The sequence below is a fragment of the Notamacropus eugenii genome, chromosome 1 (genome assembly GCF_028372415.1).
Source record: "Notamacropus eugenii isolate mMacEug1 chromosome 1, mMacEug1.pri_v2, whole genome shotgun sequence".
NCBI classification, from domain to species: domain Eukaryota; kingdom Metazoa; phylum Chordata; class Mammalia; order Diprotodontia; family Macropodidae; genus Notamacropus; species Notamacropus eugenii.
Window position 1 is genome coordinate 667,802,461 of NC_092872.1, and position 243,793 is coordinate 668,046,253.

Here is a 243,793-nt window from a genome sequence, read left to right on the forward strand (position 1 = left end):
TTCTGCAGTTAAACTGAGCTTCTTCATATGAAGAAAACTTGCTTTAGGTTATTTGGGTTGTTGGCTCTTGAATCATTTGGGGCTCAGTGCAGGGCAGTGTTTTCCTATGTGTGGAGGTGGTGGAAGTTTTCAGAACCAGCCTCTTGACCAGAGCTCTAACAAGGGCATCCAACTGGATACCTTGTGGCACTGAATTTAGAAGGCAATGAAAGCACCTGTAGACTTCTAAGCAGTGGAAACAGCCCATTTCTCAGGTGATCTCTAGCTCTGGACTTTTCTTCTTCACCTCCAACTGTCACATGCTTGTGTGCTGTCAGCAGCACGGTATGTGGAGATGGTCGAGGGCATGGGTTCTTGGGGTATGGTGTCATTGTGGGTCACGATGCTGATCTGAGGGATTGAGGACTGCAGGTTCAGAAAGGAAGAGCTGACACCCTCACACACACACCCCAACCGTCAAACTCTCCCCTCCTTCTCTCCACCGGGTACTAACATTTGCATGCCCCTGGGCACCTGTATCTCTCTTTGATAAGCTCAGGGCTCTCTGCCAAAACAGAAAGGTACTGGTAGCAGCTGTTTGTAGTAGTATTGCCAACTCAGATGAGAAGATGCCCTTCCTCACTGACACGGACTATGCATGATTGTGCATTCACATAAACCTGTTAAGAAGGAACCCCCCGAGGTGTCAGGTCTCATCGCAACTGGGAATACATGTTGAGAGTGGTGGAAAGGGAAGGCTTTCACTCACCTTAGGCTGTCATTACTGCCAGAAACACAATCACGTTCTCCCACGGCCACCCTGAAAAGTTTATTTAAGGCCATGTTTAGCATTGCTATTCCCAGAGTATAATTTGTGCTGCCCCAGGGGCAATGGTTTCTAGCTATGGCTTCAGTACTGATATTCTGATTTGGACTTTGAGTTACTGGGATGTATCCCTGACATTGTGCAGATTTCGTGTGGTTTAAATTTAAGCAAGTCATATGTTCTCTTTCTCTCTCTTGAAGTGAGATAAACCTTCACACTTATTCATTTCTCAGACTGTGGGGTCCAAAATTATCCAATCTACAAGAAAAACCACTGAGGTAGAGCTTCAAACCATTAACCATTTATTAAAGGGACCAGGTCCCTTCAATGAATGGGATCTTAGATCTTCCTCAAGATCTTTGATGCCCCCTTTTTCGCAGGGCCTTACTTTTATAGAGCTTGATCCCAGACACTCAGAAGAGGCAAAGCAAAATAGAAAGTTTCGTTGGATGATACACCTTGATTTAGACCCTGTAGAAGGTGCAGAAATGATGCATCAGCATGGCTGGTTGCAGAATGAGCAATGGTCATTTTTGCTAAGTGGTCATAATATGGTCCCCTCCTTGTGCTGGGTAAGAGATGATGGTCAGGAGGTATAAAAATAAGTCGAGGGACTTTGAATATCATGTCAAGACATCTCATCCACTCTGGGTCTGGCCAGCAGCATTCTTGTAGTCAGGCAAGTGAACTTTATAACTGGTAGTTTAAAGTTTGGGACTAATCTAGCTAACCTTCTCTAGTTATTCCTACATCTAAGATATGTAAAATATGTATTAATATATGTAATTCCTATGCTCGTATTAGTTGAACAGATTGACTAAATGTATATTATTAGATGAGTATATCACTAATAATTGCTAACAGTCGTTACTCCTATGGCATCATACTGAACTAATTAATGCCAATTAGAGCAAAACAGGGGTCTAATTAAAATCATCTGTGGCAGACTATAACCCTTTCCCCTCGCTGTGCTGCCTGTCTCCACACTCATTTCTTTCTGGAACTTGAACAGTTACAGTCAGTCGTCATTTCTATGCTGCTGATCTCATTCCATGCAACACTTCTCTTCACATTTCAGCTTGTGTGTGCCATATTTAGATAATTGATCCTGCATGCTGATTACTACTTCTGCCACGCTGCCCTATTCCTATCAGCCCTGCCGTGGCTCCTCATTCCTTCACACTATGGCTCTCTGGAAAATACAGGAGGGAGGTGCTGGAGGTTCTCCCAGGAGAGAAAAAAAGGGCACCAAGTGTGGAGGTGGAGGAGCAACCAAAGGTAAATTTCCCCATTTAATTAGCCTGGCCAGGGAGTGACAAGGTAAAATCATCTACCATAGGTTGCTGATTCTGGTTATATACTTTTTCCTTAATTTTCCTTTTTAAAATTTAATTTTTCAACTTTTTTTCACTCCCTTCCATCTCCCCCTTTTGGGGGAAAAATTAACTCCGAAATAAATATGCATAGTCAAGAAAAACAAATTCCCACATCAACCATGGAAAATACAAACATGCCACATTCTGTAGTCTGAGTTCCTTATCCAGCAGGAGCTTGGTAGCTTGCTTTATCATCAGTCCTTTGGAATCATGGTTGGACATTTCTGCACCTTTCTCAACTGTGATATACTTGTGACTTTTAAGGACACAGCAGAACATCCTGAGAGGGGAACAGACAGAGTTGAGACATCTGGCCTTTCTCATTCACTCACTCGTCATCAGCTCTGTGAACTAATTAATACACGTAACAAGAGGTTCAGATCCAACAAACACTTACTTTTAAGTGCCTATCATGTGAAATAACAAAGACAAAGAAACAAGACAATCCTTGCCCTGAAGAAGCACCTTCTCTCTTTGGTCACCGGATATTAACCCTTCATGTTCCCAATCCCAAATCTACAAAGGGGAAGAAGTGAGTGCTGCTTGTCCTTTGGTTTCAAACCTGAAATCGACCCCCTCCTATGCATACTCAGGGTTCTTCAGCAGTCTCAGTTGGGAGGAGTGATAAGAGCCCTGAAGTGGGACACCAAGGCAACCCTGCCCCATCCTGCCATGACCTCTCTGATTGTACCCTTCCCCTCTGTGTTGCTACTACCAGGGTGACCCCTGAGGTCAAGTTTTCCATTGCATAATGTTAATGTTCTTCCATCCTCCTTGATCTGTTCCCACTTTTCATTCAATTTTCCTATTTCTCAGAGTGATCTGGGACTCTATGAAACCTTCTAGGATCAAATGGAAATGAGGACAGTTCTCCTCCCTCTCCTTACGGAATACCAGGAAAGAATTTCCATAATCTGTACCACCATTAACAAGAGCTCTTGTAAATTTGCTGGTATATCTTCTTCCACAATGTCAGTACAACTTTGTTTATGAATATTTGTCTTTGTTCTTTACTTCATTATTCTTCATGAGTGGGGGTTCTGGGTTGGCTTCTCTAAATTTATTAAATTATATCTATATAGCTAAATTATAAAATTTCACAGTCATGTACAAAGAAGTTTATAGATAGTTCATTGTAGTGAAGAGAATTCTAGATTGGGAGTCAGAGATCTGGGTTTTAATTTTGGCCTCACCAAATACCAACTGAGTGACCTTGGGTTACTAACAAACCTCTCTGAGACTCAGTTTCCTTTGTAAAGTAAACATACTTACATTCCCTACTTCAAAAAGTTGTGAAGAAAGCACAGTAAAGCACTAATCATTTTGAACTTCTATGTGAATACATTCCTTTTTATTGAGTAAACTCTAAATCAGGATGCTATAAACCTGTAGAATGCTGAGACCTAAAGAGCACTTCATGGAAGAATTAGAGCAGACTTTAATTCAGAGCAACAGACTTTTATTACAGGCATGTTTTAACATTATGCAATGGAAAACGACTTCAGGGGTCACCCTGGTAGTAGCAACACAGAGGGGAAGGGTACAATCAGAGAGGTCATGGCAGGATGGGGCAGGGTTGCCTTGGTGTCCCACTTTAGAGCTCTTATCACTCCTCCCAACTGATGTATGAGATGGGTGGGGTCTCATTCCCATCCTCTACTAGGATAGTAAGGAAGTCAGCCTCTCACATGCTCCCCCTCTTATGCTGGGACCACCTCAAGCAGCTCACTTCCTAGAACAATAGTGGAGCCAGTGAGGCCTGAGTTTTTCATAAGCAGTGGTGAGGTCAATCTGGCATGCTTGATTGATTTCTCATCTCTGATGTCACAATTGTTTCAGTCTAACTTCTCACACAATCCTGGGTTCTCCTTCGAATTACTTTGGAACATTGTTATGATTTCAGATACTCTTGGGAACCCACAGGGTTTTGTGTTTCCCCACTCCTACTCACATACTGCTGGCCATTCTTGAGGAGAATAATGAAACCATCCTTGCTAGGTTTATTGAAAGTTCATGGTACTTTACCTCACTTGGGTCCTCAACACTGCATGACAATCCAGTTGAGTTTCCTGAGTCTTTGTCACATGGTCCACAGAAGCTATTCCAAAACTTTTTTCAAGTCTTTTTTACAACCTTCTCTGACTCTCACTGTCTCTCATTAAGAAGAGGGGTGAACTTTCTCCTCATCAAAGCTAACCCTTCTCCACACAGCCACCAAAGTGATATTCCAAAAGCACAAAGCTGATCGCATCACTCTCAGAAAACTCCAGTGGCTCACTGCTGCCTCAATGATCAAATGAAAACTTCCTGTTTGACATTGACAGTCCTTTAAAATCTGGCTCTAGCCTCAACTTTCAGGCTTATTACACATTCATCCCTTTCACACACTGTGTTCCAGTCAAACTTAATCTCCATCTCCTGCCTCTGACTTTCCACAGTCTGGAATATCACCTCTCATCTCTGCTTTTTACAATTTCTAGTTTCCTTCAAAGTTTAGCTCAAGTACCTACACAAAGCCTTTCCCAATCCCTTCAATTGTTGGTGCCATCCCCCATCGAAATTATCATGTATTTTATTTTTATTATGTTGTATCAGGGCCTCAGGAATTGCCCACTGGCCCGTATCATAGAAATGACCCCCAATATATGTTCTTAAACAAAAGACTGAAAATTAGTCTCTTTACTCCACTTAGAGTATGCTTTACAAACAGTTAACTGCACAGTAGAATTGAGTTAAATTGTAAACACAAGGTATGAATAAAATGAAGATTTATTATATGTTTTGTCATGATGTCCCTTCATGAACTGATGACCACCTGTACAGAGAATAAAACCTTGGGTTGTGGTGAAGTTTTGCACAGTTAAGCCAAGGCAATGAGAACAAGCTGTGATCTCTGAAAATAAACACAATAAATCTGCGGTCAGACATCAGGGGAGTCAACTTTCTTGTCCCTTTTTTCTTTCAATCAAATCACAAATATCACAGAGTATAGACCGAGTCAGGAGATAATAATTAATCTTTGCTTCCCTGTCACTACCCTAGAACTCTTAGGAAGTGGGGATGGCTGGTAATACACACTAGTGACATGCCAGAAACAGGGCATTCTTATTTAAAAAAGAGTGGTGAGAAGTTCTCTTTGGTGCTGCTGCCCCTAAAATGACCTGATACAAACTTAAGAAGTCATAGCATATCTCGTCTTCAGGACTCCTGAAGTCAATTATAAAGATTATTCTTCAATAATTATAAAGATTATTCTTCATTTGGACATTTACCATAGACAAATCACTTATTTAGAGAGTTATTTGCTGCTAATATCAGAAATAACATGGAAAAGAGTGGTAGATTACCTATTCTTTCCAAATTATCCCTATAAACCTAAATAGCACTAAATAATATGTATATATGTTGGGTTCCCATTGAATACAATATTCTTGAGTGAACGAATAGTTTCTGGAATATGACTGGGCTATAACAAATGATGAGATGGTTGATTTTAAGAAAAACAATAAAAGACTTACATGAAATAATGAAAAGTGAAATGATTAGAATAGAGAGAACATTGTCTAAGTAACAGTAACATTGTTCTAAGAATAACTGTGAATGATGAAGTAATGTCTAATATCATACTCAAATCAATTACAAAATGCCTGTGAAGAAAGGATGATATCGCCCTCCAGAGAAAGAACTGATAAGAGAAGTATATATAGCATGACTTTACATACACATACACACAGACATCCATGTCTAAAGGTGGGCTTCTCTAGTGCAGGGTGGAGAAAAAAGTATACAGTAGAGAAAAAAAGAAAACTCAGGGAAGCACTGAAAAGCAGGATAGTTTGGAAAATGATGTGTAATATTTGTTACATAGTTTCAAGAAAGTAAACAGCGTGAAATAGAGATGCATGGTTTCACACTGAATTCGTTTTGTGCTATTCTGTATATATGGACTTTTTTTTTCTTGGTGTATTTAAGTTCAAAATGAATAAAATTTTTTTTAAAAAGGATGGTTTCATTTTCATATTTGTATTTCTACTGCCTGCCAAAGTATAAGACATGAAGGCATTTCACAAATACTGAGTTGAACTGAACTCCTCTGAGTCTATTTCTCCCCTTCCAGTTTTTCATGAATAGGGCAATGGATTTGGAGTCAGAAAGACCTATTTTCAAATTCTACTTCAAATGCTGTCTGCCTGATGCACAGCAAGTCACTTGACTTTCCTGGGCCTGTTTCTTCATGTGCAAACTGAGTTGGTCTTAATGGCCTCTAAGTTCCCTTCCAGTTAGAAATCTATGATCCCAGGAATTAAAGCTGTCCAAAAGGAGAATGGCTCTCAGAGGAAGTGTGTCATCATTGAAGGTTCATTCAGGAAGGCTGGATAACTACTTCTAAGGAAACTTGTTGAGTCTGTTCCAATTCAAATATGGATCAAACTAAGTAGCCTTTGAGGTCCCACTTAACTCCAAGAATTGCAGTCTGTAAAATGGACACTCCTGCACTACCTATAACATGTCAGAGGATAAGAAGTGTTTTGTAAACCTTAAAGCATTACATACACATGTACTATCATGAATAAAAACTAGTCTGAGACATGTTTTCTCACTTCACCTAGCATATTTTGCTGATATTCTTAATTGCTGAATGATTTCTTTCAGTGAGTCTGCACATTCCGCATTTTACATACTGAATATAAAACACTTTGCAGCTTGTTCTAATTTTAATAACTTTTCTTGAATGTTAAGTGTTTTAAGTGAGTTTAAATAATTTCACAAGCCTTTTATAATCTCTGGTGTTGAAATGTGATGTACTAAAATTGAGTTAAATCCATAAACTTTACAGATATTATTTTGTTTTACAAATTATGGAAGGACTGGCAAAACCGAAGCTGGCTCACAAACTGTGTTGACATTCAACAAAGAAAAGGTCAGAGTAATGAGCTGATGTCAGTATGTTCATACTGTACTACAATAAAGCTGTCTCAATAACTGCAAAGCAAGCTGCTATTTCCTATCAGTGAGAAGAGCTACTCAACACCTAAAGTGTGTTAGGAAAACATTGATTCAATAATGGTTTAATTACTCTCAAGTATCACTACAACCTACATTTCATGTTTCAAGATAAAGATTGGAATCTCATAAAATAGAGCCTTTCTCTCTGTCAACTGAAATCATTTGTTTTATAAGCATTCTTTTTTTATTAATTAATTTATTTAACTTTTAACATTCATTTTCACAAAATTTTGGGTTCCAAATTTTCTCCCCATTTATCCCCTCCCCCCACCCCAAAACACTGAGCATTCTAATTGCCCCTATCACCAATCTGCCCTCTCTTCTAACATTCCTCCTTTCCCTTGTCCCTATCTTCTCTTTTGTCCTGTAGGGCCAGTTAACTTTCTATACCCCATTACCTGTATTTCTTATTTCCTAGAAGTAAGAACAATACTCAACAGTTGTTCCTAAAACTTTGAGTTCCAACTTCTCTTCATCCCTCCCTCCCCACCCATTCCCTTTGGGAAGGCAAGCAATTCAATATAGGCCATATCTGTGTAGTTTTGCAAATGATTTCCATAATAGTCGTGTTGTGTAAGACTAACTATATTTCCCTCCATACTATCCTGCCCCACATTGCTTCTGTTCTCTCTTTGGATCCTGTCCTTCCCCAAGAGTGGTGACTTCAAATTGCTCCCTCCTCCCACTGCCCTCCCTTCCATCATCCCCCCTACCCTGCTTATCCCCTTCTCCCCCACTTTCCTGTATTGTAAGATAGGTTTTCATACCAAAATGAGTGTGCATTTTATTCCTTCCTTTAGTGGAATGTGATGAGAGTAAACTTCATGTTTTTCTCTCACCTCCCGTTTTTTCCTGCACTAAAAAGTCTTTTGCTTGCCTCTTTTATGAGAGATAATTTGCCCCATTCCATTTCTCCCTTTCTCCTCCCAATATATTTCTCTCTCACCACTTAGTTTCATTTTTTTAAGATATGATCCCATCCTATTTAATTCACTCTGTGCTGTGTGTGTATGTGTGTGTGTGTGTGTAATCCCACCCACTACCCAGATACTGAAAAGTTTCAAGAGTTACAAATATTGTCTTTCCATGTAGGGATGTAAACAGTTCAACTTTAGTAAGTCCCTTATGACTTCTCTTTGCTGTTTACCTTTTCATGCTTCTCTTCATTCTTGTGTTTGAAAGTCAAATTTTCTTTTCAGCTCTGGTCTTTTCATCAAGAATGCTTGAAAGTCCTCTATTTCATTGAAAGACCATTTTTTCCCCTGAAGTATTATACTCAGTTTTGCTGGGTAGGTGATTCTTGGTTTTAGTCCTAGTTCCTTTGACTTCTGGAATATCATATTCCATGCCCTTCTATCCCTTAATGTAGAAGCTGCTAGATCTTGTGCTATCCTGATTATATTTCCACAATACTTGAATTGTTTCTTTCTAGCTGCTTGTAATATTTTCTCCTTGACCAGGGAACTCTGGAATTTGGCCACAATGTTCCTAGGAGTTTGTCTTTTTGGATCTCTTTCAGGAGGTGATCAGTGGATTCCCTGAATACTTATTTTGCCCTCTGGTTCTAGAATCGCAGGGCAGTTTTTCTTGATAATTTCATGAAAGATGATGTCTAGGCTCTTTTTTTGATCATGGCTTTCAGGTAGTCCCATAATTTTTAAATTGTCTCTCCTGGATCTATTTTCCAAGTCAGTTGTTTTTCCAATGAGATATTTCACATTATCTTCCATTTTTTCATTCTTTTGGTTTTGTTTTGTGATTTCTTGGTTTCTCATAAAGTCATTAGTCTCCATCTGTTCCATTCTAATTTTGAAAGAACTATTTTCTTCAGTGAAAGAATTAGCCATTTGGCTAATTCTGCTTTTGAAAGCATTCTTCTCCTCATTGGCTTTTTGAACCTCTTTTGCCAATTGAGTTAGCCTATTTTCCAAGGTGTTATTTTCTTCAGCATTTTTTTGGTCTCCTTTAGCAAGGTGTTGACCCACTTTTCATGCTTTTCTTGCATCTCTCTTATTTCTCTTCCCAGTTTTCCTCCACCTCTCTAACTTGATTTTCAAAATCCTTTTTGAGCTCTTCCATGGCCTCATCCCATTGAATATTTATTTTGGATGTTTGGGATACAGAAGCCTTGACTTCTATGTCTTTCCCTGATGGTAAGCATTGTTCTTCCTCATGTGAAAGGATGGGAGGAGATATCTGTTCACCAAGAAAGTAACCTTCTATGGTCTTATTTTTTTTCCCTTTTTTGGGCATTTTCCCAACCAGTTACTTGACTTTTGGGCCCTTTGTCAAGAGTAGGGTATACTCTGGGAATCTGTGAGATCTCAGTTCCTCCAAGGTGGTACAATCAAGCATGTATTGGTCTGGACGCAGAGAGGGATTTTTGTGCTCAGTGTCTTAGCAGATACCTCTCCACAGTCACTTGGCCTCCAGTTCCGCAAAGTCCTATAAGCATTCTTACTCTGCTGTATGTATAAACATGTGTAAAAGTCACATATGAAAATGCCTAATCTAACTGCAGATATCACCATTTTGTAGCTTGTATCACATATGGTCCAGTTTTTAGCTTCTATTTTGCAGTATTTTGAGGGCCAAGTTTCTTGGCTTTTTCTTAATGCTTTTGTTAGGAATAGTAATACTGCAGTACACCTAATTCTTTTGCACCATGACCCACCTTTAGGGTAGATACCACTCCTACTGTATATACACACACATTCTGGCCCTGTCCCCTCTGTAACTCGTGTGTTAGGTTTATTTTTTTCATATTATCTTGGAATCTTTAGTGTAGGGACCTTAGGGCAGAAGTGACAATGATCTTTCCATTCCTAAGAAGAGCAAACTCTTAATCTGGATGGTGAAAATGGAGCTTAGAGATACCTGGGGTGACTTATAGGATGCTTTCAATGGTTGATACGTCCACCACTCATATTTCTTGCCCATAATTGAAGACAATAAACCCAGTCAGTACAGAAAAGCTCCCTAAGTACAGCAATGAGTACTGGCCATGGTGTAGACGGTGGCTTATTCACCTGGGCCATAACAGGGTCTTGGTCCTTGAAAGCCTGGCTGTACTTACTTTTTTATCTGTATCCCCAGCTCTTTGTATATAATAAAAGCTTCATAAATGTTTCATTCCTTTTTTCCTTTAAATTCTATAATGTATTACAGAGAAGGGCAATTTTCAAAAGTCAACAAATCAGTTGTAAAAAAATTGACCATTTTGAAATTCTGACAAAAACTATCTTTTAAAATTGCTACTTCCCAAGTTCCATACAATTTAAACCTGGCTTAAAATTTAAAATACAAAGTCATTGTTATCCAAAGTGGCCTGAGCAAAACTGGTGGCACATGGCCTTCACACAGGAGTCTGCAAGCCTAATTTGGGGTTGGAATTGCCCAGAACTGAGTGGCATCTAAAGTGTCCTGAATCTCTGGGTAACTGTCAAGTCTCTGCTTTAGAGTGAGTTGTCTAGCTTCAAACTGCAACCTGGAAAATAATACAATTGATTGACACAGTAAGAAAAACTTTGTCTTTAGGGCTAAGAATGATACACAGATAAGAGTTAGTATTAGGCAAGGCACACTATATTTGAGAAATCAAACAAAACCTTCACATGATCAGCTAGTCATTCCATGTGAGATCCCAACCCACTCTCTGAGGCTGACAATTTTTCCCCAGATGTTGTAACATTTGCAAAATTCTTATTTTATGTCTTTTAGGATCTAAAAGTCAGATATAAATAACTCTGAGAAGACACCTGAGGGTGGTACGCAAACTCCATGTTACTAAGAAGGTGAATGACCCAATAATGCTGTTCTATTTCTGTTCAGGAATGCTGAGGGTACTCAACATTTGCCTGTCTGACAATACTTTACAGAGAAAGAGGTTTGGGCTAAATTATTGAGACCCTTTCCAATTTAAGATTTATCAAAGTACCACCATCTTACATTTATTCAAGTTTTCCTTCTCATTTCCCTTGCTTCTCTTCTAGATTGTCCTTCACTTCAGTGTACTTGCAGTCCCAATCTACTGGTCTCTCTTTTGTTTACTTAGAGACTTGCCACTGGAATTTACATTTTTTTATTTTGCCAATTATTTCTTATATGCAGGTCATAAATGATGCCAGTTGTTTCAGTCTAACTTCTCATACAATCCTGTGTTCTCCTTTGAATTACTTTGGAACATTCTGCTGTGATTTCAGATACTCTTGGGAACCCACAGAGTTTTGTGTTTCATCAGGTCAGTCAGTCACACTACAAGTACTAATGAGGACCTGCTATGTGCCAGGCATCATGCTAAACTCTGGAGATACAAAGAAGGGGAAAAGATTATCTCTACTCTCAAGCAGCTCACATTCTAATTGAGAAAACAAGAGTACAAATAGGAAATATACAGAATAAATTGGAGATAATCAACAGAGGGAAGGTATCAGGATTTTTCTTAGAATATTTTAAATAAACTTTTCTTTTTAAATTTTCAGTTTTAGATTCATTTCTTGTCCTTGTCTCTGAAGGTGGAGAGAACTTTTTTTTAACATCACCTCCTCTGGAGCTGTCTTAGATCTTTGCCCTGACCAGAGCAGCCAAGTCCTTCACAGCTGATCATCATTACAGCATTGCTCTTCCTGTGCACAATGATCTGCTTCTTCTCACTTCACTTTATATCAGTTCACATAGGTTTTGCCATGTTTTTTAGTGAAACTACTTCCCTCATCATTTCTTACAGCACAACAGTAGCCTATCACAATCATGACACAATTTGCTCAGTAATTCCCCAGTTGATGAGCATCTTGTAAGGTATTAGATTTAAGGGGAATCAGGAAAGGCTTCTTGTAGAAAGTGGGATTTTAACTAGGAGCTGAAAGAAGTCAGGGAAGATAGTGGGGGAAATGAGAAGGGAGAGCATTCCAGGAATGGGAAATAGTTGGTCAAAATGCCCAGTTGAGGAACACTGAGGTCGGTCATAGGAGCACAGTTATGTGAGTAAGGTATAAGAATACTGGAAAGGGAGGAGGAGGGCAGATTATCAAGAACTTTGAACACCAACCAGAGGATTTGATGTTTGATTCTGGAGGTGACAGGGACCCACCCAAGTTTATTGAATTGTGATTATGATAAGCCAATTAGATTTGGTATTTAAGAGACTGTGCTAACTTTGGAGAAAGCAGTTTCAGATGAACAATGAAATGAGAAGTCAGAGAACTTCCTTTCCAATGAAAAGAAATGGAGGCAACTGGTCTTTTCAAAAAGTTTAGCCACAAGAGAGAAAATATCAATATTTAATACTCTTTTTCTTGTAATATTTACTTTTGCAAACCTTTTGCAAAGGAGTTGGTATTTATCTTCCTTTCTAATTTTAGCACGTTCCCTGTTGATTTATCTGTCTGGGCTCTAGGCTTTTGACTGAATTTTATTGCTCCCAATATCTTTGGTGGTTTTAGGTTTTTTCCTTCATATTCCCATGCCACTCACTTTCAGACTTCCCTTGATAGTGGCTTTACCCTTGGGGCTAGATCTCAAAGTTGTCTTAGTCTCCCCCTCCTCTAGAATCACTGGCTTCAGACAATAGAGTGGAGCCAGCTAGAGTCTAATTCTCTCTCCTTCAGGCCCTGGTAAGCCTCCACACTGGATCCCTGCTCCAGTTCCTTCTCTCCCACCAACCCTATCCCATTCTTTAGTTCTCTAGCTGGGATGAGTCATGTCTGCCATACCGTGCAGGTTTGGTCAAAGGTGGAGTATATTCTGGGCAGGTTCCCTAAACTGTGGCCTACTCCTAGGCAGAAGTCAGGAAAAAAAATCATTCTATAGTTCTTTCCTTGCCATATAACTAGGAAAGAGTTGAGGTCTGTAGTTTGTTGCAACAAGATGCTGGGGGAAAGGCACGGGTAGTACGTGATGGCAGAGACTGTAAGAAATTCTGAAGTAGGTCCCAAAGTACAAGCTGATGGGAGAGGGGTGACAAGTTAAGAATTTTGAATTAGTAGTCTCTATCATTAATTCATAAAGCATTTACCTTGTTGGGCTTCTTGATTTCTTGTCTTGCGCTCTACCTCTGAGGTTTATATTCCTTTTGGTAACTTTTTGAGTTTAGTAGGACAGGAGAACATGTCCAATCCTCTAACTCAGAATAAAAATAATGATAACTGAAATTTGCAAAGACAACATTCTCTGGAAATGTAAAGTCACCATAATGATGGTAAATTTGTAATTCTAATCTGGACAGTTATCCAAAGGAAATGGGAACCTCGAAATTTATTGTATAAACTCCAAGAGTTAGGGATCGTGTCGTTGGGGGAGATTTTTATTTTCTCCGGCATCCACATCTTGCTCTTCACATTGTCATTTCGTCATTTTAGTTATGTCTGACTCTTCACGACCCCTTTTTGGGATTTTCTTGGCAGAGGGACCAGAGTGGTTTGCCATTTCCTTCTCTAGCTCACTTTAGAGATGAGGAACTGTGGCAAACAGGGTTAAGTGACTTATCCAGGGTCACATAGTTGGTGTCTGAGGCCAAATTTGAACTCAGGTCTTTCTTACTTCAGGCCCAGCACTTTACCCACTGAACCACCTAGCAAGCAAGCACTTAGTGAAAGCTTGCTGAATGAATAAAACTTTAACTTTTTATAGGCTGAACAACATCATTAAAAGAACTGGAAGGTCAGAGGGTATGCTTCTCATTCCTGGTTTCCCTAAGATCTGGACCACTTCTCTCAGCAAGGGAAAGACTAACCCCAAAGAATCTTTTTATTTGAGGCCCTATTTCCCATTGTATGCAATAGCGTAAGTAAGGTGAATTTTAGTATGCATAAAGTGGATTTTTGTTCTTCTTTCTTATAGTTCAGTTTCCCAGGATCCATAGCCATAACAATCTCTTGTTCCTAGGTATTAGATGAGTTCTCAAGATTATGGTTCAAAACATCCCCACCATGCTTGGGTAGCATTACATTATGATAAACAATATGAACATTTGTGCTTAAATTATAAACATCCACAGTGAGATATAAGGATGAAGTGATGATGCAAAACTGTGAAGACATTGTTGGCAATATGCCTTCTTTGTCTGTTGCTCTATAAAGCAGGTGGGCACTGGTCAGGGGGTAGGGAAGGCTTAGGGTTGAATGCACAAGTTGGAATGCTGTGTATGCCTTGACTGGCCCCCATCAAGGCTTGGGGGGAATCTGTTTGCCTCAACTGCCCCCACTGAGGCTTGAGGGGATTTAGGGAGTGCACAAAGTGTGCCTGTCTCCATTGACCCCATCGAGAAGTAGGGGTTGCCCCCTTTTCTCCCCAGCTCCTGGGATTAAGGTGACTAGGCAGTGGTGTAGAAGTTGTGCTCCCATTATCAGTAACCCTTGTGAGAAGACTAGACTAGAATAAAACAAGATTATTAACCTTTCAAAGCTTAGTCTTTCCTCTCTGACCAGAGCAAGAGTGAACCTGTGCAAAGCCACATGTGCCCCCTCTAGGTCCTCAAGTGTTTGAATCCAAACTGCACCTTCATAAAAGGATCAGTCCAGAGGCCAGACCCAAGGACCTAGATGGCTTTGAGGCCACAGATTCCCTAAACCTGAATCAGGGTAACAGTCCATTCAAAAAGAGCATTTGGATGACTATTATTTGCAAGGCATTATTGTTTAAGAACAGACCCCAAGCTGGAGAACTTTAGAAAGTTTATGGAGGTGGTCTGGCAGAGGAGAAGGGCGAAACAACTGCCCAAAGCCTTACGGGTTAAATGTTATTTCGGGTCTGGGCTGGGGCAAGAGAAGAATTAAACCGATGGGCTCCTGTCACAGAGAAGCCGCGTCTTCACAAGGAATATTCCGGCCCCCGACCGTCTCCGGGGCCAAGCTGTAAGCCAGCCTGGGCTCAAAGCCTAGGTTCAAGCATGGCAACGGCGTCTTCCCCACCGTGGTACTATAGAGACAACGCTCAAGTTTCAAAGTCCTGTCCTCGAGGAGCTAACGCTTAATAAACGCTGACACTAAAGAGGCAGAGGAGCTGAGGACAGATCCGACCCGGCAGAGTCCACAGGCCTCAAGGGGCCCTTCCTGGGAGGGACTTGAGGTGGAAACCCGCTAACGAAGGGGGCACACAGTAAGCGCCCGACACGCGCTTTTCCCATTCGTCCGCTCGATCCCAGCAGGAAGATCCTGGGAGAAGGGAGATGGGCACGAACCTCCGACCTCTCCAAGTGGGCAAGGTTGTGAAGGGGAACGCTGCCAGCTGGCCAAAGGCTTTACGTTGGGCTGAGCGCAACCGCAGGTATCCAGGGAAGGTAGAGAGCATCCGCCGCCGCTACACAGTTCCAGAGCACAGTACGGGAGCCACAGCGTACATGCGCGGTAACTGCCTCGACCTCCCAGGACAGCTCTCGTCTTCACTTCCGGGTCTCTGAGGTTTTCTCTTAGAGCTGTCTTAGGGACTCCTGACTCCCGTTTCCGGCTTGGCCGGGGCCTGCTCGGCTTCGGCCGTTCATTCTAATCAGGCACTCACTGTAGGCAGCCCCGTCGCTCTACGCCGGGTCCTGAAGCGCGGGGTCCTTTGGCGCCCGCCCGCCCCCTCGCGTCTTTCTATGGCGCCGTCGCTGCGGGAATACCGGCTTCGGGAGGTCGGTTTGAGGGGAGACATGTACTACAAGTTTAGCGGCTTCACCCAGAAGCTGACTGGGTCCTGGGCTTCGGCCGCCTACAGCCCGCAGGTACGAGAGCGAACGCGCCAGCCTGAGGAGGGAATAGCGGGCGCTGGCCCAGGCCAGGCTGCCCTTGGCGGAGCTTTAGCCGCCTAGTGTCTTCTGACCGGCGGCGGCCCCTTCCTCTCTGCCGGCTCCCTCCCCCCCAGCCTCCCGGCTCCGAGGGCCCAAAGTGACTGGCCTCTTTCGCTTACTCCTAAGAGCAGAAGGGACCCCTGAGGTCTCTTGGCCTTGTGAACTTGACCTTACCAAGGCTTAGTGCTTAATCCCTTTTCCTTCCGCGTCTCCCTCATTAGGACAGCTCTCCCCCCTCCCCCATTTCCTTCCTTGACACCGCTCCACCATCCTCCACTGCCCGGCGAGTTGACAAGCAGGCGTTTGTTGAATTGACTCGAAGTGAGCAAGCGTTTACTAAGAGGCCTGCTGTATGCCAGACACTGTGATGGACGTTGGGGATACCAAAAAACCGTAGACAGCCCCTGCTCCCAAGGGACTTACAGTCTATTGGAGAAAGGACATGCAAACAACTCAGTACGAACCGGAGAGAGTGAGGGTCGTGCGGGGTGCTGGTGGAGGGAAAGCTTTACGATGATGAAGGGAGATCGGGAAAGCCTTCTTGCAGAATGTGAAATTTTAGTGGGGACTCGAAGCCCGGAGAAGGCATGGTGCTGGGCAAAAGAAAACAGCTCTTGACTTCAAGGAGTTTACATTCTGTTAGGGGAGATGGTGTGTAAACAAACAGATAAGTACCAAGGAATTTCGGGGTGTACAACAGTTGGAGGAATCAGGAAAAAAAAGAGTACCGGATATTCCAAAACAGAACTGTATCTTGAGCCCCATTCTCTTTTCTGACTTATTGTTTCATTTGTTGATCTCACCAGCACCCGTAGATACAAAGTATCTCTGTGTTGGTGATTCTGAAATCTAGTTATCTAGCCCTAATCTCTGCTGAACTGCCATGCTGTCTCAAATCTGTAGTTGCCTATTGGATATTTCCAACTGGATATCACTTGGACATCTAAACTCAACCTGTCCCAAACTATGCTAATTGTTTTTTCTCCCAAACCCTCCCCTTTTTACTGTCAAGGGCACTGCCTTGGTCTGAGTCATCCAGGCTGGCAACTTAGGTGTCATCCTGAACTCATCATTGTCGCTCACCTCCCATAGCTAATCTTTTGCCAAATTTTTAGAACATTTCTTCAATACACTCATTTCTTCTAATACTGTCACCGTCTTGGTATGGACCCCTTGTAAGTTTTCCCTTCTAGACTACTGTGATAACTTGCTAGTTTGTCTTCCTGCGTGCCCCAAGCTTCTCTGTACTCCAGTCCATCTTCCATTTAGCTGTCAAAGTGATTTTCCTGAAGCACTGGTCTGATCAAGTCGCACACACACACCTCTACCCTATTCAGTCAGCTCCAGTGTCTCTCTATCACCTCCCGGATCAATTATCAAATTCTCTGTTGTTCAGAGCCCTTGATAATCTTGGCCCCTCCTTCATGTTTAGTCTCCTTCCTATACTTCCCTAGGCACTTTGTGATCCAGTGACACTGGCCTCATTACTATTCCTTGCCCAGACACTCAAATCTCCAGACTTCAGACATTTTCACTGGCTGTTCCTCCATGTTTGGAATTCTCCCTCTCCTAATCTGTTTCCTGACTTCAGGTTCAAGCCCTAGCTAAAATTCCATCTTCTATAACAATTTTATAAGAATTGCTTCTTAGTTCCCTCTTTTAATTATTTTCCTTCTTATCCTGTATATAAGGCTTGTTTGTTGTCTTCCCCATTAGACTGTGAACTCCTTAAAGTCAAGAACTATCTTTTAGTTTTCTTTATATCCCTGGCACTTAGCACTATCTGGCACATAGGCACTTAATAAATATTATTGACTGACTAATGAAGAGGCTAAGGTGAAGGGGGTGTCAGTTGATAAGCATTTATTAAGAATTTCCTATGTGGGAGGCACAATGCTAAGGGATCAGGGTACAAAGAAAATCAACTCCTCCCAGAAATCACAGAGTGGATTTCAGGCCGAGAAATAAGAGACATGAGAATGGCTAGAAGGCCAGTTTGGTTGCAGCATAAAGTGTGTGAAAGGCAGTAACATAGAAAAAATGCCTAGAAAGATATTTAATTCTTACAGAATCACAGTATTTCAGAATCTGAAGGCTCCAAAGTAGCCATCAACCCAAAAAATAATCCTTCGTATAATCTACTTGCTGTGTGGTCATCTAGTCTTTTTTTGAAAACCCACAGTAAGTGAGGATTTACTACCTTCTGAAGCCTTCTAGTTCAGGACAGCAGTGATTAGGTTTTTTTCTTACATCAAGCTTAAATTTACCTCTTTGTGACTTCCACTCATCGTTCCTAATTCTGTCTGTCGGGATCAAAGAGAACAAGTCTTATCCCTCTTCCACATGACAGCCCTTTGAGAGTCCTATTATCTTATTTCTAGAAGCAATGTCTAGAGAGATAGTCTGGCCTAGGGGACAGAGATACCTGGCTTCAGAGTGGAGAAGTGACCTAGTCAGGGCTTAACCTGTCAAGATCTTTTTTTGGACCCTGGCATCTAGTATGTTTGCTATCTCTCCCAGTTAAATCATCTTCTGATTTATAAGCTTGCCATGTTTGTCTTATGCAAGTCATTAATAAAAATGTTCAACATCACAGGGCCGAACAGATTCCCCTGGGGCACTCCTGGAGACTAATGTCCAGAATGCCATTTAAGCCTTTTGGTCTAGTACTTGAGATAGTTTTGAATCCACTTAACTCAGTCATCTTGTCCACATCTTTCCATCCCTTCCATGAGAGTTATCAAAAGCTTTGCTAAAATTTGATCTAGCAGTTTAGTAACTGTTTAAAAAGAAGAAGAAGAAATGAGGTTTAGTTTGTATTTCCTGTTCTTGGTGAAGGCCCTGGCTCTGTGATTCCCCCTTCTCAAGGTGTTCCTTAACATAGCCTTGATAATCCATCCTAGAATTTCTTCACAAGTTGAAATAATTTGTAGGTTCCCTTTAAGTTTTTTTTGAAAATTGGGATAATATTTGCCCTTATTTAGTTTTACATTGTCTTTCCCATCCTCCATGGTGTCATGGATCATCCTAAAAAGCACCACTCACACCTGCTTGTTCTCTCATTTATCTACACTAGGTAACTAGAACTCTTTAAAGGTAGCTAGCCAGATACTGTCTTATTGTCTTCTCTTTTGTATCCCCTTTTAGTCATGTTTGTTTTCTCCGTTCCAGTCCAAGGTGACAAAAGAAACAGTGGGAATTGAATAGCTCTGCATTCCATCATCAGTTATTGTGGTCTTCTTTCCATACACTCCCTGGGAAAGAGAGAATATCTCGGATTGTGCTTTTTTCCCCCACATAGCTTTTAAAAAAGAGAAATTTCTTTTGATTTTAACTTTCCGTCTCCAATCTCAGCTCATTTTGAGCTTTAACGCTGCTGGTACTATTCTAAAGGACCATAGCATATTTTTTTATACATGCTTGGTGATCTTCCCTTACTTCCATGTTCTGTACATTTCTTGTAAAAAATCTGAATAGCTTGTTGAGTACAGTGTAATCCATATTGGCCTTTTCCTGTAGCTCCGGTTTTCCTCATTAAAATTGTTTGCTGTGATATCTGGGTTAGGGGATATATATAGATGCACACACACACACACACACACACACACACACACACACACGCACGCACGCCGCCACGCAGCAAGAGGAACAAACAGACAGACAGATTTTTGTCACTTGTAAAAGGGAGATAATAATAATGCTACTTATGAGGGTTATTGAGAAGCTCAAGTGACACAATGTATGCCCTGTACTTAGCAAGTCTTAAAGCACTACAGGAATGTCAACTTGATCATTGTTGTTGTTGTTTCACTTTAAAGGTTTTTTTTTTTAATTAGATTTGCAGGGCAGTAGACAGATACATTCTAACCAGTTATTAGACTCCCTTCATCCCTGGGCTGTCATTCTCATATTTTAAATCTTCTTCCAGAAATAGAAATCCAATTCTCAGACACCATCTTCTTAATCAGCTGTTCACTTCCCAAATGTGCCTTTCTTTTCTACATCTTTTTCCTTCAGTCATCAGTGGTGAAAACACCACCTGTGCCCACTAGGTTCCTTCTGGCAGTATTCTTTGTGCCCACATGAATTATCAGAAATGGGGAGTAGTTATCTGTTTAGACAGGTCTTAGATAATATTCACCAGGATGACAAAAGTCCTTTCTGTTGCTCAGGAGATGCCTCAGTAGCCTTCATTAGGTAGACACCAACCACCACTATCCTTTTCTTCCTTTGGCTTTTAATGTGCGATTTCTCATGTGATCTATGAGCACCTGCTCCCTCTTCAGATCATTCAGTTCCCTACTCTTTTGAAAGAGCCTAAATTATATTTTTTTGTTCCAAGTCCTTAATTCCCTTCCTCTTGTGACATTCTTCCAGGTCATTTGGAAGCAGATTGTAGAAGACTTTAAATGCCAGTTGGAAAAGTACTTTGTGATAAAGGCAAGCAGTAGCCACAACAGATTTTTGAGCAGAGAGTTGACATGGTCAGACAAGTATTTTAGGGGTATTTGGCAGCTGTGTGGAGGATGGCTTGGAAAGAATAGACTGGAAACAAGGAGACCAGTCTGGAGGCTGTTAGAATACAGGTAAAGGGTGAAGGTAGTGACTGTGTGAATGGAGAGATGTGGAGGCACACTTGGCAACTGTTTGGAGGAAGAGGGACAAGTCAAGCCTCATTTTGAGGATGGCAACCAGGATGATTGAAAGAATGGTGAGAACTTTGTCAGAAATGGGGAAATTTATTTTTTTCCAAGTGAAAATTTTAAAATATTTTTTCCAGTTGCATGTAACAATTTTTAACATTCATTTTAAAACACTTTGAATTCTAAATTCTCTCCTTCCCATTCCCTCCCCACCTTGAGAAAGCAAACAATTTGATATGGATTATACGTACGCATTCATGCAAAACATAAGAAATGAGAACAGTTAGAGGAGAGATGAGTTTTCTGGGAGAATATGAAGTTCCATTTTGAACAAGTTGAGTTTAAGATCCCAGATAGATATATCCAGCAGGCAGTTGTCTGTAAGGGACTGCAGTTCAGGAACAAGAGAAGGGCTGACTGTAATAGATTTGGAATGATAATTGGCTCCATGAGAGCTAATTATAAAAAGATTATAGAGAGAAAAGAAGGCCTACAGCAAGGTTTTTGTGGAATTTTCCCTGGGGAGAGAGACATGGATGATGATCCAGCAAAGGAGCCTGAGAAGCAGTGAGACCCGTAAAACCATCAAGGGAGGGGAGTTTACAGTGCCTCTTGCTTCAGAGAGGTCAAAGAAAATGGGGCCTGAGAAAAGGCTGCAAATGGAACAGTTAAGATCATTGGTAATCGTGAAGGGCAGTTTCCATTGAGTAGAATGGGCAAAGTCAGGTTGTGAGGGATTGAGTAATTAGGAAAAGAAGCTTTTTATTGCAGTCAGGCTTTTCTAGAAAAAAAAAAGTTTTGAGTTGTGTAAGATGCTTTCTATGCTTATAGGATAAGTAAACTGTTAGGAGTTATTCAGGGAGATAGTGTTGGGAAAATATATTTTGAAGAAAGCATTTTCAATTCATTCAGTAAACATGAGCATCTAAAACATGATTGCCTTAGGTGACATAGTTTACCTAAGGTCTTCTTAGCCTGCTTTTTAAAAGTATATACTCTATCTGTTGAGTTTCACTATGTAAGCAATAAAACTAGTTACATTCTAAAAACAGTAGAATTAATTACTAACATTCCATTTTTCAGTTTCCTGGATTGGTTGCCAATTTACTGGTTTTAGCATTTACCCAGGTGCCTAAACTTGAAACTTTGTTGTTCTCTTTGATTCTTTCCTCTCCCTACTCCCCCCCATCTTATCATATCCTGTCCATTTTACTGCCCAAGGTCTCCTTTTCCCACTGCTGACTGGGAAGTCCAGGAGGTCATTGCCTCTTCTCTCTACTATTACAGTAGTTTCATTTTTGGTTTTTCCTCTCCTTCAACTTCTCCTTCCTCTAATCCAGGGGTTTTAAAACTGGGTTCTGTGGACTTGTTTTTAAAATATTTTAATAACTATTTCAATATTCTTGGCTTCTTTTGTAATCCTTTGTGTTTTGTTTCATGCATTTGAAAACATGATTCTGAGAAAGGGTCCAGAGGCTTAATCACACTGTCACTGAAGAATTCACAAAACTCCAAAGATTGAGAACTGCTAAAACAACAAGACCCAACTGCTCTAATGTATCTTTTGGATAGCTGCAAACATCTGATCATGTGACTTCTCCTTATTTCTTACCACATAAAATCCCCATCCAGCTTGGCATTCATGGCTCGTTATTATTTTTGGAGACAAGGGCACCTCCAGAATCAAACTTTTTATGCCACTCAGCCTGTAAATTGTACTCATTACAAATTCATGCTATCTGAACCTGTTGTTATCATCTCTTTGACTCTGTCGTGCTATCTGCAGTAGGTGTTCAAAACCTCTTTCCCCAGGTCCTTGATTTTACCATTACTTTCAAACGATGGCTCCTGTTTTCAGGAAATGGAAGCCATCTGTCCTGGTTGGTTGTCCATACTTCAAAACCTCTGTCTTCATGTATCTGCTTTCACTAATGTCAGAAAAAAGGTGTGTGTTCTTACCAACCATGATCCCTCTACTTGTGTCCAAGATCCCATCTCTCTCTCTCTCTCTCTCTCTCTCTCTTTCTTTCTCTTTCTTTCTTTTTTTCTTCTAGGATCTTTATTTATAACGTGCTCTCGCATTTTCAGTCTCTGCTGACTCTTTTCTCTGCCTATATGCATATTTACTTTTCTTTTAGTCTTAAATAAAAAACAAAAACATTCCCTTGACCCTACCATCCTTTCAAGCTATATCTTTCTTCCCTTTCATTGTTAAATTTCTAGAAATATCTATACTTAGTAACCCTACTTAATCCTTTACAAGTTCTGTTTTGTTCCCACCACTCTAATAAACTGCCATTTCTGAGGCCAGCCTCTTAATTTGCCTAATCCAGTGACCTTTTCTTAGTTCTTATTTTACTTGTCTTTATGTAGCATTCAGAACTCTCCTTGACTTCCTAATATTTTCTCATCTCTTGACTTCTTTGATGGTCCAAGTTTTCTTCTTACCTGTTTGCCTGTTCTGTTTAAGCAATCAGTCAATCAACAAGCATTTTATTCTGTTATATGCCAGATACTGTGGATAGAGATAAAATAATGTGTATGCAAGGGGCTTGTGCAAGTATAAAGTGAATAAGTAGGAATAAATACGTAGTTAAGTATAAAGTAGTTTGAGAAGGGGAGAACAGTAAGGCTTCATACAGAAGTTTGTGCTTCAGTTTCATCTTAAAGGAAGACAGGATCTCTGAGGTGGAGGTGAGGAGGGAGTTCATTCCAGGCATGGGAGATGGGGGCAAAAGCATGGAGGCAGGAGATATGTGTCATGTTTGTGGACCAGAACAGAGGCCACTTTGGTTAGATTTCAGAGAGGGTTGTGTTTGTGTGTGTGCATGCATATGTGTGTGTGATATATCCAATGAGTCTAGAAAGAGATTAGGACCAGATTGTATAGGGCTTTCAAAGCTAAATAGAGGATTTTATATTTTATTCTACAGGTAATAGGAAGCCACCACACTTGACTAAATAGAGAAGTTAAATGATCAGATCTACACTTAAGGAAAAATTACTTCAGAAGCATCACATGGGCTAGACTGGAGTGGTGAGAGAATTGACGCAGAGGGACCAATTAGGTGGCGGTAGGAATAATCTAGGTGAAAGATGGTGATGGCCTCAATTTACTTTGTAGCTCTGCTCATAGAGAAGACAAATCAGATGAGAGAGGTGTTGTAAATGTAGAAACAGCAGTAGTTTGTGGCTGATTGCATATATGGGGTGAGGGAGAATGAGGTTGAGGATGATGTTGAGGTCACAAACATGGAGACTGGCAGGATGATAGTACTTTTAACAGACATAAGGAAGTTTGGAAGAGGAGAGAATTTAAGGGGAAGATTTGGTCCAGTTTGGGACATGTTGAATTTAAGGTGTGTCTGGGACATCCATTTTGGAATGTCTAATAGGCAGTTGCTGATGTGAGACTAAGATTCAGGGAGAGACTGGTTGGATAGCTATGGATGATAGTTAAACTCATGGGATCTTGATAGGTTACAAAGAAGGAGAATGTAGAGGCAGAAGAAAAGAGGACTTCGAATTAAGAAAAATGAGGGCTGAGAAAAGACCTTTAGATTTAGTGATTAAGAATTACCTGATAGCTTGAGAGAGCAATTTCAGGGAGATTTGAAAGGTCTGAGAAATGATTGAGAGAAGAGGAAATAGAGGCAACGAGTGTAGACTTGATCCTTCCTTGGTTCATCTTTTTCCTATGCTTGAGTACCAGTGTTCTCTAAGACGCTAACCTTCTCTACATTTTCTGTCTTTGAGGTCTCGTTTGAGTTTGTACAGATGACTCCAATCCGTAACTCTGTTTTTACCCTCTGAAGTGCAGCCCTAGATTTCCATAAGCCTGTTTGATATTAGTATCTTAATGTTTTTCATTGTCCCCTCAAATTTAATGTCCTTCCACCCCCCCTTCAAATGAAACCGTCACCCCTCTTTCTGCCCGAACTGTTGATACTACTACCATCCCTGCAAGCACTGAGGTTTAAAAGCCCAGAACTTTAAAAAAAAAAAAACAACACTCCTCTTACTTCCAAATCCTATTTAGTTTATAATATCTTTTGCATCTTTTCATTTCTTCCCTTTTCCACTCATACTGGTGTAGTTTTGGCCCTCCTTATCTCTTACCCGCTATAGAAGTCTCTTAACTGGGCTCCCTATCTCCTGTTTTCAATTCATTCTTCCCACAATTGCCAGACGAACTTTCATAAGGCCATGGCACTCCACTGCCCCCAGACCTTCAGTGGCTCCCTATTGTTTAGAGAACAGAGGATCCTTACTTGTCTGGTTCCAACATACCTTTCCAGTCTTTGTTGTTTTTCAGTCATATCTGACTGTGATCCTATTTGGGGTTTTCTTGGCAGAGATACTAGAGAGATTTGCCATTTCTTTCTCCAGCTCATTTTACAGATGAGGAAAATGAGGCAAACAGGCTTCAGTGACACACAGGGTCACGTAGTAGTGAGTGTCTGAGGCCAGATTTGATCTTGGGAAGATAAATCTTCCTGACTCTAAGCCCAGCATTCCATCCACTGGGCCACCTCATTGCTCAGTCTTACTAGTCTAATCTTACTCATTTTATTTAGCATCTACACTGTCGTTCTTCCCTTCAGCATGGATTGCTAGTTGTTCTCTTAGGTTCTTTGGTTTCCCACCACCATGCATTTGTATAGCCCATTTGCCATTCCTGGAATATACACCTTTCACCTTTCTGCCTGTTGAAGTACTTCAAAATACTTCAAAAAATACTTTCCTTCAAAGCTTAGCTCAGGTGATACTTTATCCAGTGCACTTTCAATAACTTCCCCTTAACTTCTCCCCTGAAGGTAAAAAAGGTCCTTCCTCATATATTTTTATACCTCTTAGACTGTACTTCTCCTTGGCTGTGATAAGAGCCTTGGATTTTCCTTATTTGTGTACATGTCTTAAACTTGCAAGTTTATTGTAAGGTTCCTGAAGTCAGGGTCTGTATTTTTAATTCCAGAGCTTTCTAGCACAGGGTCTTGCCAGCAGTAAACACTTAGTGAATGTATAGATTAGATTGATGTGAATTACCTCTGAAAGAAACTTGACTAAGAATTTTTCATGGGGACTGGAGCAGAGCATTCCATGCCTAAGGAGTTGACAGTGAGTCAGTGAGACACAGGATAGAATTTGAATGAATTTCATTTGATTGGAGAGGTTAGGATAAGAGACTTGAAAAGGAATGGGAGATAAATACAAGATGAGATTGTGGAGGACCTTACATGGTAGGCCAGGGATTTTAAGCTGAGGAATTACATGAGAAAGATTAATCTGGATTTGTTTAGGATGGGTTGGAGGGGAGGGCAGCAGGCAGGTCAGCAGAGAGATGTAATGAGGACCTTTGGATATGATCATTCAGTCACTTCTGAAGGCAAAACTTAAGCAACTCACATGTCTTAAGGATCTAATGAAATACTATTGAATGCTCTGCTAAAAATTCAGATATGTGCTGCCTATGATGATTACTTCACTAACTCAAATAACTTTGTCAAAAAAAATATAATGAGGTCTGTCGGACATGACTTGTCCTTAATGAATCATACTGTATCACAGTGATCACTTCTTTTTTCTAAATACTAAAAATCCATCTGTTTCATATTCTGTTATAGAAATTTGTCTGGACTCAACATTAAATTCATCAGCACATAGTTGGCATAATTTACTTTCTTGAAAATCAAGACATTTGCCTATCTGCCTTAAAACTCCTATAGCATATTAACTTCTGATCCAAGGATTATAGATTAGGATCTGAAAGTGTCTTCAGAAGCCATCTAGTTCAACCACTCATTTTACAGATGAGGGTACCAAGGCCCAGAGAGCCTAAGTGACTTGCCCAAGGTCACACAAGTAGTAGGATTCAGGACGGATCTCAGCCAGGTCATCTGACTGCAGAGCCAACAGTGCTCTCCGTTCTATGAGGCAGCCTCTCTGGGAACAGGCTGACAGGTACAGCTCGAAGTGTTTTCACTGCTTGAGGTTCCCAAACTCATTTAAGGCAACCAGGGTCTGTTTATAAAACCACTGTTATTCACCATTATATAGTGTTTGAACATTATATGAAGGGTTTTAGATACATGATCTCACCTCATGTTATCATACTCCACTAAACAGATGCCATATTATCCCCACTTCATGAGTGGGGGAAACCTAAGGTCACAGAGATGAAGGCACTTGCCCAAGGTCACATAGCTAGTAAATTGCAGAGCTGGTATTCAAGCTGGCCTCTTCTGATGCCCAGGCAAGGGTTAATTCTTAATCTCTAATCAGCCATCATTCAAAAAAGTGCCTAATTCTTGCCTCAGTTCCTTAGGCATGGAATGCCATGCTCCAGTCCCCATGAAAGTCCTAATTTTTTATTTTTTTCCGGTGGATCTAGATTTTTTTTCTTAAGGAAAAGTGGTAAGAAATGGCAGTGGTATAATGAGAAACCCTCTAGCCAGATGCTACTGTTTATGATCGATGTGACTTTGGACCAGACATTCCTTTGGGCTTTGGTTTCTTCATGTGTAAAGCAAGGGGATTGAATGCAATGATCTCTAAATGAGATAGTAGTTGGAAGACTGTCCTTGTAGTCAGGAAGACCTAGGTTCAAGTTTGGCCTTCAGAACCTACTAACTAAATGACCTAACTGTTTAGTACTTCAAATAATCATATGGGAATAAGTTAAGGGGGTTTCCACTCTGGGAATTCTTTACAGAAATGAAATCTTGGGATTATTCCTCCTCCTTTGGAGGGGCAGATGGTGTGGAGGCCAGGGTTTGTCCTGAGAGAATGTGCAGAACTGCTTTGTATAGTTTTGGAAGACCAGACAACAGACTCTTGGTGGTAGAATGAGAGAAAAGGTTTGACGGAGTTTACGTGCCACTATCATTCCTGAGAGCAGAGCTTCTTAGAAGATTCATTTAAATGTATATGCATACTTTAAACCAGGCATTTATTTTTTCGTTTCTTATAGGGTTTAAAGCCTGTGGCGTCCTCAGAAGCACCACCTATTATATTTGCCACACCAACAAAATTTGCCTCAGAAGCAGCTCCATATGATTATGCTGGGAAAAACAAAGTTCCAGAGCTGCAGAAATTTTTTCAGGTGAGAATAGGAAAAGAAGCCTGTGAAATACTTGTTTTTTGGTGACCTTTTAAGTAGAGGTTTTCTTCCCACAGTCTGAATCTGTCTGCTTCAGTACTCGTGCCACCTCCATCCCCATACATGAGTTTCTAACAATATAAATTGCTTCACATTCCTTGAAACCATTTTTTTTTAACCTACAGGCTTTATTTTCACTTTCTGGTAAAAATGAAAGGATTCATGTTATAGGTGGTTTTCATGGGATCAGAGGTTATTAGTTGGATACACAATAAGTTCTTGACCTGCCTACATTAGGGGAGGGAAATAATCCAAAAGATGTTTCTGTTTGACTTTTTAAAAAATTGCCAGTGGTTCTATGTCATCTTTTTTTTTTAATTGAATATTAAAATTCAGTCCTCTTCCATCCTCTGCCTATGAGGGGATGAAGTTCATTGTGGTGTAATGAAAAGCCCTCTAGCCAGATGCTGCTATCTATGATCAGTGTGACTTTGGGCTTTGGTTTCTTCATATGGAAAGTAAGGGAACTGAATGAGATAATCCCTAAAGTGCATTTAAGATCTATGTCTTCTGAAATTTGCTGAAAGACAGAAGGAAGTCAGATTGGAAATCAGATATTCCAGATATGTCCTCTCCAAGGAGAGGATCATCTTTATGCATAATTAAAGCTTACTGCTAAGAAAGAAAGGAACACTTTGCAGTGTCCCTTATTGATTGAAGAAATAAACTCTTACTCTGTAAAACTCTTACTGTGAAGAGTACCACCATCTTACTGCTGCCTCTCATATATGCTCACATATGCAATCATTTGCCACATCTAGTCAGTGTTTCTCCACATTGCTTGTGTGTTTCCTCTCTGTCCACACAGCTACCACCCCATTCCCTACCCTTATAACATGTCCTTTTCACTGTCACAAGAGTATGTTAATTGTTCTGTGTACCTCAAGTCTCTTCCTCCTCCAGTCCCTCCTCCAGTTGGCTACCAAAGTGCACATCTGCCCATGTTACTTCCTCACTTTCTCCCCACACTCAGTAAAGTTGAGTGTATCCCTATTACCCCTCAGGGGCTCCTTGTTACCTTTGGCATCAGATTTGTACTCCTCTAGGATTTAAAGCTCTCAGTAATTTGATCTCTTCCTGTCTTTCTAGTTGCCATTTCTTCCTCCCATGAACCCTGGTCCAGCATTACTGGTACTGGCTTACTTCTGCTTGATGCTCTCTCTTCCATGCCAATGCCTTTGTACTGGCTGTCTTTAATACCTGACATGCTCTCTCTCAATCTGGAGTGACCTTTCCTGGTTCCCTAGTCTTGTGCCTGCCCCTCTCAAGTTACCTTCCCTCTATTCTAGGTGTCTTTTGTATGTACCTGTTTATGTACACATTTCCTCAAAATGAGGGCTCCACAGTGTCTAGTTCAATACCTGGCTTATGGGAACTGCCTGTTGATTGCTTGATCCCTATGCTTGACACATGGATGCCCTGATCTCTAGCTGAAGGAGACTAGAAATCACCTTGCCCAGCTCTCATTTCATGGATAAGGAAACTGAGACCCAGAAACATGAAGGAAATTGCCCAAGGTTGTACATTCAGCCTTGAAGCCTTCCAGACTCCAACTCTAGTGGTGTTCCTAAGACTCGTAGAATGATTTTATATGAAATGAAACACCACCTATCTCATCCTTTTTTAACTAGTGAACAAGGCCTGAGAGGGTATTTTGATGAATTGAAGGCAGAAGGGAAGCATCTTGGAGAGGATGGAACATAATGGACTAAAGCTGCTTTTGTAGATTTTCTCTTAATGTACAGGGGTTTAAAAGCTTTACAGAAAAAGGGCAATTGAGCACAAAATGGACCTGAACTCATTCACACTACTGTATTCAGACTTTGGTCCTCCTTGGATCAGGATTGTATATTAAGCAATTTTGTTTTGCCTGGATTCTGATTTATATAGATCTTTTGTTCTTCAGTGTCCTTTTCCTCATTAAACTTAGTCTATGAAAGGTGCTTCAGAAATAAGGAACCTGTGACCTAAAAGATATGCATATGCCCGAATTTAGAGTGATTGCAGATTTAGAAACTAGCCACATTTACATGAAAATGTCTAATATGTTATGTTCAGAGAAATTAATTTTGTTTTTGCTCCATTAATCGTGCTGGGGGATTAGTTTTAGAATCTCTTGACATGTATGTGCCTTCTTGTTGTTTGGTACTTGCATATATTAACACATGCTATTTTTTTTTTCCTCCAAGAAATCTGATGGTTTACCTGTCCACTTGAAACACGGTCTACCTGACCAAATGCTCTATCGGACCACCATGGCTTTGACACTGGGAGGGACCATCTACTGCCTGATTGCTCTCTACATGGCTTCACAACCCAGAAATAAATAAGATGGGGTTCATAAGACTGATTGATTCATTAACAAGAGTTTTGGCATAAAACCTTTTGAATTGTCTATTTTCCTAAATTGCCCGTGAATTTTCTGACCTGTGTAAGTTTATGTTGTTCTTCAGATAGAATTAGAAGACTTATCAATAAGGAAATGTTTTGGTTGGTTTGTTTCTGAAAATAAGTAGATTATCAGAACACATTGAAAAGTTAGCTATTATTTAAACAAAGGTGATGATGCCCTTCTAATTTGGGCTTCCTCCTTTCTCCAGAGGTTGGCAGGCCAGCTCATCACTGTGATGAGGCCACCAGGGATTTCTGGTTGGGCCTGTCAGAGGCAGAGAGAAAGAGAGAGAGAGACTGCAAGTGTAACCAGATGTGCTGGCTAAGGGAGGAGGGGATCCATTGAAGTTGCACCAGTGGCAAGAAGTCCTTGAACTTCCTGGTGCCAAAAATCTGTTCTTTCTGACACCACAGATTTCACTGGGAATTAATTAGCTGTTAATTTGGGGAATTTTTCCATCTTGCAGCATGGTATTAATAGAAATTATTTTCTTTTAACTATCCATATACCCATAACTTTGTCATATAGTTTCAAAAGGGTTATATGTCTGATCTCTGACCTCTTTAAATATTCCAGAGATGAAAATTCTGTATTTATTCCACCATGGGAACAGAACAGCTCTTAATAAAAGTTTTGCACTTTGGACTGGACTGCTGTACAGTACATTCCTGTCGGTGCTTCTCCTTCGCTCTTGTTAAATGCTATAGCTTTAAGGTATAATTTATTTTTGCTTGTGGAATAAATATGTGAATGAGAAGCTTCAAGTTGAGTTTTTATTTTGAATTAAATGACCTTTTCAGTACATAATTTCAAAGCAGACATGTGTTGATTGCTGCATTGCTTTTTATTTGAACATTTAACTAGGACAGCTTCCTCAGAGCTGAGGATAGTTCTAACATAATAGTAATGACTTAATTACTCTATGGTCTTTTTGTAAGGCAGCGGCCTTTGCTCCTTAATGAAATGCTGCTGTAGTCACAGTTGATTGGATAGTAATTTTTTCCTTCTCTGTAACATTTGAGGAGAATTCTATTGATGATCACATTTATTTAGAGGAGTGGACATCTTGTTCCCTCTAAATCTGTGAGTCTTTGGTTGGGGCCTATATATCCTTACAGTCAAAGTAAAAAAAACTGAAGCCCTCTCTTTTAAGCATGAAATATAGTAAATTTGTAGTAAATTTTTTTTATAACATGATAATGGGTTTCTTTCATATAGAATAGTTTTCACCTATCCATCAATAATCTTTCTGTAGTTTTCAAATAGTGTTTTTATTTATTTGCAACTTGACTTTTATTCCTAAGTTGACCATTACCATATTTGAAATAGTTTCCTTTTGTTATAAACACTGAAATCTCTGAAGTTGCCTCTTTATGTTGAGAAAGAATGGTAAACCAATCCGTGATCAATCTTTCTAAGCTGAGAGATCCCAGTTTTTAGTTTGTTCTCACAAAGCAGCAGAGTGTGCACCCATCAACCCTCCTCCCCCTCCTGTCCTTTTGGTTGTTTTAGTTGCCCACCTCAAGATCTGTACCATGGCAGCCTTCCTATTGGAGAGCAGAATGGCACAGAAAGTTTCAGGTACAGCTGTACCCCCAGCCTTTTATAAGGGTAGAATAGTGTCTCTTTTTCTGTAATACCCTTCTGGATGTTAGCAAAGCCAAACGTTCCTGAAAGGCATTGGACCAAAATGAGGAGGGCTGACCAAATTAAAAGATCCTTTCTGGCTCTAAGAGTATGTGTCCTTTGGTTTTTTGGTTTTTTCTTCACTAGGTATAGTTCTACTATAATTATTCCACTCAGAAACCTGGAACTTTCCATGGAAAGTTTCTTCCTGGAATTTGACTTTCCCTTAAATCACTTTACCGTTTATCTGCTTTTCACAGAGCCACAAAGCTGATCTCTCAGTACATAAAGACATGGTGTTTGCATGTGGCTGAGAGACTGTAACTTTTGAACCAGAAACCTCTTACAACATATGCACCTTTGGGAGCCCTAAAGGCACAAGAAGAGAAGACTCGAGAGCAGTACAAGGGCACTAGCACCACCTAACCTTTGTTTTTCACAGCATGAATCAGAGAAGTCAAGAGTGTGGAGAAGGCCTCTTCAGACGTGAACAATCATCTGCTTTCTTCCTCGCACTCAGCGGCATGCATAGCATAGCCCCGAATCCTGAGAATATTGAATTTCATGTTGGCTCCAAGATGAGCAGGTCGTTATAGAGCACAGCTGGACGTGTTGGGGATGAACCCAGTGAGACCACAGATGGTGCTCGCTTGGTGTACTTGGTGAAGCTAATCTTGTCTCCAAGGGAGCTTCAATAGGAATATATTAGCTTTTAAAATGAATATAGAAAAAGGGGATTTAAGGGTGCCAGTCTGGCCAGCACTTGTATGTTCTGCAGCTTCTGACTGTTCTCATCTGTGTGGACGATGCCTGGGGAAATGGGCTTTCTCAATAAAGGACTTGTGGAAATTCTCTTGTTAGGTGCAAGGTCTAAAGTAGGCAAGTTCCATAGGTCCTGGGACACCAAACCCAACTTGGACTCTAGCCCAGTTCTCCCATTCCCCTGGCACCATTTTTATTTGTTTAACCTTGTTTTTGATACTGAGGTTTGTTGTATCACTGAGCCCTGTAGGTACAGTCCAGGTTCCTGAGTCTGTCCAATGGAATTCCTGCCTCCTGGCCCCAAAATTGACTTTACAGACTCATGTTTTGATAGGAGTTTCCATTGTTGATGTACCCCCACAGCAAGTGTGGCTCTGAGGCTGGAGGATTCCCACAGGGATGTTGCTGTGGGGAGGTGAGGGCATGAGAGTTGTGTGTCCAAGGAGGTTAGGAACAAGGGGAGAGAAATGCCAAGGCAGAAGTTTGTTGTCTTGGTAACCAGGAAGATAGAATTATGTAATTAAAATCTGATCTTGGCTATAAACAAAACTCTAGGAAAATTAGAATTGAGCTTGGACATTTTGAAATTTGGGTCCAAGGTGGCAGAGGAGGGGAGTGTTAGTTTCCAGTGGGTAGGCACTCAAAGGGTGTTTTTTAGAAATGGTACATGCGATGATTAAAGAAGTGATCTGGAACTAAAGAATATACAGTACCATATAACTAACTAACCTTAACTACTCCGACTGGCTGAAGCCACCTGGGAGCTCCTGAAGGGATACAACAGAGAGGACATCCCTTTCCCTGACTAAGCCAGGCTAAGAAAAGTGAGGTGAAAAGGTAATTGTGGTTAAGTGGAAACATCACCAAGTTGAGTGTTAAGGACTGTGCACCTCTGTGCCTTGATCCTGTCAGTCACTAAGGGAGCAAACCTCTGAGCTGAGCACTTTGAGAAGGGGAGCCAAGAGGTCTTCCCCCTTTGGATCAAGGGATCAACAGCCTTCCATCTTTGCCCTTTGAGAGGCTCTGGGTTTGACCTCAGGAAGCTTGGTGAAAACCCAGCTAGCCCAGCGGATGGGGTCCAGAGTAGGTCAATATCAGCAAGCAACAAGCTCGTTTAGACCCTTGCCTTTTGATATCCCTGGTCTCCCTGAAATGTGGCCAAGATATGGAAACTTCACATTATGCAGTGGATTAATTTGAAAATGAAATTGCAACTCAATGAGCTGATGTCAGCATCAGAGTTCACTGATGTTTAATTAGAGTCACTCAGAGGCTTATTTAATCTGCTCCTAGGAAATCATTCTGGCCAAATAATTAAAGAGAATAAAGGTTAGATTTGTATTTCTGGCAAAGTTTGTATTGCATTCAGTGTCTCCAAAACATGAATTTCATTAACCTTTCATAGGAAGTCAAATTGCTTTCAATGGGTTGTCGTGCTAATTAAAACTGAGTCATTATGAAGAATCCTGTTTTGATACTCCTTTGTGTATGTGCACTCATTCCCCCTGCCCCATCATTATATGCTCTTTAAGAATCAGTCATGTGGAGAAGTTATATTTTATAGTCTGGGCATGAATCTGTTTTATACCTCCCCCCTCCCATCTCCAAGCCTTTGCACATCCATTGAGGGTTTTAAAGAACAAAAACAGACTGGAATTGCAAGAGGGATTTTAGTAAGACATGTTGCAGCCAATGGTGCAGTCGGGTTTGTTTGTTTTTATCTGTCTGCTTAATGTGCATGTAGGGCAGGGGTGGGGAACCTGTGACCCGGAGGCTGCAGGTTCCCTACCCCTCTGCTGTAGGGTATGAACTGAAGAAATGAAGGGGGGTGGGTTGGAAACACTGGCAAGTTATGGGGTGGCCTTGTGGGGAAGGATATCAGAACTGGAGTGAAATCCAGGTTCCCTCTAAGTTTGGAGGCACCGTGTGTAGTGAAAAGACATATGGGCTTCATTCCTGGCTACGACCCCAACTGTCTGGGCAAGTCATTTACCCTCTCTAGGCCTGGGTTTCTTAATTTACAAAACAGGGATGATTAGAACTGCAATGCCTTCTTTATGGGATTATTGTGTTCAAGTGCTTTGTAACCATTAGTGCGTCCCGAGCATGGGTCGTTATTACAGTCAGTAACAGTGATGCTCTGTCAACATCAGAGCAGCATAGAGCTCTTCTAGGAGAGAGGGCTGTGTGTTCTGAGCTCCGGATGTGGGATGGTCTTTGGTAAGGCAGAGGAGCCCTTGATCCAGTGCCTCAGCAGAGGGTGACATGCACTGGTCCAAGAGCTAGCCCTGGCCAGATCACATGGGAATTCGGAAACTGTAGAGACTTCTGAAAGCAGGGATTCCACAGAGCATCCCACAGATTAGAAGGAGCAGTGACCAAGAGAGGGTGGTGCCACCAACTGGTCCCTTTTGTGTCAGGGGCTGCCTACAGTTTGAGTTTGTGCTTAAGAACACAGGTCAGCACGCTCCCACTTGTAAGCATTTGGGGTACTCTATTTCATTGAATCTGTGGTCACACATCCAAGTGGATAATACCTCCAACAGCACAGCCTGAGACCTATTTTTCACACCTTCTTGTCCATTCAACTCTGTTATCCCTTCTGTCCCAGAGCCCCATCTTGGCTTAACTTTGAGGATCAAGATGACCCAGACCTCCTCTTAGCCTTAGAGTCTTTCCTTAAAGAGGAGGCAACCTTCTTGCTCTCAGGGTGGGAAGAGCTAGGGGAGTGGAGGATATATTGGGGTATTTCCAATTTTTCTAACAGACCCTGTCATCTCCCTTTCTTACAATGGACACTTCGGTAAGTCTCTGTGGTTCATGCTAATGCCTCTGCTTAGAATGTCTGTTCTTTCTCCTTCACTCCTTCTACCTTCTCAGAAAGTCCAGCTGCCAGAACTAGACCAACCTCATTTGGTTGAGGTGTGAGATATCTAAGGCATGACCACTCCAGTGCATGGCTGAAGTAGAATGGAGAACAGAGCCCTGGATATGAAGAACGGGGAGGTTAGGATGCTCATCTGCTGAGAGGAAGGGATGGGGGGAGGTTTGGGGGAGTGTTCTAGACTGAGTAGAGAAGAGGTTTGGGACTGAGATAGAGAGCTGGTCAGGGAAGAATTAAAAAGATTTCTGGGAAGCCCTGAGACATTGGTTGAGGTTGTTCTTTTTCATTCATGTCAGGTCTGACTCTTGGTGACCCCATTTGGAATTTTTTTGGTAAAGATACTGGACTATTTTGCCATTTCCTTCTCCATGGTTGACGTTAGAGGACATTAAATTTGTAGGGAACGAATCAGTGGAGATACATGACTTCTAATAACTTCAGCAGCTGCAAAAAAGGGCCAGAGAAAACCTCTGGTGAAGGTATCCAGGGTTAAGAAGGCAAAATTCTTTCAGAATGCTTTTGTTTCTTAATAGTATTTTGGTCATTCCAATTTCATGTAAAGACAATTTTTTTCAACATCTATTTTTTGAAAGATTTTGAATACCAAATTTTTATCCCTCCCTCTATTCTCTCCCCATCTCCTAGATGGCAGGCAATCTGATACAGGTTATACATGTGCAGTCATGTAAAACATTTCCACATTAGTCATGTGAAAGAAGTGGTTTTTTTTTAATGAACAAAAATCTTTTTTTCCCCCACCTACCACCTCCTCCTTCCCCACTGAAGAAAATAAAAAGAAAAACAGAACCCTTATAATTAATATGCATATTGAAGGAAAACAGATTCCTACACTGCGATTGTTCAAAAATTTATGTCTCAGTCTGCACTCTGAGTCTGTCATCTCTCCAACAAGAGGTAGGGAGCGCGCTTCACGGGTCCTCTAGAATGGTGGTTGATCGTTGCGTTGATCCGATTTTCTTCAGTTCATTTACTCAGAATCCTTAAGGAAGCTAGAAGACGGAGTGCTGGACCTGTATACAGGAAGACCTGAGTTCAGATTTGGCCTCAGCCACTTACTAGCTGTGTGACCCGCTCCAAGTCCTTTAACCCCTGTTTGTCTCAGTTTCCTCATCTGTAAAATGAGGCTAACCATAGCACCTACCTCCCAGGGTTTTTGTGAGAATCAAATGAGATAATTGTAAAGCATTTAGCAAGTGCCTGCCGCACAGTAAAGACTACCTAAATGATAGCTGTTATTAAATCACTTAGCCCAGTGCCTGACACACAGTAGGTACTTAATAAATGCTTGATTTCTTCCTTCAGTTTTCAAAGTTGTTTGTCTTTATGATGTTATTATTTTATAAATTGTTCTAGTTAAGTTCACTTGACTCTGTAGCAATTCATACAATTCTTCCCAGGTTTCTTTGAAACTATCTCTTTATGCTTTGCTATACAAATAGCACTCCATTATATCCCCATAGTACTTTTTATCCAGCCTTTCCTCAAGTGCTGGTCATCTCCTCGGTTTCTAAATCTTTGCCACCACAAGAAGAGTTGCTATAAATACTTTTGTGCCTATGAGCCTTCTTTCTCCTATCTCTTTGGGGTATAGGCCTAGTAGTGTCATATCTGGGATCCCGTAGGGTTTTTGAGGAAGATTCAGCTCAGGCTTCCTCCCTGGACCTTTTGGGATCCTCCCCAGCTGAACATGTTCTTTCTTTCAGATTTTTTTTTCTAGAGCACTTTATCCCTCTCCTTTGTCCCCCTCAAAACCTACCTGGTATTATCCTTATTTTGCATATTTCATATTCTCCCTCCCCTCCACCTCAGAGTAGAAGTTTCTTGAGGGTAGGGATTTGTGTTTCTGTCACTGTATTACAAGTACTTAGCTTAGTGCCTTGAACAAAAGAGACATTCCGTAAATAGCGTGTTGATTCAATGAACTCCCTGTCACTTGTGCTCAAAGGCAACAGTCTTAGACTGTTGTCTCTCTGACTGATCCCCATTGTCCAAAGAGTAGGAAAAAGAGCAGCTGTTGTACAAATCCCTATGTTTAAGTTTAATAATGTTTAATAAGAAATGTAATTAACTATTATAATTTAATTATACAACAAGCATCTCCCGTCTAACACAAGGGGTTTCTATGGAAACCACTCCTGCTTTATCAGCTGCTAATCATAGCTTTATTAAGGGAGCCATCTGTAGCCTTTCCTACCTTTACAAACAATCTTCTTCATCCCCCTTGTTGAACTTTCCAGGACAAACACCCCTGATTACTGTAAGAGAGGCAGCGATCATGGCCTTATGTTCCTTTAACTCACAGCAAAGGAGAAGTAGGGCCTTCAAGCACCTCTTAGAACCACTCCTGTGCTGAGCCATGGATGTGGTGCTCAAGGGCTCAGGCCATCACCTCTCCACTCTCCTCTTACCTAAAAGGCAGTTCTCTCCTTTATACCCCAGACTGAACCATTACCACTGGACCCTCCACATATTGCAGTTCTCTGTTGACTCCCAGGACATTCTACTTCCTTTCTCAGGGAGTTCAGTGACTGGCATATACTGTCTTTTTCTGTAACTTGGCTCTTGCCCTCTTACTTCCCAGCTTCATCATGTATAATATTTATGTTTTTTCAAATGCTTTAACTTTCTGGTTCCTTAGTCTACTCAGTTCTCATGACCTCTTCCTTGACTCCATCTCTGTTACCCACAGGGTTATTCCCTTAATCTTACTGTCACCACAAGTGTTCCGTGTCCACACTTATGAGCTCCCCAAAGTCCTTTATCTGATCAGAATCTCTCACCATTCCATCACTGCCCACATCTCATCTTTAACTCTGTTTTTCCTCCTCATTATGACCTCCATTGTCTCCACATCTCAGCTCTTTCTTAGGCCATCTCCTCTGCAGTGGCTGCACCATTCTCCTTTCCCTTTTTTAACCTTTCAGTGAAATAATTCAACTCCATATTATCTTCTCTTTTCAAATCCTTTGCCCCCTTTTCTTATCATCTATTGTGCCTTACCAAAATTCAACAATGGGATGTCCTCACCATGCTCTTCATTCTTATTCATGTGCTGCTGAACAGAGTTGTTTGGGTTCAATATTTATTTATATTATCTAATCTGCCCCAAAGCAACTCTTCTTCTTCTTCTTTATCTGTTCATTATTTCATTCTCCACAGAGGCTCTCCTAAACCTTATTTTCTCTTCTAAAAACTCCCATGACCCTCCCTTCCTTGACCCTCTCAGCTGAGGACCTTATCCTATGTTACATCACTTCTCTCTTCGTCCTCATTTCATTTCCTCCTTCACTCCATGGATGCAGAGGTGACTCTTCTTGTCAAGGCCAACCCATCTACATGCGCTATTGATTCCATCTTCTCCTTTTCTCTAACAAATTTAGCCCCACTGTCATCCTCACCCTCTCTTTTATCTTCAGTCTCTCCCTATGTACAGGCAGATAACCCTGGTACCTACAAACCTACCCAAGGCTTCCCCATGCTTAAATAATTTCCACTTGATCTTGTCATCCCTGCTTGCTATCTTTTCATAGCAATCCCTTCTTAGGAAAAACTCTCCAGAAAACAGTCTATATAGTGCCTCATCTTCCTTTCCTCTCACTTGCTTCTAAACCTTCTGTAGTTTGGCTTCTAACCTCGACATTCAATAAAAATTGCCCTCTCCAAAGTTATCAATGAGGCACCTGATAGCTCAGTGGATAGAGCACTGGACCTGGAGTCAGGAACACCTGAGTTCAAATCCAGCCTCAGATACTTTCTAGCTGTGTGACCCTGAGCAAGTCACTTAAGCTCTGATTGCCTAACAAAAGGATTTGCTGAAGAAGGAAATGGCAAACCACTCCAGTATCTTTGCCAAGAAAACCTCATGGATAGTTGGTCTACAGGGTTGCAAAGAGTCAGGCACAGCTGATCTATTGAACAACAACAAACAGTTAGCAGTGATCTCTTAATTGCCAAGTTTGATGGTACCTGTGTCCTGCTCTTTCTTGACCTTCCTGCAATGTTTGATATTGTTGATCAGTGTAAAAACTACTTCTGGATACTCTTACTTTTAGGTTTTCATGAGAATGCTCTCTCCTGGTTCTGTCTGATGCTTCTCAGTTTCCTCTGCTGTTTTATTTTTCTTTTATCCATACAGCAACTAATAACCATGGATGTCTCCCAAGGTTCTGTCATGAGTCCCTTTCTCTTTTTGCTCTATACTGTTTCACTTGGTGACTTCATCAGCTCCCTTGGGTTCAATTATCATGGTTATGCTGATGATTTCCTTAATATATGTGACCTACCTTACTCTCTTCTATGAGCTCCAGTCCCATATCACTAATGATTTAAACTCAACATGTCCAAACAGAACTTAATATCTTTTTCCAAAACACTCCCCTCTTCCTAATTTGCCCATCATTGTTAAGGTATGACCATCCTCATAGCCACCTGTCTGTCATTCTTATTTGCCTACACATCCAGTCTTGCCAAATTTCATCATTTCTATCTTTATGACATCTCTCACAACTGTTTCCTCTCCACTCACACAGTTACCTCCCTTGTTCAAGCCCTCATCACTTCTTGTCTGAATGACTGTTGTAGCCTTCTGGTTGGTGTTCTTGACTCAAGTCTCTCTTCCTACTCCAATCCATCCTCCTTTGTACCTGCCAAAGTGATACACAGGTCTGATCTATGCTACTCTTCTCAGTAAATTTCAATGGCTCCCTATGACCTGCAGGATCAAACATCTTCTCTGGTTGGCTTTTAAAGCCCATCACAAACTGGCCCCTTCCTACCTTTCCAGGCTTCTTACATTTTATTCCCTTTCACACACTATACAGTCCAGCTACACTGACTTCCTACCTTTTCTTTGAATATAACACTCTAGATCTCATCTTCATGCCTTTGTACTGATTGTCCCCTGTGCCTGAAACTTTTTCTTTCCTTAATTCTCTTAGTTTATCTGACTTCTTTCTAGACTACTCCTTCCCTGGCTCCTCCATAGTGAATACCATCTCTGAGACTACCTGTATATATGTTCTGCTTCTCTGCTTGTTCACATGTTTTTCCCCTATTGGACCATAAGCTGCTTGAAGGTGGGAATTGTTTTTCCTTTCTTTGTATCCCCAGCACTTAGCACATATAGTAAATACTTTTTGACTGACAGACTCCAGGACAGTTTTTGTAGAATGTAACCTGACTTTTAAAAGTCAGCCCAGTTTGCCTAATGTAGATCCTGCTGGGTCCCCTACCAGTGGGAATGGGCAATCTGCATCTTTAAAAGTAGTGCCTCCAAGATGCTTGCTGTCTCTTTGCAACTCCAATGTAGTGTGCTCAATTGGACTGAAATGGTGAGAGGAACAGGGATAATGCTCCCCCTGCTTACTTCTCTTTTGCCCCCAGCTCCTAGAAATGACCCTGGCAGTTTTTGTGTCTGTTCTGTGTGATCTGTCCTCATTTTCAGGTGCTGATGGTGATCCTTGTGGGATCTTGGAGTCAGGATTGCAGGTGGGCTGGTGTAGCCAGTCAGATGACCCTGTCATGAAAACTCTGAGAAGCCAGGGTGCCTGGAGCTCGAAGGGGTTTGAGATGTGGAACTAGGACTATGCTCCAAGGGAAGTGAGCTAAACTGTAAATCTAATCTTCCCCTTCCAGAAACTGAGGTGGTGCAAAGGGGCAGGGGAATTATGCCTCCCTGGGGAAGGAAATTTGCATGTTTGTGATTATGCCTTCTGAAGTAAATATTCCTTTGTAAAAGGTACGCTGTCTTCTAAGTCTGAGGCTCAGAGTTCAGATCCTAGTTGTGCCATTTATTGGATGGGTGACAGAGGGCAAATCACAGCCTCCCTGCTGGACTTCACTTTGTAAAATGAGGGTGGCTCCATATCCTGCATGTCAAACTGCAGGAGAATGTGGCATTGTGTCTTAGTTACTTGGAGCTGAACAACTTGGCAGTTTTTCTCCGAATGAGCTGCAAGCTGTTGAGGAGTTCTCCTTCTTAGCTGCTCCCCTTCAGGCAGCTGTTGGCATCTTCCACATCTTCTGGACACTTTGGGGGTCACTGGTAAGTTCAGACTAGGAACACAGTGGTCAGCAGCGGCCCTGGCACTGAGGGAAATCTTGGCCTAGATCAAAATGTGAGTACATCTTCTAAATGGAAATTGGGAAGCCTATCGAATTTGATTGAAAATCATTTTGTTGATGAAATGTTCAATTATCCATTAGCAGCAAACAGCTGGCAACACAAATTGATTTTGCCTCTTAATCAGGGGCCCCTATGCTATGGAGGGAAGGGGAAGAATTTGCTTCTGTAACCTCTTCTCTATAGACCCCTCCCAAAAGCACCAGATAATGAACTAGTGAGTTATGAAGCAACTGCCTATACTGTCTTCATCTTAACTCAGGAACAGGGAACACTGGAGCTGCAGCAGAGGCTAGGAGGCTTTAGACCAGAGGTTCCTAATCTTTTTGTGTGTCAACCCCTTTGGCAATGGTTTGGTGAAGTCTCTGGATCCCTTCTGAGAATAATGTTTTCAAATGCATAAAACAAAATCCATAGAATTGCAAAGGAAACCAATTTTATTGAAATATTATTATAAATTAAAAAAAAAAGTTCATAGACCCCATGTTAAGAACCCCAAGATGTGTAAGTCATTCACCAATAGATAAATGGCTAATAGATAAAAGCCTATGAATAGGCAATTTTCAAAGGAAGAAATCCAAGTTGTCAACAGTTGAATGAATAAATGCCATATGCATAAAATCACTAATACATAAAAAATGCAAATTCAAACAGCTTTGAGGTTACACCTCGCACCTGTTAAACTGGTAAGGATGATAAAAGGGATAATGACAAATATTGGAAGGGCTATAGGAAAGAGCAGGGAATTGGTCAAGCTAGTCTGGAAAGCAATTTGCATTTATGCCCAGAAAGTAACTAAACTGTGCATACCACGTGACCTAACTTTACCAGTACTGGGTCCATATTCCCAAAGAGATCAAAGAAAGAGGAAAAGGATTGATATATACAAAAATATTTGTAGCAGCTCTTTTCATGGTAGCCCAAAATTGGAAACTAAGGGAAGAGGTGTCTTCCTATTGGAGAATGGTTAAACAAATTATAGTATATGAACATAATGGAATATTACCGTGTCAAAAGAAATGATGAAAAGGACAATGCCAGAGGAAACTGGGAAGATTCTTATGAAGTGATGGTGAGAGAAATGAGCAGAACCACATGAACAATTTATACCATGTGTATAACAGCACTATTAAAAAATCTTTGAAAGACATTAGACCTCTGATCAGTGAAATGATAAACCATGAATTCAAAAGATTGAAGGGGAAATACATTACTTACCTCCTGTTAACGAACTTAAAATGCAAAAAGAGACATAGACATTTTGGATATGGCAAATGCAGGAACTTATTTTGCTAGATTATGGAGCTGTGTAATGAGGATTTTGTTTTTCAGTTTTTTAAAAAACATTTGATCACTGGGAGTGGCAAGTAGTGGTGGAAGGAATAGATTAATTAAAAAAATAAAAATTTAAAAAGAAAACAAAAGAACCCTTGCTTTAGACAGTGGCTTGGGGCAGTCTCTTGTTGGAAGCTGAATGTGGGCTATTCCCTCAGTCTGGAATACTCCTTATCGAAGTTTCTTGAATTCAAGGATGCTGACCATGTGAAGATTTTCCTGCCTCCCGAGATGGCAATGATCTTCTCTACCTTGGATCTCCTAGAACTTTATTTGCATCTTTCTAAAACTCTTAAATTGTATTGGTGCAGGATGTAGGTGTGCCTGGAGTTAACACCTCAGGCCAGGTCTTTTCCCCCACAAAGTACTGGAAAAGTAAAGTTCATTCTGTCATGTGCACTCCAATTACCCCCATCAAACAGCTGAGGCACAATCCCACAGAGCCACAAGCCACTACTGTAGTAGAGTGGAAGGACCACTGGTCCTGAGTGCTTAACCTTTTCATCACCTCTTTTGGTCTTATTTTCCATGAATTCCTTAACGCTTCTCACTCTTATTCAGATAATGTCATGTGCATTCAAGTCACTGTGTATGGGCAGATATGACACACACGATTATTCATTGGAAGATAAAAGCAATAGAAGTAATGAATGTCATCTTCATTAGCGTGTACAAGTATGGGGCAAGTATGGAACACTGGTGAAACAACACAGTAACGTCCAGTCACATTGGATTCTTCAGGCTCCCATTTGGGCTTTTCTTGGCAAAAAATACTGGAATGGTTTGCCATTTCCTTCAGGGATAAGTGACTTGTCCAGGGTCACACAGCTAGTAAATGTCTGATGCCAAATTTGAACTCAGGAAGAAAAGTCTTCCTGACCTGGAGTCTGGAAGACCAGGAAGATCTAGAGCCCAGCACTCTAGGCACTACAGCGCCACCTAGCTGCCCTAGTATGTATGATAGCTGATGGGTTGGTGGTTGTCCGTCTTTCAAGGGGACCAAAATGACATCACCACTGTAAAGTGAAATTTCAGCGTGTCCGACTGTGGCTGACCAGACCCATACGAGCTATGCAGGATAGCTTCACCTTCTCAACAAAGAACAGATTTTCAGTTCCATTGTTTGAGTAGGAGAATGCCTATTACTCAAAAGAAAGGAAGAACCTTGAGGGCAGGTACCAGGCCAATGTTCACTCGTTGTAGCTCCACACACCTCGCACACATATTGCAGTCGCTTAGTGTCTTGAACCGAATTGTATTGAAGGCAGTGGTGTGAATTTGGGTACTTCATAAAATTGAGGCCCACAGAAGTCGCAAAAGCACGAACCCACAGTTACTAGAAAGAGAACCCTGGGTTCCAGGTTTCCAGTTTGCCAACTATTAGCAGTCAGAATTGAAGGGAGAGAAATAACCAAGCAAATATTTATTAAGCACCTCCCTACCCCAACACGTCACCAGGTAGTCTTCTAAACACTGTGGACACAAACACAAACTGTCCCCTTCCCTTAAAAAGCTTTCTTTTTACTAGGGTAGTGGTCCAAGGACCCCAAGAATCCCTTTTCAGGGGCTCTGTGAGGTCAAAACACTTTTCGTAATACCAAGACATTTTTATTTCTAATACGGCAAATATTGATTGAAATGTCACGCAAACCCTGCGTGTGTGTGTGTGTGTGTGTCTGTGTCTGTGTGTGGCAGTTCTCAATGATTTTTAGAGTATAAAGGAGCCCAGAGACCAAAAAATTTGAGAACTGCTAGACTTGGAGAATATAATAGGTTTACTGCTAGGTGAGTACTGGACATAAACAAATAACGATACAATAACGGGAATGTGGACATTATCAACGAGGGCTATCAGGAAGGGACTTTTTAAGGCAGTGGGCAGGTGAATGGAACTAGGGGGTCTGCAAGGTGAAGGCTCCGCAAACCAGGATGAGGGGCAGTTTGTACAGGACACAGAAACAGTAGATCAAATGTTATGGTTGTGGGAGTTAGAAGGTAGCTGGCTCAGTTACAGAATTTAGTCAAGACCAGTTTGGGAAGAGACCTGGTCTATGGCATTTCTATAGCTTTCTATTAAAAAAGTTAAATTCTTTCACTGCAGTCATTATCTTACGGCACTGAGTTTTTTTTTCCATCAGTGAAATTGGTGGTGAAATTAAACTGTCAAAAACCAAAACCTGGCTTTTGAGCAGATTTCTCTTAATTCCACGGAGCTGTCTATTCATTAGCACCTACGATTATCCATGTTCATTTCCATCAGTGGAAAATCTATTATCTGATCCAAGTGATTATGCTCTGGAAAGGGAAGAACAAAGCTCTGCAGCTGATGGCAGGGCTTCCCAGCAACTAGGCTCAGATTTTTTACGGATTGGTGGGGGAAGAGGCTTCATGAGGGAGTGAACATGGGCTGGGCACTTGACCTATAATAAGTCGGGAAGGGAAAACTGCCTAGTGCTTCCGCAATAAGGGAGTCTGATGTACACCTTGCAGTCTCATAGGATCAGATTTAGTTTTGCTCAACAGCGCATACAAAACCTAAACCACACATTACACTGTGTAACATGAAGTAACTCTCAACAATTCAATAAAATTGTATATAAGTATTTTGGTTTGGATTCATGACACCTGACCCCTTTAGTAGTTGACCATTTGTTTAAAAGAAAGAGAGGAGGGGCTTTAATTCATTAGTAACAACATTGTCCATGGATTTTAACTTGGCTTCATCATTTAAAATTGAATTAAAGTCGGCATTTCCTTTCCCTATTGCCTTTTCTCTTCTGTGGTCTCTACTCTGCATTATTTCATAGGATTCCCTCAATATTTTACAACTATCATTCTTTATAGGCAAGTCCCTTAACTTGTCCATGCTCCAAGTTGGTGGTGACAAACTCAAAAGAGAAAAAGGTGGTACAAATCCATGGTTGCATATTCCAGAGTTTAAAAATATAATATTATCCATGTTTTTACTTGTCTATCTTATTTTGAGAAATATTCCATAATTACATCTTAATCTAGTTTGAGTTACACTTGGAAAGTATTCATGGACGGGCTGCTAAGGTCTTTCCCTGGTCTCAGTTTGTCTGAGGCAACACCCATTCAGTGATTAAGGCTAGGTAAGAAAAAAGGCAAAGACTGGCTTCTCTTACCTAATTCCAACACCACCACCACCAAAAAATCAATTCGGGAGGGGAAGATCTCAGGGGTTTCTGGACAAAGCAGAAACAATTGCTATTAACTCTTGCTTGGAGGCATGAGGGTTAGGTACTGGAGATATCTAATCTTACTCTGCCTAGAATGATTTGGTTAGTGTATGAGCTCCAAGTAGTCATTATCTAAAAACAAGGCCCTCCTTCCCTCCCCCTCCCCAGCTCCAGCATTCTTCTTTCCTCCTCAGTGTGTTTAGTCCTGGGCTCAGTTTTCCACCCACCATACAGGGGGGCTTTCAGCATACTTAATGATGCTCCCTTGAATAACTTCAATCTACTCATTTCTCATGACCTATTCCACTCCACCTCAAGTATACAGAGATGTACTTACCATCGGTGTTGCTAACTCCTGCAAGTATTCCACTTCCGTACTTGTGAACTATGAAATCTCTTTCTCGGCTCATATTCTTTTAACCTTCTACTTTTCCCTGCCTTCCTTCCCCTAACTTAGTTTCTTATCCTCACTGTAACCTCCAATCTCTGGACCCCTAAATTCCCTCCTGGGTCATCAATCCTACACTTACTAGCATATTTCCTTCCCTAGTGACTCCTTGGTGAACAGGTTCAACTGTAAATTGGATCCTCTTCTATAGCTGATCATGCCTTGTCTAAACTCCAACCTTGGATTGCTCTTACCATCCACTTTCTTTACTCCTTATTCATTGCTAACAAACTGAGGAGAAAATTATGAAACTAGGTTGAGCAGGTTCACTACAAAGTTGTTACATAACCTTAACTGGGCCTTCAGACTTCAGGGAGGGAACTCTTTTAATGGATTTCTCATCCCATTCACCACTCTCTTCTCTCAACACCCTTGCCCCTCTGCAAGACCTTCCCCTTATCCTGTGTCAAGCTTCACTGAAAAAAAAAACCCACTGAGGCCATTTGTGGAAAGCTCCCCTTTCTTCCTTCATCTTCCATCTCCTGCTATCTTCTTTACCTTCTCACAAGGAGAGGTGGTCCTTTTCCTTACCAAGGTAAACTCAACATTCATCCTTAATCCTAGCCCTTCCAGCAGCGTTTCCTCTATCATCTCCCCTCTCACTAATCTCCAATCTCTCCCTTGCTACTGACTCCTTTTTTGCTTCCCCTTTTCTCCCCCCAGACTTAAATATACTCTCTCTTCACCTGACCATCCCGGGGTTGTTACTGACCTACATCATTCCTCTTCTGTGGGCTAAACTCCTTGTGTAGAGTGCCAGGACTACGCAGGAAGACTGCAGTTCTAATTCGGTCTCAGACACTTACTGTGTGACCCTGAGCAGATCACTTAACTGTTTGCCAAGAAAACACCAAATGGGGTCACAAAGACAGAATTACTGCCACCACCTCCTTTCCTCTCTTGCCTCTAGACCCTTTAAAATCTCCTTATTCAACTGAAATTGCTCTCTAAAGTTGCCTTGTCTCAAGCCTCATCCCTCTTGACCTATCTGCAGCATTTGACATTGTCCATCACCCTCTATGAGATATTCTGTCCTAGGGTTCTTGCGACACTGCTCTTTCCTGTTTCTCCTGTGAAGTCTCTCCTTTGTTGGATATTCAGGTTACATCCACTAACAAGTGTCCATTAAAGGTCTGTTCTGGGCTCTCTTCTCACTTTATAATATCTCACTTGGTGATCCCAACAGTTCTCATAGGCTGAAGAAACATTTCTCTCCTAATAATTCCCATATCTATCTATCTAAGCCCCAGTCTCTCTCCTGCGCTTCAAGCTTGAATCACCAATAGCTTTTCAGGTATCTTAAAATGGATGTCCCGCAGGCATCTCAAAATTAACATGCCTAAAACATAAAGTTATCTTTGTGCTAAAAATCTATAGCCTCTTCCAAACTTTATTATGACTGCTGAAGGCACCCCCATTCTCAGTCACCCAGGATTGTAACCTTTGTGTCATCTTTGATTCCTCACTCTCTCACCCAACCTATTGCCAAGTCTTACCATTTCAATCTTCATAGCATTTCTTACGTAAGTCTCTTCTCTATTAACTCACTGATACAACCTAAAGCCTCGATATTGCAACAATCTTCTCATTGGTTTTTCTGTCTCAAGTCTCCTGCTGATCTACTTGTTCCTTTGGCTGCCAATGCAACTTTCCTAAGTGAAGGTCTGATCATGTTACTCCTCTATTCAATAAACTTCTGGGGCTTCCTATATTTCCTAGAAAATAGAAACTTGTTTGGTTTTGAAGGCCCTGCTCTCCTTTCTTGTGTTTTTATATTTTACTTTCCTCCATGGACCCTGATTCAACCACAATGCCTTGCGTGCTATTTCCTGGACATGACTCTCCATCTTCTAGTTCATGGCCTTTCCATTCATGCCCGTAACGCTCTTCTTCCTCACCCTTACCTCCTGCCTTCCCTAGACTGAATCAAGGCTAAGGTCAAATCTCATGTTCTGCCAGACGCCTTTCCTGATTCCTCCCACTGTTAGTGACATTCTTTTGAAATCATCTTTCATTTATACTGTATATACACACATGTATATGTGTACCTTGTATACACAATTACTTATGAGTTATCTCCCCCACTGATTAGAATGTGACCCTACTTGATTTTACATGTGCATTTTAACAAAATTTTTTTGGGGGGCTTTTCTTTGTATCCTCAAGTGTTGGTACAGTGTCTAACTCCTACTTAGTACTTAATAAATACTTGTTGACTTTTTTTCCTCTGCATTTTTAAAATGCCACTGTTCTTAGCAGCAGCAGCAGCAGCAGCAGTTAGTTGCTTAAAATTACTACGGCACAACAATTTCTAACTAAAATTAGTTGAGGAAAAGTTAACGTCCTTAGATAGTCAAAGGCAACACATTATTTTGATTATTTTATTTATCTTCAAAAATTTCTGCCATGAGACAGGAATGCATGATAGAAATGGCTCAAACATCTTCACATGAAACACTCTGATTCAGATTTCATTCACAAGTTTTCTAAAAAAAACATCTACAGTTTCATAATCCCACCCATTTTCATCCATTATCACAGATTTCATTATCCATTAAACAGTAGTTGCCAGCAATTGAAAGTTGTAAGGCTTTCTGCATATTAGTAGTGTTTTCTGAACTACCACACAAGAATATCACAATGATAATTTTCATCATACATGGCAACCCCACAAGGTGACAGATGCTTCCAAATTAATCTCCCTGTTTACCATGAGAGCTCTGCACCCCACACGCTTTATGATATGCTTTTCCTTTTCTCAGTACTACTCACTCATCTTACAGTATGTTCCTTGTAGGGAATTATATCACAGGCTGATCTGATAGCTTTTAATCGTCATTACTAATTGGCAAATGTCTGAGTCCAATACTGGTGCTCTCTGACAACTATGTACAGAACATATTAGAAAACATATGGGTTGCTTGGACTCTCTCCCTCTTCTTTTGAAGAGCACTACTTTGAGGTTTTCTTGAACAGATGTAAACAAAAGGAGATACACATATACACACAAACATGTATATCTGTTGATACAGAGTATTTCAATGTGTTTACCTACACACACACATATATATATATATAGATCTATGCAGATACACAGAGTAAGTGCCTGTGTTCACACTCATACACACTGTCACATACAGCACATGTGTATGCGTTCATGTATGCATGCATGTTGTCAATGTCCTTTTGGAGGCCACTGGAGTTTTTATATTACCAAATGATGACTAAATACCTGATCTGCAGCATTACTCCTGAGAAGATACTAGAAGGGAATGACAGTTTTGATGCACTTTGGAATGGCACAATCACGTAAACGCTTAAACATTTAAGACTTCTTAACTCATCCAAAGTTTTTAAACATGATCCTACTGAAAACTATCTGAACAATGCAGCAAGTAAAAAACAACAACAAAAATTTTATATAATCAAAATATAAACAAATACATAGGAAACGCATACTTGTCAGTAAATTTTTTTAAAAGTAGGAAACATATGTAGGGACGACATAGGTGTATGACAAAACTTCAAAAAAAAAACACAAAAGTTTTCAAATGCATAACAATGCCATGATATCCCATAAATGGCCAAGAAGCTTATGACATCTCTGAAGAGAGGAAATCACCATCTATGGCAAATCTCAAAGTCTGTCCTACACCAAAATCATGACTGTTAATAAGGCCAGTAAGAAGAGTTTGCAATTTGCTGATGCTTAGTTTCACTCTAAGAAGTTATAATTTTAAAAAAGAAAAAAAAGAATCCCAAGCACCAATTCCATTACTTTAAAATTTACTGCATATTTTTTCCTAGTCAAATTTAGCTAGGAACTTTCAAAGTTTAGTTTTACAGGTAGGTACAAAGTCCTTCCTATTCATATGAACGCTAACCTGGATAGTCTGGAAAACTGCTTAGGTCAACAGAAGAGTCCATCATTTTTGATAACCACTAAATTTGATCATTATCTAGATTAGCCCAATTTGTTAGTTTTATAGGCAATACTTTATTAACATTTAAGTAGACAGGTGCAGGGAATGACATGTCTATTCCTTGCTATAACTTTCCTTGGAAAAAAACAATGCAAATATATCTGAAATCTATTGGTAGTGTAAGAAAAATTGCATATTTGCTCATCAAGAAGGCAGTGTGACTTGCACATGGCATTACTGTTATTGTCCCCAAGTTCTAGTCCCCTTTTCTTCCACATGATGGGATGGGGCTGGAGGGGAGGACGGCTCAATGAAGAGCTCACTTTCTGTTTTTTTCTTGCTACACCTGAAACAACAGCACATCATATATTTATGGGCACATTTAACAGTGCTTTTGTTTTTTTCTGGAAGTTCCTGCAGAAAACACTTTCAGATAATAAAGTAATTTATTTCAGATCATAATAATTGCCATTTTCCCCCAGTATTTACATTGTGCCACTTCCACACACAGCAATCTCTGAAACAATGAATGTTTCAGTCTTTTCCTACTGCTAACTCTGGCCAGTTCTCAACAAACACCCAACTGAAGGTCAGCTCCATTTTGGGAGATAAAAGGTAAGACTACTGAAGAAAGCAGACCACATGGAAACCAGCATTTGGAGTGATGTAATTCTCCATTACTCCCCTTCCTGTTAGCTCAACTTTCTCCTTGTTGCGAAACATATCTCAGATGGGAAAGAGAACTCATCTGAAGCTGAAGTGTTAAGAGACTGGTGAATTCTGGGGGTCCTCCGCAGGAGGGGACTCGCCCTGCTCTTCCCTGGTCTCGCTGGAAGGCTCCTCATAACCAGGCTCCCCCAGGTATTCACTGCTGCCTTCACTCTGCCCCTCGCTCTGTTCTTCGGCCTGCTCCAGGTCATTCTCCAGGGGTGTTGAGCAATCACTCATTCTTTCATTTTCAGCAGCATCACTGAAGGGCTGGGAGGAGGGAGGCGGGGGAGGTGTGTCTGGATGTAGGACATTCTCATTGGTAGAAATGGGTGCTTTGGTTATAGCAATATCTACTGGAGTCTCATTCTGAGGCAAAGATAACTTCTCCACAACTCTCCACTGAATGATACTCATGTCTTTTCCACCAGTTGAAATTAAGTGGCTGTCATTATGAGTAAAGCTGACGTTAGTAACATGGCTGCTGTGGCCATTGTATTTGTGACTTGGTGCCTATTTGAAATAAATAAGACAGAGGGAAAAATTAAACCAGTTTTTATATGTCTGCTTATAGTAACAATGATTGACTAAGGGAAGGAATCTAGCTTACGTAAAATAATAATTCCCATCACAATCACCACTAATCAGATCTGAGAGAAACAAAGCTAGTGAGACATCAAATTTCTTTTCTAATAACTGGGCAGGATGGGAGAAAAGTTGGAGGGAATGATGGTAATGTCCATTATTTCAGTCCCAAAAGAAAAAAAATATCCAACAGACTGTCTTATCTGAATAACAGATTATAAATTCCTGAGGGCAGTAATAATACTTTTGATTATTTATGACAAAGCATGATAGGCTCCTCATCTTCAAGAATTTTCTAATGACTATATTTTTAAGAAATCTGAGAGGTTTAAAATCACCAAAATAAATCAAGCCAAACTGAAAAACCTACTAAACCCCCCTGATTGCTAAGAGGTTTCTGTTAACAACTAAAAAGAGGAAGTCCCAGCTGCTTCTTTTGCTGCCTATTTTCTAACGATGCCCTTATTTTTCAGGCAGCAAGAAGGGGAGGAAGGAAAAAGGAACAAGGGGCATCCTTTTGTGGCTGTCCAAAGGAAGAGCCAGGTAAAGCTGGTGCCTCTTTCAGGTGCCTCTCTCTTTTTAAGACAATCAGGAACTAGTTCCCCAAGTGGCCTTCTCATCACTAGAAATGTTTCTCTTTAAAAAAAAGAAAAAAAACCCGTAAATAATAATTTATTTTTTCCAATTACATGTAAAGACAATTTTCACCATTGACTTTTTATAAGATCCTGAGTTCCAAATTTTTTCCCTTCCTCTCTCCTCTCCTCCCTCCCCAAGATGATACAGGTTATACATGTGCAATCACATAAAAACACAGAAATGTACTTGAACAATTAGCCCAGTTGCCTCCTCTAAGACCTGCTTACACAGAAGTTGAACTTACCTTTGGCTTGGAACAGGGATACTGAAAAAGATGGACCTTGCAAAAGTCATCAGCAACTGCTATCACTTTTCGGTTATGGGATCTCACTAAAGCATTGATATCTGTTCCATCCGATCCTTCTGGCCAGACTCCTGACAACACAGAAACATACACATGGAAACATTAGTGTGAATATAATGTAAATATTTTGTGGTACACTCTAATGCTTCAAGATTTTGTGACTGTCGTATCATTCATTGATGCAGGCTATGTAGCTCTCTACAACCTGGTAAAGTCTTTGGGAAGTGTGGCTAAAATTTATTATGTGGTAGCCAAGAGTGAATTCTAAATGTATCTAAGCTGGTCCTCAGAATGGTCTGTACTCTAAATCTTTCCAGCTCTGTAGGATCTGCTGGAACTTAGGCTCACTGGCACAGAATTAGAGAACTCAAAGTGACCTTCCTGCCACCATAAGACACTGGGGTTTTAGTGGAGGATCATATAAATATAAAACATTTTTTTAATTTTGGCTTTGAATATAAAATGACAATTAAACAAATGACTAAGTCTAAATACCTAGCTGATAAAATTTCTGAATATAGGCAGGCAGTCAAATATTAAGTTATATAAAAGAGAATGATCAAATAATATTATTGGGGGGGGGGGCACACAAGGGGAGAGTCAGTCATTCTGCCTGGCTGAATTTGGAGCTAGAAGGTAAAGGTTCAAATCACAGTTCTGCCACTTGTTAATCATGTGACTTTGGACAAGTTCCTTAATTCAAGACAGTACACATTTACTAATCATCTCCCATAGTACTGTAGGTATTATGCTTGGTGATGGTGACATAAAGAGAGAAATGAAAACAATCCCTGCTCTCAAGAAATTTACATTCTCCCTAGGTAAAACAACATATACACAGGTAAGAAAAAAGGTAATCTACACAAAATAAATACAAAGTAATTTCAGGGGTGGAGAAAAATTAATTGGGAGAATCAGGAAAGGTCTTTTCTTCTTTAGAAGGTGGAACCTGAGTGAGACTTGAAGGGACCTAATGTTTCTAAAAGGTGAAGGAGAGAAGTGAGAGCATTACTAGGCATAAGGATTGGCTTGTGTAAAAGAATAGATATGACAGAATGTTGTGAAATAGGAACATCAAATAGGCCAGTATGGCTAAGACATAGAATGTCAGAGAGGAGTAATACATAATCAGCCTAGAATGATAAGCTGGAACCAGAATGTCAAGGGCCACATAGAGGAGAATTGTACTTTGTCCTTGAACCAATATAGGGAATCATCAAAGCTTTTTGAACAGGGGAACACTATTTCAGCATTATTCATCTGACAGCAACGAGAAAGAATAAATCAGAGAGGTTGGATGTAAGAAGCTGATTTAGGAAATTGTTCCAATAATGACAATAAAAGTCTGAAATCAGGATGGTGCTCATGTAAGTGGATAAAAGTGTTGTGGAGGTAGAACTGGCAAAATTCAGCAGAAAATTAGATGTGGGCTGGTAGTGACAATGAGGAGTTAGGAATAACTGACTTGAAGAATGCTAGTACCTTTGGAAAAAAAGCAAGGAAATTAGGTAGATGGGCAAAGATGCTAAGTTTGGGATTTCTATGGGTTACTCAGGTGTTGGGTCTATTTTTTTTTGTCTGGTATATGCATACAGTTCTGGGAGTCATCTGCATAGAGATGAACAGAACAGCTGAAGCCCTGGGAGCTGACGAGCTATGGAGTGGTAGTGAGAGAAGAGAGGGCTAAAGGATAATGTCTAGGTTATAAATCTGGGTAACTTGGAAAATGGTGGTACTCTTGAAGAAATAGGGAAGTTTAGAAAGAAGGGTGGGGAAAAAACAGAGAAGGATCCAGGAGATTGAACAATAGGGACGGAGAGGGAATGACTAAATGATTAGATAAGTTCCCAAAGGAGACAGGACAGGACAGTAGAAGTATTGGTTTTTGAAGGTAGTAGAAAGGACAGTTTTTTTTTATCAGATTGGAACATATGAAAGAATGGGTAAGGATATTGAAGAGATAATGGGAATAATCCAGCATTGGTTTAAATTTTAAAAAAGTATGAACATTTTAATCAATGTTTTAATATTTTAAAATAATTTTAAAAATAAATGAACTGAGATAAGGTAAGAGTAAAAGGGATTCAAAGAGAAGGGACAGTGTAAAGGTAAACCAGTCAGCTACAGGGTCAAGAAGGAGGAAAAGGAGTAGGAGTAACGAGAGCCTGGAGAAGCAGGAAGGTATGGAATAGATAGCTGAAGGACAGAAAATATGGTTAAAAAATATGAGGAACAGGAAAGATGGAAGGAAAAGATGTTCTATACAGTCAGACAGGAATTTGGTAGATCACACATACTTTTTGTGTGTGTGCACATGTGTGCTGGGTGATGAGATCAAGGATCAGAAAATCCTGGGTGTGGCAGAGGAGGAATGAAGAGGACGTAGAGAGGGAGAATGAGGGGCCAGAAATCTGTAAACTGGAGAGCCAAAACAGAAAGGCAGGGTGGACGGTAAAGGAGACTGAGCCAATGGGTAATGAATTCTCAAGAAAGAGGAATGACCTACCAGGATCTGGATAGGGTGATAAGTGGGTAGACTATAAACTTGAGGGCATGGACTCTTCTACTTTTTTTTTTTGATCCTCATTATTTAGCACAATGCTTGGATTTTCTTTTGGGGGGGAGAGGAAGAGAATCTAAACCTGTGATTTCACTGGTATAGGGAATTCTAGAGAGAAAAAATGCTTTCTACCAATGAAGATCAATAAACGTTCTGCAATTCATAGTTTTAGAGAACTTCCACTGCTCAACACTTTGAGAGGTTGTGACTTGTCTAGTACAATCACTGTGTACCAAAGAGGAGACTTCAACCTAGACCTTTCTGATCTTAATCCATGCTGCTAAGTTGTCTATTCAAATTTTTTGTGAAAAATCTGAACTTAAAAAAGACCAAATAAAGTGGACATAGACACACACACAGAGGATTAAAAAATAAGTTTTTATTGATGTCTTCTGTTTTTTCACATTACCATAATTTTCCTCAGTATTCTTCCCTCCCAGAGAGCCATCCCATAAAAACAAATAACATTTTTTTAAATAGAAAAAGGGAAAAAATTAGCAGAACTGGTCAATATACATATAAAAAGTCTGAAAATATGTACTACGTATACCTGTGGACCTCCTTTCTCCATAGAGAGGTAAATGTCTCCATCTCTTAAGAGCTGTGCTTATTTTTTACTCTTTGCAACACTCACTTTTGCTTTTTTGTGGTTGTTCTGTTTACAATGTATGTAGTTTTTCTTCACTCTGCCTTAGTTCATGTAGATTTTCCCATGAGTCTTTGTTTGTTCTTACAGAACAGTAATATTCCATTATATTCATGTCTAGCCATTCCATAACTGAGGGGCATCTACTCTGCTTCTAATTCTTTGATATCACAAAAAGAGCAGTGATAACTATCATGGTATACATGGGGATCTTTAGGACTCTCTGGGTCAAAGTGTATGGGAGTATTTTAGTCACTGTTGGCATTCCAAACTGTTTTCCAAAATTCATAGCTCCACCAATGAAGGTCTAGCGTGTCTCTCCAGCCCCTGCCCCCATTCTCATCTTTTGCATCTTTGCAAGTGAAAAAGATGATTTTTTTTCTAAATGAAAACGCAGGTCTCTATTATGTAGTATTTGCTTTTCTTTTAACATATGTAATAAATTGAAAGTGTAACTTTCAAATCTGGTCTGTGACTTTTTTGCCCTTCTGTTCTCTGCACTAAAAAACTGGTTTACTGACCCTCTTTTCTTTCTTGTTCTTTTTTTCCCCTTGACTTCCCTATCCCCTAATTCATTTTTCCTTTTCCTTCCTCTCCCCCACTGGAAAAAGAAAAGAAAAGAAAAATAAAGCCCTTGTAACAAAAATGCATAATCAAGCAAAACCGAATTATACACTGGGCATATCACTCTGTATCCTGAATCCATCACTTCTATCAGGAGGCTGGAAGCATGCTTGATCATGGGTCTTCTGAGATCGTCACCACATTGGTCACAGTTCTTAAAAGCCTTTTAGAATTGTTTGCCTTTACAGTGTTGGTGTCACTGTCTAAATTATTCTCCTTATTCTAATCACTTTACTCTCTGCATCAGTTCATATAAGTCTTCCCAGGTTTCTCTGCAACCTTCCTTTCTTATAGCCCAATAACATCCCATTACATTCATACTACATAATTTCTTCAGTCATTCCCGAGTTGCCAGGCACTTCTCAGTTCTTAATTCTTAGGTATAACAAAGAGGTTATATTTTGTAGCTATGGGTCCACTTCTTTTTCTGATCTTTTTGAAGTATGGGATTAGTCATGCTATTTCTGGGGCAAAGGGTATGCAGAGTCTAGTGACTTTTAGGGCATAGTTCTAAATTTGTTTCCAGGTTGGCTGGGTCAATTCTTGCCTCCAGTAGTGCAATAATATGCCTGTTTTCTCATGCCAGGATAAATCTTTATTGTAAGTAAATAGCAGTATGAGAGGAAGGAATCTAATATGAAAGATAGTTTTTTCACAATTGAACAGGAGTACATAAGATATAATGGAAGGGGAAGGCAATGAAACCATTAAAGGATCTCTAAAGTTTCTTCTTGTTCTACATCCCACAATCCTAAATTTGAACATCAAAGCTGAAAAAAACCACATGTAAAATCATAAATAGTAACCAGTAGGTGGTGCTAACAATTTGTTTTTAAATCTTTAGTTTCTCTGAAGTCCTGGTTAAAGGTTAAAGAGAACACCTGAAATTTCTTAAATAAAGTATCAGCTCTATCAGCTCCTTCCACTCAAAATTTTCTCAAGTTCAGTTGTCGAGTTCCATGACTTTGGAACAAGCCTTTCTAATGCCTCTGGGAAGCTGACAGTTGCAAGTGAGTAACAGACCAGGGAGGCCATGAAGAAGGTAGGATTTGGATGCAAAAATATTTCTCAACATCTTTCAATTTTTAATTCCTTTGAAGAGACTTCTTGGTGCAAGATTTTCAGGCTTTATGAAAAGAAATACCCACTCCATTTTGAGGTTTCTCTGAGTACGAAGAAGGAGGTGACGCCCCACCAGCTTTACTATTGAGCTGAATGGAATGAATGAAAACTAGAGAAGTGTGGAGGGCTACCCAGAGCAGATCACATCTAATTCTGCACTGGCTGTGCCAGGTACCACAGCTGTAGCCAATGCCAATATTTGAGCCCTCCCTTCTTTTTCCTCAGAGTGGTTGCTGAGGGAATCTCAATTGAATTACAAAACTTAACACTCTCCTTTCGTTTTTCTTTTCTCTTCTCTGGGCTGGGAGGAGATATGAAAAAAGGGGATTCAGTTCTCCTGCAGAAAACTGTGAAGTTTGTTATTTGAAAGCTCTTTATGGTTTGTGATTAATAGTTACTCTACTTCAATAAATCACCTGGCCATTAAGAAAAAAAGCAAATGAATGAAGTAATCTCTGAATGCAGAGAAATTCCAAATGCAGGAAATTGGGGCTCTGAGTAGAAAGGAGAAGATTTCCTTTTTTGGGCTCCTGCACTTTGTCTTTTATCTTCAACTCGGTTGGCTTGGTATTGTCTTGGGGAGAGTTCACCATATGCAGCCTGATCCAGATCTACCTTGCTGCTTCCTGGCCATCTTCATGTCAAGTTACTGAACAGCTACTTCTCCTTGACCTTTCCACTCCCAGCACTTTGATTTCCTTTGTGGCTGCCCTCCTTTGGATTTCTCCAGCATGCCCCGGAAACCTTTTCATCCTGCAAAGGGACATTAGCCCTGGTATCTCATCTCGCTCCTTCTGGAGCCTCCATCTCAGGAGGGTATTGTAGGCCAGACAGCTGCAGACTTCGTAACTTCTCCGACTTGGCCCTGTGTTGTGTACCTTCCTCCCCAACACTTTTCCCCTGCTTCCTTTCATGTACTGCTTTCCCCTGTTACACTGTAAGCTCCCTAAGGGCAGGGAATGTTTTCCCTTTCTGTACTTGTATCTCTGGGGTTAACGCTGTGCCTGGTACATAGCTGGTGTTAACAAATGTTTACTGAATAACTAGCTCTGGGAATATTAATCAAATCAACATTACTATTTCTGGAAAGATTGCCCTATCATTCCACATATCACCTTTGTGACCTGTCTGACCAAAACAGCCCTCGCTGGTCCTTATTCTGCTATAGGTGTTCTTCTTTCATAAGTTCCACTTATATTCCAAATGCTGAGAACAGCGCCTGGCACATAATCAGTGCTTAATAAATGCCCATTCATTCATTCTTCCAAGGATGAGTGAATGTTACTGAAGTGTAGTGGAGTGCCATCTGGTGAGCAGGGAAGGACACTGCAGCCTTGGGGAAAAGCTCTGCATTCTGATGTAGCTCACATGGGGATGCTGGTAAAAGACAGTGTCATCTAGTGGCCAAAATATACTACACTACCTAGCTTATATGGCACCACACTGTTTGGAAGAATGAAGATGAATAATGTATACTACTGCTGAAAAAAGTAGTTTAGAGGAAAACAGTAGTTCTCAAGGGCCTTAAATAGCAAAACAGGGAATTTATATTTGAGACTGGAGGAAATAGGGAGTCACAGGAGTCCAATGTCATTAGGATATTGGAAGAGACAAGAAAGGAGTATATTAGGAAGTGCACTCTGTTGCTTAATAAAATCAGAATCGCAAAATGTCCCATTGGGAGGGCTATCAGATGCCAGCTTTATACCTTTATATCTATACATACCTGAACATAGTCATGAAAACATAATGAACAAGCAATCCTGTATTAGAGGAGGTATCTACTACAGTTTCTGGGACCTCTTCCAGAAGTCCATTCCACTTCCAGAGAGTACTTGAAAGTGTTCTTTTTGGAAATTTTCCTCATTTTAACCCCAAATCTGTCTCTCTGCAACTTCTACTCACCACTCCTTGTTCTGCCTTCTAGAACCAAACAGAACAAGTGTAATCTCTTATGAACATAAATGCTCTTCTATAACCTCAAGATTAGTATTTACAACCTTCCCAAATTGTCCTTTTCCAGGCAAAACAACCCTAGCTCCTGGTATATAGTAAGGGCCTAATAAATGTATGTTCACTTACTGAATGATATGAAGTACCTATGATGCTATTTGCCATTCTGGTCATTCTGAACACTTTCTGGTTTATTAATGTCTTTCCTAAAATGTGATGCTCAAAATTGAACATAATACTCAAGATATAATCAGGCCAGGGCAAAGTACAGAAGGACCACTGCTTCTCTAGTAATGTAGCCTAAAACTGCATTCAGTTTTTATGGCTGCCAAATCACATGTATGACTCAATAATGAATTTGCAATCCATTAAGATTCCCAAGATTTTTTTTCAGATAATTCAGGAGGCATTTATAGTATTAGGTGCAAGAACTGGACTAGGCTTTGAAGATAACCAAGAAAATCTGGTTCTGTTCTCAGAGAAATTACATTCTATTGACGTATGTATGCTCATGTCTAACAATCTCTAAAACAGAAACGTACATACATGATTGAGGAGGAAGAGAAAATAACTAGGGAGATCAAAAAGGCTGAACAATGAAGGAAGTCAAGGATTCCAAGAAGCAGAAATGAGAGAGGGCATTTTAAATATGGGGGATAGTCTGTGCAAAGACTTGGCTGGAGGTAGAAGACAGAATGTTGAGTTTGGGGAAAAAGTATGTCAGTTTGGCCAGAATGTAGAGGAGGTGAAGGGGTGTAATGTAAGTTAAGGCTGGAAGGAAAGACTGGAGCCTTATTGAGAAAGGCTTTATGTGTTTCATTCTAGAAGCAATAGGGTCCGTGTGCTGTAGGAAGAGAATTCTGGCAGTTGCATGGAGGATGGATTGGAGAGACTTAAAATTTGGAGGCTGCTGCAATAGTTCATTTGAGAAGTAATGACAGTCTGAACTAGGATTGTGGCTGAATAGAGAGAAAAAAGATGGATATGAAAAATGTTAACAGTGGAAAAATCAACAAGACTTGGTAACCAATTAGATACGAGAGGTGAAGGAAAGAGAAAAGTTGAGGATGATGTTGAATTTACAAATGCGGGTGACTGAAGAATGAAGGTTCGCAAGAAACAGGAAAGTTTGGAAAAGAGATTGAATTGAGGGAGAAGATGCTAAGTTCTATTTTGGACATGTTAACTCTAAGCTGACTATGTGGCATACAGTTGGAGATATCCAATGGGTAGCTGGAGATGTGAGACTAAATAAAGCTCACAGAAAATAATAGAGTTTGAATGTATAGAAACTAGGAAATCATTTACATTGAGACAATGAATGAATCTATCTGCCTGACAAGATCACCAAGAAAAAAGAGACTCTACTCTTGGGCACACTTGCTTAGGAATGGCACATGAATAATGATCCAGAAAAAGAGATTAAGAAAGATTAGTCAGATGGGCAGGAATGATGAAAGCCAGGAGAAGGTCATGAAAATCCTGGGAGAAGAAATCTGGAGGACACCAAGGGGACAAATCCATCTATACCTCCCCCCATTTTATATTTGTGAAGTCTGCTTTTTGAACTCAAGTCTGAGACATATAACCCTTTAAAATTTCATTAAACTAGATCTTCTAGCTTATCAAAATCAAAATAATTTTGGATCTTGATTCTGGCACCCAATGTGTTAAAAAAAAAATTTTTTAAACAAAAAAAATGTTTAACAGTCTAGAGCCAGAGAGAGAATTGAAGGGGTCAAAGGGTTGGAGATCATGGTGAGTACAAAGCTGAGGTTTCTGAGTGAGGGAGGTAGAGGGAGAACCTGGAAGTGGAGATGGGGAACAAGGAATATTCTAACACTCTTGCTTCAACAGTGAGCTGATGGGAATGAGTAAAGGTGCAGCCAGTACTTGAAAGGGTGGCCAGGGAGAATGTGTTATTGTGGAAGTGGGTGGAAATGAGAGGAAACCAATTTTCAGTGATGGCTATAAGATGGAAGGAGTGGGAGAGGAAATGATTTAAAATGAAAGAAAGTTTGATGCCTATGGAACAGACATTCCAGAGGGCACAGTGCTGGGTGGCGTCTAGTTGAAAAGTTGGGGTGGGAGAGTTGAAAGGAATGGGAATAAGTAAGTGGATGGTAGGGGAAAAGGAATAGGGTTTGGATAACCTACAAGGTTCAGAACAACTGGGATATGTAAGGGTATGACCAGGTATGAGAATATTCAACATTTCTTTTTTGAAAGATGAAATTATCATCATAGTAAGGTCAAAAATTAATTACCATGCTTTTAAGGGAAAGTGCCTCAATAAGTATTTGGATAATTTAAATCTTACATTATACCTGCCATATCATGCGTTTGTACTAGGTTCTCAAATTCCTTATCTATTTTTTCTTCTTGTCCAAGTATACTTTGTGGACAGTATCATTTCTTTTTCAGTCTTTTAACTTATCTTTTTCCTTTCACATTTACTGGGGAAAACAGTGCACTGCTACAATCCACAAGGAACAGATACACCATTCTTTTACATCCTATTTCATCTAGTTTCCATGAATTTCAACTACTAACTTCTAGCATTAATGTTGACAACATCAATGTACTCATGCATATTTTTCATTCTACAAGACTTAGTGATATTAAGTGATATTTTTTTCTTTGGAAAGGCCTCATTACATAAATGTTTCTTACCAAAGACTTGGAAGCCTAATACACAAGTATAAGTTGTCCAGTCAATGTCTTTACAGTCAGAACGATTCCGGATTAGTTTGCAGCCACTTGGAATGTCCCCTTTAAATTGAAAAATAAGAAATCGTAATGGAAAATTTGCTACTTATACTTGTATTTATAATTTAAACACCCAACATTAAAATATATTTCAAAAGAAAAGCAAAGAAAGGGCAGGAAATATTTACTTTTAACTGGTTTTTACAGAATTGTATATTATTTTCTATTGAGGATATTTTTTTTCTCTTCATTCCCACCACCCAAATTACAGACTTCTATCAATTATATTCTTGTCTAGCCCCAGAAGGAAATGTTAAATCTATAAACGCTCAGAACAGTATTGCTAGTTCAAAGATAGACAGGATGTATTAGTTTTTGGTGGTCAGCAAACATTCACTTCACAATTCTAATTGCATTTAATCTGCTAATTACCATCCTTAGAAGATAAATCTTACCCCATATTGTGTTTATATGTGTGCGTGTATAGATATAGATATATACACAAATATATATGCATACACTATGTATGCACATGCACACACACATATGAAATATAAATCTCATTCATACTTACAGTATAGTATCTCATAGTCTCCTGAGTTGGACATTATATATTTGTTGTCTGGGGACCAGTCAAGGTGTGTAATATAGCTGGAATGTCCCTAAGGAATAACAGAACAGTCAAGAGAAAGCATTATTAACTCAGGATAATATTTTAAGCATTAACTCTTGGTTATTCCTCTATAGTATTCTAGATGTTAGAATCTTTGCTAAAATACAAAATTACCAAAATGAAATAGGCCTAATATATTTTTCAAATTTATCTAGCAATACCCTTCAAAAGATTCACAGCTCCAAAATAGTTGGGATGACCTGGGAGAAGTGGCTCTGGTATGTAAAGAAGCAGTCTATAAGCTAATTAACTGGTCACAAAAGTGATTACGAAACCCTACAAATCCCTCACCAACTCCCAACCAGCGGGCAGGCAGGAGAGCCTGAGGAAGAGAGACAGGTGGCAGGATATTCTAGGCAAGTCCTCCCTCCTCAGACCCTGCCAGAGACAGCTCAGGAGTTCTGACAATAACACAATTCCCCAAACAATCAGACCCTGCTCCCAGCCCAGCACCGACAGCCGTCACCGAGGGCAGAAGAAGCCATTTTCCTCAACTTCACCAACAAGTAAGTGCTGACAAATTGTTACAACAGGCAAATAAGAACAGGAGCTTATGGGAGTGGCAGCACCTGCTCCACTCTCCTCTATGGTTAGTCTGCAAATTCCTAGAGCTTACTGACCAATTTATAATTGGATCTGATGTAGATCTTTCTCCTTCTATCTGTTCTTTCATGAGTAAATCTTTCTTGGCCCTCTACAGTCTAAGGCTAATCCCCACAGTCTAAGTTCTGCTGATGTAACTAAGCCAGTGGAAGGGAACCTGTGGCCTCAAGGCTGCATGTGGTCCTCTAGGTCCTCAAGTGCAGCCCTTTGACTGAATCCAAACTTCACAGGACAAATGAGCCTTGAGGCTGCAGGTTCCCCATCTCTGAACTAAGCCCTGTATGAGGTTGCTGAAACTGAGGCTCAGGCCCCCTGTTTTTTTTAATATACTGTTGGTCTACGGTCTGCATATAATAAAGTGGTTATTAAAATGTTACTATGTGTTGATAAATATAATTGGCAGCAGTACCCATCAGCAAATTCTTAGACAATTTTAACATCAGAAACATGGGAAGATTTAAACAAACTAAAGCCATGTGAAGAGTAAGCAGAAATGGGGCAGGTAGGTGATGTAGTGGATAGAGCACTGACCCTGGAATAAGGAGGATCTGAGTTCAAATCCTGCCTCAGATACTTGACACTTACTTGGGCAAGTCATCCTGATTGCCTCGCTCCCCCCAAAAAGAGTAAGCAGAACTAGGAAAATAAGTACACAAAATGTCTACAGTAATGTAAATGTAAATTACACAAAACAATGAAACTGCTACATAATGAATGATAATCAAGCCTGACCCTGGAGAAAAGAGAAAAAAACCCTACATGGTTCACTGCCTTCTTTGTCCTCATCTAGCACCCTCAAAGAGGTAAAAATGATATAAAAACAAAAATCATAAATAGAAATTTAAAAAAGAGAAAAGATATTTTCAAATTTTCCTGGGTAGGTAACTTTGGGAAGAAGTCTGATTATTCTTTAATTTCAGCATGTCATATTTCAGTTCTATTAATTTTTGTTGTAAGTTTTATTGATGAGAAATCCTATAAAATTTTGATGCCTGATCAAAGGAGAGCTCTGCCAGTTTTAAAGATCTATAATACGAATTATTCCTATTGTTTCTGTATGTGACACTGCTTCTTATGCACTCACCAACCTAGCTCTTTGTTGCTGAAAGTCTGGAGCTACATCACAACGTTTGGGTTAATCTTATCTAAGATTCATCTTTGTTGGCAACATGTGGATTCTGTTCCTTGATTTCATATTTCCAGAAGACTTTATTGTATGATTTCTAGAAATATGGCAATGACTTTTTCTTCACTTTTTTAAAATGACCAGTGATTCTGTTTATTTCCCCAAGTTTTTATGTTAATTATTATGCCAGATTCTTCGACGTATGTACCAATAGAGACAACTCTGATTAATGTCAGATGAGGAAGATGTTTCCCAAAGGTTTTCAACACTGCCATGTAGTGTATCTGTCTGTCTCTGTATATGATGCACAGGGTCCAAATGCAAGGGAGATTTCCTATAAATAGTAAAGCAATCCAGATGTTTTCATCTGAGGATGATACTGTGTGGTTCCTATCAATAAGTCCCAGAATATATTACTCAAAGAAATACAAGAATTTAATCCAGGAAAAAAACCAAATGGATGAAAATAACTATTTTTTGTTTAAACACTGTCATGCAGATACAAGACCAGTTCATCCATTTATTTAGTCCATCAGTAGACATATCCTGGAAAGACATTGCAGATGGACAAGGAATGAACAGGAGTGGGGGAGTTGGATGGAATATATCAAACTGTATAGTTTTTACTAATCCAATACTGTTCCCCAAAACAAAAACTCATTTTTTTAAAACACTAACATTTTCCTGGGAAGAACTACGTTTTTGAATCTTGGAACACAATCTGAAAAGAATTAAAGCATGATGACTCATGGCCAGTCTAATGACAGACACGTGGTGGGAGTAAGTGAAGTGCAGCAAACTTGCGAAAATGATTTACAAGAAGTGGCGTAAAGTTATCTGTAATATAGTAAATATATGTTCAGAAATTGAGGTAAACTGGACAGGTTATAAGAGTAAAGGATAACTTCCAAGTTGATAGCCCAAAGGCTCTAGACAGGTACCTACGTACAAAAAGACTTAGAGAAAAACCTTTAGAAGTGGGTAGACCCTCTTTGGAAAACGTATGGGCAAACATAATCAAAAATAATTTCTAAAAATCATACAAGAAAATTTTCTGTAATTACTGAAATCAAGGGAGAAGAATCTATATAGTTCCAACAAAGATAAATCTTTCTTCCCAAAGCCCCTCCAACAATGGCTACTTTCCATTTTTGTCATCATCTCTGTCAATCTGAATGGTATATTAGGTAGAATCTTGGCTGTTTTTAATCTTAATTTCTTTTATTATTAGTGATCTGGAGTACTTTCCCCCATAACTGATAATGATTTACAATTCTTTTTTTGAGAGTTGCCTGTTTATATCCTTTGACCACTTAGCTGTTGGGAAGCATGATCTATTCTTGATGAACCATGCTAACTCTTTGCGATCACTACTTCCTTTTTAGTAAGGTCACTAATGTGTCTTAATAATACCTTACATTTTCCTTCATTTAAATTGAAATTTCCAAGAAACTGAGCTCACTGGTCTATAGTTTGAAGCCTCTGTTCTCTTCCTCCCATTTTTTTTTTTGGGGGGGTGGGGATGGGGATGGAGAAAGTCAGGACATTTGACCTTCTTCAGTTCTGTAATACTGATGAGTATTTTTAAAAATTCCTGAATACCCCCCTCCCAAAAAAGAGCATTTTCACATATGAAATAGAACATAAAAAGAAGATCAAAATGTTAACAAAACAGGGCACAAAAAAAGGACAGCGGTGAATATATTTGATATGGTTTACAAATTACTTCAAAAAAAGTATATATATGTATATTTTTATACACACAAACCCCCATACATATACAGAAACATATTTCACTGCTTTCAAAGTTGTGCAAGGGCAGCAAGGTGGCACAGTGGATAAAGCAACAGACCTAGAATCAAGAATATCTGAGTTCAAATGAGGCCTCTGATACTCATTAGCTCTATGACTCTTGACAAGTCACTTAACCTCAGTTTTCCCATTTGTAAAACAAGAATAATAGTGCCTAATTCTCCAGAATGTTGTAAGACTCAAATGATATAGTAATTGCAAAGCAATTAGCATACAGTAAACAGTAAAAAACCCATCTAAAAATAAGCATAATCAAGCAAAAGAAATCTGCAAGGCAGCTACATCCTAAAACGTAGGTCCCTCTCCTGCTTGACGGTGTCGCCTCTCTGCCAGGACGTGGGTAACATGCTTTATCACAGGACCTCTGAAGTCATCAGTTATTGCTATGATGAGAGTTCTCCAATCTTTCAGTTATTTTTCTTTACCATGTTGTTGTTACTACGTAAATTATTCTCCTGCTTCTGCTCTTTTCACTCTGAATTATTTCAGTTAGTCAATAAACATTTATTAAATGCCTTCTCTGTGCCAGGCACTGTGCTAAATACTGGGGTACAAAAATGGGCAAAAAATAAACAGTTCCTATTCTCAAGGAGCCCACTGTCTAATGATAAATAAAACATATAAACAATTATGTGCAAATTATTATATACAAGATGAATTGGGAATGTCTTAAGAGAAAGGGCACTAAGATTAGGGAGGACTACAAAAAGCTTCTTATAGATGGAATTTTAGCTGAGACCAGAAGGAAGCCAGGGAAGCCAAAAGGAAGAAGCAGGAAGGGAGCGAACTCCAGGTATGGGAACACCCAGTTAAAATGTATGGAGATGAGAGATGGAGTAAAATCAAGGAAGCCAGTCATCAGACTGTAGAGTGCTTAGAGGCAACTAAGCTATAAGAAGGCTGTAAAGCTAGGAAAGGTCCAGGTTATGAAAAACTTTGAAAGACAGAGAGTTTATATTTGATTTTGGAGGTAATAGCAAGCCACTGGAGTTTAGGAAAATCAATTTGATAGCTGAGTAGAGTATGCGTTGGTGTGCAAAGATATTTGTGGCAGAGAGAAAAGCCAGCAGGCTACTGCAGTAATCTAAGTGTGAGTTGACAAGGGTGATGACAGTGTTAGAGAGGAGGGCTCAAATATGATAAATCTTACAAAGGTATAATTGGCATGACTTTATGTTTACATACTAAAATTTATCAAGCAGATGACCAACTGATCGGGCTCCTCTAGTTTAAAAAAATTATTTATCCCCCTTTTAAAGTCTCTGTGAAAGGGAAGCTTGTTTTGCTTTCAACTATTCTCATCTTTGTATTATCATTTCTCTTAAAATCCCTACCCTACTTGGTCTCTTTCTCTGTTGAATTTGATGTATTTCAATACCTAACTCTGTGTGGGTGTGTACGCATGCGTGCACTTGCATGCACACATGCATGTTGGCTTGGCCATCTATGTTCAACCTTCCTTTGTTTAATTCAGTTTACAATGAGCTTCACCTCAGGCTTGATCCCCCTCAACCTTCCTTTATGTTTTTATACTCTTATTTTAGTGAACCACAGTTGTGATAAACAGTAAGTCCTCCCTCTTTTTTTCTCCTACTGCACACCTGCTAATTGCCCAACTTCCTTCTCGTACACCATCAGAACAGAACCAATTCATTCTAGGTCTTTGGTTTCTCTTATTTTAACTCCCTTGATTCCTTTTGAAGACATTAAGGTTCTGAAGGGACACTTGTTTCTTCTTCTTCCATTAGAATGTTAGCACTTCATTATCATCTAGCTCCTTCTAACTGATCCAATTTACCTTTCGAGGTTTTTCTTAACTCTTCTGTTTGCACATTTCAAAATTTCTACTCTCTGGTCTCTTTCTCTCTCTTTTAAATTAGGAATGTTTCTAAGTTCTCTATTCAATTAAGATCCATTTCCCCTGTAGGATTATATTCAGGTTTTGCAGGGTGAATTATTCTTGGTTGTAAGCTTTTTATCTTTTGCCTTCTGAAATATTGTATTACAGATCTTCTCTCAGGAAAAGTAGAAGTTGCTAGGTTTTATGCGATCCTGACTGAAGTTCCTTGGTATCTGAATTCTTTCTTTTTGGTTGATTATCGTAGTTGATCTTTGACTTGGAAGTGCTGGGTTGATTATGACATGTCTGGGACTTTTCTGGGTTTCTTTCAGGAGCTGATCAGTAGATTCTATTTTCACTTTGCTTTTCGATTCAATAGTTTTGTCTAGTTTTCATTAATGAGTCCTTAAAACATAGTGTCCTGCAGATTTTTTAAAATCACAGTTCTCAGGGAGTGTGATAATTCTCAAATTATTTCTCCTTGACCTGTTTTCAAGTTTGCTTTTGATGGTAGACATACTACATGTTTTTTTCTTTCTCTCTAATCTTTTAACATGGTTGTTGTCTCACTGAATCATTAATTTTTATTTAGCGTTTCCTAATTTTCAGGAGTCTCTTACATGGATATGGTTCACTACTTTCTGTTGTAAGCTGCTTATTCTTTTTCCAGTCCTTTCTTCTAATCCTTTATCTAGATCCTTTACTTTATTTAAAAATTTTCTTGCTTCACTTCTTTCAATTATCCACCCAGTCTTTGGAGAAAAATTCATTTTCACCCCTTTGAGTCCCTGCTTGCAACTGCTGTAGAACTCCTTCTTTCTAGGCAGGTGTAATGTTAACCTAAGGTTAATGGTGGATGGGAGGAAGAGTTAAAGATCTTCCTGGCCCATTAACAGGCCTCAGATACCTTTTGTTAATTTCTCGTGAGACCCTGGGTCATGAGGATCACGCCCTCCAGTTTTGAAAAGAGTATATATACTCTGAGGTGAGGTTTTACTTTGGGGCTTATTTTTTGGAAGAAGGTTGATATGCCAGGTGAGACACTGGGTAGCTGCTAAGGAGCTCTCTGGCTTTAAAAACTCAGATGTTGGTGCTTCTCTCTCTGACAACAATGTATGTATTGTCTATGGTCAAACAGCTGGAAGCCCTGTCTGTTGGGTCTTTCTGTTTGTAAATTCTGCTTGTCATTTTTATTTGTATTTTCTCTGAAGTTCGGGGTACTGACTTTTCCCCCTGAACTAACTGAATGATATATGTGTTTGTTTAAAGTAGATTGTTGACCCCTCAAAAGTTGCTTTCCTTTTAGAAAAGCAGATCTAGGAACCTGTGCAGCAGGTCCTCCTGTGTATGCTGGGGTGCTTACTGCTACAGTAGGATTTTTAAAAAATTTCTGGATCTATAATAACTCTAGTGGTTGTTATCTTCTATTACTCATCTCTCTAGTCTTAGATCCTGAATTGGAGCTTTATGCCAAGACTAGGCTCTTGAGAGGGTGTTCAGCTCTGCCTGGTTCCAAACCTGACCTTCACATTACAGGGTGTCTAAACTAAGAGCACTGGTAAGTCTTAGGCTGCTCTGGATCTTTGAGGTTCAACGTGCTGGATCCTCTATACCATCTTAGGACAGAGTGCTAGAGACCTCAGAAGTCCCATGCATGGGTTGCATGCTTCTATCTCAAAAGATGAAGGCTGAGAGGAAATAGTTATTGAAATATTGATCATGACAAGTTTGGGTAAGCTAAGCTGGGACATGTTCACCAAACACTGGCATACTAGAAATAGAGAAGCATAAGAGAAGCAAATTTTGAGTACAATTTGTACACTAACTACAACACAGTAACAACAAAGTACTATAATAACTATGCATAATTAAGATCCCAAATCATCCAGAAAAGTTTAATATAAATTTATATTTGCCAGACTGTTTACTTACTTACATAGGAAGCATATAATACAAAAAATATTTCTAGTAAAATGATCCCTGGAGGTGGGCATGAAATGAAAGATCTGAAATAGCGGGTACATGGTATATCTCTAAGTTTAGAGAATATACTGTTATTATAGTAGTGGAATAGCAAACACATGAGGACAAAGTAAGACTTCTGAGTGTTATGCAAATAAAAAGAAAAGTAGCAGATGACTCCCAAGTTTTGAGTCTGGGTAGCTATAATGTATGAAAAGAAATAGTGAAGAAATAGTGAAGATGAGTGTAGAAATGGTAGGAGATAACAAATTCCATTCTGGACATTGTGAATTTGCAGTACTGGAAAAACATCTAGGTAGAAAAATGTGGTAGACGTTGAAAATTTTGAATGGGAGCTCAGAGAGAAAATAACTGAAATCAGGGGAGTACATAAGACAGCCCAGAAAAGTGAAAGGAGCTTAGGACAGAAAGAAAATAACTGAAATTAGGGGAGTACATAAGACAGCTCAGAAAAGCAAAAGGTGCTTAGGGGGATTGGACAAACAAAGGTTTAGGAGATACTGATAATTAAGGAGTAAGAAGAAGAAGACAATTTAGTGAAGGATATAAAAAAAGACAGCCAGAGAGGCAAGAAGAAAATCATGAGAGAGGAGTTTCATGGAAACCAATTGAAGAGAGAGAGCATACAGAGGTACCAGTTATAAGGCAAATAAATGGTGTGGAAAGATCCAGAAGAATGTAGCCTGTAAAAAAGCATAGTTGACCTTGGTTTCTCAAAGGCCTTTTTAGAAGAATAATGGCAGTTTCATAGCTATGACCTTAATGTAATTAATTTCACTATTTCTGAATCCAAAGTCTAAAGATTTTCTAAATTGCTACTGAACTAATAAAAAAAAAACAAACAAAATACATTTGCTACTTAAATCCTCAATTACATTTCCATTGGCAGATTTTGTCCAAAAGTTTGGAGATGGTATGGTTTCTGAAAATGGACATTAATATAAGAACATACAGCAGGTCTTTTAGACTTATGTCAAGTTTACAAATAGAATTCTGCATAAGTCATAATACATAAGGACAAATATCACACAAAGTTCCACCCAAGTTAATTTTGTCCCTATTCCTTAAAAGACAGCAATTTTAATATTTTCTTTAAAAACTGTCAAATTATTTGTGATAGCAATTGATATTACAGGATGAGTAATTCAACCCCTTAAACTATAGACCACGAAATAATTTTTACCTGCACCTCAATGCCAAAATATTTTCTTTTATATGCTGATAACAATATCTTAGATGAGAACCTGATAGTGTTTGACTTTATCTGAGGTGCCGTGGGAGGTACCAGGGATTCAAAGGCAAAGACAAGCTACTTCCTGTCCTTATGGCGTTTACATTCTCTTAGGGGAATACAACACGTACAGACATAAATACAAGGAAACAGTATTGTTTCTTAATAGGATAATTCTAACACAAGTTATATGGACGTTAGGAAAGGGAAATGAGGCTGGCATTTTTTCTTCCCTTTTATCCATTTTATTACTCTAAACATTAAAAACACAATCTAAGTTTTATAATTTCCACAAACATTGTGGAATAGATGATGATTATAAGTGAAATTGTGAATCTCTATGAAATTGATACTATAGCAAGAAAACAATAGCCATTCCCTACCCTATTGTCTCATGTCAAAGACAGCAACAGGAATATTCACAGCTAAGAACGTGTGTTAAAATCTCATATGTATATGCATATACATATATTTCCTCCTTAAGGTAATGTTGGATACAGATACATAACTCTAAGTAATTACAGAATTTATCAATACGGATTGATATCTAAAGCTGTACTAAGTATTCAACAATAATTATCTTTAAAAGCTGTATTAACAAAAACATCTACATTTTTTAGTAAAATTTAAACACTTGTACCAATATATATGGACTACCTTCACATTTAAAAAAAATTTATATACTATGCAACTTACAATGCATTTTCCGTATCTGCTATATTTTCTTCCACTTTCTGAGACTACATAGAGGTAAATAAAGTTGTCATGGGATCCTACAGCAAGGAAGGTGCCATCTACAACGAAAGGTGAAAAGTTTTCACAACATAAATATACTACCAATTTCATTTACTCCTTATTTCAACGATCTTATGTACAATGATATGTTTTCAATTCAATTTAACAAACATTTAAATGCTTCCTCAGAGGTAAGCCCTGAGATTCTCTCCCCACCGCACTTCAGTTGCCTCTGCATGAGCCTTTTCTGGTCTCTCCCAGTATCTGCTTTCTATTTGTTTGGATAGGGATATATTTGCATCCATACACCTCTACTAGAATATAACTTCCTTCAGAGTAAGCACTGTTTCACTTCTCTCTTTGTATGTCCAGGGCCAGGCACCTAGCAGGGGCCCTTAAAGAACTTACAATCTATCAATAAGGATGAGACGCTCTCAAATAACAATAATACAAGCTAGAAAATAATTAAATATTAATCATTAGAACAGATTAAATTGAATGGCCTAAGAGATTCTAAGAATAGACCATTTCTTACTGGAGTACCATAAAGTGGGTACTGCTAGAGCCTGGTTCTGAAAGAAGAAAACTAGTTAAATATGTGAAGATACATATGACTTTTTTCCAGGCATGGAAGATGGCGAGGGCAAAGGCACTGAAGAAGCAGCAAAAAGGGAAATCAGGAAGCAATGAGCAATCCAGCGTGGCTAGGTTACTGAATACAAGAGAAGTACCATAAAACAGCGCTCTGAATGCCAGGGTAAAGAGTTTAAATTTTATTCAAAAGGCAATGAGGCAATTCTAAAAAATTCAAAGGCAATTCAAAAACTCAATGTTTGTAAACAGAAGAGCAGCACAGTTAGACCTATATGTATGAAGAATACTATTCCCACAGTGGGGTAGGACTGGGTACAGGAAATTATTATCACCCAGGGGACAAGGGACAAGGTTCTACTCTAGGATTACAGCAGTGTGAATGAAAAGGAGAAAAAAGGAAGTAAGAGAGATTTAAGAGGTAAAAACAGGATCTGGCAACTGTAGGGGGCAAGCAGGGGGACAAGTGAGTATAAAGAAGGATTTAAGAATGACTTGGAGTTTTATGTCTGGGTGACTGAGAGTAATAGGAAAATCAGTGGGAGGAGCTGGTTTTCTTGAGATGATTTCTGTTTTGAATTCAAGTGGAGATGTCCAGAAGGCATGAAATGTAGCTAGGGGACAGGTAGAGTCTAGAGAAAAGGAATTAGGAGTCATTCAAAAAGAGGTAATAAAAGTGATGCAAGCCACAGGAATGAGACAGAGTATATAAAGAGAGAACTGAGACTAGCCTTGGAAGAGTTTGGTGTTGCTGGTCAGTCCTTTTTCAGCTGTGTCTGACTCTTCGTGACCCCATTTGAGATTTTCTTGGCAAAGATGCTGGAGGGTTTTGCCATTTCCTTTTCTAGTTATTTTACAGATGAGGACTGAGGCAAACTGGGTTAAATGATTTTCCCAGGGTCACACAGCTAGTAAGCGCCTGAAATCATATTTGAATTCAGAAGACGAGTCTTCCCAACTTCAGGCCTGGCACTCTATCACTATGCCACCTAACTGCCCTTTGGAAGACTTACAGGACTGAAAAAGGAAAGGGGAAACCAGCAGAATAGAGAGGAGAACCAGAAAAGATAAAAACCAAAGCATGGAAGTGAAGAACACATTAATAAAAAGGTTAGGTCAGTGATGACAAACATTACTGAAATGATAAAGAATACAAGGATTGAGAGGTAACTTCAGACAGAATAATTTCAGTAGAAGAATAGGAAAGGAAATAATATTCCAAGAGGAGATGATTAACACACACACACAGAAGAGCAGAGACCAGTTTCTTTCAGTGTTTAAGAGTGAAGCAGAAGACAGTTTTGAGGAGCTGGCAGGTTCACATGAAATTTTTTGGGGGATAGCATGTTTGTAGGCCACGGAAAGGTATCGGTATGAAGGAAGACACTGAAGGTGAAGGAGAGAATGGGGGTAGAGGTAATGACTGATGCAGTAAGGGAAAATTGGGATGATCAAGGATATGGAAGAGAGGGTTGGCTTAGAAAAATGGAAGGTCACCTTAAGCTTTGTGAATAGAAAAATAGGTGAGAACGAAAGGGCATGATATGAGTGATAGGAAGCTCTTATTAAATCTTATCAATTTTGAATGTTACTTAACAGTGTTCACTAAATTATTTTTCATTTACTACCCAAGTAGGCTCTTAAATAAACAAAAAAGCAGTCATTTAGCCTAATGCATAATTGCCCAGAGTTGTAATACCACTGATTGGTGTAAGAGTGGCATGGAAAAACATATTTCTAGAGGTAAACACCAAAAATAAACATAATGAATATGTTACCTGTGCCAGGATAATAATACATTTCTTTTGTTCATACTACCTTGTCTTCTTGGTTTGTTTTCTTTTGTATCCCACTGTGTCCACCTACCACAATGGGCACTTAGTATGTACTAGGTTCTCAACAAAGCCTATTGAATGTTTTGGTTTAAACAAACTATAATTGTATTACTTCTTTAACTATACTTAAAAAGACAACATCAAATAAAAACAAAAAATGCAACTTTGTTGGTTTATTGTAATGGGAATTCTTTGCAATCCCAACACTTAAGGCAAACTTTTACTCTTACACTGTGCAACAATGAGAGCCAGTTAGGGGGATAACTAAGAAAATCCCTGGACTACTGGCTAGTTAGATAACTAGGGGAGAAAATGAGCCCTCGAAAATGACTCTCATTTTAGAGGTGAACTGGGGACAAAGTACAATTACTACTTCGAAGTACGTAGTACTTTAAACTAGTCTAATTAAATTTAGGATATGCTTATAATGACTAGCTAAGAATTTTATATAAAGAATTCTTATTAAATGTAATGATCAATCACAGTTCTAGATGAGTAATGATGAAACATGATCTGCTACTGACTCTATATAGAGAGGTGAAAGACTTAAGAGGGCAGAATAAGACACATTTTTTTTGGACATGGCTGATGTGAAATTTGTTTTGAATAACTATATATATTTGCAATGGGTTTTGTTTTTCTTTAGTTCTCAATGAGGAAGAATGGGTGTGGGCAGGCACAGAGAACGCAGATTTTTACTGACTGAAAAAAAATATGATCAAACAAGGGATTACATATATTTAGCAAGACAACAATTTCTACTATAGAACTTTCTAAGCTGTTTAATGGGACCTAAAAATCTGTTAAAAATTTTAAATATTCCTTTTATACCCTCATTTTTACATTACACTCTCATTTATACTTGATGAGATGTAAGATATATCTCATTTATATCTACAAAGTGAGATTCTGTTAAACAGATGCTAATCTATAGCCTTGTACCCATATTCAAATAAGTAGTAGCAAATCAGATTTTAACTTTATCTTGCTTACATGTGCAAATGCAGTTGTACCTGTTGATTCTAAATATATATCTGATTTTAAACCTAGAATGTTACTTAGCTTTAAGTGAAGTCTTTGAAATTACTTGGAACAGAACTCAATCTGATTTGAGGGGGAAACAATGCAATGTTTAATATATCCAGGGAGTACAGTAGTCAACTTTATTTTAAAATTAAGACTATTCAATCATAAACATGAGTTTAATGCCATAATGCATGTTAAATGTGCCTTACCCTTTGAGTAACGCATCACTGAGAGCTGCTCATTACCATCTGTATGGATTGAAACTAGATCTCTAGTTTCTGCATCCAGGACAAACCACCTGTTAAGAGGTAAGAGTCCAATAAATATTTAAGTTATACAAATTCAAAACAAGAAAAATTGCTCTTGATAAATTTACAGTTGAGTTCAGAAGACAGAATACACAAGCAACAATTAGGAAACAATTATGTGCTATACTGAAAGACACAGAAAATAAATGTTATATAAACATTTAAGAGAATAGAAAGATGTGAGCCCTGAACTATTCAGGGAAGGCTTCTGGAGGAGCAGGGGAGGACGGAGACTTGGGCTGGACTTTGATGGTACTTTGAAAAGTAGAAGGGGATGGGGAGGTAGGAAATTCTCACGTAGGAAAACAATATGAATGAAGGGCAAAGATGAAGATATGAACATGGCATGCTTGTAGGTAGGGGTGGTCTTAATGTATAAGCAGTGGAGGTGGCCACCTATGTAGTATGATTTCAGAAAGATCCCTAACTACCTTCTGACCACTGCTTGTTCAACCTGCTCACTGATGCTTAAAAATTTCCTTAAAATAATAAAGTTATTTCATTTCACCACAAGAAATATGCCTTAAAATGCAGATAAACCTTTGGGAGAAATGATATAACATCATGGAGTGGGAAGAGCAAAAGATTGAAAAGGACATGAATTCTAATTCTAAGCTCTGCCACTACTAGTGGTGTGTGATTTTAGGCAAATCATAAGCTCTTCTGATTCTGTGACTGAACTTCATACTTCAGTATAAAGTACAAGTATCAGAACTTTTTCCAAAAGCATATTGTTATTGAAGAAACATCAAGAAAAGGGAGAAACGGTGCAGGAAGGGGAAGCTTGGGGTGAGGAAGACAATCTTAGCCTAATTCATAATTTTTACCAATGCCATTCCTTTGTGGGGGATGGCCAAGAAACCAATTTTACTATAGTAAAGTAGTGGAAGATTAAGGCTAAAAGGGCCTTGAAAGTCTGGCAGAACATAGATATAGATTTGATTCAGCAGACACTATGCAACATGATGAAATTGTCCTTTGAAGAAAATTTTGAACTGTGTATAAAACATTGGAAGGGGAAAGATGGAGGCAGGGAGTCTGGTATGGAAAAATCACTTTTTATTTCATGTGGACAGACGGGGCAATCAGGAAGGAGAATGTTATTTTTAACCATTCAGATGAACAACATAATAATACAGTCACATAACCTTTCCCCTTTCATATCTAAAATTCTACGTGATTCTATCTGCAAAAAACAAAAATACATTGTTCTCTTTAATTTCTAAGCCTTAAAACAATGAAAGCTAAGAAAACAAGCTCAGTTTTGTAATACTGAATAGTCATGAAGACCCCCTCCTCTAACCATGTAATAATTAAAGCTGAATTTCAGTGATTTGTAAGCTATATATTCAAATTCACAGAATCACAGCATGTTGAAGGTGAAGGGACCTAGAGCACATTAATTCAAATGATATCAGTTTCCCTCTTATAATACACATCTCAAATAGTCATCTAACGTGCACTTAAAGACTTCTGGGCCTGAGACAGTTTTAATTGTTAGGGAACCACATTTACTGAAGTTGCCTTTTCCAGCTTCTCTTGTTCCCAATTCTGCCTTCTGATCAAATCTAATCCTTCTTTTATGATACAATCTTTTAGATACTCTGAGCCGACCATCCCGTGTCCCAGTTAGGTTTCTCTTCTCCAGGCTAATTATTTCTCATTTCTTTAACTGATCCTCACATGGAAGGAATACGAGGCCCTTTACCGACCTGATGACCCTTCACTGGACATGTATACTTTCTTGGTTATAAATATCTTTAATAAGATGTGCTGTTTGGAATTGAACAAGAGATTCAGATGTGGTCTAAAATCCCATTAAGGACTAGAAGGGGAGCTTCCAAGCTATCATCCTATACATTTCTTCCATTTCTTAGGCAAACTCCTAAAAAAATAAAAAAAATAAAAGCTGTCTACAATTGTTGCCTCTTCTTTCAATCATTTCTTTATATGTCTTCTGACTTCATCATTCAACCAAAATTGCTTTGCCCAAAGTGACCAATGATCTCTTAACAAACCTGACAATCATTCTTCAATCTCCATTTTTTTGATCTGAACCTTTCTCCTTACACCTTCTCTCTTTTCTGGGTTTTTATAAAATACTTTCCTTTCAACAACCACTTATTATGAATATAAGAAAGGCAAAAATGTGGCCCCAGGGTTGAAGTTCTAATAGGGGAGACAGGAGAGGTGAATTAACTGGGTATATAGATAAATACAGTGTAAATGGAAGTTAAACTCAGAGGGAAAGCCCTAGCAAGAATTGTTAATCAATTTGACCAGAGTCACACCATCAGCATTTGTCAGTGGTTTTCAATTATCTAGTTAGATTAGAATTTACTCTGAAATAAACAATAATTGGAAGTGCAGTTTTTTGTTTTTGCTCTTAGTCATTTATTCATTCATTCAATAAGCATTTATTGAGTGCCAATTGGTCAGGCATTGTACACAGTACTGGGGATACACAGAAAGGCAAAAGATAGTCCCTGTTCTCAAAGAGCTTTACGCAGAAAAGCAGAATTCAGCTTGATCTATGGGGAAACTTCTTAATAGTTAGTGCTATCCAAAAGTGGGATGAGTTTTCTAAGATGAAGGAGATTTCTTTCAAAGGGTCTTTAAGTAAAAATTCTGTGTGATTCACACTGTTGAGTATGCTGTGGAAGAGAATTCTTGTTTAGGTATGGGTAGCATGAGATGGCCTCAGAATTCCCCCTAAACTTTGAATTCCTGTGATTTTGTGAAACTGCAAATGAATTTTGTCAAAAAGCAAAAATTTGTTATTGATACAAAAAAACCTAAAAAAGAGAAAAAACATACAAACTAACTTTGGCTACATGAAAGTACTGAAGTCTTAATGTCAACTGCTTTATGAGTTGTGGGGTTGGCAGGCAGGAGATGTGTTCAGGACAAATGATTTCTAAGGTTCTCGCCAGCTATAAAATCCTCATTTTATTTTGAAGCAAAATAACAATTAGGAAAATCATTACGTATCTAATTTTCTGTATACTCAATTTGAATAAAATGCTAAATGTATACTTTGTATACACGGTATACTTTAACGTATATTTTGGTTTTTCAGTGTATGTTTATATAGTCTAATCTTATGTTCTTAGAATGTGGTCACCTGATCATAATTTCAAAAACAAAAGGCACTGCTTTAAAGGTTATATTGGGCAGGCTGTTGTAACTATGTTTTACTTTCTTTTCTTCTTTGCCCTCCCCATACCTCCATCTTGGTTACCACCTTGAATAGAGAGTAAGTACTGGAGGATTAACCCTTTGAGCTCCAGAACTCCCATACTAGGCCTCCTGAAGTCCTGACTAGTTAATACCTCCCTTTTGGCTCACTGTATTAAGTCAGCTGCTCTAGCCACACTTTACTCCCCTACCATTTTCTTGTTGCCACACATATCCTCCCCTGTTTTCCAGTTCTAGAAATAATACAATCAAATCAATACCCTTACTGCTACTAGAATGTTGTGCCAATCTGCTCTCCTGTGGCTCCACCCATCTATCCCTTATGTTGTTCCCCACTATTAGGTGGCAGGCAGGTCTTATCAGACCTAGTCAAAAAGACAGCTCAGTCAATAAAACAAACAACTCTTCTAAATAGAAAACAGACTTCCCAATTCCTACTAAAAGGTCTAATGTGAATATAAGGACAGAAGTGTTACTTTGAGCTAAAGCCTTACCAAAACCTACCACTGATATAAGCTGCTGTGGTGGAAAGAAGAGGATAAATTCTTTCATGTTATTGCTCCAAGAAGTTTAATTCTATGAAATCCTTTGTTTTAGAACTACTCACAAAAAGCTAGGTGGCACAGTGGATAGTACTGGGCCTGGAGTCAGGAAGACCTGGGTTCAGACATTTAATATAGCTGTACGACCCTGGGCAAATCACTTTACCCTGTTTGCCTCAGTTTCTTCATCTGTCAAATGAACTGGAGAACAAAATAGCAAATCACTCCAGTATCTTTGACAAAAGAAACCCAAATGGGGTCGCAAAGAATTGGACACAATTGAAATGACTGAACAACAACAAATAACTTATTTAGAAAAGAATCTGAGAATTTAGAGTAGAGGTGGGGAACTCGCAGCCTAAAGGCCATGTGTGGCCTCGAGGTCACGGGTTCCCCATCTCTGATTTAGGTTTATATTCTAAAATCTTAATGGTGTCTGTTAGGGGTGTAAGCTCAGTTCCATGTAGACAGTCTCGGATGGGTAAAGGTGGGAGCTTCTAAATCTTAGAGTTCTCATGAGGCCCCCCAGGAAACAGCAGGGAATTGAGGAGTGAGATCTCGTGTATTTCCGCCTCTTCCCGTGAGAACGTGATGGGAGAGAGCATCCCCGCCCTCGAGACTGGCCCGGATCTGGGCACACCTATTGTTATCTAACAGGCACGGTATTCAGGTGCAAACGATACGGCAGGAGAGCTTAAGTAGGGTCAGGAAAGCCCAAAGGCGCTCTTAGCGCTGAGGGGCCCTTACAGGACAGAAGGCCCCTTTTCCTCTCTTCGCTCTTCCCTCCCCCCTCTCTCCCCACTTCCACTTCTGCTTTCATTCTCTTACTGTAAGATCTTTGCCTCCTTGGGAGATTTCTCTCTCCTGAGGAAGAATTCCCCCCTGCACATGTAACCAAGACCCTGAATAAAGCCTAACCCTTGTTCAACTCCGGAAAGTCTCTTCTCTCATACGTTTATCCGGTTTGGCCAGCCGAAGACCTGCGATAGGTAAGGTAAGACTCGGGTAGCCCTCAGGCCTCTAGGCCTGGCAGGTGTCAACAATTTATAAGCAGTCACTTCAGACAGGAAAGACTCTTGATATTAAGTTATCAATAATTGAAAGTTTTCTTTAAGAGTTTTAGGAATGGTTAAGGAAAATGGTTTGTCTGAATTGCTTAACTACAAGTAGAAGTCAGCATTTATGAGTGAATTTTGATATTATTATATAAGTGTACATACAACTGGTAATCCAAGGGGGGTACTTTTGGAAATATTTTATCTTAGCCTTCTTTAAAACAAAAAAAATCAAACAACCAGAAAACTCCATGAAGATTCTTTACGTTTTGATCTCTCTGCTATGTAGATGGGTTAGATCATAATAAGTGAATACACAAAGGATCAAATTGAGGAAATTCCCAATGTGAGCAGTCAGGAACTCCAGTATCTGAGGCATATCAGGTTGAGTGATTTTCCCAAAGTTATATATCCAGTAATTATCAGAGGAAGGATGAGAAGCCAGACTTTTTTGACTCCCAAACTAGGACCCTATTTTTTTTTATATTACTTTAAAACAATCTATAAAAATTCTTAGAAACAGACAAAATATTTGTAATTGTGCACCAAGTGATCAATATTCATTAACTTAATGGTATAAGTTTATAGAAAAACAGATAATACATAAATGAATGACTTTTCTTATTGATTGTAATCCTGAATTAAATCCATGTAGCATCTGAAAAGAGCATAAAGGCTACAAGAATTAGCAAAAATATATATTTTGATGTATACCTGTAGTGTTCTTTTTGTTTAATCACTAAACTTAACATAATACTTCAACTCTATTACCCAAATAAGAAATGATAAGGTACTGAAACTCTCTGCTACTTTGCAAGTCAAGGGAAGTTTGTATACTTAAGATTTTTGTATTAAAAAACCACGAGGGTTCCTAGAGACACATCAATGTGCCAGTGTCTCAGATAGGGAAACATTTCCTTAAAGATATAAACTTCTCTAGATCAAAATGAAGGCTTTTAGAGAAACATTCTAATTAAGAGTTAAAGCACACCCCCCCTTGCGAGGCTAATACAGTCCACAAAGACCCTACCTGCCTGAATGCGTTCCTATGGCCACAACTGTGCCACTTGGATGGAAGTCTGCACAGTGTCCTGGTTCCTAGAAGAGAGACACACAGCTGTTGTGGATTTCACCAGAAAGTCTCCAAGGACGTAGAGAAGTAGTGGCAATAACATACTTGAATATGAGTTAGTGAGGTCTCACAAAGACATTAAATTCCAATGAACTTTATCACAGCCGTGGTAGACAAAGGATGGAAATGAAATGGAAAAGAATGCTAACACTGGAAACATGTAAGGACAGAAAGGGAAAGATCAAAAAGAGCTTGGGAAAACAGGGCTGGGTGTTGGGGGCAGGTAGAGTGCAGAGGGTACACCAAGAATGCAGTGTAAACTGGATGAAGGCAAAATACAGCCCTCAAACCTCCTATATGAAGTGCAGCATGTAAAATCTTGACCAAAATACAGTGGTGTTAGGGTCTCAAATTAGCTGAACTCTTGATATCTTAAAAAGACATTATAATCACTGCACTGCCATTTTTACTACTGACAATGAGGCCAAATGGAGCTTTTACTCTTTAATTTACTTCTTTAAAGCAGACTATCCTTATATACTTGAATCTTTTCTTATTACCCCCCCCTCCCCCCCCCTTTTCCAAAGTCTTGAATTCTTAAGTTTTTCTCCTTCTATGATGCTTTGGACTCTTACAATCCTAGGAATGAATGCTGATTCACTCACATCCAAAAGTCTGGTCCACTCCAGTCTGTGCTCCACTGAGTTCCACATGCACACTTGTCTGTCCTGAGCACAGGTCAATAATAAATCTTTGAAGGGATGTGTAGCAAGACCCCAAAGTTCATCTGTGTGACCCTGAAAATGAAATACAATGAAGGCTGTGAAAATAAAAGGGTCTGAAATGAAGGGAAAAAGAACAGGAGGAAACAGTACACCCCAGCTACCCCCAAAACTGCTCCAACAGTAAGTGAAGAAGAATGCCAGATCAAGAAGAAACTGGGAAGTGAAGTCAAATGAAAAACCATTTTGAACTGTCTTTTCAGTTTAAGATCACAAATTCTACCTATAGACAAGGGGAAGAACTGTGCAAGGGGGTCGACTGGGATCCTGGACTCACTCTCCAGAGTTAAGCTGGATTAGCAGCAGAGGGAAACCCCTAGGGATGAGGAGCGAGGAGCTGGTGCCCAGAGCCCTGAATATAGTGTTACAAAGAACAGATTTCAGAGATCCCTGACCAGGACAATGGGGCCAGCATCAGAGACCTAGCCCTTTGAATTCTCATGTAGATAGCAACACTGGGTTGCCCAGACTTTATCACTGGAATGATTGGTAAACAACAACAATAACAGATAAAGAGTTACCGAGCTGTTATTATGAGGCCCAGGATAAACAAGATACAAACCCAGAAGAAGAGAATAATTCTAAAACACTGAACAAGCAAAGTCTCATAGAAAAACACAGGTTGTTAAAAAACAGATCAATTAGAATTCTTAGAAGAAATGATACAAATGTTAAAAAGTATATCGGAAATAAAGGCGAAGCTAGGTGGTGTAATGGATAGAGCACTGGCCCTCGCGTCAGGAAGACCCGAGTTCAAATCCAGCCTCAGACACTTGGCAAGTCATTTAACCTTTGTTGGGATTGGAAGCTCAATTCCGTGTGGACAGTCTCGGGCGGGTAAAGGTGGGAGCTTCTAAATCTTAGAGCTCTCACGAGACCCTCCCAGGAAACGACAGGGAATCGAGGTGAACCGAGCTATCTCGAGTAATTCTGCCTCTTCCCGTGAGAAACGTGATGGGGGAGAGATCTCCCCGCCCTCGAGATTGTCCCGGATCTGGGCACACCTAGTTACCTAACAGCACGGTATTCAGATGCAAAATTATGCGGCTGAAGGTTAAGTAGGATTGAGGAAGCCTGAAAGCTCTCTTAGCACGTGAGGAGCCAAGAGGACAGCAGGCTCCGCTTTCTTCTTTCCTCTCTCCCCTCCCCCTCTCTCCCTGCTTGTACTTCTACTTCCAATCCCTTAAGATCTTAGCCTCCTTAGGAAATCTCCCCCTCTTCCTCCTAAGGAAGACCCCCTGCACTTGTAACCTAGACCCAGTAATAAAGCTCAACCCTTGTTCGACTCTGGAACGTCCTTTCTCTCATATGAGCATCCAGTTTTGGCCAACCGAAGACCTCGGAGGTGAGGTAAGAAGACTCGGGTAGCCCACACAGGCCTCTAGGCCTGGCAAACCTTGACTGCTCCCCCCACCCCCAAATATATTGCTGAAATAACAGTAACAGAGGAAAAAATTTAAAAAAAAAAAAAAAGAAAGCTATAGAAGAAAAAGGTTGGCATAAGAGGTGATGCATAAAACCCTTACCCAAGCAATAAGACCCCCGAGAATTGGAACAGAAGGTATTAATTCCATGACAACAAAAAAGATATTAAAAGAGTAAAAACATTGAAAAAAATGCACAGTGTTTAAAATAAGAAACAAATGACTTGGGAAACTGATCAATGACAGAAACCTTAAGACTCATTGGATTACCTGAAAGTCAGGATCTAAAAAAAAAAAAAAAAGAGTCTAGATAAATTTCATCAAATCATGAAAGAAAACTGCTCAGTTCTCTTAGAATCAGAGGGCAAAGAAGAAATAAGAAAATCTACTGGTTACCTCCTAAAAGGAACCTCAAAATAATTCTTAGAATGACACTCCTAAAATCTACAGATTCTAAGTCAAAGTAATCAGCCAAAGAAGAAGAATTCAAGTACCAAGTATCAAGTCAGGATCACACACGATTCAGCAGTCACAATTATAAAGTAATGGAGAACTTGGAATATGATATTCCAGAAGGCAAAGTCTATAGACTTACAATAGAGAATAATTTATGCAGCACAACATACAAGGGAAAAATGGATCTTTTATGAAAACAGGGTTACATAGAAACCAAAATTTAAATATTGGAGAAAAGGACTAAGTATTCGATTCTAGAGTTGGGGGAGGAGGGTACTGATAACAAGCAACTCCTGAGAAGTTGGGTCACCCAGGGATACAAGTAAGATGGAGGACCCAAGAGTGATTTTTGTTGTTTTGATGATCTTAAGAAAGGAATGGAAGTGAAATAAAGTATACAATAGGGAAGAAAAGGGGGAAATGGGGGTGAAACATCTCTCACATAATAGGGAAGTGAAAAGTAAAAGTCTATACAATTGAAAAGAGGATGGGAAGCCAGGACTCATTTGAATGTCACTTTCATCTGAACTATCCAAAGGACACAACCACAAATATGCCACATGTAAAGATGATGACACAGAAATACATTCAACTCAACAGAGAAATAGGATGAAATAGAGAGAACAGTAGGTGGGAGGATAGACCTAGGGAAGACCTAGTCATAAGCAAAACACACCCAAAGCTCACAGGACTTCAGAGGACTGTGGTGGGGAGGTTTGAAAGGAAAGTAAGGTTAAAAACCTGTGATTGAGGCTTGGACAAGGGGAAAAAAAGAGAGGGGCAGGAGCTTGGAAGTTTTCTTCATCAAACAAAAAACCTTGGTGCTAAGCACAGGTTTGATCCACACTATTTTTCTGTTGGGGATGGAAGCTCAATTCCAGGTGGACAGTCTCGGGCGGGTAAAGGTGGGAACTTCTAAACCTTAGAGTTCTCACGAGACCCCCCCAGGAAACGACTGGGAATCGAGGTGAACCGAGCTATCTCGTGTATTTCCGCCTCTTCCCGTGAGAAACGTGATGGGAGAGAGCTCTCCCCGCCCTCGAGATTGTCCCGGATCTGGGCACACTATTGTTATCTAACAGCACGGTATTCAGATGCAAACTATGCTGCTGGAGGGTTTAAGTAGGATCAGGAAAGCCTGAAAGTTCTCTTGGGCGGAGGGGCGCGGAGCGGTGAGGACAACAAGGCTCTGCTTTTCCTCTCTCTTCTCTCCCCTCCCCCTCTCTCCCCACTTATACTTCTACTTCCAATCTCTTATTGTAAGATCTTTGCCTCCTTGGGAGATTCTTCGCTCTCTCCTAAGGAAGAATTCCCCTGCACTTGTGACTAGACCCTGAAATAAAGCTCAACCCTTGTTCGACTCTGGAACGTCTTTTCTCTCATACGAGCATCCGGTTTGGCCAACCGAAGACCTTGGGATAGAGGTAAGAAGACTCGGGTAGCCCTCAGGCCTCTAGGCCTGGCATTTTTCTATGGAAAGAGGGAGAAAAAAGAGGAAAAAAATAAAGGAGATTAGGGTGGAGGCAAATACCTAAAATTAAAAAGCTTTTGCACAAAAAGGTAATGCATCTAAGACAAGAAGGGAAATAGTTAACAGAAAAAAAAATCTTTGCAGTTAATTTATCTGATAAAGGTCTCAATTCCAAGAAACTGATGAAAAATTATAAGAATAAGAGCCATTCCTCAATTGATAAGTGGTCAAAGGATACGAATAGGCAGTTCTCAGGGAAAGAAATCTAAACCATTTCTAGCCATAAGAAAAAATACTCCAAATTACTAATAGAAAAATACAAATTAACTAAGGCCAAACAAATTATTACTAAACTTTACATATGCTTTGACCCAGTAAGACTACCACTAATCCTCTACTCCAAGGAGATAAAAGATGAAAAGGTTTTATGTGTACAAAAATGTTAGAACAACTCTTTGTGATGGCAAAGAACTGAAGAAAAAGGACATGCTTGCCTATCAATCGGGACTGGCTAAATGAAGTACATTATATGACTATAATGGAATACTACTGTGCTATAAGAAATGGAGAGGTAATTATAGAGAAATTGGAAGGATGTGTCAGGATTAATACAGAGTGAACAGAACCAGAAGAATAGTTTTTACTGTAAAAATGAACAGTTTTAAAAGACTTAAAAAACTGACAAACATAATGATAAATCAGTACTGTAGAAGATCAATGAGGAAGAATGCTGCCTATCTTCTTTAAAGAGAGATGAAGGACTCGTATGCAGAATGAGACAAATGTACAATTTTGGACATGTTCATGACCAATAGGAGAATTTGCATTTGCTTATTTATTATAAGGGGTTTTTGGGGAGGGGAGGGGGGTAGGCGGGAGACAGGGAGGAAGATGAGAAGAAGAAAATAATAAGAACTTAAAAACTGGAAAAAATTTTTTGGCTTACCTGTACTTCTATTTGAAAACCATCATTGAATGTTCCCCGAAGAATAAAATTTCTTGATGTGCCAACTAAAAATTGATCTGCCTTTCCTTCTGCAACTGCCCGGATTGTTCCATACTGTTCAGGAACCTAAAAAATAAGTTTCTGTGAAGCCATTTTGTACATTTTAATACCCAGTAATGACTGTCTTTGAAGGTTGCATTTGTAGTACACAATTATAATTTACTTTTTTTTTGTGGAAATGCATCAGCTATTGATCAATAAAAAGATAGCATGGCATGTCAGGAAACTATCTGACCTGGAGGCATGAGAAGCCTGTATTCAAACTCCATTTGGATAATTAATAGCCATGTGGCCTTGGACAAATCTTTTCACTTTTCTGGTGTTCAGTTTCTTCATCTCTAATTGTGAATAGTAATATGGCTAACACCTAACTCACTTACAGGGTCATCAAGATGAAGTGAAAGGGTAAATTACTATTAATAAGGCTCTTTAGGTAAATAACCTCTTCCAGTATACTAAATGTTATAGTTTAAACAGCTGTTTCCCTCCTTTACAATTGGTCCAAACCTGATTCTTCTAATGGTGTAAACACAGATATCACTGGAGAACAGAATGTAAAAACAGAGTTAGGATAAAGAGCAAAAGTGCAAATGGTATTAATTGGGTGTTCTGATGGCTACTAAGGAACTGAATCTTTGCTGGAAAGGTTAATATTAGGGGAAATGGAATTGCCTGATTGGCCCAAAGCTGTGATAATGTAACTATTAACCAATTTTTATCTATCTGGAAACAAAACCCAGGAGATTGCTAAGGCTGTACTTTTCAGACAATCTCCTATTCCAAAAATCACCTACTTGGAGAAAAATGAAATTTAATGAAACATATTTAATAAATGCCTTCACAGGGGAAAATGTATCAAGCATTGAGTATATAGAGACAAAAGAAAAATCTATAGGTTTTTGCCTTCATGGGCCTTCCAATTTATCAAAAAGTATGTGACATGTACATAGAAAGGCAGAAAAACAAACTTAAAGGGAGAAATCAGTTTTAGCTTTGAGGGGGGAAGAAACCAGGAAAACTTCAAGAAGGTGGTAGATATTGAGCTGAAGTTTGAGGAAAGAGAAAGATTTAAAAATATGGAGTAGTTGTACCCCAGGCATAGGAGTGGGAGGAGAACAGGAAATCATACAAATGTAAGGAACCAAAAGAAAGCATTATTTAACTGATATTTTGCTTAAATGAAAAAGAAAACTCAATGTCTTTCCTTTCTTGGTCACTTAAAATACATTAAAAATGCTGAATTCTATTGAAAAGCAATTTTAGATTTTTGACATCACTAAAAGAGTATAGCTTTTTACCCAGTAAAATCTTTTTACTTTGAAAATGCATTACTTAAGTCTCTCTCTCTCTCTCTCTCTCTCTCGATGAGATAATATTGCATTCACAGGCAGCTAGGTGATGCGTGGGATAAAAGTGCTGGACCTCAAGTCAGAAAGATCTGAGTTCAAAACCAGGCTCAGATATTTACTAGCTGGGTGATCTTGGGCCAAGTCACTAAAGCTCTGTTTGCCTCATTTTCCTCATCTGTAAAATGGGGATGATAATAATAGCTCTTACCTCCCAGGATTGCTGAGGATCAAATGAGATAACAAATGTAAAGCACTTACTATGGTGCCTGGCACATAGCAGGCACTAAATAAATGTTTCCTGACTATCTCATTCTCACTGAGGAGATCCTGTGATATTCTGGAGCTTGATACAATCCATACAATGTTAGTTATACACAGGCACATCTAGGGAACCTCACAATCTACAGAGAAATCTCTCTTATATTTAAATTTGGCACAGGACATCATGTGGTAGATATGACAGGCATATATGTACACACACACACGTTTTATGCCTTACTTGATATTAATCATCAGAAGTTTGCTGAAAAAAAGTTATTTTTGTAGCTGCATTTTATTAAGCAATTTTGCATGATCTTAGTTTATGCATGGGTAGTAGCTTGAAGGAAAGCCTTTAAAGCTACATTTAACTTTACGCAGTAAAATGCCTTTTTTTTTGGAGGGGGGAGAAGCAATCAATGAATATTAAATACAAAAGCAGCCTATATTCTCTTGATGTCAGTTCTATGACTGAAGAGATAGTCTACCGTAGAAAACAATTTGGAAAAGCTTGCTTGTTTTTCCCTCATGTTTTCATGGAGGTCAGAATATGGAAAAAAAAGAATCTGGTTTTTTTTGAGCTCTTGTTTACATTTCAGATCAACTAGAGATTTCTGGATGTAAAAGGAAAGATCCCATGGAAAATGAACTAGTCTAGTATCCCCTTTATTCTTGTGTACTCTGCAATCTATATTAAATATAGTTTACAATTACAGGTATTGAAATATCTCCTAGAGAAACTATTAAGTCTACTTAATTTAGTTAAATAATAGAGCACATGTACTTTAAATTGATACAATATTTTCCTCACAACTATTCTATAAATTAGCTAGTATTATGTTATCCATTTTGTAGAAAAGGGCTCTGGAATTCAGAGAGGTTGATGTGTTTTGCCCAAGGCCCTAGTAACTGGCTGAGCTGTAGCACAGATTCACTTCTGAATACAAATCCAGGGTCCTGTCTACTACATTACACTGCTTCAAGACCTGGGAGATTAAGAAAATCAGTTTAAAGTTTTGTACCTAAACTATTAACACCTTAGAAAATAACAGGATAATAATTTTGGCACCTGATAATAAATGCTTACTGACTGATGGATGTATAGGACAAATTTCCTGCCCAACAGCATTCATTTTTAAGAACAAAGGACTTTCCTAATTGCTAACACCTCTGTTTTAAGAAAGGTAATTGTAAATGATAAAATCATTATTTCAACATGTACTTCCTCAGTTTAGAGTGAGTAAGGGTAAGGGAGAAAAAAAAAAGGAAGGGAGAGCAGAGAAGGCAAGCCAAGTATCAAAACAGTATGCAAGTGCTAATCTTTACCTGTTCTGTTGCTCAGTTGTTTTAGCTGTGTCTGAATCTTTGTAACTCTATTTGGGGTTTTCTTGGCAAAGATATTGGAGTGGTTTGCCATTTCCTTCCCAGCTCATTTTACAGATGAGGAAACCGAGGTAAAGTGGGTTAAGTGACTTGCCCAGGGTCACACAGCTAGGAAGTATCTATGGTCAGATTTGAACTTAGGAAGATAAGTCTTGACTCCAGGCTGGATGCTCTGTGAACCACAGTACCACCTAGCTGCCCCATCATTACCTATAACAGGCTACTTCAGAGTTTGAGAAGGGCTAATATTTTTGTATTTAGACTCAATATCTCTCCTCTTACCTCTATTTCTCTTTCAGGATTTAGGTCATGATCCCACAAAATTACTTTTCTGTCTTTCCCTCCTCCAGTTAGTAGCATCCCATTCCTCATCTGACAAAGTGTGAAAACACTGCCATCATGAGCTTTGATTTGTTTGGTTATTTGATATACACCTAAGACGGGGAGGAAAAAAATAACATTGGCTCTTCCATTTTCCATCAGTCTTTAGAATTACAGAGCAAAATAAGGAACAGAAACACGCAGAATAACAAAAATCAGGATATCGAGATGATCTGACAAATCAGAAAACCAAAATTACAGAGAGGTTATTAAGGACATCTTCTAAATTTATTTTAAAAAAAAAAAAGACACCTGAGTATTATGATTAATAAGTACTAAATACCTAGTTAAAAATATATTATCCCCTGCCCTTCTATTTCAACATGTGCCACCTTAACAATCTCATTCTGCCTCTGGGTACTTGGGCTCTCATAGGTAAGTTTCCATTTTTTTTTTTTTTGGGGTGCAGAACAAGGTCTCCAAGGTACTTTCCAAATATCTCAAATCATCTGGGTAAGCTCCCTCCCACTATTTTCTACCCCTCTTTATGTTTTGTTGTCCCCATTAGAATTCAAGCTTCTGGTGGGCAAAGATTATCTTGCTCTCTTTTATTTATATGCTCAGAACTTAAGCATAGTGCTTGGAACACAATAAGCTTCTAGTACTTGATCACTGATTCGTTAATTCATTCACTTAAATTACTAAGACAAATTACTTCCCATGTCAGTTGTATAAGCAAAATGAGATCTGATGCAAAGTTTTCAATCCCAATAAAGATAGCTCCTAGGAAAAGTTATTTTCTGGTCTACTCTTTATAATGAGTGATCCTAAATAACAGTTTCATTAGTCCCTGTCTACTTACTCTTTAAAATAAAAATATTAAATTGTGGGTTGTTTACACTGCAAAAGGTGATGAATTTTTTAAAAAAGCATTTACAGCACTTACTATATGAAAAGCTCTAGGCTGGAGACACACTGAGAGAAGCAAGGACAACCCTGCTCTTCAGGAGTTCATATTCTTATGGGGAAGACAACATATACAGAAGGTTTCCATTGCAAATCAGATGTAAACATCTCTCCCTCCTTAGCGTGCAAGATCAAAGTCAATGGGGGCTGCTTATTCTTTAATGGCATTTCTATTGATAAAATCCCATTAGTTTTTGATGCTGAAGTTTCCAATGTGATGAAAAACCTCTTGAGTTCTTCACAGCTCTACCTCTTGCTTCCAAGAAGCAATTATCCATCATTATGTCCTCAAAATCCCTAACACCACCAAATTAGAAACTATTTAACTTCTGGAACCTGACTAGAGAGCTTAAAGGAAGAAAGGCATGGGAATGAAGTCATGCTGACCCTTAACTAGATTAGGAAAAATTCTTTGGGGGAAGGTAGGTGGCATTGTACATAGAGCACAAGTCCTGGAGTCAGGAGGACCTCAGTTCAAATGCAGCCTCAGACACTAGCTGTGTGACTCTGGGCAAGTCACTTAACCCTGACTATTCCCCCACCACTGCTAAAAAAAAAAAAAAAAAAAGAAAAAAAAAGAAAAAAGTTTCTCCACGCTTAAGTTGCAGAAAAGCTAGATATTAGCTACTTAATTTCCATTTCTTAAAGTCTTAGAAAATAAATTCTAGCACTGTGTGCCAACCAAAGGAAAAAAACAAAGAAAAACTCCATGCATTTGTAATCTTTGGTATTTGTGCCATAGTAAGCCCAATGCTTTCTCCACTCTGCCACATATTCCTTCCTTGAATGTCCCAATCTAGTAGAGTGCTAAGCACATAGCAGATGCTCAAAAAGTTTAACTATCCTTGGGTATAGTGTTTTAAACTTTTCAAAGTGCTTTACTATATAATCACCATAAAGTAACTACAGAGTTGATTTTTTTTTTTTTTGTAGTCAACACACAGTAAACACAGCAGGACTATTAAAGCAGCAAGACGTTCCCAAAACCACATGGAAATCTTATTTTTTATTATAGTTTTTTTAGTTATACTTCCTATAATTTCCTTATAACAAATATTGGTTTTGTTTTTTTTTTTTTTACAAATAGGGAGGGAAGCTATAGTACAGAGAAATTAAGCCCCTTTTGAAAGTACATGTACTTGGTTTTCCAGAGTGAGAGGTAGAACAAGTCTTCTGATTCCAAGACTAATGCTCTTATCATTACAAGGCTCATGTGACACAGGATTTAACCCAGTACAGTGCTAGAGAGCAGATTTTTAATAATAGTGTTTAATCCAAGTAGGATGATTGGCTTTCTACTTCTCTATAAATACTTGAAAATTTGAGAAGTCTTTTGGGGACACAAAAATGTGACTTTTTTTGGAGAAGTTATCTGGGTTAAGTGACGACCAGGGTCACACACATGGGGCCTTGACTAAGGCCCCATTTGAACTCAGGCCTTCCTAACTCCAGGGCCAGTGCTGTATCCATTGTGCCACCTGGCTGCCTTGTGACCTTCTTTTCTAAGCACAGAGACAGGAACAGAAGTACAAGCTTCAGATCTTGATGCATGTGTGTGTGTGTGGTGTGTGTGTGTGTGTGTGTGTGTGTGTGTGTGTGTGTGTGTGAGATCAGTTCAGGCAAAAAAAAAAAAACCCAACATTTTCCTGCCTATTGGTTTGTAGGGCTTTCAAGGTAGGATACTTTTCTGGACAATTCTATTTTCCAGAACTAAGAGAAGAAAATCAGAAGAGGGGGCAGATTGAGAGAGGTACCATGGCATAGCGGAAGCAACATCAGGCAGGGAGTTCAAAGACTAGGGGCTTAGTTGTAGCTCTCACATTAACTAGCCAAATGACCTGATGCTTCTCTGTGGGCCTTGATTTTTCTCATCTGTAAAAGGAGTGAGGTGCACTTCATGTTGGACTAAGGTAATTTCCACTTTTATGAGTTTATAATTACTGAATACATTTTCTATAGAAAAAGTAGGACAGAAGATCCTGCCAATCAGTTAAAACATTTTTGGGGCTGCTTAACATTATTGTAAAAAATTTACCTACAAACACAATAGTTTTTTTTCTAATTTAGACATGTGGTTCAACAAAATAGTGCATCTACAGTTATTTCATTGGTGACTATAACTGGACAGGAAGAAAGGAAGAGATTTGCCCAAATCCAAAGAACAGAGTAGAAATCTAACAAATCAGCTATTCAGAACATTAATCTCAACAGTGGACTTCAGTATAAATCACTTAAAAATACTTTAGACATTATAATATTATTATAAAGTGTTCTCTACTATAGTCAGCTATAAGTTTCAATAAGCATTTAACAGGGCAAAGGGCTTGTTTTGCTATTCTTGGAAAAAAGGAAGTGAGAAAAGAGACAACTTCTAATAAGGAGTTAATATATTACTATAAAAATTCAGGTAATTTATGCTACTTAATCAATCACAAAATGTAAAGGCATAGTTTACTGATCCATCAAAATCTTTCACTCTACTTTACTAAATACAGGCTTACAATACAAAAGTATCATACAAAAGTAAAAGACTTTTTAGACACTTAAGATCTAGTATGGTAGACTTAAGTTGGTCAAACATCAAAACAAGACAAGAGCCACTCCCCAACTGATGAATGCTCAAAGGATATGAATAGGCAGTTTTCATACGATCTACACTAAATAATTATTGAAAAATACAAACTACAACAACTCTGATGTATTATCCCACACTTACCAGACTGGCTAATATGACAGAAAAGAAAAATGGCAAATGTTGGAAGTAATGTGGGAACATTGAGACATTGGTGTACTGTTGGTGGAATTGTGGACTTATTCAACCATTCTGGAGAACAATTTGAAACTATACCCAAAGGGCTATAAAACCATGAATACCCTTTGACTCAGCAATAACATTACTAGGTCTGTATTCCAAAGAGATAAAAAACAAAAAGGAAAAGAACCTATATGTATAAAAATATTTATAATATCTCTTTTGTGGTGGCAAAGAACTGGAAACCGAAGGGATGCCCGCCCACCAACTGGAGAACGGCTGAACAAGTTGTGGTATATGATTGTGAAGGAAAGCTATTGTACTACAAGAAATGATAAGCAGGAGTAATGCAAAGTGAAATAAGCAGAACCAGAACACTGGACATGGTAACAGCAAAGATCAACTATGAATGACTTGGCAATTCTCAGCAATACAACAATCCAAGATAATTCTGAAGGACTTATGATGAAAAATGTTATCAGTCTCCAGACAAAAAACTAATGGAGCCTAAACGCAGATCAGAGCATACTTTTTAAAACTGTATTTTTCTTGTATGTTTTCTTTCACAACATGACTATATGGAAATACATTTTGCATGACTGTCCATGTATAATCTTTATCAAACTGTTTGTCTTCTCAATAAAGGGGAAGGGGAGGACAGAATTTGGAACTCAAAATTTTAGAAAATAAATGTTAAACATTGTTTTTACATGTAATTGGGAAAAAATGAAAATATTTAGCAAATGTAAAATAAGAAAGAGAGATAAATATCTTTTATAACTTTTGGGTTTTGTTTTGTTCAAGACAAATTCCTTCCTTACTTTATCTTCTCTCTCATATCTCCTTCTTCTCTTTCCCATGTTTCCTTGCTGAGTAAAATGTTTTTCTACACTCAGATATGGGTGTACATTCTTCCTTCTTTTGTCCAGTTCAGATGAGAATGAGGTTCAAACGTAATCTACTTCCCCAATCCCGTTCTTTATTTGTTGTATGGACTTCTACTAGTCTGCAAACTATGTGAGAAAATTTTCCTTAACATTCCTTTCCTTTTCCTCCTTGTAATCTTAGTGTATTCCTCTTCTTTTCCCTTCCATTTTTCTTTCAAGGCCATCAAGACATAACACTAACATTCCTAGACGTTCTCTCCAATCAGACTCCCTCTCCGGCCCCTGATGTTCAGAAGGGACTCATCACCTAATATTGGAATGTAAGTGATTTATTCTTGTTTAGTCCTTTGGATAGTTCATTTATGCTTATCTTTTTATGCTGCTCTTAATTCCTGTGTTTACACTTCAGAATCTCTATGCAGTTCTAATCTTTTCATCAGAAATGTTTTGGCCTCCATTTTAATAACGGTCCATCTTCTCCTTGTGGAATTATACTCAAATTTTGTTGGATAAATTATTCATGGTTGTAAGCCTGTGGCTCCTTGGTGTTTGAATTCTTTCTTTCTGACTGCTTGTTGCATTTTTCTTTGATCTAGAAACTCTGGATTCTGGTTACAACATTCTTATGAGTTTTTATTTTGGGGTTTCTTTCAGAAAGTGACTAGTGGATTCTTCATATTTCTATCTTGCCTTCTGGTTCTAAGAGATCTGGATAGTTTTCTTGATTTATGAAATGTTGTATCTAGGGCTCTTTTTTTGGTCATGACTTTGGTCCAAAGATTCTTAAATTCTCTCTCAGCTCTGTTTTCTACTCAGTTGTTTTTACTATAAGATATCTTTTGATTTTGTTTTAAAATTTCTTGTTATCTTGTGTGGTCATTAGTTTCTATCCCTTTCTGATTTCTAAGGACTTTATTGCTCAGGGCAGTTTTGTACTTATTGTGCCAAGCTGTTAATTCCTTTTCTAATTCTTCCTTCCATAGATCTCATTTTTTTCCCATTTTTTCCCCTCCTGTGCTCTCCTTTCATTTAACTCTTAAAATCCAGGGCAAATTCTTGTAACTGCAAGTTCCTGTCCTGGTTCTGGGTCTAAGCACATTGGACTACTACTAGAGTTGGTCATGACTGGCAAGTTGGAAGGCTCTGCTGGTCCTTTTGGTCTGGGATTCCTGACTTGGTTGATCCTCTGCAAACTTCAGACTGGGTAAGAAACTGGAACTAAAACCCTGCTCCTCTCCTGGGGTCCAAGCCACAAAGCTGCTACTTGCTTCTGAACTCACTTCTTGCTCAGTACACAGGGTAGGATCCACATTTACCCTAGACTGCTACTCCTGGGGGCAAAGACCTAGGAGATCTTCTCTATTAGCCCTAAATCTGCGACCTCGGTCTGAATAATGAGTGACACAACTCCCCTTGGACACCTGTTATTTGTGCATTCTGCAAAAGTTTAGGCTTCTGTGTGATGGATCTCAGATCCAGTCTTCCTCAGGTGCATAGCTTCTCCTTGTTCTGGATTCCATAAAGACTATTCTATTTAGTGAAAAGTCTGAATTACAAAGTCAAAAGAAAATCATTTTCTTCCTCCCAATGACCACAATTACTCCTACTTACAGAGTATTCTTATCCCCATCTTAGTTTTAAGCGAAGTTACTGACTTGCCCATGGTCACATGATTAGTGAATGTTTACAGCTCAGATATGAAACCATATTGCTCCCAATCCCAAGGCCTATGTGCTTTTCACTAAACATATGATATCTTTCAAGTATAGGCAGTTCCCAACTTTCAGACTGTGGGCCTCCAGTCAAATTTTTTTTACCTAAGTTGCTTCTATGGGAAAATATATTTTGAATTACAAGCACTGTTTTTCAGAGTGATCAGGTTCCTAGACAACCGAACAAAATTATTCACTATCTGGTTAAACATACTTTTTCAAGGCTCATTTCACATGATTTCCCTTAAAGCACAGGATAAAATAAGCTAATTTTTCATCAAATTCTCTAAGTATCTACTGTCCTATACATGTATAAATGTTTTCTTATAAATTCAGTTTCTCATTTCCCCCTTTCAGAATTTCTTTAAGGATCATCTCAGGTACCAACTTTTTAACTTAGTTTTCCTCTCCCTACAGATACATGTTCTTTCCCTCAAAAATATTGTTTGGATCTCTCCTTTGCCCTTGTATTATACTTATCTGTGTATGTATTCAATTTTCACTAGTAGAACATAAATTTCTTGAGAGCAGACATGATTTCATTTTTGTATTTCCATCCATGACATTTAGCACAGGACCTTATACACAATAGGCACTTCATAACTATTAAATGAATCAAATCATTTAGAATAATATTTCTGTGACAAATGTGTCCAGAACTCTAACACGAAATGTCAGAAACACATACTTTCCGCTCTCAAAGTGCAGTGGGACTAGAGATTTGCTTAGTTCCAAACTAGTCCAGGATAAATCTCCCCTTCTTCTGCAAGTGCTATAGAACCTATCTTCTTATCATTCCTGAAATATTCATTATGTTTCCTTGTACTAGTTAACTTTTCACAAGTGTTTTATTTCCTCAACTGTATTATAAATTCCTTGGGGATTGTCTTAATAATAATAGCTGACATCTATACAGAACTTTAAGGTTTACAAAATGTTTTACACACATTATCTCATTTTACAAAGGAAGGCAATGAGGCTGAGGAATGTCAAGTGGTTTGTCCATGACCACTCACCTAGTGTCAGTGTTGGTACTGGTCGACCTCATGCTTTTTTTTTTTTTTTAAGCAATAATCATTACATTTAAATCAGAGCTATGTGCAAAGCAAGCGATCAAATATTTGTGGCATGGCATGAATTATATTTACAAAAATGTATTTCTTAATAAAGTCAACAGTTGTTCAGGGAAGCCTCAAAGAAAAATAACACTATATCTTGGGTTTCCTCTTATACTGTCCTGATTTGCCTCTCCACCTTCTATAATCTAGACAAGAGCTTAAGAAACAAAGGTGCAATCAGATAATATAAAAGAAATAAGCCATAATTATGAGAGAAGAGTACACTATACCTTTAGGTCCTTTCCCAGGTGTGGGTTCTACAGTAGTTTTGTTCCATATAAGAATGATTCCACCCGAGTCTCCTGTAAGAACATCTCCATTCCCCAAGAAAGCTAAGCACTGAACAAACTTGGGTTTTTCATATTTCTGCAATGAAACAATAAGAGAATTTTGAAAATTTCCTATCTATAGGAATCTCTGTATCTTTACCTAATTCAACATATTACAATTTTTTCTAAATTAAATTAGTAATATTCTGTTCCTTACTCCAAAAATTCCTTGTTTTCTTGTTAGTGAATTCCCACTCCAGGTCCAAAAAAAGATATGAGATTTGCCACATGTTATTATTGTATTTGCATCTGTTGGATGAAACTCTACAGCCAGAACAACTTCATTTGTAGTCTGTGGAAACAAAATGACAAAACTACAGAAGATATATACTCTCTGGTCACTAAGTTAATAATTATATCTATTATTTAGGATCTAAAATTGTGAAAGCTCAAGAAAAAAAACATTTTTTTATCCCAAAGTACAGATTTTTTTGTGAGGAATGAAGAACAAAATGTTTAAGATAAAGAGTTTAAATATTGCTACTTGGTTATTAATTCCTCTAAAGAGAGAAAAGACAATGTAAAAGAATATGTAAAATGATATCAGACTCTTTACCACTCATAAAAATCAGAAAAGTAAAACTCTCAATTGCAAGAATAACATGTTATTGCCTTTTAAGGAACCACTATTTTCACAAGATTCTTTGGTGGGAGGGTCTTGCTGACTTCTGATTTAAGTATATATATTCCTGTCACTTTGCTAGGCTTCAAAGGGCTGGGAGTAGCAGCTATAATGGTAGTATGATTCATTTTTTTTTTAAATCAGAAAAAAAAATGCATGTAGCCCTACTTGTTAAAAACAAAACAAAAAACCTCAAATCAAACCAAACAATTCAGAGCACAGAATAATGAGAAAAAGTTGAACGGTTTTAGAGTTGGAATCTGGAATCTGTGATAAGAGTCAAAATTGGAACAACAAATCCCTCTGCCCATTAGCACCTTGAATTATGTTATCTTTTTTTTTTTTTTGAGTTGATTAACAGTAATGAGTTTCAATGGGAACTGAAGTATTTAGTCTATTTTTCATGAGTTCATAGGAAGAAAATGAACAAGGACAAAAATATAAATGAAATGTTATGCTGCAAAAGAGCCAGAATAGATACTACACGAATTTTGTTGGCAGTTTTGTTTTGTGCTATACATCATTGCTTCACTGAGTAACAGGTTTGATATCGGCATTGTTTTATATTTATAATTAACTTCACTGTACAGGCTATCAATAATTCAACTGGAAAAAATGTCAGATTTTAAAAAATTCTGCTCTAATATTAATTTAAATATTCAAATAGAGCTATGATCTTATAAACTCAGAAGCTGTATACAATAAGACTGTAATCTATCCACTCCTGATCTTGTGTAACTCTTACCATGTCCTCTCATAAGTAGACTATAAAAGGGTCCACCAAACTGCTTAAGGCCTTTTTTCTTTCTTTTGACATCATGAGGGCACTATTATAGCACTGGCTGCCCATCACCCCTCATCAGCCCCTCTTCTCTTCTTTGATGACATCTTTTACTCATGGTATTCCATGGAGTTCTATTCCCATTTGCCTTTCCACTGTCCTCTGTAATATTTATTCTTCTTTCTTTGTCAAACACTGCATTCTATATCTTACTGCCTGGCAAAGAGCAACAATGGTAGAATGTTGTTATCAAAAAGACAGATCTGCACTTCCATGGGAAGCTTAGAGTCATAAAAGAACTTTTACAATTTCTTGAAGCCTAGAATATTAGGTCAGATATAAATGTGATTAGTTTGTGAGGTCACAGATTTAGAGTTGGAAGGGACCTCAGAGATAAAATATTCCTCAAAATAAAAACCCCCTAAAGAACAAAGAAACAAAGTGACCTGAGATCACACAGGGAATAAGTGGCAGAGCCAGAACTGACAACAGGTCCTCTGATTCCAAATGTATCACTTTTCCCACTGGGCCAAATTACTGCTTCAGTTTAGTAAATTTACATGTAAAGTGTTATACAAGGATTAAAAAACCAACTATATGGGCATGGGGTGGGGGTGGCATACATAGTTGAAGTACTTCATGGGAATAAGACTTTGTTTTCAGAGAGGATTACAAGTTCAACACAAGTAAGTGTGATGTGGCAGATAAAAGAACTAATTAAGTTTTACAGGCTTCGAGTCTGATACCTCTTCTGTAGGGGGACCATGGTTGGACTAAATGGCTTCTGAAGTCACTCTCAACTCATATATTTGTGACAGGCAAATCACTTAATGTGAGTATCTAAAATAGAGAGTAATAGTGATACCACCTATCTCATTAGGTTGTTGCAAGGAAACAATTTCATAAACCTTAAAGTGCTACAGAAACATGAACTATTATTCTTATTTCAAATAGGAATACTTTTGTAAACAGCAGAGCCAGGACTTGAACCTGGGTTCTTCTAACACCTAATACAATGCTTTGCACATTGTATTATGTTAGTTTTCTCATTTAAAATGAAACAGAAAAACTGCTGATGGTGACAGTTAAGAATATGCAACCAAGTAAATTAAGTTCCATTTGGGAAAAGTTGCATTCAATAAGATTGGTGATTTTTCCCTTAGCTCTTTTCTGAGAAAATTAGTATTTCTATATCTGATTGACAGTGGATAATTCTATTGTCCATGTCAAATGCATGAACAATTGCTGAATGTCCAGGTGGGGGAAAGTGTGAAGGTACAGCTCCTGCCTTGACTGCAGCTCAAAAAAGTTTTTCTTGCATCTCCATCTTCAGGAAATCACAATTCTAAAGGCAGAACAATTCTAGATCTTTGATTTTGTCATGGACATTTTCCTATTAAATGCTGGTAATTTTGCACCCTGAACTGGATTTAGTGTAAGCCTATTTGATGACTTTTGAATAAACTTAATGACCTAACCATTAAGCTTCTTTTCTCCACACCTCCTCCATTCCAAAACTGAACCTTTCCTGACAACTTGCAGTTCCTTCACCACTCCCATTCCCAGGCAGGGACAAGAAGAAACCTTATTAACACTTAATTACAAAAGTCTTCCTTAATTTCATAAAAATGAGAATGGCTTCCTCTGTTTAATATTTTATATACTTCAAAACTGACAAAAACTATAATGCTAGATTTCCCAAAGTTCAAAATGTACAATCTAAAAATGAGTTACATGAGGTATTACTATTACATAAAATTTATCAAACAAGATAATTTCATTAGGAAAGTTCTAAACAATACATTTCTGTATCGATAGTTACCAATGTGACTTTAGAGCTGTAAGAAGAATGTAAAAAATAAGCATTTTATTTTCCCTCCATTTCTTCAAAATTCCTGGAAACTTTGTATTTTTAATAAAAACAGGGATCCTTTGCAAAGACAGAGAAATCATGAACTCTAAAATCCAGTGTGAACCTATTCCCCTTCAAAATGGAAATTTTAGTTTATAAATCCCTAAGGGAAGGAACAGTTTTTTTCTTTTATGGTATATCCCCTGTGATTATCTGAATGCTATGCACATTGTAAATATTCAGCAAAAGAAAAAGGAAATGTAGTCTCTTAAACTAATTCAATAATTGAAAACCTAACATGCAGAGTTCTGACCTGACAGTACCAAAAATGAGCCCAAAGATTTTTTTTTTCCTCAAAATGATACCTAGATTCAGTCCCTTTATTGTTTGATGCAGTTTAGAGCACAGATCCACCAAATGCCCACTTCATGCTCAACATTTCCTCCCTCTACCATCACCCCCTAAAGGACTAAACTATCTGATTTCTACCAACTTTTCATCTTGATGGTTGGCTACTTGTGGTACAGACTGTTAAGAGTCAATTATCTTTGCTATAGGACCCACCTGGAGTCTCTTCAAATGGCAAATTGACTCAAGGTACATCTACCACTTCTGACTCTCAGTTTCTTATTTATTATTTGATTACGTAGGGATATTCTGCACAAGCTTATTTCTATTACGTCTGAGTTGACTACAAGTGTCTGCTTATCTTTATTGTGAAATGACCTAATGTGTACATGACTCTGAGAAGCACTGAGGAATTGAACATTGCTGGCCTGATTTTCAAGGCTAAGTCATCATTTGTCATCAATGCAGACATGGTTAAAATGAATTCAACCTGTTTTGCATCAGTGTAATACTGAGTGGACATAAAATGATCCAACTCTTCATTCTGACCTAAACTAGAGCAAAATGTCTTCAGTTAAAATCAAACAATGTAGCTCAAAAGAAAGCAAAAGTTACGATGACTCAGCATGCAAAACAAGAGCTACACAATTACAAATAAATATTCATCTAGTATCTCCTCTTCCCTAACCCCCACGTATGTTAGTTAAAATAAACTATTTTGGAGAGGCTCTGTAAAATGAAATAATCTTTAATATAAGGTTTTAAGTTAGCATTTAATTTAGGTTTTAATTTTACAAGTTTGAAAACACACAATGACAAAGCACATTTAAACCTTAAGCCAAGTCATTCATCTGTTTTGACTCAAGACTTGGGTGTGAATGCAATTTCTTCTTTTTTAAAAATTGTCAATAAAGGTAGGCAGTTACACTGACAGAATGAAGAGAAGATTGTTTTGAGTACATGGAATCAAACTTTATGCATCTCAGTAAAGCTTTCCTCACAATCTAATACTCAGTATATCATTTAACCTGAATGACAGCTAGTACAGATAATTAACAGCTAGCTTTGTCTTTAAAGCTTGTTGTTTTCCTTAGGTTTTAATTTAATCTGGTGATTAGGTGTAATCAAAACTTCCATGTTTTCAAAAGACATCCCATTCACAAAAGCAAGAGAAGAAAAACACAAAATAAAAACAAATTGCAAAATTGCAAACTGTCTTTCTGAAACTTACAGGGAAATATATGAAGCAGAGATAGTGTTTGAAGATGACCAATATGAACAATATCCAAAAGCAATGAAAATGTCTTAAGCGTTTTTCAATAACACTATTAATTCTCAATCCCTCTGAAAACTTGAGGGAATAAAAGGCTATTTCTAGCTCAAATGCAGAGTGAATAATGTAAGCTATTAGGACCTTATTGTACTGATCTGAACAAAGGCTATACTTTCTTCTCCTCCAAAGCTGGCTTATTCTGAATGGAAAAAATGTATGGAAATATAGCTGTGATGTCTTATACCTGTAATCCCTGCTGCTGGGGAAGGCTGAGGCTTGTGGATCAGACCTCAAGTTCTGATCTACAGTGGGCTAGGCCAACTAGGCATCCACACTGTTTGGCATTAATATGGTGAGCCTGTGGGAGAAGGAAGCCAACAGGTTGCCTAAGGAGGGAAGAACCAGCTGAGATTGGAAATGGCGCAGGTCAAAACTCCTATACCATTAAAGTAACCCATGTTATTTCTAGCGTAGCTAAGATAAAAAGACCTAGTCTTTAAAAATTAAAAAAAAAGGAAAAAATATGCCTCCCTCCAATATACCTCTATTCTGAATGGAAAAAAAAATGTAAAAAAACCTTCTGCTGTGAATATATTTTAATATAACTACATAATTATTTCCATTTAAAGATATTTTATTTTATGGGTATGGCCTTAATTCAGACTAAGTCCTAAATATATGAATCCATCCTTTTCCCAGCACTGGGATATAACACTTTAACACTGAAATTTTAATCTACTCTTTTTTCTGACCTGATTTTCCTTCCCTAGGCAGCCTGGTGGCCTTCTGCTCCTGGTGGCTCACCATATAGGTATTAGACAAAATGGATACTAGATTAGCTTTAGCTTTTCTGCAGCTCAGAAACCTGAACTCCAGTGATTCATCAGCTGTGGTCTTGTAGTAAGGATTACTGGTGTTTGCTGCCATACTACATCTTGTTGTGAATTTCCAGTTTTGACTTTACTCTTCCTGCCTTTTTTTTTTTTTTTAAACTAACCGAACTCTACACCTCTGAACTCTACAGATACTCACCTGGTATCTGTGTGCTGTCCTGTGTTTCTGATTTTCATGTGAGCTAGAACTCCTTCCTCCTGGAGTTCAACTCAGACTAAAAATGTTGCATACCTAAAATCAAAATCCCTTTCAGATTGAAGATACTTATCCGAACAGGTAGGTTCTATTTCCAGCTCTACCAAGTGCAAATATCAAGGGAATATTATAATGAATTACTATTGTATAATTTAGCACAGAGTCATTTTCTTGGCATTTACAGGGTATGTAAAATGGCTAAAATATGATTCCATCTAAGTAAGAAAGGAGTTTATAACAACAGGCTTAGTTTTTAATAAATTTAGTTTACCTTGATTTCTGCGCCTTTTGATTTTTTCTGCCAGTCCCACACAGTCAGCATGTGGTCATTGGAATCATCGATTACACATAAATGAACACCTGAATCCTATTTTAAAAAAAAGCCAACATATAAAGGACAATAGTGTAAGACAACAATGGGGATGTAGGGCGGGGCCAGAATATGAAGGGCTTTGAGTACCAGCATCAAGAATTTAATTTTAGATCAGAGGAATGACATTATTATAGTAGTGCTTTAGGAAGATTACAAATAATGAATTGGAGAGGAGACAGACAGCAGGTGGTAGCTGTGAGAATAGAGGAAACAGACATATAGAAAAATTGCAGAGGTCAAAATAATAAGGTTTGGCAGCTGACTAGATATGGAAAGGATGGATACGGCAGGTGGTGGTACTATTAACAAAAACAGATGTTAGCAAGAAGTATAAGGGTTTAGTGAGAAAAGATGAGTTCAGTTTTATAAATGTTGAGTTTTCACAATTATGTCTATTGGAAATTAGAAAAAAAATGAATACAGTACCTATTCATGGTGTTAAATTTCTGAAGAAAGTTATCATGGTTTTAATATTGTTTAACCATTTCTATTTTTACGTTTTTGTGAGGCTGTTTTCCTTGAGGAATAGTCTAACTCTAGACTGCTCAGTTTGAAAATAATACAATTTGTAGATTTTCCAGTTCCTCTGAATTCTCCTACTCATTCTTCCTGTGCTTATCCTTTGTATAATTTATCTTCCTTGTTAGCATCTTCAGAAGGTTGATGGAAGACAGGAAAGAAAATCAATATACTAGTCAATTTTGCTATCTGCTAACAATTTGGCTAAAGGCTCTGACAGAGGAAAACGAAATTTGTGAAATTCAATTATTACAGATAAACTAAGACTAGGCTACTCTAATCAAAAAGCAATTAAATTCCATTCTTCTAATTTTACTTGACCATTTCCATTTCCTTAATGCAGATTCCATAGTGTAGGAAGGAGTGCTAATAGGAGATGATCTGATCTGCTATTCCAGGCATTTGAACTTATTAGGCACCTACTAAGTGGCAGGTCCAGTGTTAGGATGGAAGCTATAAATGTAAAGAATAAAAAAAGGCAGAGCACATCCTCCATATTTCTAGGGCATTCTGAAGGTCTCTTGAATGGGGAAATGATAGAATACCTTGCTGATAATATGAAGACAAAGTGTCTCTCCCCCTAACCGGCGTATGAGTGGAGACTAGACAGAGATAAACATAATTGAACCAGAGAATCTGTAACTAGAAGAGCATACATTGGGAATGTTAGAATGAAATGAGGAGAACTGAAGTACTGAGCCTTCCAAACTACTTCTGAAATACTAATTCATGTTTTAGTAACATGGCAGCAGCAATCTGGGAACCAAGGCAAAGATGAAAGCAGACAAAACTTATCTTTGTTCCTGCTCTCTCTTTTCTGAACCTTTCAGAAAAACCCATGTCTTTGTCTTCTTTCTCCCTCTGACAGATATTCAGTGTCCTCATTTCAGTCATTCTAGTCAGTCCCTTCCTATTCAAAATTCTCTTCTCTCTTCTCATTACTAATAAAATATTATTTATGTAATGTAATTATAATGTAATATCCTGAATGGTTGATCTGGTTAAAACCTGAGAGGATGCATGGGACGTGTAATATGTAGAGAGTCCAGGAGTCAGTAAGACCATTATTCAAGTTCCACTTCTGACTCACACTAGTTGTGATGCTGGGCATACCACTCAACCTCCCCATGTCCTAGGAAGCCTTATTAAGTGGTAGAGAAGAAGCTGATCTGCATAGATAGAAAGAGTTTACCTGGATTTCCCTAATCCAATAACATCATAAATTCAGTTAAAGAAAAAAGATATGTATTGGGGAGATACATGCATTTTAAAAGAGATATTCATTACAATGGTTGGAATTTTTAGTAAATGGAACTTGTCTGCCTAATCTAGGTAACTAGCTGTTCTGAGTTCAATTCATTTTCCTAAAGAAATAATATTAGAAATGGCAGCTCAGTTTCCAGGTCAGTCTACAAAAGCAAAACTAGGAAATAATCAGCACTACATCCTCTAGACCTCCAGGTTCCACCAACTGACCTCTCAATGAACAATAAAGACCCTGGTCCTTGCTGTCCACCTTTCCTGTTTACGCTACACCCACTTTGTAAAAGATACTGTGTAAGGAACCGGTAATATAAAGATGAAAAGGAAACAATTTCTTGCCTTCAGAGGGCCTCTACTCTACTTCTAGGGAGAGGCTGTAACAGGTATACAAATAAGTAGTCCATGAATTGAATTGAAAATGTTACATAAACATGAGTGATGAGAAGATGTTCCTGCCTTGCACTTGACCTCACAGGGTTTAAGGACTTCAAAGGGGATTTCACTTATAAAAGACCCTTAAGATAGGTTTTACAATGGGGTTTTGGTATATGTATAATCTGAAAACTTTTACTAGCTTAAGGAATATATAGTGTTTTATGTTCCAACTTCCTTTAGACAAACCAATGTGACTTTGATTTCACATTAATCCTTTACAATTTTTTTAAAATGCCAAAATCATAAAAGTATTACTCACTGCTTTTGAAAAATCCAGACAACCCACGCCACGTTCAAAAGTTCCAAGCCCAATAACCTGCAGCGTGGCCAGACTGACTGAATCCCAAACTCTGACATGGGGCTGTAGAGGCTACAAAAGGAAAATGACAAGCATAAAGAATATGGCTAAAATAGTCAATGAAAACCCAATATTTACTTAGAGTAACATGAAGATCACAACAAAAATCACATAAAATCAGTTTAACTGGGATGATGAATTAAAGGAAAAAAATGGGATATAAATTATTTAACCAATCAATCAACAAGCATTAATTGCCTGTTGGAGAAACATTAGGCACCATATTAGGCAATGGGGATATAAATACAAAGATGTTAGAAATCTCTTCCTTTAAGGAGCTTAATGCTACTGGGGAGGCACAGGTACATAAAAAAGCATATACACAGTGTGTAAGACCAAAACAAACTAGGTCCTGGGGGAGAGCCGGAAAAACTAGGTAGAAGGCAGTGTTTGAACTGAGTCATAAGGAAACAAGAGATTTTAGAAGTGGAACTGAGAAGAGCAGCAGGAGACTAGAGATGGAGGAAAAGAAAGAGGGCCAATTTAGCTGGACAGAAGGATGTGGGGAAGGGAGCAATGTATAATAATGCTGGGAAAACAGGTTGGGGTTAGGGACACCTTTCATTTATATTTTATTCTAGAGTAAAGTTTTCTGAGAAGGGAAGTGTGCAAAAATGGTGTTCCAAAGGTCTAAAAATTAATACTGTCATATATAGAATTTTCTCCTTATATCATGGAATTGAAGCTACTATACCTCTTTCCTAAGAAAGTCTTATTAGGTTTCATTACAGTATTGAACAAATAAACCTACAGGATTCCAAGGCTGGAAGGGAACTCAGAGGCCAGCTGGTCCAATCAATATAAGAATATCTGCTATAGTATACCCAAAAGTAGCTAGCAAAACTTTGGCTGAAAAATTCTAGTAGGAAGCCGTTATCTTCTAAAGCAACCTATTCCTCTTTGGGGGAATTCTAATGATTAGGAAGTTTTGGTTTTTTTCTTATAACAAGATTAAATCTGCATCTTCTGCCCAATATTCCTGGTAATACCCTTTGGGACCCAGGAGACCAAGGCAATTACTTGAAGAGTACTTTCATGAACCTCCAAAGTCTTATCTCCTCCTCTGACCAATTTTCATGACATAAACTAGAGGCTCTTCATTCTGGTTACCCTCCTTAGTATGCTCTTCAGCTTATTAATGTCATAACTAAATGTAGTTCTTAGTAATGAATACAATACTCCAGATGTGGTCTTAACAGGGGAGAATTAAAAAATGGGAATATAACCTCCTTATTTCTAGATGCCATTCCTCTCTTAATGCAATTCACTGCACCAAGTGATACAACTTAAGGGATGTCTAATGTAAGTTCTTATGTATCTTCAATTATGTTTTATAACTGGGGCAGCTAAATGGCACAATGAATAGAGCATTGGCCTTGGAGTCAGGAGGACTTGAGTTCAAATCTGACCTCAGACTCTTTTAGCAGTATGGCCCTAGGCAAGTCACTTAACCCCAAATGCCTCCAAAAAAGAATGCTTTATAACTAAAACGATAATTTCTTGTTCAAGGTAAATTACAAAGACCATCTCTGTGTGTCAGTTTTCCTGGATGACCAAGCATGCTCCCGTTTCAATAAGGGTATAAGCTTTTAGGTCAGAACACTGAAATAAATGTTCAGGTCTTATTATTCTCTTAAATGGATTACAAATTGAACAATCACTTGGAAAAGAATAATTACGAAGTAAAATGAAATTCATCATTCTTCAAAATAGTCATTTTTTTCATTGTCCTGCTTATACAATAAAACTTTTAATCATCATTTAAAGGAAATAAAACAACTACTGAACTATTTCTACAGTTAAAACTATGACTAATTTTGTTGTAACCTAGAATGATCTCTTACCCTTCCATCTTTATCCACTCCAGCTATCTGTCCAGTTGCAATCCTAATTTTGTCAGGATGTACAGCAAGGCTAAAAATACAAAACAAACAAACAAAAACCAACAAAAAAAAAAAAATCACATTAAGAATAGTAGCTAGAGGTAGCATTCCAAAGAACAAAAGTCTACTTTTCTATCAACATCTTCCAAAGAGATGGCATTTTCCAGTTCTGATAATTATCCATTCAGACAATTTTTACTTTTAATATTAGAAATGATTCTCATAATATTAACATCTTGTACATATCAAGTTCAAGTGTTTAGTTGAAATGAAAAAACTCCATTTTGTTATCTGCTTTTTTAGCCTATGAAAAACAAAGAAATGTAAATATGCCATACCAGAATTTTCTTCTGCAGTTCTTAAATTCTGTCAATGCTATGAATCAAATGAACACAGTAAAAAGTTTTTTGAAAAGAAAGTTTTTTTAACTATTTCAAGAAACTAGTTAATGTCTGTAATACTTGAAATATCATATAAAGTCACTGAGAAAAACTTGATAATGTAAAGCTATTATTACAATGTCTTGCGTAATGACAACACCAACTAACATTGTCTCCAACTAACATCTCTCCCAACTCCACCCTGATATCATGAAAGCTTGATGTAATATCTGTTACTTAGCCAGTTAATAAAGACCAACTTCACCTCTCTCTACTAGTCTCCCTGCAAACTGTATACTTGTTCTGATCCCTCTACCTGGCTAGGAACATATCATAGTTCTCATTCATAAACTGCCCCCTGTAAAGCAATTTCACACAAAGCTGTACTTTTATGGAATCAATTAACAACATTAGGTGGGCTTTACCAGGAGATAAATACACAATGACTAGAATGGAAATGGATACAGGAATAGATTAGGTAAATTTTTAATGACTATTCAATAATATGGAGTATTAAAAGTATAGCAAGATTCAGGAAAATAGGTCAACATGTCACTGGCATTTAATTTTATAAACATGATGAATGATAATGGTGACCCAAATATAGGCAACATGCCTAAAATGAGATATCTTTAAAAAGAAATACAATATATGTATGTATGTGTGTGAGCACCCTGGAAAAACAGGCAAAATCATATATAAAAATTCATTTGGTGGGAATTTTTTAAAACATTCTAATAAAGATTCTTCATTTATTTTATCATCTCTCTTCACCTCTGGCACTTTAATTTTCATTCTTAGTATAACTGTTATTAGGCACTAAAATTTAGGTGTCATATAATTTAGATTGAGTAAAATAATCTGGTTTATATTTGGACAAATATGGTAATTTTGCAATACATTTATCAACACAGAAGATCTAAAATGTGTGCATTTTACCACTGCTTGGGCAGCTTGTTACTTGTCATATTCTACATCACCCCTCCTCAAAAAGAAAACACTAAAATTTCAAACTACATGTAGTGACAATTTTAATAAAAACATTTTACTAATAACTACCTCTAGATGACTGTTCAAAAGTCTGCCACTAGTGTCAGCAAAGCTGGTATGAGAGATTACAAAGAAGGGGTGGTCAAGTTTGACCCATTTATATAGGTACAATTTTATTTTTTTGTTGACATTCTCTTTTCTTTGGAATTTTACAGTTCCAGTGACCAAAATTCCAAAAGAATTTTCTACATTTTCCTTATGAGTTTAGAGAGAATAATCTACAATAATCTTCAAACTTCAAAAACAGAACGCAAAAACCCCACTATTTAAGTAGAGACAACAGTCAAGAAATACCAACCATTTTACACAGTCTGTGTGACTCAGGTAATGTCTCTGGGTTCTTTCCTCATAATTAAACAAAACTACTACTGAAGCTATGAAGTATACTATTTCTCCAGTAGGAAGAAGGTAAACATTGGCTCGACAGTCTTTTCCCCGATAGCCATATCTTAAAAAAAAGTCAAGGTTTTTAATAGATGTAATTGTAAAATATTACTGATCTTCCCTAAAAGTATTTCTAAGTTTAGCTTTGATTCATTTTGATTGTGTGGCAATTTTGGCATTAACATGTTCTCTTCATGGAGTGAATAGTTCAGGAAGCAACATAGTATAGAGAAAAGTGACTGACACTGGCCTAAGCAGCAGAAGATCTAGATTCTCCACTCTGTTCCTCACTATGTGACAATGGACTAGCATTTTAACCTCTTTGGTTTGCTTTTTCCCCATCTATAAAATAAGGAGGTTGGACTAAATGATTTCCAAGTTTCCTTTCAGCACAAAAAATTTGTGATCTGTTTGTACATATGAATGTTAACAACTTCACAGTTACTATCTCTCTGGAGAGTAAGAGCACTAGGGGGTCTTTATGTTTTTAAAAATGCAGAATCAAACAGACGAAATTAGGTTTACTTTATCGACAGTTAAGGGATATGTTCTTGTTCTTGCCAGAAGTGCCAAGGTTCTGGGTAAAGAATACAGCTGCTTTCCAAGGAGAACTATGAGTGTTAAATGCCTCCAATGTGAGCTTAGGAATGCTCAGCTTTGAGCAGTTACAGGTACCTTCCAGCATCTGAATAGGAAAGGAAACATAGACTTCTGGGAAGATTTCTGGAATGCCCTGGTGCTCAGAAGCAACACATCTGGAAGGAGAGAGATCAAACACACTGGCATTATGTGGATTGTACAGACAGCACATGCAATCTCAGGCTCTGCCACAATACTTGGGAAGCACAGATTGCATTTAAATTGCTGCTCAAGAGAAACTGGGCTTCCTGGACAAAGGAAGGTAATAACAAGTCAGCTGACATTTCACAGGCAGTAAAGATAGCAGAAAAGTAATCAACCATTTTACAATAAAAATTAAATGATACCAGCAAGTAAAGAATGCTGTTGAGAATAATGTACTCTGGCACAAACTTTTCAGAACTATAGTGTGAAGTGAAAGTAATTTTGATAGATTTACATGATTTCTAACAAAAATGATCAGCAGCAGACACCTAAGTAGTATTTTAAAGTTTACAAAGTGATTTACATGCATTATCTCATTTAAGTCTCGCAAAAACCTAGTAAAGTAGGCACTTTAGGCATTATCTTTATTTTGCAGATGAGGAAACTGAAGTCTAGAGAGGTTAAGTGACTTGCTTAAGGTCACAAAGCTAGTTAAGTGTCACAATGGGAATCTGAATCCAGTTGCTCAGACTCCAAACCCAATGCTCTTTCCATTCAGGAGTTATCAAAGTATCCCCTGGCTTGTAGTAGGTGAGTTAAGAATGCTTTTTTACATTTTAAAATAGTGTTTTACCATATTAATATGATAAAAAAAAAACCAGGCTGGATTAGATTTGGCCCTCAGACTGCAGCTTGTTTCTCTCTGCAATATACCATCCAGCTTCTAAGAAGAATTTGTTAAAAAAAAAGGAAAGTAAACAAATCTGCTGCAGAGTAATACGGTAGGATACACCCACTCCAGTTTAAGCTTCTCAGGAGGCAGTTCAGTTCGGATGTCATCATAGCTGCTGACATCAGAAGGAATAAACATTGTGATTGGCCGACCTCTCATGAACATTTTGATATATTCTCCTTCTGTTGAAAAAAAGAGGCAAAAATGAAATCAAATATACTTGTTAAACAATCAACTCAAATGGAAAACCTCAACTGCCAATGGTGAGAGGTAATACTGAACAAAGATAGCTATTTTAGAGTTTGCTTTTTCTTCATTAATAAGTTAATGACGTAGAACATAATAAAATTAAAAGGTAGAAACCATTATAAATGTAAGAAAAATATTGCTATCATAAAAATGTAAGGAAACTGCTTAAATTACAAGTACAAGGAAAGACTAAAAAGAAATTACAGAAGTAAAAATAATTCATGAATTTTAAAAATTGAAAATCTCAGAATATATGTATATTTTAGGGGAAAAAGTAAAACTTCAGGAACTAAAACAAAGTACAACTCAAGCTAAAAATCAGATCAGGTATTCTCATCAAAGGATTTAACTCTATTGCTTTAAAGAATGCTAACTTTCTGGGGGCAAGCACCACACCTGAAATACCTAATCCAGAGGTTCTTAAAGTATAGTTGAGAACTCTTGGGGGTCTCTGACATCCTTTCATGGGGTATGTGAAGGCAAAACTATTTTCATAATAATATTAAGATGTTATTTGCTATTAAAATGTTCCTCTGTTTTCCAATTACATATCTGTGTGAAGCCAGATTTCCTTCATACACTTCAACCAAAACAACATATTGTAACAGACTGAATATGCAGAAGCAGATAAAAAAATCCAATTGTTTTCTATTAAGCCAGACATTAAAGAGATTTACAAAAATATGTGAAAGAGTATCACTCTTCTCACTAAATTTTTTTACTTTGGAAAAGTTATTTTTCTTTAAAAATGTATTATTTATGTTAACATGCAATGAGTTTGCTACTGTTATTTTAAAATGAATTCATAATTTTAAAATGGCCTTTAATTTCTAATATGGTAAATACTGATAAATATAACCCACATAAACAAAAGCTCTTTTGGGTCCTCAATAATTTTTCTGAGTGTACCAAAGGTACCAAGACCAAAATGTTTAAGAGCTGATGACTTTTTTGTTTGGCACTGGTAACAGAAGGAAAAATGAAACAATTCCTTTCCTCAAGGAGCTTACTCTATTGGGAGAAACAACATGTATACATATAAATATATACAGCATATATACTGTGTGTGTATATGTATATATGAAGATGGGGGAAAAGGGAGAGAGGTTATGGGGTTAGTGTTAGCATCTAGGAGATCAAAAAGTCTCACGTAGGAGGGCGCAATTGAGCTGAGTTTTGAAAGAATCTACGGATTCTAGGACTTAGAGGAATAAGTGCATTCTAGGAATGGGGCCTATACAACAGGAAAACTGAGAGGGAATGCTGTGTGTGAGGTTGAAAATAGTTTCCACCGCCAAACATGTAAGTTTGCATTTTATCACAGAAGCAAAAGGAAGCCCACTGAATCTTACAGAGTAAAGGAGGGACATGGTTAAATTTATGCTTTAATTTATCACTTTCGAAGTAGCATAGAGAATGGATTGGACAAGGAAGAAACTTGAGTCAAGCAGTTCAATTAGGAATCTGTTGCAATAGTCCAGGAGAAAGGTCTAGGTCTGGACTGAACTAAGGTGGTACCTGTGTAAACAGAATAAGACAAACATGAGAGATGTTTTAATTGTAGAACTGACAAGATTTGGTGAATGAATAGACGTGTGATTAAGGAGAGTGAGGAGTGGAGGATGATTCCTTGTTTTCAAGGATAGTAGTATTCTGGACAGAAACAGAAAAGTTTAGAAGATGGATAGGGGACTTGGAGTAAGCAAGAGATAGTGTGGTCTATTTTGGAGATATTAAATTTGAAATGTTTATGGGATAACCAATTGGAAATGTTCAACAGGCAGTTATTTATGTGGGAATAAATCCCAGGGGACAAACTAGCATTAGTGTTGCTACTAAGGGCTTTATAATTCAAGTGTTATGCTACCAAACTGGCAAGGACTGATTAACCCATTCCTAACCAATGTCACATAATAAAGAAAAAGTTTGAAGGAAATGGAGACCATAAGCATAAACTCTGGAAAAACGGGTTGAAATGGGAACATTTGGGAAATCAACAGACAGCATCAGAGTGCAAAAACTGAATGAGGGTGGGGAGGAGTGGCTGAGGAAGGTAAGTGAAGGGAACATGAAGACATTTATTCTACTCCACAATTTTGCTTAGGACCAACTCTAAATCTAAACATTTAACAAAGTATGTTTTACTAAAATTGCTAAGCCACTACCAGTAATCAATAATTTATAAAGTCATACATTGGCAATGGAAGTAAAGAATAAATATGGGGGTGGGGATAAACATTAAGAACACTAAATTATTTTCAACAACTAATCAATAAGTAACAAATGCCTATTATGTCTTAGGATTTGTTCTAGACACTGAGAATACAAAGACAAAAATGCTTCATTCTCTGTTCTCAAGGAGCTTATGCTCTAACAGATATGTATAAATATGTAAAAATAAGTACAAGGTAGTTTTGGGGAAAGGTACTAACAGTTGGGGGGTGGGGTACGCAGAGAATCAGGAAAAACCCTAGTTGTGACCCTAGAGAATAGTTGTGCTTGTTATAACAAGAAAAGTTCAAAGTTATTTCTATGACTGCTTCTTAGAGGGTCTTTGGCTCTAGTATTAGACCTAATAACAGGCTAAGAATCTCCTACACCACTGTTTTAAACCATGTTCTGTCTTTATTACTTCTGAAGCCAGAGTGGGGTTCTATTTCCTGCTGCTTTTTCACACAACTGGACTTTAATGTTAGTTAGATGTTTACCAGCCATATTGTTTATTCTGTTCCCTTTCATATCCTTGCCTCTTCTACCAGAAAAAGTTTTATAACTATATATATATATACAATATAATATAACTATATATATATAATATAATATAATAACTATATATATATAATATATTATATAACTATATTTTTCCTCTTTTGAGGGAATCTAGCAAAAGTCCCTAAAAAGCTACAAATATTAAAATCTTCTCTTGTCTTTTTCTTTGGTGAAAGACTAGATGACAGCATCACATTTTTTAAATATCAAGAAAGATACAAGAAATAGCACCTACCCCTACTAGAAGAGAAACCAGCCAACTACAACTTAGTAAAAAATGGAAACACCACATATTCAAACCTACCTCCTTTAAGAGAGAGGCATTTTTGCTTAAGAATTAAAGGCTAAGAATACAAAATAGACCCATCAAAGGGCAACATTTCTTTCAGAATTCTACTTCTCCATCTTTTTTATTTCATATCTTGCCTCAAAAGCTATTTCTTTGAGGAAGGATCCCTTGGTTATCCCATGACCTCTACTGGTTATCCATGATTTCTTAGCATGTTACATTCATATGACAAACACACACACATATATACCCAACATATATATAGCTGGGGGTTCTTGTTATCTTGCATATAATTAGTATGTGGCTAGGTAATGCTCTTTTATGCTTGTTTCATATAAGTACATATTAGGCCCCTAGCTAAACTTTATCCCCTCTGACTCCAGAAGCTTGTCTCCATATTAGAGTTTCTCCTGAGAATCTCCATATTAGCTGGCTGGATCTCTCTCTCTCTCTCTCTCTCTCTCTCAACTACTACTTTGACAGAGACATAAACTGGTTGTTCTGGAAAGGGAGTAGATTGAGAGCAATAAATGAAAGGGGAAAAACAAAACCTCAGAACTAGGCACTTGGGGAGCTAGGTTCTAGTCCATCAGGTACTTCTTATGTTGATGGCAGGAATTCAGGAAAAAGATTGTTAGTTCAATCCCCTCCCTCTCCAGTGTTTACACTAGTGCTTATTAAAGCTTTTAAGTAATCTACATAGTCCTGGCATTGAGGGTATGACAGGAGTTGGGAGTTGAAAAGAGAAATGAAAATTGACATGCATTTATTTCTAGCCTCATTTCCAGACTCAATGGCCGTGACAGACTGGGTGGAAGAAAGAGGCACAGAGATAATATTCCAAGGGAGAGAAGAGTAAAAGGAATTTATTCTCTTTTCCATCTAGGAAGGAGGAATGAGAATCTTTCAGTGCTGGGGATGAATTGGCATCATCTTGCCAGCTACCTCAATGATCCTTTTCTGTGTCAGATGGGTACAACATAAAAATGCTGACCTAGGAAGTCATCCCTTGACAACTGGGATCACAAGTAATGACTTGAAAGAGGTCTTAATGGTTATGCAGTCCTCTACATTTTAGAGATCAGGAAACTAAATGTGAGAGAGGTGAAGTGCCTTGGTAAAGGCAACAGAAAGAGGCCTAGAAGGAAGGTGTCTATCTACACATGCCCTGATCAAAAAAGAAAGAGATGGAAAGTAATGAATAACAGGAATGAGGGTATGTACAGGTCTCCAGGATGCAGGACAGCCTTTGGGGAAAATAGAAAATGGAAAAAAAGAGAAATACACAGGTATGACAAATTCTGTTATGATAAACTCGGAGAGACAACCTCAGTTTTTTTGTTTTGACAAATACTGTTTTACAGCAGCATCAAAGAGGCAGAAAAGTGTGGTGAAAATAGTTGGCACTTACAGGGCTGAATCTGGGAGTCACTGAACTGGAATTAAAAAACCATTCTGAGGCAATTTAGCCTGCTTAGGACTCAGTTTGCTCATCGGTAAAATGGGAGGGTTGACTCTTCCCAGCTCCAGGTGAATAATCCTACCATCCTCTGTTTGGGTTGGACTAGCTACCATCTTAAGTCCAGTGACTGGGTTTCTGTTATACAAAGGTATTTGGCATGATTAAGTTGAAGCTGTAGCATGAAGTGGAGTGAGATTATGGTCACTCCAGAGTCTTTCACTTTGAAAGTGACCTCAAAAGGCACTATGGTGTAATCTGTTCTAAGAAATCAAGTTGTACTATGTTTTGCCTTGTATAAATACATATAAGAATGAATTTCTTAGGCTATGGGTAACTAAGGTGGTAATGAGATAAATGAGGCTTATATATCTAAAACATTAACTGAAGAGGTGAATAACAATATATTTTAATAAAAAAATTCTGTTGAGTCCCAGTAGGTGAACTTTTTTTTAAAGCAATGTTTGATAAATTCCAGTATGACACATAAATAGCATAGTCCATTTGAGTCTGTTATAAAGGAATATGGCCTATTCTAATTCTTCTGTCAGCTTCATAACCCCTTATTTCTTTGCAGATACTCATAACATCATGAATTTAGAGCCAAAAGAGAGATCAAAAGTCATTACTAGTTCAAACTGCTCATTTTAGTTAAGTGGCTTGCCCATGATGTTCAGTAGGAAATCTCAGCGCAATTTCCAGTATCATTCAATCACTATAGCCCTGGTTAATGATGAGATTTTCTTCAGTTATCTGTAACTTTCCTTTCTATTGAATTACTAAATGCTGTTTGAAAAAGCTTCAATAATATTAAATACTCATTAATCTGAGCATCTATCTTTCTAAGAAGTGCCTTCAATCACTTTCCCCCTACCCTGCTGGGATGTTAAGTGAAAATTATTTCCTGTGTAGTGAAATAGTGAAAGCTATTTTAAGATAAATATATAAGAATTATCTTAGAGAGATTAAATGAATGTTGTCCATAACATTTACAATTCTAAATTCATAATACATATTACTCTCCCTCCTCACAATGTAATTTAATAGAAGGGGGGAAGGTGTTAGGAAGACTCAAAACCATTTAAAATATACTATTTTCTTACTTAAACTGAAAGAAATTCAGAAGACAGAATTGGGAGATAGGATCTTTAACACATTTTTTTTTAAAGCACATTACAGACTAGTTATACAAACAGCACAGAAAAAAAGAGAAACATTATGCACAGAAAGAAGCTAGAGCGTGCATACATACATGCTTCCAAGTTGGACCTACATGCTTCAATTAAATTTGCAAAGTAACTCAGGCAGAAATAGTTACTAAAGTATAAAACTTGCTTCAGCTGCCAAAAAGAATGAACACTGTAACATTTCAGAATTTATAGACAGTCTACTATCTTTTTGGTGTGAACAAGCCAGAAATAACCAATAACCACAGGATATGCAATTTGTTAATACAAAAAAAGAGGAAGAAGTATTTTGCTTTATATCATCAGTTCTTGTTTCTCAAGAGATTGGCAATTATCTACCATAAAGCTGGCAAGACAGGAAAATAAGGTCCTGATAGACAGGAAGTCTATTAATCTTTTAAATGGCTTTTTAGGCATTTTTTAAAAGAAAAAAATACAAGCTGAAATCTTCTGGACCTTGTGGTTCTTACTCCAATGCCTTAAGAAGAAATTTCAAATTCCATATCACTTTCAAAGTGAATTCAAATGATGCCAATCATTAAGAATACTATTTCTCCTACCAAGGAAGAAGAGGTCAGGTAATGTACAAGAAAAGCCAAATAAAAGATTCAGAAAATAATTAATTTAGAAAGCAACCAGCAGAATAGCTCATTCTTACCTTGGCTGTTTTTTTCACGAGTTGACATTTTTGCTGGTTATGAAACACAAACAACACATCTTTAAGCTATTTAAAAAAAAAAACAAAAACCTTCCCTTCCCTGACAAGTACAACCTATAACCAAATATTTAAATAAATAATACTTCACATTTCTTTTTAGAAGGTGTTGGCTGTTATTCAGAATCTGAAGGTTTTTAATAAAGTACTGAAAATGATTTCAACATTTTTCTTCAAATTGTTAAATAAATCCAAACAAATTTATTCCTAAAAACCCTCCATAAATCAATCTATCTACATTTTACAAAAGGTGTTTTTATTTACCTTGATTGATGACAACATCTTTAGGCCTAAAAAAGGAATATAAAAGCACATAATTAACTAAGATATTAAAATTTCACATTTGTTCATAAACATCATGGAGTACAAGTATTACAATAGGTTAAGAAATAGAACACCTAAGCAACTTACAGGATAGACTGCAAATATTATTTAAGTTTGAATACAGGAAGTTTAAATGACAACTGACCTAGAAAACTATATAATTACAGAGTTTTAAGTGAATGAAAGACTTTTAATATTGGGTTAAATACTAAATATTTAATATTGGGTTAAATATACTAAAATGTAATTATGTAAGGTTTCCTACATGCTATAACAAAATGCCTTAGGTAGTTTTTCTCAATGAAATAACATTAGAATTCATAACAGATGAATACTTAGGCAATAATGCAAGAGAAACATTTAACAGCAAGAGCAAGCTTTTAATGTGCCTACAGTTACACAAATAACTCTAAATAAGTTAGAATTCCTACAGGTATAATAATATATGATAAACATACAGAATATGAAAAAACATAACAGAATTACAGGCATTAAATATGTGAATAAAAAAGTAAGATGTTGATAGAAAAAAGGCAATGCCAAATATGGATATATCACTAATTTTCTAGGCAAAATGAGTGAGTTCCAGAAAACAAGTGGACTTCTGTAAAGACTCTAAATTTTACCTTTCCATTTCTGTTGCTACACACATACGTATCACAGAATCACAGAATTTGAGAGTCTCAGAGGAGAGTGGCCATCTAGTCCAACTCATACCCCAAAGAAGATTACAGGATCATATATCTAGAGCTAAGGGACCTTCTTGTCTAACCCCTTAACTTGATGGAGGATCAGAAAGATCGAGCAACTAGTTCAAAGTCATGGATTTAAGAGTCACTGGCAGGAGCTGAAACCAGGTCCTCTGACTGCAAGTCTGGTGCTTCTACCACTGAATCAAGCTGCTATAACATAACAAACGAGTAATGATTCAGACTGCTTAAAGACATTCAAAGTGAGGGGAAGCCATTACTTCCCCAAAGCATCCCAACTCCATTTTGGGACAGCTATTTGTCTGGAAGTTTTTCATGATACAAAGCCTATATTTGCTTTGTTTCATTGTTTCTGGTTCTGCCCCCTATGGGATCAAATGGTACAAGTTCCCCCTAAAATGTCATAACTAGATGTCCACTATATACTTCGTCCTATGACAAGTATATAGTGGAAATAATAACTTTGACTCTATTGATGCAACCTAAATTTGTAATTATATTTATCTCTACTGTGTCCTGCTGCTGATTCATGTCAAGCATATAAACCACTAAAAACATGGTCTTCCTAGCATGTTTCCATCTTGTACTTGGGCTTAAGAAATCAGCAGTTTAAAGACAGGACTTCACATTTATCCCTATTAGGTTTCTTCCTATTGGGTCTGTATCACTGCTCCAGATTTGGCTGTTGTTTATTCATTAATCAACATGCTTAGGTGTCATAATCTAACCGGTTCCAAATCTAACTACTATTACCTAGATTATTTTTCCAACTTGCTAACAAGGAAAACATAAGGAACCTTTTCAAATGTTTTATTTGACTCTAGGTTTGGGAAGAACCGCTAGGTGGTGCAGTGGATAGTCAGGAAGATTCATCTTCCCAAGTTCAAAGCATGCCTCAGACATTTCCTAGCTATGTGACCCTGGGCAAGTCCCTTAACCCTATTTGCCTCAATTCTTCATCTGTCAAATGAGCTGGAGAGAAGGAAATGGCAAGCCACTCTACTGTCTTTGCCAAGAAAATCCAAAATGGTATCATGAAGAGCCAGATACAATTGAAAAACATTAAAAGGTTTGGGGAGAGGAAGAATGGTAGCCACAGGAATATAGTTCACAAATTTAGAGCTGTTTAATTGCATGAAACTAGTCATATTCTGTAATTTTACCACTCAAGCCTACTGCCTCTATCTCTTCCACCTCAGTCTCATAGGATGAAATAGCCTTCTTCTTTACCAAGGCTCTTTTCACTTATTTTCAATCTCTCCCTCTCTACTAGCTCATTTCTTACTGCCTACAAATATGCCTTGGTCTCCCCTATCCTGAAAAACCCTCACTTGATCCTTTCATCCACATTAACTATAGTCCTTTATCCCTTCTGTTCTTTGTAGCTAAACTTCTCGAAAAGGTAGATTACAATAGGTGTCTCCATTTTCTCTCTTTTCATTCTCTTCTTAACTTCTTATAATTCGGTTTCTGACTTTATTATTCCACTGAAACTACTCTCTCCAAATTTACTAACATTCTCTTAGTTGCCAAATCGAATGGCCTTTTCTCAATCCTCATTATTCTTGACTTCCCTGTACCCTTTCACACTGCTGATCACCTTTTCCTCCCAGACACTCTCTTTTCTCTAGGTTTTCAGGACACCATTCCCTTCTGGTTCTCCTCCTATCTACACTCATGTTCTCTAACCCTAAGTGCTCCAAAGGTTTTTCTATTTTGGGCCTTCTTCTCTTCCCTTACATACTACTTTAGTTGGTGATCACATCAGCTCCCATGCATTTAATTACTATCTCTACACTTATGATTCTTAAAACTACCTATCTTGCCCCTATCTCTCTGTGGACTTCCAATCTCACATCTCCAACTGCCTTTAAAACAACTTAAAAACTCAACATGTTTTAAACTGTACTCATACTCTTCCTTCCTCAAATCCTCCAACATTCCTAACTTCTTGATTCTAGTTGATGAAAACTCTCAGGACATAACCCAGGAGTCATTCTTTCTTTCTTATAATCTTTTACTCCCCATGTCCAATCTGTTGCCAAGATCTGTTGATTTCACCCTCACAACATCTCTTGAATATACCCTTTCCTCCTCTGACATTGCCACCACTCAGAACTACTGCAGGGTCTATCTCTCTTAAGCATCTACCCACTTCCATTTGGCTACTTAAGTGATTTTCTGAAAGCACAGGTCTCACCATGTCAAGCCCCCCCCCCCCCCCCCCTTTAATAAACTCCAGAGCCTCCCTATTTGGTCCAGGATCAAATAAAAATGCTACTTGGCATTCAAAGCTCTTTATAACCTAGCCCCCTCCTACCTTTTTAGTCTTCTTACACCTAACTTTCTGAGATGGATTCTTCCACCCAGTGTCACTGACCTCCTGACTTACGCTTGCACAAGATTCTCTATCTTTGGCAGTGTCTATGGCTGTCCCCCATGCCTAGAATGTTCCTACTCTTCAATTCAACCTGCCGACTTCCCTGGTTTCCTTTAAAAAAAAAACTAAAATCCTATCTTCTACAAGAGGTCTTTCCCTATTCCCTTTTAATTCTAGTACCTTTTTCCTACTTATCCTGTGTATAACTTGCTTATACATATTTGTTTACATGTTGTTACCTCCATTAAATTGCGGGTTAATAACAAGGACTGTCCTTTCCCTCTTTTTTATATCCTCAGTGGCATATTCTTACCAGGGCTGAATCCATAAATCTGTTCCATTAACTGAATCAGAACTGATCCAGTATTGATCCATTAATCAACATTCCTTGGGTATGGTTTTTCACCTGCATCTAAGCATCTTAAGTTAACATGTTGTCCACATGTTTATGCGACTCTGAATGTGCAGTTAGCAACTCAGCATATTCCACGAATCCATGATCTCCCTGGTCTGAGACATTCTCTTCTACCCACACATTGCTTCTTATGCTGTGTGATTCTTCTCCATGCTTTTCTGTCAGCTCTTTATAGAGTACTGGGGCAGAGCAACCGGAGGCCTGCCGATTCTTGATTACTAGGGCTACCTTGAATAACTCTTTTATAACTGAGGGCTTTTTTGAATTAGACTTGTGATTTTCTTAATGTAGGGAACTCCTGATAAAAAACTCCCTCCTCCCAATCCAGCTTGGTTTGCCATTTATCACTTTAAAAGATTGGTTGCCTAGGGAAAGTGAGATGCTAAGTGACTTGACCAGGTCTTCCTGACAATGAAACAGCTCTCTCTTTACCCCATCTGCCAGTTCACTCAAAATAAGCTCATCACACTTGAATGTAATGTAAAGCTTTGACCTATACATAAAGGATAGATGCTCAAAGTATTTAAATAGTATACCAACATTGTATCCAACCCCCAGCACCTTGGTTTGTGCCAAGGTACTGGAAAGCAGGAGACCTTGGAAGATTTGTCTCCATATACAAACTGACCTGAAGCAAGTAATATCATGCCTCTGATCATCACCTGCCTCATCTACAAAATGAGGTAAATCAGATGAAAAGATCTCTTCTATCCCTCCAGCTTTATGACATAAAAGCCAACATTTTGAAAAAATGATTAGCTTTCAGAAGATTCATTTAAAAGAAATTTTCATTTAAAACAGTATTTTTTATGGAGGACAATGCAATACTTACTTGTCGTTTTTATTAACTTTTGATATTAATTTTGATGTTGAGGGTGGCCGCAATAGCTTGTTACGACTATCATCCGAGTTCTCCCATGTACTAAGTAATTTTTCAGCTGTAGATGGTCGTTTTATGCTTTAAAAAAACAATTTTTAAGTTAAATTTTTGAGGAACAATGATACAATAGCTTAAATAGCAGAGCACAAAAGCAGGGACAAAATTTCCTTAAAGCTGATCCAGAAAACAGAAATAAAGATTAGTTGGAAAATTGTGACTGGATGAGTATAGTTAAACAAGGCAAGTGCAAAAACTGCTCTGCTTTGATTTTGAAGATTTCCTAAGGACATCATTAATATTTTGTGGAAGAATCATACATTTGACTGGAAATTGGTTTGAGGATTTGAGCTGTGATTTCATTGGCACAGGCAAATCCCAGGTGAGGAAACCACTTCCACCAGTGCAGGCTGGCAACTACTCCACCTCAGAGAATTGCCCTGAGAGTTTAGAATTGCCCTGAGAGTTTAAGTGACTTGTCCAGGATCAAAGAAGTATTATGTGACAGAGAAAAGCCTAGAACCCAGATCTTCACTGCTTCAAGGCTAACCTTCTACCCATTATGCCATGAGTAGCTCCAACACACATGATCTGTTTCTTTAAATTACCTCCCATCCCATGAGAATTTTAATGCAGAAGGTAATAAATTTTACTGAAGTCACTCCAAATATAAATATATATATATAATATACACATACATAAATATGTATGTATATATATTTCATATAATTTGTGGATATTAACACTGCTTTTTCGTAGTCACTGGATTGGTAGGCAGTCCCTACTAAAAGAGCTTTGTTTCAACTCATAAAAAGAGCTGCAAGTGAAGTTCCCAAAATACAAACCACTACACCAAGCAGTACAGCACATGTGTCACCTAGATTATGTTAAAGGAATTTATATTCATTGTTTGAATTTACCAAAAAAGTTATAACAACTTGTTTTATACATAGGATATTATAACTGAAAAACTTTTTTTTTAAAGTGTCTGGAAGTGACAGTAAAAAATCTCAGATACAAATTTGCAACTGCATTGCTAACAGCCTACCACTCATCCAGTCTTAAACACTTCTTGCAGCAGGAGCACATTCAAACAACAATGAGAGAAAAGCAAGTATGTTTCCACGAGACCTTTAGAAGCTGAAAAAGAGTCCAGGGACAAAGAGTGTTAAATCAAATAAGAAAACTGCTGAGGTTCTAAAAAGCAACTTCTTCCCTTGTGTATTACAATGTCTATCCTTTGTGGATAATAGTCCACAAAGCTTTTTCTACGAGATTAGGTAGGACAATGATGTACCGCCAAGACAGCCTAAGAATCTGTGTGACATGAAGACAGAGCATTTGGTAAGGGGTAAAAACATGCATCAGTGAAGTGAAAAGACAGGTGTTGTGTTCTTCCAAGTTTTCTACTGTAACAGTGGTTTTCTGCAAGACACATTTTTGTAATTAAATGAAAAAGGAGACCAGGTACTTTAGTATTTGTAGTGTTACCTTCTTAAAACCCTAGTTGGTTTTAAGAATTACTTTACATATCTCTAAGTTTTTTCAAGCATACTGAAGAAAATTTTAAAACTATTTATCCTTAAAAAAATTTTTAATAATAAAGTTGAACCTCCCTACATGGCTGTTTTCAGCATGAAACTCCAAAGAAGTCAGTCAACATGCACTTGGCATGCAGATTTAATTCCTGATTTTCTCCCTACCTCACATAAGTGTTAATTTTATATATATATGTATATGTATAAAGAAGTCCTCAAGCAAATCTTCAGAAAAGAATGAGAGAGAATAAGTGAAATGGATCAACTTCGGCAAACAAGCAAGAACTTAGAGAGCATCCCCCAAACAGAACACTAAGGTGCAAAGGGGAATTTGTTAAAAAAAAAAAAAAAAGGCACCTGAAATTGTAATGATACCAAATTACGATGAGGGTTATACACAGTAATTTTCTATCTATGACATTAAAACGTCATAAATATTGGCACATTATACAATTTAAATGCAAGAAGATTCTGGTTTGATTTTAGAGAACATTATATTGGCTTTACTTTGTCAAATTAAATACTAAGAAACTTAAAAATTTTTAGAGAGAAACAAAGGCATGCATAAATTTCTATATCCTAATACTGTTGCTGTAATAAAAGTTACAGAAAGGGAAAAGTCAAGTTTTTCTTTGAAATCTGTAGGTTGCCAAACCTTTTCCCATGACACTGAATTTAGGTATCATTACAACCATTCCCTATCTCTGTACTGGGTTCAGTGAAAACCTTTTGGTGGGAGGAGAGCTCTTGTTTTCTTGAGTTTGTCTGTGTGTTTGGAGAGACTGTGAAGAGGGCTGGGGAGAAGGTGATGCTCGAATGTGTGGATTTTGATCGTTAGAATGAGAATCCTCTTTTTTTTCTTTCTGTCCTTGTGGTTTTTCTTTCTTTTTTTCTGTACTGCTGTAAAATAAAGTATAATATGCAACAGGTTTTAAACAAATAACCAAGTAACTTAATCAGCAAGTGAAAGAAAATATATGAATTTTACATAAGACAAAACCCTAAACACAATTCACATTACTTTTACCCAATAATGTCTATCTAAGGGCTGTTAGCCACTTATTCTCACAACAGTCTCAAACACAGTTATTACCATCACCCAAGAAGTCATAATTAACAATCCTTAGAAAGAAAAGGTTATGAAAAATTCCCAATGGACCTTTGAGGCAAAATCCCTTCCACATCCAGAGAAAGAACTATGGAATTGGATTGCAGAATGAAGCAGATGATTTACTTTTGTATTATGTTCTGTTTTATGGTTTTTCCCATTCATTTTAATTCTTCTATTCAACATGACTAAGATGAAAAGGTATTTAATAGGAACATATGTGTAGAACCTATATAAGATGGCATTCTGTCTTAGGGAGAGATTGGGAGGAAGGGGGGAAGGAGGGGAAAAAATCTAAGATATATGCAAGTGATTGTAGAACACTGAAGATAAATAAAATAATTTAAAAAACTAAAAAATACAATTTCACTCTCATTTTGACCTTTGTCACACATGCACAAAGGAAGGACGGGCCAAACTGAGTGCTTATACAAAGTGACTGAAAAGAAAGGCTGTAGTTCTACCTTCTTCTGGGGGTACCTGAGGCTATCTATCCTAACTGTCTCAAAGAGATGCCAGGGAAATTAAGTTATCAACGTGAAAGATACATGACAAATATCAACTATTAATTTCCATTATGGTACTTTTTTAATGCTTACATTGCTTGCATTACATTTAATGCTTACATTCTGACCATTACATTTTTTAGACCTTTGAAATTCATATGCATTTTAATTTTAGATTGGCCTTCTGCTAGTTTATCATGTTTAAATATATGACATGTTGAAAATGTATAACATAACCTATAGTTCTACATTTTAAATTCTAGCTACCTTTCAAAATTCTAAAGTTAAGAGTTAAAAATCTAAGTTTTTATTTTGATTTTTTTTCTGATTATAATTGCCTTGGTTCCATGGTTTCAGAACTTTTCTGACTGCTTACCTCCCTCATCAGTTAAAAAAAAAAAATCTGGGCATGTACTCCCATGTGGATATTTATAAATTATGTAGTGCACCACTATACTATTATATACCTTATAAAACTTACACAAACACAGAAATTTAACAAGTATTAAAGGTAAAATAACTTGATCCTATTGAAGTTTATTGAGTGATAGGAGTCACATGGCCAGATCTATGCTTTAAATCATTCTGATACCTGTGTAGAGGATAGATTGAGAGGGGAAAAAATTATTTAGTCAAGGAAAGCAATTAGTAGACTATTTCAACAGTCTCAGCAAAGGGTGATGAGTACGTGAGTAAAGAGAAGGAAACAGATGCAAGAGATGTTGGCAGAGGCAGAAATTACAAGACTTGGCAAATGACTGTCTATGTGGGGACAGGGTACGTTAGGACTCAAAGATGACACTGAGGTTATGAACCTGATTGACTGGAAGGATGGTAAGGTCTTTTTTGGAAAAGGGATAGTTATGGAGGTAAAAATAACGTAATGAGATTAGTGATATGCCTGCTCATCCTGTGGATTCACTGTGTCTCTCTCAAAACAAAAAAGGGGGAGGCAGGACTCTTATCTGCCATGGAATGAAAATATATATTGGGTTTTCCCAATGGTATCTGCTCTAATGCTACTGCAGGGGCCTGGGGAAGAGCATAGGTTGCAACTGCTCTGAGGTACCAACAGCCAGCTAAATCAATCAACTAGCTACTATGTGTGCTAAGCACTGGGCTTAGAGATAGGCAAAAAACAGTCTGTGAAGGAGCTCACAATCTAATGGGAGAAACAAGGTGCAACTATGTACAAGTAAAATAGATACATGAAAAATTTAGGGTTGCTTCAGAAGTAAAGTGCTAGGATAAAGGAGAATTAGGAAAGGCTCCTTGAATAGATGAACTTTAGCTGAGACTTGAAGGAAGGTAGCGAAGTTTGGAGATGAGAGGGAGAGGATTCCAGGAGTGCAGCAAATGTCTGTGAAAATGCCTGGAGCCCAGAGATGGAATGTCTTATATAAGGAACAAGAAGGCCAGCGTTCCCATTTCTCAGAGTACAAGGAAAAGAAGATGTAAGAAGACTGAAAAGGCTGGAAAAGTTTCACTTTAAAAGTGAAACAGAAGAGTTCATACCTTGGAGGTAACAGAGAGCCAGTGGAATTTATTGATTAAGGGAGTGATATGGTCAGACCTGCACTTCAGGAAAATCAGTCTGACACTGGTCCAGGCTCATCACTTTATACCTGCATTATTGCAACTGTCTGCTGGTGGGTCTGCCTGTCAAGTCCCTCCCCACTCCAGTTCATCCCCCTCCATTCAGACCTCAAAGTGATTTTCTTAAAGTGCTGTTTTGACTGGGTCACTCCTATATTTAAAAAAAAAACAAAACAAAAAACCTCTAGTGGCTTATATGGCTTCTAGGATCAGATACAAAGTTGCACTGGTGATCAGTTCTTAGCACGGGAAATGTATTATTTAGCAAAGTGCCTAAAACTGGGCTATTATAGTTAAATGAATTTTCTAGTTAATGGCCTGCTAATTAAAAAAGGAAATTTTATTTCAAAATTTAATATTAAAAATCTAAGATGTTCACCTTTTTAAGACTTAAAACACCTAAGGCAAGAACATAACTATTTTTCTTGGACAATAATGGGTCTTGTAAAACCTTGGTCTGTTATGAATAACAATGATCACTATAATTTAGATGTAGAAGGAAAAAAATGACTGGTTTCAGTTTGGACTGACTCAACATACCCTAGAAATATTTTTTTAAAAGAATCAGAAAATTTTCTGATATGAAAGTTTGTCTTATTAATTTTTTTAAATTTAGAAGTGGTACTCAATAAATTTGAATTGTTAGAGGTTCTACTTAAGTTGGATCAAATTAATTAAACTATTACTATATTGAAATTCAATAATTCTTGGGAACACTTACAAAAATGGAAGATTCTCCAATAGCAGGTGCTTGGCAGACACACAAAACATTAAGTTCTACTTTGTTATTTATTTAGGCCTATGTTTTTGCTTAATCAGTTTTCCTGCTAATTAAGTAAATAAAGTTTTCAGACACAATAATTTCCTAATGTACTGAATCTACCTTCTCTTTTCTGATCTGTTTGGCAAAGGTACTGGAACTCTACTGAAAATAAGATATGGACATTAAGGTAATCTATTTTGTCTCCAAAGTAATACAGTTCACCAACACCAGACAGCTAAAATGTTTTGTATTTCTTCAGCTTCTTCTTCAATAGTGCTCTGCCAGCAAGCAGATGTAAGGGCACATATTGATTTGATAATGTCATGTTATCACTGGCTAGGAACTACACAGATGGGAAAAATCCTGTAAACAACATTACCAGAACAATAAACGAGAACAATTATCGAAATTAAGTAAGATTAATCATAGTCAGTAGGCTGTTAAAGTTTAAAAACTATAGAAAGTTACAATTTCAGAATATTTTGAAAGCATCATTTTCCTCCAAACATTTATTTTGCAATGCCAGCCAAAGATCTAGTAATTTTAATACATTTTTCCTACCTCATTAAGATGTCCAAGATTTTATTTCCATGGACAATGTAATAATATAATTATAGTTGATATATCAGAAAAAAATAACTGAAATTATACATCAATGACAGATGACTAGTGAAATTTTCACATAAAAAAAGAAAACAAGGAATTAGGTTGCTTTGTTCTTTTAGTTAGGACCAAATATTTCCCTATTCTCCATTAATTCAGCATGGTTACAAAATTCAGAAATCAAGTGTTTAAAAAAAATTATTTCATTTGGAACCCACTATTAATTTCCAGAAGTAGTCTGTGATTTAAATCTGACAACTGTATAGTTTTGTGACACTGGTAGCTCATTTTTGATTGATACCTTTTAGCAGCAGATGAAAAGGTTTCTTTTCTTGATATTGATATCGAGCTGCCATGGTTTGTTTTTCTGCTTCTACCACTGCCATTGCCAATACAGGACAGAGAAATGGCTTCCCGAATGCCTGGCTGACCTAAAAAAGATTTAAGAAAAACATATCAAACTTAAAATATTCACCATTGGAAAAGGGTTATTAAAAATAAAAGTCTACTAACACATTTAGATTTCCTTCTGACATATAGCATGTACTGGATTATTATTAAAATTTTACTAAATGAAAGAACTGGGGATGTTTAATCTGGATAAAAATGGGGGGAAGATGGAAGATATTTGAAAGGCTGTTCTATGAAGGAGGAATTGGATTTCTACTTTTTTTTTCTGGTATCAAGAGATAAATTTAGGCTTGATATAAGGGATGTCAATGGGATGCCTTTGGAGCTAATGGGTTCTTTCTTCACTGGAGATGTTTAAGCAGAAGATAACAATCATTTGTGATGTATGTCGTGGTGGAAATTCTTCAGGGATGGGTTGAACTAAATGGCCACTGAGGTCCCTTCTAATTCTGAAATTCTGTGATTTGGTTCCAATCAAAATGGCTATTTAGAAACTACTTTAAACAAAACAAAAACCAACCAGAATACCACAAGACCTTTGTATTTTAAGAAAATCTTTACCTAGTTTTCTTCTTTCTTTTAGCTTAAACCAATGTCCCAGTAGAAAAAGATTGACAAAAGACTTCAGTAATTTATAAGTCAATTAAGATGCATATTACAGAAAAAAGAATTAAAGTATTAGAGAAAACATTATAAAATTAAATTAGCATTGGGGTTAGTTTTGGTTCTCTTCCTCTTTTTTGTTCACTTCCGACCCTTCAGCAAAACTTTTTGATTTCTTATGCCCCTCAATGTCTTTCAGAGGTACCCTTCTGCTACCTCAGCCCAGAACCTAAGCACTTCATGCTTAGATTCCTGCAAGTCCCCTTGCCTTGTTCTCATCTTTTTACAGCTGTTAAAATAAATCTTCCTTGAACAATATAATGAAGAATTTCAGAGCTAGTAGAGACTCCCATAGGCCATTTAATTCAAATACTTAAGAATGAATTCTTATTACAATACATCTGACAGGTGGCCATCTAATTTGTGCTTAGGTTTCTGATGTAACCCACCACACTATCTGAGCCAGCTCATTTCACTATTACATAGTTATAACACTTCAAAAGTTTTCCCTACATAAAGTAATTTTCACTTGATCTCAATGGATGATCTTTAACTTATCAATGTTCTTGCTTCATGAATCAACATTGTTCTTTTCAGACAACTTCTGTTTTACTTCCTCATCAGAATTATTTTTCTTTGTCTGAAATTTTATGCTTCACAACTTGATATCCTTCCTGGGCTCCCTTCTTGTGATAAGGCTAATATTTACCCAAATTTCCCTAATGCAGCTTCCTTCCCCCCTGCTTACAATATGGGGAGGGCTCAAGCCCACCCATCCCATAATGCTAGGGATGTTTTCCCTAAAAAGACTCAAAGATCTCCATGGAGCAGGTCTCTAGGTTTTGTATATATAGCTTCCTAGTCATCCAAGAGCATAAATGGTCCTGGCATGGGCAGTTGGGGCCCCTCAGTCTTGGTGGATTTCTGAAAATGCTATGAGTAACCATATCTTCGTCTGATGATCAGATGCTTTTCCATATGGAGAAAAAGAGGACTGCAACTAAAGTAAAGCTAAATGTCACTGTACCATCATGACATTTCTGTATTAGGGCAAATTAAACCTCCTTTTGTTAACTGGTCAGTAACTTGTGAGTACCTCCTATTATCCCAACGTCAAACCCAAACCAAGAGTACTGGCATTACAGTTGTTTCAACACTTCCTCTAGAGAATTTTAGTCCATGACACCCTACTTTAACCCTGCTCCTGAGACCTACCTTCCCCAAATCTACAATATGTCAAGTTATCCCCAGATTTCCCATCTCTATCACAAAATAGATGATGGAATTTTCATCTCTCTCCAATCTTTGTCATTTCTACTCTATCAACCAGTTCCTGTTGGTGAATCTGACTGAAAACTGTTCCTCTCATTGATTACTTTCTTTTGAAGGATGACACCATCACTAAAGCAAGCCAAGAAATGAACATCTGCTATATTGATGACAGAAGCAACTTCTGTTTCTTCCCTCCTTTACTCTTTGTCTAAAGTTTCTGCACCATGCTTTCCTCCCAACTAATTCCTGGATATTCTCATGTGGCTAATCTTTATATCCTAACCTCTGTTACTTATGAATAAAAGATAGTAAATTCTACTCTTATTCCTTTCGTTCTCTAGTCCATATAAGTTTACAGTTCAATCACTGGTCTTACCCCAAATCTTGTGCATATTTAGGAGATCAAATCTGCTGTTGGACATCTAGTTAATATTCTTGGTTGCCTACACAAAATGCATTTGTATACAGTCATACGGAGTTAGGAGCTTTACCACGGTCTCCTTTTTTGGATCTTGAACCTTATGAATATCAAGGTGATTCAAATGCCAGTCTTCTTACACTGAAGCAGTTTTCTATTCTATCTAGCTTTGTGGATATACTTAGGTAATTTTTCCCCTATCTCTTCCCCCATGTCCCACTTCTGTTCTAGTTTAAATACTCTTTCATCAGACACTCAAGAAAGCAGGCAAATGCATTTTCACCAGGCTTTGTTAGGTATATTATATCCCTGGAGAGGAATTGTTTATTCCTATATTTTACACTGAGGCCTGTTAAGTCCAAACACCATTTTTAGATCAACTCAATCCTTTCGCACCTCTTTACTTCCCAAATTGGCTTTTCTCTTCTGAAATGATGAGCAGTGAGGAATCATCAACTATGTCCTTATGAGCCTCAATTTTCCACCTGTCTTCTAATCTTTGGCAATGCTTTCTAGGCTCCCTCTGGCAATATAATTTTTATCTAGGTGAATCGTCATAAGTTGGCAGTAGTCATCAGGGTTGCCAAATACTGGGAGGTTCTTGAACCCTTATATGCATACATATACATATTACCCTTCCCCTCCCCCTTGGAAGACATATTTATCTCCCTATTTCTCTATGGATGAAAATCACTCAAGAAATTCATTTATACTTCATATTATCAGGAAAAATGTATGTGCACGCGTGCGCACGCACACACACACACACACATACACACAGAAGACAACAAATCTCTGCATTGTCAGGCTAACGACCAGCTGCCTCAGTACCTCTCAAGAAGGAGTCACCAAACACTCTTCCCTTCTTCTGCTGATTATTCATATGTGATGTTTCACTAGAGAACATTTGTGGATCTACTTTATCATTCCTTGGAGGAAAAGTAGCTGCTTCCTCCTCTGAGAATACAACTTCCTCCTCCAGATAGTTTCAGATTTTTGTTTTTAAGCTCTGAAATATACAGTGGTCCTTCTTCCTTTCTTCCTTTTTCCTAAAGGGGACAAGGTCTCCCAGTACATCCTGGGCCATCTCTGGTCATCCTGATGAATGTCTGGTCACTGGATTCAGATGGCTCTGGAGGAGAAGTGAGGTTGGTGACCTGCACAGCCCTCCCTCACTCAAAACAAAGTCAAGTACAAGGCCTGTCATCATCTCTCTGATGGCATGGTCTTCTTTGGCAACGGACAAACACAACAAAAACAATCTGTCCTATTATTCTATTCTTTTCATTCTCTGCAATGAAACCTTTTTCTTATTTCTTCTCTTTTTTATGGGAATAGGAATTTTGTAACACATTACTGTCCCTGATAATCTGGAGTAGAGAAGCATTCCTTGAATGATTTTTCATCCTATTAGATACTTTATTCAAGCATATTTCTAGGCTCTATATTTTCTATTGTATCACATCTAAACCTGTCATGGCATTAGAGGTTCTGTACTGTCCTAGCTCATCACACTCACCTTCTACTTCAGACCTGCTAACCTTATACCAACAAATTCTTATCTTTGTATTTATACCGTATCTTTTGCCTGGAATGATTTCGTCACTGTATTTAATTCATTTCTTTCAGCTTTTAAAAACTAGAATCAATAGTTACATGTTACAGAAATATGTGCTCCACTCACTCTAAGCTTCTGTTTTTCTTCATGTCAAAACCTTCTGACATAATTTCCTACTCTTTCTTCCTTTCCCATAGTCGCTGATAATGAAGTAGTCTTTCTTCCTGTTAAGGCTAGTTCCTCTGTGTTCCCTAGATCCCATACCCTCTAATCTTCTCCAACAGACTGTTTCCTCAATCAACACCCTCCCATCCCTAATCTTTACCCAACCAAATGGCTCCTTCTTTAGGCCTTCAAACATGTCCAAATCTCCCCCACCCTTAAAAAAAAAAACTTTCATTAAATGATTGTTGCAGTAAGAGCCAAGTGATATGATACTAACAATATCTCCATATGCTGAGTAATCTTATATTTATTTAATCACTGAGAAACATGTCAAATCTCAATTTTTACCTCTGGTTAACCATGGCATGTGCTGTCATTTCTCGTGTCCTCTTTGTAATGCTTTCTATCTTTGGCTTGCTATTTCCTGGTTCAAGTGCTTGACTTTCATCTTCAGGAGAACAGTTTGATTCATCTAAGTTTATAAAATTGTGTACTAGTAGTTTGTCTTCACACACACACAGTGCCTTTGGACAAGATTCTCAAATTACATTCATTTGGTCACCCCAAGGGGTCCTAATGGGTTTTCCAGGCACCAGCTGTGATACAATCTGTCTTCCTGGCAGTCAACAACAGCCAAAAGTGCTTTAGCCCTTTCCCCTTTCTCCACAACACAGGTAATTTTATTTGGCATGACAAAAATTTCAGCTACTAGCTTGAGCATATGGTACTAATGTTTCACTGATGTCAAAAAGGAAGCATTTCTTACTGGAGAAGATAATTTTTTAAAATTACATGGCTAACAATTTAAAAATTACTAGTGAAACCAACTACCCAGTCAAGTGGCCCAACATGCTGTACTCAGGAAAAACTTATAACCCAACTAATAAAAATAACAATAGTTAACATTTATATAACACTTACTAGGTGCCAGGCCCCATGCTAAGCCCTTTACAATTATTACCTCATTTGATCATCACCACAAACCTAGGAAGTAGGTGCTATTATTATCATCTGTACTTTATAGATGAGGAAACCAAGGCAAATAGAGGTCAAGTGACTTGCCTACAGTCAGATAGCTAGGAAATGTCTGAAGCTGGGTTTGAACTCAGGTTTTTCTGACTCCAGGCCCAGCACTCTATCCATTATGCCAGCTAGGTTTTAAGTTGCCAGCACACTGAAAGACACAGCATATAACACAGAAAGGAGAAATAATTGTTTAAGGTTGCTTCTTATTTTTTTGTCAATAGAGTGATGCTACTATAAGGTGACAGAACCTTATAATCCCAATATTACATAGATGATCACATGCATTTAGAGAGATCTAACTAAGGTCAAATCATGTTGCACACAATAACTAGTAAATTGCACACAATGCCTAGTAAAAGCCTGACATAATAGTTGGTTTGTGCCTCAATACCCAAATCATAAAAGTTCCGCCACTGAAATTTGTAAACAACTACAGAGAAAAGAAGATCATAGAAAACTCCTTCAGTATATTTTTATTCTAAATCAATTTACATCAAAAATGTCAAATTTCTCCCCCTTCCCAAGTTTGCCAGAATTAGATTAAAATATAATTAACAAAAGTTTAACCAAATATACATTAAAACATAGATAATGCAAATTTATCATTTTCTAAGTGAATATAAAGTCTGCAGACGTTTGTTTCTATGAGTTTGACACCACTGCTTTTGCATAATTATTGAAACGTAAATAACCCACAAGAGAGGAAATAGAACAATATAAATTACAATTTACCTGCATTCAAAAGTTCACATTAGATTAAAATATAGCAAAAGAAGTTTTTACTTCTTATTTTTAGTTGGACAAAAAAATTCTACAAATAATTCCTTAATTTTAAAGTGTTTTGTGAAATGCTATAATTAAAACTTGATATACGTTAGACAGCATTATGCTTACAATACTTATTCCAAATATTCATAACACAAATATATTGTCTAATGCCATTCCTGATACTTAGTCTATTTTTAAACTTACAAACAAATGCCAAGAGCTGACAGTCATTAAAACATTTTTTCTTGTCACTTTCTATACTGGTCTATATATAGACAAATTCCATGATAATGGAGTCTAGGGTTGCCAGTGATAACATTAACGGAATTCTGTACATGATTACAAGAATTACTTTTGAAATTCCAATATTAATTCATGAAAGATATCTCAGAGGGGTGCATTTTTTCCACCAAAGGAAAATGTTACTACTACTGATGGATCTTGTGATTTCATTTGGAATACTCCCTATGATGATATAGGTAGCTATTTAGTTGTGCCTTTTCATATTGTAACTTCTGTCTATAATCTCTCCTCAACCTGCCACAAAGAGTTCATCTAACGTGCTGGGGACCTTTTTATAGTTCCCTTGACACCATGTAGATATCAAGAAAAGGTGGATTTTTACCAGTCCATCTTCTTTTCCAAACAATGAATTACCTAGCTCAATTTACAACAGTTTTAAATTCATTTCTATAATCTTTTAACTAATCCTTTTTAAAGATAAAATGGTCAAGGCATTGATTTCAAGTAAATAGAGGGACTTAAAAATATCAGTAAAAGAAAACTCACAAACAACATTAGGCCACTATGCTCATGTAATATCATGTTCCACGAGCTGAAGTAAAAGAAAGCTTTCAAAACATAGGATTAATTTTTAGAATGTTAGTTTTTCTACAAATGATAACTGTAAATATGATATTCAACATTTCAAAAATATTAAATGTCTACTATGTACAAGGCACTAACGTAGGAATTAAAGATGAAAAGACAAAAATAAGATAGTACTTGTACATGTTGGTGAAGAGATCTACCAGACAAATACAAAGTTAACTGCAAGGAAAAACAGAGAACTATATCTAAGGGGAACAGGAAAAGTTTCGTGTAGGACACAGTCCTTGACCTGAGCCTCAACTGATGGGTGTCAATTATCACCAAAGTATTCTCGTGTCTGCTCTTCTCTCCATTTATACAGCCATCACTCTAGTTCAAAGCAGGTATTGCTTATTTCCCATACCAGCAGTTTTCAAACTTTTTAGTCTTAAGACCCTTTCATATTCTTAATAATTACTGAAGATCCCAAAGAGCTTTTGTTTATGTGGATTACATCCAGTGAGGTACGCTGGTAAATGTTTAACAACTGGCTCTCGGGGGGGGGGGGGGGGGGGGGGGGGGGAGCACATACACTTTTATGTTTAATCTACATTATTAATATTTTCTCTATCACTTTTAAAAGTCTAGAACAATCAACAGAACAATAAATCAAACCCTGATCTATGGCATTTCTGAGGTGGTGGTTTCTACACCAATTTCTAAAGTGTGAATGCTCACACTGAAAAATGATGATTGGCTTTGCAAGTCAGCTCAAACTGGAGCTAGCATACCTTTGGTTATGTCCGTCAACATTTACAATATTAGAAATGAAAACATTAATACTATCACAAAAACAGTTTTGACCTCAAGGATTCTCTGAAAAGGGATTCCTGGACAATTGGAGAGCTGCTGTCCCAGACTACTGTTAGAGTCTCCTAATTGGTCTGCCTTCTTTAAGTCTCTCTTCTCTCTCATCTACCATACAGCTGCCAAACTGATATTACAAAAACACAGGCCTGATCAAATCATTCTCCAGCTCCAAAGGCTCCCGGGGCTTCTTCTGTCCTCAAAGACAAAACACAAACTCCAGGTTTAGCTTTTCAAGTCCTCTGCATACTGATTCCGGCCTATCTTTGCAGATTTACTGAAGATAGTTTCCCAAGTACCTTCCTACATTCCAGACACATTGTTCTATTTGCTATCCCCATATGTGACATTCCATTTCCCACCTCTCATTTGCTCAGGCTATCTACCATCCAATGCACACTCTCTCTTCACCTTTGGAAATTATCTACTTTATAATGGTTTTGTATTTTAATTGTGAGTGTTTTGTTTTCTTCCAGTAGGATAAGATCCTTGATGGCAGAGACTGTCTCACTATTTCCTTTGTTAAATATCATAGAAGATATTTAGTAAATGCAAGGGAAATGAATGAATGGAAATTAAGGGGAAGGAAGGGAGGAAGGGAGACAGGAAGGAAATGAGCATGTATTAAGTCACTATTGTGCGCCATGCACCATGATAAGCACTTTACAAATATTATTTCACCTATCCTCAAAACAACTCTGGGAGGTGGATGTTATTATTTTCCCTATTTTATAGTTAAGGAAACTGAGGCAGGGAGACATCAAGTGATTTGCCCAGCATCACAGATTGTAAATGTTGGAGGCTAGATCTGAACTCAGGACTTCCTGACTCTAGGCCCAGAGTTTTAGCCACTGCATCAACTAGATCTCAGACAAAAATGAGGGGATAGTACATTGCAAGTTTGAGGGATACCTTTTGCAAATACATGAAAGCAAGAAAGGGAACACTGATTTCAGTGAACAGGTAGCAATTTAGTTTTGCTGGAACAGAATTCATTCATAAAGAACAGTGGGAAATAAATCTGGAAAGGTAGGTGGCAGCCAGATGGTGGAGGTCCTTAAATGTTTGTCTGAGGAGCTAATATTTTACTCTAGAAGCAACAGGCAGCCAGTGTAAGTTTAGGAGTGACATGGTCAAACCTATACCTTAATGGATGATTATTTTACAACTGTGCCAGGAATGGATTGAAGGAAAGAAGAAACCAGGGAGATCAGTTAGAAGGCAATTACAACAGTGCAGGAAAGAGGTGATAAATGGAGACCAAGGGACAAAGGTGAGAGACGTTGGGCAAGTAGAATTCAGAAGGTTTTGTGACTAGAGGCCAGCAAAGAAATCAGGGGTAGACAGATAGATCTGAGAGTCATCTGGATAGAGATGGATTTTGCTTTTATTCGAGTTAGTTTTGCTTTGGAATAATTATCAGTCCATTCTCTCTAGTTCTCCTTGCTCCTCATTTCCTCTAAAGCACCTTTCCAAAACATCAAGTGATTTAAAAATACAATAACTGAAAGACTTTTCACGTAGTACTAGCAACTAGTTCATTTTTTAATAAAGAAGTGTGAATTATTTTGAGTTCTTATTCTGGGTCTGGTCTGAGTATTTTTCAAAGTCTACTCTGAAGCATATTAACTCTCCAGAAACTTTTCAGTCTAAATGATTTTCAAATGTCCATCTCTTACCTCATACAGCATACTGAGTTTTTCTAGATAGATAATTCTGGGTTTGTGGCCCACCTATAGGCCTCTATTTTATATGCAATGCTATTATCTCCCTGATCATCCCTTGTCTTCTGTGAGAAATTTGCTATGATCTCAATTATTGTTACTTGGTAAGTGATTTTTAAAAATTTTTTGCTTGTTGTTGATAACACTGGAATTTATGCTGCATCTAAGATTACTGAATCAGATTTTTCCTTATTAGAGTTCTGTGATTTCTATTTGTCTAATACCACTCATTTTGGTTAAAGTTTTCTTCAGTTCTGAAATATAGTGTTCATATTCTTTTATTGTTTTATATTTTCTAAAATGTTGGCAATTCTGAGATTTCCTTGACCTACCTTCAATGCCTACTACTTACATATTCATTTCCTTGACCTACTCTCAATGCCTATTACTTACATATTCATGTCTGTCAAATTCCTTGGTTAATCCAGTGATTTTTTTTTTATATTTCCAGCTGTAGTATGTTGTATACAATTTTTTCTACTGTAGCAATTCACTCACTGTTTGATTTTATTGACTATCACTTATTCTACTATATTTCTATATTTGTTATTTTGTTTCCTCCTGATTCTTTTTCTGAAAGCATTTAAAATCACTAATTTGAGCTCTACTTGCTTTAAAAATCTACGTGTAGATTTATTTTGACTTTGACTTTCTGAAAAGCATAAATAGTCAATACATGAATAAAAACATAAGAGAATAAAAATGAAATAGAAATCAAAGCAAAGTAAATGACAATAAATGACTATACTTGTGTTTGTAATTTACATTATCACTGACTGTTAACCTCATGCTAAGGATGGCTATGATGACTTTAATATACTAGTCCCCGTGCTGTTCTTATTTTCCTCAACCTTTTTAACCTTAATTGTAGATACAACACAAATTTGGTGTTATTTTTGTATTTGGTAAGCTAGGTAGAGGCAGTGAGGTGGCACAGTGGATATAGCACTGGGCCTGGAGTCAAGGCCAGAGCTCAAATTTGACATCAGACACTCACGAGCTGTGTGACACTAGACAAGTCACTTAACTATGTTTGTCTCAATTTCTTATGTGTAAAATGAACTGGAGAATGAAATGGTAAACCACTCCAGTATCTTTGCCAAGAAAACCCTCATGCACAGTTGATCGACATGAATGAATGACTGAATACCAGCAATAACAAAGCAGGTGGAATAGTGGATAGAGTATGGAACCTGGAGTTAGAAAGATCTGAGTCCAAAATTGGTCTCAAATACTTACTAGCTGTGTGACCTTGGGTACATGTCTTAACCTCTGTTTCAGTTTCCTTATCTATAAAATGAAAATAACAGCACCTACCTCCTTGGGCTGTTGTGAGAATAAGATGAGATAATATTTGTCAAGTGTTTTGTCAACTTTAAAGCGTCATGTTAAGTGCTAGTTATGGTAACTGATATAATATTCTTTTGACTCTGTTTTCTCTGATTTTGTACTTCTTCTAAGTTCTTACTTGCTTTTGAGATTTTCTTAAATGTTGAATCTTGTTTAACTTACTCAAATATAGCAGGGAATGGTGGTGCATGTCTATAATGCCTATTACTGGCAGGGCCTAAGGCTAGTGGGTAATGAGTTCAGGAATTTTAAGTTGTAGCAGGACTAAAGCCATTTGGGTGCCCACATTAAGTCCAGCATAAATATGCCCCAATGAGCAGAGAGCTGCCTAAGAAAAAGTAAACTGGTCCATACTGGAAAAAACTCCTTCCATGGAAAAAATGGCCACTTTTCTTTTGTGTGTAGGAAAAAAATTTTTTTTCTTCTTGATTTTGACATAAGCTGGCTCCCTTAAAATGTCTCATTGTGTTATCTTAATTAAAAAGTCCTTTATCAAAAGAATAGTAGAAAATAAGGAAGAAAGGTAGCCTGTCATGGTGGGAAGAGATCTGAAGTTTGAGCCTAGGACTTGGACTCTAATCCCAGCTCTCCTACTTATTATTTTTGTGATGCTGGGCACATGTAATAGTAAGCACAACATACACTGTTCACAGATTCTTGGATGTGCATTCATAAAAGGAAAGTAACATTCAAGGGGTTAACAATCACTTTAATCAAGCACATGTACGATTCCTTTAACCAAGTACATATATCATTCAGTTAGTTCAGGGAGTCAGCACCCTGAATTTCAAAAAAAATACAGAGAAATCAAAAGACCAACAGACATGGCTTCCTCTACTTTAACTGAACAGACAACTGGACACCAAATGTCTGACCACCGTTACCAGAGAGGGAAGCATAACATCTGGGTTCTCATAGGCTTCCCCATCCTCCTACAAAAAAACCCCCCTAATCAAGCTTCCCACAATGGGCAGGCTCTTTAATCACATTATTCAATCAGAGGCACTTTCAATAAAACAAAAAAAGCAAAAGATCCTAATTTGATTGCCATCACAGCACATCACTGAATCTCTCTAGACCTTAGTTTTCTCATCTTATAAAATGAGTAAGCTGGAATAGATGACTTGAAGTTCTTTCCATCTATAACTTTACAATAGCTATTTGCCCATTTCACTGTTGATAAAGTCAAAATAACCTCTCTTCCTAGTCAGACATGGTTGTAATGATGTCTTATGTTGCTGTATGAGGATATTATACAAAAGGCTTTGAAAGGGTTTGGAACATCTGCTTCTTGCACCACTAATCTTGTCAGACTAAACTGTTTAAAAAATCTTTGTCATAAACTGAATTACCACTTAGTATCACAAATTTTGAATTGGTAATAAGGTTCAGTGTGTTTATCTAACTCAATGTATAAAATCTACAATAAGTTTAACATTAAAAAGACTCAAAAAAACCCCTCAGAATTAACTTTTATTGATAACTGACCTAAGAAGGAATGTATTTTACATATACAATTCTAATAATAGAAACAGTATCGAAACATAATAACCCATTTCAAAAGAAACAAGAATACAATGAAAAAATGAAATATTCCTACTACTTAATTACCTTTACTTGAGGCTGTTTTTTTCACAGATACCACATTATCTTCAGAGATTGTAAGACGCCTTAACACATCAGCCAAAGCTGCCTTCAGCACTGTGATTTCATCTTCTTGTTGCTGAACTCGCAGCTCAAGGGCAGAGAGACGATCCTGAACATCAGAAGTACTTGTAGCAGAGATACTATCATCTATTAAAACATTAAGAGAAAAAAATCTTCAAAATAATTTCCAAAACACTAAATCTAAGTAGAAATGATGAGAAAAACACAGCAGATAAATTACTTTTTGAAAATACAAAGACTAGTAAAATCTTAACTCTTTCATGGATTGACTCTATTCAATTTGTTCCAGTTTGGATTTATGTCACAACTTGATAAATAATATATTTTAATGTAATAACAAATTTCCCTGACCAAACTTTCCCTAGGATGGTTACTGAATAATATGAAGTATAGATATTCATATATTTGTTTCATCCCCAGAACATATAATGGAAATTGTTTTCAGAAAATGTGGTATCTTGAAGATAGTAAACTTTCCAAAGCATTTGGCCCCAGGAAATTATTTTTTTCAGCTATACCATCCTTATATATGAAAACATATTGTGAGATGATTTGTGGGTTGCTTTGTCTCCTTCTGCTCTGAATGAACCATGGCCCTATTTATATAGCTTTTATTTTATTTTATTTTATTTTATACAGCTCTTAGGTACTCAAGGCCAATGGCCAGGAAGCCCAGTACTACACAAACTCTGCTTGCATGATCACTTTCTTCCCTCAGCATAAACATGCCTCCCCTGCCCCTTTTTTTTAGAAGTCTGCACACATATGTGTGTGGATATAATTGTTAATGCTACATCCAAATAGTTTTGAATCACAGAAAATTGAAGTTGGAAGGGGCCTTAGGGGATATTTAGTCCAATCCCCTGATTTAACGAAAAGGAAACTGAGGCTTAGAAAAGTTTTATGACTTTTCCAAGGTTATAGACTACTAAGTGGTGCTATCATTGGCAGAACTTTCTGAGTATTACTATAGTACTTTTCTAACTATGCCAGTTGGAAAACAGAAAAAAAAAAACATTGTTCCTAAAATCTTCTAAGTCAAGCTAAGTAAAGATATTATGACTGCCTATTCTTTATTTAGATAATCTGTATTTAAAGGGAGTAATTAATAATAGTCACATATATGATTGCCTTGAAACTTATAAAATATCCTTTTTTGTACTACCGCCTCCCTTGGGAGGATTTAATAATTTCTAAAAATACTTAACATTGTATTATGTCAGCAATAAAAAGAAAATGAATGCATTCCTTTATGATTCCACAAAGCTTAAATATAAGATAAAAATTATTAACTGTTCAGTTTCTTAAAAGTGGAATTTAATTATTACCATAATGCTTCCACTAACATCCTACTGTTTTGTGAAGTGTAAAGAAACTGTTTGCAAACTCATTTGAGCCTCACTATAACCCAGTGAGATAAACACTATTAGTTACTGTCATCACTTTACAGATGAAGAAACTGAGGCTAGGAGAGGTTAAGTGACTGGCTTATAGTCACATATCTAGTAAATGTCAGAGGTAGAATTTGAGACTAGAGGTTTTCCTGACACTTGAACTCTTTCCACTACTCCACTCTGTCCAGCTAGAAGCAGTTGTTGGCATCAGTATGAAGAATGGACTGGCATCATGAAGATGACTATGAGGGCATCACAATAATCACAAAGCAAAGTGAGAAGGCCCTGAACTAGCAGAGTGGAAGTGGAAACAGAAAAAAGACTGATATTTACAGAGAAGTCATAAATCAACAAACCTATATGCTAGATGCTAGGAATAAAAATTTTTAAATTCCTGCCTGATAATACTATAAAAACCAATTATTTTGAAAGACTAAAAATCTCTGATCAACCATGATACCAAAAGATGGATGATGAATGCTACCTCCTAACAAAGAAACAATAAGCTAAATAAGTAGAATAAGAGAGATATTTCTGGACATGGAAAATATCGGATATTTTTTTTTCCTGAGTATGTATTTGTTTCAAGGGAACAGTTTTCATTTTTTCTGGGAAGGAGAAAAAAAATAGAATTTTTAAAAGTTAATTTTAAAAAGTCCCTGCCCTCAAAGGGCTTACATTCTATAGGGGAAGACAACATGGAAACACAAAGTATATATTTAAACATACAGTTATCCCATCCACACTGTGACTTTCCCCATCATGGTTCTGATATATAGCGGGTCAGCACAAGAAATTAAATGAGAATTTGGGGGGGGAGTTTTGCAGAAATCACAGATTATAGACAAAGGTCAATAGACACAGAAAAAGTTTAGAAACTTAGAAATGAGTAAATATGTGTATAGTATTTTATAATATCAACCTATTTTATCTTTTAGTACTATAAAAATACACAATTTCTTTTTTAAAGTTAAAATATGACCAAGCACTTAACCCAAAATTTATAATAAAAGAAAAAGAAAAAATTCAGACTTCTTTGGTAAGAAGGAAGGGCCAAAGAATTTTATAGATTGCAGTGGCTCTGTGCCCCTAACCCCTGCAACGTGGAAAAGATAACTGTATTTAAATACATATATAATGTATATAATATATTTGTGATTTCACTGGCATAAGAAACTCCCAATAGGAAACTCTACCTGTTAATGTAGATCAGAACCTTTCCTGCAATTTACAGTCTAAGGAAGTTGGGTGGGCACTATAAGGTTAAATGATTTACTAAGAGTCACAAATTTAGTCTATGCCTGAGGCTACAGATGTTCAGGGAGGACTAGCACCTCTGGTGTGGTGTGGGCTTGCTGCTCATCTACCTTTGGTGTTCACCTTCACCCAATTCTTACCTGTGGCTCTTGCTCACTGTCACCACTTTACATTTGGGAGACACACTGTGAACTGTGAAGATTTAGCACTACCAAAACGTGAACCAGATCATTAGGGCCCGGACATCAGTCCTTCTGAAGGGAAAAGGAGACAAGACTGAGGATTTCTGATCTTCATTTTCTATGTTCAGTCTGCCTTACATTGTTGTAATTTGTTTTTGTTTTTCTTTTACTTGGACTATGATCCTTTCCCAGTGCTGCCTACAACAGGCTTCTTTCTTGTGATCTCATCATCTTTCAATCTAGAGATTGATGTTGTCTAGTAATGGCCCTAAAGCCATTAAAGTTACATAAAATCCTCTAGAATAGAGATGTCAAACACCAGGCCACTGGTTCTTGCTACTCCTGCATGTCTACCCCAGATTAAAATGTAATTGAGAAATACTTAACAAAATAAATAAAAGTACGATAAAACATAGATAATACTAATTTGTGGTCTTTGAAGTCAATATGTGACCTGCAGAGATGTATGGTTTAGTGGCCCATTTCTATTTGAGTTTGATACTCCTGCTCTAGATAATCTTTACTACTTTGCTATTGAGGTATGGGACATAGTGGAAGCATTATCTGCTATGTAGGATACATTAGTTTTCCCTTAAAAGGTACTGAAAGGTTGTGATGAATTACTATTTGATCTCATAAATTCAGGAGTTCTGAGCTGCTGCAGGGAAAACCTAATAGCTACTGTAGTACAAATGTGAACCATCAGGAAAGGAAAGCTACTGGGCTGCCTAAGGAGGCACAAACTGACCCTCTAGTAGGTTTACAAAACAGCGTAGGTTAAAGCTTCTGTGCCAATAAACACTGAGATCAGATCTGCAAGAGGTCAATGTAATCCTAGTCTGCGAAAGGGAGAACTAACCTCAAAAATAAATACAAATCAAAAGATATTGCAACCATAAATCTTGGGCCAGTCTCTTATTGGTAGCTTATAGGCAAAAGTACACAAGGAGGAAGGGCTTGACAGGAATGACAGTATGGCCAACACAAAGGCAAAACCTAAGTTCAAGTGAATTAATGCTGTATCCCTGTAGAATATCCTTTCAAAGTCATGGTTAAGTAAACTTCCTTTTTTTAAACTGTAAGATGGTCTACAAGTGTCTCATTTCATTCTAATTCTAAACCTGAAGCAATGAACCAGTCTTAATCAGGTTATAACATGAGGAAAGAGAAAACCTATACATGTGATATACAGGTTGCTTAGGACACTGCTAAAAGAACAGGAAGGTGTAAGCTTACTTTTGGTGGAAAAGCACTATAACTACATAAAAACAAAGAAAAGAAAAAGGAAAGGAGAAGTTGACAAATGGGGTTTGCAATTTTTCTATTTATAATGAAGATAGAAACATAGTGACTCATTTCTACCCTTTGTAATATACCTCACTTAGGTCTCCCTTCTCTCTGGACACTGCAGGACCTCACATCTGGGCTATTGCAACAGCCTGCTGATTGGTCTACCTGCCTCAAACCCTTCCCCACTCTAATCCTCCTCCACTCAGCTGTCAAACTGATCTCCCTAAAGCACAGGTTTAACCATGTCTTCCTCTATTCAATAAATTCCAATACCTACCTGTTACCTCAAATACAAAAATATACAATCCTGTTCTCCTCTTCCCTTTATAATCTGGCCCCTTCCTACATTTTCTGTCTTCTTACACCTTCCTTCTTCTTACTCTGTGGCCTAGTGACACTGGCCTCCTTGTTGTTCCTTGAACAAGATTCCACACCTCCTGACCCCTAACCATTCTCACCAGCTGTCTCTCAAGCTTATAGAATGGTCTCCCTTTTCATCTCAACCTCCTACCTTCTCTGGATCAAGTCTTCTGCAAGATGTCTTTTCTGGTCATTTTTTTCTCCTCACTCACTCTCATCTCCCATCCCCAAACATTGGTCAAATCCTGTCATTTAAACCTTCATACCATCTTCTGTATGTATCACCCTTCTCTCTTCTGTTTCCTAGTCCTTAATCTTACTGCCGTCCCTCTGAGATTTTCTCCAATTTATCATATGTATCTTGTTGCTTGCATCTTGTCTTCCTCTTCAGATTATAGGCTCCTTTAGAGCAGAAACTGGTTTTAACCGTTTTTTGTATCCCTGAAACTTGGCACAATGCCTAACTGTAGGGACTTCATCACTACCGTTCTTTGTACATTTACATTGAGTTAAACAACCTAGTTCTAAAAAAATAAAAATCCATTTCAACCAGGCCAATAGCCAACACTTTCCAAGTAAATCAAGTTTTAATTAATTTATATGCATAATAAACATGATTTTTAACAAATAACACATATTTCAATTCAAAGGACTTTGAGAACAGGAGTATTATTTGTGAATGGTTCTTTAAAACCCAATTGTGTCTTTAAAAGCAAAAGCATATGAATTAACAATTTTCAAAAGAATCCCAGACTATTAAGAATCATAAAAAAAGTTCCAAATCACTTAATAAGAGAAACAAAAATCACAAGTCTGAGATTTCATATTACACAAAGCAAAATAACAAGGATAACAGGAAATTATCCAACAAATTGGAAAATGTCTATGTTATAAAGGCTGAAGAAAAATCAAAATCATAACACTGCTGGTGGAGTTGGGAATTGAAACAATCATTCTTTAAAAAAGCAGGTATTCATTCTTAACTTGGAACCTCTGAACTTTTTTTTATTCAATACTGTGGTGATTATATTACAATATAATTGATTTCCTTGGTAATACTATATGTTTTGTGAATTTAAAAATCTTATTCTGAGAAGGAGCCTGCAGGTTACCAGACTGGTCAAAAGGTTCATGATACAAAAAAGATTTAAGAATCCCTTTTAAAGCAATCTGGAATTATGACTAAATTGTTACAAAGTAACTAAAATGTACATGCCTTTTGATTTATCGATATCACTGCAAGGCATATATCACAAGGATTTGAAAGACAATGAACACCAAAATATTTAAAATACAAATTAAAGCAATTTCTAAGTTCTACCTCATATCCATCAGATTGGAAAAGATAACGAGAGAAAAATGACAAATACTGAGAAAATAGGCACACTGATGCACTTTTGGTGGAGTTGTGAATTGTTCCATTTTGGAAAGCAATTTGGAACTATAGCTCCAAAGTCCATACCCTTTTTAACCCATGATATATAAGTATAATGGAATATTATTTCTCCATGAGAGAAATAGTAAAATGGGCATCTTCAATGGAAACTGGGAATACCTGTATGGATAGATTTATAATGAACAAAATCAGGAGAATAATTTATAGCCACAATATAGTGACAAATGAATTTGAAAGACTTAAAAGAACTCTCATAATGCAATGACGAACTATGATTAGAATAGAAGACTAAAAACGAAGCATGATAGAGGATTCAGCATCAAGAATGGGACATGCAGTTTTGGACATGGTCAATGAGGGAATCTGTTGCCTCTCTATATTATATATCCCCTACATAGTTTTATTAAGATAAGTTCCTTGAGGGTAGGGACTGTCCCTTACTTTTAGTTAGCCCAGAGTCTAACACATATTAAGTGCTTGGTAAATACTTTTAACTTAGGAGGGTTTTCCTTTTGGTTGTTGTTCAATTTGGGGGGGGGGGGGAAGAAGTAAAAATAGAAGTTCATTAAAAAAAAACAACCTAGGGCTGAAGCAAACAACTAGAGCAAATAACAATGACTTTATATCAGCATTTTTTCATGGCAAAAAACTGGAAACAGAGACACGAGAAGTATCCCTTAAAAGTGGGATTAGATGAATGTTGCTAGGGCCTCCAGAGATCAGAACAAAGGCCAAATGTGGGTAGAAGTTATAAGAACTTATACATAAAGAGAATACTACAGACATTAGTGAAAGAAACATGGTCTTGCACTAAAATTTCTGGATGTCAGATTTTTCTGCTTAAAACTTAAAAAAAATTTTTTTTTTAAAGTGAACCCTTTATTATTGAACATACCACTAAGGTGCATGCACAACCTCCCCAAATCAGCTAGTATATAGTTAGTCAAAGGAAAAAAAAAAAGAAGCCATTCACATCTAAGGGTTCTATGAGATTGCCAGATACTGCTTAGGGAGACTAGTCTACCTGAAAAGGGAGTTTCAAGTAAAAGTCAGGTGATTGTAGAGGTTTAAAAAGTTGGGAGACCTTGGTTCAGGTGTGAAAGAATTCACTTAGACCTTCTCTTTTAGCCAATGGGAGCTTTTTATTTTACATGAAAAAAACATCACAGGCCTCCTGAGCAAGAAAGGTAAGTGAGACTGATATTTGGGGGGAGTTATGCTTATATGGAGATTTCAGAATGATGATATAGTTTAAGAGGTGTCTGTGGGGGTTAAGATCGAAGACAGGACAGGATGAGGGAGGCAAAGGGAATTCTTTATAGTTTAAGGATAGGGCAGAAGGATACACTTTAAAAATTAAAGGACCCAGGGAACACAGGATAAGAAAAACAAAAGCAATTCTTTCCATACAGGCTCAAGATAAGGGGGAGAAACGACTTTAGGACACCTTCAGGTTACAGAATAAAGCAGGGGCTTCACACTGGAAAAGCAACTCAACCCTTAGGGCACCACCTGTATCTATACCAATTGTGTTCTTTGATCATTTTTCTGACTGGTCACATCATGGTCTTATCTAATATCTCATGTCCTGCTTGCTCCATCTGCCTCAAGCACTCTTTTCTACCTCATCAGTGAAAACTTATCAAATATGTTGTAGAAGAGAAAAAAAATTCAGCTAGATAGCCTTATTAAGCTAGATAGCTTTTAAGGCCTCTTCCAACCCTGAGATTTTATGATTCTGAATCTAGGCAACTAAAGTCAGGCAAAATAATGCAGTGAAAATAGATCTACAGTCAGAATACTAGGTTAATTTCCAACCTGGCCACTGAAACTGGATGTAAGATTACAGACAATTCATTTTCAAGTCAGGTTAACAAGCATTTATTAAGTGCTGGCAGGTATCATGCTTAGGCACTGAAGATACAAAGTGGGGAGGGGGGGGTGAAGAAAAAGAAAAAAGTTCTTATCAAGGAGTTCACAGTCTATAAGCAAACAACTACTTATAAATTACACACACACACACACACACACACACACACGTAGAAAGAGAAATTAGAGATAATCCACAGAAGGAAGGCACTAACATTTGCTGCTGTTCAGTTGCTTCAGTCACATATGACTTTCTGTGTCTCTATTTGAGGTTTTCTTGGCAAGATACTAGAATGATCTGCCAGCTCATTTTACAGATGGGGAAACTGAGTCAAACAGGGGTTAAGTGACTTGTCCAGCATTACACAACTAATAAGTGTCTCTGAGGCCAGATTTGAACTCCAGGTCCTGTGTGCTACCCACTGCATCACCTAGCTGCCCTCCCTAACATTAAGAAGGATCAGAAAAGGTTTCTGTAGAAGGAGGAATTTTAACTGGGATTTGATGTAACAGAAGAGAACGCCAGGCATGAAGGATAGTCAGTGAAAATTAACAGTGCAAAGTTAGTGTTTTGTGCCAGGAATAGCGAAGAGGTCAATGTCACTGGGTCACAGAGTATGAGGAGGTAAATATGATATGATGAGACTGGAAAGGTAGAAGGGGGGAAGGTTAAGAAGGTTTGGAAGCTAAACAGGATTTAACATTTGATCCTGGGAACAAATTTGACAGGAAACCACAAAAGTTTATTGATTAAGGATGGTGACATGGCTAGACCCATGCTTTAAAGATCATTTGACAATTGAGTGAAGGATGGAATTGGGTGAGAAAGAACTTGAGGCAGGCAGACTCACCAGCAGGCTATTAAAACAGTCCAGGTATGAGGTGATAAGTGTCTATATACCAAAGTGGTGGCAGTGTCAGAGGAGAGGAGAAATACAAGAGATGTTATGAAATTAGAACCTATAGGACTCAGGAACACATTGTCTATGGGGCCTGGGGGTGGAGATGTGAGTCTGGAGGTTAGGGCTGGATGAGTGAACTAAGAATTGTCAGCATATGTATGATTACTAAATCCATGTGTACTAACAAAATCACCAAGAAAAATAGTATGGAAGGAGGGACACAGACTATTGACTTGGAAGGAACCTATGGTTAGCAGGTACAACTTGGATAAAAATGCAACAAAGCCGTCAGTTAAGGAGAAGAACCTGGGAAGAGTACCGTGAGGAAAATTTAGAAAGAAGAGAGTGTGTTTGTCCTTGGTTGCCGAAGAAGAAAGAAGAGAGTATCAAGGAAACGAGATCAGCAATGCCAAAAGCTATTGCAGAAATAGGTCAGCAAGGATAAGAACTGAGAAAAAAGTGTTCTGGCAGTTAAGGGTTCATTAGGAACTTTGAAGAGCGTAGTTTCATTGAATGTTGAGGTCAGAAGACAGACTACAAAATTAAGAGGGAGAGGAAAAGAAGTGGAGGTACCTCATATACTATGTATATTTTTATCTGTTTACTTCCTTACTTCCCCAGTCTTACCAAGTAACTTCCTTCACTAGGAAGTACAATAAAGTATTGGACCTGGAGTCCAGAAGACTTGAGCTTGAATCCTGCTTTAAATACACAGTAATTGCAATTCTAAGCAAGTTACTTAAATTTTCTTATCAGTTTCCTCTTCAGTAAAGAGGGTAATAATAGCACCTACTATACAGAGTTACTGTGAGGTTCAAATAAGATAACATATGTAAAGCAGTTTACAAACCTTAATGTTCTAATAAATTATTGTTACTACTACTAACAATTCATTAAACATTTATTAAATTCCTACAATGTGCTAATCATTAGGAATGCAAAGATAGAATAGTCTCTCAAAGAGCTTTTAATCTCTTGGAGACAGGGTAGTTGAGGGTGGGCAAGTTACAATAAAGAAGGTGATAGAAAATATATACAAAATAAACACAAATTAACTATGGGTTAGGAGAATACTAACAACTGGGGGGACCAGGAAGATTGGCTTTTGAGGTAAGCTCTGAAGTGAACTATGGATTCCAAGAAGTACAGGTGGAGAGGGAAAATATTCCAAGCATGGAGGCCAACTTTAGCTGCCACCTGATACCACTCCCCAACCCTTTTCCCATTGTAGAGTTCTTCCCAAAATATCTATTTTGGGGCAGGGCCCCAGACCAGTCAATTTTCATTCTCCAAATTTAGCTATAATGTCTCTGCATTATAGCTGCCTGCCCTCCTCACCCCCTTTCTGATTCTCTTTCATGTTTTAATTTCTTCCACAATAAGGTAAGCTCTTTAACGGCAGTTGTTCAGTTGTTTTCAGTTACGTCGACTCTTTGGGACCCCATCTGGGAATTTCTTGACAAAGACACTGGAGTGGTTTGCCGTTTCCTTCTCCAGCTCATTTTATATATGATGAACAAAGACAAACAGGGTTAAGTGATTTGTCCAAGGTCACATAGCTAGGCAGTGACTAAGGCTAGATTTGAATTCATGAAGATGAGTCTTCCTGGGCCACCTGGATGCCCTTCCTTGAGGGCAGGAATAACTTTATTTTTTAAAATATATTTGTATCATCAGTTCTTAGGGCAGTGCCTGACACATAGTAAGTGCTTAATAAATGCCTCTAGCAAACAGTATATGTTTAATGGATGCCTGTTAAGTGACCACACTGTACAAAGGCATAGTGAAGAGGACAGTCAAATGGCGGAGTGAGAAGAAGCAACTGAATCTAGCTCACCACTATTGCTTATCCATAACGACCTAGAAAATACACTTGTCAAAACTGTGATTAAAAAAGCCGAGGAAAAAAGTCACAGTGAGTCATATTTTCCAGGGAGATAGAGAAGTCTGTGGACATTGGGGACAGGGCCTGGCCAGGAGCATGAACAACAGCAGGGAACATTCTAACACAAAGGGACAGAAAGAAGGCAGAGACAGAACACAAGGGTAAGAAGGAAGCATTGGGACAGAACTATGATGTGGCAGCTCTAGGTCACAGATCAAGGGCAGAGAGGAGGGGTCACAATTGTGGGCCCTAGCTGTACAATGAATAAGAAACAAGTTTGAGAAATGTAACTACATGTCTCTGATCCCAGGAGGAGAATGGTGACTCAGTTCTAGACTTCAATTCAATTTCTAGGCCTGCAATGGAATAACTAGGGCAGGGGTCCCACACTAAAGGAGAGTCAACAATTCAGCTATTCTGAACCTAACAGTGACTGACTTGAACAGCAGTCTAGTGAAATTCTCAACCAAGTACAAACCAAGAGACCCAAACCTAGTTTAGGAACTCATAGAGCTCAGATAAGAAGGCAGTGAAGAGACCTCTCTCTAAATCACACAAATCTGGGGGCATTGAAAGCTTGCAGGCCCTGTTGTGAAAGCAGCAGAAGGATATAAAGACAGAATCTCAGGTCAGACAATCTCTTCAGTATTGTGCAGATCCCAGAACTAATATAAAATCCAAAGTCAAGAAGTAGGCTAGAAGAATGAGCAAATGAGGGGAAAAAAAAAGAATCCCACCATAAAGAGCTACTGTGGTAATAGGGAAACTCAAGACACAAACATGGAAGAGAATGATTTAAAAACATCCATAAACAAAGCTTCAAAGGAAAATGCAACTTGGAATCAAATCTAATAAGACTTCCAAGCAGAGTTTTAAAAAATTATTTTAAAAGTCAAATGAGAGCTTAGGAAGAGGTAGAAAAAAAAATCTACAGCTTGGAAAAAGAGGAACAAAACCTAAGTGGAGAAAATAACTTTTTCAGAATTGGTCAAGTAGAAACTAATGACTCCACAAGAGATCAAGAATTAACAAAACTAAATCAAAACTCTGAAAAAATAAGAAAATGTGAATTATGACATAGGAATAATAACTGACTTGGAAAACAGTTCAAGAAACTATAACTTGAGAATCACTGGACTACCAAAAGCTATGAACAAAAGAGCCTTGACATCATTTTTTAAGAAATCAAAAACTGCCTAAATATCTTAGAATCAGAAGACAAAGAAACTGCTTGTTACCTCCTGAAAGAAACCCCAAAATGAAAATGCCCAGGAATATTGTAGTCCAAATTCAGAGCTACCAGGTCGAAGAAAAATTATTGCAAGTGTCCAGAAAAAAGAAAACAATTCAAGTATTGAGGAGCCACAGTCAGGATCATACAAGATTTGGCAGCCATTACTTCAAAGAAACAGAGAGCTTGGAATATGATGTTTCAGGTGGCAAAAGAACTAGACTTACATACAAGAACAACCTACCCAACAAAACTAAGTGTAATTTTAGAGGGGAAAAAATTGATCCTTGATGAAACATAAAATTCCAAGCATTCCTGATGAGATCAGTACTCACTTGAAAATCTGACATACGAATATAGGAATCAAGAAAAACATAAAAATGTAAATGTGAATGAGAAATTCTAAGGCAGTAAACAAGGTAAAATTGTTTATATTCCTATATGGAAAAATGACACATGTAACACCTCAGAACTTTTAACATTATCAATGGTCATAGAGCAATTCTAACAAGACTGAGGGCCTGGGTGTGATTTTATTAGGTATGTTTGGATGATATCCAAAAATAAATGGAATAGAGTATACTAAGAGGGGAAGAAGGGAGAAGAATGGAGAAAATTATTCCAAATAAATAGGATACTCAAGGAGCTTATACAATAGAGAGAACAGAGAGGGAGGGAATGAGTGACACTTTACTCTCACTCTCATCTAAACTAGTTAAAGGAGGGAAGGACACACAGATTATGGGAAGTAAAACAGAATCTTAAAGATGGAACAGGGAAAACAGATGAGGAAAAAAATAGGATAAAAGAATAGAATGGAGGTAAATATATAGTTATCAATTGTAACTGATTATGTAAATGTGATGAATTCACTTATAAAATGGAAGAGGATAGCAGAATGGATTAGAAACTGGAATCCTGACAGTATGTTTTTTTTAAGAAACACACCTGCAACAGAAAGTTACACATAGAGTTAAGATGAAGGGCTGGAACAAAATCTGATGAAGTACAAAAGGCAAAAATAGCAATCATGATCAGGCAAAACAAAAACAAAAGACAAAAGAGATAAACAAGATAACTACATTTTGCTGAAAGCTATCAAAGACAGTGAATATAAATTCAAACAAAACATAAATGTACCCAATGGTATATATAGCCTGTAAATTCTTAAAGGAAAAGTTAAGTAAGTCACAGGAAGAAATACAGTAAACCTCTAATAGTGTCTGTGTGGGGAGGGGGTAGGGATTCAATTGATTCCTCTTATATCTAGGTAGAGCTAAAAAAAAAATTAACAAAAAGTTAAGGAGATGCATTTTAAAATTTTTTTAGAAAAATAAAATCTGATGGACTTTTGGAAAATACTGAGTGGGAATAGGAAGGGAATGAGAATAAGGAATGGGAATAGAAAGGAAAATGCCAATTTAACTATTCATAGCACTTTCACAAAAACTGACCTTTGACCCCGATGGGTCAATGAACACATCACAGAAACAATCAATAATTCCATTAAAAATGATAGTAATGAGAAAACATTCCAAAACTGTTGGGCTGTAATCAAAGCAGCCCTTAGGGAAAAATTTGTATAAAGTCTTTCATCAGTAAAGAGCAAGAACAAATTAGGCACACACTAAAAACTAGAAAACCAACAAATTAATACCTCACCCCAATAACCACCAAAACAGAAATCCTGAAAATCAAAGATCAGATAAACAAATCTGAAAGCTAACCCCCCCCCAAAACAAGCAAACCATCCACCAAATAAATATAATTAGGAACTTTATATTTTAGAGGAAAAAACAAACAATAAAATAGACAAGCTATTAGCTAATTTTCATTTTAAAAAAACAGTATTAAAAACGAAAAAGTTGAAATTTTTAATCAATGAAGAATCAAAAGAAATCATTAGTGCTATTTCACTCAAATATATGTCAATAAAACCAAGAATCTAAATGAAATGGATGAATATTTACAAAAATATAAATTGCTACGATTAACAAAAGAGGAAATAGAATACTTAAATAACCTAAATAATTTTAACTAAAGAAACTGAACAAGGCATAAATGAATTCCCAAAGAAAACCCCAGGCAGGACCTGATGGATTTCCAAGGGAATTTTACCAAACAGTTAAAAAAAATTTTTTATTCCATGACAGAAAAGGAAAATAATAAATGCTGGAGGAGATCTGGAGCACTGAGACACTACTACACTGTTGGTGGAGTTGTGAACTAATCTAACTATTCTACAGAAAAATTTGGAATTATGCCCAAAGGGCTATCAAACTGTGCATACCCTTTGACTCAGTAATGCCACTATTAGATCTGTATCCCAAAGAAATAAAAGGGGGGGGGGGGGGCGAGGACAGGAAGGATCTATCTGTACAAAAATATTTATAGCATCTCTTTTTGTGGTATCCAAGAACTGGAAAATTGAGGGGACACTCATCAACTGAGGAATGACTGAACAAGTTGTGGTATCTCTCTCTCTCTCTGTCCATCTGTCTGTCTGTCTGTCTATCTAATATTATTGTGCCATAAGAAATGATGAGTAGGATGCTCCCAGAAAAACATGGAAAGATTTATATGAACTGATGCAAAGTGAAGTGAGCAGAACCAGGAGAACACTTTTCACAGTAATAGCAATATTGTATAATGATCAACTGTGAATGGCTTAGCTATTCTCAGCAATACAATGCTGTAAGATAATTCTAAAGGCCTTATGATGAAAAATGCTATCCACCTCCAGAAAAAGAATCAGATTCTGACTAAAAAACAAAGCATACTATTATTCACTTTTTTCATGTTTTTTCTCTCTTTAAGTTTGTTTTCTTTCACAACATGACACTATCTCAGGAAGGGTGGAGGTAAGAGAGGGAGAGAGAAAATTTGGAACTCAAATTTTTAAAAAATGGATGTAAAAATTGTCTTTACACGTAACTGGGGAAAAATAATTTTTTTTAAAAGAGCAAAATTCATTCCAAGACTGAATAAACTGTTTGAAAAAATAGGTAAAGCAGGGCTTAACAAATTCCTCCTATGACACAAATACGATCTTCATACTTAACCAGAAGTTCAAAACAGAGAAAGAAAACTGTAAACCAACTTCTCTAACAAATATTGATGCAAAAATTTAAAATAAAGTACTAGTCAAGGACATCAGAACAACATATTGCAAAGGTCACTTACTACAATCAGGCTGGATATATATACCAGGATGCAGGATTGATTTAATACTGAGAAAACTATAAACACAACTGACTATATTAATTTTTAAAAATCATAATCATTTCAAAAGATGTAAGTACACTACCATCTCCTGTTAAAAACATGGGAAAGTATAGGAATAAATTGAGTTTTCTTTAAAAGATAAGAAGAATATATCTAAAATGAAGTTAATTTTTTTTTTTCCAGTGGGGACAAATTAGAAGGCTTTCCATTAAGATCAGGAATGAAACAAGGATGTTCATTATCATCATAATTATTGAGTATTGTACTATAATAGTACAATAATGTATTATAGTATAATGTACTATAATAGTTAGCTATAAGAATAAGACAAGAGAAAGAGAGATTAAAGGAATAAACATCAGCAAAGAGGAAAACAAAGCTATCATTTTTAGAAGACAATATAATAGTTTACTCAAAACAATTATGCTATGACTGTTGAGTCATGCCCGACTCTTTGTGACCCCATTTGGGGTATTCCGGGCAAAGATACTGGTGTGATTTGCCATTTCCTTCTTCAGCTCCTTTTACAAATTAGGGACTGATACAAATAGGGTTAAGTCACTTGCAGTGTCTGGGGCCACATTTGAACTCAGGAAGATGAGCCTTCTTTACTTCAGGCCCAACACCCTATTCACTGTACCACCCAGTTGCCCATTTAAAGTCTTTAATCCTTAAATAGGGAGAGCAAATTAGACAGTTGCAGGACTTAAATAAACCCACACAAATCATTATCATTTCTGCACATTACCAACAAAATCCAGCAGGAAGAAAAGGAAAAATTTCATTTAAAATAACTACAGGTGATATAAAATACTTAAGAGACTATCTGCCAAAACACACCAGGAATTATAGGAGTACAATTTATAAACATTCTTTACACAAATAAAAGCAGATTTACATAATTAGAGAACTATCAATTGTTCATGGGTAGATAGCCAATAAAACAAAAATGATAATACTACCTAAATTAATTTACTTATTCAGTGCCTATCATAACAATCAAACCACCAAAAGATTACTGTATAACATGATGAAAAATAATAACAAAATTCATTTGGAGGAAGAGTCAAGAATATCAAAGAAAACAGTGACAAACAATGGTTAGGAAGCAGATTAGGTACACAATATACAGAAGCAAATGGGCACTGTAAGATAAGAGTTTGATAAATCCCCAAATCTCAGTTAGAGGGGCCAGAACTCGCAACTTGACAAAAAAAAGCTGTTGGTAAAACTGGAAAACATACTGGCAGAAACTAGAGATAGACTAACATCACAAATGGTTTAACCAAGATAAACTCCAAATTTAAACATAAGGAATGACACCAAAAGCATATTAGAAGGCATAAAAGAAATTGCCTGTTAGATCTATACGTAGGGAAAGAGTTCATGTTCAAGCAAGAGATAGAGAGTTTCGTGGGAGACTGGGCAATTTTTATTACAAAATATTAAAAGGTTTTTGTGCATATAAAACCAATGAAGGTAAAATTAGAAGAGGACAAGGATACTGGGGAAAATATCTGAGGCAAGTTTCTCCAATAAAGGCATCATTTCGAGGATATATAGGGAGCAGAGCCAAATTTATAAGAATAAGAGCCGAGAGAGGTGGAGTCAATATGGCAGAGTAAAAGTAGGGACCTGCTTACACTCTCCTCCAAAACCCCCCAAATATCTGTAAAAAATGACTCTAAACAAATTCTAGAGCTGCTATGTAGAGCAAATCTCCAGCCCAGGACAGCCTGGAAGGTTGATGGGAAGATCTATCTCGCTAAGCTAAGAGTAGAGCACCGACCCCGCACAGATGGAGCAGGACCTTGGGGGACTGAATCATGGGCAGCGATGGTGATGGTTTCCAGACTTCTTGACCCCAAAAGCTGATGAAACCTTGAAATGTCAGTGGAAAAATCTGGTCAGACCTGTGTGAGAGAGTAGTATGGTCTGATCCCAGCCCCAGAGCAGTGAAGGGGGCAGAGGAGTTCATGACAGCAGTGGCTGCCCCAGGATCTGCTGTTTCTGGAGCACTAGGTCCACAGATTTTGGGGGGAATTCAGCGGCCGACATTATTACACCCCCCCACTCCCAAGCAAAGAACTACTTTGACAAAGAACTCAAAAGTCAAGTAGAGCTCAAAAGTCAAGTAAATGGCTGGGGAAATGAGTAAACCAGGGAAAAAGAAGCAGACTACACAATCTTACTTTGGTGACAAGGAAGATCAAAATATACAAACAGAAGACAACAAAGTCAAAGTTTCTACATCCAAAGCCTCTAAGAAAAATATGAAATTGGTCTCAGGCCATGGAAGAGCTCAAAAACAATTTTGAAAATCAAGTAAGATAAGCAGAGCCAAAATTAGGAAGAGAAATGAGAGTGATGCAAAAGAATCATGAAAATTGAGTCAACTGACTGCTAAAGGGGACCCCCAAAAATGCTAAAGAAAATAACACCTTAAAAAATAGACTAACTCAAATGGCAAAAGAAATCCAAAAAGTCAATGAGGAGAAGAATGCCTTAAAAAGCAGAATAGGTCAGATGGAAAAGGAGGTCCAAAACTCACTGAAGAAAATGACTCCTTAAAGATTTGAATGGAGCAGATGAAAGCTAATGACTTTATGAAAAATCAAGAAATTATAAAACAAAACCATAAGAATGAAAACATGGAAGACAATGTGAAATACCTTACTAAAAAAAGAACTGACTTGGAAAATAGATCCAGGAGAGACAATCTAAAAGTTATTGGACTACCTGAAAGTCATGATCAAAAAAAGAGCCTAGACATCACCTTTCAAGAAATTATTAAGAAAAACTAGCCTTCCCGAGTGTGCAAAGTTGGAGCTTGGAGATTGCGGTGAGGTGGGCAGCCTGGGGGGAACCTCCTTAAACCCCCCCACTCACCCTGCGCCCCAGTAACAGCACTGAGGCTGTGCTTTAAGTACCCTCCTCTATATTCCCGCTGGACCTCTGATCTGTTCAGACCAGTCACTAGAGAATACCTGAGACAGGAGAAGTAACGGGATTTTTCGCATAAAAGGATATATGCCAGTATGGAACATTTTTAAGGGACATCCATAGATTGTACGACACAGGTGAACGAGGATCCAGAAATGGATTTGTCCGAGTGGTGATCTTGTGACGTCAGCTGGAACAACAATGACTGATGACAGAAGAAGCACCTGCAGACACATGTGAAAAGTCACCTGAGGATGGGTGTGGCTATGTTTCCATCACAGAAGAATCCACCACGGAATTTCTTTAATTGCCAGGGAACATTATTCAATTTAAAGAGAAATCATGATATTCCATCAATAAGCATGTTTTAAGCACTTAATATGTACTTAGCCTTGTGCTAAGTGCTAATGCCACAAAGAAAAGCCTTAAGGAGTTTAGAGTCTAATGGGGAAGATCACATGCCACCACCTGTGTATGAATACAAAACACACAGGATAAAGTGCAGATGATCAGCTGAGGGAAGGCAGCTAGCATTGAGCTCTATATTTTGAGTCAGGGGACCTAGTTTCCAATCCTGCCTTTGTGACTTCCTACCACCTGTATAACCCTGGGCACATCATTTATTCTCTCTGGCCTCTGTTTTCTTATCTATAAAATGAGGTTATTGAACTCACTGGCCTCTCAGTTTCTTTTCCACTCTAATGCTGGGATTCTGGTGTTTATTTACTAATTAACAACGTTAGAGCAATAACTATAATAATAAAAGCTTAAAAAAAATAAACAGCAGTAGCTATTGCCCATTAAAGATGAATTAAAACAGACCCTTTCAAAAATATAAGTCAATGGGAGAATTTACTCCCCCAAATTAATTGACATTCTACTTTATAAAAATCCATTTTTGGCATAAAGTGAGGTTTATGCCTACATAGAAAACATCTGGAGATCCACTACTTGATTGGTTGTTATCCTGCATTCTCAAAGATGACCAAAAGGACATCACTCTGTTGGAGTCAAGGCCTAGTTGGCCCCACAGTGACTGATCAGATCAGTGCAAGCTCAGAAGGGTCTACCACAGGTCTGGCACAAATAGTTCATATAATTCATTGATTAACAAGTACATAATGAAACACATAAATACATGTGATGGCAACTTTCCCATTGGAAAAAAATGAAGGTTCAAACTAAATAACCTCTTCTAGATCCCTTCCAGATCTGGGGTTCTCTAACTAATAGCTCTATTTTGTGGATGCCATCCACACCTGCCTGTCTTGTACAACTCTTGCCTGTCCCACTTCCTGGGACTTCACCACAGGGGACTGACTTAAAGCATTAAGGATTTTCCCTAAATTCTCTTATCATCTCAAGGATAATCATGGATGACCTAGACTGTTCACCAGTTATCCCGTCCTCTGGCCACATGACTAGCCAATCTTCTTTTTTGATCATACATTTCTTTGATAACATCCTTTTGGCAACTTCTTCTGCATAAGTGTTCATAATGTGTTAAGACCTGCTCTCACCTAGCATGCATCTCTCCATTGCCTTTTGAGTGACTTTCAGTGTCAGTTCTTTAGGATTGTGTTGCTCTATGTCTCCCAGTCAAATTATGTCTCTCTATCATAAGGATATTATGGAGGGGATGACCATTCAGAGGATGAAAAGTGGTGTTTAAAATATCACCAGAAGAACATTAGTATCGAAATGATGGACTTTTGTTCCAGAGAGATGCTTGGACAACCCATTTGTATTGACAATGTATTAAAAACATGCATTGCAGTCCCAAGTGTTTGTGGCACCATGGTGGCCACAATGCTGTATTAAAAAACTATTGACCTTTAGTGTGCTGAACTGAAGAATATGGGAGAATAAATCTGAATAAAGGCTTCCGTTCACTAAAAAAAAAAAAAGAAAAAAAAGAAAAGAAAAACTACCTGACATTCTAGAATCAGAGGGTAAAAAAAAAAAAAAGTGAAAGAATCCACCTATCACCTTCTGAAAGAGATCCCAAAAGGAAAATTCCTAGGAATGTTGCAGCCAAATTCCTGATTTCCCAGGTTAAGGAGAAAATACTGCAAGTAGCCAGAAAGAAACAACTTGAGTATTATGAAACCACAATCAGTATAACACAAGATCTAGCAGCTTCTACATTAAGGGATCAAAGGGCTTAGAACATGGTATTCCAGAGGGCAAAGGAACTAGGATTAAAACCAAGAATCACCTACCCAGCAAAATTGAGCATTATACTTCAGGGGAAAAAAATAGTCATTTAACAAAATAGAGGACTTTAAAGCATTCTTGATGAAAAGATCAGAGCTGAAGAGAAAATTTGTCTTTCAAATATAAAAATCAAGAGAAGCATGAAAAGGTAAACAGGAAAAGAGAAATCAAAAGAGACTTACTAAAGTTGAACTATTTACATTCCTACATGGAAAGATTATTTTTAACCCTTGAGAATTTTCTCAGTATTAGGGTAGTTGGAGGGATTATATATGTATTATATATGTATGTATGTATGTGTATACATACACACACAGAGGGCACAAGGTGAGTTGAATATGAAGGAATGATATCTAAAAAAATAAAATTAAGGGCTGTAAGAGAGGAATATATTGGGAGGAGAAAGGGAGAGATAGAATGGGGTAAATTATCTCTCACATAAAAGAGGCAAGAAAAAGCTTTTACAATTGAGGGGAAGGAGGGGGAGGCAAGAGGGAATGAGTGAACTTTATTCTCATTGGATCTGACTTACAGAGGTTATAACATGCACACTCAATTGAGTATGAAAATCTTTCTTACCTTACAGGAAAGTAAGAGAGAAGCGGATGTGTGTGTGTGGAAGCTGATAGAAGGGAGGGCAAATGGGAGGAGGGGGTGATTAGAAGTAAACACTTTTGAGAAGGGACAGGGTCAAAAGAGAGAACAGAATAAATGGGGAGGATAGGATGGAGGGAAATATAGTTATTCTTTCACAACATGACCATTATAGAAGTGTTTTGCATGACTACACATGTACAACCTATATCAAATTGTTTACCCACTCAATGGGGGGGGGGGGGCGGTAGGGAGGGATAGAAATTAGAACTCAAAAGTTTTAAAAATGAATGTTAAAAATTGTTTTTACATGCAACTGGGATATAAAGACATACAGGCAATGGGATATAGAAATCTATCTTGCCGTATAAGAAAATTAAGGGTAGGGGATAGGAGTGGGGGGTAGATGATAGAAGGAAGAGCAGATTGGGTAATCAGAATGCATGCTGTTTTGGGGTCCATGGGGAGGGAAAAGATGAGGAGAAAATGTGGAACTTGAAATCTTGTGGAAGTGAATGTTGAAAACTTAAAATAAATGAATGAATAAATAATGATGTCTAGAAAAAAAGAGTAAGTGCCATTCTCCAATTGATAAGTGGTCAAAGAACATGAACAGAGTTTTTCAAAGGAAGAAATTCAAGTTACAAACATAAGCTATAGAAAAATGCTCTAAATAAGTAACAATTAGAGAAATACAAATTAAAACTCTGAAATACCACCTCACACCCATTAAATTGGTAAATAATAGTTAAGAATAAAGGACAATAAAGGAAAATGACAAATGTTGAATGGGCTGTTGGAAAACAGATATTTCAATACACTGTTGATAGAGTTGTGAACTGGTCCAAACATTCTAGAAAGTAATTTGAGAAAAAGCTATTGAACCATGCATACTCTTCAACCCAATGACACTGATTCTAGATCTACATCCCAAAGATATCACAGACAGAGGAAAAAGATCCATAATTACAAAAATATTTATAGTGCCCTTTTTGTCAATGTCAAATTATGGTATATCAATCAATTAATATACAACAACCTAAAGTTGCTGTTTAGGTCAATTGGTCTCATTCTACTCTGCGACCCCATTTGGGGTTTTCTTGGCAAAGATAATGGAGTGATTTGCCATTTCCTTCTCTACTCTTTTAGGTATCCCTGCCTGACATTAACTCCAAATATACCTCTTTGCAACTTCCATCAATTATTCCCAGGTTCTTTTTTTCCAGAGCCAAGCAGAATAAGTCTGTTCTAATCTGTTCCCTGGTGCAGCCTTTCAGTTATTTGAAGACTTCAGTCACGATCCCTAACAAGTCTTCTCTTCACCAGCTAGATGAGGAAACTAAGGCAAACAGGGCTAAGTGACTTTTCCGGGGTCACCCAGGTAAGTGTCTGAGGTCACATTTGAATTCAGGGCCTTCTGACCCCGGGATCCAAACTCTATCCACTATGCCACCTAGATGCCCCACAATCTAATGGGGGAGACAAAAAATACACACACACACACACACACACACACACACATGCACACACACACACAATGTACAAGATAAATAGAAATAAGAGAAACAGAAAAGTCAAAGAACTAAGAGAGGCTTTGTGTAGAAGATAGGATGTTAGTTGGGAATTAAAGAAAGCCAGGGAAATCAACAGGTGAAGCTAAGGAGGGAGAGCATTCCAGTAATGGAAGAAAAGCCAGAGCAAATGCCCAGGGCCAAGGGATGGAATCTATTATTCCAGGAATAGCAGGAAGACCAATGTCAATAGATCAAAGAGTTTGTGTGGTCAGGAGTAAGGTATGAGAAACCTGGAAAGGTTAAGAGGAGGCTAAGTCATGAAGGTCAAACAAAGCACTGTAAATTTTACACTGGAGGTGATAAGGAGCTACTAGAGCTAACTGAAGTTTACTGAGTAGAGGAGTAGTCTGAGTGGTCAGACTTTCAATTCAGAAAAATAATTTTAGTGGCTAAATGAAAGATGGACTGGGGTGGGGGGAGACTTGACATAGGCAGACCCACCAGCAGGTTACTGCAGTAATTCAGGCACAAGGTGATGAGGGTCTGCAAAGAGATGGCAATGTCAGAGGAGAGAAAAAAACATATTTAAGAGAGAGTGCAAAGGTGAAATTGACAGACTGGCAACAGATTGGATATGGGGGATGAGACAATGAGAAATACAGGATGACTGTTAGGTTGTAAGTCTGAGGACTGTTGAGGGTGGCCCTCAACAGAAATAGGGTAGGTGATAGGTGAGGGGAAGGTTTATAAGTAAATATGAGTTCCATTTGGGACATGATGAGTTTTCAGGACACCACTCTCCTGGTAAATGGGAAGAGTAATAAATACAAAACAATTGAAAATGAATGTTGAAAAATTACGAAGAACAAGCATTGCCCCAAAAGAAGAGATATGAGAAGACAACTGCTATTTTAGAGAGGTAGGAGCACAGCATGCGGAGCAGAGTGGCGTGGCTCTGGGAGGAGGACACGAACAGGCCTCAGGGAGGAATCCCCAGTCCCAGTAGCAGCTGTTTGCAGATCCCTCAACCACAAGCAACAAAGGTCAGTGACAGGGTTTTTTCAGCTGGCTGAGAAGGGAGAAGGGCCTTCCCATAGCTTCGGCCTCAGGTACGGCCCACATTGGGTAGGTGGCAGCAGCTTGTGTCCATTGTTGGATCGTAAAACCCCTGGGGGCACTGAGCAGCTGACTCTTACCTCAGCCCTGTGTAGAGACCCTGACTCCACCTAATACTCCTGAGGGATTTGAGCAGCTGATCTTTATCTCATGCTGAATGGTGGTCCTGCCCCTGCAACTTATCTGAATCTCAGCCCCCAATGCTGTCTTGGTGGAACTGGAGGTGAGGTGGTGGTGAAGACTCTGGGCACAAAAATTTCTACTTGCTCCCAGACCAGTGTACATGCTTGATTGTACCACCTTGGAAGAAATGAGATCTTACAGACCGCCAGAGTATACCTTACTCTTGACAAAGGACCCAAAAGTCAAGTAACTGGTTGGGAAAATGCCCAAAAAAGGGGGAAAAAAATAAGACTATAAAAGGTTACTTTCTTGGTGAACAGATATCTTCTCCCATCCTTTCACATGAGAAAGAACAATGCTTACCATCAGGGAAAGACGTAAAAGTCAAGGCTTCTGTATCCCAAACATCCAAAATAAATATTCAATGATCTCAGGCCATGGAAGAGCTCAAAAAGAAAACCAAGTAAGAGAGATGCAGGAAAAATTGGGAAGAGAAATGAGAGAGATGCAAGAAAATCATGAAACATGAGTCAACAACTTGCTAAAGTAGACCCAAAAATACGCTGAAGAAAATAACACCTTGGAAAATAGGCTAACTCAATTGGCAAAAGAGGTTCAAAAAGCCAATGAGGAGAAGAATGCTTTCAAAAGTACAATTAGCCAAATGGAAAAGAAGGTTCAAAAGTTCACTGAAGAAAATAGTTCTTTAAAAATTAGAATGGAGCAGTTGGAGGCTAATGACTTATGAGAAACCAAGAAATCACAAAACAAAAGCAAAAGAATGGAAAAATGGAAGATAATGTGAAATATCTCATTGGAAAAACAACTGACCTGGAAAATAGATCCAGGAGAGACAATCTAAAAATTATGGGACTACTTGAAAGCCATGATCAAAAAAAGAGCCTAGACATCATCTTTCATGAAATTATCAAGGAAAACTGCCCTGATATTCTAGAACCAGGGGATACAATAAATATTGAAAGAATCCACCAATCACTTCCTGAAAGAGATCCAAAAAGAGAAACTCCTAGGAACACTGTAGCCAAATTCCAGAGTTCCCAAGTCAAGGAGAAAATATTGCAAGCAGCTAGCAAGAAACAATTTGAGTATGGTGGAAATACAATCAGGATGACACAAGATCTAGCAGCTTCTACATTAAGGGATCAAAGGGTGTGGGATATGATATTCCAGAAGTCAAAGGAGCTAGGACTAAAACCAAGAATCACCTACCCAGAAAAACTGAGTATAATACTTCAGGGGAAAAAATGGTCATTCAATGAAATAGAGGACTTTCAAGCATTCTTGAAAAGACCAGAGCTGAAAAGAAAACTTGACTTTCAAACACAAGAATCAAGAGAAACATGATAATGGTAAACAGGAAAGAGAAATCATAAGGGACCTACTAAAGTTAAACTGTTTACATTCCTACATGGAAAGACAATATTTGTAACTTTGGAAACTTTTTTTTCAGTATCTGGGTAGTTGGTGGGATCACACACACACACACACACACACACACACACACCCCACAGGGTAAGTTGGACAGGATGGGATCATATCTAAAAAAATGAAATTAAGGGGTAAGAGAGGAATATATTGGGAAGAGAAAGGGAGAAATGGCAAATCATCTCTCCTAAAAGAGGCAAGTAAAAGACTTTTCAGTGGAGGGAAAAAGTGGGGAAGTAAGAGAAAACATGAAGCTTACTCTCATCACATCTGACTCAAGGAAGAAACAAAATGCACACTCATTTTGGTATGAAAATCTATCTTACAATACAGGAAAGTGGGGGAGAAGGGGATAAGTAGGGTGGGGGGGGATGATGGAAGGGAGTGCAGTGGGAGGAGGGAGCAATTAGAAGTCAACACTCTTGGGGACGGACAAGGTCAAAAGAGAGAATAGAAGAAATGGGGGCAGAATAGGATGGAGGGAAATATAGTTAGTCTTACACAACACGACTATTATGGAAGTCATTTGCAAAACTATACAGATATGGCTTATACTGAATTGCTTGCCTCCCCAATGGGGATAGGGAGGGAGGAAGAGAAGTTGGAGCTCAAAAGTTTTAGGAACAACTGTTGAGTATTGTTCTTGCATACAACTAGGAAATAAGAAATACAGGTAATGGAGTATAGAAATTTATCTTGCCCTACAGAACAAAAGAGAAGATGGGGATAAGGGAAGGGAAGGATGTTAGAACGGAGGGTAGACTGGTGATAAGGGTAATTAGAATGCTCGGCGATTTGGGGTGGAGATGGGAGAAATGGGGAGAAAATTTGGAACTCAAAATTTTGTGGAAATGAATGTTGAAAACTTAAATTAATAAAAAAAAAGATAAGGGATCAGATTACATTGGTAATACTAAGTAAATTTCTTGATATGACATTTTTAGGAAAGACATTGATAAAGCTAGACAATGTCTAGGGAACAATTAAGTCCTCAATATCATGTCAAATGAAACATAGCAGAAATATTGGAAATGTTCACCTGGAGAAGAGAAAACTTATTAGATCATGACTGATATCTTCAAATACCTGAAAGGCTGCACCAGGGAACAGACTAGAACAGAATTATTCTGCTTGGCTCCAGAAAAAAAGAATCTGGGAGTAATGGATGGAAATTGCAAAGGTGTAAATTTGGAGTTTGTTAAGTTGGAGTTAATGTAAGTCTACCCAAAAGAGTGCACAAAAGATGAATGAGTTCTTCTGGATGGTATACTGAGTTTCCCCTTACTGGAGATGTTCAAGATTTCTGACTGCTGTAGACAGAAATCTGGCTCAAGCTTGAATTACACTAATGGGCCCCATAGAGAGATTTAAGGATATCTAAGAATTTTCTTTTTTTCCCTTTTTAAAATTATTTTATTTGTTTTCAGTGTTCTACAATCACTTCTATATAACTTAGATTTTTCTCCTCCCTCCCGCCTTCCTCCCTGAGACAGCATATAATTGTATATAGGTTCTACACATACTTCCTATTAAACACATTTTCACCTTAGTCATGTTGCACAGAAGATTTAAAATGAATGGGAAAAATCATAAAGCAAACCAAAACATGATGCAAAAGAAAATGATCTGCTTCATTCTGTGATCGAATTCCATTGTTCTTTCTCTGGATGTGGAAGGAATTTTGCCTTAAGAGACCATTGGAAATTTTTTAAATCCTTGCATTGCAATGATGTACTAAGTCTACCTGAAAAAATTCTTACACACTGTGGTACAAAGTTCTCCTAGTTCTGCTCCTTTTGCTCAGCATCAGTTCATATAAGTCTTTCCAGGCCTCTCTGAAGTCTTCCTGTTTGTCATTTCTTAATAGCACAATAGTATTCCATTACATTCAAATACCACAATTTATTCAGCCATTCTCCAGTTGATGGGCATCCCCTTGATTTCCAGTTCTTGGCCACCACAAAGAGAGCTGCTATAAATATTTTTGTACATGTGGGATCCTTTCCCATTTTTATGATCTCTTGGGGATATAGTCCTAGAAGCGGTATTGATGGATCAAAGGGAATACATTCTAAGAATTTTCAAAAACAAATTTGACAACTTCATTTCAAGATTTTCTTATTGTCTATGTGTTTTATCATACGCATTTAAGAACATTCTCAGAAGAGGCACACAGGCTTTACAAGACTGACAGAGGATTCCATGACACACAAAAAGGGTAAAACAACCCCTGGTCTAGAATCAGTAAATATGGTGCTAAGCCACTGAAGACACAAAGACAAAAGTGAACAGTCTCTGCTCCCAAATGGCTTACATTTTATTGAGGGAGGAGACAAGTACATAGTAAAAATAAAATGTGAAATTGTGTTCAATATGTATTAGAGTATGCAATTAAGAAAAAATTGTTCAAGTTTGTTTTCTGGAATTTAGAGTACATTTTCTCTCTGCACAAAAACTAGATTGACCATATCTTAAATTAATTTTGACAAAAGTATAAAATGGTACTAATTCCTTGAGGGCACAGACTGTCTTTCATTTTGCTTGAATTTGTTCCTCTAATATTTAACAGTCTCTGGCACGTAGTAGGCACCGATAAATGCTTACTGAATAAATGAAATTGCTTAACCTTTCTGAGCCTTGATAAAGTACATATAAAATAATTATAAGGTAATTTTTTGGAGAAAGATATAAGTCAGAGTGGGGCCACAGATTCCCTTCTGGTGTAAGTAGCTGAAGAGAAGTAGAAATCAGAAAACTACTACTATAAAGGGTGGAACTTGAACTGAACTTTGAAGCAAATTATGTCAAGAGGCAGAGGGGAGGAGAAAATATAAAATAGACACAAAAGATAGCCTGTGCAAAAGTATACTGAAAGTACGTAGAATCTTTTACGTGAGGAAGAGAAAGGTCAGTTTGGCCGATCAGAGTGCATGAAGAGGAGAAGCACATAAAAAGGTTGGGAATGTAGCTTAGAACAAAGTTGTAAAGTGTTTTAAATGTCAAGAAGAGTTTTGAAATGAAACCACTGCAGTTCACCGTGTATGAGAGTGACATGGTCAAATCACTCTGGTTGCTGTGTGGACGATAGATTAGAGAGAGGCAAGAGAACCAACTGGAAGGCCAAGCCCAGAGGCAATGAAGGGTGACTATGTTAGGTAGATGGAAGGAATATGAGAGATGTGGAAGTAAAATTGAGAAGTGCTGACAATAGATTGGATATATGCTGTGAGGGAGAGTGAGGTAGAAAGGATGATTCCTGGACTGTAAACCTAGAAGGATGAGGCAGTGCCCTCAACAGAAATATGGAAGACTGGAGAAAGACAATAAGCTGTTTTGAACATGTTGAATTTGGGATGCCTTGAGGACATCTAGGTTGAATGGACTCCAAGGTCTCTTCCAACTCTGAGATTTTGTCATCTAATTCAATTTCCTTACTGTACTCACAAGGTTACTGTATTCATGGGACCAGGCAACATCTTACAGGTAATCACTTTGTCTCTTACAATATACTAGTATTTCTTTATATGTACATTTTATAGACACTTAGAATCTTAGAGGTAAATAAGACTTTCATCATATTCACACCACCTAAACCACCCACTAGAAAAGAAAAAGTTAACTAATGAAACATAAGCGTAGCTAGTAACTGTATTTCTCCTTGTACACTGTTAACATGATGTCCACCAACACATCAGTCTGACTCAGTTTTTACTGATTTAATTGTTTTGTCATCAGAGGCCATAACCATACTACATAATATGAGACACTACGTGAATCAGGAATTTCTATTCATATTCTATTAATGTTTATTTTTTAAACAAAAAATTTAACGTCTATCTAGGAATTATTTTTAAATAATTTAAAACTCTGTTCTTTGGCACCTGATGTTCTCAAGTATTTCATGTAATCTCAGGAGGAATGGAGCTTTCCTACACCAAAATTACTTCAGTTTATTTTACGGATTATGGGGGGAGAGCTAAAGGAGATCTGTCCTTCTGCTCTGCCATCTTGGTACTGTCTCTATTTTAGTTTATTTTTAAACAGCAGCAACAAATATGTTACATAAAAGTTGTTTCATGTTTTGAGGGCTAGAGTGAGAGAACATTAAGGTATCACAAATATCAACCTCAAAGTAGTAGGCTATATTATTATTCAAGTTAATTCTAAAATTAGTGTTCTAATGGCATATTTGTACTTGCAAGCAGTCTTGAAAATAAAATCAACAATAACAGTAATAACTAGAATTGATATGTAGTGCTGTAAGATTTGCAGGTTTGTACATATGGTGCCTCATTTTTCTTTTCAAAATTTTAAGGTAAATAAGTTAATTCCAAACACAATTTAGAGCCTATGAAAAAAGTTTCATAAATTATTCTTCATTCCTAAAGATAAAGACAGCTAGAAATACTGTGATATAGTGAATACTGAAGGGGAAGACAGGAAGAAAGCAAAGCTAATGGTGGTTTATACTCTACTGTACACTCACCACCATGCCATTTGTATTTTTTTAGAAGTACACACAGTGGAAAGTTAGAAGTGCCTTTAATCTGCTTGTCTTTACCATGTTTCTGACCATTGTTTAGAGTGACAAAGACAAGAAAGCAATTCACAGTGACAAAATAGAGAATGAACAAAAAATTACTCTGAGGTACTTTTTCTAAATATAAACCTTCATCCAGGCAATAAAAACACTTCTAAGCCACTAAATTATTTAGGTTCAGATGGGAGGGAGGAGATGAAATTTTATAGTAGGCATGAGTTAGAATACCTTTTTTTTGTCTGAATCTCATGAATGCTTAAAGAAACAAATTTATCTAGTACTCATCTACATGACAGGCTAGCAAAAGTTACCAAACTTTCTCAGTTCATGGCACCTTCAGCATCTCAGTAATTTTTTTACAGCACCCTCTAGGTGAAAAGTAATACCTAACAGTTCTATTTAAGTAATTAGGTTTAAACAGCTTAATAAGTATTTATGTCTTAACAACTTAGTAGCCCCTTCTGAGAAAATAACACATATAAAACTGAAAGAAAAACACAAAACACAAAAACTGAAAGAAAATATAATATGTTTATTTCATTCTTAAATAACCACAATTACTTGATAATAAGATCTGTGCACCTATTGGGCACTGCACAATTTTTCAAATCTGTTAATTACATTGGACACCACCACCCTCATTTCCTGTTCCACATTGATTTTTGTGTGGTACCTGCTTTTTATCACAGCCACAATGCTGAAAATAAGCTATGAAAAGATAAAAGCATCATAAACCAGCAAGAAAAAAAGTTACTGGCATAGTCAAAAGAATGAGTAAACAAAACCACATTTCAACCATTTGAGAACTAAAAGGGAATACAGCACAATCTAATGTTAAAACTATGAATTACCTCAAACTAGTAATCTGAGTGGCTGTGTTTCCCTTGAAAATTTAAAGTATTCTAGGACACCCTTGTGAGTTCTCTGTGGTACCCCATGGCACCACAGGTGGGAACCCTGGGGTCATTGTGCATTGCAAAACATAATTATGTAATGGAAATGGGGCTCATAAGTATATTTAAGTCAAAGAATGCACAAGCAGCCATAGTCTCTAATTAAATGGGGTTTCAAATTTGATATAGTAAGTAGAAAATGCAGAATTCAGGTGAACCAACTGTTTTAATAAGACTAGTTTGGGTTCCAAGAAAGCTTTTTCACTAGATTTCTTGCAGGATAAAATTATATAATGACTACCTTTAAAAACTTAATATTAATTGTATAGCAAATGTTTTCATTAATCATATTCTGAAAAAAGTGGTTTTTTTTGTAAACTTACCTACCCACTACATAAACAATGGGACCACAATTACAATAAATTTCATAAAAATACACATTTTCAGCACTGAGACACCATAAATGTCCAAAGAATTAAATGACAAATGATCTGTTTCAACTGGTATTGCTGTAAAAAACATGAAAACTTTTGATCAAAGAGATTCTGACTTGTCATTATGGATCAGCAAACTTACAATGGAAGGTACTGAGTTCACATACATTATTTTATAGTGTTCTCTTTCTAAAGGTTACCTAAATCTGTTTGTTAAAGATAAGACAGAAATGACTTATAACTTGTTATACCTTAGAAGAATGAAATTTCATAACTGAAAGCACTGGAATTCTGAAATAGCTAATTTATCACAGAAAATCAAATATAGATATGAATCTTATATTCAAAGGATTTCACATATATATGTTTAAATCAGTGATATTAACACAAAGTTGTCTATTCATATAAATTATTTCTATTTTTCTAATTTGATACCTACATATAGGTTTTCTTAAAGAAGTTCTTTCTAGTCAGTTTATTTTAATAGTTATATCTAAGAAAATGTTTTTTTAAACATATATAGCAATTTGATAGTTATTATTCTAAACTAAAAGTGCTCTTTGATTGCAAATAGATTCTTGTAAATAATAATCATTAAAGTCAGGAAATCAACTATTCCTTTAGAATTTTTTGTAAAAAGTCTTATAAAAAATCTACATGCAAATATAATTTAAAAGGAAACTGAGGAAACCAATTTTGCAGTCATACTGAATGCTTTCTACAATTACTATACCCTGCAGATTTTTTTTTTTTTTACCTCATCTAACCACCAGTACCCCTTTAATTAAGGTGGTGGCTTCCAAAGTCTCAATGTCAAGATTAAAACATTGAGCCAATACAATTTTAGATAAAAGTTTCTTAGACTTCTTAAAAAACAAACGCTCCATGCTGTCAAGTCTTTCTGATTATTTAAATGACTTAGATCTCAATTAAAAAACTACTATGACAATTTTTCCTTCTATAATATGATATAAGTTACTTTCATACTGTTCTATGATTTTATGCAGTTGTAGTTAAGTTTTTAGAAAGACTTCTTTTTTTAGCTCTTTAAATTGATCTCAAACTAGAATGACTTCTTGGCAAATGCCTATCTTTGTTTAAAAAGAGGGTTCAGAGTTAAGTGAAATTAGAGGACGTCTTTAAAAAAAAAAGTAGGCAAACATTTATACTACTTATTGATATAAACATGTTTGAAAAAGAACTGATCAAGGGAAAATCCATTCTTTTAGTCTTCTAACATAAGTCTCTTTTTGTCACGAATACTAATAAAGTTGTGAGGCCCCATTTGAATTCCCAGGAAAAAAGAAACATACATTACCAGTGCAGAAGTTCATAAATGTAGAAGTATCACATAATGAATCGAGACTAGGCAAGCTGTCTTCCATTCTTGCCACCTACATCACATGCACTATAAACCAGCTCTTGTCCACGTTTCCTGCTGCCTTCCCAGAGTTTCAGAACAAATCCCAGCTCTCTAAATCTGACGGCATACTTGGAATTCTGAGGAAATCCTCCCAATCCAGATGGCCCACCACAAAGCACTTCTGTATTGGCACAAAAAAAACTTCTCAAGATATCTCTTCTCCGACCTCTTTGCTTGTTCAGTTGGAGGAAACTTGTTTTTGTTTGTTTCTTTGTTTCTCATTTATAAAAGGAGACAGAGAAGGAGGCAAAATGAGATCTAGGGAGCGCAAAGAACAGGAAAGCAAAAGAGGGGTGGGATGTAGACAAAAATTTAGGCTGCTCTGGGGAGTGGCTAAACTTCAGGCAGCAAAAATACTTGAATTAATGTACCACGTGCATATTCACTACAGTATGTGCTAGTCCCAAAGTACAATTAAAAAAAAAATTTATTAGTTTAGTTAAAAATTTGCTCTAACCCAGAGAACTGTTTAAAAACATAAACCACATAAAAATTATCAGTTTATATGGTGAAGTTTGAAACCCAGACCCAGAATTTCTTTCTAATAGTTGAAAGAACAGTCTTTAAAACATAAAAAGCACATTTCCTGTTTGGCTTTTAAAAATGTACAAAATGTGATTTGCTTCCCTTTAAAGAAAATAAGAGTATAATTAGATTTTTCTTAAATCAATGGAAAGTATCTATATTTCAAGATTTCAATACTGAAAATTATTTTGGCAAATTTATTACAATCACTATAGAAATAAAAATGGATGTAATCAAGAGTAAAAAGATCAGTCATTTTTCTTAAATTACTGATTCTCAAACTATTTGTAGAAATTTAAAAGTGGTTGTCAATAATACATTTATATAATTTGTAATCTGAAAAAGTATTCATTTCCAACATTATAATTCTAAATTCAAACTATAACATGGTCATATTTTGTTTTTTTTACAAAATCTCAAAGCCCAGGTGAATGATAAACATTCACTCTTTTTGGTAGCTACTACTGAAAGCCAACTGGCAGAATGAATATATGATGCTAAAACTCAAAACAAAACTATTCAAAATAAGATATTATTTACATTATCTCCAGAGGACATATGGTTTAGATACTTTCACAAATTTTATGTAGATAACTGAGAAGGCCAAATTAAATAAACATAGAAACAAAATGATTATGTTGTACAACACAACAAAAGAAAAGCCCTACTTAAAGAACTGTTTTTTTCTGTCATGAATCAAGACTTAATCAAAGTCACAGATAATGTATCTGGCCAGATGCCAAGCTGGAAAAAAGCTAGCCAACAGGAAAGCCAATCAAAAGCCTCAGAGATGTAAAAAGATCACAAGTATAATTTTAAAGATGAATAAACAAAATCTATAGATTTTTGGCTAAGAATTAAATACGGACCTTTTGCAATTATGACAACTAATCAATTTTCAGAGTAACTACAGAAGGTTTTATAGCTGGACATATACTTAAGTGTAAGAAATCCTGGAACAGGGGCTCTGAACCATTTTTTGTCAGTCTATTGAAATCTACGGATTCCTTCTCAACTTTTTTAAATACATAAAATAAAATACCTAGGATTACAAGGGAAACCAATTCTACTGAAATAGATGTCAAAATATATTTTTTAAAAACCCAAACAACTTCAATAATCCCCTAAAATGGGGGGTCACATGGACCCTTGGCGGAGTTTATGAAGGACCCCTCCCCTAGAAAATTACATAGTCCCAAAAAATACATAATTTATTCTCTACTAAATATTCACTTGTAAATTTGAATACAAATACTATCACTTCCCAACCCAACAAGCCAGAGGGCTTTAGGTTCCTAATACTGACCTTAAGAAAATACTATCATTCTTAGATCATACAATTACAGTTAACAGAAACTTACTGGATAGAAATCCATGAAAACACAGAGCACTATAAAGAAAATCAAGAAAAAGTGGGAGCAAAACAGAATTTTTTAAATTTTATATACAAAATATGTATAATATAATATATATATTATATATAATTTTATATACAAAATATGTGGTTGGATTTGTTAAGAAAATATCTATCACTGTTTTCAAAATACATTAAGTACTTTGAAGGTTAAATAAAAGATTCAATTCAAATATCCTTTCCTCAAACTTTAACATATAAACAAAGATTTCCAAGTGATAGTTCATTTTAAGTAATATCTAACTTTAAAAACTGCAGCATCACAAATGGATGTGAGTTTATCATAATAAGATCTAACCTGTACAATGAATAATTCCTTTTCAGATTTAGATCATGGGATCAATAAGGGGTAGAGAGAATCATCTACAACAATCCCTCATTTTCTACATGAGGCAAATGAGAGCCAGCAGATTAAGTGACTTGCTTAATGCCACAAAGGCAAGATGAAATTTAAACTCATGTCCTCTTATTTCAGGGCCAATTCTCTTCCACTTGGACCTCTTTAGATCTAAGCACCACCACTAAAATTAAAGGAATTGCATAGGTTTTAAAATATTCTGTAATCTTTTTTTCTTTTTCTTCTCATAACCATTTTTTTTGTTTGTTTTTTTCTTCTGGTATTTAGTATCTCCACTAAACAGTGAATGAAAGTGAGTCTAGAAATTTTTAAAAATTCAAGCACTAGGGCTTGGTGACAGATTACAGGCCTCAAATGATAACTGGACACAATACAAACTGGTACAGAAACCTATCTCCACACAAAACAAAAACGACAAAGGGCATGTCTTACAGATAATCATATACATACATCACATTATGGAAAGGCAGCACATTTATTTACCTTTTCTTGCTTCCTGGTTGTCTACCCTCCTAGTTTACCCAGAAGGACTGAGTCCATCTGATGTGAAGGACTGAGTCCATCTGATGTGAATTTCCTTAGCTTCTTTTCCTTTCTAGTTCAAAAATCTCTGTAACTTCACCCTATGCTCTCCTAAGAGATGCCCTCTTCCAATTATAAGGCTAGCAACTCTCTTTACTATGCCCTTTAGCATATCCTCTTTAAGACTTTTTTCCATCACATATCCTTCCCATAAGCTTGGATCTGGTCACCAGCATTCTCTTTCCATCACATCACTGCCAAATTCGGCGAAAGAATAGTCAATGCTCCACTCCACTCTATCTGATTTACGTACTCCTCAGCCCCTCCTAATTTGGTTCTCCACTATGACCACCCTCTGGAAAACAAACTATTCTCTTAAGGGTCATCAGTGACTTCTTATTCAGAAAATCCAATGGACTTTTCTCACTCTTCTTGGTCTCTTTGCAGCATCTGAGATTGTTCACCTTCTCAGTGAAACTCCCTTCCACAGTCACACTGACAGAACACCTAGTTTTATATCCTGTAAAATCATCTTCCTTAGTCTTCTTTCCTCATCTTCATTCCCACTGCTTAAACTATTATCACTATGCTGATGATGCCCAAAGTCTTCAGTTCATAATTTTCTCTGCAGTCTCAATCCTGCATTTTAACTGCCAAGACTTCCAGCACCTCAAAGTCAACACATCTAAAATAAAATTCATCACTGCCTAAACAATATTGTCTAGTGGGCAGGGAGCCGAATCTTAGAATCAGGAAGAAGTGAGCATGAATCTAACATCCTGTACTGGTTATATGACAATAGGCATGTCATGTAACCTCTTGGTCTCAATTTCCTCATATGTAAAGTTGAGGAAATATCTGTTGTACCTACCTCACAGGATACCTGTGGGGCTCCAGTGAGAAAATGCATGTAAAGCATTCTATAAAAGGTCTATTATTATGCTACATCCCTACTCAAAAGCAACTGGTTACTAACTTGGAATAAAATATTAAATGTTAAACGTATATCTTTGCATATATGTTTATTTATCTATAGATAGACAGATCTATAGTGGGAAGGGACTTTAGAGGGCATCACAGGTCCAATCAAGAAACAACCAAGGAACTCTAAGTTCTTTGAGGTCAACGACTGAACTATTTTTGTCTTTATATCCTTAGCACTGAATATCATATCTGGCATATAGTTGTGCTTAACAAAAATGCTTGTTAAAATGATTTTATTTCTTGAATAAGCTTTTGTTTCATATTCTAAATTTACATTACCATGATTTCTGATTATATCCCTTTCCTTTCCCTAGTCCAACCTTATTTTACAAATGAGGAAACTGAGGCTCACAGAAGTCAAGTAATTGGATTAAAGTCACAGGCTCTAACTATTAGGTAGGCATCTTCAGCACAGTATCCTACTTATCCTTAGACAAAAAGGGAAAAGTAGGGCCAGGAATGAGAAAGCAGAACCTCTCCAGATTTCCTAAGGACCCTTTATCCTAAGTCTCCAGCTCATAAAGATGAGGGTGTAACTGAGACAAGGAATGAGGTGAATTTCCAGACAGTACAATGGAATGTAGAGAGGCTGCAATGCCCAGTGGAGAGAACTGACCTCAAAGTCAGGAAGGTGTATAGGTGTATATATGGCTACTTTGGTCTGGACAAATGACATAACCTCTCAGTACTTCATAAAAATCTAAGATTGTAACATGGCTAACGTATAACAGCATTGGTAGATGGGGTTTCCTCACCAGGCCTTCTCTACATTAATAAAATCACAGTCCAGTTAGAAAAACAAATGCCAATTCCTTGAGGACAGGGACTGTACCATTTTTGTCTTTGTAACTTAGCACTTATTATAGTGTTTGGCATAAAGTAATGCTCAATAAATGATGCCTGTTGAATGAATGATTGTATTTCTTGAGTAATTATTCTAATAATTACAACTATTCTAAATTTTAACAGAAAGTAAGTTGGAATGTTTACTTGGAAAAAAATGCTAGCTCACTGAAAAGAAAAATTAAAAGTTGCTTTTTACTTTCATCTATTCTCTATAGAATTTTTTTCAACTGATCAAATAATCCAAGAGTATAAGTTTATCACATTTCTGATATTATTCCTGAAACTGGAGTCTCATTTATAATCCAAAAACAAAATCTGCCATCTTGTTTTTACATAACAATTACTACCATTTATACAGCACTTACTGAGTGCCAGAAAGACAGCTAGGTGGCGCAGTGGACACAGTTTTGGGCCTGAAGCCAGGAAGTTTCCCACCCCATCCCCCCCAGGTCAAATCTGGCCAAAAACACTTAAAAGCTGTGTGATCCTGGGCAAGTCACTTAACTCTGTTGGCCTCAGTTCTGCATCTGTAAAATGAGCTGGAGAAAAAAAATGGCAAACTACTTCAGTATTTCTGCCAAGAAAACTCCAAATAGAGTCACAGAGAGTTGGACGTGACTGAAAAACAACTTAACAACATATGCCTGGTACTGTGCTAAGAACTTTAAAATTATTATCTCATTTGATCCTCACAACAACTCTGATAGGTAGGTGCTATTATTATTGCCAATTACAGATGAAAAAACTAGGGGTTAAATGATTTTCCCAGGACCACACAGTTAGTCAGTGTTGGGAAGATGGATGTGAACTCAGGTCTTCCTAATTCCAGGCCCAGCACCCCACCCACTACACCACTTCGATGCCTGTATCACCTTCATTTCTGAACATTATTTCGTTTTCCTATCCAGGAAACCATCCCTTGTAACAAACGATTCAAAATAGAAAAAAAAAAAAAAAAAAAAGGAATCAGTTCAGCAAAAACAACAAAAATCCAAACAGACAACCAAATCTGACTGTATCTGTAATGTTCTATACCCAGAGTTGCACACATTTCTGCAATGAAATGAAAGAAGTGCATTTTAACAAATTTTCTCTAGAGCCCAGGTGCACTAATCTATAATTTAAAAGCATACAGTTTCTCTTTTTATTCTATTTGTATTACTGTAGTTCTGTGTCAACCAAGCACAGATTATTGATAAGTAAACAGTTACTGAGCTAGGAAGGGAAAAGCCTGCCAGACTTGCATGAAAAGTTATCTATTTTGTGCTTGAGTGATCTGCAAATTCATCAATTAAGACTTTCCCTCTAACAGTGCAGATGACAATCCATTCATGGTCCTAAATAACTAATGTCCGTGTTCTCCTATAACTGTCCTATGGGAATTCCATCAAACATGATGGGCAATTTTTTTTTCTTTCCTCACAATAATTAGCCCATCTTTTTTCTGCTTTTGTGCTTCTCTGAGTCACATCTTCTCAGAGCTCTAGGCAAATTCTTAAAACTCTAAGCAGCAGAGGTCCTGATGTATATTAGTAGAGGGAGTTCCCGCTACTAATGAAAGTTACAAGTTCAGTCTTTATCCTTCCATTTCTCTAAAGAGATCTTCCACCTTCCTTTCTTCCAAGTTCCTTATTTATTATATGTCACAGCCTGATCACACTGACCATGTACATCTGCAATACCTCTTTTTAATTCTCTGTAAAGTACAGGATTTACATGACTTTTTAATCATACACCATTATCAACAGAATACTGGTATTAAAAAGATGGGTCAGCAACAGTTCAAATTCTTAATAGTAATCTAGCCCTTTCTCCTCGTGCTGATTATTTATGGGCCAAAATCAATGATTTGAACAGTTTGTCTTATACACCCAGAAAAAATCTGGGCAATAGATATTCTTCATCCACTTGGTTCTTTCTGAGCAGATGGTTAATCTGAACTCTTATGGACCTCTTGGATTGTGGAGTCTCATCACTGTGGCAAACAACTTTGGAGAGCATATATTTCCCAGTTCTATACCTATACTTAGAAGGTTGAAAAAGATTCTCTCTGCTATCTTTCAAGGACTCCTAAATGAGTGCAAAGTGTGAATGGGAAACATTGCTTTGAGAATTATGGCATTTGCTCCACTTAATCAAGTTTTTAAAATATTCAAACCAAAAGAATGAGATCTTAAAATCCCATTCCTGTCAACTGTGTGAAGAGAGATGTGAGAAAATGTGAGAAAAATTCCTTTTTCTCATTAATGGCTCAATGAATAAAGTCCTTGATGAATATGAATGATTCTAAAATATTTCATGTATACAGGTTGGTAGATATTCTCCAGGTTCCCTTTTTTCAGCATTAGTAAGGTCCGACATTATTGTTCATATCTTTGATATCTTCCCCTCCTCTAGACTGTTTCTGAATCAGTCCCTCAGTCACCTCATAATTGAGTCTTCTGCAGCAATCTCCCCTATATATATATATATATATTGATGCACTACTGCTCTTCCTGTCTGTTTTCCTTAGGACCATTTCTACCTTCTCTATATGAAAATGACGTTAAAGTCCAAATGTAGTGCTTCTATAGTAATTAGGGGGAGAAAACTGGCTTACAAAAATCTTTACAGATCTTTTCCCCCTTTTTCTGTTTTTCAGTCTTCTATTTTCATCTTTAAATGCCGTCAGATTAACCTTTAGCTGAGTCACTAAACACTCTTTAAAGTGATTTTATTCTCAACAGTTTCTTTCTGTTTTATGAGGTGACAGTGCTTATAACAAGCCATCATGCTTCTTCATAAGATTTTAAAAAATGGACTTAGAATATAAACTGGTGTTGCCACTGGCTGCAATAATTCTCTGCTTATGAAAGTCAACTTGCTCCTGATTATGGTGTTTTTCAGGCTCATTTAGTCTCCTTGTTATGACAATTAATTTATGAAGCAGCTGGTAGCACAGTGGATAGAATGCTAGGCTCCCAGTAAAGAACCCCTGAATTCAAATCCAGCCTTAGACACTTACTAACTGTGGTCCTGGGTAATTCACTTAACTTCTATTTACCCCAGTTTCTTCAAGTGCAAAATAATAATAATCATAACAACCACATCACAAGGTTGTTGTGAGGATCAAATGAGATGATAATAACTGAGCATATTCCCTGGCACAGAGTATGCATTTTGTAAATGTTTATTTTCTCCCCTCGGCGAATTTCTACATGGCGTTACCATAACAGGGGTCCATATACCATTTTTATTATAAATGATGTTTCAGTTTGCAGTATTCGGGTAGAAGTTGTTTTAAGTGCATACCAGGTCTTTTTAAATTTATTTTTTTCTTCTAGTCTTCTACTAATGTTTATTTTGTCTTTTGTTCTTGATCACCTTTACTTGTCAATGAAAAAAATAAAGTAAATTAATAGAATAAAATGCTTTTTATAAAAATCCATATGGCAGCCTACAGTAGGCAAGGTAGTCCAGTTAAAAATATGATGGATTTGGAGGCAATGAACCTAGAAAGGTCGATCAAGACAGCTAGTAAAGGTTTTTTAAAAGCCACATTGAGGAATCTGTATTTCAACCTACAGGCAATAGGGAGTTCCGAAAGATTTTTAAGCAGGGGAATGAAGGGCTGGTCAGGTGGAGGAGAGATTACTTCTCAGCCACAGAGGATAGAACCAAAAGAGAGGCAGATTTTGGAAGTGAGAGAAATGATGATTAAATAACCAATTACTGGGGAGATCCAGGGTTTTTTCCCCTTCCTATTTCCTCATTCATTCTCTACACTAAGTCAAATCAGCATGTGAAGGACATTGCTGATAATGAGACTGGATTAATTTTCTCCTCAAATCTTGTTCACTCTTACACAAGTAGGGAAGTCCAGTGTATTCTACTCAGGCTTGGGTGGTGGGCAGATCCTTTGTCTGGATTGCTGGGGGCTGGGGTGATCTGAGAGTAAAAGGGACATAATCAAAATCCTGTTCCCCAACCCCTCATTATTAGATCTACCTCTCATTATAATATTCATTCTTTCATTAAACTATCAGAGTTGATTGCTGCCTGTCAAAACACCCACTCTTGCAAGGGCATATAAATGTCAAGAAGTCGTGTGAGATGACCACTAACCTCTTCTATTATCTGCCAGTGATAATTAATAAAATGCTTAATAATTAATAAAATGATTAATTACCCAGTAACCATATCTCTAACTATTTATATGTCAAAGAAGGAAAAATCTCCTAACAATTAAAGTAATCCCAAAGTGGAATATGTTGTTTCTAGAGATAACAAATTTCCTTTCAAAGTTTTTAAGCAAAAAGGCTAGGTGATCACTTTTCAGGTATGTTGTAGTGGAGAAAATATTTTCAGCGAAGAGTTGGATTAGAAGGCTTCTAAAGTCCCTTTCAACACTGGATGTCTGTGATTAGCACCGTTAAAGAAGAGAAAGAGAAAACAAGCCCACAAGCACGCTATCTTGAAAGATATTCATAGTTAGCACTATGTATTATTAAAAAATAAAGTAGAAGGAACCTAATTTCTAGTAAAAGAGGAATGGTTTAATAAATTGTGGTATATGATACCACAAAGGAAATAAGACTAACAAATAAGAATACAAAAAAACCCTGAAAATATAGTTTATGAAGCAACGCAGGGGGAAAAAATCCATAACGAAGAAAAACACACTGACTTCAACCAAGAGCAAAAAAAAAAGGGAAAAAGAATAGCCAGGGTATCCTGATGATGACTTAGAACAGTTAAAAAGCTGATATATTATACACATTACAATTAGTTTAAATGTAAATAATTACTAAGCAAGTTTGAATAGTTCTACTGGTGCTGAATGTTGAGGCTTTTCTTTCAATTAACAATTTAATTAAACATTTAATTTAGAATCTTTTTTTTTAATGTGAGCAAACCCCCTCCACCCACGAAACCAAACCAGGAGTTTTAGTGGCCTACAAATTCAACAAGAATCACTTATATAACCATGTAAGAGATTAAAGGACAAACATGAGATGCAGTGATGAATATTGGCCTTGGAGAAAAATCTAAAGTTCTGGCTCTCACATTTACTCCCTGTACAGTCCTAGTGAAATCAGTTTACCTCACTGATCCTCAGTTTTCCCATCTGTAAAATAAAGATAATACTTGCACTGCCTATCACACAGAGCTGTTTATACACTCTAAAGTGCTATAAAAATGTAAGTTTTAAGTTAATGCATACATCACTCCTAGGAAATATTCCTCTTCTGATCTGCAAGAAACAAATTTAAAATAAAAAAGTAAAAACATTACTCTATGCAGAGCACTGTCAATTTATGAAAATTGTTAGTAAAGATCTGTTTCTATTTGGTGGAATTCTTTTAAAAAAATCTACAGTAGACAAATTAGACTTGCATCTCTCAATAAATGGACCCAATAAAAAGCAAGAGATATGTCTACCCTGCAAACAGGCTTATCTTCATTATCATCTTGCATAAGTCCTATTACTTATATATATGTATATATACATACACACACACACATAAGTTTATATAAACAAAAAACCCCTCATAACTTCAATTCATCACCTCATATCCAGTGTTTGATCTCAGATGCACTGTTTTCTGAATAACAGAGAATGAATTGCTAACATACAAAGGCACAAAGGGCTAAAGATCTTTTGTACATGTAAAGATCTTTCTGTACAGCAAATAATTGCAACAGGTGCTAAACTTGTTTAGTTTACATTAAAAACAGGAAAGAAACAGTATAAATACAGGAAGGAAATAACACAACCAAAAAAAAACCCAAACCAAGTGACAAATATTGGTCACTTCTGAGTTGAAAAATGTTATCATCCTCTGAGTAACTCAAAAATACTGCTAAAAATCCTAGAACAGAGCAAAGAAAATTTTAGGAATTCAAGGAAGTTCAAACAGCATAAAATATAAACTTGCCAAAACCATTTCCAGGATATTAAAACAATCTACTGACCTCCTAAGGATGTTGTAAGAAAAGCATTATGTAAATGTGAGCTATTATAAGACATCCTGTCTGAGTAAAAACAGACTAAAAAGTCTATAAAATGATTGCTCACTGTACAAGTTATCATTTCTAACTTCAGATTACATATAAAGCATTAAAAATTTTTATACTTTGTTAATTACTTTAATAGTGATTTGGAGAAAATGGAAGAGATATGACATATAATGTTATTATATGGCCATGTAGGACTTGCCTCTCATGGTATATACCATTTCCTCTTCCTTCTGGTCAAAAAGCAAAATATCGCCAAGTCCAATTAACTGCTTTGTTAAATGCCACTAAAATCTGCCAAATAACTAGTCTTGCTATCATTAACCCTGGAAATTCAATTAAAAAAAGAAAGTATTCAATGTAGAGTCATAAGCTGAGGAACTCTGGGCTCCAAACTCTGGATCAGTGTTTACTCAGTTCAATGAGGGATGGTTGTATTAGCTAATTCAGAAACAGCACAGGACAGTGGAAACAGTATTCGATTTGAAGTCAGAGGATTTAGGTTCACATCTGGGTTCTGTCACTTACTGTGTGACCTCAGGCAAGTTACTTAACCTTTGTAAGCCTTTTTCCTCATTTGCTTAATGGAAGGGAGAAGGGAAGAGAGGAAGGGTACAGATCAAGGGTGGGGAACCTGTGGCCTCTAGGTTTTTGGGTGTGGCCTTCTGACTAAGTCCAAGTAATACAGAACAAATCCTTTATTAAGGGGATTTGTTCTGTGAAGTTTCTATTTAGTCAAAGGGCAGCACTAGAGAACCGAGAGGGTCACATGTGGCCTTGAGGCTGCAGATTCCCTACCGCTGGTACAAATTAAATGGGTTCCAAGATTCCTTCCAGTTTTAAAGTTCTGATCCTAAGATCTCTAAAAATTCTTGGAGCAGTTGAAATAGTGATGGATTTGGACTCAGAGCTGAGTTCAAACCCCAGTTCTGTAACTTACTACTTGTCTGATCTTCCTCAACTACTCAGGGTCTTAGTTTCCTCAACTGTAAAATAATGTGGTTGGAAATCTGACCTAAAAGATGTTGTCCAGCTATAAATCTATGAGTCTAAGGTGATATATATAATTCACTTAACTAAGGACCTTCTGGGACCTTCTCTGCGTAAGGCATGACTATCAAAAATGTACTTCCTAGTCTTCTATATATATGTTTTCTAACTGTTCTGACATAAAGAAAAAATATTTGGTGAATATGAAATCAAAAGAACATAGCATAAATGTCAAATGAACCAGCAAACTTCCAAATATTGGGTAACATTATTCCACAAAAACTGCTGGGAAAGTTATAAAGCAATCTGGCAGAAGTTAGGTACAAACTAACATCAAGCACCATATACCAAAGCATCAAATGGACACAATTGAAATATAAAAGGCCACATTATTATTAAATTTACAGCAACAAGGAAAAAAATACCTTTCACTACTATGGATAGGGGAAGAACTCATGAACAAAGGATAGAGAGGACTGCAGAAGGTTTTAATTACATAAAACTGAAAAGTTTTACATCAACAAAATCAATGAATTTAAAAACAGAAGAGAAACAGTTAACTGAAAAAGGCCTGGTGTTATGTTTGTATAAATGTATGTGTACATACCCATAATTCAAAGTAGGACTTCTAAGTTCTATCATATTCCTTTGGACAGCATTCTTTTCCTAGTCATCTAATTACCTGGGTAGTACAATCTTTCCAATTAAGTCATTAAAAATAAAAGTTTTTGGATTTTACATTGGCGTTTACATTTAAAAGCTGTAGTTACGGAGCCCTTATTCAAGTATTTTGTGTTCTTGAGTTTACTGGGCATTGCTTTTCTGTGTTTGCTTCTGGCTCAGCCATGGTGGTGCAGCAGAGAGAATATTGGATTTGGAGTCAGAAAGACTTGAATTCAAATCTGGCCTTGCAATCTTGTTGTGTGACTGGGCAAGTCGATTAACCTTTGCCTCTGTTTTCTCATTTGAAAAAGGGAGACAAAAATAGCACCTACGCCTAGGTTTGCTGTGAGGATGAGTTCCACATAAAAAAAAGACATGGGTAAAAGGGTATGTACAGTTTAGTAACCTTGTGGGTATTATTCCATAATGTTCAACTAGTCTATACCTCCCACCACTGGTGCACTAATGTACCTGTCCTCCTATAATTAACAATTGCCACTTTCCACTTTTCTCAATTTTGCCCAGCTGGAGGATATAAAGTAAGAATCTCAAAAGTGATGGGAAATTCATTTAAATGCTTATCACTAGAGCTGGATTATTTTTTTCATATACTTGTTGACAGCCTGAACTTCATTTGAAAACTATCTTTTCATATATGCTTTGACCATTTACCCGTTGTAGAATGGCTTTTCTTATATATTTTATATCAATCTCTTAGATATATTAAATTATTACCAGAGAAATTTGCTGAAGATGTGTTCCAAATTAGTTGTTTCCCTTCTGATTTTAATTGCATTTATTTTTACTTGTACATTTTTTAAAAATTACATAATAAAAAAATCTTAAGCAAAATAAAAAAAAATAGGAATGAAAGGGTAATGGGTACTTCCAATTCTCATATTATATTTTCAAGCAATAATCATCAAAAACTATCTAGTTCTGATTAAAAAACAGAAAATTAGATCAATGGAATAGACTAGAAACGAAGAATCAGAAACAATAGATTTCCGTTAACTAGTGTTTATTAACGAGAGAACATAAATTACCCTGGGAAAGAACTCCCCATCTGACCAGAATTACCAAGAAAACAGAAATCCAATGTTCTCAACATGAATCCACCACCTGAATATCAGAAGTCATATCATTAAGTAGAAGAGAAACAGAGCAGGTACTGTTCCTTCCCCACTGTTATGGGGAAGGAGGTGGAAGAGGGGTGGAGAGTTCTTTACCAAATTGAGAGTAAAGTGATAGCAAAAGTTAAAATAGGTAATTTTGATTCTATAAATCTGAAATACTTTGGAATAAACAGAAAATCAATGTAACTAGGCTAAGAAGTGAAGCTGTCAATTGAGGAAAAGTTTTTGCGACAAACATCTCTGAAAAGGGACATGTCCAAGATAAATAGGGAATTAACACAAATATATATATATACACACACAAAACCAAGAAGAGCCTCTCCACAAAGGATAAGTGATCAAAAGTTATGAACAGTTTTCAAAAGAATGGCAAACCATATGAAATGCTGCTCCAATCTCTCTTTAATAGTTCTTTGTGTCATGTTTAGTGGAGAAAAAAATTCTTAATATAGCTTCAATAATCAATATATGCAATAAAAACAATCCTGAGGTTTTACTCACTCATTAGACTGGCAAAGAGGATGAAAAATATGAATAATGAATATTGATGAAGTTGTGGAAATATAGACACTAACACACTGGTGGCAAAGTTGTGAGTCAGCCTATCCTCCTCTAAATCTAGAATTATGTTAAAAAAAAAAAATTCTTTGGTAACTGAATGTCCATACATTTTAACCAAGAGATATCACTACTATATATATTATCTACCCCTAGGAGGTATATGTTTTCACATTAGCTACTGATTTAAGAAAGTATATGACAATGTATTAAAAACTGATGGGTGATGATATTTCAGAATCAGCCAGCTGCTGGAGTTCATGTCTGAAAAAGAATTTCCCAGGATTTTTGTTGGCCTGGGAGATAGGTGAACCAATCGGATAGGACAGGAAGGTCAAATGTCCCATCAAGAATGCCTATGGAATGATTTTTCTCTTGGAATGGAATTCCTTTTTAAAAATTTACTTTTAAATTAACATTTTTTCAAAGAACAAATCTTCCCTCCTGCTCCTCTCCTTTGAGAAAAAAAGATCCTTTTAACAAATACAGATAGTCAAACTAAACATTCCTACATTTGCCATGTCTGATAAATACATTTATCTGCATTCTGATTCCATCACCTTTTTATAAGGAGGAGGGGTAGCATGCTTTTTCATGGGTCCTCTGCAGTCATTACTGAGCAATTCACTGTTCATAGTTCTTAAATCTTTCAAAGTTGCTTATCTTTATAATGTTGATTTTACTGTATAAATTGTTCTCTAGGTTCTACTCATTTTATTCTACATCAGTTTTCTCAGGATTCTCTGAAACTATTCCTTTCATAATTCCTTATGGTATATTAGTATTCCATTATATACATGTGCCATAATTTGTATAGCCATTTTCCATTTGATGGGAATCCCCTATAATTTCCAATTCTTTGCCACCACACACACACATACACACACACAAAAGCTGTTTATAACATTTTTGTACATGAGTCCTTTTCTTGTTTCTTTGATCTCTTTGGGGTCTTGTAGTGGTACTGAAAGGTTAAAGAGTATGGGAAAAAATATCACTACAGCTCTCTTTATCTTGTTACTATTTTGTTTGACATTTGGGGATTTAAAAAAAAATTAAGGCTTTAAAAAAACTAGTTTTAAATCTTATTTCTTTTATTCATTTATTCATAGTTTAAAATAAAAAAGACTTCAAGTCTAAAATGGTAGTGGCTGTGGGCAACCCAGTGAGTGATCCTTCTGAGGGACCAGGCAGCCTGGAAAGCCTTCAGTCTTAACCAGAACATGCTCCCCAGACTGTACCCCAAACTATGGAAAAGCATGCCTCTGATGGCAAGAAATATAAAATATATGAACCCTACCCTGCACTAGGGCTTTGCGTAAGGCGAATATCCCAAGCTTCCCAACTGTTTCCAGCATGAAAAAAAGACATGTTATGATTGGGAGTATTGAGGCTGAAAGGGATGAACTGATACATTATGAAACACACACAGACACACAGACACACACACACACACACCCATGTGGGCACAGCACCCACACCTGTCTCCTGGAATACCAAATATAAGTATCAATTTGCCTTCATTAGCTTCATGCTATTCATGTACCCATGCTACCAGCCTATGGCTCCAAAGCAATATCCTTATAACAACCTGTACCTGGAGCAAGGAGGTGACTCTGAATGTGAATACACTATGAAATCTGAAGGACTTAGCCTACCAGGTTCACTGTTTCCTCCAATCCAAGGCTACATGATAATGAAGATTTAATCTGAAAAAAATACCTAAAGAAACTAAAAACAAAACAATCCCAAAACACTTCTCTGTCCTGGATGCTTTTCCTAAATGAGATGGAAAATCCTCCCTGATCTCATTATATTTAAACCTGAAACTCATAGATATCTTTCCTTACTCACTACCTAACAGAGAGTGACTTAGTTGTCTGCCTTTATACCACAAAATTTTTTGCTCACTTGATTCCAGGCAAACAAGATAAATAATAAAGATCTGAATTTACATAAGAGAAATTACTAGTAAATGTCTGAGTTACTAAAGGATTTACAATAGGATTTTTAAAAAATAGTATGCTGCCTGTTATACTCAAAGGTTTTATTTACAACAATTTTTCACAAACATGCAAAAAGTTAATTCCTTGTATTTAATGGGGGAACATCTGGTTTCTCCATTAAATCATAAAGGACTGCAGAGTGTCATAGCCTTGGTGCCTACAGCACAAAGACCCTATGAGACAACTGGGCACTTAATACCGCCTTCTTAAAGCATTCTGGTAAATCAAACTTTTTCTGTATTAAGAACTAGCATCTAGTACAACAAGATGGAAAAAAATAAGCTCCAGCTTCTAATCTTTGGTCTGTCCTGGGCCAAAAAAACTGGTGTATTAGAGCAGCAGTCTTCAATGTGGGAGCAAGGACTTAACTCCAAAGGAACTCTGGACTGATCCCAAGGGGTGGGTGATCCATCAACCAAAACCTGAAAGACGGATTATATCTGATATTCCTGCAATAACCAGATTTGAGAACTGTCTCCATTGTAATAATACCTATACTTATCTCCCTATACTCCCTAACTCTGCCCCCACTGTTCTCCAAAAGGTTCTGTCCTGGGCCCTCATTTCTTCTCCCTCTACACTATTTTATTTGGCAATCTTAACAGCAACCATGGTTTCAATTTGTGTATCTAACATCAACAACTAGGTGATGCAGATAGAGTACCAGACCTGAAAGGAGGAAAACCTGAGTTCAAATTCTTCCAGACACTTACTTTTTCCTCTCTCCTCATTACAAGTTCCTTGAGGGCAGACTTTTTTGCCTCTTTTTCTATCTCCACCACTTAGCACAGTGCCTAGCACATAGTATCTCAGAATATGAGATATGAATATGAATATATAGGACTAGAAGAGACCTAAGTCCAGCTCCATTCCCTTGTGCCTCAGGGGAAGAATCTGAGAACTAGAGGGTTAAGTTTTGTTCGGTTGTGTCTGGCTTTCTGGGACCCCATTTGGAGTTTTCTTAGCAAAGACAAGACACTGGAGTGGTTTGCCATTTCCTTCTCCAGCTCATCTTAGAGATAAGGAAACTGGGGAAAACAGGGTTATGTGATTTACCTAGGGTCACACAGCTAGTAAATATCTGAGGCGAGATTTGAACTCAGGTCCTCCTGTCTCCAAGCCCTGTGCTCTATCCACTGAGCCACCTAGCTGCCTCCTAAGGGCACTCTCAAGGTCTCTCTCAAGAACTTTGGATTTTACTGTGCAAAATGGGAGATACTGGCACAGGACCGCTCAGCATGTTGTGCCCACATAAGAAAAGGTGCTGTGCTCTTTGAGCAAAGCAGAATTGAGACAGCACAAAGTAAACGCAGGATGCGCAAATTTGGGACATTCACCCCAAATGTTCACACAGATGATCTGTGCCCAACCTGTGGTACAGCATTCCGAGCTTGTATTGGTCTGATCAGCTACAGTCGGACACACTGAAATTTCACTCTGCAATGGTGACTTCATTTTGGTCCTCTTCAAAGACAAAGGACAACAACCAACCCACCAGCACATAGTAGAAGCTTTAATCGATTTGATTAGTGAATTATCATCTCTATTCAGTTCTAACTTTTCCCCTAACCTGCAGACTGACATTTCCAACTGCCTATCAGACATCCTGAACTGGATATCTTGAAGACATCTTAAACTCATCATATTCCAAACTGAGCTATTATCTTTTCCTCCAATCCCTCCCATCTTCCTAACTTCCCTATTACTGTCACAATGGCACCACCATCCTCCCAGTTACTCAGGCTCAAAATCCAGAGGTTATCCTGGATTCCTTAAGTTCTGTCACTTTTATCTTGGTAACATCTCTCACACATTCCCTTTCCTCTGCATCAAGCCCTACCCCACTCCAACCATCCTCCAGTCAGTTGTCAAATTGATTTTCCTAAAATGAGAGAGTCTGATCATACATTATCTTCTTCCTCCATTCAATAAATTTCAGTGGCTCCATGTTACCTCCAGGATCAAACTTAAAATCCTGTTTGGCTTTCAAAGCTCTTCACAACCCAGCCTCTTCTTATCTTTCCAGATTTCTAAAGCCTAACTCCCCTCCTCGTATTCTGTGATCACTCATACATACACTGGTTTCCTTGTCATTCCAGCATACAACACTTTATTTCCCCACTCTGAGGGTTTTCATTGATTGCTCCTAAGGCTAGAATGTTCTCTCTCATCTCTACTTCATAGCTTCTCTGTCTTCCTTCAAGTTTCAGCTTCTTTAAGAAGCCTTTGCTAGTTCTCTCTAATCTTAGTGTCTTCCCTCTGAGACTATTCCCAATTTATCCTGTATTTATCTTGTTTGTACAAAGTTGTTTGCACGTTGTCTCCGTGTTGGATTGTGAGATCTCTGAGAGAAGGGACTGGTTTTTTTTTTTTTATTTTCTTTGTAGGCCCAGTGCTTACGTAGCATCTGTCACATAATAGACATTTAATAAATGCTCACTGACTAAGATCTTCTCAAAATTCAAACTGAATAAAATTTCACAGAAAATTGAAGATTAGAAGTTTATGGTGTTTCTATTTAAGCAGGGTTCCATTTTATACATTACTGCAGCTCCTCGGAAGAGAGCATAAATATTATAACCAAACAAATAATAACTGAGACCACCGTCTAACAAAAAATGTGAATCATCTTTCAGTTAGACGAAGACTAAAGAAGCTTTAGCTAACAAGCTAAAAAACGGTTAAATTAAATTTATACAATGTGTCAGCCAGAACAACATTTAACAAAGACCTAGCCATACAAAGACAAATGAGTTATAAAAACAGGTTTGTATGTTGCAGCATACCCTACAAGTAGTTAATGGAGTACAGGGCTCCTCGTAAAATTCAGTTATTGAGAAATAATTAACTTTGCCACTACCAGGTGCAATAAAGATACCAAAAATTAAAAAAATTTTTTTAAAAAAAATCTAATGACCCAATGTTTCATTTCCTCCCAGGCTTCCTGTAGTAAATCTGTAGTGCTACAATAAAACTCCTTGAAAAATGAGTCATCCTGAATCAAATATAATCAACAAGATAATGATTAACCAAAATCTGGAACAAATCTTACAGGGTGATACAAGACAAACATCTTTTAAAGATAACTCATTTTAATATTGATATCTCAAAAATCAGTGCCAGTTTTTTAGTTAACATTACATATAGCACCCCCAAATCTTTAAAATTTCATGCTTAAAATGTTGATGATTACTATCACTACAACTGCTGCCCCTTCAAAAACTAAATACCTATCCATATATTTTCTATCTGCATTCTGAGAAGTTTCCCAATGTTCACATTATTTTCAAAAGGAACAAAATTGGATATATTCTTGCCATACGATGATACATATCCTGATATTCAATATGTTGTCTTTATAGTGGATTTCACTGAGAGGGACATTATTGACCATTGATTAGGCCTGTACTTTGAGCTGTCTCTTCAGTAGCAGAGATGGACTTTCACTGAGCTCTTAAGAACAGTATATAGTATTTATAAAATGGCTAACTATGGTTAGGAGTGTACTCTTAGTGTTCCAAGTTAACTAACTTGGAAGATACAAAAAGTCATTAGAAATGGCTTGTGAAATTTGGATAACTTGATTCTAGGTTAGTCATAATCACTTTGTGGCCCTCAGGATAGGTTTGTAACAGGCTATTTTTGGACTCAGTAGCTAATAACAACAGCAAGTCACAATTATATCATGTTTTAAATTTTACAATGCACTCTCCTCACATCACCTTTGTTGTTGGAACAGCTCTCTGGAGGAAGAGAAGAACAAAAACCAGGCAGCTAAGGAGAAAACTAATAACAGGGATCCCAGATCCCTTTGAAATGCCTTCGTATCTAAAGTCCAAGATCTTGGATCCCATCTCAGAAACTTGGTCTAAGTTTTGTAGGTGGCAGAGGAAGACAGTGAGAAGTTGAGGATGACTCGAAGGCTGAGAGCCTGAGGGACTAAGAGGATAGCATTGCCCTCTATACTAATAGGGAAAGTAGGAGGTGAGAAGGAAAGATAATGAGTTTTGTTTTGGACATGCTGAGTACAAGTTGTCTGCGGCAGATTTAATTCAAGATTTCTGGAAGCAGCTGGAGATGCAAGATTGGAGGTGGGTGGGCAGAGAGGCTAGGGCAGGACAGGTATATTTGAGAGTTGTCAGCACAGATTAACTCTAGGAGAACTTATGAGATTACAAAGGGAAGCAATATGGAGGGAGAAAAAAGAGAGCTTAGAATAGAAAGAAGCCTATGAAACACCTATGATTAGAAGGCATGATCTGGATAGGATCCAGCAAGGAAACTAAGAGAGGTTATATACACATGAGGGGAACCAGGAGAAAGTGATATTCTGAAAACCTAGAGAGAATAACAACAACAACTAACATTTATACAGCATTTAGTACGTGCCAAGAATTGTGTTGAACATTTTACAAGGACTATCCCATTTGATCCTCACAACCACCCTGGGAGGTAGGAGCTATTATCATTCCCATTTTACAGATGACAAAACTGAAGTAACTAGAGCTTAAGTGACTTGCCCAGGGTCACATATTGGGTAACTGTTTGAACTCAGGTTTTCCTGACTCCAGATCCAGCGCTCTATCTACTGTGCCACCAAGGAGGCAAGGGAGAACAATAGTCAAAGGCCACAGGAAATTCAAGGAGAATAAGGATCAAGAAATGGCCACTGGATTTGGCAACTAAGATCACTGGAAACTATGTAAAGTGCAGTTTCAGTGGAATGATAAGGTCAGAAGCTGGTTTGTAAGGGTTTAAGAGAGTAAAAAGAGAGAAACAGAGGCACCTATTGTAGACAGACTTTTCCAGGAGTTTAGCTACAAACGGCAGAAGAGACAAAAGATGATAGTGGAGATGGAAAGATCAAGTGAGGGTGTTTTCAGGATGAGGGAGACACAAGCATATTTGTAGGTAGTAGGGAACAAACTATTAGACAGGCAGAGATCAAAAATAAGTAACAGACTGGGGATGACAGAGAAGGCAATCTGCTAGAGGAGATAGGATGGAATGGGATAGTCTGAGCAGGCAGAAGAGTTAGCCTTCGTAAGGAGTAAGACTACTTTAACATGTGAGAGAGGGGTGTTGGGAGATAATGGCAGAAGGCATCTCTCATTCTCAGTTCTAAATAGATCCCTAACAGGTGTTTATAGGTATGCTTTTTATACTTTCCCTCAGAAGCCCTGTCCTATTGCTAGCAAACTCCCACTTCTTAATTCCTAAGCTTAAGTGTCATCTAAAGCACTTAATAATTGCCATTTTGCAGATATACCTGTATCCAAATTCCCATCTCTCTCCAGTTATTCCTATCCCTTTCTGCCCTCCTCTTCCACTGTACATTCTGGAAGCTTTGCTGTATGGTTAAATTTCCCAGCATTCTACTGGGTTCACAGATAACCTGGATCTTGAGAAGAGACCTCATCACTTGCCTCTAGATCCAGGGCTACGGACATTTTAGTAACTTCCTTAGCACAACTGCAAGTTGTTTTCCAAGACAGATAGTCCAATTTCAGTAGTGAAAAGGTGGCTGTCTTTCCATAGCCCTTCTAACACTGACTATTCCTATCTTTTGAGGCAGCTAGGTGGTGCAGCATATAAAGTGCTAGACCTGGGGCCAGGAAGACACTTATTAGCTGTGTGACCCTGAGCAAGGCACTTAATCTGTTTCATTTTCTTCAACTGTAAAATGGGGGTAACAATAGCAGCTAACTAAACAGCATTGCTGTGAGGATCAAATGAAATGTTTGTAAAAAGCACTTAGCACATAACCTGGCACATAGCTGGCACTCTATAAATGTTAGCTATTCTTCTTATAAGTGCTTATCCCTTCCCCCATTTCCTTATTCCCTTGCTCCAGTATCAGAGAAGGCCTTCCTCCTTGCCAAAACTGGTTCTTCTATTAACGCTCTAGATCTACTTCTTTCTATTTCGGGGAAGTTGGTCCCTTCATTCACTCATCTTCAACTTCTTCTTACCAGTTCTTTCCTCTTTGCCCACTAACATACTAAGTTATCTCCCAAAATGATAAGAAATGACTAAAGCCTTAAAAAAGGCTTTACCTGGCCTTCCCCTCGAACTACTGTCTTATGTCTTTCCTCTCTACCGCTAAACTTGTTATTGTTTCTTTCTTACCACTCAGTTATTTTTCAACTCCTTATGTTCTCACTTCTGACTCTACTAACGTACTGAAAATATTCTCAAAGGCTCGCAACTATCTCTTAACTGAAGAGATGGTAAATCTGATGGTCTTTTTAAAAAAAATCTTAATCCTCCCTGACTTTTATACATCTGGCTGGCAACTATGCCATCCTTCTGAACATTTCCAAACCTCCTCTTTGGTCTATATGACATAATTTTCCTTCCAGGTTTTCCTACCTTCAAATCCTCATGTTCAGTCTCCTTTTCTGGAACATGAGCCATCTCTCAACACCCTAAGTGAGAGCATTCCCTCAAAGCTTGACCTGGGTGCTATAAACAAATAAACGCTTACTATGAACACACACATACTCTTTCAACAAATAAACATATCTACACACACACTTTTCATCTTAATCTCATTAACTCCTTTGTTTTCAATTATATTCTCTATGAAGATTCCTCCTAAAACTAAATATTTAGCCAAAATCTCTCTCCTGAACTCTAGTCCAGTATCTCCAAATGCTGAGAGGACAGTTCCATCTGGCTGTATCCTCAGTACATTAAAACTGTGTCCAAAAGTGACATTCACCTTCTGACATCTATCCTGCCTTCCAGTTTCTCTATTGGGAAAACAGTACTGTCCTAAACCGTCAAGATTCAAAAACTCAAGACTGGGCCAAGATGGCGAAGTAGAAAGACGCACATACACATAGCTCCGAACCCACAAACCACAGAACGGCAGAGGGGACTAACCCAGGGCGAATTCTGCACCCAGAGACCACGGAATATTGGAGCGAGGGAGATTTCTGTTCCGGAGAGACCTGCAAACCTCTCGCGGGGGGAGGTTCCCGCCGGGGACTGGGTGCCGGGGCGGGAAGAGGAGAGCAGCCCTGCTGCGGCAGCGACACTGTGGGAAAGAGATCCGAGAGGGCTGCGGAACGGAGTCTCCAGCGGCCACGCGGGTCCCCCCACCCACAGAGGGACCGGCAAACCTCTCGCAAAAGGTCCGTCGCGCTGCAGACACGGTGCCCAGCCCGGACCTGCGGCGGCGACGGCGGCCACGGCTCCGAGAGACAAAGTTCTGAGAGGGATCCGGAGGCGGGATCTTCAGCAGCTGCACGGGCCCCCCACCAACAGGTGACTGACGGGGGTAGGTGAGAGAGTCTCTTTGGCGGGTTGAGAGGGGAGTGAGGTGCCCCCATAGCTCGGGCCCCCCCGGGAGGTGGGGGCTGAGAGGCGGCTGCGGACGGGGGCTCCCCAAACGGACGGGAGCCTGGATCCATTGTGGAAGGTCTGTGTATAAACCTCCTGAGGGAATTGAGTCAGAGAGGCGGCCCTGCCCCTGACCTCAGCACCTGAACTTAATTCTCACACTGAATAGCAGCCCTGCCCCCGCCAAAAATCCTAAGGCGGGAAGCAGCATTTGAATCTCAGTCCCCAAACGCTGGCTGGGAGGACCAGGAGGCGAGGTGGGTGTGAGGAGAACATTCAGAGGTCAGGCCACTGGTGGGGGAGAATGCCAAGAAAAGGGAAAAGAAATAAAACTATTGAAGGGTACTTTATCAGAGAAAAAAAACTTCCTCCCTTCCTTTCTGATGGGGAGGAACAATGCTTGCCATCAGGCAGACACAGAAATCGAGGATCCTGTGTCCCAGCCCACCCAATGGGCTCGGGCCATGGAAGAGCTCAAGAGGAATTTTGAAAATCAAGTTAGAGAGGTGGAGGAAAGACTGGGAATGGAAATGAGAGGGATGAGGGAGAAGCATGAAAAGCAGATCAGCTCCCTGCTAAAGGAGAACCAAAAAAATCTTGAAGAAATTGGCACCTTGAGAACTTGCCTAACTCAGCTGGCAAGGGAGGTGCAAGGGGCCAATGAGGAGAAGAATGCTTTCAAAAGCAGAATTAACCAAATGGAAAAGGAGATTCAAAAGCTTACTGAAGAAAATAGATCTCTCAAATCTGGAATGGTACAGATGGAAGCTTTGGACTTTTCGAGAAAGACAGATATCTCAGAACATACCGCGCAGATTCGAAAAATGGAAGATAATGTGAAATATCTTACTGGAAAAACAACTGACCTGGAAAATAGAATCAGGAGAGACAGTAAAAATTCTGGGACTACCTGAAAACCATGATCAAAAGAAGAGCCTAGACATCATCCTCCACGAAATTATCAAGGAAAACTGCCCTGAGATTCTTGAACCAGAAGGCAAAATAAATATTCAAGGAATCCGCAGAACACCGCATGAAAGAGATCCAAAAAGAGAAACTCCTAGGAGCATTGTGGCCAAATTCCAGAATTCCCAGGTGAAGGAGAAAATATTGCAAGCAGCTAGAAAGAAACAATTCAAGTATTGTGGAAATACAATCAGGATAGTACAAGATCTGGCACCTTCTACATTGAGGGACAGAAGGGGATGGAATAGGATATTCCAGAAGTCAAAGGAACTAGGACTGAAGCCAAGAATCACCTACCCAGCAAAACTGAGTATAATACTTCAGGAGAAAAAATGGTCTTTCAATGAAATAGAAGACTTTCAAATTTTCCTGATGAAAAGACCAGAGCTGGAAAGAAAATTTGACTTTCTAACACAAGAATGAAGAGAACCATAAAAAGGCGAACAGCAAAGAGAAATCATAAGGGACTTACTAAAGTTGAACTGTTTACATTCCTACATGGAAAGACAATATTTACAACTCTTGAAACATTTCAGTATCTGAGCACTGGGTGGGAGTACACACACACACACATACACACACGCACACATACATAGAGACAGAGTGCACAGAGTGAATTGAAGAGAATGGGATCATATACTAAAAAAAAAAAAAAATGAAATCAAGCAGTGAGAGAGAAATATTGGGAGGAGAAAGGGAGAAGTTATATGGGGCAAATTATCTCTCATAAAAGAGGCAAGCAAAAGACTTATTAGTGGTGGGATAAAGAGGGGGAGGCAAGAGAAAAACATGAGATCTACTCTCATCACATTCCACTAAAGGAAAGAATAGAATGCACACTCATTCTGATAGGAAAACCTATCTCATAATACAGGAGAGTGGGGGACAGGGGCACAAGCAGGAAGGGGGGGAGGATAGAGGGGAGGGCATGGGGAGGAGAATGCAATATGAGGTCGACACTCATTGGGAGGGAAAGGACCATAAGAAAAGAGAAGTAATGGGGGACAGGACAGGATGGAGGGAAATATAGTTAGTCTTATACAACACAACTAGTATGGAAATCACTTGCAAAACTAAACAGATATGGCCTATATTGAACTGCCTGTCTTCCAAGGGGAAGGGGTAGAGAGGGAGGGAGCTAAAGAAGTTGGAACTCAAAGTGTTAGGACCAAATGTAATGTTCTTACCACTGGGTAACAAGAAACACAGGTTAAGGGGTCAAGAAAGCTATCTGGCCCTACAGGACAAAAGAGAAGACGGAGACAAGGGCAGGGAGGGAGGATAGAGGAGAGAGCAGATAGGTCACAGGGGCAATTAGAAAACTTGGGTCTGCGGGGGGGGAGGGGGAAAAAAGGGGAGAAAATTTGTAACCCAAAATTGTGTGAAAATAAATGTTAAAAGTTTAATTAAAAAAAAAAAAAGATTCAAAAACTCATCCATCCTTGTCTCTTTCCTCTCCCCTTCATGTCCCACCACCCCCTCAACTCCCAAATTTCCTAATTTGCTGTCAAGTCTTGTAGATTTTGTCTGCTAAGCATTTCTTATCTTCAAGTGAGATAATATTTGCAACACTTGCAGTTTAGGCACTATGCCTGGAATACAGCAGATGCTATATAAATGCTTATTCATTTCTTTCCTTTCCTTTTCACATCCATGTTCTCTCCATTCACACAATCACCATTTTAGTTCAAGCCATTATTACCTCTCCTCTGGACTATTGTAAGAGCCTCCTAATTGACATCTATCTCCCCCTCCCCAACTCTTCTCTCTCCTGTCCATCTTCCACACATGGCCCCCCAAAAAATTTCCATAAGACATAAGTCTGAATTGATTGTTCCCCTGGTCAATAATCTTATTGGTTCCATTCTACTTTTAGGATAAAATATAATCCCCTCTCTTTGGCACTCCACAATCTGACTCCAGTCTACTTTTCCAGACTTATTTCATACTGCTCTCTTTCATTTACTCTATGATGCAGCCTAACTGGAATAACAGTTGCTCCCCAATTCAGAATTCTACCTCCTACCTTTCTGTATTCAATAAGGATACCTCATACCTGCAATGTCCTCTCTTCTCCCTCCTAGAATCCTGATTTTCAAAACTCAGTCCAAGAGCCCCTTCTTCCTTTTAACCTTTTAAAAACCTTCCAGCTATTCATATTCTTATGTTCTATAGGCATTTCCACTCAGTAAAATATAAGCTCCTTGAAGGCAAGAATTATTTCTTTTGTCTTTATTTCTTTAACAAATACACAGTGATTTACCAGGATCCTTCATAACCTGATTCCCCCTTCCCCCAACCTTCCCAGTCTTTTTATACTTCATACCCTTCCCATGTTCTCTGTGACACTGGTTCTACTAATTCCATCAACAAGACATCCATTTCCTGACTCTGGGCATTGTTACTGACTAACCCCCTGGACGTACTCTGGAATGCTCTCCATCTTCTGGTTTCCCTGACTTCCTTCAAGTCACAGCTAAAATCCGACCTTCTACAGGAAGCCCTTCCCAATTCTCTTCAGTTTGAATGCCTTCCCTCTGTTGATTATTTCCAATGTATCCTGTACATGGGCAGCTAGGTAGCACAGCAGATAAGAATGTATGGTCTGAAGTCAGGAAGACATATCTTCATGGGTTCAAATCTGGCCACAGAAACTTGCTAGCTGTGTGACCATGGGCAAGTCACTGAACTGCTGCCTCAGTTTCCTTATCTGTCAAATGAGCTAGAGAAGAAAATGGCAAACTACTCCAGTATCTTTGCCAAGAAATTTCAGATGGGGCCATGAAGAATCAGCCATGATAATGACTGAACACAGTTTGAGGGCAAGGACTATCTTTTACCTTTCTTTGTGTCCCCAATGCTTAGCATGATGTGTGGCCCATAGTAGGTGCTTAATAAATGTTTTCTGATTGAAATAAGTGTATTTCCTATATTTTTTTTTTGATAAATTTTGGAGGAACAAAGAACAGCTTTAACAGCTGAAAATGAGATAAGGCATGTTAGTTATTTGACAGTGGCAAGTTTGGACTGACTGCCATTATTGCCACCATTTCTTAGGGCCCTATGTGACTTGGTCTTGAATCTTTGGTGGTCAGTATTAAGGGGTCTACAAACAATCTCCATCTACATCATCTAACTGTTTGTGTTACCATAATGGCAAAAGATGATTAAAACCATCTGGGACAATTGTTCTCTCTGCTCTCTTCCCCCAACCCAAGCCATTCAGACCCCTGTCAGGAATCCACCAAGTGGAGGCCCCTTTTCCCCTCTTCTCTTGACACTTAGCCCTCACATCCCCAGAAGGGAATTCAAATTCTTATTCTTCTTGGATCTTCAAGCTTACTCTCTTTTTCCCTATGGTGGTGGGCCAGTCCTCTCCAGGGTCCCCATCCTGCAGAGCAGGGCTAGGATTCATTAAACATAATCATTCTGATAAGATAGAGGATCACCAAGTCAGCCTGCAAGAGCACTGGGAGAGGATTATTAAATTTCCAGTGTGCCTAAAATTTTTTTGACATCACCCCCCCCCCCCCCCCCGCATACTGACTTCTTCCAGGACTTACCAATTGTTAGTCCATGTCCCAGATGATATACCTTAAGGACTTCTGGGTCTTACCACCTACCTCCCTGTTGTCCCCTAACATCTTTCAAGATTTTTCACGTATGCTGAAGTTGAACTGCTTCCAGATATATTGGATACTCCTCTAATTAGAGATGTGAGTTAAAAGCAGGAGCTGTTTCAATTTTCTATGTGTATCCCCAGTGCTTGGCAATAGTAGGTGTTAAATAAATGTCTATTCATTTATTCAGGCTAATTTACAAAAACAGTAGTGGAGATAAGTTACGCGGAGAGTTGGCAATGAGGGACCCGGCCAAAGGTGAGAGCTATTAAGCAGCAATAAAGTTGCCAGTTTCAGATAAAAGAATATGAGGGCAGGAAAGCAGATTATTTCAAGAAATTAATATAAAAGTTAAAGGCTCCAAGATGATTTGAGTTTTTTGGGGGAAATGGACTTATAATTTCATTAGGGAACAAACACCTAGAAAGTAAACTCCCTCTACTAATGCAGAGCAGCATTAAAAAGCTGTTTGGAGCAACGAAAGGTTACAGGACTTGTTCAGGGCCACACAGCCAACACGTGTTAAGACAGGACTTAGACCTCTTTGAAGCCAACTCTATGCCCTTTTATGCCACAATGCCTCCCAGGACCTGGTATAACCTAAGGAGGAAAAAAAAAAGATTAACTGTACTTCAGTGGATCTATAACCTTGCTTCTTTAAGTTTCTCCTCTATGTACACTGAAAAATCACTTACATTTTCTTACAGGATACTCATTTAAAATACTGTAGGCCTTTTTAGAGTTCACAAGTATCAATGCAAGGATTCAGGCAGTTCATCTTTTTTATTTCACATGCACTTTCTACACAACTGGCCTTATAACATTTCCTTGATGACATTGCTCTAGATTAGAAATACACTGCACCCTATGTCCATCATGCATCTTTTCCATTGCTCTTTGTTCACCTACAACTAATCCTTCAGAGAATGTGGTTATTTTAAGATTCACCACCATTCAGTATCATTGGAAACTTAGTAGTATTATAAAAACAGATTTGTGTGAGAGGGGTAGCTTGGGGTCATTAAAGTCACTGTGAAATTCCCCCAAATACAACAGAGGGCTCTTTTCCTCCTACTGATCTTGGTACTAGTTCACTGTCCACATGCAATGTCTGTTCCAGACACATGGTGCTGATATTCTAACTCAATAGACTGGCTATCTGATTGCATGTCATCACTGGACAATATGCATTTTTTCATGTTTGTTTTTCCTTTGTGGTTTAACCAATATCTTCTGAATTATTATGAAACTCATTGAGGATGCCCTGTCATATTCTAGGGTTTGATTCAATTAGCATCAAGATGACCTCTAGCTGGATCCTTCATTCCAGTGGCAGAAACTCTTGGTGAACATGTTTCATGTAACATTAATGAGAGAAACACTGAACAATTACCTCTATCACTGCCCTTCTCAAGGAATAGTGTGTAATATTACCAAAGGCCTAAGAGATTCCTTATAGGAAGAAAGCATTTCAAAATATTTTCTTTTACTGAGTAAAAAAAAAAGATTTGATAATAAACAAAATGTATGTTGTACTATAGAAAAATCATTTGTGACTGAAATTAATGGAATCTAAGTTTTAGAAGTGAAAAAGAGCTTCGAGATAATTTACTGTATTTCAACTCTATCATTTTACAGATAACAAAGAGAGCCAATGATTTCAAAATGATTTCAATTCCATAAACATTTATTAACTGCCTACTAAGTGTCAGACAATGTGCAAAGCCCTGGGGATGCAAATAAGAAAAAGGGAGATGGTTCCTGCCCTCAAAAGGCTTACAATCTAATCAGGGAAGACAATAAGCAAAGGAAGCTGTACAGGGAGGAGGGAAATAATGGAGGGTAGCCACTAGGTATTACCTGGTAGGGGCGTATGGTGTCTTGTAAAGTTAAAACCAAGCAACTGTCCTAATGGAAAATGGAGTTACTTGGAAGGTTCTGATCGTTCTATAAAAGCAGACTACAAGAGGACTTTAATGCTCCATCCTCCAGCCCTCCACACAGAGAGGAAAGGCAAGTGAAGGTGTCTTGATGAGGTGTTGGGTTTTAAAGCCTCAGTCAATCCATACAATGATGAAACTTGACAAAGGTCACACAGAGAACAAGCATCAAAAGCAGGATCTTAACTCAAATCCTGACTCCAAATTCAGAGCTTTCCCCACCATCTGCTGCTAAATGCTAACAATCTCGATGCTTGTTCTACCCTTGTCAATATTGTCACTACGGAAATTTTTACGTCTCTTCCAACAGCACTTCTACTTTCTTGACTAACAAGACAAGACTCCCCACTGATCCTACACATACCTTTAAATGTCTTTCCAAAAGTGGCCTTTCTTTCTACTTATCCCTATCCAGTGAATGGAGCTGCCATAGTTCTTGCTTTTCACTACTTCCCTAAAGTCTTTACTCTGAAGGAGGTGCTTGAGCATCTTGAGAAAAACTAGGAATTTTAAGAGGTAGCAGTGAAAGGGGAGGACATTCTAGGACAGGGAACAGCTACTGCACTGAAAGGCACAGAGATTGGAAATGGGGTACTGTGAATAAAAAATAAGATCAGACTGACTAGACCTCAGAATACATAAAGAAATACAACGGTAAAAAGGCTAGAAAAATTGCTCTTGGCTACCAGATGTCAAAAAGGAAGTTAGAGTGATTAAAGTAGCTTCTGGATTCTTTTGATCTCTATATTGTGCTGATTCTGGTACATGAGTTAAGCTCGTGTCATTAGGCAAAGTAAATGCAACAAAATTATAAAGATTAAACAGGACTTGAATGAAGAAAGATAAGAAGATACATCCAGCCTACCCCTTCCACCCCCTTTCAGGAAGATGGGAGGTCTACAGGTGTTGTTACACAGTGTATATATTTTTGGACTTTTTCAGCTTATCAGTCAATGGTGCTGACTTTTTGTCACATGAAATGGCTCTCTGAGATAGCTATGGTGATATACGAAACAGAACATACCAACAAAAGAGATAATTAAGACTGAAAAAGTAAGTTAAGAGTTGGGTTGTAAAGCGTTTTAAATGCAAACACATGCATTTGGATTTGGTCTTAAATGTATTAGGGGGTCACTAGAGTTAACTGAGCAGAGAACAACACATTGGTCAAGTCTATGCTTAAAGAAAATCACTTTGACAGTTGATTCACTAAAGGGCTGAAAATCAGGAAGAAAGGAGTAATGAAAGAGATCATGAATACTGGTGAAGATAAAGAATATCCCTAGGAGGTACAGAGACTAGGGATAGATGCATGATCAGATAAAATAATTTCAACCAGAACAATTGTGAGTAAAAGCCAAGTGCATGTCCACATCCCTGCATTACCAGGGTAGTGGGAAGGAATACGGTTGTGGACCTTAAATAGACTGAGGAATAAAGTAGTTGATGTGTTTGAAGTAACAGGTATTTTAAAGTCCACTGGTATAATGGCACTGGTAAAAAAAAATGATAAATCTGTAGAATACAAAGAAGTGGTTCAAAATTTATTACACACACACGTATCAACAACAATATAAACTATAAGAACAAAACAAAACTCAAAGCTTTTCAGTTCTGACTAAACTTTGGAAACTAGTCTATTGCTTTTTTCTAGTGAGGAGAGAAGATGTCATTCTATTTCAAACTAGTCTCCGGCCTATGAGATTAGGAAAGAAGGCACCACTCCATTAAGCCACCTGTCTTTGTGGTCAGAGGAGAGAGCACCATTCCATCAGTCCTGCAAGTCTCCAGCCTGGTGTCCAGGTTCTCCTGCCTCTCCAGGTAAGAGGAGAAACAATATTCCATTAAACACCAGACTCATCCCTTCCAGCAAAAATGAAAAAAGGCTAATCAATCAAGTCTGCAGCCTGGTCTCTGACCTAGAGGAAGAGGAGGAAGAAAGCCTTCAGCGGTAAGTTCTAGTTCCCTTGCTTAACTGTTTAATACCCTTAGAGGACTGACTTCACTAGGAAGGTCAAAAGCACAAAATCTAAGTAAACTCTTAACTCAATCATTAACAATCCCCTCTTCCCCCAAAATACTCCCCCTTCCTAGATTCTGAACACCCATTCATTTTTCCCCAAAGTCAGATCCTTTATTCTTATACCCCTCCAACTTACTTCCTTCAAATGTCTTACTCTAAAGCTACCCACCCCAACTCTTTCATTATGATCTCAGGAATACCTGCTTCAAAATCAACAAACTTACACTTAAATTTCCTTTCCCAAAGCAACTTTTGGCTCTCAATGACACCTGACACCCTCTCTCTGACCACCCTTTCCAGCAACTGCTGCACTTTCACTCATTAGCTGAAAAGGGGAAATTGGAACACTCCTTTTGTGCTCCCCATTGCCACTTTCAGGTTCTTCCTCTACTACCACCACATCACTCTAACCTCTCCTCCTTTGAGGTTCATTCACTCAATCTGCATCTACTATGCAATCAAAATTCTAGTAGGTGTTGTCTACCAACCTCCTGGTCACTCCCCTTCTTTCCTCAATGAGTTTAGTGCCAGGAAGGGAAGCTAGGTGGTGCAGTGGAGAAAGCACAAGTGCAAGAAGCCAGGAGGAGCTGAGTTCAAATGTCACCTCAGCCACTTGACACTCCCTAGCTGTGTGACCTTGGGTAAGTCACTTAACCCCAACTGCCTCATTTAGGGTCATCTCCAGTCACCCTGATAAATATCTGGTCACTGGATTCAGATGGCTCTGGAGAAGTGAGGCTGGTGACCTGCACGGTCCTCCCCTCACTCAAAACAAAGTCAAGTGCAAGTCATGTCATTATTTCTCTGATGGCATTGTCCTCTTCGGCAACAAAGGACAAACACACACAATAGTGCCTGGATCACAATCCATTACCTCACTAATTCTTGCCCTAACATTAGACTTCAACATACATACTAAAACTCCTTTAAGCACCCTAACCTCACAATTCCTTAACTTACTCATTTCACAAAACTTAGTCTTCCACCCTACCTCAGCCATACACAGAGATAGTCATACTCTAGAATTTGTCATCTATCACAATGCTTCATCCACTTCCATGTTCATGAACTCTGAAATTCCTTTATCTGGTCACTATCTATTGTCATTCCACCTTACCCTCTGGCTAGCAACACCCAACACGAGTTTGTTTGGGTTTTTTCCCATTACCCTTGTAGTAGTAGCTACATTCTCCTTTCTGACCCCTTGGTGAGCATGTTCAAGTCTTAAATGTTGTCTTAAGTCCTCTGCAACCTTATCATAGTGTATGCTACCATATCACTCACCAATCTTGCCCTGTGAAATATCAGCCATAGATCACACGTGTGCTGTCTTTGGTCTTATATATGTGCCACTGAATGAAGCTGGAGAAAAATCACAAAACATTGCTAACTGGATCCACTACATATTTATGTTATATAACCTGAACTGGGCCCTCCCTGCTACAAGATAATCCTTTTACACCTCCCAAATTAACTCACTACATCAACCCTTTCAAACTTTTTCATCCCTCCTCAAACTTCCCATATCCCATCCTCTCAGTTGAGATTGTTGGCTTATATTTTACTGAAAAAAAATGAGGCCATTCACCAAGAGTTGCCTCTTTTCTTCTCCTCTTCATCTCAAATCATGCAGATGCCCTCTGCCACCATCTCCTCCTTCACCCATGTCTTACAATGAAGAAAACCAAGACAAACCCCTCTACTTGCACAAATGATCCTATTCCATACCTCTTATCCAGCACTTTGCCCAACTATCATCCCCACTCTCTCTAATCTTTAGTCTCTCCCTATCTACTGCTTTCTACCTGCCCACAAACATGTCCATGTTTCTGCCATCTCTAAAAAAGCCTCACTTGATCTGTCCACCTCTATTAACTATCATTCCATATTTCTCTTGCCTTCTGCGGCTTAGCTTTTTAAGAAGTCTATCTGTGGCTTAACTTCTTAAGAAGTTCATCCATAACAGATACCTCCACTTTCTTTCCTTTCACTTGTCTGAATTCTCAAAACTGCTCTCTTTAAAGTTACTGGAAACTGGACAGCTAGATGGTACAGTGGCTGGAGTGCTGGCCCTGGAGTCATGAAGACTCATCTTCCTGAGTTCAAATCCAGCCTCAGACATTTACTAGCTGTGTGATCCTAGGCAAGTCACTTAACCCCATTTGCCTCAGTTTTCTCATCTATAATGAGATAGAGAAGGAAATGGGAAACCACTACAGCATCTCTATCAAGAAAACCTCAAACGGAGTCACAAAGAATCAGATTTTACTGAAAAACAATTGAACAACAATAGCTCCCTAGTCTAAATTCCAAGAAAATTGAACATGCCTTTTCTCTACTTTTACTCAAGCTATTCCTTATACCTGTAATGCCCTATTCTCTAGTACTATTTATGGAAATATTCATACAATATAGCTCAAACACCATCTTTATGAAAATTTCCCCAAACTTTTGCCCCTCAGGCAAAAATATTCCCATACTTCTGAATTCATGGTACTTTGTTTCTACCTCCTAGGTACTTACATTTCACATCATAATTGTTTCGTTTCTATACTATAAGCTGTGGGCCAAATCCATTATTCTTTTTATATCAAGAGTGTCTAGCACATTTGTTACTGTTGTTCAGTCATGTTCAACTCTTCATAAACCCATTTTGGGTATTCTTGGCCAAGATATTGGAGTGTTTTGTCATTTTCTTCTCCAGCTCATTTTACAGATGAAGAACTGAAAAAAGCAAGTAAGGTTAAATGACTTGCCCAGGGTCACACAGCTAATTAAGCATTTGAGGCTGGATTTGTACTCAGGTCTTCCTGGTTCTAGGCCCAGCACAATAACTTTCTAACTGTGGCATTAGAATGTTTGCTGAATAAATGAGTGAAAAACAAATCCTTACAGTAGTTCTATTGATTTTTACTAAGAGAAAAATAAGATAATTAGCTTGAAGTTATCACATAGAAGTGGTGTCAAATTCAAAAAGAAAAGGTACCCTGCAGGTCATACACTGATTTAGAAAACCACAAATTAGTTATTTTATTAATTCCTTCTCTATTACATTTTAATCTGGTTCAGCCTGACTCAGTTTTGGGCCCTATAATCATGAGTTTTAAAATAAAACATTTGATTGCAAGAACAGACCAAACTAAAACAAAAATGAACTACAGTTTCAATTTCATCTAAAATGTTACTAAAGGTCTCACACTTTATGTACATATGTAATATAAGTATTATAAAATTTAGAGCATAACAGTGGAAATCTCTTCAACACAACCTCTTGCTACTGTTGCCACTGGCAATTATTATGATGTACTATACCAGCTTTCCCCATGTGCTGCAATATAAGTTAGATATACTTTTATGAGCATGTGCATTATAATTTATAGATAAGAATATGACCTTAAAAAGGCAAGTAATCAACCAATGAATATTTATTAAAATATCTTTAAGTCTGTTGATACATCAGTTTCCCAGTTTACTTGAGCTTCCACTACGTACACAGCATTGCAGACACCAAAAACATAAAAACACATTCCTGTTCCCATGGAACTTACAACGTAGCTGGGAAGAAAAATGCAAAATAATGAATTATATATTGTCTTACCCTGATCAATGGTTAAATTGCATGATTCAGACTAAATGCTGTTGGAGTCTAGGAATATGCTGGAGAAAAGATTACAGAGAGAAAAAAGAAGGATGTTCAAAAGTCACAAAAAAATGTTAAACTATACAATGGCTCCTGAACTTTTCTACCTATAACCCTTAAAAAGATGTCATATCCACTCCCCACCAAAATTTTGTCATCCTTCTCTAATACACCTCCCTCTAAAAAACAACTCCAAAACAGACACTCACAATTACCTTTATAGGTGCTATATCACCAAGCAGTCAATTGAAGTTCAGTACCTTAACCAACTTTTGACCACTAGAAGAGGTGTTAAAGGCCGGAAGGGAAAAAGGTCAGGCAGTGATCTCATCCCATTCATGTAACCCACAGTTTACTGCCATTACCACCCCCAAACAGCTGTCTGGAATTCTCTAAACTCTTATGTACAGAATATCCTTGGAACTCTTGAATAATTTATAGGTATCCCTACTCCAGTTTAATAAATACTGACCCATATAAAACATGGAGACAAGAAAATAAGGTTAAAAATATATTACCAAATAGCCCCCAAGATTTTATAGCTAAGTCACCATAATAATAAAAATATACATAAGCAAGAATGATGTAGATTATTACCTTTGTAGAATAAAAAAAAAGTACAAGCATTATCTCAAACTATATATATTGAGAGAAAAAATATGTATTATGGGAGAAAAGGGTGAAAGAAGATATTCATATTTTTCCATGAGAGAGGGAAAAAAGGGACCAATGAGAACACAAGTACAATTAAAAGTACTACCAAAATAGTACAATCTTAAACATGAAGATTAAAACAAAAAAGAATCTGGAAGAGATGAAAAATACTGAATAATCTGTACTCCATATTTGATCTTATATATAGTAATAATGAAGTAACCCTAGCATAGTGTTCCATCAATGAAAATCAGCACCATCTTTGCAACTAGTATATATAGTTTTAGAGAATAGTCTGAGGTGCTGTGACATTAAGGAACTTGGCCAGTATCACCCTGTATGTGTCAAAGATAAGAAGGAACCAGGTCTTCCTAACTCATTCCATATTCTCTATCCATTATGCCATGCTACCTCTCACACGTACGTATATGCAATATAAATGCAAGGTAAGGGAAGAGGGAGAGGGGAAGAAACAGCAAGGACAATGTGGCTGGATCACAGAGTTTATGAAGGAATAAGGATAATATGGGTTAGAAAGGTGGGTTCGAGTCACATTGTAAAAGATTTTAAATAACAGAGGTGTCTGTATTTGATTTTAAAGCTAACAGGAAGATCACTAGAATGTGTTAATCCTGGAAATGAAAGAATTAAACCTGTGCTTTAGGAAAATCACTGGAGAGCAGAGACTATGCTTATATCCTCAGCACAACAAATGGGCCTTGCTAGTAGTGGGCACTTAACGTGTGTTGTTATTTAATTAAATTGACAATGCAGAAAACATAGCATTTATAGAACAGAACACTGATCTCACCAGGTTGAATAATTCAGGCTTACATTCTGATAGCTACAAGGTAAATTCAATTGCCCAGAATTTCAGAGATGCTGAGGACACTACAATTTTCTTACTGAGGAAGTGATTTAGGATTGCAGAATAATTCCAGTTTTATTCAATCTACTTTGCAGTCATAGATGAGGGTGAAAGAATCCAGAAACCAGCATAAGTCAATTTTTGGTTCTTAGAAGCATAACTTTAAGGTTTACACTGGGCCTTACACAGTTATCTTATATTCACAACAATCCTGTGAGGAAAATACAACATTATTATTATTATTATATCTATTTTACAGATGATGAAATTGAGACAAACAAAAGTTAAGTGACTTGACCAGCTAGTGTCTGAGGCAAGGTGTGAGCTAAGATCTCCTTAATTTCAAGTCTGGTACTACTCTACTCAATAAGCAACCTAGCAACCTGTATCATTAGTTACAGTGAAATGTAGTACTGGAACGGCTATGTCAACAACTTTCTCTAGAAGTCTGCCTGACAAGAGATTTGGGCAATTTCATTAACACTAAATACACACAACTGAAGTTCTATACCAATCACACAAGGGAAAATGGATGAACTAGAAACTGGCCATAGGTAAAAAGGAATCAATCAATAAGGATTTATTAAGTGCCTACTACATGCAAGAAATTTGTGCTTATGTAAACTGTGCAAGAGATGCAAATAAAAAGCATTAAAAATCCCTATTCTCAAGGAAGAATTTAAAAAGTCACAGATTTCTGCTACTTGAATTTTGTATAACCAAATACAAAAGAAATGCTACCAATCAACAAGCATTTTATTAAGCACTTATTATGTGTACACAGTAAGTGTACTACCATCAGTAAGGTACATATTATAAGTTGCTTTTCTAATAGTGGTGGTAGCCTTGTACTCATTACTTACAATATGTTTTAAATCCTGTTGTGATAAATGCAAAAAGCCTGAAGAGCTAGTATCTGGTTATATGTAGAGGGATGCTAAGTGGTCTACAGAGGGATTAATCATGTGATACTGACATTAAACAGTATGCACTAAACAAATGAACTGAATAGAAACACTTCACTCATATGTTAAAATAATATTCATAATTATATACATATTAATATAAGTGGCACCTAGGAAAAAGCAAATTTTACTTTTCCTAGTATCTCACCTTGATTATAAATTTATTTTGCCATATAAAATTATATCTGAATTCAACATCATAGTCTCATAAGGATATAAATAGGGCCATTTACATACACAAAACAAATCCACACTAATAACAATCTTGAAGACCAAACAAAAATGAGTATTGAAGTGCCAAGAAGCACTTCCCCTTAGTTCTAGAGCTAGAACAAACCTCTAAGAGGCCATTCAATTGAACTCTCTCATTTTATTCAAAGAAATTAACACATATACTTTACCGTATTGAAATCAGGAAACCCCTTTTTCAAAAGTAGGGGGAAAATACCTACTCACTGATCCAGTGAAATCAGTTATACCACCTTCAGGAACATAGTAAGACAGAAACCAATTCTGTCATTTTTGGATCAGAGAGATCACGACCATAATTATCCAGAGAGAGTGAAATCTTCTGACAAAGTAGACTATTTGAACCCCATGATGTAGATTTATTCTTGACTCCTTAGTTTTCCAAACAAACAGTAAATTCTTACTTGGCATAACAGAGTAAAACTTCTATTGCTCTCATTAACTCATTCAGCAATTTCAATAATCTCCAACGCAAGAACAAGAAACAATAAAAAAGGTCTAGGAACAACAAAAAATAAATATCACAAAGATTAAGTATTAAAACTCAACACACCTCATCAATAAGTCCTTCACTCTCAGAGTTTATTTACTCAACAAGACAGAGGGGGCAGAACTAAACAGCAGACAAAGAAACTCAAAAAGCTTAGCAGCAGGTGGCTATTGAGTGAAAGGAAAACTACATTCTATCTTCTATTTCATCTGGGGAGTTTCTTTCAGGAAGCCAGTGGTGGATTCTTTTATTTTCACTTTGCTCACTGGTTCTAAGAGAACTGGGAGTATCCATTTATGATTCTTGAAATGGGGTACTTAGGCTTTTTTTGGTCATGATTTTCAGGTAGTTCAATGACTCTTCAGTAATAAGTGAAATTATATCAAATGCAATAAAATCAAATCAGAATTTAACCACCTGTGTACACAGTACCACAGCACCGATGTGGATACAAAGGAAAAAGTAGTCACTGTTAACTCTAGCTGACTAGATGAACTTCTAATTTGAAAAGACAGGATGAATACATAATAAATGATAACAGAATAAAGGTCATTTATATGAAATGCTAAGAGATATTTTCATTACTACGAGACTTCAGAAAAGAGAGAGCAACACAAACTGAGAAGCCAGGAAAAGTTTCACGAAAGCAAGGTAAGCTATGCCTTGAAGAATATGTAAGATTTAGAAAGATGGAAAGATATTCCTGAGGAAAGGGAATAGTAGCCCATTATTTAAAAGGAATCATATAGTGAATTTTCTCTCTTCTGGCGTATTAAATTCCCTTTTCTTTCCAGACATAATCCATAAATTAATACTACAGAAATACTGTAAAATATACTCAATTAATTTACACAATTAGAAAATTTCCTAAGCTAAATAGCTAATATGTATATGACCTATCTCTTCAATTAGACTATAAGCTCCAGGAGGTCAAGGACTAGATCCTCTACCTTTGTATTCCTAGTGCTTAACATGATTCTCTGCATATAATAGGTACTCAAAGATTCAATGAGCCATCTAGTATATTTTAGATGCAAGACACTGGAAGTAAAAAAGTGTAAAAGACTTAGTTCCCACTGCTCCCCCCACCAATCAAGGAACTGACAACCCAGTTGAGGAGTAAAGATGTTAACAGATAACTACAATATGTCAGAAATGATAAAGGCCAGAAAGAGTAGTACAAATATATAAAGCCAGAGGGGCTTCGTGAAGGAAAGAATATGAGTAGTTCTCTAAGACATAGACATGGGGGTTTGAAAACAGAAGAGACGTATTTTAGGATAAATAAACAATATGTCTATTATGGAGGGCAACCAGGTGGTGAAGTGGATGGAGTGCCCAGCCTAGAGTCAGGAAGACTCACCTTCCCAAGTTAAAATCTGACTTCAGGAACTTCCTAGCTGTGTGACCCTGGGCAAGTCATTTAACCGTTTGTCTCAGTTTCCTCAGATACAAAATGAGATAGAGACAGAAATAGCAAACCAGTATCAAGAAAATCCCAAATGGGTCACAAAGAGTTGGACATGATTGAAATGAAAGAACAACAAATCAAACATGTGTATTATGATCACTACTGAAGCTCGCACAACAAACTTCACATGAATTACTTCACAAGGGAATTCATGTGGTGCAACTGAAGGGGGCTGAATTTGGAATCACAGGAACCAATTTCACATCCTAATTCTGCTACTTATTTGGACAAGACGTTTAAGCTCTGTAGACTTAAGTTTCCCCATCTAAAAACTGAGGGACTGGTAAATGATCTCCTAGAATCCTGTGATTTATTTGATCCTCAACAATATTTTGAGATTAAATACAACAAACATTAATGCCCCCAAAATAAAACAATTAGATGACTGGCAAATCTAGGTTAACTTAAGTATAAGGGTCCCAAAGGAAAGAGGGAGGGGAGGAAGTGGGATGTGGGTGGGAAAATACTAAAAAAAGGTCAGGGTAGAAAGGCCTTAAATTCCAAGTTCTTCTTCTGGAAGGCAAGGAGAAGTTTCAGAAGGCTTTTATGCAGGGGAGTGATATGGTCAACAGCTCAAGTGTTTTAAGAATATTAATTCAGGGGGGAGGAGCCAAGATGGCGGAGTAGAAAGACACACATATGCTAGCTCCGAAACCCACAGCCCATAAATTACCTGTAAAGAAGAACTCCCAATAAATTCTGGAGCAGCAGAAGCCACAGAACAACGGAGCGGAGGAGATTTCTGTTCCAGAGAGACCTGAAAACCTGACGCGAAAGCTCCATCGCGAACCACACCCGGAGCAGAGCCCAGCCCTACCTTGGCCACCCGCACGGAGAGGAGCAAATCTGAGCAGGCTTCAGGGACAGAATCTCCAGCAGCCACGAAGGTCCCTCCACCCACAGGCAGCAAAGGTCAGTGAGAGGGTCTCTTTGGCTGGCTGAGAGGGGAGCGGGGTGTCTCCATAACTCAGGCCCCCTCGGGAGGCAGCAGCAGACAAGGGCTCCCACGGTGGGTGGGAGCTGGGATCCATTGTTGAAGGTCTCCACATAAACCGCCTGAGGGAACTCAGCCCCAGTGGCCGCCCTGCCCCAACCTGAGCAGCTGAACTTAATCTCACACTGAATAGCAGCCTCACCCCTGCCCAAAGCCCTAAGACTGGGAAGCAGCATTTGAATCTCAGACTCCAAGCTCTGGCTGGGCGGATCGGGAGAGGACACTCATAAGTCAAGTCACTGGGTGGGAAAATGCCCAGAAAAGGGAAAAAAAATGAGACCATAGAAGGTTACTTTCTTGGTGAACAGATACTTCCTCCCTTCCTTTCACATGAGGAAGAACAATGCTTACCATCAGGGAAAGACACTGAAGTCAAGGCTTTTGTATCCCAGCCCATCCAATGGGCTCAGGCCATGGAAGAGCTCAAAAAGGATTTTGAAAATCAAGTAAGAGAGGTGGAGGAAAAACTGGGAAGAGAAATGAAAGAGATGCAAGAAAAGCACAAAAAGCAGGTCAACACCTTGCTAAAGGAGACCCAAAAAAATGCTGAAGAAAATAACACCTTGAAAAATAGGCTAACTCAATTGGCAAAAGTGGTTCAAAAAGCCAATGAGGAGAAGAATGCTTTCAAAAGCAGAATTAGCCAAATGGAAAAGGAGGTTCAAAAGCTCACTGAAGAAAATAGTTCTTTCAAAATTAGAATGGAACAGATGGACACTAATGACTTTATGAGAAACCAAGAATCACAAAACAAAACCAAAAGAATGAAAAAATGGAAGATAATGTGAAATATCTCATTAGAAAAACAACTGACCTGGAAAATAGATCCAGGAGAGACAATTTAAAAATTATGGGACTACCTGAAAGCCATGATCAAAAAAAGAGCCTAGACATCATCTTTCATGAAATTTTCAAGGAAAACTGCCCTGAGATTCTAGAACCAGAGGGCAAAATAAGTATTCAAGAAATCCACCAATCACCGCCTGAAAGAGATCCAAAAAGACAAACTCCTAGGAACATTGTGGCCAAATTCCAGAGTTCCCTGGTCAAGGAGAAAATATTACAAAGCAGCTAGAAAGAAACAATTCAAGTATTGTGGAAATACAATCAGGATAACACAAGATCTAGCAGCTTCTACATTACGGGATCGAAGGGTGTGGAATACGATATTCCAGAAGTCAAAGGAACTAGGACTAAAACCAAGAATCACCTACCCAGCAAAACTGACTATAATACTCCAGGGGAAAAAATGGTCTTTAATGAAATAGAGGACTTTCAAGCATTCTTGATGAAAAGACCAGAGCTGAAAAGAAAATTTGACCTTCAAACACAAGAATGAAGAGAAGCATGAAAAGGTAAACAGCAAAGAGAAGTCATAAGGGACTTACTAAAGTTGAACTGTTTACATTCTTACATGGAAAGACAATATTTGTAACTCTTGAAACTTTTCAGTATCTGGGTAGTGGGTAGGATTACACACACACACGCACACAGAGACAGAGAGCACAGAGTAAATGGAATAGGATGGGATCATATCTTAAAAAAATGAAATTAAGGGGTGAGAGAGAAATATATTGGGAGGAGAAAGGAAGAAATGGAATGGGGCAAATTATCTCTCATAAAAGAGGCAAGCAAAAGACTTTTTAGTGCAGGAAAAAACAGGGGAGGTGAGAGAAAAACATGAAGTTTACTCTCATCACATTCCACTAAAGGAAGGAATAAAATGCACACTCATTTTGGTAGGAAAACCTATCTTACAATACAGGAAAGAGGGGAAGAAGGGGATAAGCAGGGTGGGGGGGATGGTGGAAGGGAGGGCAATGGGAGGAGGGAGCAACTTGAAGTCAACACTCTTGGGGAGGGACAGGATCAAAAGAGAGAATAGAAGCAATGGGGGACAGGATAGGATGGAGGGAAATATAGTTAGTCTTACACAACATGACTATTATGGAAGTCATTTGCAAAACTACACAGATATGGCCTATATTGAATTGCTTGCCTTCCAAAGGGAAGGGGTGGGGAGGGAGGGATGAAGAGAAGTTGGAACTCAAAGTTTTAGGAACAACTGTCGAGTACAGTTCTTGCTACTGGGAAATAAGAAATACAGGTAAAGGGGTATAGAAAGTTATCTGGCCCTACAGGACAAAAGAGAAGATGGGGACAAGGGAAGGGATGGATGATAGAAGAGAGGTCAGATTGGTGATAGGGGCAATTAGAAAGCTTGGTGTTTTGGGGTGGGGGGGAGGGGACAAATGGGGAGAAAATCTGGAACCCAAAATTTTGTGAAAATGAATGTTAAAAGTTAAATAAATAAATTTAAAAGAAAAAAAAGAAAATTAATTTAACTGTGACACATGCACTTTCACTGAAAGATATGAATATTTCAAATAGGGAGACCAATTGAGAATATATTATGGTGGGTAGTCTAGGCTTGGAGGAATAAAGGTTTAGACAGATGGTGACAATGAATCTGAAAAGGGACAGATGAGAGAGTTTTCGATATAAAGAATTAACAGGACTTTACAGTGGAGGGAGGAGTGAAGTTTGGGGGGGAGTTGAAATAATTAAAGGGGGAAAGTCAAAAGATAACAGTGGTGGGGTTTTTTGGGGGGGAGGAAGTCTTCTAGTTAACTAAGGTATCATTAACAGAAAGTCAAAGGAAAAATAGTTGTCAGAAAAAGAGGAATTAGGTTTAATTATACTGTGTCTGAGATGCCAAGGGATATCTGGATTGAAATTTTAACAGAAAATATAGAACCTATCTCTCTCTCTCTCTCTACATACATATAAAAATACAGAATAGAAGCTGGGACTAGAAATGGTTGTCCACATAGAGAAGATAACATGTCATGAGTACATAATGATGACCTTTTGTTTCTTAGTTTTGATTTTCCAGTCAAGTTTGTCTAAAAAAGATTTACAAGTGAGAGGACTGAACCAAATAATTTCTATAATTTTCTATTTTAGCTCTACAAGTTTCTATGGCTATCAACAGTGTTAAAAAAAATATAAGGTCTTTAAAACTTACATCAGTATATACTCCCCACCCCCATCCAAATAATAAGACTTTAGCCTGGATACAAAAGAAACTGATCTACTCTTTTGGGGGTGGGGAGCCTACTGGAACTGTGATACAGGGAACTTCAATAAAGTTCCCTCTCTTTCAATGAGAACTGGAACCCATTCTGCAATTTAAAATATCAGGGAGTTGGAGAGGAAGGGGTAATTGTTCATAGAAGCCCCTTTACGGAAATTTATAGCTGCCTGTCTTATGAGATATATTTGAAGTTAGGTGATGGTAATATACATAAAGGCATTCTAAATGTTTATACATAAATTTTTAGTTCTGATAACTTCACACATGCTTGACAATTAGCATCCAGGGTTAAACTAGATAAGTTTCTAGAGGGCAGGAACCATACCCATACTGTTTTGTTTTCCCATGGTGGCATATTACAGTACTGAATGAACAGTAGGTATTCTATATATTTCATTGATTGTTAAAAAGTAGCTGAGATACTCTGTGAAAAGATCTTTTTTGATAATAAATTTAAGAGGTAATACTATTCATTAGGTTATTCTAAGGAAATAAATCCATCTAAATAACTCTATTACAGAATTCCTGAGGGAATTCTCGAGGGGCCTATAGATGTCTAGTCCAATCCATACCTGATTAATTACTCTTTATCACATAATCAAGTGGTCATACGAGCCTAATACTTCTTCCACATGAAAGCTTTTCCGGTACTTGAAAATAGTTATGTTATCCCAAGTCTTCTTGAAGCTAAACATTTCTAGTTCCTTTAAATGATCCTAATAATGGCATGATTTCCTTGTCTTTAACCATCCTGGTTAAAAGATAAAATAAACATTGACTGATTGTATGTGGGGATTAACAACAAACGTACAACCTCCAATTTACCAATTTCCTTACTAAAATGTAGCACAAGGAACTGAACACAATAGTCTAGATATAATTTGATCAGAGCAGATTCCATATCCTGGATATCATACTTTTCTTAATGCAATCTAAGATTTCAATTAACTTTTTTAGTGCTATTACTTTTTCTTTATTTTTTTGCCCCCTCCTCCTTATGCCAGCAATCAGGGTTAAGTCATTTGCCCACTGTCAAGTGTCTGAGGCTGGACTTGAATTCAGGTCTTCTTGGTTCCAGGGCCAGTACTCTGTTGACTGTACCAGTACACTGCTACTGTACTCTTGAATAAACTGCCAAATTTGTAGTCACTCAAAAACCCCTATAACTTTTTTCAAAATTAAAAATAAATCAACACATGTGTTAAGCCATTACCATTTGCTAGACATTGTGCTAAGTGTTAGGAATACAAAGAAAGAGTACTGTCCCCCCCCCCCCCCCCCAAAAACACCAATAAAAGTACAGTCCCTGCTTTCATGATAATTTGCTTACTCAAATTTGGCCTCAGAAATTTACAAGTTATGTGACCTGTATGTCACTTACTCTGCCTGCCTCTGTTTCCTCAATGTAAATGTGGATAATAATAGTACCTGTCTCACAAAGTTGTCCTGAGCATAAAATATTATTTGTAAAAGTGCTTAGCACAGTGCCTGGCACATAGCAGGCCTTTAATAAATGTTTATTTCTTTACTTTCCCTTAAAGGGGGAAGACTAGGTAATACAGTGGATAAAACGCTGGGCCTGCAGTTAGAAAGACCCATCTTCCCGAGTTCAAATCTGGCCTCAGACACTTACTAGTTGCGTTACCCTGGGCAAGTCACTTAACTCTGTCTGCCTCATTTTTCTCATCTGTAAAATGAGCTGGAGAAGGAAACAGCAAACCACTACAGTATCTTTAAAACCTCAAATGGGTCGCAAAGACTCAACAAAACTGAAATGACTCAACAACAACAAGTATAAATAAGAAGGTTTATACAATATACAAACCTTAAAGAGACTCAATTGGCTGGGGAGATGGGGAAGGCCTCCTGCCAAAGGTGGTGTCTCAGCAGTGTTTTGAAAGAAATCATGGATGTCAAGAGGCAGAAGAGAGCATATATTTTAGGTATGCAGAAACAGCCTAGCAAAAGTACAGAGAGAATGAACTACCTACCATTTAGCCATGCTCCGCCATCCTGTATTTGTGAATACATATTTCCATGAAAACGTAACTTAACATTTCATTAAATTTTATCATTTCAGACGACTCACCATTACAACCTGTTGAGATTTTTTCAAAGCCTCCCAGTTTTGTGTCATCTGCAAATTTGATAAGCATACTATCTTTTCCAAGTTACTGATAAAAATATTAAATAGACCAAGTACACATCCCTAGAGCTTTCTGCTAGAAAGAAAATTCCATCCAAGTTAATGGCGATCAATAACAGTACTCAGACTCCAGCTATTGAACCAGATTTGAATCAGCATAATATCACTATTATTTAACCCACAAGAGTAGTGACAGATTTGGTCACGTGTTACTAAAAATCTAGGCAAATAATATCTAAAAGCACTCCTAATGTACCAGCATAGTGGAAGGAAAGAGGGAAGGAATGAAGGAAGGAAGGAAAGAAGGAAGGAAGGAAGGAAAGAAGGAAGGAAGGAAGGAAAGAAGGAAGGAAAGAAGGAAGGAAGGAAGGAAGGAAGGAAGGAAGGAAGGAAGGAAGGAAGGAAGGAAGGGAGGGAAACGGAAAGGCAAAAGGCAAGGGAAAGAAATGGGAAGGGAGAGGAAGTCATTTGAAAAAAATTTGCTTCCCAAATTAGTTCCCTGTGCAGTCCCAGCAGTCTCTTTAGACATCTTCTTTTCCCCATGGTCATTATTTCTCTGTCCCTTCAGAATTTCCTAAAGATTCTTCAGTGCTTCCCATCTTCCTACACTGACTTCTATCGAATTTTAATCCACTGTATTTATCCTCTCTCTCAACCTTTCGAAAATGTAAAAGTGTAGGGTGTATATCAGACTATTCAGGGCTTTCTTGTTTCTTTCTCTTATCACAAATTCTAGGATAGAGCAGTCACTTCCTACCCAAGGTTTCCATCATTTCCTCTCTATACTGACGATTACAAGTAGGACATTTTTATAGAAAACATTCAGGCATTTCTATAAATATAGAAAACATCACATGTGTATTTTTAGATAGATTAAGACTTAACAGTAGTAAAGCATTTCTTTAAGTCTTTCAAGGTCTCTGCGAAAATGCTTCAACGAAAAATCTGAGTTTTCTAATACTATGCTAATTACTATAAATTTTTTAAATTTTACAAATTCAAATACATTTCTATTTATTAAATTACAAATATATAGCCATATCAATAACCATTTTTCTTGCAGTTACTAACCTCATTTCATTTCACAGGAAAGAACTTCAAAACTAATTCAGAAATGAGCTTAATATAGTGATTTTTAAAATTTTTTGGAAAAAGATTAAAAAATTTTGAAGTTTAAAATTTTTTAATCCTTCAAAAACTTTTAGCCTCACAAAAATTAATGTGCATGCTTTATCTAAGTTGCAAGCACTGAATATTTTTAGGGCAAAATTCAAAGACTGATTTTAAAACCTTTACTATGATTGAGATTTTCTAAAGGTAGGCAACTCCTAAACTTTTAGGTAAAATTTTATTGAGACCAGAGAGAAAGGGTTTTTTGCCTTTTTTACATAATACACATAAGGTTGGTAGAGGTTTAGAAGAGAAGATAGCAAGAAACTTAGGAAGGATATTGGGCAGGGGTTAATGAAGATGCCATCTAAGTTTCTTTGAAAAATAAAAAAAAAGGCATTTCTAAAGAGTAGCTATTCTTTAAAAAACACAACACTATAAATTAATGAACTCAACATCATTACAACTAAGCCAAATCCCAGCACACAACCAGCTGCCAACCAGCCTGCCTGAAGATCTTCAGCTTTGGAAAGATAAAAGGCATTAGATATGCTTTTGTCAAGCAGAAGTAATGCCAAGAAGAAAGTAATATTACTACTGAAATCATTAACCGCTTCACAATCCTCTATTGTTTCAGAAAACTTAACACAAATTCTTGGCTGTAGTTAAAAATCATAGATCATATATACACAGAGGTGTGACCCTACTTGAGAAAATTCAAGTGAAAAAATTCTGAACTTTCAAAAAAAATTAAGAGGCAAATTACAAGCAGATTCCTCACATCACAAACTAATTTACCACAAGATTCTGTTAAATAGTGAGCCTCCTCAGGACTTTAAAAATCAGATTTTACATTCTTATTTGGTTCAAGTACTGTTAAAAAAAATATCTGCCAGAGTATAAGTGCTTATCTTCAACTAAAATTTTCAAAATACCTGCTAGGCTAGTTAGACCAATGTGAGAGCTCTAGGCCTGGAGTCAGGAAGACATGAGTTCAAATACTGCCTCAGATGCTTACTAGCTGTGCGATCCTACACAAGTCACTTAACCCTGTTTCCCTATCTCATCTGGAAAATGAGCTGAAAAGGAAATGGCAAAACATTCCAATATCTTTGCCAAAAAAACCCCAAATGGAGTCTCAAAGAGTCAGACAAGATTGAAACAACAGAACAACAACAAAAATTACAAGCCCTAAATTAGTGGATTATATGCAGAATAATTAATTTGCCAGTGTGTAAACAAAGCTCCTCAGTAAAATATACTGTACCATCATCATCCTCTTTCCCCAACCACACATTCTCCCCGAACCTTTAAGGTTTCAATTACGATTGAGGCCTAGGTTTACTCTTAGACAGAAAGAACAAATTTACAGATCCTGCTGGGAAGTGTCCTCCTCAAGAGCAACTCCAGAAACACTGCCAGGAACCATTTCCTTCCCTCTCTACTGTCATCAACTCCTCTCCTCAAGAAGGAAGCATCTAAGTCTCTTTCCTGCTCCTGAGGTAACACTATCTTTGAAGGAAAAAAGTCCATTCACATACCACCCGAAGAATGGAATTTAAAAAATGAGAAAAATGCAAGTGCAACAAATGGCTTTAATGCGCTTTAAAAAGTTGAATCCCCAAAATTCTTGCATAACTTTAAATCCCTTTTACTACACTTCAAAAATCTCTCTCAAGTGTTGAGAAACACCCCTCCACAACATTGCCTTTGCTAACGCTAGCAACTAGTTTCCAGTAGAGTCAACTTAAGATTCAGCCTGGTGAAGCAGAGAGAGTGTAGCTTGAGCCAGAAGACTCTAGGTTCAAATTCTGGCCCTAGCACATGCTGCTGCTACCTGTGTGGCTATGGACAAATGAGACGGCTGGTTGGACTAAATAACTTCTACACTCTAAAGATACAATCCTATGACTCTGGAAACAGGCACTCAATACCTCTGAAAAAAGAAGCAATCTCAAAGGTAGGACCTTTCACATGATCTCTACAATTCCTCTAGGCTTGGAAGCTGTGAAACAGCTCTCCAGAAAACAGCTGAATTCCCACATTCATCTCAAAAGGCACTGAAGTTGCATTTTGGCCTGGCACACATAAGTACTTTAGATCTCACTATTCTTTTATGAATAAAGAGGGCAGACCTGACATCCAAAACACAAATTAGAAGGAAATCGATGTAAGATCTTTGTATGCCTCTCTAGATAGCATAAACATATGTAAAATTGGGTTAAAGAATGTGCAATGGGGGTGCCTTTATCAACGGTAGCCTAAAAGCTTTATTCTCTAAGAGTCTCTTCAGCACCATTCCAATCTACTCCACATAAATTACTATAATTGCTCCCAGTGAAGGCAATATATGATTACTGGGCTTTGAAATTTCGTGATAAACAACACTTTAATATACGAGTTGACTTTGTTTTCCGTTAAAACCATACTAAACCGTACTAGTCTTAAAGTATGTGGATAGATGAGAATGTGGCTTTTGACTGTGCCTTGCACTGTTTCACGAGTCAACCAACTAGGATTTTACAAATCAAAAACAGGGGAAGGAAAAATTCTAAAGATGAGTGCTCTCCCCCAGAAGTACTCAGCCTCTGGTCCCCAAACCTCAAAATGCACATCCAGCAGCAGGCATCACATAACTGCAGCATCAGCTGGAGCCCAGTAACTGATCTCAAATGTTATGATGGAGGGAGAAACAATCTTTACAGTAACCAGATTCCACCGGCCTCACAGAATAGTAATTCCAGACACAGATCACGGTGCCCTGGAGTACCAGGCTGGAGTTCTGACTCCTTTAGGCAAGGGCAGGATTCACTGTCGTCTTCTTCATTCATTTAGAACAGAAGTAGCGAAGCAACGTTCCCCACTCCCTCCTCCTCCCTCCTGCTCAACACCTTTCTTCTTTCTCCTTTTCGTAAAAAGAGAGGAAGACAAAAAGGGAGAGAGCCCCCTTGGCGTACGAGACCTTGGGCAGAGCTGCTCCTCCCCATACATTCTTGCAAGGCCAGAGGGCCACTTCTGCTTTCCCTCTGGCTCTAAGCAGGCTTCTCTCCCCGTCGTCGTCCCCCCCACCCCCCGCCACCCCCCAAACGAGCTCACGACTGCTACAACCTGCAAGGGATGCCTCTCACCTGGTACCTGCGCTGCACTTTCCTACTCTCCACTCCACTCCTCTCCCTCCAGGGGGTGGGGATTGGGAGGATGGGGGAGGGTCAAGGGCCTGCAGGAAAACCAAAGGTGTTTGCACCCGAAGTGGGGCGCAGGGGAGGTCCCCGCTTTGAAAGAGTTAGGGGGCGAGCAGCCCCCTTCCGGAACGAGAACTGCGGCCCCCTCTAGGGGAGGCTGCGGACGCGGCGATAGAGGGGTCCGGCTGAGGGAGGGGGTTCCGGGGTCACCCTCCGGGCAGCGCACAAGAGCTGGAATTCCCCCTCCCCCCAGGAGTGGAAAGGAGACCAGTGGAGGGGAGGAGGGGAAGAGGGGATTCCCACCCCGGTGGGCGGGGGACCAAGGGTCCGCCTCAGCCCCCGGCCGCACTTACCGAGGCTGCCGGCGAAACCGTCCATCTTGCGGGCAAGGCGCAGGGATCGGGGCTCCGCGGGGCGGGCACTTCATTCAGCGGGGTAGGCGGCGTGCGCGCCCCGCCGGAGCCTGCCCCACTCGCTCAAGTCCTGCCGGGCTGGGCCGGGCCGGGCCGGGGCGGGTCCAACTAGGCTCGCGTCGCTCGACTCCGCCACTCAGCCGGTCCGTCCACCCGCCCGTAGGTCGGTCCGGCCCGTCGGACCCGTCGTGACCGACAGCCCCACTCGCGTCCAGCCCCAGCACGGATGGAAGGCTTCACTGCCCCGCGCTCCTCCCGGCCTCCCTTTCAGGCAGAGGCGCGCGCCCCGCCCCCCGCGCCTCACGTGCCGCCGCCGCCGCCGCCGTCCCTCCCCTCCCCTCCCCCCTCCCCCTACCCCCATCGCGACGTCCAGCTTCCGACTCCGCCCACCCCCCCCACGGCTCTGACGGATCAGAGGAGGAGGGCCAGGATAGGCCAGATCGCCTCCCCCCTCCCCCTTAGCCCGCCCTCTTACAACCCTTCCGACCAACCGCCAGGCGAATTGACGCGCCTGCGCTCTGTGACCTCCTGCTTCCCGAGCCGGCGGGAACAGTGCATCTTCTGCCCCCGACGCCACCTGAGTCGGTCCTTAAAACGGCCTCGGTGAGCTGGTGAGGTGACTTTTCAAAAAAGAGAGATCCTGGAGAGAAGCTTGTCCAGTCCACGGACTCGAAACTTCTCTTGGGAGCCAAGCTTGAGGAGGCGGCGCGGGCTAGGGGAAACCGAGCGAGCTTCATCCTGCTCCGGCCCCTCCATGTCGCTCCCTCCATTGACATCCCCTAGAGGCGACCAGGGCCAGGAACAACCCAGGGAGCTTGGAGCAGACCCCGTGGAGGTGTGGGGGGGGAGGTCTAATCCTCATTTGCTCAGTCCAGGAACTTCCAGTGTATAAACTCCTTCCACCGTTACAGATCGTCTACTCACTTGTAACTAGACAGAGAGGTTATTAAGTGTCAGAAGGTAGACTTGAACTCGGGGCCTTCCTGAGAGGATGAACAAGGTCATTACCGTGAGGGATGAGCAGAAGAACAAAACTTGGCTTGGGTGGGGACCCTCTGGGAACCCACATCCAACAGGAAGAAAGAACAAAGTAATGAGAGCGGGGATCCCTGGCTCCCCTTCACCTGGCCATACCTCTCCTGACTCCACCATTCCAAACCGTCTTGTTGGCCTGACAAGTGCCTCGATCAAAGACAGTGTGATACATAATGATACATAGTACATAATAGAGATATTACGTAATGCTTTAATACAGTGATACTTAGGACCACGGGATTGGCCCAATATGCAATATAATAAAGTGCTGAACTTGAAGTTGGGTTCGATTCCTGTCGTAGTGCTATGTAGCTAGCTCAGTAGCAGCTAGCTACAATGTGTCCCGGTGCTAGGTGCTTTATAACAATTCTGCGAGGCAGATGCTATTGTTACCTAAAACAATTCACTTTCCCCTCCCCTGGCATCATTTTTGTTTACCTGAAAAAAGCTGAGAGGGTCGTCTGGACTCTGCTGCTTTGTGATCTGGGGCAAGTCCCTCAATTTCTCTCAGCCTTAGTTTTCTCATAAGGGAATGTGGATGGTCATAAGGGCTTTCTTGGGTTTTAAAGTTTTATTCTGAGCTTAACACCAAATATTTCTTTGTATAAAGTATTATACAAAAGGGATTATATGTGAAATTCAGTCTCTTACAAATCATAAATTCAACATGTTACTTTCAAAACTGTCCTGTTCGTTCTTGCTTTTGACCTGTTCTCTGAACCCCTTTTAAAATGTTTTAATGACCTTTTTCTTTTTGGGGGGGTGTCACAATTGCTTTTCTAAATATCTTCCCCCTTCCCCAATTAAAAACAGCAAACCCACCCAACTCTTGTAAAAGATAAGCACAATTGAAACTAGTTTACAGTGTCCAGAAATGTATTGTCTCATTCTACACCTTAAATCCCTTAGCTCTCTTATCAGGATGGTGGGTAAGATGCTTCATCTTAGGACCTTTGGGATGTGGTTGGTCATTGCTTTGATCAGCTTTCTTAAGTCTTTCTGTTTTTTTTTTTTTAATTTACAGTGTTGTCATTGTTTAAATTGTTTTTCTGGTTCTGTTCAGTTCACTCTATGTCACTTCATACTTTCCAGGATTCTATGAAATCACTTCTTTCCTCATTTCTTATGTAATATCAATAATACATTCATATACTACAATTTATTGTAGCCATTTCCCAATTAACAATATTTTTATTCCCATGCTTGGCACACTTCCTTGCTCATGGTAGATGTTTAATAAATGCTTGTTGAATTGAATGAAGGGAAATCATATAGGAAATAATAAGTTTGGAAAAATAAGTTACAGCCTGATTGTGAAGGGATTTAAATGTTAATCTAAGGAGTTTGTAGTTTAATCTTAGAGGCATTAAGGAACTACTAAAGAATAAAGGGGAGGTACATTTCCAGACATTCCATGCCATACTGCCTTCACTCTGAGCATCACCTCTTCTTCCTCCCCATTGGTAACCTGGAGTCTGCTCCTGGGTCTCTCAGTTCTCCTAGAGTCAGTTTTTACCTTATTGCTGGGGCTCAGACCTCCGTGGTACTTTCTTTGAGAGTTCCACTCTTGGTAAAGCACAAATCCCCCCTGCCCCACTTTTTATCTCGTATTGCTCTCCCTCCGTTAAAATTTAAGCTTTTTGAAGGCAGCCACTGTCTTGGTGGTGGTTTTTGTATCATCAGCACTTAATGCAGTGCCTAGCATATGGCAAGCATTTAATAAATTCCTTATCAATGTGTGGAGGATGGAAAGAGGAGAGAACCTGAAAGTGGAGGATCAATTGAGGGAGGCTTTTTTAATAGTTCAGGCAGGAGGTATTGATTGCTTGAACTAGATTAGTTCATGAAGAGAAGGGGATAAGTGCAAAAGATGTTGTGGAATTAAAAAAGACTTGGTAACTGAGTGGATATGGGAATTGAAGGAAAAGGAAATGTCAAGAACTGAGTTTATGAACCTCCCATGACTTCCCTCAACATAAATAAGGAGGTTTTTTTTGGTTGGTATTGGTATTGATTTTGATACTAATTTGGGTAGTATTATCATTTATTCCTAATGTTTTAAAATGGCCTTGAGTGCTTCTCAATAAAAAGACTGGACAGGCCTGGTCACTTGCAAATAGGGAGAAAGGAATAAGTTTTTATATAGTGCTCCTTATGTACCAGACACTGTACTCAGCACTTTTACAAATATTGTCTCATTTGATCCTGCGAGGTAGATGATATTATTATCCTTTTTTTACGGCTGAAGAAATGGAAGCAAAGAGATGATAAATGACTTGTCCAGAGTCACACAGGCTAGTAAGTGTCAGAAGTCAAATTTGAACTCAGTGCTCCATCTGCCTTGCCAGTAGTTACCTAAATAACCTTTGTAGCTACTTGTGAGGGCAAATTTCAGCAACTGAACTGTAAAATTGTACTTGCTTAATGTCAAGAATGCAGAGTAAAATTTGGTTAACCAACTGAAGTTTGTGAAATCTATGAAATCTATCTTCCCTTTTTCCTCCAAAAAGAACTTTTAAAGGAGTTAACTTTTCTTTGGAAGCTTTGATATGTGCTCTGACTTTAGAAGACTTTAAAATACGATTGTATCCTTTAATGGCACACCAGCTAATTATGTTCCACTTTAAGCCTTTTGAGAAAGATGTCTCCATAAAAAAAAGAATTCTGAAAATCAAACAATAAATTATTTCTACAGCAAATATGTAACTGATTAAAAACTGTCAATCATTGTTTCAGCATGGTTTAAATTAGGCACAAAAATACTTGGAAGCTATACTTTTCCTTAATATTACTGCACTAATTAATTAGTTTCAGTTAAATCTCTGAAAATGAAATAATCACTTGCATCTAAACAAACTACTTAAAGATGCAAATCTATTTTAAAAAATGCAATGACTTTGTTTTTTCAAAGAATTCTTTACTTTGATAAAAGACTTACCATAGGATTTGTTGAAATATTCAGCTCCCTAATGCTCTTAAAATATCAATTTAAAAATACTGGATTTCTGTATTACTTTTGAGGAATACATCTATTGCATAAAACAAATATAGCAATTTAGACTACCATAGAATCTTCAGTGCGGGTGGTCACTTTCCCAAACCCATGACAAACTACATATATAGAGGGGGGAGTTTCACTCTCCCTGATCCTTTGACATATTTGAAGCCAGAAATGGAGAAAAAATTATGATCCCTGCATTGATTACTTCAGCCTGCTAGTCTCTAGATATATGATCTTGAAAAAACACAATGAAATAATCTTTGTGTTTCACTTTACCTTCTCTCAAGACACTTTTTACATAAGTGTTGTTAAAAGGAAAAATTTTTTCAAACACTTTGTGATCCATTATTGCAAAGCTATTTTCTTTCACTGCTTTCATATGATTGTCTGAACCAATGACTATTTTCATGAAACTTAGTATAGATTTTATAAACCTACTAAAATTCATGTAAAGACAGATATGAGAGAAAAAACTCACTGTGAAATAGTAATTCTTAAATGTTTTGTTTTAGCTTTTAAATGCAGGAATAAATGATGTCTGAAAAGAAAAGAGGGAACCTTTATTTTTATATGAAGCTTAATATAGGCAATATATGTAAGAGCTCCAGAATCTGTGAGATATTAAAACACATTATTGTTCCAGGTGCATACCATAAAGATGCTGAGACTTATACCTTTAAAATATTTTATAGTTACATATTGACTTACCAAAATTCAAACTGTAAGATTTTTGCCTAAAAGCATCACATTTACAGAATTACTCTGCTAGGAGTTTTTATATAATTGTCATACCCAGAACTTTCCCAAGACTTAGTGACCTCAAAAATAATCCATTCCTTGGTGAAGAATATTAAAGACTTTTTGTTGTTGTTTATTTCCATTAGGTACGTAGGACTTCAGTAGTCAGAGGCATGGTCATTTTGGAACTAGCCCCATTGATTACTCTATTCTAAGCCCTCTTACAGCTCTTTAAATCTGTGTACTTCTTTTGAAGTACTATGAGTATGAAGCAATTTCAAAACAAGATGAATCCAAAATTGAGTTAGGACTATGGTATTTTGTGGTACATATCACACAAGTTTGTGAGGTGAGACATCTTCACCCACGCACAAACTGTGGTAATATAGAAGTCCAGCTAGTACCCAAGAGCAAGGAAGCTTTCTTGTGGAAGAACTTAAGTTACTCATCAGTAGTAGAAGACATGTAACTTAACACTTCTCACTGCCTTAGAATGCCCCATTCCCTGTGCTCACAGTGAAACTGCTAGACACAGTCATCAAATACTTTGTACCAAAAGTAATGCTTGAGCAAGTCAAGAAATGTGACCAATGCTACTTCTGGTTTTAGCTTTGCCTATACGACTGTGGAAGAGTTCAGTTCTCTAATCTTTAGGTTAGAATTGAGACTCACTTGTGAAGAGCTTTTAAATACCCTAAAGAGTTGCATCTCTTCATTTTGAAGCATACCTGGGGCAGGGTTGAGAGATTCAGCCCTTCACATCATGAGGTATATTTATAGTTTTTTACAAAGTACTTTCCTCAGAACAAGCCCATGAGATAGGTAGTGCAATTCTATTTTAAAGAAAAAGACCAGACAGGTTGTGACTTGTGTATGGTCACACAGCTAGTAAGCATCAGAGCTAGGACTTAGAACCAGGTCCTCATCTACTGTGTATATATCTTAGGTTCATAGTTTACATGTTGTCTCCTGCATTAGAATGTGAGTTCCGTGAAGGCAGGATCCACATTTTCACCTTTGTATCTCCAGGGCTTAATATACAGTAGGTGCTTCCTAAATGCTTGTTAATTGACTGACTCCAAGTCTAGTGGTCTCTGCTATATCATACTACATCTCAAGGAGTATAATTTCACTAAGAGAAAAACTAGCTTTAACTATCACTAGTGCGATTGGTACTGACAAACACAGAGATGGGCTATAGGTGAGAATAAAACTTTTTCTTTTTGAGAATAAAACTTTAAAGACTGTGACTGATTCACCTTTATAACTAGACAACTTTATGATTTTGTAGTCTGTTTTGTTTTGCTATTCTGCAGTAAACCTTTTACCTTGAATTAAAGGTAGTACAACATCCCTAAGGTTTTTGTGTCATAGGCCCCCTTGGCAGTCTGGTGAAATCTAAGAACTCTGCAGAATAATACTTAGAATAAAATTATAGAATTAAAAAGTCAAGCAATTATTTTGAGATAAAGATATGATTTTCCCTATGTGATTTCAGAGACCACTCTCCCCTGAAACAGGATGGATGCCAGGTTAAGAACCCCAGTCCTAGGGTTTTCTGATGTCCATCCACCCAAACCAGTGGTTTCAGTGTAAGAGGGAAAGAAAAATTCTTAAGGGGGAGGGACTTTGAGATTCAGTGACAGAAGTTGTTCCTAGTTCTCTGGGTGCATTTCTTCACAAAGGATTTCCCCTTAGATATCCCTCCAGAGAATGAATTGCTTCACCCTTTAAAACTAGAAAAGACAGAATTTGGAAGAAATTTCCATAACTGTTAGCTATAGGGCCTTCCCTTTGAAGGAGCATAGACCATAAATAGAAGCCCATCTTATAACTAGAGTATGGGAAAGAAAAGCATGTCTCAGGACAAAGTCCTTTAAATGTGGTTAATTGAACAACTGCTTAGTAAAAATTGTGAAGTTAAATAAACATCCTCCCAAGATCGAAAGGTATAGAGCAATTTGTCTATATAAGTGGTATGGGGTGTACGGAAGTTAAAGGTGAGAGGGGCCCAAAGGATTTCCTGACAGGGCAGGATTTCCTGTTTCTACCATAGGAGTCTCCAGGGCTGCCTCTTTTTATTGTCTAATTCATTACAACGTAGATAATTTACTTAGAATCATAGCTGAAGCCCAGTGTATATAGCTGGTTGTCTGCACTGACAAGACCTACTTTTAACATGTCACAGCGGGAAAAGGGCAGGATACTCCCTAAGCCCAAACTTAAGTATCAGGATAGGTGAAAAACAAGTCTTAAGTGTGTTTTTCCCCTACAATAACATCATGATCCAGCCATCAAAATGAGTTCATAAGAAGAAAAAAGCCCCAATTTTCTGAATGCTAAATGTGTAATTAGCTTTTCTACCAGAAACTAAATTATCATTAAAATAAGGTTAATTCTTGCTATTTCAGAATACCCCTCTTATGTAGTAATTATTTTTCCCTTCTACTAACTATACAAAAATTTTTACCATTACTAATTTTCACAAGAACAGATTTCTGCTTTCTATAAAGAGAAAAAGGTTAAGCTTGTAGTATTATTTTCTTGTTTCCACTTGTCTTCCAAATGAAGAGACATATTCCTTCTCAGTTTATGTCAGGAATGGATCTGCTTGCTAGTCTGGCAATACTCCAAAAGAAATACCTGCACATTTGAGAAAAAAGTAGGCCTGTAATAGATATTTCTTATTTCTAAAGTGGATAGATTGTGTGAAGGCATCCCTCTTTTATTGGCAAACATTTAATAAAGGGACACAGTTTTACATATATCATGTTGGCTGATCAACTGTGAAAGACTCATGCTGCAGGAGACAGGAAAAGGAAAATGATTTGCTTGAGTTCCGCACTATCCAATTGCATACCCACTATTCTGTAATTTGGCACAATGCAAACATATTTGTTTATTCTAAGGATGTCTGTTGGCCTGTAATGTAAGTTTGCTCCATGAGCCAGCATGGCACACAGAAACGATACTCAGCCTGGAACAATGGCTTCTCAAAGTATTTCTGTTTTACTGAGCTAATATTATATTTGTGCTATTGCTATGAGACTTAAATCATGGATTTTTTAGTTTGAATAACTGCTTTTATGAGTTAAATGTCCTTACTGGGTCAATTTTCCATCTCCTGAATTTATAGAAATCTAAATAGATGAAAATTCTGTGTATGAATAATTGAAATGTATGTTACAAAAGCTTTAGGTAAACACTGAAGTCTGAGGCCCCCTACATTAATGGGCTTTCCTTGATTTTCAGAGTTGGCTGTCCCCGGGTAGAAAGGGAATGTGTCTATGTACGCATGGACTGAACCATGAACAGTGTCTCTAAGGAATTTTAGAACCACAAACTGTACTGTGGCATGTCCTATGCCATATGAATTATATTTTCACTACTGTCTTCTGTGACTAAGGGCAGGTTTCCAAAAGTGAATACAACCAAGCCAGTTGTTCAATTATTTGTGTTCTAGGCAAAAACTGTCATGTTTGTCCTCAAACTATAGAAATACCAAAGATATGCTTAATAAACGGTGTTCCATAGCTTATATTGTTAAACTGTATGCTTTACTGAATATGGAAATAAAATATTTATGTAGATAATTTAAATTATTGTACAACAGCAGAAAACACTGCAATTATTATATGGTAGAAATATTATAGATTAAAGGGATTTTTGTGGCAGGTCCAAATAATTGTTTGAGTTCCATTTTTTTATCACTTGATTAATTAATATAATACCATCATTGCAAGAAAGTGTGCAAAACACTTAATTTACTCAGCACTGAATAACTGAACTGGCTAGATTTTCATTTTTCCCCGTTTCACATATGACCTCTTAAAGGAATTCAAAAGACAAACTGCAACTCTTTTGTTGTTCTATGATCCACATAATTTAAAAGACCTTTTTTAATGGCAAAAAGCCTTTCAGTTGGTTAAACAGTGGGGCAGCATTTATTAACCACCTACTATGTTCCAGACACAGTGGTAGGTGCTGGGAATACAAAGAAACATGAAACATTTTTTTTTTAGCACAAAAGGAATTTAAATGCAACTGAAGGTAGAGGTGAGAGAGAAGATATATTTTTATATATATAGATATATATGCATATATATACACATACACATATATATGTCATACATATGTCATTATATATATCAGAGAGAGAGAGAGAGAATGTGTGTGTGTGTGTGTGTGTATCAGTGTAATTTCAGGTGGAGACTATCATTTGGGGGGCAAGGAATTAGCATTTTCATTGAACTTCGAAGGGACCCAAGGACTCTCATCAGACCATATAGGTATGACCTAAATAATATTCCTTATGAATATGAAGTAGAAATGATGAATAGTTTTAAGGGATTAGATCTGGCAGGTAGGGTGCCTAAAGAACTATGGACCAAGATTCACAACATTGTACAGGAGGCCACAATAAAAACATTACAAAGAAAAAGAAGAGCAAGAAGCAAAATGGCTTTCTGATAAGGCTTTACCAATAACTGAGGAAAGAAGAAAAGTGAAAGATAAAGGAGAAGGGGAAAGATACGTCCATCTGGATACAAAATTGCAGAGGATAACAAGGAGAGACAATAAGATTTTCTTAAATGAATAATGCAAAGAAATAGAAGAAAAAATAGAATGGGATCTCTTAAAGAAAATTAGAGATATCAAGTGGATGTTTCATGCCAAAATGGGCATGATGAAAGACAAGCGGAGTCAGGAATCTGAGTTCAAATCCAGCCTTGGATACTTGACATTTACTAGCTGTGTGACCCTTAACCCTGATTGTCTCCAAAAACTAAGATTTTAGCAACTGGTTTCATCCTTCCTAACAAACAGAGAAGAAATGGAAGCAATGTAAGATTGTATATTCTTGATCACTGCAGACAGTGGCTGTAGCCATGATGTTAAAAGACACTAACTTTGATAGACATCTCTTCTTGCTAATGCATAGCTACATTCATTGGAAGGAAAGTTATGGCAAATCTGGACAGCATACGCCTAAAAAGCAGAGACATTACCTTGCCTACAAAGGTCCATATAGTCAAAACTAGAGTTTTTCCAGTAGCAATGTAAGCCTATGAGAATTGAACTACAAGGAAAGTTCAATGCCACAGAATCAATGCTTTCAAATTGTGGTGCTGGAGAAGACTTTTGAGAATCCCTTGGATAGCCAGGAGATCATATCAGTCAATACTTAAAGAAATTAATTCTATTTCTTCACGGTAAGGTCAAATACTGAAATTGAAGCTTAAATACTTTGGCCTCATAAATTAGAAGAAAAAACTCCTTGGAAAAGATTCTAATGTTGGGAAAGATTAAAGGCAAATGGAAAAGGGGATAGTGGAGAATAAGATGAACAGACAGTGTCATGGAAACAATGAACATGAACTTGGAGATAGACTGAGAAATGGTGGAGGACAGAAGGGGCTGGTGTGCTATGTTTCATGGGATTGTGAAGAGTAGGACGTTTTTGAACTGAACAACAAGAACAACAAGGATTCTTAAAACAGTGAAGAGAATGTATTTTAGGGATAGGGGAGAGTTTGTGCATATTAATTGGATTGTTCTTACTCCCCAGTCCCATACTCTGCCATCCAGTGACACTGACCTCTTTGCTATTTCTCAAACATGACATTCCATCTCCACACTACTGGTATTTTCATGGGCTATTCCTCATGCTTGAAGTAGTCTTCCTCCTCATTTCTTCTTCCTTTCTTCAAGTCCCAGCTAAAGTCTCATTTTCTATGAGGTTTCCTTGACCCCTTTTAATGCTAATATCTTCCATCTATTATTTCCAATTTATTATACATCTATATGTATATAAACACACACATATGTCTTGTTTGCACATAGTTGTGTGCATGTTGTCTTCTTCATTAGACTGAGTTCCTAGCAAGTAAATGCTGTCTTTTGCCTTTCTTTGTGTCTCTGGCACTTGGCACAATGACTGGCATGTAGTTGGCACTTAATAAGTGTTTATTGACTAGCTGAATAATACTGCTGCTGGGTCCAGGGAATGCTGCAAAACTTCAGCGTCTCCCTTTCCACTGAGGGGTACCTCTATTTTGAACCCTTACATGTGAACCAGACCAAATTCAGTCCTGGGGAAGTCCAGCCACTTAAAGGAAGTGCCAATTTACCCTTCTAAAACTCTTTGGGATGTTACAACCATCCCAGTGCCCCAGGGATTGAACTCTTCTCCTTGCTAGTGGCATCCTATCAAATGTAGAAATTTCTCCAGTTCCAACCAGTGAGCCCAAGATTTCCAACCAGCTGAGCTCACATTTGCTTCAAAGAGTGAGATTGCTGTTCAGACACCTGTACTCAAAAGAAAACAAAGCAGAGAAGGTAGTCAAAGCCCAGTCTAAAACTCACTAAGATCACCATGCTGCTAGGGTAAAACAAGGGTAGTCCTTTCACCATCTACTCTTGGAACAGGTTTGAATAATCACAACGGTATCAGTATCCTTGAAGAGAAGAAAGAAGCAGAGGTCAGTTCACTCCTCTTTAAAGATTCAGTCTTTTGCTCTTCCTGTTCATTGATCAACAAGTGAATTGCCCTATCATCTCCAAACTCTTATAAACCTTTCAGCACTATGTCGGATGATCCTAGAGTCCCTAGAAATTTCCACTGGAATTCTGGTGCACACTCCCTAGGATGGCCCCTCTAGGAATATTTCCACACAATTATTGGGGTGAAACCACAAATTCAATTTCTGCAATATTATGTTTAAAGAACGACAATTAGTCCAGATTGACTGGAACATAAAATCCTTGTGTAAAAAGTCAGAAGAAGTAGGCTGGAACCAGATTGTGAAGGTTTTAAATGCCAAACAAAGGAGTTTGTATTTCATCTTAGAGACCAGAAGGGGCCCCTGGAGCTTTCTGGGGGAGGGTAAGCAACATGGGCACATGTCTAGACTTGAGGCAAGGAGACCAATTAGGAGACTTTGGTGTAGTCCAGGAGAGAGATAATGAGGTCCTGAATTGGAATGGTGCCTGTGTGGATGGAGAAGAGAAAAATATGAGAAATGTGCAGAGGTAGAATTGCTAAGACTTGGCAACTGAGTGGATAGAACACAGGACTCAGAGTCAGGAAGACCTGGGTGTAGCTCTGAGGTTGCAGACATGTTTGGCTAAAAGGATGATAATGCCCTCAACAAGGACAGGGAACTTCGAGGGAAAAGTTTTGGGAGAAAAACAATGACATATTTTGGATGTGTTGAATTTGAGATGCCATCTTCTGCTTGATCATACTTAATATTTGTAGTCTCTTTCCTCTTGAAACATAAAACCATTTCTTACTATTCTGATATGGCAAGTAGTTGAAATAAGATCTTGGTGTTTTGAGTTTTTTTAATTCCTTTGGTTCATGAAAAAACAAAGTATCCATGTATAGGCATTTAGTGACATGGGACATGAAATCTTTAATGGTTTTCTTGCCTTTCTCATTTTCCTTGTATAAAATATTCAGAAACCACAGCAATCTCTGAAGAAAAAAAATTCTTCAGCAGGATATAATGTGTATATTGGTCAGTAGTTATACTCCATACTTCTTCCAGATTGGCATAACTTAAGTTTGAAAACACAGATTTTCCTGGAAGGCATTTGAAGCTATTTATCATTTTATAATTTGTGGCTTAAATCTGAGCTATGAACCAAACAACAAGATTGGTTTGAGGCACTTTTGAACTTCATTTTTAAAAATCCTGAGGCTAGAAGACAACTTCAAGTTTTCTATCCAACAGAATATTGGGGGGTTACCAGAAGAGGAAAAAGGGAGTTTCATTTTAGCTGAACACTTCTCTCATTGCTCTGTTTAACACTGAGAAAATCAGGCTTTTGTTTTTGTCTTTAAATCCCCAAGAACTAGTGCAAGACTTATAGCAGGGGCTTCACGTAGGTTTACTGTTTACTTCCTTGATTGATAGATGAAACTATGAGACTAATGTATTTCAGTTTTAAAAACATACCCTTTTCTCTTTTGTAAATGAAAGCATGAGAGTCTTATGTGCCTAGGCCATGTGAGTGGAATATTGAAAGTAAGAAAAAAGATCAATGGCAGGGAAGTAGAGGTCGAGGGAGAGATGATGCTGAAGACAAATTGTAGATTTAAATCTTCAAAGGGGGCACCCTGCCTATCTCTCTCGATAGGGGAGAACTATTTAGTGCCCAGAAATGAACACCTTCCAGTAATCTCTTCTACACTGTGACTTTCCCCATCATGCTTTTGCTATATCACGGGTCAACATAAGAAATTAAATTGGAATTTTGGGGGAGTTTTGCAGTAGTGGCAGATGACAGGCGAAGGCTAGCAGACGACAGAAAAAGTTTAGAAACTCAGAAATGTATAAAATATACGTATGGTATTGTGTAATATCAACATGTTTTATCTTCTAATATCATAATAATTCAGACTTCTTCTCTGTTATGAAGGGAGAGCCAAAAAATTTTATGCGAATTTTCCAGATTTGGGGGGGGGGCAGTTCCCCCTAAGCCCCACAATGTAGAAGGAATATTCTTAAAACAATTCAGACAGTAAGCCTCTCACCTTCCTTATTCTGGATCCTCTGCTCCTCTGCAAGCCCCTGAGACTGTGTCCACCTTTCCTCTCATCCTCTGTCATAAATTTTAAGACAGAGGAGTCACTCCCCACTCACGCTACTTTCCCCTCAAGTTTATATCATTTCTATGTCTGTAGCCAGGTGCTTCTTATTGGTTGGAATTAGGTCCAGAAGAACATCATCATTTCCCCTCACCATTTCCTTCATCCTTTCAATAATGGAGTTAACCTTCCTTCCTTCCTTCCTTCCTTCCTTCCTTCCTTCCTTCCTTCCTTCCTTCCTTCCTGCCTTTCTTCCTTCCTTCCTTCTTTCCTTCATTCATTTTTAGTTTTCAACATTCACTTTTATAGATTTTGAGTTCCAAAAATTTCCCCCTCCTTCCCTTCTCTCCTGCCCAAGAAGGCATGCAATCTGATATAGGCTATATATGTACAATTACATTAAACTTATTTCCACATTAGTCATGTTGTAAAAGAAGAATCAGAACAAAAGGGAAAAACCACAAGAAAGCAAAAAAAAAAAGAGAAAAAGAAAATAGTATGTTTGGATCTGCATGCAGACTCCATCAGTTCTTTCTCTGAATGTGGACAGCATTTTTCATCATGAAACTTTTGGAATTGTCTTAGATCATTGCATTACTGAGAAGAGGTAAGTCTGTCAAAGTTGGTCATTGCGTGATGAATGAAGTTATCCTTAAGAGAAGTCAATCATTATTAACTGCTTTGCTTTTGACATAGAGAGAGTTCCAGCTCATGTTAACTCAGGAGCACCCCAATGACTTAAGTGCTTGATGTGCAAAGCACTATGCTTGACAAGGGCAATATGAAAACAAAAATGAAAAATAGCCCTTGCCTCAAGCATCTTCCATTCTAATCAAATGTCCAAATAGTTGAAATTCCCTGTGACCCACATCCTGCCTCTATGCCAGATTTGGGATCTGATTCCTCATCTGTCTATAGAAATACAAGTGGTCCTTATTCTAGTCCCACCACTGTCTCTTAGTTTCTCCATTACCATCCCAATATCCAGATGTTCTGAACCATGTTTCTTTATCAGCCCCTATCCCCTCCAGTTTATGGATTTCTTCTCCTGAGTATATTTTTATATGCAATATTACTTATCTTCCCCTTATGTCTATTCTATTCCTTGTGGGTAAGGCACGCAGATAATAAGTGTGAGACTGGATTTGAACTCAGATCTTTCTGACTCCAACCCCAGTGCTCTATCCACTACACCACCTAGCATGGATTCTATTGATGGCTCTCTTCTTGGATACTGACTCTTTCCAATGGTCATTTCTATTAAGGATTTCCTTCTGTTATTCCTACCATCTTCAATGACATTAGATTTATCACATATATGTGTAAATATACATATATCTGTATACTTATTTAGATGGTTTTCTCCCTCATCCCTTTTAGTTTAAAGGTCTTTTGATCAGTTTTATATTTCTTCATACAAACATATAACTCTTCTTCTTTAAGTATATTTCTGTTTCTGGCCACGACCCATTATTGGTATATTTTAAGCTATGATCTAGCAATCCAATCCATTCTCAAAACACAACTTTTAAGCATCTGTTCACTTTCCAGATCCACCTTTCTTTTCAGATGCTTCTACTTGCAGTTGGCAACAGGGATAAAAGCCCCACTAAAGTCTGTAGCTTCTAGTATAGGACTTCCTAATTCGTAACAATACTTTCTAGGTTCCTCCTGGCAGAATGATTTGTCCCCACATGAATCAGTGGGAATGTGGGCAGTGGCTGTCAGGTCTGTCAAGTCTGAGGAGGCTCTCAATTATGTCCTGGATTTATGCACTGGGAAGACAGCAGGCCTCTCTGTCGCTTGTGACTTCTCTGGCAGCCCTCATCAGCTACCATGTGGGTTCATCTTCTGACCATCATGGAATCACCTCTCTTCGAATGACTACCATGGATCCATAGCTTATTTCTTCAGAACCCAAAAACTCCTTCCTCCTCAGAAGATCAATAGAAAGAGCTTCATTATCCAAGAATTCAATAGTTTTTCCTCTTCCCTTCATTCTCCATTTCATATTCTTTAATTTCCTATCACAGATCGGAATTTCCCCTATGCCTCTTTATATCCTTTTTCTTTATGCTCTCTTGAAGCAGTTCTTAGGTCATTCCTAGGGACTCTAATCTCCCAGATAACCTGAAAAATGCCTGTTCACTGAACTAGGAGCTTGGTTTCAAGGGAGCCTAAACTAAGCTTTGTTTATTTATAGAACTGCTTCTTCCTTTTTATGTGATATCATATTACTTTGTTCAACTATCTTTGATTAACAAAGGACAGATTTCTGCCCAACTCAAGTCCCAGAAGAACCTCAAGGACAGATTTTTTGAATTTGCATTTGTTTAATTGAATTTATAAACTCCTTGTGGAAGCTTCGGGTATGAACCATATATTAAGGAAAGAGTGTCTCCACAGAAACCTGGGCAGCCTCCCAAGGTGACTGGCAGCCTGTGGGCTGATGGGCGTAGGCAGTAGGAAGACTTCCTTAATCATGTTGGGGCACCTAAGAAGCTGTTGATTTCTCTCCTTCAGAGTGATGCAGAGCATAGGATTTAAGCGGACAGTGTATTTCTCATCTCTGTTTTCATTGCCCTGACTTCTATCCCACCCCAAAGAGTCCTCTTATTTGCATTTTCCATCTTTTTCTGTGGAGTCCCCTCATCAAAACGTGTCCTCAGGAAAGCCAGCAAAGAAAACCAAAGTGTCTGTCTCTGACTGCTATCACTGGTGTTCAAAGGACTAACTTCTCACTCACCAGTTTCGGGTTTGAAATAACTATGGCTCACTCGCTGAGTCAGAACAGTTGTTGCAGAGCACACATATTAAAACCAAGTTGGACTGCACAAGCTAAATCAGAATAGAAATCTGAAAACCCTGTCTCTGTCTGCCCTCAGGCAGCATGAAGGGTGTTACTCTGAACAGCCTTAGACTATTAAACTTGGATTTCAATACAGACTTGGGACATAAGGAACTCATAAATCCTGCTCCAATAGCTAATGGCAGATAAAGATTTCTGCAGCAACTTTTATGTTATTGTTGAAGATGGTAGTTACAGGTCTAAGGACACCAGCCTTCTCAGTGTGTTCCAGCTTGATCTCTGCCGGGCCCAGTTCCTGACCTTAGAAAGAATGTGACTGTGAAATATAGCCTATATGTTTTCTGGAAACAAGGTCCAAACCTTGAACTAGTTAATATATTTTTGAAATCAGTAGTTTTTCTAGTTCCTATCTCATGCTCAGCCCTGTGTTTGGATTAATGAAGGAACAGAACCAGCAAGCATTCATTAAGATAGCTTTCTGTCCTCATGCATAGTTATATGAATATACAATGTTGGAGAGAGAAGGAACAACAGTCATAATAACTACATGTACGAAGTGCTTTAAAATCGGCATAGCTCTCCACCTTATGGCATCTCACCTGATGCTCACAACAGCCCTGTAAAGTAGGTACTACAAGTATTCCTATCCTCATTGTATTCATGAGGAAACTGAGTGAGAGAGAGGTTAATTCATGTGTCCATGGTCACACAGCTATGAAAAGTCGGAGGACAGATTTGAACTGAGTTCACCCACTCCTTCCACTGTGTTACAGTCTTAAAGATCATCTCATCCAATCTCTGTTTTATAAATGAAGAAACCAAGGACCAGGGAAGTTAAATGATTTGCTCGAGCTCACACAGGCTGTGGCAGAACAAAGACTAGAACTCAGGTCTAGAAACCCCAGGTATTCTAATGTCTAATTAGGAATGTAAGACTAATACTCCTGAAATCGTTAAAAGAACAAGATAGAGGAGCACGGGAGACTATATCTATTATATATCTATAATCCCACTAAAACTAAGGTAAAGTGGAAAGAACATTTAGACCACTGGTCCTGCTTCTAGATGAGCCCTCACAGCCATCATCTGGGGAGGCCACGCCTGCGGAGAAGGGGTCAGCCACCCCCCTCCTCCAAATGCCAAGCAATTGCCACCCACAGGACAGGCAAGCCAGCTGAGCTTGGGATAAAAACAAGAGGGCAGCATGTACCAGGCAAGTCAAATCACCACTACCACCTTGACCACCATCTCCCCTCTGACTGAGGGAGACAGCCCAGGGCCCTAAACCCAAAAGCCCTAAGTGCTTCTTGTCCAGTACCCTTAGCTGTCATCCTAGGAAGCAATCCCCATGGAGATATAACCTGGCAACTGTTCCTGCTGGTGCTACTGCAACTACAGCCATAGCTACTAGAGACCCCAAATAGAAACATCTTGCCACCAACATCCTTGGCACTGTCAAATGATTCAGTATCGAAAACTGCTATGATTATATCAGTGGAAGTGGTTAAAATAGAGGCATCACTATGTGCTGTGCAGATGCCCCCGAATGATGAGGGGGCTCTTCCATTGGACTTGCTGATGAAGCCTCCCAATGGGTGGTCTTCCCCCATTAGAAGGTGAGCTCCTTGAGAGCAGGAACTGTCTTGTCTGTTGTTATTCATCCTTTGCTCTGGAAGAGGACCAGTAGTGTCACAAGGGTGATGTCTTGACTTGCAAGTGAATTGGATTTAAATGAAGCAGAGCTGTGCAAAATCATCAGCCTCAATCTCTCCTCCAGAGTCCTCAGAATCCA

At 38.0% G+C, this 243,793-nt stretch overlaps 2 protein-coding genes and 1 long non-coding RNA gene across 10 annotated transcripts; 1 reads left to right on the plus strand and 2 right to left on the minus strand.

Moving 5' to 3' along the window:
• Positions 1 to 9,938: 9,938 nt before the first annotated feature.
• LOC140521088 (uncharacterized) lies at positions 9,939 to 13,288 on the minus strand. Its single transcript, XR_011972783.1, has 2 exons — positions 13,202 to 13,288; positions 9,939 to 10,675 (listed from the first exon to the last, which is right to left on the minus strand). It is a non-coding gene; the product is annotated as an uncharacterized lncRNA (long non-coding RNA).
• Positions 12,465 to 30,903, plus strand: COX7A2L (cytochrome c oxidase subunit 7A2 like). The gene is made up of 3 exons (XM_072635761.1): positions 12,465 to 15,886; positions 27,566 to 27,697; positions 29,944 to 30,903. The coding sequence occupies exons 1-3, from the start codon at positions 15,761 to 15,763 to the stop codon at positions 30,082 to 30,084; spliced, it is 399 nt and encodes a 132-aa protein (XP_072491862.1). The 5' UTR covers positions 12,465 to 15,760; the 3' UTR covers positions 30,085 to 30,903.
• Positions 30,904 to 48,910: 18,007 nt separating this feature from the next.
• EML4 (EMAP like 4) lies at positions 48,911 to 226,186 on the minus strand. Of its 8 annotated transcripts, none has more exons than XM_072635768.1 (24): positions 225,763 to 226,186; positions 142,358 to 142,540; positions 130,076 to 130,205; positions 125,925 to 126,098; positions 123,616 to 123,741; positions 119,219 to 119,244; positions 118,898 to 118,930; positions 112,345 to 112,468; positions 110,685 to 110,834; positions 108,918 to 108,987; positions 106,975 to 107,085; positions 104,397 to 104,492; positions 98,318 to 98,452; positions 98,062 to 98,197; positions 90,358 to 90,509; positions 87,026 to 87,151; positions 82,612 to 82,743; positions 81,905 to 81,972; positions 75,981 to 76,069; positions 72,281 to 72,378; positions 62,891 to 62,978; positions 62,281 to 62,379; positions 52,643 to 52,773; positions 48,911 to 51,687 (listed from the first exon to the last, which is right to left on the minus strand). In XM_072635768.1, the coding sequence occupies exons 1-24, from the start codon at positions 225,785 to 225,787 to the stop codon at positions 51,229 to 51,231; spliced, it is 2,961 nt and encodes a 986-aa protein (XP_072491869.1). In that variant the 5' UTR covers positions 225,788 to 226,186; the 3' UTR covers positions 48,911 to 51,228. The 8 variants fall into 8 exon arrangements, with proteins under 8 accessions (XP_072491869.1, XP_072491867.1, XP_072491866.1 ...); XM_072635766.1 differs by lacking the exon at positions 225,763 to 226,186 and adding an exon at positions 174,544 to 174,994 and having other exon boundaries at positions 125,925 to 126,095; XM_072635765.1 differs by lacking the exon at positions 225,763 to 226,186 and adding an exon at positions 174,544 to 174,994.
• Positions 226,187 to 243,793: the final 17,607 nt, after the last annotated feature.

Coding starts and splice junctions, on each gene's coding strand:
- EML4 (XM_072635763.1), bottom strand. CDS start 160,465: ATGTCCCTTAAAAATGTTCCATACTGGCATATATCCTTTTATGCGAAA. Junction 98,453..104,396: donor CAAAAGGCGCAGAAATCAAG/GTAAACTAAATT, acceptor TTGTTTCCACAG/ACTACAAATGAAGTTGTTCT. Junction 76,070..81,904: donor ATAGGAACGCATTCAGGCAG/GTAGGGTCTTTG, acceptor ACCTCTTAACAG/GTGGTTTGTCCTGGATGCAG.
- COX7A2L (XM_072635761.1), top strand. CDS start 15,761: ATGGCGCCGTCGCTGCGGGAATACCGGCTTCGGGAGGTCGGTTTGAGG. Junction 15,887..27,565: donor CGGCCGCCTACAGCCCGCAG/GTACGAGAGCGA, acceptor CGTTTCTTATAG/GGTTTAAAGCCTGTGGCGTC. Junction 27,698..29,943: donor AGCTGCAGAAATTTTTTCAG/GTGAGAATAGGA, acceptor TTTTCCTCCAAG/AAATCTGATGGTTTACCTGT.